At 51.2% G+C, this 283,119-nt stretch overlaps 6 protein-coding genes and 1 non-coding gene across 12 annotated transcripts; 4 read left to right on the top strand and 3 right to left on the bottom strand.

Moving 5' to 3' along the window:
• Positions 1-47,698: 47,698 nt before the first annotated feature.
• On the top strand, positions 47,699-97,818 carry Slc9a8 (solute carrier family 9 member A8). Of its 2 annotated transcripts, none has more exons than XM_052724867.1 (16): positions 47,699-47,832; positions 50,274-50,452; positions 60,745-60,825; positions 65,391-65,449; positions 67,527-67,610; positions 69,717-69,818; positions 71,352-71,386; positions 76,499-76,642; positions 80,654-80,792; positions 82,264-82,369; positions 84,344-84,460; positions 86,626-86,708; positions 88,262-88,373; positions 90,583-90,803; positions 92,887-93,033; positions 93,607-97,818. In XM_052724867.1, exons 1-16 carry the CDS (start codon positions 47,819-47,821, stop codon positions 93,712-93,714), a joined length of 1,731 nt encoding a protein of 576 aa, XP_052580827.1. In that variant the 5' UTR covers positions 47,699-47,818; the 3' UTR covers positions 93,715-97,818. The 2 variants fall into 2 exon arrangements, with proteins under 2 accessions (XP_052580827.1, XP_052580828.1); XM_052724868.1 differs by lacking the exon at positions 47,699-47,832 and adding an exon at positions 47,865-48,236.
• A 3,532-nt stretch (positions 97,819-101,350) lies between these two features.
• On the bottom strand, positions 101,351-113,693 carry Spata2 (spermatogenesis associated 2). 4 transcript variants are annotated; one of them, XM_052724871.1, is made up of 4 exons: positions 112,869-113,685; positions 106,474-106,641; positions 105,381-105,816; positions 101,351-104,775 (listed from the first exon to the last, which is right to left on the bottom strand). In XM_052724871.1, the coding sequence occupies exons 3-4, from the start codon at positions 105,696-105,698 to the stop codon at positions 103,549-103,551; spliced, it is 1,545 nt and encodes a 514-aa protein (XP_052580831.1). In that variant the 5' UTR covers positions 105,699-105,816; positions 106,474-106,641; positions 112,869-113,685; the 3' UTR covers positions 101,351-103,548. The 4 variants fall into 4 exon arrangements, with proteins under 4 accessions (XP_052580831.1, XP_052580833.1, XP_052580830.1 ...); XM_052724873.1 differs by lacking the exon at positions 106,474-106,641 and having other exon boundaries at positions 101,351-104,742; positions 112,869-113,693; XM_052724870.1 differs by lacking the exon at positions 106,474-106,641.
• An 8,810-nt stretch (positions 113,694-122,503) lies between these two features.
• Rnf114 (ring finger protein 114) lies at positions 122,504-134,676 on the top strand. The gene is made up of 6 exons (XM_052724876.1): positions 122,504-122,698; positions 126,717-126,867; positions 130,206-130,312; positions 130,755-130,869; positions 132,404-132,511; positions 133,132-134,676. The coding sequence occupies exons 1-6, from the start codon at positions 122,556-122,558 to the stop codon at positions 133,195-133,197; spliced, it is 690 nt and encodes a 229-aa protein (XP_052580836.1). The 5' UTR covers positions 122,504-122,555; the 3' UTR covers positions 133,198-134,676.
• Positions 134,677-137,447: 2,771 nt separating this feature from the next.
• Snai1 (snail family transcriptional repressor 1) lies at positions 137,448-154,270 on the top strand. Of its 2 annotated transcripts, XM_052724875.1 has the most exons (5): positions 137,448-137,876; positions 143,469-143,563; positions 148,625-149,945; positions 150,266-150,793; positions 153,399-154,270. In XM_052724875.1, the coding sequence occupies exons 3-5, from the start codon at positions 149,864-149,866 to the stop codon at positions 153,581-153,583; spliced, it is 795 nt and encodes a 264-aa protein (XP_052580835.1). In that variant the 5' UTR covers positions 137,448-137,876; positions 143,469-143,563; positions 148,625-149,863; the 3' UTR covers positions 153,584-154,270. The 2 variants fall into 2 exon arrangements, with proteins under 2 accessions (XP_052580835.1, XP_052580834.1); XM_052724874.1 differs by lacking the exon at positions 137,448-137,876 and having other exon boundaries at positions 143,197-143,563.
• A 63,215-nt stretch (positions 154,271-217,485) lies between these two features.
• Positions 217,486-245,930, bottom strand: Ube2v1 (ubiquitin conjugating enzyme E2 V1). The gene is made up of 4 exons (XM_052722761.1): positions 245,505-245,930; positions 227,981-228,129; positions 220,264-220,389; positions 217,486-218,882 (listed from the first exon to the last, which is right to left on the bottom strand). The coding sequence occupies exons 1-4, from the start codon at positions 245,524-245,526 to the stop codon at positions 218,736-218,738; spliced, it is 444 nt and encodes a 147-aa protein (XP_052578721.1). The 5' UTR covers positions 245,527-245,930; the 3' UTR covers positions 217,486-218,735.
• A 13,525-nt stretch (positions 245,931-259,455) lies between these two features.
• Peds1 (plasmanylethanolamine desaturase 1) lies at positions 259,456-281,977 on the bottom strand. The gene is made up of 6 exons (XM_052722760.1): positions 281,809-281,977; positions 274,145-274,264; positions 263,604-263,695; positions 262,877-263,021; positions 261,585-261,797; positions 259,456-261,039 (listed from the first exon to the last, which is right to left on the bottom strand). Exons 1-6 carry the CDS (start codon positions 281,930-281,932, stop codon positions 260,918-260,920), a joined length of 816 nt encoding a protein of 271 aa, XP_052578720.1. The 5' UTR covers positions 281,933-281,977; the 3' UTR covers positions 259,456-260,917.
• Positions 275,982-276,116, top strand: LOC128102780 (small nucleolar RNA U109). Its single transcript, XR_008215538.1, has one exon. It is a non-coding gene; the product is annotated as a small nucleolar RNA U109 (small nucleolar RNA).
• Positions 281,978-283,119: the final 1,142 nt, after the last annotated feature.

Here is a 283,119-nt window from a genome sequence, read left to right on the forward strand (position 1 = left end):
ATCATCACCACCACCATCATCACCACCAGCACTACATCATCACTGCCATCACCACCATCATCACCATCATCACCATCAGTACTACATCATCACCACCACCATCACTACATCATCACCATCATCACCATCACCACCATCATCACCATCATCACCACCATCACTACATCATCACTGCCATTATCACCATCATCACCATCAGCACTACATCATCACTGCCATCATCACTGCCATTATCACCATCATCACTATCATCACCATCACCACCACCATCACCACCATCATCACCACCAGCAGCACCACTAGTACCACCATCCCTATCATTATCATCACCACCACTTATTTTTGTTTTTTATTTTATTTTGCTTTTTTTGTGGTAGGAGTTGAACCCAGGGTCTTGGGCATACGAAGTATATGTTTTACCACTGAGCCACACCCCCGTCTTTGATTATTATTAGAGAAGTGTAAATAACTGTATGTGAAGTAACTCCCACCAGGATGCCTGAGCAACTCTGCTCAGGGTTTTCTTGTGTCTCCAGCTGGGCTTGTAGCAAAGTCACAGAACCGATTTGTTTGCAGAAATACTATCACAAATTAATTTACGATATTTCAGGAGGAGAACATAAGTGAACTGAGCCAAGTAGAGATGGGAGATTGAACAATTAATACAGCAGAACTGGTCACTGAGACTGGACCAGGCAGAGGTGACGGGCCGTTATAGGGCTGAGTGCATGGGTAGCACAACATTTGAGTGCTTGCCCACATCCCCAAGACATCATAATGGAAATGAAATGGAAAGTGAGGGCCCTGGGAAGAAAGAGGAAGGAAGCTTAGCCCGACTCCAGGAGCACGGGTGGGATGGGGTTAGAGGTGCGATGGAGTTCAGGTGGTAGTAGACTACCAACTAACCAGATAAATAAAAAAGAAGATGAAGTACTTTTTATAGGGTAGATCATGGAGTAAGTCTGTTCGGCACACCTGGATGCAGGAACTCGGCATCGGAATATCCGTCTGCTGAGCTAGCTCGGCAGGTTCTTGCAGCACCAACTGGGCTGCCTAAGTCTGATCCCTGGAACCCACAGTAGAAGGGGAGGAGGGACTCCTGTAACACAAATTCCTAAATGGTCTTACAATAAAAGCCCAGGGCCAGATACTGGGGTAAATGTTGAAAGATCAGAGAGACAAAGGAGCAAGCCACAGCTCACCTCTCCAACTCCACAAATCCTCTGACTGAATGTCTCTGAGTCCCCACCCAAAAGGCTCCAGCCAAAAAAGCCTGTAGCTGAAAGGAACACTTCTGCCTAAAAGCCTTTAGTTCCTGTCTCCTCACAGATCTCTGCTTCCTGAGTGCTAGGATTAAAGGTGTGTGCCTTCACTGCCTGGCTTTAATCTAACGGCTTGTACTATTCTCTGATCTTCAGGCAGATTTTATTAGGGTACACAATATATCTACCATAGACTCCCACAAGTTGTCCAATGACCTCTATACATGCATCAAGGCACAAGTACATACACACACACACACACACACACACACACACACACACACACTAAACAAACAAACAATCTTAAATACATCTCTCCATCTCCTCCATCACTCTTTAGCTCTGCTCTACTCTGCTTGGATTCGTTTTCACTCAAGCTTTCTGTGCACAGTGACACCAGGCCCATGGTGACACCAGGGCCATGGTGACACCAGGCCCATGGTGACACTAGACCCATGGTGACACCAGGGCCATGGTGACACCAGGCCCATGGTGACACTAGGGCCATGGTGACACCAGGGCCATGGTGACACTAGGGCCATGGCTCCACTTTCACCTCTGGAGTGGTGGTGAGTGTCTCTGCAAGCTCTCCTGTGGCCCCTTTCAAATGGAGCTCCTATTTCTCAGCAGTTCCAGCAAAAATCCCCAGAATGAGTCTAGTTGGTCCAGCTGGAGCCAGAAGCTTGCCCAAGAACCAATTTCAACATCCAGGGAACTTCCCAAAACCTTGGCTAAGCCTTGGGGAACAGCTGGAGCTGAAGTTCGGTGGAGAGAATACTTGCCCTAGGTTTGACTCCCAGGACTGCATATTACTGGGCCTGATTCAGAACACCCATAACCTAGCACCCAGGAGGTAGAGGCACCAAAGTCAGAAGCTTTAGGTCATTCTCTCTACACAGAGTTCGAGGCTAGCCTGGACAACAGAACCAGTAGCACAGGGGATGTCTGTCTTCTGATGAGAGGATGTAATCTGTCCCACACATAAGGCAGAGACAGTTTCCTGGAGAAGATGGCCTTCAAATTGAAAACTCAAGTGTAGTTGGAGTTATCTCCAGCCCCGCCCACGCCCTAGCCTCTCAGACCCAAATAAACACACACAGGCTAATATTATTTAAAACTGCTCAGCCATTAGCTCAGGCCTACCACTGACTAGCTCTTACACTTAAACTCAACCCATTTCTGGTAATCTATATGTTGCCATGTATTCCGTGACTTTACCTGTTGCCTGTTACCTGCTGCTCCCTGGACGGCAGGGTGTCATCTCCTGATTCTCTGCCTTCCTCTTCCCAGAATTCTCTTCTCTGCTTGTCCCACCTATACTTCCTGCCTAGCTACCGGCCCATCAGCATTTTATTTAAACGGAGTGATATCCACAGCACTCAAGGGTCAGCTGAACTTTATCAGGTGATGGGGGAAAGAACCTGAAAGGGCACAGAGGGAGGACAGTCTCGTTCTAGGAAATGCAAGTGCTTGGGGGGCAGTGGAGAGGAAGGGGGTGCCGCAGTGGACTTGGGGGGCAGTGGAGGAGGAAGGGGGTGCCGCAGTGGACTTGGGGGGCAGTGGAGGAGGAAGGGGGTGCCGCAGTGGACTTGGGGGGCAGTGGAGAGGAAGGGGGTGCCGCAGTGGACTTGGGGGGCAGTGGAGGAGGAAGGGGGTGTCGCAGTGGACTTGGGGGACAGTGGAGAGGAAGGGGGTGCTGCAGTAGACTTGGGGGACAGTGGAGAGGAAGGGGGCTGTGCAGTGGAGCAGGCAGCTTTGGCTGAGGCTTCTCTCCCCTGCCCAGAGCGCTGACTCAGTCAGGGGGTTCAACTTTCCTGGCCCACGCATGGCTCCTGTCCCAGACCACAGCTCTGGAATGTCAGCTGATGCCACATACTGAGCCACAGATCTTCTGGAATTGCTCAGGGGGAAGGTCTCCCAGTTTGAAATGGAGCAGGTATTGCTGTGGAATACTTCTTTACACTGTGTGAAGATATGTCACTCTGACTGGTTTAATAAAGAGATGATCAGCCAATAGCTAGACAGAATTTCTGGGCACAGAGGATGCTGGGAAAAAGAAGAGCAGAGTTGCGAGGAGATGCAGAGGAAGCATGACATGTAAGAGATGAGGTAACAAGTCATGAGCCACATGGCAGCATGTAAATTAATAAAAATTGATTGATTTAAGTTATAAGAGCTAGTCAGAAACAAATCTAAGCTATTGTCAGAACTTTCATAATTAATAATAAGTCTCTGTGTGGTTATTTGGGGTTGGCAGGCAAGACAGAAAAATCCACCTACAAGGTATTGCTGTGCTATGGTTGTTTGACCCACAGGCACCCAGGTGGCTTTTGTTTATCTGGGAGAAAGGCACCCAGGAGGTCTGTAGCCACTGTGTCCTAGGTATGTCCTCCCTGAGCTGACTCATCTTCTCCCCACAAATGTTGTGAGGAACCTCCTCCTTTAAAAAAGCAAGAAGGAAGGAAGGAGGGAGGGAGTGAATGGAGGGAGGGAGAGAAGGGAGGGAGGGAGGGAGGGAGAGAGGGAGAGAAAAAGGGGGGGGCTGGAGAGATGACTCAGAGATTAAGAGCACTGGCTGTTCTTCCAGAGGTCCTGAGTTCAATTCCCAGCAACCACATGGTGGCTCACAACCATCTGTAATGAGATCTGGTGCCCTCTTCTGGCTTGCAGGCGGACATGCAGACAGAACACTGCACACATAGCAAATAAATAAATATTAAAAAAAAAAAAGAAGAAAGGAGGGAAGAAAGGAAGGGAGGGAGGGAGGGAGGGAGGAAGGAAGGAAGGAAGGAAGGAAGGAAGGAAGGAAGGAAGGAAGAAAGAAAGAAAGAAAGAAAGAAAGAAAGAAAGAAGAAAGAAAGAAGTCTGTGGCTCAGGCTGACTTGAAACTTAGTATGTAGCCCAGGGTGGGCTCAATCCTCAGCCTCTTTCTCAAGCATGGACCTGGGTCTTGTGCAGGCTAAGCACATGTTTTCCACTGAGCCTCACTCCCAGCCTTGACCAACAGTCGATCCTCATGGAAGATACAAGAAAATGAAGACCCAGAGTGTCTAGGCAACTCACCAGAGACATCAAAACTGTGGTGTTCAGGTGCTGGAAAGTGGTTCAGTCCTTCTGGAGAACTGTGTAAGTCCCAGAGGTTAGATCTACTCACTGGGTGACTCACAAAACCACCCAAATGGCCCATGACTAATAATGGATAAGAAAGTGAGATCTGGGCAAGGCAGTGGTGGCACACACCTTTAATCCCAGAACTTGGGAGGCAAAGGTAGGCAAATCTCTGTGAGTTCGAGGCCAGCCTGGTCTACAGAGTGAATACGAGGTCAGCCAGGGCTACTCAGAGAAACCCTGTCTTGAAAAGAAGGAAGGAAGGGAGGGAGGAAGAAAGGAAGAGAAAGTGAGATCTGTCCACACAAGAGAAATCTAAGTAAGAGAGTCAGGGAGGATTGAGAGCAACACAGACAGACAGACAGACAGACAGACACACACACACACACACACACACACACACACACACACACACACACACACACAACTATAAACATGAAAAAGCTACAGATACTGACAAAGAAAAGTGAAGAAAGGGCACTCAAAGAGTCAGAAATTTGTCTTTGGAGATCAATTACGATGGATTCTTATATTTAGATGTGTGTGTGTGTGTGTGTGTGTGTGTGTGTGTGTGTGTGTGTGTGTGTGTGTGTGTGTGTGTTGCTCACAGAGGCATTGGATCCTTTGGAGCTGGAGTCACAGATGTCAGCCATCTGATGTGGATGCTGGGAAACGAACTGGGAAATGAACTCTTCTGAGTCATCAAGGCAGTCCCCCAGAAAGCTGGTGAGGCAATCTTCCCAAGTGTCAGCACAGAGGCTCTGCCTTTAACGCCTCAGAACACCCTAGGACTCTCACTTCCATCTGCAATAGGGGCCATGCCAAAGCTGCCTCTGGGCTCAATAGTGTTTCAGCACCAATTCATTGTCTCTGGCATGACTGGTTGCCAGCTGCACCTCAGTTCATTCTCCACAGAGATAGTCTGCACCCACACTGTGAGTGCCAGGAACCTGGGTTTGGGTTTTTCTTGAAATGATGAAGCATACTTTCCAAAACCTCCTCTCTTTAAAGACCAAGATCCCACCCAAATGAGTGCCGGGGCTCCTGATGCTGGAGGGACTTGGGTTTATACCCAGGCATGGGTTCTGCAAACCATCTCCTTTCTGAGTGTCTCAGTTTCCCCCTACATGCATGAACTCTGTGAGTTCAAGGCCAGATTGTTCAACATCCAGGAGTCCAGGCCAGCCAGGACCATAGGGAGAGACACTGTCTTGTGTGTGTGTGTGTGTGTGTGTGTGTGTGTGTGTGTGTGTGTGTGTGTGTGTGTGTGTATGGCTGAGAAGTGGCTCAGAAGTTAAGAGCACTGGCTTTTCTTCCAGAGGACTAGGCTTCAGTTCCCAGCACCCACATGGTGGCTCACAATCATTTATAGTTTCAGTTCTGGCGATATGGCGCCCTCTTCTGGCCTCTGCAGACACTAGGCATGCACCTGGTGCACAGACATGCATTCAGGCAAACATCCATATACATAAAAATCCTTTTAAACGTTTAAATTTCAAATAAATCAATACATAAAATAAGGTGGAGAGTGGTAGAGAAAGGCAAGCAATGTGACTTCTGGCTTTCACCCAAGCGTGTGTGAGTGTGCATCCATACACATATAAATGTATATACATCACACAACCACAAATTTTTTTAAGGATTATGTCACCCACTAACTGGCTCAGCACAGTGCCTAGAATTTTTGTCTACTCAGTGACCATTTCTTCCCCATTTCCACTTGTTTATTTAATTGAGGCATACTTTCAAAAAGTAGAAAATGGTGAAAAATAAGAGTTCCTTTCCCCCAGTTCCTGGAACCACCTGCTTCCCCTCCTGACACAACCATGAGAGAGGGTTTCAAAACCACAGTTACAGAAATGCTGCAAGAATCACGTGGAGAATTCCAGGGCACTGACTGTCATCCCGTCCTTTTAGAGGAGGAGGCAGGATAAATAGAAGTTCAAGACCAGCCTGGACTACATGAAGCCCCATCTCAATAAAAGGGAATAACTGAGAATGCCGGTAGATGCCTGAGCTGCCAGCACTGGGGGACAGGGGGGGACGATGACAAAAACCCTGAAGCTAAACTGGCGGGTGGTGGTGGCCCACGCCTTTGATCCTAGCACCTGGGAGGCAGAGGCAGGCACCTGGTCTACAGAGAGAGTTCCAGGACAGCCAGGCTTACACACAGAGAAACCTGCCTTGAAAAAAACAAAACAAAAAAACCCCCAAATCCGAAGATAGCCTAGTCCATATATAGTTCCAGGCTAGCCAGAACCACCCATTTATTTGTTAATTTATTTTGCTTCTCCCCGCTTCCCTGGTTTTTCGAGACAGGGTTTCTCTGTGTAGCCCTGGCTGTCCTGGAACTTGCTCTATAGACCAGGCTGGACTGGAACTCACAAAGATCTGCCTACCTCTGCCTCCTGAGCGCTGGGATTATAGGTGTGCACCACCACCCCTGGCTTGCTGTTTATTTTGTTTTTACCAGTACCAGAGATTGAACAGAGGTCTTTATGGATGCCAGGCAAGCACTCTACCAGTGAGCCACAGCCCAAGTCCTTGTTTCTTTTTTCTTGAGGTAGAGTCTCTTGTAGCCCAGGCTGGCCCCAAACTCACTAGGTAGCCAAGGAAGACCTTGGATTCCTGATCCTCCATCCCGCAATATTGCGACAGCAGGCCGGAACACTATGCTCAGCTCAACCACCTATTTTTGGTTGGCCGATTAATAACCAATAATGCTAATTTTTCAGACCCATTTGAGATCTGAGCCCCACATCACACGGCAGTTCCCCCTCAACATTTCAACACGTCCCCCAGAATCAGGAAGACTGTTCACAACCACAGGACTTTTAGCAAATTTGGATAAGTTACTTCATTACCAGGTCTTTCCTAACGGTAGGTGTGCTCTGAGAAATGTGTCCTTAGGCAATTTGTACTTGTGCCAGCAGCACGGAAGGCATTGCTTCTCACTGAACAGACTGTGCTTTAGTCTACTGCCTACATTCCTAGTCCGATGAGGGCTCTGCTTGTGTTTCCCCTTTTTTGAGATGGACTCTCAATATGTAGCCCTGGCTAGCCTCAAACTTGTAGCCCGAGCTGGCCTCAAACGTACTGCAGAGTTTCTACTCATGCCTGCTATTGGCTGGGGTTGCGAGATTACACCACACACTTGACTATTCTGTGCGCATCCTGGTATGTAAGTGAGTGTCCTTGGAGGCCAGAGAATAACCTCTGGTGTCATCTCCAGGTGTCATTCGTCTCCTTTTATCTTTTGTGTGTTGTTTGGTTTTATGTTGTCTTTTTCCAAAACAGGGTTTCTCTATATAACAACCCTGGCTGTCCTGGAACTCACAGAGATCCACCTGCCTCTACTTCCTGAGTGCTGAATTTAAAGCCATGCTCTACCATGTCTGGTTACTTTTACTTTTTTTTTCTTTTCTTTTTTTTTTTTTTTGATACAAGGTTTCACTGTGTAGCTCTGGTTGGCCTGGAACTTTCTTTGTAGACTACACTGGCCTCAAACCCACAGAGATTTGCCTGCCTCTGCTGCTGGGATTAAAGGTGTATGTTGGGGGCTGGAGAGATGGTTCAATGGTTAAGAGCACTGGCTGCTCTTCCAGAGGACCTGAGTTCAATTCCCAATAACCACATGGTGGCTCACAACCATCTATCATGAGATCTGATACATGCAGATAAAGCACTCACATACATAAAATAAATAATAAATAAATGTTTTTTTAAAAATGTTGTATGCCACCAGGCCTTTTTTTTTTTCTTTCTTTTTTTTTTGAGACAGGGTCTCTCATTGGCCTGGAACTCCTTGATTAGGCTAAGCTGGCTGGACAGTGAACTCCCAGGATCCACCTGTCTCTAACTCCCCAGTTCTGGGATTACAGGTGCACACTCATGCATGTCTCTTGTGACATTGGTGTTTTTGCAAAACACAAGCTTGTTACTTCACAGACTGTTTGAGTTAAGATTTCTATTGCTGTGATGAAACACCATGACCAAAGCACCTTGGGGAGGAAAGGGTTTATCTGGCTTCCACTTCCATATCCTTGCTTGTCATCAAAAGAAGCCAGGACAGGAACTCAAGCAGGACAGGAACCTGGAGGCAGGAGCTGATGCAGAGGCCATGGAGGGGTGCTGCTTACTGGCTTGCTCCTCATGGCTTGCTCAGCCTGCTTTCTTATAGAACCCAGGACCACCAGCCCAGGGATGGCACCACTCACATTGGGTGGGCTGTCTCACATCAATCACTAATTAAGAAAATGCCCGCTGGGCGGTGGTGGCGCATGCCTTTAATCCCAGCACTGGGGAGGCAGAGGCAGGTGGATCTCTGTGAGTTCGAGGCCAGCCTGGTCTACAGAGTGAGATCCAGGAAAGGTGCAAAGCTACACAGAGAAACCCTGTGTTGAAAAACCAAAAAATTAAATTAAATTAAAAAAATGCCCTACAGGCTCGCCTAAAGCCCGATCTTATGGGGAGGCATTTTGTTAATTGAGGTTCCCTCCTCTCAGACAGCTCTATCTCATGTCAAGTCGACATAAAACTGGCCAGCACACAGACTCGGCCTCCTTTGGATTAGTGCAACAGTAACAGAAGACCCTCATCCCTGCACGACCTGAGTTCAGAGAAGGCCTGCTGCGGGAGACAGGTGCTCTAAGACTCCTGGCCTGGGTAGGAGCACTCAGGTTTGGCGGAATCATCTCGAGGCTCCTTCATTCCTTGGGCTGGCGGCAGATACCAGCTGCTTACAAGGGCCAAGCCAGGTGCCATCTTTGTTCAAGAGCAGCTGCCATGTCCTTGAGGGTGGGTCAAGTTATTTTAAGGATAGCTCCTTCTTCGTCTTCACTCATGTGCTAGAATAGCTCCTCCCTCATCTTCAGCTCTTGAGTTTCCTGTTACCTTCACAGGGAGATCACACCCTAGCATTATTAAAGATGGGGTGTGAAGCCCGGTGTGGTGCATGCCTTTAACCCTAGCATTCGGAAGGCAGAGGCAGATGGATCCCTGAGTTCAAAGCCAGCTTGTGCAGGTCTCCATAGCAAAGTTCAGGCCAGCTAGAGCAACAGAGAGTCCCTGTGTCTGCATGTTCTGCTGTATAAGTAACACGTGCTAACCGATTGCGCCACTGGGGCTCCGAGACCCTGTTTCAAAGAAACAAAACTGCGACCAGGGGCTGGGGAGGGGCAGCCAGCAAGCACCGGCCTTGCAGTCACAAGGACCCTAGTTTCACCGACATGGTGGCACTCCCTTGTAAGCCTAGCACTGGGGAGATGGAAATAGCAGATCCAGGGAGCTCGCTAGCCAGCCTGTGAGCTCCTGATTAGTGAAACACCTTGTCTCAAAAATTAAAAGAAAAAAAATTAAAGGAAAATGATGCCCGAGGAATGACATCTGAGATCCTCTGGCCTCTAATACATGCACACTGGCACACACACACTTTTGGTCTAGATGAGATGGCTGCTCATACCTATAATCCCAGTACTCTGGAAGCTGAGTTGAGGCAGGGGGATCAGCACAGTTCAAGGTCAGTGTAAACTATAGAGTGAGACTCTGTCTAGAAAGAAAGAGAGAGAGAGAGAGAGAGAGAGAGAGAGAGAGAGAGAGAGAGAGAGAGAGAAACAAAGAAAAGGGAAATTGGGTTGGAGAGAGATCTCACCAGCTAAGAGGGCTTTCTGTCTTCTAGACGACCCAAGTTCAATTCCCAGCACCCACACGGCAGCTCACAGCCACCTGTAACTCCAGTTCCAGGGGTTCAAATGCCCCTTTCTGATTTCCTATAGTGCACAGACACACCCACAGCAAAAATACCCATACACATGACACAATGACTTTTTTCTTTTTGATTTTCAAGACAGGGTTTCTTTGTGTAGCTCTGACTATCTGGAACTTGATCTGTAGACCAGGCTGGCCTTGATCTCACAGAGATCCGCCTGCCTCTGCCTCCTGAGTGCTGGGATTAAAAGCGTGCCATCACAGCCCCGATTGATTTCTTTTCTTTCTTTCTTTTTTTTCTTTTTTTTTTTTTTTTTTTTTTTTTCGTTTTTTCGAGACAGGGTTTCTCTGTGTAGCTTTGCGCCTTTCCTGGGACTTGCTTGGTAGCCCAGGCTGGCCTCGAACTCACAGAGATCCACCTGGCTCTGTTCTTTTTTTTTTAATTGGAAGCTAAAAGTCACTCTGTGTCCTTCCCTGGCTCTGTTTGTTTTTCCTGGTGACACTCCAACCATCTAACCCAGCTTCTTATTACTGTTGTCCACCAGAAGGAAGCCAACGCCAGGTCAGCACACAGATGTATCCGGCACCTGGCACTGTGCACGACAGGTGCTCAATAAATACTCCCAACGCTAAGCATGGCAGTGAATGCCCACAGCCCTAACACTTGGGTTGTGGAGGCAAAAGATCAGAAATTCAGTGTCATACTTGGCTAAAAAGTGAGGTTGAGGCTAGCCTGGGCTACATGAGACCCTATCTCCAAAAAGAAAAAAACAGTAAAATAAAACAAAATGAACACTCATAAGGTTGGGGCTGTGTATTACTAGTAGAACATTTGTGTGATAGATGGGAGGCTCTAAATTTGATCCTCAGCATGATAGATAGATAGATAGATAGATAGATAGATAGATAGATAACAAATATTTATTGGAAGATGAAACACTGGGTGAGAGCACCATGTATGTCATGGATTGGAGTCTTCCCTACAGCTCTGTCAGTGCCCCAAAAGTCTGCTGAAAGAATGCATGCATGCATGAGTGGATGAGCTACCCAGCTCCACCTGGAAGTTCGGTCAGAGGCTCACCGGAGGTTGATGTTCAGGGCTGCTTACCAGCTGTCTCTGCCCCCAACAAGTCTTTCACACAGCCCCAGTGTTGAAGACTTGAGAGTCAGGTGGGCTGGCATCAGACTGGTCCTGGATGTGGTCATCAGTCCATTAGAGGGGAAGTGGGGATGCTGTGGCCAAAGGCAAGGGAAGCTGATGTCTGTGCTGTTGGGAAGGATGTTCCCATTTTGGCCCTCAGCCCCAGCCATAACCAGCTTCCAAAAGACCATAGGTACATGGTAAGGGAGGCTTTTTAATTGAAGCCTAAGATGCATTCAGGAAGCACTGGCTCTTCAGTGTCCAGGTTCATCAGAAAAGGTATACACATGGCTACTGCTGTGCCACCCTGGTCATGCCTGATCTGGCCAGATAAGTGCACACATGGTGTCAGCCATGCCATCCTGAACTAGCCCATCATGTCAGAAGAGTTCATACATAAGTGACTGTTTAGTGGACTTTCACAATGACAACACCCAGGTCGCCTGGAAGAGGAAATTGCCCATGTCCTGTGCTTACTCCTGGTCTTTCTTTTCTCAGGAAGACCCTGATTTCAACACCAGTGATTCTTTGGGCATTCTTGAGCACCACACAGAGCCAATTCTGTTGGGTACAACCCCTCTACTGAGAACTTCCCATATCTATAGCAACAGCCTTTTGCGCTGGTCTCCTCCTTCATGAGGTCAAAAAGGGAAAGGAAATCCATCTAATAATAACTCACTTTGCATGCATGGTTTCAGAGCATCAGCCATTGCTTCAAGTATCCACGCCCCCGCCCCAAACACCTTCTGGCTTCAAAAGACAGACAGAGCCGGGCGGTGGTGGCGCACGCCTTTAATCCCAGCACTCGGGAGGCAGAGCCAGGCGGATCTCTGTGAGTTCGAGGCCAGCCTGGTCTCCAAAGCGAGTTCCAGGAAAGGCGCAAAGCTACACAGAGAAACCCTGTCTTGAAAAACCAAAAAAAAAAAAAAAAAAAAAAAAGACAGACAGACAGAGAGAGGTTAAAAAGTACTCCCAGGGCTGGGAACATAGCTCAGTGGGAAGAGTGCCTGCCTAGCATGCTCAAAACCCTGGGTTCAATCCATGGGACCCCTTAAAACCTGTCATGATGTCACACACCTATAATCTTAGCACTTGGGAGGTGGAGGCAAGAGGATCAGTTATTATTCAGTACATTGTGAGTTTGAGGCCAGCCAGGGAATTGAGGAGGAGGAGGGAGAGGAGAAGGAGGAGAAGGAGGAGGAGGAGGAGGAGGAGGAGGAGGAGGAAGAGGAGGAGGAAGAGGAGGAGGAATAATTTCCCCAGGCACTGGAAAGTCTGATTTGAACCCAGGTCTCATTTGTTGTAGAATATTATTTTAAGATGTATTACATTTGTTTGTGCTGTGGAACATTTGTTTAATGATGCAAAGATGTGCTGCATTCCTTTATGTTGCATTTGTTTAACTCTGTGAAGCTGTGTTACTGTGCCTGTCTAAAACACCTGATGGTCTAATAAAGAACTGAATGTCCAATAGCAAGAGAGGAAAAAGGATGAACAGGGCTGGCAGGCAGAGAGAGTAAATAGAAGGAGAAATCTGAGAGGAAAAGAAAGAGAAAAAGGAGGAGAGGATGCTAGGGGCCAGCCACAGAGTAAGAGTGAAAGTAAGATATACAGAAGTAAGAAAAGGAAAAAGCCCAGAGGCAAAAATAGATGGGATAATTTAAGTTAAGAAAAGCTGGCTAGAAACAAACTAAGGCCAGTAATTTAAAAGTAATAATAAGATTCCATGTGTGATTTATTTGGGAGCTGGGTGGCAGGCCCCCCAAAAGAACCAAAAGAGTAAAGAGCAAAAAACAACCAACAACATTTTGGCAACAATGTGAGGCTCAAATATCCCTAAGACCTGAGAAAGCTGGAAAAACAAAAACAAAAACAAAAAAACAAAAACGGCTCCTTTAAGAAATCCTGCTGTGCCAGGCGGTGGTGGCACAAGCCTTTAATCCTACAGAACCAGGCAGATCTCTGTGAGTTCGAGGCCAGCCTGGTCTACAGAGCAAGATCCAGGACAGACACCAAAACTACACAGAGAAACCCTGTCTTGAAAAACAAACAACCAAAAAAAAAAAAAGAAAGAAAAGAAAAAAGAAAAAGAAAGAAAGAAATCTTGCTGTACAAAGGAGCACTTAAACAGCATTTTTCACACTAAATAGAAACAAAAACCTAAGTAAAAAAGCCTGCCACAGTGCAGGGCACTGGCTTTCCATAGCTGGGGGGTTGAATGTGGTTCTAGGTCAAACACACCTCCAACCAGGCTGCAAGCTTTAGGCTTGCCTCTCATGTATCTAGAAATAGGCAAAGCCAGCCAAGAGTGGCACAGAGAATCCAGGTGTAGCTTAGCAGTCAAAATTTGCTCAAAGAAGTTAGTCAAAAAAGACTAGAGATGTGGCCGGTGGTGGTGGTGGTGGTGGTGGTGGTGGTGGTGGTGGTGGTGGTGGCGGCGGCGGCGGCGGCGGCGGCGGCCAGGCAGATCTCTGTGAGTTCAAGGCCAGCATGGTCTACAGAGTGAGTTCCAGGAAAGGTGCAAAGCTACACAGAGAAACCCTGTCTGGGGTGGGGGGGGACTACAGATGTGCAGTAAAAGAGGTCAAAGTGGAAAAAAACCTCTAAACAGGTTCCAGTGTGTTTTACAATGTGCGTAGGCTTAAGAAAGAAAAAGGGTATGGACAGTCATAGAAAGAAAGAAATAGTTTAAAAATAATTAAGTCTTTAAAGAATAAAATAAAAAAAAAGAATAAGCTACATAGTGATGGGAATATACAGGGAGTCTGGATCCTGTATGTTATTGTGCTGATTTTGAATTTGATTGTTGGTAAGCAAACATCTGCTAAGAGGCATGGGATTGACAGGACTGTTGAAATAAACCAATTTAAATATTTTAAGAATGCCTTAACTTTAAAATGGAAGTTAAAAAAATGCATTTGTCAAATAGAAGTTAAAAATGCTTTGGAGAAGAGGTTTTGCTTTTGTTTCCACAGGAGACAAGAGGCTGTGGATTTGTTCCAGGTTAATATGGTTCAGGTTTGATCTAGAAAGGCCTCCTGAATCTTGACAGGTGATATCTGTCAACAAGGGTTATTGGTTTTCCTAGGACTTGGCCATTATCTCAAATTTTCTCAGGAACCCTAGAGATACTTGGTCCACAGACAGCAGGAAACAGTATGGAGAAAACAATGTCCACATTCCCAAGAGTTGGGGGTGTGTAGATGATCTTTGGTTATTTGGTGGGTTATGGATGTTTGTTATCATTTAGAGGAATACAGTACATTGATACAAATTTGAAGTTAATTTTGTTTCTACTCTTGTTTGGGGTATTGTGCTTATGCAGCTCGTTTAAAAAAGGCAATGCAGCCAGGCGGTGGTGGCGCACGCCTTTAATCCCAGCACTCGGGAGGCAGAGCCAGGTGGATCTCTGTGAGTTCGAGGCCAGCCTGGGCTACCAAGCGAGTCCCAGGAAAGGCGCAAAGCTACACAGAGAAACCCTGTCTCGAAAAACGGAAAAAAAAAAAAAAAAGGCAATGCATAATTAAGAAATTAGGTTGGTAGTTAATGTATAATAATCAAACTTGTAGTCACATTAGGTATGCTTTCAAGGTTAAATAGATATATTTAGATAGATAAATGGTTTTCAAACACTTCAAAGAGCTATAAAATATGGCATTTTAAATGTTTTATTAACCTAAGGTTTTTCATGACATGAGACGCCTCTGTTCCTGGAAGCACCCATTTACTTCAGAAATCATGGGCATTAAAGAAACTCCTTATGGAGTTTGCTTTCATTGTGGCACGATTAGCCACTGAGCAAAGAAACTGGTCTTGCCTTTGACTGCTGACAATGTGCTGTACAGACTGGACATGCAGAACACACAGGAAAAAGACAGTTGAACTTTGCCAAAACAAGACAGGGCAGTCTTTCAAAATTCCTGCTTCAGAAAAGAAACTGCCAGATATTCTGCAGGACATGGAGGAAAGTGACTGATGGACAGTGACTGCGGGACAGTCCTTCAAACTCCCTTCTTCACTGAAAAGTCTGCCTGATACTCTAGGCCTGTAGGCTGAAGATGGATGCCCCAGTGCTGCAGAGAAACTTTAGGTGACTGTCCAGGCAGTCAGAGGTCTGTCATTTCTAGAATCTTGGAAGTTGCTTGCAATGCAACTGTTTACTTAGGTAATATTGTATTCTTCTGGATCTTTGATGGAGTTGAAGACTAGATAGTTACAGTTTCAGTTTTCCTTAGTTATGATAGACAGTAAATTAGGTATAAAACTTTGGAGTCACTAAGATGGGATGGATAGTAGAGTATTTTCTCTGAATTTGCTGAATACAAAAGGACTGAATATTGTAAATGTAATTCTTACTTGATAACTGTTTTTGTTGTGTATAGTTTTACTATGTTAAAGTTAAGACCTTTTTATTTAGACAAAAAGGGGGAAATGTTGTAGAGTATTATTTTAAGATATGTTACATTTGCTTATGCTGTGGAACATTAATGATGAAAAGATGTGTTGCGTTCTTTTATGTTGCATTTGTTTAACTCTGTGAAGCTGTGTTACTTTACCTGTCTAAAACACCCGATGGTCTAATAAAGAACTGAATGGCCAATAGCAAGGCAGGAGAAAGGATAGGCGGGGCTGGCAGGCAGAGAATAAATAAAGGAGAAATCTGGGAGGAAAGGGAGCAAGAGAACAAGAAGAGGTGGATGCTAGGGGCCAGCCACACAGCCACCCAGTCACACGGCCACCCAGCCACCCAGCCACCCGGCCACACGGCGAGCCACGGAGTAAGAGTGAAAGTGAGATATACAGAAGTAAGAAAAGGAAAAAGCCCAGAGGTAAAAGTTAAGAGGTTAAAGTTAAGAAAAGCTGGCAAGAAACAAGTCAACCTAAAGGCCAAGAATAAGCCTCCATGTATGATTTATTTGGGAGCTGGGTGATGGGCCCCCCAAGAGAAAAGAGGGCCCCCCAAAGAGCCAAAAGAGAACAAAGAGTAAAATTAAAGTTTAAAAAAACCCACTTGAGTCGGGGGGCGGTGGTGGCGCGTGCTTTTAATCCCAGCACTCGGGAGGCAGAGCCAGGCGGATCTCTGTGAGTTCGAGGCCAGCCTGGGCTACCAAGTGAGTTCCAGGAAAGGCGCAAAGCTACACAGAGAAACCCTGTCTCAAAAAACCAAAAAAAAAGCCGGGCGGTGGTGGCGCACACCTTTAATCCCAGCACTCGGGAGGCAGAGGCAGGCGGATCTCTGTGAGTTCGAGGCCAGCCTGGTCTACAGCGCAAGATCCAGGAAAGGCGCAAAGCTACACAGAGAAACCCTGTCTCGAAGAACCAAAAAAAACCAAAAAACAAAAACCAAAAAAAAAAAAAAAACAAAAAAACCCACTTGTTCTTGCCCACTGTACACTCTTTATTAATAACTTGATCATTATTAAGCACTTTCTTGGTAGACACTACTCACAACTTATTCTCTCTCTCCCTCTCTCTCTCTCTCCTTCTCCCTCTCCCTCTCCCTCTCTCTTTCATACCCAGACCTGTATGAGTAACTTGCCATTATCCCTACCTATTTGGCAAATGATGAAATTGTAATTCAGAGAGGTTAAGTAACGTACCCAAGGCCACACAGCCTACTAAGGCATAAAACACTGCTGTATTGACTTCCAGCTGCAGGACAAGCATGTACTAGCACTCCAAGTGTGTGTATCTCTTGTATGTATCTACTGAGTTTTAAAAAGGATAATGGTGATTGTCACATTTACCTTTTGTTCAGTTTCTTTGGATCAGATTCAATTCTTTGGAGAAAGATTCAAAATGATCCTTGAACATACAGTCCTGACTGCTCTGATAGTCAGCTTGGCACACATGATCTGGCAGCTTACCCCTGCTTCCTCACAGCTGGATGTAGCCATGCCCCTCAGCTATGGCCAAGGGGAAGCCCTCCTGGAGTGAATCTTTCAGCCCACTTCTAGCTGCTGCCCTTCAGTGTTCCTCTTCCTGCGGTTGGGTTGGCAGCTATGGTGCCAGGGAGCTACGTGGGGCTCCCTGGAGGAGGATGGGTCTCTCAGGATGCTGGAGTGGCAGGTTCCCCGACCCTGTGAAGTCCCACAGCAATGCCAGATACATGGTGCTGGGGAGCCTTCTCCAGGACAAAAGAAAACACAAAAGGAAGAAAAAAAGGGAGGTCCAATGTGGAGGTGCAGGACGTCGAGGCAGGAGGACTGGAAGTTCAAGGTCATCCTAAACTATACAGAGAGTTTGAGGCTGGCCTGGGACACTTGAGCACCAGCTCAAAAACCAACAAGACAGGGCTGGAGCCATGGCTTAACAGTTAAGAGCACTGGCTGCTCTTCCAGAGGACCCAGGTTCAATTCCCAGCACCCACACGGCAGCTCACACCTGTCTATAACTCTAGTTCCAGGGAATCTGACACCCTCACAGAGACATATATGCAGGCAAAACCCCAATGCCCACGAAATAACAACAATATATAAAACTAACAAAACGTGGTTGTTTGGGTGCGTTGGTTTCACTGTAACATACAGTGCCCTGCTGTGTGGCTTGGGTCAAGTCCCTTGTAGGCTTGACCCCTGGTCTGCACTGTCAAGAGTTGATCGACCTTTAAAACATGGGACCTATGGGAAGTTTAGGTTGCCGGGGGGCATGTCCTGGAAAGGGAGGGCGGGACCACCACAGGTCCTCCCCTCCACAGGTCCTCCCCTCCACAGGTTCAATTTCTGTTTTGTTTCCTGGTTTCACAAGGAGGCACTTTGCATTCCATGTGATCCACACCATCTGGCACCCCCATCAAGACACAGAGCTCCAAAAGTGTAAACCCATGTAACTGTCTTCTCTCTATAAATTCACACCATCGTGTATTTGGTACAGTGGCAGAAAGCTGTCCAAAGTCCACAGAGAAACCTTGTCTGGAAAAAAAAATTATTTTTATGTGTCTGTCTGTGTATATGACTGTGCTCAAGGAGGTCAGAAGAGGTCATTGGGCCCCCTGAGACTGGAGTTACAGATGGCTATGAGCCACTGTGTGAGTGCTGGGAATTGAACCCAGATCCTCTACAGGAGTTACAATTGTTCTTAACCACTGAACCAGCCCTCATGACCTTAACACATATATAGTTTTACATTTATCTATTGAGTGTAGGCACGCTGTGGTGGAAATGAACTCAGGTTGTTAGGCCTGTAAGACATACACTCTATCCACTGAACCATCTCACCCTCCTCCATGTTTTTTTCAAGACAAATTCTTACCTAAGTTGCCCATAGTAGTCTTGAACTCACTTTGGGGCCCAGGAAGACCTTGAATTCACAGTGGTCCTCCTGTCTTAGCCTCCTCTGCTGGCCAGTTTTACATCAACTTAACACAAGCTAGAGTTATCTGAAAGGCGGGACTCTCAATTGAGAAAATGCTGCCATAAGATCCAGCTGTAGGGCATTTTCTTAATTAGTGACTGATGTGGGAGGGTCCGGCCCTTTTTGGGTGATGCACCCCCAAACAGGTAGCCCTGGGTTCTATAAGAAAGCAGGCTGAGCAAGCCATGGGGAACAAGCCAGTAAGAAACACCCTCCATGGCCTCTGCATCAGCTCCTGTCTCCAGGTTCCTGCCCTGCTTGAGTTCCTGTCCTGACTTCCTTCAGTAATGGACTATGATGTGGAAGTGTAAGTCAAATAAACCTTTTCCTCCCCAAGCTGTTTGGGTCATGGTGATTCATCACAGCAATAGTCCCCCTGACCAAGACAACTGAGTGCTGGAATTGCAATGAGCACAAAGAGTTCCTAGCATTGGTTTTTATGGGTCAGCATCAGCTCCCACCCCCTCGCCACACCACCTGCCACCCGGGAGGTTCTTTTGCACCCCATGCCCATGTGAGGCCTGTGGAGTATGCTTGAGCCGTGGCGGAGGAAGGCTGAATGCAACAAGCTGATCAATCAGCAAGTCTCATAGCTCCGCCCACAGAATGGATCTAGGCATGGTCCTGTATCCCCAGAGGCCCATGAGTCAGCCTTTGGAATTTGGGAGGCAGGGGAACAGTTTGTTTTTTCTGGAAACAGGACTCACTACATAGTCCAGGCTGGCCTTGAACTTCTGATCCAGCTTTCCAGGTGCTGGGATGATGTGTGTGCCAACACACCTGCTTCAGTCCTTGGGATTTTGCTAGAATTATAGGGTAGGCATTGGTTTCTTTCTTTTTCCTTTTTTGTTTTTGGAGACAGGGTTTCACTGTGTAGCCCTGGCTGTCCTGGAACTCACTCTGTAGACCAGACTGGCCTTGAACTCACAGAGATCCGCCTGCCTCTGCCTCTGCATGCTGGGACTAAAAGCGTGCGCCACCACCATGTGGTGATTACTTTTAAATTTTTTTAATTACACTTAGTTTACTTATTTTGTGTGTGGCATGGGAGGGGCACACATGCGCCATGGCGCTTCCGTGACCGTCAAAGGACAACTTGCTGGAGCCAGTTCTCACCTCCCACTTGGTGGGTCCCAGGGACCAAACTCAGGTTGTCAGACTGGTGTCGACCACCTCTACTCACTGAGCCATCTCTCCAGCTCAGGAAGGCTTTCTCTCTGCTGAGACGAACCGGTGAGGCTTAAAGCTCAAAGGTGGCCAGGGCCGGGTCTCCAGTCACGGAACGCTGAGTCCTGAGAACACGAGGGAGAGTCCAGCTGCACCTGAAGCTAAATCATGCCATCTCCACGTGCCACCGTCGTTCCTTCTTCAGCTGAAGATGCTGTAGCAGGTGATGTTGGTTCTCCGCGCCCGCCCACCACTGTTGTGTAATATTTTGATTCCACTCTGATTCTCCTGAGACTGCCAATAAAGTTTACTTTGAATCAGAGGGCAGAGCTAGCTACTAGCTGACCAAAATCAGCCATAGAGGTTGTGAAGGACCCAGGACATATAGAGAGACACAGGAAGTAGTAGGGAGGGGCTTAAAGAGATGCTTGGCCCTTTTGGATCGAGGAAGGAGAGAGACAAGAGGTCACTGGTCACTTTTCTGATCAATCTGACTCCCGAGTTTTATTGATAAAGAATCAGATAAATGCTTCACACCATCCTCATGCATGGTGGCCCAGGGGGGTCCCATCACCTGTGATCTTGGCTCAAGGGTTTTCTCCCCAACAGGTGTTGAGAACACATCAGTGAAAGTGTTGGGGGGCACTCCCCTGGGAGCAACACTTAAGCCATGACTGACAGGAGCTGGTGGCTGTCTTGTCCTCAAGTGGACAGTTCTGAGGGGTGTCCTACCCCATGTCCCAGAGTCCCCAGGGTGCTGTGTGGTGGTATTTTACTTGTACTGAAATGTGATTTTAATTGTATGTTAATAAATAAAGTTTTCTGGGGGTCAGAGCTATTAGAGTCATAGCAAGTGCGTGGCGGCGGTGGCGCACGCCTTTAAGGACCTGGAGGGCGGTACATTCAGGCAGTGACGAGGCAGTCACATGTTTGGGTTTACAACCAATGAGAAGGCAGAACAGGAAGACTTTAAAGACAGACACACAGGAAGTAGGTCCTTTTCGGAGAGCTCTCTTGGCTGGAGAGGATCCCTGAATCAGGAAGGGTAAGGCTCTTAGCTCTGACCTCTTGGTTTTCTTCTCTGAATTGGCTCTGTGTTTCTTATTTTATAAGATCGTTGGTTACATCTACAGTGCTGAGCCCAGGAGCCCAGACTGGCAACCTGCTAAGTGGCTGCCCATGCCAGCTCTCTCCCTCCCGTCTCCTCCCTGTCCTTGGTCTCCAGCTGAGTTTCTGGGGACTGGCTCTCTCACAACCAAACCGTTTGCACCCAAACCCAGTCTCAGACCCATTTCCCTAGTGTGGTTTCTGGCCTGCACAGCTGAGCTGCTCTAACTGACACCCAATGTAAGCATTTCTTTTGAATATATTTGCCTCCTGGGGCTAGTGAAATGACTCAGTAAGACCCTGTGCTGCTCTTGCAGAAAACCCAAATTCAGTTCCCAGCACCCACACCACATCCTGGTCACTCACGACCCCCTGCAACTCCAGCTCCAGGGGGGTCTGACACCTCTGGCCCCCTCCAGTACTTCCACTCACATATGAATACTCACGTATGGACATACACAAAATTAAAAATCAAATAATAACCAGGCATGGTGGCATACACCTTTAGTCCTAGCACTGGGGAGGCAGAGGTGAGTGGATTTCTGTGAGTTCAAGGCCAGCCTGGTTTTACATCTCAAGTCCAGAACAGTCAGGACAACATAGGCCCTGTCTCAAAATAATAATAATAGTAATAATAATAATAATGATAATAATAATAATATTAATAACAATAGTAGTAATAATATAACAATAGTAAATCATCTTTAGAAGTATTACCTCGCCAGACGGTGGTGGCGCACGCCTTTAATCCCAGCACTTGGGAGGCAGAGCCAGGCGGATCTCTGTGAGTTCGAGGCCAGCCTGGGCTACCAAGTGAGTTCCAGGAAAGGCACAAAGCTGCACAGAGAAACCCTGTCTCGAAAAACCAAAAAAAAAAAAAAAAGAAAAAAGAAATTACCTCATAGCTGTATTTTCCCAGCCCTGCTTTACACCTGAAGCAGAGCGTGTGCTTTATTATATAAGGTAACTTATGTATGGTGTGTGAAGGGGAAAGGCCAGGCAACAAGGACAACCCCCTGCTGCTGTTCCTGGGCAGGATCCAGATGCCCTACCACCCTCCCACTCCTACCTCCTCCCAGTCCATTCATCACCAAGCTTGGACAGCTCCCTTAGTCCTTCCTCCATCCTTTCATCTGCAAGGCCTCCAGGTGATAAGAATGCTCCACATCCTCTTCCTGTCCCTGACCTTTGAAAGAATCCCATCCACTAGGGACCTGTGACGAAGACTTTGGCGTTCTTTCTTAGAACAGAGATGGTGGGAATAGAGGAGTTCCCAAAACGTACCATTCATTCATTCATCCATCATTCACTCACTCACTCATTCAACAAATACTGAATGAGCACTTGGGCAGGGGTTCTATCCTGCTGACAACAGAGTGAACTAGAGGACTAAGGAAGTAGCTCAGTTGGTTGAGCACTTGCCTAGCAACCATGAAACCCTGGATTCGATTCTCAGCACCACATAAACTAAGCATGGTGGCATAGGCCTGTGATCCTAGCACTGAGGAGGTGGAGTTAGGAGAATCAAGTTCAAGGTCATCCTCAGCTAGTAGGGGGTTTGAGGCCAACTTGGGCTGCATGATACTGCCTTAAAAACAGAAGAATCAGCTAGAGCCAGCTGAGCAGAAGCAAATCCTTTAAAAGCAGTAGAGGGGCTGGAAAGTGCCTCAGAGGTTAAGGCCACTGGTTGCTCTTGCAGAGGAAGGTTTGATTCCAGCACTCACATGGTGGCTCACACTGTAACCTCAGTCCCAGGGGATCCAATGCCCTCTTCTGGCCTTTGCAGGCACCAGGCATATAAGTGGTGCATAAACATGCATGCAGGCAAACACATCATACACATAAAATACAGTAAAATCTAAATTAAAAGCACAGGAGCTATACACACCTGTAATCCCAGCATTCTGGAGGCAGAGACAAGGTGGGTGTAGCAAGTTTGAGTACAGCCTGGGCTACATAGTGAAACCTGTCTCCAAACAAAACAAAACAAGCACACATTGCTGGGTACCTAGATGTTAAAGGCACATCAGAGCCAGGAGCTGTTCTGCCTGGAACCCAAAAGACATTTTAAACATCTTTTTTTTGTTGTTTTGATTTGGTCTTTGTTTGTTTTGTTCTGTTTTTTTGAGACAGGGTCTTACTACGTAACCCTGGCTGTCCTGGAACTTGCTCTATAGACCAGGCTGGCCTTGAACTCACAGAGATCCTCCTGCCTCTGCCTCCTGAGTACTGGGATTTAAAGGCATGTTACACCACTGCCTGGCTCAAAAAACCTGTAACTCCAGCTCTATGTGATCCAATGTCTCTGGCCTCTGAGGGCACCTGTACTCATGCATGTACACACGGGCACCCAGGCACACATTCACACAGAGTACAGGGAGCCAGGACTTAGTCATTGTAAATACATTTATAGTGTTGTGTGGGAGAGTCCCAGAAAGTGTCTGGGGGACCGAGACCCCACCATGTACATTCATTCAGGCCTTAGCCTGGTTCATTGCTAATTTAACAGGAAACAGCTGTATATTAAAGAAAAACTCACTGTACTGAAATCCTTGCTCCTCAGATCATAAGGCCTATTAGCTGCACTCTGGAGTTCCCACAATTTTATCTTTCTTTCTAACCTGCTTCATGGATATTTTATTTACTTTTGAAATGTGGTATTTGGCTGTAGCCCTGGCCATCCTGGAACTCACTATGTCAACCAGGCTGACCTCAAACTCACAGAGACCTGCCTCCCTCTTCTTTCAGAGTGCTTGGATTAAAGGTGTGCTCCACCATACCTGGCTTTTTTTTAAAGTGTGTGTGTGTGTGTGTGTTGTGCTGGGGACTGAACCCTAGGCTTCACGTATTTGAGGCAAGCCCTTCTACTACTGACCTATGACGTATGACCTAGGTCCTTTTCTTAATTTGTTTTTAAATGGGATCTCTCTGTAGCTCTGGATGGCCTCAAGCTCACTGGGTAGCCCAGGGTGGTCTCACAGAGATCCACCTACCTCTGTCTTTCAAATGCCGGGGATTATAGGCTGCCAGCTAAAAAGTTTTTTAAAGAATTACTGTTTTCTTGTACATTTTTCCTTGTATCAGTATGTCACCTCTGTGAGGACATAGTTCTTGGTTTTGGCTTTTTATGATGATCATCACTAGGTCCACAGGTCCTTGAGCAGCCTAGCTAAGTATTCAATATACACATTTATTGAATGAATGCTGTTCTGTGCTCAGCAGGCTTATCTGAGCTAACCAGTGCCATGGCAGACTCTTTCGGGGATAATGTGTGTGACTCTGCCTCAGTTTTTTAGATAGATGTGCAAAGTCTACAGATGGAACAGAACACCCACTGAAGCAATCAGGAAAGTGGCCCTATACGGCAGAAGGCCTGGCTCTGGTGGCACACCCTGTAATCGTTATTCTTGGGAAGTGGAGAATAGAGGGTCAGGAGTTCAAGATCATCCTCGGCTACATACGAGTCCCTGTCTCGAAACAAAACAAAAACCCCACCAAACCAAACTGAAACTATGTTAAACAAAGCAGGGGTTGAGTGAGTCAGGACCCTTTCCCCCTCCACTCCCAAATACCAATACAGGACAGAACCGAGGAGGGGACCCAGGGGACCCACCCAGTCTTTAACAGGTTCCTTGTGTTTCAGAGAGCAAGCACTTGAGCAAACAAGGGTGACTTCATGTCCAGGCAAGAACTACCAAGACAACACAGTCCCCAAACACAAGGACAAAAGCATGCAGGCCACTCACTATTGCCACAATGCTACAGGGAGGCGGGGTTAGCTCAGTTTCTCACGCCCAAGAACAATCATGCTTATGAAGTCAGGACTTTCCTGAGCAAGCTATCTCCCTAGCCCCTACGTCCACAGCCACTGCTCGGACCCCACTTCTACAGTCCTTGGTCGTTGAGGACTGTGCCTTCTATGCTCAGAACACCAAAGACAGAAAGAGACATGACTGTCTGAGCTGTCCTCTGGAAGAGCCAACCTGCTTGCCCTCTCAAATGTCTGTTGGGATTCAGTTCTTGTGGCTGAGATCCCTGTTTTCTTATTTGGGGACATGAGGCAATTCTCTCCGTAGTCGGAAATGAAAAGGCGCTGAACTAGGGAGCCTGGAAAATGGTATCTGAAGCTGTGACCTTCATCTGGATGGGGCAGGGCAGACACTAAAGTGCTGTGGATGAGCGTTCCCGGAAACAATGTTCACCTTGCACTAACCCTTCCCAAAAGCTAGTCAACTGATTAGGAGTTCAGGGGTCGATTAAAGGTTAGAATGTTGCAAATCCAGAGTCAAAACCATCTTTAGCCACCCTTAGCCCTCTTAAAAAACCATATGTTGCCTTGGTCCGTGGGTGAACTAACATCTGTGCGGGCCATTGGGTAAATCTCTAAAATGTACAAACATCCTGTGCACACCAACCAAAAGTCAGAGTGTCACTAGGTAGCATCTGAGGCCTGTAGCTCAGATTTACCCATTAGGCTGTAACCTGTCTACCTAACGCTGCCACCAATGTAGTTCAAAACTGTCTGGATTTATGACTTTCTTTGTCCTGTTAGTGCATAACAACTTCCTAAGTCTGCTCCCATGCTGCCACTGGAATGTGAGGTGATGTGAATGTGTGTTCCCAGGCCACAGTCCCCCGCGTTTGGCTCTGGAATACATTCTGAACACCTCTGAGGACAGAGCTGTTTGCATGGACCAGCTTTTTGTCCAGGAAGAAGAAAGAAGGGAGAGGGGTCTACGACTCACAGGGTAAGGAAGGGAGGACAGTGCCAGTGAGAAGTGTCAACACGTGGTCTGGCCTTCCTGTGACTAGGCAGGCATGGCAGACTGGTGCCTTTTTAGTTTGGAAAAGAGGATGGGCAGTTGGTGAGTGTGCCTGACATGGGCCAGGGTTTTGCTGACCTCCTCTGTCTGTTCCTGTCTATCCCCAGCATTGCTACACAGCAGTCTGAGGACCCTTTTAAATAAATTAGATAATTGACTTTATTTTAGTCCAGATCAGATGCAGCCCAGGCTAGCTTCAACTATCTGTGCACCTGAGGATAGCCTTGAGCTCCTGATCCTACAGCCTCCACTCTCCAAGTGTGGGACATCCCCACTCCTGGCTCCTTTCTCCCTTTTAAAATTAAAACATTTTTTTTTCACAGTTCAAACCATGTGTTATTTGCATTAAAATCAGTAAAATAGAAATAAGCAAAAGGAAGAGAAATGGAGGGAAACCTCACTGGTCCCTTTAGAGCAATGGTTCTCAACCTGTGGGTCACAATCATTTTGGGGTCACATATTAGATATTTATATTATAATTCATAAAAGTAGCAAAATTACTTTTATGAAGGAGTAATGAAATAATTTTATAGTTGAGGGGTCACCACAATGTGAGGAACTGTAGTAAAGGGTCACAGCATTAGGAAGGTTGAGAACCACTGGAACACAGGACCCAAAGGGTTAAAAGGTGGCATTGACTGAGACCTTGAGGAGAGGAGAGCACCCTGTGACTGCACTGAGGATGTGGACTCTGGCAAGGACACAGGGTGTGCAAAGGGCCTGGGGCAGATGGACCCTCGGTTCACACAGAGCAACAAGGAGGCCAGAGAAAGGTTGGTGGTGACTGTGACCACCGGGGAAGGGGGGTGCTGAAGCCAGGGCCAGGTGGAGACTGAAAGTGGGGGTGCAGACGAGTCCTGGATGAATCTGAAGGGTCTAGAGTGCAAGCCATCAGATGTAGGGCAAGTAAGAACTGGGGGCCATTAACCTCAAGGGAGACAGTTAGGAGCTGCCTCAAGGCCACTGTAGTGGAGGGAAGGACTGGGGTCTGGGTGGAGGAGAGCAGCAGGAGCTCACCTGTTTGGATGAAGATAAAAACTACAGCTCCTCCTCAGCCCAGCACCATCCTGTGTCACCATGCCACTCCATGGCACGCGGTGTCTGCCCCTGAAGCAAGCACCACAGCAAGCCCCTTCTGCAGGGCCTGGGGACAGTCCCTGGGGCCACGCAGCAGCAGGGGACATTGAGAAGGCGCAGGGGCCTTGGACTGGCCCGGCAGAGCCCCCAGCGCGGGGGTCCCAGGTTTCAAAGTTCCTGTTTCCCAGGTAGCGGCACAGATGGGTCCTGGGGCCACTGGGAAAGGGCCAGCGGCAACGCAGAAGCCCCGGGCAGAGACACACACACACACACACACACCCTGGAATGGTGACATAGCAAAGCTACAATTTGAACCTGGGTCTTTGAGACGGAGCCTGGGCCACTAAGCTGTGCTGGGGTACCCAAGACTATTCCTGAGGTGCAGGGCCTGAGGTGGAGTTCTGGGCTTCAGGGTTGGTCAGATTCTTGGTCCAACCCCAGAGGGGCACCCCACAAGCCCAGCTCCAGCCCCAGCCAGGTCTGTGCCTGGTCCCTGTGCATCAGGACACTTGCTCAGGAAGGGAAATGGACTGAGCTGGGGGCCAAGGTGCCCAGGGGAGTCAGAACCTGACCCCCCACTGTCTCCCAGCCCCCCTCTTCTGGAGGAACTGGATACCCTAGTCCCAGCCTCCAGCAGATCAGTCACCACTAACCCCCTCCCTCTTGAAATGAATACACTGTGCTTCCCCACCCCATCCCTGGCTAGCGGGACCCACTGGGATGCAGATTGCGGTGTGACATCAGAAAGGAGACCAGGACAAGAAGGGGAGCATGCACCTGAGGGAAGAGTGTTCTGTGTGATTGGAACAGCCAGTGCAAAGGCCCTGGGGCAGCATGAACTTGAACTGTTTCAAAGACAAAACCTGTATGTCCTGGAGATGGGTGAGGAGGAAGTGTGGAAAGGTGGAGATGGAGCTGGGGGGCAGGGCTTGGGGGCCTTGGGGACTGATAGGGGCTCCCAGTTTTGAAGGAGGCTGGAGGGGGGAGGTGCAGAGAGGGCAGCAAGGGCCAAGGAAGGCCCTCTGAGAGCCATGGTTCTCAACCTGTGGGTCATGACCGCTTTGGGGGTCAAACAAGCCTTTCACTGGCGTCTCCTAAGACCATTGCAAAACACAGATATTTGCATTCTGATTCATAACAGTAGCAAAATGATGATTGAGAAGTAGCAACGAAATAATTTTATGGTTGGGGGTCCAGCACAGCATGAGGAACTGTATTAAAGGGTTCTCAGCGTTAGGAAGGTTGAGAACCATTGGTCAGGCTGCTGACAAGGGTGGGGGGGGGCTCCTGGAGCTCAGCAGGAGGCCAGGTTAGCAGTCCAGCCTGAAACCTAAGACCCCCCACCCTAGCCATGAAAGCCCCGCTGGGAAAATTATTAAGGATGTTAGGAAACCATGAGGAATGCAAGCCTCCAGGCCCAGATGGACAGCGCCCGAAGACCGAGGACTCAGGTGGCCAGCGCCAGACCACTGCCCTGCCCTCACATGGAATCTCTCAGCCCATTGACCAGGGTAAATGGCGTTCCCAGCCTGGAGTGGCTGGGGGGACCTTCCCGTGCCCCAGCCCAGTCCACTCTCTTTACAGAGTGGCTACCTTGTGTGTGTTACCAGCACCTCCCCAGGGCTGCAGGGACCACAGAGCCGCTGCCCCCCAACACACACACACATACACACACACACACACACACACACACATACACACACACACACACATACATACACACATTGCACAAGAGGAGGCTGACTTGTCCCATAGCACAGACACATCAAGCCAGGGGAGGGGAGGACTGTGCCTGTGAGAGCAGCAGAGTGTGGGCAGACAGCGTGCAGGACTGGCTCGGGGGAAGCATGCATCCCTTCATTCCTGTGTGTTAACAGGGCAGCAGGGCCTGTGTTGGGAGGAGGGTGTGCAGCCTAGAGAAAACAACCGGACCCCCCACCTGTGCCACAGGTGCATTCCAGAGGAGGGAGATGGAGGAGAAACTGGATAGACAAGAGGATAATTTCTAGAAAGTTCTAGGTAGGAGGCAAGAGGGGTTGGCCAGGGAGGGCCTCTGTGAACTGTGACCTGGAACAGAGAAGTTTGTGGATCGAGCTGGGGGACCAGCGTGTGCAAAGGTCCAGGGGCAGCATAGTTGCAGGGATGAGGCTAGTGCGGTCATGAGCGAGGAAAGGATGATTATACCAGAGGGCCTGGGGCAGAGCTGGGGTACAGAGCCTTGCAGCCTCTGAAGTCTTTCTGCTGAGGGAGTTGGAGCCCTGGAGGGTTCTGTGGAAACTCTCTGTCGCAGAAGAACAAGAGCAGAGGCAGGAGGACCTGCCGCAGGCAGCAGTGTTGGGCCAGCCTGGGCTGAGAGACCCGGGCACTTGGATGAGCCCAGTGATGGGGGCTGTGGGGAGAAGAACAGAAACCCGCGTGTGAGGCCCGGGGGGCAGCAATGCTGGCTCTGCAGAGGGAGCCCTGGCTGTGGGAGACGTGGAGAACTCTCGCTGGGCACAAGGCCTCCATGGGGAAAGGGAGTCACCCGGTCCCCACTGCCCTGCCACAAGCACAAGTCACTAAAGATCCCCCCGGGACAGGTGGCCTGGCTGCTGTGACCAGTGGGACAAGATGTATCTACGAAGTGAGTCACACACTCTGTCCCCCAGATGCCAGCTCATCCCCGAAGCCGACCAGCACCTGTCCTCTGTCCAGGGTCCCCAGGTCCCAGGGTCAGGAGGGGATGAACACAGTCCTGTGTCTTCAAGCTGGTTTCTCTTGACCTCCGCCATGCTGTCTCCTGTCCTGCTACCTGTCCCTGGCCCTGTCTACTTCTCACTCCCAGAAGCCTTCACTTCCTCACCCCTCATAGGCCAGCACCTTCCATGTCCCTCCCTCTCTGGTCACCTGCTGGCTACCAAGGTCACAAGCAAGGTCAGTGGCCACACAGTCTGACATGGATGCTCTGAAGCCTCCACTCTGGCTCCAATCTGCTCATCAGCTGACCCCGATTGCTGGCTGATAACAATGTCAGCAGGAAGGTGGGGACACCCAGAAGGGTTGAACAGACCCCCTGTGGCAGCCTGGCTCTGTCCCCAGGCATCTCTGGGAACAGGTTTCAGATGAGGAAGTAGGGTCATTGCCCAGTACCCCACCTTTGTCAGGAGGGGCCCCTCACTTGCAGCCTAAGCCCTCAGGCAGAAGTGTTTGGGACAGTGTCAAACACTGCCCGTTGGCACCCCGCCATCCCTGGCTCCTTGGCTTCCAGAGTGGCCTCTGTCTCCCTTCTCCTCACTGCTCTGGCACTGCTTTGGACCTTCTGACCCAGAAACACAAACTCCAGCTGGAAACGGAGCAGATGGGGAAACTGAGGCCTGAAGAGGACACTGTATGCCCCATGATGGCACCAGAAAGCACTGTGTCTTCCCCCTGACATTCCTGATGTCTAGGACAGTGTTTACCCAGGAGTACAGTAGCCTTCAGGGGGTACAGCACAGCCATGATTGGTCCACCCTTGAGCAGATTGCTCCACCCCTTGGGCCTCAGTTTCCTCATCTGAGAAAGGGGTCGTGTTGAATGATGCTTTACAAGGCATTTGCAGAGATGAGACACTAGGGTTTGTGGTGAGGTTTGGCCTGGAACGCAGGAGCCTTTCACTCACAGCCATCGATAAGGCTGCTGGTGGTTAAGGCTCCGTTATGGCTGCCTAGCCTTAGACTTCATTTGGGACAGACTGTGGCAGGAAAGACCCCAGCCTCTTGCTCAAGGTTGCCTAAGCCTCAGGGTGATAGAGGAGTAAAAGGGGTGTGTGGAGGGGTGTCGGGGACAAGGCCAGGCCTGTGAGATAACTGCAGACATTGAGTGTACCCATCCCCTGGGGCCACTGCCTGCTCCACAAAGGGGGTGCCACATCTTGCACAACACAGGAAGTGGGGCCTGGACCCCATGTCCACCCGGCTACAGACAGGACAGTCAAGGGAGGCCCCCGCCAGGCTTCCTGTGTGCTGAGCACATTGGGCAGAAAGCAGAAGTGGGTCGTGAGGTCACAGGGCAATCCCGGCAGCACCTTCCCCTCCCCGGCCAACTGTTCCGCCTGCCTGTCCTGACTCAGGGGTCCTGGGTTCAAATACCAGCTCTGCCACTTACCAGCAGCATGATTCTGAATCCCACAGCTCACACACACACACACACACACACACACACACACACACACACACACACCATGGTCAGTTGCTGTGAGAAGCTATAGGCTGCCCCAAGCTTCCCATCTCCACTGGACATTTCAAAGCACCAGATAACTGTTACCTGCTGTGCTTGAAGATGTTAAGGTCCCTGGGGGGGGGGGGGGGGTTAGACTGGGGCCCTGCTGGATGAGGAGACATGAAAAGGAGACCATTGACATCCCATCCTTGTTCCCAGGCTCACATCAGACATTACTAATCAATGAGGATTCACTTTCCCAGGAGTCCCTCTGCAGCTCAGCAAGGTTTAATGCCACACTCCAGCTGCCACCACCAGGGACAGCATAATGTCTGTAAAACAGTGCATCTGCTCGCTTGGGGATGACAAAGCGGATGGAGCGGGAGACTGGCCCTCGGGAGACTGGTACTAGCAGGCTGGCTGGGGTCCTTCCTGGCATCACATCTACCTGTGACCAGGATACTCAGGGCCACTTCCTCGGGGCAGAAGTGGCCCAGTGGCAGGTAGGGGTACGAGCCACAGAGGGCTTGGGGCGGGGGAAACAGCAGCTGCTTCAGGGACAGGGTCCAGGGCTGACCCTAGATTGGCCGCAGGCTCCTTGGCAGTGCCATGGATAGTGCGCTGACCCACAGCCTGCGGCCAGCGGTGTGAAAGGAAAGCAGAGAGGAAGACAAAGCGTGGCCCCCTCGCCAGCCCTGGCCACGTGCCCTGCGTGGCTGGCTGTCTCCAGAGTCCAAGACACCGTCATCAGCCGCCTGGACATCTGTGTTCATCTCCAGTCTGTCTCCTTGCTTTCCCTTGTCCCCACATACTGCCAGGAGGACATGGATACAAACCCCCGTAACTGCCTCCTCCGACACTCCCCAAGTCTCCCAAGGGTCCCTTACATGTCCACCAGCTCTCTGCACTGTACCCTTGCTGGTCCCTCTACCATCGCCCGCCCCATGACCCTCCAGAAGTCACTGTGGGATGGACTCATGTCTGAGGTGATCATGGCGTGTTGTGGGCCCAGCACAGACAGCAGAGCATGGTGTTCAGGTGGTTTATGGAACGACAGTACTTAGAAACTGTGACTCGGTGTTCCTTATGAATAAATGAGGCTTATAGCACATTTTCTACCAATAGCTGGTCATTTCATCATTACCTTGTGCTAGAGGGTCTGATAGATATGGGATCTGATATGTGTTATACACAAGGAATGATTTCTATTTCTGATTATTTGTTGTAATTGAATAAATCATAAAGCTAATTCTGAATCATCTGAAATAAGTTCAGTGATTTCAATATGTAAAATAACTCTTTCTGTGTACTATACTGAGTGTCAGTAACAATATAGTTACTTAATATAAAGAGTTTCTGGAAAATCTAGCAATACCATAAGAATAGCATATAATTCTGATCTCTGAACTGAACCATCAGGGCTTTGAGCCACTTTAGTTAAATTTCCTAATTTACAACCTGCTTTTCCTGATTTATTTTTATCAGTATTGAATGCCAGTGTTCCAGAAACTGGTGTTTCTCATACAATGTGGGGAGGATCCAATTAGTTTTTTATAAAAACTGAAGTCTCTTGCTTTTGTGATATTTGTTGCTAATCTCTCCCAAGAAATTACTGTAAGCTCTGTTTCAACCTTCATTTTCTGTCCACAATGAGACAATTTTAGCATTAGTAAAAGATACCATAATTTCTGTTGAGTCTATTCTTGTTTTAATTTTCCTTTCATAATCAATTTAGAAACATTTTCTGCATAAGTTTTTAATATACTACTCTGTTTATCCATTCTTAGTTATTATCTTGTCTCTATATAAGAATTCCAGTGGGAAATTCATAGAAGGTAGTGTGACTAGGATACAATCAAGCTCTGGATCCAAGAAATCCACATGTGCATCCTGTAATTTCTTTTCTATCCGAGCCAATTCTCTCTCAGCCTCAGCTGATCATTTTCTTAGACTAACCTTATCACTGTGTAATGTTTAAAATAAATTATTTAGGTCTTGAGTAGTTAATCCGATTGTGGGTCATAGCCAGTTAATATCTCCCAGCAACTTTTGAAAATCATTAAGAGTTCATAATTGATCTGTCTGATGTATATTTTATGTAAACCTATCTTATATCCTAGGTAATTAACAGAATCTCCTCTTTGTATTTTTTCAGGAGCAATTTGCAATCCCCAACAAGGCAAAATTCTCTTTACTTCATTAAACAGTTTTCTAAGGTATCTGAATCTGAATCAGTTAGTAAGATATCATCCATATAATGGCAAATTACAGACTGAGGAAACTGCTTACGAATTATTTCTAGCGGCTGTTATACAAAAGCCATTAGACATATAGTGACACAAGGTGGGGCTGTTTAACATTGCTTGTGGGAGAACTTTCCAATGGTACCTTTTAACTGGCTTGGGATTATTAAAAGTAGGCACTATGAAGAAAAGTTTTTATGTATCCTGTTCTTGTCAAGGTATAGTAAAAAAGCAGTCTTTTAAATCAATCACTAGAATAGACCATCGTTTAGGTAATAAAGAAAGCAGGGGAATTCCAGGCTGTAAAGACCCCATTGGCTAGATCACTATTGGACAGTCTTAAATGGAGGAGTGAGGATTAAGAGATAATAGATATGAAAAATAGAGACACATATATAAAGAAAAAGGCAGAGACACAGAATAGCATCGAGAGGGCTCTGGGTCAATACCACAGTCGCCCCAAGTTTATTATGCACAGCTTTTTTATGCACCAGCAAGGGGAAAGGCAAAAGACCTCCACCTCTCAAGGTCAAGGTAAAAAGTATGAACAAGTGAAAACACCCCCTTAGTACTCAAGGCATCTTGTAACCATGTCTTTGGCCAAAACATCTTGTTATGCTTCCTTGCCAGGCAAAACAAGCTTGGACTCTCTGATCTTGAATCAAGATAGAATAAAGCCTCACTATGGAGTCTCTGTGGGCCCCCGCAACCTTATTAATAGCTCTTTTGGTTTTGTTTTTTTTTTCGTTTTTTTTTTTTTTCGAGACAGAGTTTCTCTGTGTAGCTTTGCGCCTCTCCTGGAACTCACTTGGTAGCCCAGGCTGGCCTCGAACTCACAGAGATCCGCCTGGCTCTGCCTCCCGAGTGCTGGGATTAAAGGCATGCGCCACCACCGCCCGGCCATTTATTGATAGCTCTTAAATCGGTTATCATTCTCTATCTTCCAGATTTCTTTTTAATGACCAATACAGGAGAATTCCAAAGACTGGTTGATTCTTCGATATGTTGAGCATTTAAATTAGAACAGCATTCTTCCAGCTTTTCTAATGCCTGTAATATTTCTGATGTCAAAGGCCATTGTTTCACCCACACAGTTTTGTCAGTTAACCATTTTAAAGGTAGGGTACCTTTGAAAGAGGCTGTTTATGTACAACCTAAATGGTCAGTGCCTGTTCTTGATAATACCTTTTAATATTTCTGTCAGAAGCATTCCTTATTTTATAGTTTGTTTCTAAGATTGGGGGAATGTTAATTTGTGTTTTCTATTGCTGCACAAATCACATTCCCATAAATTCATTGCTATGTTAGCCACATATGGTTTTAATTTTCCTATCTGTCCTCTGGCCCTACACACTTGACTCACCTTTTACTTTGTCTGAGGTAATATTCTAATTCCTAGAAGCTGAACATTTATCTCCTGAAAAGGCCAATCTTGATGCCAAGATTTTGGTGAAATTATTCTTACATCCATGTTTGTGTCTAGTAGACCTTCAATTTCAATGCCATTTATTCGTATTTTTAGCATTGGTCTTTGATCATCTATAGCAATTTGTCAAAATACTTGTTTTATGGTCTCTCCTAAAATTTTTGTTTTATCTACTGAAGCTGTTCTGTCATCCAGAGCAGTATGATTTTTTGTTGTTGTTTATTTGTTTGGTTTTGGTTTTTTTCAAGACAGGGTTTCTCTGTGTAGCTTTGGAGCTGGTCCTGGAACTCGCTCTGTAGAGGAGGCTGGCCTTGAACTCACAGAGATCCACCTGACTCTTCCTCCCAAGTGCTGGGATTAAAGGTGTATGTCACCATTGCCGGCAAGCAGTATGATTTTTAACAACATGTATTAAGTCTTTTAATTGCTCTGTGAAAGAGTTTCTCTACTGCTGACAGGGAATGATTGAACCAGATTTGATACTGAGGCCTCTAAGAGGCCCCCTAGGGCATTTCCCATTGGCAAAGGGTTACTTTGCCTGTCCCTTGTTGATCTGCATTCATTAATCTAATACTAGCCTTTGCCACACCTTCTGCATACTCCTGAAGACTGGGGTCTTCTGTTTGGATTATCTCTAGATAATCATTGTTTATAGGAATGCCTTGCCTATAATCCCATTTCAAATGACCTTGCTTACCACAATTAAAACATCTGACATTTTGATTTTTCTTACAGTTTTTAGAAATCACTTCTCCTATCCAAGTATCCTCATAAGCATGAGCTCCAATATCAGCTGTATTTCTAACCCATTCATTTATTGGTGCTGATCTTGCCTTTAAAGGCCTAATTACCCTTTTGCATTCTGAATTAGCATTTTCAAAGATTCAATTAATATTTGTTTGACTTCTGGATCTGATATCATTCTATTCACAGATGAAGTCAATCTTTGTAAAAAAAAAAATCAGTGAAGGCTTCTTTTGGGCCTTGTATAATTTTTGTAAATGACTCTGTCCTCTTTCCTGATTCTTTAACCCTGTTCCAAGCATTCAAAGCTGCTATACGACATAGTGCCAAGGTGTGATCATCAAATCCAAACTGTCTTTGCAAATCAGCATACTGGCCTTCACTGAGAAGCTGGTCTTGGGAAATTTTCATACCTCTTGCCCTACTTTGTTGTTCTAGGACCCTACCTTCCTCTCTTCACCATCTTCTCCATTGTAACTGAGGACCAGCTTCCAATATTGATGTTGCTAAATCTCTCCAGACTTGTGAAATAATTCTGTTCTGAGTTGCCCATGAATTTAACAACTGCTTCATATACAGTAAATGCATACCATATGAAATGACCATTTCCTTAAATCTCCTCAAGTCTAACATTTCTATAGGATTCCATCTAACATCTACATAACCTTGGGGGTGTCTATCATCTGCTGTTCATACTTGTATGGTAACTGGAAAAACTAAGATTTTTTTTTAATAACCCCAGGCCACCTCTCTTCAGTTTCATCATGCAGTGGTGTGGTAGGTTCTGGTCTAAATTCCTCTGTCTGCATCTGAATATTTTTCCTATGTTCATTAGTAGGTCTTTCTAAGGCTTGTATCTTATCAACAGTAAGTCTTTCTAAGGCTCACATCTTATCAATTTTTCATATTTAACACAGTTATCAAACCACTTTTTTAAGGATAAGATATGAGTTACCTAACTGATAATAATTGTAATTAACATATCAATCCCAGCTAGTTGTCTATCCCTTCATTTATTTTTTCCATTTTCAAGCCATCCATTGTGGCACTCTACAGATTCTTAACTCGCTACAGTGTAATATTTCCATTTCTAAATATGGGAAGATTTTTTTCTGGAATTCCCAAATGTCTTAGCAAATCCACTGACTTTTCAGTTTGTCTACAGCAGTGGTGGCTGTAATGGCTGCAACAGGTGACATGGGGGGGACAGTAGGATGCCCAGGTAGTCAGACTGGCATGGTGGGTGATGGGGGCATAGGCAGCAGGGGCGTGGAGGATGTGAGGGTGTGGCGGGCTGCCTGAATGACAGAGCCAGCAGAGTGTCTCGTGTGTGGAGGATGAGTGGTAGCAGAAGCCAGAGTGGGCATCGTAGCGTGAATGGGTAACTTACAGTGAATATGTGTGCAGTGTCGGCTTGGGGAGCTGATGCAGGGGGAACGCGGCTGGAGAAGAGTTTGGGAGGGGTGGTAACCCAAGGAGTGGCTGCAGGGGCAGGGAGAAGTGGTGGCTTCAGAAGCCTCGTGATCTGGAGTCATGCATTGGAAACCAGATATTGTATTTATCTAAGCTGTTCTACTACCAATAAAGACTCCGGTGTCAGATATTGGGGTGAAAACCTGATAGATCAGAGAAGCAGTGGAAGAGCAACCAGCTGACCACGCTTCCCAGATCATACTCCCTCCTGTGTGTCTTCTCTGTCCATATTCCTGACTTTTCCATGGCTAATTCCAGTCAACTAGTTGCTGGTTCCTCCCCTGATTCAAGGTCAACTTTATTAACACATTCAGGTTGTCACAGTGTGATCAAATATCCCACAACACATGCTGCCCCTGGGGGCAAAGTGCTGCTTTCATAAATCAGGATCAAACTCTAAACCTATCATTGTGTCTTGCATTGCATCTCTCTCTCTCTCTCTCTCTCTCTCTCTCTCTCTCTCTCTCTCTCTCTCTCTCTCTCTCTCTCTCTCTCTCTCTCTGTCTCTCTCTCTCTCTTTGAGACAAGATTTCTCTGTGTAACAGTCCTGGCTGTCCTGGAACTTGATTTGTAGACCAGGTTGGCCTCAAACTCACAGAGATCCACCTGGCTCTGCCTCCGGAGTGCTGGGATTAAAGGCATGCGCCACCACCATCCAACTGGTGTTTTGCATTTCTCATTCAAGAATATCCATGCAGAGAGGGTGCATATCTGTGTTCATGGCAGCCACAGCAGCCCGAGAAAAGAACCATGGTGTTCACCAGAGTGAAAACAGAAGCAAGATGTGGTTTACCTGTAAGACGGAACATTACTCGGTTAGGAAAAAGACAGCTACCGGCTGCAGTGCGGAGAGCCACAAGAACTCTGCATACTGAAGGGCACAAAAGTTCGCATATTGTGTGGCAACAACGTGAGCAATATGTCCTATGGAAACCCCACAGAGGCCGACTGGCTCTTCAGGGGCTGGGGCAGGAGCTCAGGGTGGGGGAGGGAGGACAGGAAATGTTTGTAACTGGAGAGCTGGGCAAGCACAGCTTGTGACTCAGTGGTTACCTGAGATGGTTACTTGTGTGTTACTTAAGGGTTCCCAGCTAATGTCCATGTAACTTAGGCTGACTTTGAACTTGCAACATAGCAGAGCATGGCCTTCATCCCTCCATCCTTCAGGCTCCACCTTGCACATGCTAAGAGTGCAGGCTTCTCCTGCCAGGTCTGGCTTAAAACAGCTACTTTTGTGATAAATGGCTTTTCTCTCATTTGAAAACAAATTTCTACTCTTTGAAAACCAAAAATGGGGGCAGAAAAAGCAAAATACCAGATGCATTGCGAGTTTCTTTCTTTTGAATTAAACACAAAGTACAAAGAGAAGGCAGCTTACAGACAAAGACTTTAAACCAAGCATACAAGAATGGTTGCCTGGGGTAACCAGCAATGCCTCTTCTTTTGTTGTTGTTGTTGTTTGAGACAGGGTTTCTCTGTGTATAGCCCTGGCTGTCCTGGAACTGTTGTACCCATTTCTCGAGGCCACCAAGGAGCTGGTTTCCGATGAAAGCACATGAGGGTCCTTTTATTGTCAGGTTCGAACCTGGGCCACCGCACAGCAGATGGAGGGAAATGCGGCAGTGGCGGGCCCAGGGGTAGAGAGTTTTTATAGGGCCAAACCGCAAGCCAGGAATTACATGCTTTGGCAACTTGGGAATGGGTAGAAGGGATATGGGGCAAGGTGATTTTTTTAAATATTGGTTTAGACTTTGGGGGTGAAACCACATTTGAAACCATTGGGTTAGACTTTTTGGCGGGGAACCACAACTTGCTGAGTGGATTATTTGAGCTGCTCAACAGGATTATCTAGATATCTTCAAGGGCCATAAACCACAGACAGAATGTCTACAGGAGCGTACTGCCCTGTATCTGTTCTAGTTGTCACGGCACCAGAGGCAACCAAACGTGTTCATGATTGCCCCGGAGGCCTGGCTGGTAGACTGCAGACTGTGTGCAGCACTCAGTGCGGTCTGTGTCTTGGCCAAGCCCGGAAACGCTCCCATCAGGCCCCAAACAGGGTTTGCAGCCAGCTAGGGAGACTTCTGGAGGGCCCCTGATGAGGTCCCCATCAACTTCTCTGAGCCTCGCTACTCCTTTGAAATAATAAGCTTATTTGGAATAGAAATCGCAAAAGGCCTCAAAGCTGTTACACTGTTGAGAGACAAGATCCGAAGTGGAAAGCTGTGGAAGGTTCCAGAGAGCTGTGTGTTGGGCTTAAGCGCCTGCTCCCTGGGGATGCAGGGCCAGCACATGTAGGCGTTGTCACCGTCCATGGGCTCTCCATGGAGAGGAAGGAATGGCTCTCGGTGGTGGGAGCCTGAGAGGAGAGAGTTAGAGCAGAGGAGACAGAGGCACGGGCATGAGAAAGGGGAAATGGAGAGAAAAGAGAGTGAAAGACAAAACCCAAAACACCGAGAAGACAAGAATGAGCTGGAGCATGACCACAGAGACAAAAAGAGACACAGAATCCCCATGTGGGGAGGTGTCACCACATCAGCCTGTCTCCAATGCTCCTGCTGGCACCCTGAGCTCCCTACAGAGGTCCCAGGCTCTCCTTGCCAAGCACACATTGAGCACCTACTACATGCTGCATACCAATGTTTTTCCATGCAGGGGACCATGCTCCAGAGGCAGGCAGAGCTTTGGAGGGCAGGGAACTACACAGTGAAACCCTGTCTCAAAAAAAAAAAAAAAAAAAAAAAAAAAAAAAGAAAGAAAGAAAATAAAGAAATAACAGCTCTCACTTCAAAAAAGGAAAAGAGATATACCTTTCTTTTTCTTCTTTCTTTATTCCTTTTTTGTTTGTTTGTTTGTTTGTTTGCTTTTTGTTTTTTGTTTTTTTTGAGACAGGGTTTCTCTGTGTAAAAGTCCAGGTTGTCCTGGAACTCGCTTTGTAGACTAGACCGGCCTTGAACTCAGAGATCCACCTGCCTCTGCTTCCCAAGTGTGGGGATTAAAGGTGTGCACCACCACAGCTCAGCTAAGAAATTTTTCGAATACAGTTGTGGGAGCATCAAGTAGTCTAGTGGTTCTCAACCTTCCTAACACTTCGACCCTTTAATATGGTTACTCATGTTGTGGTGATTCCCCCCTCCATCATAAAATCATTTCGTTGCTACTTCATAACTGTGATTTTGCTCTGTTGTGAATCATAATGTAATTATCTGATATGCAGGATATCTGATATGAGACCCCTATGAAAGGGTTCTTCAACCCACAAGTTAGAACTGTTGAAGTAGACAGCTGTAGCCAAGCAGACATACCCTTATTACAGGCCTCGGATGCCATATGATGACATTCTTAGCTTTGGGGTGGGTGGAAGCCAGGATTCTGATAATACAGCCCAAGAACTTTCACGTGACAGTCAGAAGGATGGTAGGTCTCACACAGACATGGACAATGAGTGGCTATTAAAGAGACTAACCATATTCTGAGATAATTTGGTTCAGGATTTGCAACAACCTAACCTCCCGAAGTCAAGGAGGTTTTGTTAGTTAACTGTCTTATGTAGAACATCCCATGTAAATGCATTTTCTCTCCTGAAGCTTCACTTTACAGGGATGTAACTCAGCAGGTGGACACTTACTGGGTGTGCAGGAAGCCCTGAGTTCCACCCCCAGACTGCACAGAATGGCCATCATGGAACACGCCCATAATCCCAGCAGGATCAGGGGTTCAAGGTCACCCTCAGCTACAAAGCTCAAAGTCATTCTTGGCTACATAGTGATTGTCATAGGACACCCTTTTTAAAGGGTTGGGGGACTGGAAGATGGCTCAGTGGTTAAGAGTAGTGGATGCTCTTGCAGTGGACCCAGGTTCAATTCCCATGACCTCCGTGGGCACCAGGTAATCAGGCAAAGCATTCATGTACACAAAACAAATAAAAATCTGAAATTCAAACGTTTCTTTATAAAAAATTATTTATTCACATGTGCGTATGTGCACGTGTGTATTTGTGTGTGTGTGTGTGTGTGTGTGTGTGTGTGTAACTACAGATAATATGTAGATGGTCATATGTCAAGGTCAGAGGACAACTTGAGAGAGTACGTTCTTACTTTCTTTTTTTTTTTTTTTTTTTTTTTTTGGTTTTTCGAGACAGGGTTTCTCTGTGTAGCTTTGCGCCTTTTCCTGGAACTCACTTGGTAGCCCAGGCTGGCCTCGAACTCACAGAGATCCGCCTGGCTCTGCCTCCCGAGTGCTGGGATTAATGGCGTGCGCCACCACCGCCTGGCTCGTTCTTACTTTCTACCATGTGAGTCTCTGAGATAGAACTCAGGTCTTCAGGCTTGGTGACAAGCACTTTGACTTATTGAATCATCTAACCAGCCCAACCTACTGGCAATGCATATATATTTGATAACATGTAGGCCCGGTAGGCTTGGAATTTGCTACGTAGTCCAGGCTGGCCTGGAACTCACAAAGATCTGCCTGCCTCTACTCTCTAAGAGTGAAATGTGTGTGCCACCATATCTTGTGCTGGATTTTCTTTTTTCCCTTGCTACCAGGGGATTGAGCCTAAGACCCCATGAGTGCTGGGCAAGAGTTCTACCACAGAGCTATATCCTCCAGCTCAAGCCTTCCAGTACTTAAAGGTTTTATCAGAAGCCATCTGATCCGTTGGGTGTTTGCATATTGTGACGCTAAGGCTATGTCCCACGAGGCGCCAGGCTCCAAATCCCACAGTCCTTCCTGTCAGCTCTTTAGAGACGAGCCTCAGCCTGACCGGTCAGGGAGGGCTCCCACAAGGGGTGACATTTCAACTGAGCCAACAAAAAGCTTGATAACGGGAAGGGAACAGAAAAGGCCCGGCAGAGAACACAGGCCAGCCCGGGCTTCCCTGTAACTAGACGGCTGCCTTCTAGGGAGGGCTCTCGGAGCAGCTGCAGCCCAGGGCTCTGGTGGTGCTGTGGCAGCCTCTGAGGCTGGGAAACAGTACCTGGCACCAAGACTGGCTGTGCTGTTAACAGTTACCTCTCTGGCACGGCACTCGCCGAAGTTCAATGACTCTATTTGCCTTCCTGGGGCAATAACCCAGGAATAGGTGAGAAGAGCCTGGGACTGACACAGAGGCCAGAGGGCAGATGCAGAGCAGTCCCAGGAATGGCTGAGGTTGGCGCCAGGCCCAGCAGAGGCATGGCTGGGAGGCCCACGGTCTTCACAAAAAGCCAGCTCAGCCTTGATTGTAGGCTCTGCAGCAGGACAGTGGGTGGGTAGAGGGGGCAGCCCTCGGGGAATTCCAGCTAGGTCTCTGAGACTAGAAAAGGAGTGACAGCCTCATGCCCACAGTTAACAAGTGTGACCAGCCAGACACCCAGTCTCCACCCTTCACAGCCCAGTCTACATGCCACTAGCACAGTGCCAAAGGATGGAAGGAAGCTCAGCCGCAATTTAGAGGCAGACAAACTAAGACAGCCTTGAGCCGTAAAATTTTGTCAGAACTAGACTGCACCGGAATCCCAGCCACAACATCAGCCTGCTGTGTGATAGCAGGTTTGGCGTCTTTGTGTCTTTTGGCTAGATTAGTATCTGCTGGGGTAACTCAAAAGGAATTAAGGAAACAATAGAGAACACCACACCTACAGGAAGGCCTAGGTGGCAAGCTGGCAGGTCTTAACCACTGGTATCAGTGTGTTTTTGACCACAGTCCTAAGAGGCCTTAATGGGCAGAGGGCTGTTTCAGCCACTAGGCCCAACCCTGACTTCAGTCTGCACTAGGAGGCCACTCATTCCTGCCACCTCCACCATATCACGGATGTTATCAGCTCTGTGTGGGTCACTGGTTCAGGGCTTCCATCCTAGGTCTCCCGCCCAATCTGCTCTCCCTAAGCAGCCAAGGTTGACATTTCTCTTCTCTTTCAAAGGAAACCCTCCATGACTTCCTCCCACCCCCAAGACTAAGTCTCTCTACACAGCCCTGGCTGTCTCGGAACTCACTAGGTAGACCAGGCTGGCCTCTGGCTCACTAACATCAGGGGAAGACTTTTGATCTTCTGACCCTTCGGCCTCATTCTCCCCAGAACTAGGGCTTGAGCCTAGAGCTTCACACACTTAGGCAAGCATTCTATCAACTGAACTATATGCTCAGTCCCAAGTGTCAAAAGAACAAACCAAAAAAACCACAACTATTTACTCGGTGGGAAGTGTCCGGCACACACTGCACGTGCACAGAAGTTAAAGAGCAGAGCCTTTTCTCCTTCCACCGTGTGGGTCCCAGGGGTGAAACTCAGGTCCTCAGGCCCGGTAGCGGGTATGTTTAACCTATAACCCACTGAGTCATCGCGCCAGCCTAGCCCCAGGATTTTTGACTCAGACACAGAATTTCAAGATGAGTATGATGAGGGTTTTTATTTTTTTATTTTTATTTTATTTTTTTTTTACATTTCTGTGTGTGTACTTTCCCATGAGCGCAGGTCAGAGGATAACTTTCAGGAGTCAGCTCTCTTCTGAAAGGCTTGGCATCAGACATTTTTACCTGCCGAGCCATTTAACTGGTCCCTTAGAGATTTTCTTAAATACATACACACACACACCACGAGATTTAAGAAAGACATTCAGGAACCAGCAATGCTGGCACATACTTGGGAGGCAGAGGCAAGCGGGTCTCTGAGTTTTGAGGCCAGCCTGGTCTACAGAGCAAGTTCCAGGACAACCAGGGCTACATAGAGAAACCCTGTTTTGAAAAACCAAAACCAACCAAACAAACAAACAAAAGAAAGAAAGGTGCTGTGGAATATTCCTTTACACCATGTGAATATATGTCTCTGTGACTGGTTTAATAAAGAAGCTGGGCCGGGCGGTGGTGGCGCACGCCTTTAATCCCAGCACTTGGGAGGCAGAGCCAGGCGGATCTCTGTGAGTTCGAGGCCAGCCTGGGCTACCAAGTGAGTCCCAGGAAAGGCGCAAAGCTGCACAGAGAAACCCTGTCTCGAAAAACCAAAAAAAAAAAAAAAAAAAAAAAAAGAAAAAAAATAAAGAAGCTGACTGGCCAATAGCTAGATGGGGAGAGATTGGGCAGGAAAGCCAGACTAGGAGAATGCTGGGAGGAAGAAGGGCTGAGTCTGACATCACAAACAGACTCAGAGAAAAGCAAGATGGGCATGCCATGCTGAGAAAAGGTACCAAGCCACATGACAAAGCATAGATAAGAAACATAGGCTGGGTGTGGTGGTGCATGGCCAGGCATGGTGGAGCACACTGTTAATCCCAGCACTCAGGAGGCAGAGGCAGGCAGATCTCTGTGAGTTCAAGGCCAGCCTGGTCTACAGAGTGAGTTCTGGGATAGGCTCCAAAGCTACACAGAGAAACCTTGTCTTGAAAAACCAATAAATATATATATATATATATATATATATTATATATATATATAATATATAAATGTAAGAGTTAGCTAATAACAAGCCTGAGCTATTGGCTGAGCATTTATAATTAATATTTGTGGGATGACTCATCCCTAGCAGGCTTGAGGCCCAGCCAAGTAAAAAAGATACTTTCTGAAAGCCAACCTGAATCTGCCTAAGGGCTTTAGCAACAGCAGCTGAAACATGATCTGGAGATGACCTGGACCAATGAGAGACAGCCATGTCATACCAGCAGATGCATATTCATCAGACCTCCCCCCAAGGAGGGGTGGAGGGTATATAAAGCTTTCCTCTTGCTGAATAAACTGAGCTTGTTTTGAAATTCTCCAGGAGTCTGTGTCATTGACTCTGTGCCTACTTGGCCCCCCTCCCACAAAGGGAACAACAGCAAGAACACTGCTACAAATATTGAGTCTCTGTATCAATTATTTGGGAACTGGCAGATAGGAAAGAAAAGTCTGCCGACAGAAAGGTACCTAGGAAAGGGTAAGGCCCACCTCAAAGTGTGGGTATGGGCTTCTCCGAGAGCTGGCTTTGGTGGCATCTGAAGGCACTCACAAGGTGGCTAAGGAACTTCTTGGGTGGAGGACATCATAGGGTGGTTGGTTCCTGATGTGTCAAGGACAGGATTGTAGCCAATTAGGTAAAACCCTCCTTGCCAAGGACTGCATGGGAAATTCAGGTGTTTTCACTATAATTTTGGGAGAGTTCCAGAAAACATGTGAGCAAGGAGTGAGGTCATACTTACAGTAATCTATGCTCAGGCCTTAAAAATGCTTTACTGCTGTGGGCTGCAGAGATGGCCCATGGTTTTAGCTTATAGCTAAAACTTATTACATAAGCCAACCCTGAAGACTTGAGTTCAGTACCTAGAATCCACATAAAGGTGGGAGAGAGAACTGACTCCACAAAGGTGTCCTCTGCCCACCACATGCAGACTCCAGTATATTTTATTTATTTATATTTTATATTCATGGGGTTTTACCTGCATGTATGTCTGTGTGAGGGTGTCAGATCCCCTGGAACTGGAGCTACAGACAGGTGTAAGCTGCCATGCAGGTGCTGGGAATTGAACCTGGGTCCTCTGGAACAGGAGCCAATGCTCTCAACCATTGAGCCATTTCTCCAGCCTCTATTATTTTTAAATTTTTCTATTTATGTGTATTTGTTTTGCCTGCATGTATATCTGTGCACTGTGTACATGCAGGGCCTGCAGAGGCCAGAAAGCAGTGCTAAGTCCCCCAGAACTGGAATTACAGTTCATTCTGAGCCACTAAGTGGTGCTGGGATTGGAACCCAGGTCCTCTGGAAGAGCAGCCAGTGATCTTATCTACTGTGCAGTCACTAGAGCTCCTTATTACTATAATCACTTTGTTTGTTTTTCAGGACAAGGTTTCTCTGTGTAACAGTCCTGGATGTCCTGGAACTCTCTATAGACTAGGCTGGCCTCGGACTCTGAGATCTGCCTGCCTCTGCCTCCTAAGTGCTGGGATTAATGGTGTGTGCCACTGCCCAGTTCATTTACTGCCTTTTGAAATTCCTTGTAAAAATTACATGTACTTAGTATGTGTATCTTAGTTAGGGTTTCTATTGCTGGGACAAAACACTATGACCAAAGCTACTTACGGAGGGAAGGATTAATTTGGCTTATACTTTCACATCATTGTTCATCATCTAAGGAAGTCAGGGCAGGAACCTGGAGGCAGGAGCTGGTGCAGAGGCCATGGAGAGCTGCTTACTGTCTTGTTCAGTCTTCTTTCTTACAGAACCCAGGACCACCGGCACAAGGATGGATGGCACCACCCACCATGGGCTGGGCCCTCCCACATCAAATACTGATTTAAAACATGCTCTACAGCTGGATCTTATGGAGGTATTTTCTCAATTGCGGTTCCCTCCTTTCAAATGACTCTAGCTTATCTGAAGTAAGTTGACCTAAGACTAGCCAGCACAGTGTGTGTGTGCATGTGCCGTATCACACGTGTGGAAGTCAGAGGACAGTTTGCAGGAGTCAGCTCTCTCCTTCCACCATGTGTGTCGCAGGAACTAAGCTAAGGTCATTAGGCTAGTGGCAAGCGCTGTTACCCAGTCATCTCCGCAGTCCTATTTTTAACATCCACACTTGAAAATGTCTTCATGTGGGAGGCCTTCTTGGCAAACATTGTGTTAGAATTCTTATTCTCAGCTGGTGGGTGGCTTCAATTAGACTCTGCATAGCCTTCCCGGGTCCATTTCATTTTATCTTGTTCATTTGTATGGCCTCAACCTCAGAAGGTTCACCTAAGCATACAGTAGGTCTCTATTCCTGACCTGGGCATGTTAGCTCAGCAGAAGATCACCTACCTACCTTGTGTGTTGCCCTAGGCTCCATCTCTGCTCCACAAGAGAGTAAATAGATGGATGCCTGAGTGGGAGGGGGCTCTCACACTCAAATCTCAACTACTCAGAGGCTGAGGAAGAAGGATCATTTTGGGGGGAGGCGGACAGAGCAATCATTTATTAGGAGTTATTAAACTTTATTAAGGGGGAAAGAACTACCCAGGGTTGGAAAGGCTCTGGAGAACGAATACCCAGGTGGTCTCTTAAACACCTCAGCAGTTCCAGGCCAGCTTAGGCAGTAGAGTAAGACGGTCTCAAAAAAAATAAAGTTTCCCTGTGTTTAAAGCCCAGTGGGTAAAGTGCTTGCTATGAAAGCATGAAGACCCGAGTTCGTATCCTCACCCCCCACATAAAAGCCAAGCCTGGCTGCTGGCATCTGTAACCCTAAGGCTAGGGAGGCCAAGAATGGAGGATCCTCTAAGTTGCTGACCAGCCATTATGTCAGATCCCCAGCTTCAGGTTCAGTGGAGACTGTTTCATAAATTAAGGTGGAGTGTACGCAAGGAAGACATCTGACCTCGGGCCTCCTAGTGAACCCACACACACAGGTTAAAAAGAATTTGTTGGGGTGGTGAGATAGCTCAATGAGTAAAGGTGCTTGCTGCCAAGCCTTACTACCAGAGTTCAAAACCAAAGTCCCACATGGAAGGCGAGAATCAAACCCTCAAGCTGTCCTGCATCTCCCCATCTACACAGAAACCACACAAACCAATGAACCAACGCTGAATGCCCAACCCTACATCCCCAGCACTCACTTTTATACTAGGGACGGCACAGTCCAGTGTTTCAAAGGCCCTCTGCTTACTCCTCCCACAACTGGGGAAACTGAGGCTGACTCGGGACGCGCCCCTTGGCACGGCCTGCCCGGATGCCCAGAGAGCCCATCCCCCTCTATTCTTAGCCCTGTAAATTCCACGCGGGGTGGACAGCTTGCTCGCAGCTGAGTCATCGGGATCTCAGAAGAGTTTCCCCCACGTCCTCCCCGCCCGGCAACAGGAAAGAGTCGGACTGCCCAGGGGCCAGAGCGTCACACGGCTCGAGTCGAACTGGTACACAGAAAATCCCCGAAGTCGTCCCACTCTTGGGCTACCAAGACAACGGGGCAGAGAGTCGCCCGGGGCGGCCAAGCCCCGCCTCCGCCCGCAGCGGAAGCCGGAAGCCGCCGCAGGTCCCGCTAGCCCCGCGGCGCCCAACTCGGTAGTCTCGGAGGCTCGCAGGATTGGGGAGAAGATGGCGGAGGAGGAGTGAGTTCGCCGCTCCGGGTGGCGGAGGCGGCAGGGCCGGGCCGGCGGGCGACAACGGGCCTCGGGCGCCCGGGTGGAGCGGCTCTGGCCCAGCCGGCCGGGGTCGGCACGGGGGCGGGATGAGGACTCGGGCCCTGCGGCCTCGCCTAGGTCACACTTCGGCCTCCGCGCGCAGGCCCGTAGCGTAGCCGGGCGGAAGCGCGAACATCGTTCCCTCTCCCAGTTTCCGGTTATCTGAGGTGTCCCAGGCGCTCCTCCTCCTCCAGGAAGTCCTCCCATTGCCACCGCCCTCTTTAACCATCCGCAATCTTCAGTGTTCATGTCTGTCCCCAGAAGGTTTCATTCATTCATTAACTGCTGGTTGTCCGCTCCACTTGGCCGTGGGCGCCAGGAACTGCCCGCAGGTAGCGGCCATTCTGCTATAGTGGGGGACTGTGTAGGCAGGGTGTTTTCCGACCCTGCCAAATGCTTGGAAGGAAATTGAACAGTGTGAGTGAGGGAAGAGGCGTCGGCCCTGGAAGAAAAATGTTCTGTGACCCAAAACTTGAATCCACAGGAGAGATAGGGAGGGTGACAGGTTCAAAAGGCCTGAGCCAAGAAAGAGCTGTAGCTCAGTGAGTCCCCAGTTCGGTCCTTAGCCCTGCCAGGAAAGAAAAGGGAGAGGGTGATGGGTGATGCAGCGCAGCTGGTTGACAGTGTAGAGAGCAGCTCACAGAATGAGGCGAGCTCTAGCTCTCTGGGCATGTGCCGCCGCTAGGCCATCCTCATACGGGGCAGGACACCATTGCTGTGGCACGTTACAAGTTCTGTCTTTGGAATGGGCTCCTGAAAACGAACAAGGAACCCTTCAATGACACTGAACTTGTACTGGGAGCATTTCATTTCAAGTATCTTTTGGCCAGTCAGGTACCAAGTCATTAACACCTTGTGTGTCTGTGCTGTCACAGACACTAAAATAGGCCTCGGCAGTTCGAGGCTAAAGAGGTAATGGGGAGTCAGATGGTTTGAAGTGTGTGTTTGAACACATAGTGTGTTTTAACTATACAGTCTGGAGATGCCGCTGTGTTTCTAGGTCCTGGAGTGGAGCAGTGCTCAGTGGATGCCACCTGTGACAGTCACAACTATGTCACTGCGGCATTAATTCACAAACCTAACAATGAGAGCAAGGACCAAAGCCTAGGGTAGCGTGGGGTGTACGAGAGCAGGCAGTCTGAGCCTTTTGAAATTCAAGAAGGGTTTGGCAGGGCAGGTTAGGGCACTCTGAGCACAGCAACTGGGCAAACTCAAGTGACTTTTTCAGTTTATGGAAGTAGTCCTGGAAGGGATGGGATCTAAGTGGTAGAGCCTTGCCTGCCACAAACAAGGTCCTGGGTTCAATCCCTAGTAACACACACAGTGCATACAAAATCCAAGGAGAATGTAAACTAGGAAAATAAAAGGCACCAAATAAGTAGTATAGAAGCTGGGGTGTGGGTGACCCCAGTCCCACCCGGGGTATTTGTTTTGTTTTTTCCTTTTTGAGACCATTTCATGTATCCCACAGGACTGGCCTTGAACTCACTGTGTATTGCTATGTGTGCCAGGGGATCTTTGCCTTGAACTCCTCATTTTCCTGCCTCTGTCTCCCAAGTGCAGGGATTATAGGCATGGGTTACCATACCCTGCTAGCCTCACTAAGTTCAAAGGACAGACAGCATTTCCTCTTTTTGTTGTTTTTGGTGGGGAGAAAGGGGCCTACTGAGGATTGACCTGTAGAATCTGGTGTGTGCTGGGCAAGCATTCTACTGCTGAGACAGGGTTTCACTATGCAGCAAACTTGTGGTCCTCCTCTGTTGGTATTACAGGCATGTGCCACTGTGCCCAGTTCCTCTTTTACTTATTTTGAGACAGGGTCTCAACAAGTTAATTAGGCTGGCATTGAACTCACTAGCCCCTGCAGGCTTCTAACTTGTGGTCCTCCTGCCTAATCAACTGTTTGATAGCCTTAGGCTCAGCATTTTTGTTTTGTTACACAGCGTTTCATGTGGCCCAAGCTGGTCTTTTAGCTGAAGGTGTCCTCAAACTCTTGATCCTTCTCTTCCTCCTGAGTGCTGGGATTATAGGCCTGTGCCACACACACCTGGTTTATGTACTGCTGGGGATCCAACCCAGGGCCTTGTTGCAGACATTACCAGCCGAGTTACATACATCCCGGGCCCTAGACCCAGCCTTTTGCATTTCATTCCGCACAGACCTGACCCCCTTCTTCCTGACCTCTGGTTGGCCAAGGTCAAAGATGCTAGAGGTCACTGGCACTGGGTACTGTGTAGGCAGGACTTCCCTCTTCAAGGCCTGCCTGCTGTTTGTGCCCTCAGGGCTTCGCTAGGTTCTCATTCAGTCAATGCTGTGTTTGTCCCTTTACCCTCTTCTTTATCCGACTGCCACTTGTATGTTTCCAATAGGTTCGCCAACACAACCCATGAGAGCGTCAACTTCACCCTTCACACTACCCTGGGTGCCACCACGAAGCTGGTGCTCCCGACACCTGCCAAGCCCATCCTTCCAGTGCAGACAGGGGAGCAGGCCCAGCAGGAGGAGCAGTCTAGTGGCATGACCATTTTCTTCAGCCTTCTCGTCCTAGGTGAGTAAGCCTGGGGTGGCTGTTACCTGTTAGCTCTTTGCTTCCTGAAATCAGAGGCCTAGCAGTTCTGAAAAGCCTTTAGTGCAGTGTTTTGGCCTTTGAAAGAAAAAGCTCTTCCCTCCTCCTCTCTCTTCCTCTCCTTCTTCCTCCCTCTTCCTCTCTCCTCCTCTGTTCTCCTCTCCCCTCTTTATGCTTCCCCCTCACCTTACTAAAGAAAAAGAAAGAAAGAAAAAAGCTTTTTTTTTAGACGAGGTCTCGATGTACAGCCCTGGCTGTCCTAAAACTCTGTCTCTGTAGACCAGGTGGGCCTCAAACTCATGAGATCCACCTGCCTCTGCCTCCTGTGTGCTAAGATTAAAGGCGAGCGCCACCCTGCCTGGCCAAGAAAGAACTTTTGATGTTGTTGGTGTTTTTTGTTCTTTTTACTCTTTGTTCTTTTGGGGGCCCGCCACCCAGCTCCCAAATAAATCACACACAGAGGTTTATTCTTAATTATAAATGTTCGGGCTTGACTTGTTTCTTGCCAGCTTTTTTTTTTTTTTTTTTTTTTTTTTTTTTTTTTTTTTTTTTAAAATTTATTTATTTAGTATACAGTGTTCTGTCTGCATGTATGCCTGCAGGCCAGAAGAGGGCACCAGATCTCATTACAGATGGTTGTGAGCCATCATGTGGTTGCTGGGAATTGAACTCAGGACCTCTGGAAGTGCAGTCGGTGCTCTTAACCTCTGAGCCATCTCTCCAGCCCCAGCTTTTTTTTTTTTAACCTGAATTAACCCATCTACCTTTTGCCTCTGAGCTTTTTCCTTTTCTTCTGTATATGTTACTTTCACTCTTACTCTATGGCTGGCTGGGTGGCTGGCCCCTGATGTCTTCTCTCCTTGTTCTCTTTTTTTCTCTTCTCTCTCCTACCAGATTTCTCCTTTTATTCATTCTCTCTGTCTGCCAGCCCTGCCTATCCTTTCTCCTGCCTTGTTATTGGCTGTTCAACTCTTTATTAGACCATCAGGTGTTTTAGACAGGCAAAGAATCACAGTTTCACAGAGTTAAACAAATGCAATATAAAGGAATGCAACACATCTTTGCATCATTAAACAAATGTTCCACAGCATAAACAGATGTAACATTTTGATCTGGACAGGTGTGGTGGCTTGCACTTGTAATCCAATTGCTGGGATGGCAGAGACAGGAAGATCCCTTGGGAGTCATTGGCTAGCCAATCTACTTTAATCAGTGAGCTCCAGGCCAATTGGAGACCCTGTTTCAAAGAAGGTGGGACGCATTTCTGATGGTAACATCCAGGATGTCTTCAAGCATCCATAAGCACCTGCCTATCCACTCAATTTTTAATAACCAATCTGAAGCCATATAAATACTTTAGATAGTAGTTCTTAGCCTGTGGGCCGACCCTTTCACAGGGGTCACCTGAGACCATCAGAAAACACAGATATTTACATTATGATTCAGAATAGTAGCAAAATTACAGTTACGAAGTAGCAATGAAAATAATTTTATAGTTGGGGGTCAGCACAACATGAGGAATTGTATTAAAAGGGTCCCGGCATTAGGAAGGTTGAGGACCACTGCTCTAGATTATCGAAGGAAGAAGCAGCTTAGGGAGTGTGATCCAAGTCTGTGCTTTGCCGGACAGTAAAGCTGCACATTTACTACTCTGCCTTTCTTGTTTTTTTTTTCTTCCATGTTTTTTGGAGACAGGGTCTTAGGATGCTCAGTCTGGCCTTGAACTTATTATGTGGCAGTCAACCTTACTATCCAGGACTGTGGGGGTCCAGCCCCTTGATAGTCCCATCCCAGGGTCTGGGAAGAATCTACAACCAGCTGATAATTTAATCTTTGATGAAAAGAAATGAATCTACATACATGAAACTCCTTAGTCCATTTACTTTATTATTCTGAGTCAGTTCTCTCTCTACACAGCTTCTATTCTGCTCTCATGCCTAGCTCCTTTCTTGCCTGACTTCTCTCTACATTTATCTGCTGTCCCCTCTGAGTTCTAACTTAATTCTCTCATCTCAGTTCTGCCCCATCTAGGTTCTCATCCATCTAGTTCCTTCCCATCTTAGCTCCTCTCCCATCTCCTTCTTCCTCATCTTGTTCTTCCTCATCTGGCTCTTCCTCATCTTCCATCTCATTCCTCTAGTACTCTCTTCTAGCCCTTCAGTCTAGTTCTTCCCCATCTCAGTTCATTCCTCTCCAGTTCTTACCCGTCTAGTTCTTCCGTTCTCTTTTTTCCTCTCTCTCTCCTCCTCTCAGTCTCCTGATTCTCTCAGTTCTCCCCAAGTCTCTCAGGAATCCAGTTGTAAACTCAAGCAATAGCAACCCTCTGGCAGAGCAAGGTCACCAGGCTTGAACTCTTACAAGGTTATGAAGTCAGGTAAGAATTTTCCTCAGACAGTGACCACCAGGCTTTCTTTTACAACCCAAAAGGGGAGTGGTAAAGGAGGAGGTCAGTAGAGAGCTAATGATCAGTTAATATATCAAGAAGGATATTTGTGTGCTCAGTCTACATTCCTAGAGGTGGTTAGGTAAGAAATTAGGAGTCTGTTAGTAAGGCTGTAAGGAAGGAGGGTCTCACCCTAAATTGCACAAGAAATAAAGCTATCCTCCTGACTTAGGAGACAGGTGTTGTTTCTTTTGGCCTTGGATGCTTGATAGGTATTTTAGATAAATACACTGTTAGGAGGTCTTGGAAGCACACATAGCACTACAAGAAAATCACTGTAGGAACCAGCTAATATGTATACAAAAGCTAAAGCATCACCAAGACTTCTTAAGCCATGGCTTGACCTTTGGAGAAGTCCTTGACTTTTCCAAGTAGTAGCTTTTGTGATAGCAGCTGAATTCCATGACGTTTTCCTGCAGCTTGCAGCAGTTTACTTCCCAAGTACTGGGGTTATGAGCATGTACCACCACCCGAGGCCTTATTACCATCCGTTCTTCTTTGGTAATACCAGAGTAGTCTTTTGGATTAGACATTTCCAGGAGAGCAGAAGGCAGAACTGGGTTTTGAATATTTCTTTTCTTGAGATAGGGTCCAATGTAGTTCAGGCAGGCCTTAAATTTTGTAGCTGAGAGGAATTGACCTTGAACTTCTGACTCTCCTGCTTCTTCCTTCCTGTTGCTGGGATTGCAGGTATACCACCATGCACTGTTTGAGTAGTTTTCTGAAGTCTATTAGGACTAGGTTTTGAAGACAAATATAATTTTTTTCACATTTATATTCAGACTGTAGTAAATAGTCAAAGAATTGAATTGAACAATATAGTAATGACTGATTCATCAACTGGCTTATCTTTTGTTTTTTCAAGGCCCAGGCTGGCCTCAAATTCTGGACAGTCTACCTGCCTCTCCCTTCCCAGTGTTAGATCACAGGTGGGTGGCGCCACCATACCCCCTCTTTTGTAACAGCCCTGGAATAGCAAATCTTTTATCAGAGGAAGAAATGTTTAGTGTCTGAAGTTTTCTCTGAGCGTGTTGACCAGTGGTTGCAGTTAGAGGCTATGAGAGAGACCCCTGGAAAGGACTTTTTTAGCCCTTTGTTTTGGAAGGTCAGGCACAGAGGCATTGAAGGTCACTTTGAGGGTGTAGAGCACTTAAGCTTAGCTTGACTAGAGACCACAGAACTGGCCTGCAGAATGTGCTTTCTACTCTGACTTGCAGCTGCTAACCCCCCTTGGGGCAGAAAGGGCTGCACCGTGCTCAGAGTCTCCCTGTTCTCTTGGCTCATTGGCTCCCTGTTTGTTTGTTTGTTTGTTGTTTGTTTGTTTGTTTGTGACTGGGTCAAACTGTGTAGCTTTGGCCTGGAACTGAGATAGCAGCCTTTGCCTTCCCAAGTGCTAAGATTCATAGTGTCTGCCACTATGCTGGGCTCCTGGGGTGATTTTGAACTCCTAATCCTCCTTGCCTCCACTTCTCTGGATCACTGGCATTTGGCACTACACCTGACTCAAAGGCATGGTTTTTCCTGTGTCTCTGTGTTATCACCAGCCATTCCTGATTAGGTATCCAGACAAACAAAGTTAGCCTGATAAAGGGAAACTACTACTAAGTGACTGAAGAACTCTGACTTCCTGTAACCCGCTGGTGCCTAGTGTCCTAGTGTTTTCTAGACCTTGGGAACCACTTTGCAGCCACACAGCCCCCACTTTTGTTTCTGTTTGAGTGAAGTCATTGGGATTGTAATCTAGTTCTCTAAGCTTGTCACAACAGTCCAGCATGGCCCCTTGGCTGAGAATGAAGGCTTTACCTTGCATTTAACCCTCCATGAGCTTTGACTCCACAGGAAACAGTGAATCAGTTAACATTTAACCCTGTCTGGCATAAACATTCTCGTTAGTGAGTCCTCACCAAGTGAGGGCAGGAAGGTGGAGAATCTGGTTAGCTCTAAATAGATGTGGCTGAACACGAAATCCCACCAATCCCTGAGCTTGCCCCAAGATCAGACCACAAAATGCATACCTGAATAGACCATTATAACTTCAGGAATTTTAAAAACCTTGATCAAATATATGTTGTTAAATCCTGTTATCCATAAACCTTGTTCTTGATTTTATCCCCATCTGTTATTTTTCACTGTCATGGCAAAAATCATCATATAAAAATCTATCCTAATTCAAAATATTTTGAAGGCCTCCTGTTGCTTGTTAATGTAGGGAACATTAAACAAACCATCCTGGAGATCTGGTGTTGCCTCCTTAGTCTACAGAAGGAGATGCAGTGATAACCAGAGGGCTCAGTGGGACTAGTTGCCTTATTGGCGCTGCTTTAGTTGGTTTATACCTTAACCAAGATGGTGATAAAGTCACATGGTATGCCCTCTCTTTAGCCTTAGTGATGACAGCTGCTGCCCACAAGGTTGCTTCCATCCTGATGAGGCCATCAGTCAAGATGGCAGCAGGCCAAGGTGCTGCTATTTACTCCATGGTGAGCCCATCAGGGACCCAGCCTCTTTTTTTTTTCTTTTTCTTTTTAAAAGCATCTATTTTCCTAAACAAGAGTTGAATCCAAGTTTCATACAAGCATGCTGTAGCAAATTAAGATTACCTATGTATGTATATATGTATGTATGTATATGCATATACATACATATATATATTTAACAGCCGTTCATGTTAAAAAGTTTGAAGCTAACTTTGTTGCAGATTTTACAGATCTTTTAAACCATACTGAGTGAATTACAAATCCTGGGATACAGGAGTTTATACTTTAGCAAAAGTTTTTAGCGATATTGGGAGTGTATTCAGAGAGTTAAACAACATACTTTGTCGTTTGTAGAGCTAGTAAACAAAACTGAGGAAAAGTCTGTGAGACAAGCTGCAGCAGTCCCTACTGGGATAGTCTACTTCTTAGCTGTTCTAAGCACATCGTGTGTTTCCTGCATTGTTCTGTTTTGCTCTCCTCCTCCCTGTCACAGAGTCAGGTGGCCAGACTGACTCAGACTTTGGAGGAAACAGGCATGCTTGGGTCTGGAAAGGGAGGGCCACATGAGCTCCAGAGTCAGCCTTTTTAATAAAGTAGAACAGCATGTGGCAGTTTTTAATATTATCCACATCCAAAGACATTTGAATCCCTATAAATTGAATTTAATGATCAGGTAGAGACTAGGTCGGAGAGCAGAGAAGGCTCAGAGATAAGGTATTTGGAGATCATTTGCTTGTGTGTGGCAGAAGTTGTGAAAATCTGGAAATTGAGTGTGCCGTTTTTATCCATTGCAGTAAGACAGCAAGGCTCTAATAGAATCTGAGTCCACGGAGGGAAAGAGAATAGAGGAGACAAGTGAGGAGTTGGGGGTCTGATTCTGAATGGGACAGGAGCAAGCTGAGAGAAGAGAAGACATCCTTCAGAAGCAGTGAGGAGGAGGTGGGATAGGCTTAGGGGAAGGGTCACAAATAGGAACTCTGCCAGACTGGGGATTCCAATATTGTAGAGCGCCAGGAGGGCGTCGAGAAGCTGCCTGATACCTGCACAACTTCCTGGAGGAAGGCTTCAGGAGCCAAGAGACAGAGGCAGCAGGCTCCAGCAAGCCGATGAGAAAGCCGAGACAGAGCAGGCAGCTCCTAGTGTGAGGCGAGGAGAGACAGATGGTTAGCCGTGGTGTAATCTAAAGGTCTCTGGGTCAGTCCTGGGTTTCAGCCTCAAATACAACTGATGGTGCAGAGAAACTGCTAAACTAGACTGCTCCATGGGTAGGAAGGTTTATTGGGGATCGAATTGCTAAGCCATTGGGTAGAGGGGCAGAGAGAAGAGCAGATTGTGGGAAAGCAAGTAGTTACATGTCAGCAGGTGGAGATCTGAGCTAATACAGGGTATTGGGATTGACTGGGACTAGGTGCCCTTGCTAGAGACCGTTGACCTTTGAGGGAAGGTTAAGGGAGGTTCTTAGAGGACTAAGGGTGGTCCCTAACAGCTGGGAACCCAGTTTAGGGTGATCAGCCTTTCTGGTAAACAGAAACCTGCCCAAAGGCTTGTTTACTGGATAACAATCCTTCTGTTTACCCAGCCAAAGTCCTTGTATAAACTGACATGACCACTCCTTGGTATGGTTAAGAACGGGAGTTTTATTGTACATAAGAGGGAACAGCCAGAGGCTTCTGGAAGAATCCAGAGCAGAGGGAAAGAGAAGTATGAACATGGCTAGAGCTGTCTGTGAGAGAGCGTAGCAGGGAGTAGGGAATAGAGAAAACACAGTGAGAGGAACGAACGGGCAGAGCAGAAAGAGCATAGTGAGAACAGCGGGGTTACAGAGAATGAGTAGCTGAGGGGAGGGAGGGAAGCCTGTGAGCTGGAGAGAGTTTGGGGTATGAGGAGGTGAGAAGGGTTGGGGTGCTAGCATGGTCTTTGAAATGTGTGGCAGGTACAGTTCCAGAGGTTCAGTCCATTGTCATCATGGCAGGACATGGGAGCATGTAGGCAGACATGGTGCTGGAGAAGGAGCTGAGAGTTCTACATCTTGACCCCCAGGCAGCAGGAAGCGAACTATGATACTAGGTACAGCTTGAGCATGGGAGACCCCAAAGCCTACTCCCACAGTGACACACCTCCACCAGCAAGGCCACACTTCCTAATAGTGTCACTCCCTTTGGGGGCCATCTTCCTTCAAACCACCACATTTTTTCTGGCCTCCATGTGCATCCCCATGCGTGTTTGCATACAGACAGACATACACATAAATTAAAACAAACCTAGCTTGTTACAAGCAACAGAGACCTCCCTTCTCTCATCTCATAGGCTCATGTCTCCTGTGCTTACTTAGCTCTGGCTCAGCAAGAGGGTGTTGGTCACATCTGCTCGGTGTTGAATGTAAGATGTTCTAATTGTTAAGTGTCAAAGTACAAACAGGACAAAAGGCAGAGGAGCCTAATTAACATATCAGCAGACCTGGCCTCCGGGTTCTCCCAGCATCCCTCAGTCCCTACCTGTTACAGAGTATGGCTGGCATACCCCACCCTCTACCCTGAACTCTGCAGCCCAGGAGCTGGGCTGCCCTTCCTCCAGAGGCTCTTCCCTATATAATTCAAACATCTTGGTTCCGCCTCTTTTAGTACCTTTCACCTCCTGGCTGCTGTACTTGTATCTTCTCTTCCTCCTCTCCCTCCCCCATTTCCCCCCCTTTCCTCTCCTGGCCCAGCTCAGTCTGGTCATGATCACTCTGGACTCTCGCAGATGTGTGTCTGACTGACTGTGGCTATGCTCTTCCTTTTATCTATAATAAACTTAATCCTCCACCATACCTAGAAGCAGTCCTGTCCTTTCCTTTCCTCTTTATTTCTTTTTTTCATTCACTGACTAGGTTACATATTTACATTGAAACGACATCACAGATTGATAGTGTACAGTACAGATGGAAAAGAGGGCGGGACTTGTGAATTGACAGCTGCTTCCTCTGGCCATCTGGTCTTTTTGATGGAATTGAAGAAATCACAGTTGTCAGTGTAAACTCTGAGGGCGGTCTGTTAGTGCTCCGCAGATTCAGGGCCTCTCTCTTTCTGTCTCTCTGTCTCTGTCTCTCTGTCTCTGTCTGTCTGTCTGTGTTCTATGTGTGCTTGTGGTATGAGTGTAGTATATGCATATCTGTACCTACATGCCTGTGGAAGGTGGGGTCCATTCAGGTGTCTTCCTCAACTGCTGTCCTCACATTTCAGATGAGTCTCTCGGGGAAACTGGAACACACTGACACAGCCAGGCTGGTGGAGCCCCAGGGACTCTTCTGTTTTCACTTCCGCAGTGCTGGGATTGCAGAGATGAGCCCAGCTCAGCTTTTTACACTAGTGCTGGTGCCGTGAACTCAACTCATGCATTTCACCCACTGAGCCAACGTTTGAACATTTTCTTTTAAGAATTATTTCTAGAGCTGGGCATGGTGACGACTTCCTGTAATCCTAATACTTGAGAATCTGCAACAGAAGAATTGTTATGAGTTCAGGACCACTGAGGGCTACCAAGTAAGAACCAGACTAGCCTTAGTCACATATCACAACACCCTGTTGGTGCTCTTCTGTGGTTAGTAAACTGGGGTGTGGCCTCAGGACTGGAGAGCCAAGCACACTAGCATCTGGACCACAAGGTAACATTTAGAATGATGCAAATACATAAGAGTAGAGTTTGGGGGCCAGAATTTTTATTATTTTTATTAGTGTATTTGTGCCCACACACATGTGGAAGTTAGAAAACAACTTTCAGGAGCTGGTTTCTCACCCAGATTGTTGAGCAAGTATTCCCCATTTCTTCCAGCCATCTTACTGGCTTTTCTCTTGCCCCCTAAGATGAGATGTTCCACTGTGTAGCCCTGGCTGTCCTAGAAGTCACTGTGTAGAACAGGCTGGCCTTGAACTCAGAGAACACCCAATCTGTGTGTATTTATGTATGTATTTACTTATTTATTTTAAGGTTGGATCTCACTATATAACCTGTTGTATTTTTTGGGCAGGGAATGTAGGTTAGTTGATAAGAGCTTGCCGAACACACAAGACCCTAGGTTCAGTCCTAGCATAAACTGGGCACCTATAATCCCAACACTAGGAAGGTAGAGGCGAAAATATCAGAAATTCAAGGCCATTCTTCCGTACTCCCATACATAGCAAGTGTAGCAACATAGGCTACCTGAGACCAAGGCTTCAAAAACCACAAAGCCGGGCGGTGGTGGCGGACACCTTTAATTCCAGCACTCAAGAGGCAGAGGCAGGCGGATCTTTGTGAGTTCGAGGCCAGCCTGGTCTACAGAGTGAGTTCCAGGACAGCCAGGGCTACACAGAGAAACCCTGTCTTAGAACGAACAAACAAACAAACCAGAAACAAAACCAAAAACCTAACAGTAAAAAGAAAGAAGAAAGCAGGACAGTCATCATAATCAGGAAACTGAATCATTTTAAGTGGCTGTCAAAGCTTCATAGCTCTAAAAATCTGCTGTTAGAGGGCTGGCAAGGCAGCTCAGTAGGTGGAAGCACTTGCCGAGCTAGCCTAGTGACCCGAGTTCCACCTCCAGGACCCATGTAAGGAGCAAAGGAGAGGACTGTAGCCAGAGTTGTACCTGCTGTGGCATGCCCCATAATAATTTTAGAAATAGGTGCTGCCCTCCATTAGTCCCAGCACTCAGGAGACAGAGGCAGGCAGAGCTCTTTTAGTTTGAGGCCAGCCTGGTTACTAACTGACTTCAGACAAATGAAGGCTACATAGTGAGACCCTGTATCAAAAAACAAGGAAAAAAAACCCACAAACCATTTGTGGAGCTGGAGCTGGCCCAGTGATAAAGAGCATTTCCTGCTCTTGCAAAGGACCCAAGTTCAGACTCCTAGCACACACACAATAGCTCACAGTAGCCTATAACTTCAGTTCTAGGGGATCCAGTGCCCTCTCCTGCCTCCATCGGGCACTGCATTCACATGGTGCACATACATGCAGACACTCACTCATATATACAAAAAATAAAGATCCTTTTTCTTTGCGTGTGTGTGTGTGTCAAAAGCACACCTAGATATCTGAGAAGGTGAGACACCTCAGAAGTAGAGTCTCACCTTCTACATGTTGGTCGTGGGAATCCAACTCCGGTTGTCAGGTTTATCAGAAAGTGCCTTTGTCTGCTGAGCCATCTCATAGGCTGTACAGATAGTCTGTTGTTGGTGTTGTGGGGAGGAAAAAAAAAAAAAGGAAGAAGACACTAAAAATAGAACCAGTGTTCACTGTTTGCTGGCCAAATGTCTGTTAGCTGACAGCCACTGCCCTGAGCATGCTGTCTCTTGCCTGGTGGGGCTTTTAAACAGCGTTTGTGCTTCTCACAGCCATCTGCATCATCCTGGTGCACCTGCTGATCCGGTACCGACTGCACTTCCTGCCTGAGAGTGTGGCTGTCGTCTCTCTAGGTAAGTGACACTGGCAGTCCATTCCAGAACACCACACCATACACAACAGCGCCGTTTCTCCTGGGGCCACCTTGGTGCCAGGTCTGTAAGGATGTGTGACTCTCCCAATTCCTGCCATCCTTTTCACAGCTCGTCACAGGGCCTTAGAGTCCATTTTACGCTGTGTGTGTGTGTGTGTGTGTGTGTGTGTGTGTGTGTGTGTGTGTGTGTGTGTGTGTGTGTGTGGTGGGGCTCTAACAAGGGTGCTGACCCAGAGGCTCTCTCTGTAGCCCACTGCTTCTCACCATGGCAGTGTCCAGCTCCACTTAAGTTGGTGGCTAGCATCTAGCTTACAAAGTCACTGTCGCAGTTAGAAGGGCCCTGGCTTTACAGCTGGCAAATGGCTCCTGTAGCACCAGAGCCTGCCTCTCTCCCTCCCTCCCTCCCTCCCTCCCTCCCTCCCTCCCTTTTTGGGGCATTTCAGTAAAGGGTTAAAAAGCTACCTCAGGGAATTGACAGTTTCCTGGATAGTTTTTACCATTTATTAAGAGTAAACATTGGGGAGCTGGAGAGATGGCTCTGCAGTTAAGAGCACAGGCTTCTCTTCCAAAGCGTCCAGGTTCAATTTCCAGTACCCACTGGGCAGCTCACAGCTGTCTGTTGTTCCAATTCTAGGAGACCTGATGCCCTCTTCTGGCCGCTTTGGGCACTACACACAGGTGGTGCACAGACATACATGAGGACAAACCACCCATTCTCATAATTAAAAAAAAAAGAGTAAATATTGGGCCCGGTGCACACCTTTAATCCTAGCACTCAGGAGGCAGAGGCAGGCAGGTCTATGTGAGTTTGAGGACAACCTGGTCTATGTATCAAGTTCCAGGACAGTCAGGGCTAAATAGGGCTACCCTGTCTGGTGGGGGGAAAAAGAAGAAAAATTGGCTGCTTTTACAGAGGGCCTGGATTCAGTTCCCAGCACCCACAGGGTAGTTCACAACCATCTGTAACTCTAGTTCTAGAAAATCTGATATCCTTAGGCAACAGACATGCTTGTAGTGCACAGATACACATGAGGTAAAACAGCCACACATCAAACATTTTTTTAAATGAATCTTTTTTTAAAAAAAAAATTAAGGGTTAGGGATTTAGCTCAGTGGTAGAGTGCTTTCCTAGCAAGCACAAGACCCTGGGGTCAGTCCTCAGCTCCGGAAAGAAAAAATAATAATAAAAATAAAAATAAAATAATAATTAAAAATTAGGGGCAGGAGAGGTTGCTCAGTGGTTAAGAGCACTTGCTGCTTTTCCAGAGGACACAGTTGAATTTAGAACCAGCTGTGGCTTCAGAGGGTCCAATACCTACTTGTGAGCATGTGCACATGCACATATATAGACAGACTGTTAAATGTGGGTGACTGTGGCTCCCTAACACATGACTGCCTGGCAAGAGCCCTTTGCCACTTGTTTCTTGGAAATAGAACCTTATCTTATACTTGGATTTTGTTGCCGGGGACCAAACTCAGGGCCCTACAGGTGCTAGGCAGGTAGTTGTTCTCCCACTGAGTTATATTCTCACCACCTTGGTTTTTCGAGACAGTTTCTCTGGGTAGCCCTGCCTGTCCTGGAACTCCCTCTGTAGAACAGGCTGGCCTCGAACTGAGAGGTCCACCTGCCTAAGCCTCCCAAGTGCTGAGATTAAAGGTGTGCACCATCACCCAGCAGAATTCTCATTCTGATCAGACATCTTTCTGTGGGGTCCAAGAAGGAAGGGGTGCTCGGATAGTTTTGGTCTTGGCTATCATGATATTACATGTTTCTTTGATGTGACTGGTTGAGAGGGGTAAGACAATTGGGCCAAATGGAAGTATGCCAGGGTGGTGGGGTTTGGAAAACTTTTTCCTTCCTGGTAGAATCTAGAGAAGTTAGCCTCCCCTTCCTTTGCTGCTGCAGTTGAATATACGATGCCTGGAGCACTGTAGTCATCTTGCAAGTACATGGCTGAAAGACAAAGGTAGATACTGAGTATGGCCAAGGGGACCGACAGGAAGGCGGGAGTCTTGGTTTATTGTTGTTTTCTTGAACTGACGGCCCACAGTAACCTGGGGCTGGCAAGGTGGTTGGGGGGGGGGGTGGTAAAAGGGTTTGCTGCCAAGCCTTCAGCCTGAGTTTGATCCCCAGCTTCCACATGGGGTGGAAGGTAAAAACTGACTTCTTCAAGTTGTCCTCTAAGCTCTACATACTATGGCATGGATGACACCCCCCACCATAAAATGAGTTAATTTTTTTTCTTTTTTTTAATGTAAACAGCCCCTTTATTTTTTAATTAATTTATTTTTTAAATTACATTCATGATATTCATTAATTATACTCATGATATTAATTACATTTGTGGTATTCATTGATTACATTTGCAGTATTTGTTCAATAATTATATTTATGATATTCATTATTACATTAATTGTATTGATTTATTACATTCATGATATTATGTCCTGATACTACTGTCCATTTGTGGGTTTTTTCCAGCACAACAAAACAGAGATTCTGTACTTAGTGAATCATTGCTCTATCTTCCTTTCATGAATTAATTTTTAAATGACTTGAAATGGAAAGAACACCTTTCTCCAGCTGGAGTGTGGTGTCACAGTGCTGAGATGGCCACTTGAAGAATGTCCGACCCTTGTGCCAAGAACAGCTCCACACGAGGCTGAAAGGAAGCGAGCCTGTCCCTTAGGTACATGTGGCCTGCAGCGGCTTAGCGCCTGCGTATTGGCCTTCTTTCTGTGTTGAGGTTAAGAGGAGCTCCGCCCACTTAAAACACTTCCCTTCCACTTGACTGTGAAGGAGAGCCTCGCTGTCTTTTCACTTTCTAGAAACAATTCCAGTTGTACGTTCCTTGTTCACAGCTTCCTGGATAGCTCTGTGTTTGGGGACATTACTCACAGGAGCAGAAATGACTCAAAGACAGCCTAATCACCAAAGCCCACCCCAGCATAGGTGACAGCTCACGGAAGGGAGACCTGGGGTTGGCCTTCCGGCAGCTCAGCAAATAGAGCTGGCATTTCCAGGCCACTCACTCAGCTGATCTCTGCTCCTTCCAGACAGCTCACAGCTGGGAGAGGGAAGAGGGTATGGCCCCTGGAGAAGGCCACATATCCAAGAGTATATGTGGGCAGCATATATGGACTTGATGGTTTGGTTCTGTCTGGTTTTTTTTCCTTGTTTGTTTGTTTTTTTAATCAATTTTCTTTCTATTTATTTATTTATTTGTTTATTTATTTTTGGTTTTTCGAGACAGGGTTTCTCTGTGTAGCTTTGCGCCTTTCCTGGATCTCACTCTGTAGACCAGGCTGGCCTCGAACTCACAGAGATCCGCCTGGCTCTGCCTCCCGAGTGCTGGGATTAAGGGCGTGCGCCACCACCGCCCGGCAAAGAGATTTTTTTTTTTTGGTTTTTCGAGACAGGGTTTCTCTGTGTAGCTTTGCGCCTCTCCTGGAACTCACTTGGTAGCCCAGGCTGGCCTCGAACTCACAGAGATCTGCCTGGCTCTGCCTCTTATTTTATTTTATATACGTTGATGTTTTGCCTGCATGTAATGTCTGTGTGAGGGTGTCAGATCTTGGAGTTACAGACAGTTATGAGCTGTCATGTGGGTGCTGGGATTTGAACCTGAGTCCTCTGGAAGAGCAGCTAGTGTTCTTAACCACTGAGCCATCTCTCCAGTCCCGTCTGTTTGTTTTTCATGACAGGATCTCACTATGTAGCCCTGGCTGTCCTGGAACTCACTATGTAGACCAGGCTGGCCTCAGACTCATAGAGATCCATCTGCCTCTGCCTCCTGAGTGCTAGGATAAAAGGTGTGTGTCACTATGGCCAGTGTGTTTTTTAAAAATAAAAGGACACAAAATTGAATAACACTGCAGAAAATAAAGGAAAAAAAATCAGAGGTAGAAGGATCAGGAGTTCAAGTCTCTCCTTAGCTACACAGTTTGAGGTCAGTCTCTGAACTGGCCTCTGTTCACCTCGGGCTGCCCTCCATTATAAGTCCCACACAACAGTTGTGCGTGTGCCCTTGCCGTTGTGCTTATGTGGAGGTCAGAGGACAACTTTTGGGAGTCAGTTCTCTTTGTGGCATGTGGGTCCTGGGTTAGAACTCACATCATCAGGTTTAGTGGTCAATGCCTTCACCAACTGAGCCACCCCACCCCCAGCCCCCATTTTTAATGGTAAGAATAAGTAGTCCTGGGCACGCCTGGCCTCTAATCCTCTGCTGTCTTTCATTGACGCTGGGTGGTACAGGAAGGGTGGCCAGCCGTGTGCCCTCCACACCAGGCAGAGCAGCGACAAGTAGGTTTTTCTTCTCTCCACGCATCTTAGATTTAGCCATGGTGTGTTCATTTGAGATATAAGTGGGAAATTCACAGTGATTTACACCACTTCATGGTAATTCCTCCTTTTATTCTCAGACACAGACCTGCTGAACTCTAGGGCAGCCTGCCCCAGTGGGTACCACCCAGTCTAGAGTACTGCCCAGTCCAGCCAAGTATCCTTGTGTTGTGTTTCTATTGAGCTTTGCTTTTTCCTTCCAGGTATTCTCATGGGAGCAGTTATAAAAATTATTGAGTTTAAAAAGCTGGCAAATTGGAAGGTAGGTTTACATAATCATAGCTTTTGCTTGTCTTTGTGTGTGTGTGTATGCATGAGCACATGTATGGAGACCAGAGTCAACAGTCTTAGGTGTCACATGTTCCTGGTGCTGTCCGCCTTGTTTTTTGAGAAAGGTCTCTCACTGGCCTAGAACTCATTATGTAGGTCAGACTGGTAAGCCATGGAACCCAGGAACCATCATGTCTCTGCCTCCCTGGTGCTGGGATTCCGAGTATGCATATATCTTCTTGTTTTATTGCCAGGGATAGATCTCTTCTCTGTCTCCTGAGTGCTGAGATTAAAGGAGTTGCCACCACACTTGGCTTGGTTTGTTTTTTTGAAACAGAGTCTCTCTGTACCCAGGCTTGCTTGGAATTGTCAATCCTCCTGCCTCAGTCTCCCAAGTAACTGGGACTACATGTGAATGCCATGGACCCTGCTGGGTGGTCATTCATTTAATTTGGTGCTGAGGATGGAACTCAGGGCCTTGAGCATGCTAAGCTGGGCTTTATCACTGAGCTGCACCCCTACAGCCTACATAGATTGGATGCAAATGAAGTCAGGGGCTGCTCAAGGGGCCGAGCCCAGGGCTGTAGCCTGGGCTGCAGACTAAGGTGCTTGTGAATACTTAGGATTTGAAAAGATCTAAGTGGGGGTATAGGTGGAGAGATGACTGTGGTTAATAGTACTTGCTCTATTGTGAGGACTGGATCCCAGTGTCCGTGCTGGGCAAGCGGTTCACAAACATCCATTTACTCTCCAGAGACCTAACCCCTTCTTCCGGTCTACACACACACACACACACACACACACACACACACACACACACACACACACTAGACCACACACACACACACACACACACACACACACACACACACACATTACACCACACACACACACACACACATTAGACCACACACACATACACACACACACACATTAGACCACACACACATACACACACACACATTAGAACACACACACACACACACACACACACTTACTTTTTTGAAATTTATGTTTTGTTTGCATGTATATCTGCATTACATGTGTGCCTGGTACCCACAGAAGGCAGAAGAGAGCATCAGATCCTCTGGAACTGGAGTAACAGATAGATGGTTGTTAACCTCGGTGTGGGTGCTGAAACTCAAGCCTGGCTCCTCAAGAGCAATCAGTGCTCTTAACCACTGATATATCTCTCTAGCCCCAGGAAAAATCTTTAAAAAAAAAAAAAAAAGAAAGAAAATTAAGAAAACAAAATTTAATTTTCTTGTGTTTTTGTTGTTGTTGTTTATTTGTTTGTTTTTGTGACAGAGTCCTGGCTGTCTTGAATCTAGCTATTTACCAGGCTGACCTTGAATTCACAGGAAATCCTCCTGCCTCTGCCTCCCAAGTGCTGAGATCAAAGGAGTGTGTCACCATGCCTGACAAGAAAGCAAAATTTTGAAGGGGAAAAAAAACAACCCAGGTTTCCTGGTCTGTGGGTGGTGGTGCTGGACCCAACCATAATCACCTCAGACCAGTCTTGGGACACGGCCAAAAGGTTCATGGGGCCTTCCCGTGGGGTCCTCCCGTTTGTCCTTTTCTGACTTGCAGGAGGCTCCCTTAGCTCAGTGACTCTAAGGCCTAGATTTGAACCGCAGCACCGAGAAATGACGAAGCAAAGCAAACACACTGTCTGTGGCCTGGGCCCTTGTCATCGGCTTCCGATCTCTCCTCACTTCCGTTCTTAGCCTGACCTCCAAAGACCCTGTTTCCAAGTTAGGTCACAGTCTGAACTTCCTGGTGGACTGCATTGGGGGAGGGGCACTGTAACCCCACTGCAAATGCTCACCTCCAAAGCATCCTTGACTTGGAGCAGTCAGCCGCCCTTCCCTGTGACAGGGTTCTGGAAGTCAGACTGGCCCTGTGCTGTCTGTCAGATGCAGTCGGGATGTATCGTTTCTGCCTGGTGTGTCACCAGACACTGCTTCAGCGTCGTAGGTTTCTGCCAGGCTGGGCCCTGAGCACAGGATTGCTCAGCTCTCCACTGACGGATATCGAGGTCTCACGGATGTGCGTGTTCCCTTTCACAGGAGGAAGAAATGTTTCGCCCCAACATGTTTTTCCTTCTCCTGCTGCCACCTATCATCTTTGAGTCCGGTTATTCACTGCACAAGGTAAGGTTCGCCTGGGGCAGTGCTTAGGTGGGGGTGGCTACTCCTGTTCGGTAGGGCGGGCTCCACGGAGTTTGGGACCTTCAACAGCAGTGGCCCCTCCTTCCTGATCCTGTACAGGTGTCCCGAACTTCTGGGCGGGCTTTTTTTTTTTTTTTTTCTGAGATAAGATCTCATTGTGTGGCCCTGGTTAGCCTGGACCTCACTGTGTCTCTGCTTCCTGGGTGCTAGGATTAAAAGTGTGTACCACCACACGTAGCCACAGAAATGCCTTAACCGTTAAGCCATTTCTCCCCCAACCCTACCCCAGAGGACACTCTTTTTTTTTTTTTTTTAAAGATTTATTTATTACATATACAGTGTTCTGCCTGCATGTATGCCTGCAGGCCAGAAGAGGGCACCAGATGTCATTACAGATGGTTGTGAGCCACCATGTGGTTGCTGGGAATTGAACTCGGGACCCCTGGAAGAGCAGTCAGTGCTCTTAACCCCTGAGCCATCTCTCCAGCCCCAGAGGACACTCTTGAAGTAAACCTTGACCCTAGAAACAAGGAACAGAATCCTTGGTCATTGAAACCCTTGGTGGCGCCCCTGAGGGGAGTGTGAGGTTCTAGTAGCTTCATTTCCTTCACCGTGTGGAAATGTGGAAACTTTCCATGCTGCTGGAACCCAAGTATTTTCTCTCTTTCATGGTTTGGGTTCTTTTGAGATAGGGTTTCACATAGCCCAGGCTGGCCTGGAACTTTCTATGTGCCTGAGAATGACCTTGAACTTCTGACCCTCCTGCTCACACCTCCCAGGTGCTAGGGTTACAGCAGGTGTCCCAGCACCTGTTGTATTCGGTGCTGGAGTTAAACCCAAGGTTTCATGCATGGCAGGCAAGCACTCTACCAATTTAGCCCCGCTGCAGTGAGATCTCTGCCTGTCTATTTGATGATGCTAATACCACATAAAGGACTTCCTAACTGACTGAAACTAAGAATGGTAAATCCTAGGTATGGCTAAGGTTTTTAGTGTAAATATGAGGGAGAGAACAGCTAGAGGCATCTAGAAAGGTCCAGACTGAACATGGCTAGCAGAATAGACAGGGTCATGAGAGGAGAGAAAGGCGGGGGAGGGCGCAAGCGGACCAAGAGAGATCCAAGAGCAGAGCCAAGGGAACCTGTGGCCTATAGTTCTATAGGAAAGATGCTCAGGGGCTGGAGAGGTTTAGTGTAGGGGACTGGGTGAGAAGTTCTGAGAGGAGCCTGGACTCTGTAACAGGTATTTGGGATGCTGAAGAGCCTGGCATCCAGCTTCTGCTTTGATGTGGTAATAGGTACTCAGCCATTTGTCCCGTTTCTTTGGGACCTAACTGACCATTGTTCTGATCTCTGAGCTTAGGTGCCTTTTCAAATGCACCTTTTAATTGAGTAGAAAACTGTGATAGTGTGGATTTTAGATTGAGACCAAACGTGGACCAGGGTTGATTCTTTCCACACCTGTGTATTGAACATCGTCCATATGACCAATGCCATTGCTCCTACTGAGCCTTCAGCCTTGTGAGAAAGGCAGGTGTCAGTCAGCTGTTAGATAAGTGAGTGCTAGAACGCAGCTGCCATTGAAAGAGCTCGCTGGGGGACAGGACCAATGACGACAACTCCGAAGGAGGCTTAGCAGAGGGCACACCAAGCAGGGTCAGGGCACACCCCTGTGACTAGGGCCCAGGCAACAAGGCAGCAGGCTGACATACGAAGACACAGGCCTTCCCAGGGTCAGCTAGGGTTGGGGCTCACCTGCATCTCAAGTGCAAGTGGGAATCAAGGCAGAGGCAGCACCATCAGGCTGAGCCTTGGCAGAGGTCACTCTGGAAGCAGTAGACCGTAGAGGTAAAGGGACTGGGGACAGGTGAGACTGGTTAGCTCTTGCCTTGGGTCAGGGTGAGGGACCTGTGAGACAGGAAAGCAGGGAGATGGTGGCAGGGATTCCAGCTAGCAGTGCAGGGCAGAGAAGGATGCCCTGGCCTTTGTGTGAGGGCCCAGCCTTGGGGAAGGTACAGTTGGGGGAAGGCTATTTGGGGCTTCCCTGGCTCACCAGTTGGCCTCTTGTCCCTCTGCTCCCCCCTCCCAGGGGAACTTCTTTCAGAACATCGGCTCCATCACCCTCTTTGCTGTCTTTGGAACGGCGATCTCTGCTTTTGTAGTAGGTGGAGGGATTTACTTTCTGGGTCAGGTAAGAAAAGCACCCCTGATGACCTTGAAGATCTTCTATTGGAGGGTAGTACAGGGTGGGGCAGGAACTGCCTGGTAGTGTGTGCCCTCCTAGGAGGATGTCCCCGCTCATGCATGTGACTAGGGTATCTAGAATTGAGGGGACTGCAATCACCCCTGATGCTTGATTTTACTTGCAAACTGGTCTCTTCAGTTGGAATGCCTTGAAGCAGAGTGGTGTGGTGTGCAGTACTGCAGCTTGGAGCAGTGCTAGCTGTGTTCTCAGGGCAGCTGCCATCCGGGGAAGCTTGTTCCTGGATGGAGATTTACGTTTTAACCGGAGCTGCCTATGACTCTCTTCTCTCAGTTCCCATGATGCTCCCTGCCATCGTCAGCCCTTTGATGAGGCCCATGCTCTGGGCTCTGGGTTTCACATCAGTTTACTTCAACTAGAATGAAAGCCTCAGAAGATAGCGCTTAGACCTCCCTGGTGCATGCTGTGCACCTCCGTCCTTGTGTCATTTGCAGAGAGAGAGTTCAGCAGCCCAGTGCTGGGAACCCACCAGGCTGAGCCCAGTGCTGGGAACCCACCAGGCTGAGCCCAGTGCTGGGAACCCACCAGGCTGAGCCCAGTGCTGGGAACCCACCAGGCTGAGCCCAGTGCTGGGAACCCACCAGGCTGAGCCCAGTGCTGGGAACCCACCAGGCTGAGCCCAGTGCTGAGAACCCACCAGGCTGAGCCCAGTGCTGGGAACCCACCAGGCTGAGCCCAGTGCTGGGAACCCACCAGGCTGAGCCCAGTGCTGGGAACCCACCAGGCTGAGCCCAGTGCTGAGAACCCACCAGGCTGAGCCCAGTGCTGGGAACCCACCAGGCTGAGCCCAGTGCTGGGAACCCACCAGGCTGAGCCCAGTGCTGGGAACCCACCGGGCTGAGGCTGTGCTGGGAACCCACCAGGCTGAGGCTGTGCTGGGAACCCACCAGGCTGAGGCTGTGCTGGGAACCCACCAGGCTGAGGCTGTGCTGGGAACCCACCAGGCTGAGGCTGTGCTGGGAACCCACCAGGCTGAGGCTGTGCTGGGAACCCACCAGGCTGAGGCTGTGCTGGGAACCCACCAGGCTGAGGCTGTGCTGGGAACCCACCGGGCTGAGGCTGTACATTTCTGTTCATGTGGCTGCTGTTTCTCTTGGTAGCCACAGCCATTCCTGCTGATGTCGTTACCTTCATGGCTGTCTCACAGCCAAGATCAAGTCTGCCCTGTAGCTTTCCTAGATGCTCGCCTTCACTGTGTTCCCTCGGGGTGAAGGGGAGCCACCTTTAGAGCAGAGGACCACAGCTGCCAGGCTGGAAGAAAGAATTGTGCCCTCGCTCGGGTCTAAATGCCCATGCATGCTCACAGCAGCCCTTGGGGATTTTCCTTATTTCCATGGGGACTGAAGATGATGTCCTTATTAGCTGATAAGAAAGCACTGATGGACATTTTAATCTTCTTGGCTGTTCTCCAGGGAATTTTTTTTTGTGTTTGTCTGTGTGTTTGTATGTTTTATTTTACAGGCTGATGTAATCTCTAAACTCAACATGACAGACAGGTAAATCTTTCACACTGTAATTTTCTCATTGACTGCTGTCCAGGCCTGGGACATTCTCTGCATGTGGCTTTCTGGGTGTGGTCCTTTCCTCTCCCTCTGCCTGGCTTGCTGGTATTTCCAGTATAGAATCTATTCTGAATTAATTGTCTCTGAAATGAATCAGAATTATATTGAAACTTTTGAAGACCCCTGGTCACAACATTGCTGATTGAAATGATTGATCTCGTTTAAGCTTTGGAGGGAATGACTGGCCAGTTAACTACCCTCCCGTATCCTAGTCACAAAGTATACTCTCTGTCCTTTCATTAGGAGTTATCTTTGGAGCTGGGGATGCATGTATGACATGGTGGCGGAGCCCTCGCCTGTCATTTACGAGGCCCTGGGTTCAATCATCAACACTGTAAAAGCAAACAAACGAAAACCTCAGTTTTCTTTATAGCCATTGTGGAAGGAGGTTGCCTTCTCATAAGTGTGGAATGGGAGAGAATGAGGTGAGAACTCTGACCCTAGAATTCCCACCAAGACCAGGGGAAGCAGGCAGGACCCGGCCCTGGGATGGACATCTTCTCAATGCGAAGTCATTCCAGTAGACACTGCCGTGACCTTCTGCTCTGGAAGCTCTTAGAATCTTATTAATCCACTCAGGGAGCAGGACCTAGGGCAGCTATTTCAGAAGGCACCAGGTCTAGAGTCCCAAAAGGAACCTAGCCTAGTGCAGCCAAGAAGTCTGTATTGTGGGTTGCTCTGTGTCCCTGTGCCCACTCTCAATACCTGTCTTGTGGCCAGGTGGAAGCTGAGGAAGAGGGCCAAGTCCTCAGTTCTAGATCATCCCTGTGAACTGACAATGTCGGACCAGAGCCTCAGAACCTGTTCATGGAAATGGGCCACTGATAATAGGCTTGATTCACAGTGCCCATCCTTCACCCTCCCCAGGCAGGAATATTAGAGCTTTTGTTGTTAAAAAAAAAAAAAAAACAACAACAAAAAAAAAAACGTATTCCTTATTTGTGACAAGGTCTTATTCTGTAGCCCAGGTTGCTCTGGAACTCAATATATAACCCAGGCTGGCCCCCAAACTTGAGGCAATCCTCATGCCTCAGCCTTCCAAGTGTTGGGATTACAGATGTGTGAGCAGCCCAGAAAGTCTGATATATAGACAAGCAGCCCGAGTCACCTTCCTTCCTACAGGAGCCTGAAGTACCAGAGAACCAGGACCTGGTGTTTTCTAGGTGTGCTCCAAGGGAAAGGCAATGCTCGGAGCACTCCTGACATGGAGGAAGGGGCGGGGTTCTGCCTGCTTTGGGGAATATTTGTGAAGAAGCACGGTGTTGATCATTGTCTGGAATGGAGTTCAAGCCAGGGGTTGGACATTTGGGTGCAGAGACAAAAGCAATATCCATGGCTGAGTGGGTAGAACTCCAGCCAGCCTCACCTGTGCAGATGCACCCTTCTGTTGGAGGCTCTGTCCATTGGATGGGGACTGTTGTTACAGACAGCAGAGCCTTAGCAGAGGGAAGCTACCAGGGTAATGGTGGCCACAGGCGAGCATTGCTATCTGCAAGGGACAGCATTGCTCAGCTCCTCCTAATTGCCATGTGGACCCATGGGCTGCAGTTACTAGATGTTTAAAAAGGTTTTCTTATGCTGGAGGTGGAGCCCAGGACCTCATGTGCTTGGCAGATGCTACACGTATGTGCTGCTGCTATGCTTTAAAAAAACCTCTGGCTGGACATGGTGGCACACACCTTTAATCCCAGCATTCCAGAGGCAGAGGCAGGTGGATCTCTCTGAGTTTGAGGACAGCCTGGTCAGAGAGAGTTCCAGGACAGCCAGAGCTACACAGAGAAATGCTGTCTTGTGGGAGGAGAGAGGGATAACTAGACCAATAAATGATAGATAGATAGATAGATAGATAGATAGATAGATAGATAGATAGATAGATAGATAGATCTTCTTAGCCAAAAGGCTGAGAAGTCAGTCTCTCTCTCTTCCTTCCTCTCCCCCTTCCCACCCTACCCCACATCACACATACACACAGAGTATGGATTTTTTTTAAAGATTGATTGATTGATATATTGATTGATTGATTATGTATACAGCATATATGACTGTAGGCCAGAAGAGGGCACCAGATCTCATTACAGATGGTTGTGAGCCACCATGTCGTTGCTGGGAATTGAACTCAGGACCTTTGGAAGAGCAGGCAGTGCTCTTAACCTCTGAGCCATCTCTCCAGCCCCCAGAGTATGGATTTTAAAAGGCCAAGTTATAGATGTTTACTGAGAGTTTTTTAGTTTTTATTTCGGGTGTTTTTTTTTTTTTTTTTTTAATGTGGTTTTGGTTGTTGTTGGTACAGTATGTCATGCAGCCCAGGCTGGCCTTGAACCTGATGTGTAGCTAAGGATGACCTTGAATTTCTGATCCTCCTGCTTTTCCACCTTTCAAGTGCTGGGGTTATAAATGTGTACCACCATACCTTTCTTCAATTTTGTTGTTTGCTCTTTGAGATAGGGTCTCTCTCTGTAGCCCTGGCTGACCTGGAAATCACTTTATACTGCAGGCTGGCCTTGAACTGGAACTTATGGAAGAGGGCCACCTGCCTCTGTCTCTGCTTCTGTCTAGCATTAACGGTGTGCCACGCCCAGCCCATTGCTCCAGTTTTTGAGTGTTACAACATCATTTCCTCACAGCCCCACAGGCTGCCTGTCTCTCTTCTGCTCTTCGGAGAACACAGCCGTGACTGGTACCCTGGGCCTGGCCTCGGCTAGTTCTGCTGTGAGGGTTTGCCTGAGTAGGCTGTAGTGTCTCACCGCTTGTCCCTGCTCCTCCCGGAGCCCCACCCTGTCTGTCTTTTCACGTTTCGTTGGCATCATTAACTTTGAGGGAAAGAATAAAGAAACATGGTTTTAGCTTGAGCCAGTTGCTTGAAGTCCTTCAAGGACTGGGTCCTGGCAGTGGATGTGGAACCAGGCCCAGGCCTCTTGAGGCCTCAGGGGGCTCGTGGCCAGAAGGACCCCTGTCAGCTGGTTTCTCGGCAGGCACCAGTGTGATGTGCTGGCTTTTCTCCACAAGGCATGTCCTCAGTTTTGTCTTCTGAAGAGTATGACTAAACATCCAGACCCTGTGTAGTGAGCGCCTGCAGCTCCTCTCCACCTGCATCTCCAGCATCTGTGCTGGCTTTCCCTCTGTCCATCCCTCTCCAGGCATGCCTGTGGCCCCTGATCCCAGACTTCTACTTAAGAGGCTGCAGTGGCTGTAACAAGTGCCTTGGCCAGGTTTCTCCCTGTGCACCTGCAACTCACTCTGAACAGAGTTCACAACCAAGAACCTTGTTGGCTCACAGGACTAAAGTGTCTCAAGCATGATGGCCTAGCTCAGCACCCTCCGGGACACTCTCCCCTCAGAGGTCTCAAACCAGTGCTCCCCTCGCTGGTGTCCACTTCACTTGTTTATCTCCCATGGAGCATAGAACATTCCAGGCACTCCTCACTAAGGGTCAGTCTGATCCCAGGAACCTGGTAAAGCTGGTCCAACCTTGTACACTGTGCCCACTCCTGGAGCCCCTTGGCACATAAGGATAGAAAGTCAGGGGACAGCTCCCAGAGGCTGTGGGTGCTGGGCAGTGAGACCAGAGACTGTGTCTAATGCCCTCCATGCAGAGCACAGCCCACTGTGGCCTCCTGTGACACAGTTGAGCTGTTCATCTTCCTTGATGTTACTGTGGGTGATGAGGGTGAAGAGGAGGTGGAGAGTCTGAGTCTGGTTCTGGTGGCAGTGCAGGGCCTCAAGGCCGTGGCCCCCTGGCTGGTGGGTGGGGCTGCCTTCCCTCATTCCTCTTCCCTACCTTCTGTCTGTGGCTCTGGCTTGTGCTCAGCTCAGACCCTGAGAACACGGTCAAGTGAAAACTGCATCCACTCTGGGACCTTAGAAAGAGGTAACAGACAGCTTGCATGCATGTGCTCACTTTGAGGAAGGCAGAGTCTGGAAACAGCTCTGGTAGGTGGATATCCTGTGGGGTCTGGTTCTCTCCTGGACGCCTCAGACTCTTGCATCTATCACTCCGGGAACTGCCACCTTATAGACTGATAACTGGGGGAGTGACTGGCCTGCTTCATAGGCTTCCTCCCACCAGTAGTACTTCTGAAGGGCTACTCGGTGTCACCAGTCAGATGACTCCAATTACGCCGCCTCCTGTGGTCTCAGCTCTACGCACTGGGTTCCCTTCCTACTGCACCTGACATTTTCTTATGTCTTTGGTCTCCTGAGACAGTCTCAGAGCTCAGACTGGCCTAGAACTTGATGTGTAGCTGAAAGTGACCTTGAACTCCTCATCCCTTCACCTACACCTCCCAAGTGCTGGGGTTACAGGTGTGTACCCCTACACCTGGTTTGTGATGCTTGGGATCAAACTGAGGGCTTCCAGCATGTGTAGCAGGCACTCCAGCCCATCTACCATTGCGCCTCCTAAGTTGACCTGGGCCCTGCTTACTGCTATACCTGCCCTCCAGGCCAGGGGCACTAGCTCTGAGCTAGACAGTCAGTGGTGAAGGGCTTGGGGCCTGAGCCCATGTACTAGGGAGATGCTCGCTGGTGAGCCGCAGGGCCTGAAAACCTGATAGGCAGGTGACCGGTATTGGTGGCAGTAGATCTTATGATCAAGTGCTGCTTGTGAGACCTGAGGGCCCAGCTTCCAGTCAGCAGCCCAGGCTTGGATATTCTGGTGGCTGCTGGCTTTTGGCACCTTCTTGGATGCTGCAAATCTGAGTGGAGGCTGGTGTTGGTCACAGTGAACACAATTGACCTGCTGGCAGAGCAGAGGTCAAAGACAACAGTTTATAGGATTTTCTGGCTGAGAAAGCTGGGCAGTGTGTGCCAAGGTAAGCAGTCTTCTGAACAGCGTTGGCCAGAACAGAGTGCAGCACTGCTCCCAGGATGCAGGCGCTCTGAGCACTGCATCTAGGCCTCTGCACTCCTGTGCTAGGCAGGGGTCAGTGGGAAAGCATGCCCTCTCTCTTGGCCCTTCAGCTGCCATCTCGGCCTCACAGCCAAAGTGCATCTGTGTGGACCCAGCACCATGCGTTACAGAATCTGCCCTTGCTTCTCTCCTTGCAGTTTTGCATTTGGCTCCCTGATATCTGCGGTTGACCCAGTAGCCACTATCGCCATTTTCAATGCACTGCACGTGGACCCTGTGCTCAACATGCTGGTGTTTGGAGAAAGCATTCTCAACGATGCAGTCTCCATTGTCCTAACCAAGTAAGTAGGAGAGAGTGGAAGGTCCCGACACCACACTGATGCCAGTACAGAGGTTGGTCCCGTATAATCAGCTCTCTACAGCCTCTGCATCTTGCCACTCTGACAAGGGTCTGTGCCACAGGACTATGTCACAGCCATGCTGTTGCAGGGAGTTGTGTCTGTGTTTCTCAGCATCCTTGAAGGGCTTCTCAGAGATGACATTCCCAGGTCCCACCTAATAGCCTCTTTTGCAGTGGGTCTGGCGTATGCTCCATTGATGACCATTGGCAGCCAAGTGAGGGGTTAGCGTTTGGGCAGCATTGCTGGAGTAGTGAATGCAGTGTGGACCAGTGTTGAAGGCTTGCTCACCCTGTTAGAGGCCACGGTGCCATGTCCAGCTCCATAGAGACGGACACCCAACGGAGAGCAGAAGAACTAGAGTTACAGATGATTGTGAGCTGCAGTGCGGATGGATGCTGAGAATCAACCAGCGTCCTCTAAAAGAGCAGTGAGGACTTTTAACTGCTGAGCCATCTGTCCAGCTCCCCCTTGCTGTGAGACAAAGTCTCGTGTAGCCCAGGCAGGCCTCAGATTCACTTTGTAACCAAGGATGACTGTGAACTCCTGATCCTCCTGCCTCCACCTCCTAAGGACTGGGGTAAGAGTCCTGCTCCATCACATGAGGCTTAAAACTGTACTACGTCTTTTTATGTTCACTGGGGTTTCTGCCTTTGATGGGATCCGAGGTACTGCAGATGGATAATAAAACTCATGCTGCAGTGCAGAGCACAGGTTTTCCTATTGACCCCACCCAGCTGTGTGACTCTGGACCAGCTTCTCCCTCTCTCTGAGCTTCCTGACAGATTATGTCCCTCAGTTATAAAGTGAAGGTAATACAGCTTTGGCCTCAGGTTAAACTGAAGGACTGACTAGGTGGGCAAATGCAACATTATTCGAGAGGCAGCCTTCCACCTCTAGCCCTGTACTGTTCGTACGAGGTCACCTCTTCACCGACTGCTGCAGGCAGATCTTGCCAAGCAATGCTCAAGTGCAAGAAGTCCTCCTTCAACCTTAAAATGGAGCCAAATTTCAGAATCTTTCTGTTATTCTATATAAAAGGTAGAAAATGTTGGCATACACTTACAATCCTTAAAGTGGAAGCAAGAGGGTTAAGAGTTCAAGGTTAGGCCGGGCGGTGGTGGCGCATGCCTTTAATCCCAGCACTCGGGAGGCAGAGCCAGGCGGATCTCTGTGAGTTCGAGGCCAGCCTGGTCTCCAAAGCGAGTTCCAGGAAAGGCGCAAAGCTACACAGAGAAACCCTGTCTCGAAAAAACCAAAAAAAAAAAAAAAAAAAAAAGAGTTCAAGGTTGCTGGGCTTAGTGGCTCACACCTCTAATCCCAGCACTCGGGAGGCAGAGACAAGGGGATCTCGGAGTTTCAGGCCAGCCTGGTCTACCAAGTGAGTTCTAGGACAGCCAGGGCTACACAGAGAAATCCTGTCTAAAAACAAAACAAAACAAAAATTTGTCTAAGGTAATATCATTTACTGGGTATCCCTTTACTGCCATGTTCACCCACTGCCCTCTCACTGGCTTTCTCACACCCCTCTTGATAGAGATGCCTATAGTTTTAGTTGGGAAATTGTTGAGCATCATTGCATAAGGCCTTTAGAGCATAGACGGAAGCTGGTTTTCGATGTAAGATATTTCCTGAAAGTTTAACTTAGTTGGTACAGTGCTTGCCCAACATGTACAAAGTCCTGGGTTCAATCCAGAGCACCACATACAACTGTGCCTGGCAGCACATACCTATAACCCCAACATTTGGGAACTAGATACAGAAGGATCAAAAGTTAAAGGTCATCCTCCACTACATAAGGAATTTGAGGCCAGCCTGGACTACATGGGACCTTGTGTCCAAAATCCATTCTTTTCTGAAAGCTTCTTAGTTCTGGATTTTGCCTGCATCTCATCTCCTGGTGCACACACTAAGCGTTGTGATAAGGAATTGCCTTCTTGGAGGTGATGACATAGCTATTTTTATGTTTAGGATCAGAACTCAATTGCTTTGCCTCTGATTTCCTTGAAGAAAAAAAAATCTGTCAGTAGGAAAATGTCAGTTTTCTCAGGCCTCTGCCACACAACTGCCAAGTTGAAGAGATATTTTTGAAACAAATGGGCAAAGATGTCATCATTACACATCTTACTGGAAGAGTGCCTTCAGAGGCCGCCCACATCAGTTCCTGCGGTGGCTCTGGATTAAGTGTGTCTAGAATGGGTCGCCTCCATACAGTCAGATTCTCTGGACTAGAAATGCTCTAAGGGTTGTCCACCTCCTGCCTTTGCGTTTAGATTCCACTCGGATTTGACTTACTTGGTCCATGGTGGGCCCAAGAGAAGAGACATGAAAGAGTGGGACAGGAATGCCATGGAGGATTCCAGAAAGGCTGTCTTATGCTCCAGGCCTTGCAGGCCAGTGAGCATTTTGAGATAGAAGCAGGAAGAATGGGGATAGAAGGCCTGTCCCCTTTTCATTGTCCTTTGAACTACCAAAACCCAGCTGCTGTCTGTCCTTGGTTCTGAGAGGATGCTTGTCAACAGTTCCTTCCAAAGTTGTCAGACATCTCGCCTATGCCGAGTATGTATGCAAATGAAGTATGCAAGTGAATGGCCTCCTTTCCCTTCCTTTCCCAGAAGGGTCCTTCTGGTTCTTTAACTCCTGGGTTATTTTTAGCTTTATTTATTTAATTAGTGGTTTGGCGGCTTTGTTGGTTTTTGTTTTTGAGAGAGAGTCTCCTGTAACCCAGGCTGGCCTTGAACTCCTGATCTTTCTACCTCAGTCTCGCAGTTGCTCGTTACTGGCTTTAATTTGCTGCTATCAGTTCTTTTGTCAGTAGCTGGGGAGGAAATCCTGTCTTATGCCCTGAGGGTGTAAGTCTGCTTTAATTTCTTCTTGGGTCCCAAGCCCCCTGCTGGTCCTCGGCTATGACAACCAGTTATTCTGTGGAACTCCACTCCCTGCTCTAGTAAGCAGGCAACATGTGTCTAGCCAGAAGTAAAGAGTGCTGAGCTGCTGTGAGATGGGAAATGGGGCGTGCCCATGAGGGACACTGAGATGATCACTAGGGGGAGATGATCACTAGTTTATTGGGAAAGCTGTTAACACCACGGACAGAGAGGCAAGCCCGTGGTAGGGGCTCCAAGGACCTTTCAGATTCTAGCAACAGAGATGCCATGGACAGAAGTGGGAGTTTAGTTTATACTGTTGTGAGGATGGGAAGGTTTCACAGCCTAAGCCAGCGTAGAGGCTCTCTGATTCCAGGGAGGAGGCAGGGGAGGAAGTGGGAGCAGCGTGCGTGGCCACCAGTAACCCTTGGAAGTCTGTCAACTTACTTCCCAGGGAAAGGGCCCTGGCTCCTCAGGGAAGTCCGTTAGCTAGGGACTCCCAGTCTCTCTGCAGGGTGTCTGTAGGTGACTGAGGGGAGAAGCCACTGCAGGTATGTCCTGAGCAGCAGCTGGACTCTGCCCTTGCATTCTGACACACAGTGTGTGGCTGTAGTCCACTGGGGAGTTGGTATCCTCCGTATACTTGAATGTTCTCACTCAAGCTCCCTAATCCTGGGCACTGTTTCCTCAGCCTGAGAACCCTTTCTCCTAAATGGAGACCCAGCCTGTGTTGCCTGGGGGAACCTTCCTCAGTCACCCTCTACCCCAGTCACCCTCTACCCCAGTCACCCTCTACCCCAGTCACCCTCTACCCCAGTCTGAGTTAGATGCCCCCACCCTGTTTTCACAGCCCTGGCCCTTCCCCTTCATTACCCAGGGCAGCTCCTGAGGATATCACCTTTGCCCTCACCTCTGAGCCCCAGAAACAACCTCAGTGCCTGGACAAGCAGGTGACCATAGAAGCCTCCAGTGGTGAATGGAATGGCGGGAAGGAAGGGGGAGTTCTGGAAGGAACAGTAAGTTATGTCAGAGCTGATTCTAAGGACTCTGTCTATAGCACTTAACTTTCTGTTTTCTTCTTTCCTAGCACGGCTGAAGGTCTAACAAGAAAACATATGTCAGATGTCAGTGGGTGGCAGACGTTCTCACAGGCCCTCGGGTACTTCCTCAAAATGTTCTTTGGCTCTGCGGCACTTGGCACGCTGACTGGCTTGATTTCTGCATTGATATCCTTTTAGCATGAGAGCACAAAGCACGAGGATCACGTGGATGGTGTCCAGGCTCACTGTTTTCTCCTCTTCCTCAAGAGCCCAACTTTAAAGTTTATTTAAAGGAAGGTTTTGCAGCAAGGCGGTGGTGGTGCATGCCTTTAATCCCAGCGCTCAGAAGGCAGAGGCAGATGGATCTCAGTGAGTTCAAGGCCAGCCTGGTCTACAGAGCAAGTCCCAGGACAGCCAGAGCTGTGTAGAGAGACTCTGTCTCAAAAAAAAGAAAGGGAGAAAGAAAGAAAGCAGCTGTCAGCTGCTTGATGTGGGTGCTAGGAACCAGACTCTGTGGGGCAGCTCTTAACCACAAAGCTCGCCCTAGCCCAACAGTGTGGACCCCTGACAGCCCCTCCCTGGGGGAGAGTTTACCTGGAAGGATGGCAAGGACCGTCCTGGTTTGCACGGTGAACTGCTTTCCAGCTGAGGGCTGTCGGGCAGAGAACGAGGCTCCACAGCAGTGAGACCCTACTGCTGGCAACAGTTGTCATGCAGAATTAGGACAGGCTCCAGAGTAGGCCACATGTCCCTCCTGGGGCAGTTCCTCTGTCAGCTAGCTGGTTCTGAGTATGTTTCCCACCATCCTGGCTTTGTTCTGGTCTGTCCTCTGTCCGAGGCTGCCTGAGTTGGCTGGCAGCTGTCATTAAGCAGAGTGAGGATGACACTGTCAGTGCAGCGTTTCCTGCAGACGGACAGCTCAGCAGGAAGAGCACTGCTGCTCCTACAGAGGACCCACACTTAGTCCCCAGCACCCCAGCACAGCTCACAGCCACCTGAAACTCCAGTTCCCGGGGATCAGACGCCCTCTTCTGGCCTCTGTGGGCATTGTCCATATGTGGCACACAGACATATAGGCAAAGCACTCAGACATCCAATGTAAAAATTTAAAGAAAAACACGCCAGAGACAGCAGTGCATGCCTGTAATCCCAGCATTCGGGAAACCGAGACAAAAGGGCTCCCACAAGTTTGAGGCCAGCAGGGCTACATAGTAAGATCCTTTCTGAAAGAGAGGCAGGAGGAGGAGGAGGAAGGGGCAGAGAAGAAAAGAAGGAAAGAAGCAGTGAGTATGGCCGCATATTGTAGTGAGGCAAGTACATGGAAACTCAGCTTCAGTCGGGGCCTGGGAACACAGGCCCTCTGTTCCCAGGGCATGAGTGTGGTATTCTGCAGGGACAGGAAAGACAGGCCTTTCAGCAGGGCCATGAGTCCCTGGAGAACAGGCAGTAGAGTGACCTGTGTCTGCAGCCCTAGCTGAGTCAGTGTTTCTGAGTGGCTTGTCAGATTCTCATTTCTACAAAGAAAAAGTGAGGTAATGAGAAATTCCCCATGTAACTGTGCCAGGATCAGCGTCTCCTGTGCTGCCGTCTGCTTTATGTATCCGCCTTGCCGCGCATCCATCCAGTGCCTTTTCCTTTTTCCTTGACACTGTGCCACGTGCTGAAGCACATTGACCTGAGGAGAACGCCTTCCCTGGAGTTTGGCATGATGATCATTTTTGCTTACCTGCCGTACGGGCTGGCAGAGGGGATCTCACTCTCGGGTAATGACAGTCACCAGCACGCTCTGACCCTGACTAGAGACAGTAACCAGCATGCTGTGACCCTGACTAGAGACAGTCACCAGCACGCTCTGACCCTGACTAGAGACAGTCACCAGCACACTGTGACCCTGGCTAGAGACAGTCACCAGCACGCTGTGACCCTGGCTTGGTGGTTTGCCTGGTGATAGAGGTTTTGTCCGTTGAGGTGCTTTTTCTTGGCAGAGACAAAGGTGCTGTGATGGCCCCTGTTTTACCACAAGAAAATCTGAGGTTGAAGAATAGTACATTGTTGGTTGAGGGTTGGGGGTGCAGGCAGAAGGATCAGGAGTTCAAAGTCATCTTCCACCACATAGCATGTTCAAGGTTAGTCTGGGCTTCATGAGATTCTACCTGAGAAACAATCAAGCTCATGAGATGGTTCAGCAAGGGAAGGCAATTGCCTCATAATTGCTACCAAAACTGATGACCTTAATTTGATCCCCAGAATTTCCATAGTGGAAGGTTGAGAACTAACTCCAAAATTTGTCCTCTGCCCTCCACGTGTGCATACATTCACACACACACATAGACAAAGAACAGACAGACAAAGTCCTAGATCAACGTCATTGTTTTAAAAGTTAGGGGCTGGAGATCTGGCTCAGTTGGTAAAATGTCCCTGTGAAAGCATGAGGATATGAGTTTGGACCCACGCTGCTGAGCAAAAGCTAGATGTAGCAGCATGCGTGTGTCTGTGACCAGCAGCGGGGCGCTGAGATACGAGGATTCTTAGAGCTTGCTGGCCAGCGGGTCTAGTGGAATTGATGAGCTCCAGGTTCAGTGAGAAGTCCTCCTTCACAATGAGATCCAAGCCGGGCGGTGGTGGCACACGCCCTTAATCCCAGCACTCTGGGAGGCAGAGGCAGGTGCGTCTCTGTGAGTTTGAGCGAGTTCCAGGACAGGCTCCAAAACTACACAGAAAAACCCTGTCTTGAAAAACCAAAAAAAAAAAAAAAAAAAAAAAATGAAATCAGTAGAGGAAGACACCTGAGGTCAAACTCCACCTCCATATGCACACAGACGCCCATATTGAGCATGTATATACAGTGTATGCAGCACAAAAGCAAAACAAAACATTTGCTGCTATCACAGCTGGAATTAGAGCAGGGATGTCTTGACCCTGAACTGGCTCAGAACCTGCTTAACCAACTCCCTCCAGCAAGCTTCTCATGAAACCACACACGGAAACAAAAATGTGCTGCTCCATAATATAGCGGGGCTTCTTAGACACAGTCAAATGTATTGATTTTTGATTTTTGAAGTGGGAATTTAGTCCAGACTATCTTTGAACTCAAAATCTTCCTACTTCAGCCTCCTTAGTAGCTAAGGCGACAGATATGTTCTCCCTCACTGGCTGACACTCAGATTTTAACCTTGCCACCCCCTGGAGTGAGCACCTAGTTGACTCCTTACTCAAGGCTCTGAGGTTGTGAGATTCAAACACTGGCCCCCTGATTTGTGAGATTCAAAGACTGGCCCCCTGAACCCCGGGAGAAGGTACGTACTTCCAAGGTGTAGGAGGAGGGGCTGTCCACTGAGCACGGGTTCCTACAGCCTTCCATGCTGTGGGATCAGTCAGCAGCCCCTGTCTGTCAGCTTTCTGCCCTAAGTGGTGTGGACCCTGTGCCCACTATTTGTCCAATTGTAAGAGCACCAGCCTTGCAGGAAAGAACAAGCTGCATGCCTTGTTCCCAGGTGCAGGTATTGCTGAATGAGGAGGGCTCTCCCTGATGCCAGGACTCCACCCTTACGTAAGGGCTGTAGAGAGACCTGTTGAGGAAAAGGAGCCATTGCTCTTTACCTCTGGGTCATCTTTCCAGCCCCTCCCATTTTCTTACACCCCTGATGTTAGGGTTCTGGGATTATAGGAAGAGTGTGGTCTGACTTGCACACCTGTCCCTGTGTTCTGTGTCATGTCTGCCCTCTGCCTCTCTCCAGGCATCATGGCTATCCTGTTTTCTGGCATCGTGATGTCACACTACACACATCATAACCTCTCCCCAGTCACCCAGATCCTCATGCAGCAGACCCTCCGGACTGTGGCCTTCCTGTGTGGTGAGTCCCACCTCTTGAGTGCCCACACAACTGGGATTCCTGCACTGATGGGGTGTAAGCGAGGATTTTTCCTTGGCATCAGGGCCCAGAATTCTTGCAAGCCCAGCAAGTATCATGCTCCTACCTCCTGGGCTGGCTCCTGTGGCTTGTGATTCCATAAAAGATGTACAGTACTTAAGACGTTTGGTGCCTGCAGTTTATGGCCAAAGATAGAACTGCTGCTGAATGTTCCAGATGTTAATGTGGAGATCTCCACAGTTGTTCTTTGGAAATTTTTTTTTTCTTTTGGTTTTTCGAGACAGGGTTTCTCTGTGTAGCTTTGCGCCTTTCCTGGAACTCACTCTGTAGCCCAGGCTGGCCTTGAACTCACAGAGATCCGCCTGCCTCTGCCTCCCAAGTGCTGGGATTAAAGGCATGTGCCACCACTGGCTCTTTGGAAATGTTTTAACAGCTTTCCACCTAGGGGCACTGTGCGTTTCTAAGCAAGGGCATCCTAGCACTGGGGGAAACTCCAGAGCCGCATTCCCTGGGACAAATGTGAGGTCTTTTTTTTTTAAGCAGTGACAATTGGCACTTCCTCCCCCTCCATTTACCATGTACCCATTCCTGTTCATACCTGGAGTAAAGGTGCTACCTTCAGGCATCCTTCTAAACTGCGCACACACACACACACACACACACACACACACACACACACACACACACACACACACATCCTGGGGCTAGGCCTCAGCTGCAATCTTAGCATCCCCTGGTGTCGAGGGGCCATTTCACTTTAGAACCTGGATGGCAGGGCTATCTGTGCAAGGTAGGGAGGCTAGGTGAGGAGAGGCCAGATAGCCCATTGCCAAGGAACAAGCTAGAAGACAGGCCTCTAGTGCCCCAGTGGCTGTTTGATCCACAGCTCTTAGCAGAAAGCCTTGGTCAAAGGCTCTGACCTGGCCCTCACAAGGAGGAGCAGAGAACGGTGCACCTCTCGGCTTCTGTTCTGTGCCCCAGACCAGCTCTGGTTAACGCTCAGCTCTGGGGCTGCACCTGCATGCCATCTCCTCCCGAAGCTCCGTCATAGCATCTGTGGGAATTCACCAGGCATGTGCTCTCTCCTGACCTGCTCCTCCATGAGAAGTTTAGCCAGTGCGCCAGGCTGTCTTCATGTAGCTTGCATTGCCGGAAGCAGCTTACATGGCCACCACCCTGAAAGGATGGGTTAAGTCAACCACACTTCCCTGCTGCCAGGGAAAAGTGGAGCAGGCCTGAATGCACTTTCTTGAAGGATCGCCCAGCATTAGCTAAGGCATCTCGGGGAGAGGAGGGAGGACAAGCACCCTGCTAGCTGTGGCTGCTGCGTTGAAGAGTACATCAGCCACTACAAATGCCACTGAAGTGAGTTTACAGCCTCGCTGGCTTATGATCACATTTAAAATGCAGCCTGTCTCCTTAGGTGTTGGGCTCTGTTGGGTTCTTCTTTTGAGCCCCATAATTTAATCAGGAGCCTGGAATTTATGAGGTGCTCTTTTTAGCACACGCAAGTGACCGTTGTACACTGAGTGCAACCACGCCTGCAGATGGGTCCTTCCCACAATCCCTGTGGGTTAGCTGCCTCTTGAACCTCCAGCCAATATCAGTACATTCTGTCCACCAGTGGGTGCTGCTAGCACAGTGCACTGGGAGGGAGTTAACTCAAGTCCCCCTTCTCACTTGTCATGTGGCACCTACAGTCAAGTGCTTGGAATTTTTGCCACTTTGCTGCCATGATGGGCCCTGACTGATCAGTGTTCAGCAGATGCACAGGTGGAAGCTTGTTTATTTGCATACAGTATCTGACAATTGACTCATTATGTTGGGGAATTCTCCAGGGGCATACTGCCTATGTGATAGTAACAGAAAGCTGGCCTTAGTGGTTCACGCCTGCAGTCCCAGCCCTCAGATTCATTCTAGGCCAGCCTGGGCCAAGCAGCAAGACCTTCTCTCAACCCATCTGCTCCCTCTACCCACCCACCCACACACATGAAGATGAAGTACAAAGTCTGACCACAGTATCTGTTGCAACATTTTTCCAGAAAATAAGATGGCTGTTGGTGTGGCTTTGGGGATGCTTGCGTAAGTTACTACTGAATTGTAAGGAAGGAACTGGGGTGAATAATCCACTCTTTGGTTTCTTTCAGAAACGTGTGTGTTTGCATTTCTTGGCCTGTCCATTTTTAGTTTCCCTCACAAGTTTGAAATTTCCTTTGTCATCTGGTGCATAGTAAGTATTTTTCTTGTTTTTATTGAATGCTTATTTTTAGAACAGCAACTACATGGTCTGGAACCATTTTTGTAACTATTACCAGTTCAGAGTCAACAGCTACAGAGACATGCTTCTGTTGAAAATCTCTTTTGTTTAAACGATCCCAGACATTAAGGTCTGGACATTTTACATTTTCAGTGTTTTGAATGGTGTGTTGCCTTTACACATACAGTTTCAGCCAGAACTCAGCAATGGGTGCCTAGAACCCCAGCGCTTGGGAGATGGAGGCAGGAGGATAAAAAGTTTAAGGCCAGCTGGGTGTGGTACCGCCTTTAGTCCCTGTGAGTTCAAGGCCACCCTGGTCTATGTAGCAAGTTCCAGACCAACCAGGGCTACACAGTGAGACTCTGTCTCAAAAAAAGACAATACAAAGAGGTTTTTTGTTTTTATTTTATTTTTATTTTTCCAGAGCTGAGGACCGAACCCAGGGCCTTGCACTTGCTAAGCCAGCGCTCTACCACTGAGCTAAATCCCCAACCCCTTGTTTTTGTTTTTTTTAATGATTTATTTATTTTTATTTTATGTGCCTTGGTGTTCTGCCTGCATGTATGTCTGTTTGAGGGTGTCAGATCCCTGGAATTGGGGTTATAGACAGTTGTGAACTGCGGTGTAGGTGCTGGGAATTGAACCCAGGTCATTTGGAAGAGCAGCCACTGCTCTTAACCACTGAGCCATCTTTCCAGGCCCCCAATAAAATGTTTTAAGGGCAGTTTTAACTACATGGTGAGTTCAAGAACAGCCTGGGCTTGCACAGCAGAATCCTGCCTCAAAAAAGACAAGGAGAAGTGCGATCAACTGCAGGAGATCCCGCTTTTCTTGGGTCCTATTGAGTCCTTTCCCCATCCCCATGTGACCTCCATCTAGAGTGGCTGCCTGCCTGTGTCACAGTTCTGTCCTGTGAGCACAGATCTCAGGGGGAGAGCCCTGTACAGCTGCAGATGCCCTGTCCCCAGCCCCTCCCCCAGCCCCTCTTGGCTGTTGTGGGTTACAGGAGGAAGGAAGCCTTTTCGGGGGCTTTACCCCACAGCAGGCCCAGGACTTGAGCCACCTTTGTGCCCCCAGGTAGGCCTCACTCAGCCCACCCTCCTTGCTCTGAGGAGCCAGACCCCAGAGCAGAGACTGGAGTACCTGTCTGTTGTCCCTCTCCCCACAGTGCCCCAGTGGGGGAGATTAGCATAAACCCACCGATTATGGAGTCCTGGTTGTCCTCAGCTGGTTGTTTCTAGGCCAGACTGGGAGCCTGGTGGTGGCTGCCTTTGTTCTGAGGCTGTGTGACTAAAGCCCAGAATGATGCTTGCTATCTCCTCTTCTAGCATCTGAGACAAAAGGTCAGACCAAAAAGCTTCACCCAGGCAGAGCCAGGGCAGCAGCCCACGTGTGAGTCTCCACCTCTGCTGTGCCGTTGGGTGTGTCTATGGCTGAGGGCGAGACTGCCTTAGACAGGTGTGTTACACTGATGTTAGCCTGAAGACGCAGTGGATTCCACCACACTGACATATTGATATTGACAGGTGCTGGTACTGTTCGGCAGAGCCGTCAACATCTTCCCTCTGTCCTACCTGCTGAACTTCTTCCGAGATCACAAAATCACCCCCAAGATGATGTTCATCATGTGGTTCAGTGGTGAGTGGCAGCCGGGGTGGGTGAGCCTAAGCCTGGGCTGTGTACATGGGTCCCTGGGAAGCCAGGCTCTAACAGGTGCTACCAAATGGCACCCTCATCACAGCACCATGAAGTGGTTGGCCCTTTTCTGTCCTTGGGATAAGGACTCCCAGGTTCCAGGAGGGCAAAGGTCATGCCCAGCATCGGGGACCCTTGGAGGCAAAGCAAGGACCTGTCCAGCTCCATGCACACCCTTGGCAGGCCTGTGTAGCATGGTGTGGAGTGTGGAGTGTTGCTGAGAATAGGGATTTGACCCAGGGCTTCCTCATGCTATGCAAGTTCTTTCTCCTCTGCTGCAGAGTCCTCAGAGCTGAATCTGAGCATTGCAGCTGCCTGTCAATCACACCTCTCTACCTTCTCAAGGCTGGGATGATTTTGTCAACCTTCAGCTCTAAAGAATCAGTCCCTTAGAACCTTTAACTCTCTGTGCTCTTCCTATTTCAGTGTCGGTAGTCAAGTGTGGTGAAACATGCCTTGATCCCAGCAGAGGCAGGCAGATCTCTGAGAGTTCCAGGCCAGCCAGGGCTAGAGTGAGACCATCTCAAAAAATAAAATAAGAAATGAATATAATTGAGTATCTCCATGTGGGCTGCAGTGCTCTGTAGTGTCCACTACAGTTTGCCTCAACCCTTTTTCTTCAGAAAGGCCTTATTGTAAAACTGTGAGCCAGGGTCACTGGCGCTGAACTGTAATGCCAGCTACTTAGAAGAACAGGGCAGGAGGATTTCCAGCTTGAGTCCAACCTGGACCCTGCCTCACATAGACATGGAGAGGTCTGGCTGATCTGACACTTGCAATGCAGTCTAGGTTTGAACTTGCAGCCATCCTCCTTGCCTCTGCCTCCCAAGGGCTGGAATTACTTCAGCAGTCGGTGTCTCCTCCCAGCCTTCAGCCTGTCCTCATTTTCCCCACTCTGCTCCCTTCTGTTCTGCTGGCCTTGGCCCTGATCAACTCACCAGTGGCTTCTGCAGCATCAGCCCTCAACCTAGTGTATCTTCCGGGCCACTACCATTGCCAGTATATCAAAGACACCTCCCCTGGGGCTCCCCAGCCTCCCACCCAGCACTTCCCACACTGACCCCAGACAGTGGCACCTAGGGCTGGGCCCCACCTCTTTCTAAACCTGTCCTCTGACAGTACTGGACTTCCTAATCTGGCCTTTCCATCTATGCAGCTCTCCAAACCAGCCCTTCCTCTAGAACCCTGTTTCTTCTTCTCTCTGTTTCTGGGTGTCATGGGCCATAGCAAGTTCCTTGAGCCAGAGCCCACTGCCTGCCTGCTGCTTGTCTTGCCCTCCCTTCATGGGAAGCAGCAAGGTGGGTTGGTATACATGGGTGCCTTCCTGGTACTTCTAGGCATATGTGCACACTGAGCCTGTCACACGTGTCAGGTCCCCTCATCCTGTGACCCTTGTGGGTTTGAAGAAGAGTCGCTCCCCCTGCTCATGTCTCTGAGTCCACCCACTCTGGCCTCCTGGCCATCTCAGGTCTGGACTGCTACAGCAGCCAGGCCCTCTCCAAGTTCCCCCTTCCATGTCTGAGTCACTGTAGTCTGTTCCCAGTGACTCTTGTGACTTTAGTGTTGTGTTTACTGTCCCAGCTGCTCTGGGACTTGTGAAAGCAGGGCTTGGGATCCCCTGCTCCGTGTGTATGGTGCAGAGCAACTGTCTCCAGCTCTGTCCACACCCTTAGTCCTGTCATCATTGCCAGCAAGCTCCACAGAGAGTCCTTAGACAGATCATACCCTCACTGTTGCCTGTGCCTGCTGCACGTCCACTCTAGGCTGCTCCCCGGCCTGTGTACTGTGGAGAGTGGCAGCACCTGCTGGGCAGGTGCTGTGGCAGGCTGCCCTGCCTGTGCACAGAGCACCCAGTTGAGGGCCTGGGGCACCCAGGGAGGACTCAGCTACCATAGCTGTCATATGACAGAGCTGATGGACCCCCAAATATACCTGCTACACAGCAGCATGGCTGTAGTCACCTTGCCTGGAACCAGCCCATGCAGAACATGCAAGGGACTTCAACCTGTCCACCCTGATGCCTCTTCTCACACCCTAGGCCACTCCCGTGAGGTGTAGGTCCTGCCGTTAGTGGTGCTGAGCGGGATGGAGGCACTTTTCCCTCCTCTCCTGCCCTCTTGGCCTGGCCTGAGTCCCTCCATTCCCACCCCAGGCCTTCGAGGGGCCATCCCCTACGCACTGAGCCTGCATCTGGGCCTGGAGCCCATGGAGAAGCGGCAGCTCATCGGCACCACCACCATTGTTATCGTGCTCTTCACCATCTTGCTGCTGGGCGGCAGCACCATGCCCCTCATCCGCCTTGTGGACATTGAGGACGCCCGGGCACGCCGCAGGAGCAAGAAGGATGTCAACCTCAGCAAGACTGAGAAGATGGTTAGTATGCCTATGGGCCCTGTGGCCTGTCTGCCAGGGGGAGCAGGTCAGGCTTCTGGGGGCAGGTGCATTTGCTTACCTCGGTCCGCGGTGCAGGCCTGAGGACAGGTGCACGAACTTGGCTTCTGAAGCATGGCTCTCTGAGGTAGGATGTGTGCCAGCCTTGTGACCTGCTGAAGTCATAGAAGCTGAGAACCGATGCCATCTGTAGCTCAGGACATTTGAAGTAGAGCCTGGTCCTATCCTAGAGTCCTGGGAGAGTGCCTCTGCTGCCAGGAGCTGAGCGAGAAGCCCAGGTCAGGGACCAAGAGGTTTCCAAATGAGGTTTTCTTCAGTGTGCATTCACATCTCTTGATAGGGGCCGAGAGGATGGTGGCTTGTGGTAGCTATGAGGGCTGTAAGCAAGGTGGCATCCTCAAGGACAGAGGGATCATGGTTTAGGGATAGAGGTTTTCAGGACCCAGACATATTGGAAACTGAGGTTTTTGTGCCCCCTTTCCCCCTCTACTTCCTGTGAGCCACCACCTGCTGCCAGGCCACTCTCAGGCTGGGGCTGCCTTACACTGGCTCCCTGCCTTCCTCCCCCACGCAGCAGCCCTGACTCCTGACCCATCTTCCTACCCCACCCACCCCTCCTGCATCCTGAGATGCTTTGCCTTCTAGTCTCCCTCTTTGAGATGTCAGTAACTTGGGTCAGTCATCAAAGTGCCGTCTGAGAGTGGGAGAGTCAGAGCCATTGGTCCAGAGCCTTTCCTCCAGCCTCAGGCTCTGCAGGTCCTTCCCATTCTCAGAGCCCTCTCTTCCCAGCTTCTAGCTAACTAGTTGGCTTGGTGTTGTGTTGGGATCTCTAAAGTATATGTGTGTATGTGTATGCCTTGCCATGCTTGCTGTTGGGGAGGGGGGCGGGGTGCACGTGCTCACCCCCATGAATGTAAGAAGAGAGCATTAAGAGCATTAGATCCTCCAGAACTAGAGCTTCCCGCAGCTATGAGCCTAACGTGGCTGCTGGGAACTGAACTAGAGTCCTCTGGACAAGCAGCAGGCATTCAGAACCACTGAGCTGTCTTTACAGCCCAGTTTTGCCTTTTTTTTTTTTTTTTTTTTTTTTTTTTTTTTGGTTTTTTTGAGACAGGGTTTCTCTGTGTAGTTTTGCGCCTTTCCTGGAACTCACTTTGTAGACCAGGCTGGCCTCGAACTCACAGAGATCCGCCTGGCTCTGCCTCCCGAGTGCTGGGATTAAAGGCGTGCGCCACCACCGCCCGGCCCAGCCCAGTTTTGCCTTTTGATACAGGGCTCACTCTGTAGACAAAGCTGGACTTGACGGTGTTGTAGCTACAACTGTCTTGCAGTCTTGTTGCCTCAACCTCCCAAGTGCTGGGAGTTACAGATGTGAGCCCTGTGTAGATTGACATTTCTGCCAAGGCTACAGCCGCTCTTGGACAATAGTTTTGTTTTGTTTCTTTTGGTTTTTCGAGACAGGGTTTCTCTGTGTAGCTTTGTGCCTTTCCTAGATCTCGCTCTGTAGACCAGGCTGGCCTCGAACTCACAAAGAATCCGCCTGCCTCTGCCTCCTGAGTGCTGGGATTAAAGGCGTGCGCCACCACTGCCCGGCTCTCTCGGACAATCGTAACACACTGTTGTGGCCAAGGCACTTGGACTCTGCAGGTAGCCGGGACTTTCATAGTCCCCATCCTACAGGGGAGAAGAACACTGAGGCACAAAACCAACAGCAGTATAGGAACTTGTTGAGTGTCAGATGTGTAGCCCCGCAGAAAGTACAGCTGGGGCTGGCTGAAATCTGTGGCATCTTCAGGGTTCTCAACCCCCAGGACTGACTGTGCACCTCCTCCATTTCCCTCGGCACTGCAGGCCCAGGCCGGCAGGGCTTTGCAGCTTTGAAGACTCCTGTGCTCCAGACTTGTCAGTGGGCCTCCCTGTAGAGGGGAGGCTTTGGGGGCCCAAAAAGGTCTGTGTCTGTGATTACCTGTCTGGGGTAGAGTGTGTTACTGGTATGTTCTGGCAAGAAGGCAGAGTGGGGGTTCCCAGGGAAGTGCCTGCTGACACTACCAGCTCTCTCACCCAGGGCAATGCCATCGAGTCAGAACACCTGTCAGAGCTCACTGAGGAGGAGTACGAAGCCCACTACATCAGGAAGCAGGACCTGAAAGGCTTCATGTGGCTGGACGCCAAGTACCTGAACCCCTTCTTCACACGGCGGCTGACACAGGAGGTAGGCATGTCGCAGATACCTTGCCTCCCGAGCTCAGGTCTGCAGTGGCCAGGGCTCTACCCCTGCTGCTTTCCTTCCCTACACACCTTGGAAGATGGCTAACAACAGTTTGGGTTTCCCTACTGCCCTCAGGGATGTGGGTCAGCCTCTGATGCTGAGCCAAGAAGTCTCAGATCGGCCTGTGGCCCTGGCCCTCCTGGCTCTGCAGCTGTCTCCTCCAGGGTGGGGCTCTCCTGGCTGTTCTCCCTCTCCCCACATCACCACCCCACCCCACCCCACCCCACCCCACCCCCAAGACCATGTCCTCCAACAGCTAAGCAGCAAAACATGCTACCTCACTTGACAGCAGAGGAGACCAAGGCCCAGGGAAAGGAGCTCATATCCATGGGGCAGCACACTCCAAAGCTGCCAGAGACCAGGCTTATCTAATTTCTAAGGCTGAGTTCCTAACATGCCATTTTTCTCCCCGTCCCCCTCAGTCCTCAGCAGGCCCTCCTGTTATCTCCAACACATAGGTTCACAGCAGCCTCTGTCCCCCGACCCCGTCACTGACTTTTTTGTGTCTCGCTCCAGGACCTCCACCATGGGCGCATCCAGATGAAAAGCCTCACCAACAAGTGGTATGAAGAGGTCCGCCAGGGCCCGTCAGGCTCTGAGGACGATGAGCAGGAGCTGTTCTGAGCCCACAATGTCTTGGGCCTGGAAGAAGATGCCTCATGCAGCCTCCTCAGAACACAAGATGGTAGGTCAAGGGCTAGTCCTAGCTAGGAAGCTTCAGGCCTTTGGAGAGTACTGGCTTCAGAAATATGATCGGCCTCCACGACTCACGGGACCAGACCTGCCTGCCCCAGTGTTGTTTCTGGGCCTACAGAGGAGGGCAGCAGCCAGCCCCCTTTCTGCTTCTGTGCCAGGCCACAGAGAACACTTGGCAGGCTGGCTTGCTCAGCTCACTCTGTGCGTGGGCCACACCTCCCTCACATCTCTGGAGCAGCTGCTGGCAGGCACATCTGCTCTTTGTCTCCGCGTTGTCAAGGAGCCTTGGTGGCGGTGGCGGCGGCGGCGGCGGCAGCAGCAGCAGCAGCAGCCTCAACCTGGTGCCAAGGCCAAGAGATTCTGAAAGCCTCACACTCCCTGTCCTGTGTCCTGTGTTCCCAAAGAGAAAGGCTAAAGGACCTTTTTTTTTGACATGAAACTGGCACCTCTCAGCCTGCCTTTGGGCAGGCAGCTGCAGCCCTCCTGTGGGCATATTGCAAATGTTTACACTGGTACCTGGCAAGGGTCAGCCTGCTGCAGGCTTCTAGGAAAGGTGTTGGCCTATCCCCTGGTTTTGGAATACCCTCTGAAGAGACAAAGGGGGTCTTTAGACCCTGTAAGCACAGGGTCCTTGGGGGTACCTTTCCTAAGTGTGGGAGCCACCTCCACATCCTCTCCCCTCCACCAGTCTCCTCCTTCATTCTTGGCCTCTGCCCAGAGGCCTCTTACTAGACCCTATAGTGTGAAGCTCCTCCCACCCAGCTGCTGTTGAGAGCCCAGCCTTTTACCAGTTCCCGGAGCTTGGGTCCTCTGCCCTCCATGCCTGGCCTCGGATCTCCAAGACACTGGGACAGTGGCCATAGCACAGCGCCTGAGACCAGGGTTCCCCACTCCAATCAATTGCCACTTGGGATGCCGGTGACTTTGGGTCACACAGACACACTCCCGTGCATGTCTCAGGCTAAGGCACACCACAGGCAATGGTCACTGCCTGATGTCCTTACCTGCCCTTTTATAGCTGCTGCAGTCTGCCCATCTGTGGCCCTTCAGCAACTACCCATGTGGCCCTAGGCCGTCCTTGCGCCCCTGGTGGCATGGTTGTTGTGTATGGCCTTGGCTCACAATGGGGGCACAGTGGGTCTGAGTGGGTTTTTTGCAGGTATTTTGCACCTCAGGGGCTGTGGTTCTGATGTTGGCAGAGGGCCAGGCCTCTGAGGCCTCCACCTCACTCTGCTGCAGAAGGTGGCCAAGCTGGAGGAGGCATGTAGACTGCTTCTGTACATAAGGTCACTTGTCTTTGGTGCAGCCAAGCTGGGTCCTCTTCCACCCATGGCCTTGTGGGATTGGGAGTGGGGCTGGGCTCGGGCTCATCTCTGAGATGGAAGCTGCTTCCCAGCTCAGTACTTGCCAAGATTTCTTTTTAACCCTTAAATTCGTAGAGGAAGCAGTGAAGCTTCGGGTGTCATTCACTGGCCCCTTGTCACCAGGCCTCTCGGACATACCATTCTTGGCCTCCTGCTTTTACCTGAGACCTGAAGTGAGCTTCCGGGAGCTTGGTGGGAGGGCTGCTGCACCAGCCCTGCATGTCAGTAGGCACCTCTGCCCCTTCCCGGGGACTGTGGGCTTAGCACCTGGGAGTGTCCAGCCTTCCAGGGCCCACAGCCAGGGAGCAAAGCTCTAGAGGGGATTTCTCAGATGAGAGACCAGGTGCTGCTGTCACCTCCTCAGACCTGCTAGTCCTGTCGTGTGCAGCGGAGAATGTGTGCGTGGTAGATGACCCAGTTGTGCGGGCGGCAGAGTTCAGTCTAGGCCAAGGGACAGGCCAGCAGGGCACATGGAAGGTAATGCTTCAGAGTGAGGGACATGGGGGCCCTTGGAGAGCTGGCGCTCAGTGTAGTGGTGGCCCATCCCTACAGAATATATGAGCCAGTTCTTGGAATCAGCGACCTGCTTTCTGCAGTGCTATGGTCACAGGGCTCCCCGAGACAGCCACATGCAGCATCTTGGGGTAAAACCTGACAGCCTGAGGGCTTGGTGTGCAGAGTCCTTTCTGTGCAATAGAATGCCAAGGGACTGAGCAGAGCCTTCTTAAAACCCACGCTGAGAACTACTAGGTCCACGTGCCCATGGTAGGTTCTGGGCTGGGTGGCTGCTGCCCAGCCCCCTCCCCACTTAGCTATGGAGGTACATATGGTAGAGGTCAGCTGTTCCTGGCTCCCGTGTGAGGAGGAATTCAGTAGCTGTCTACCACCCATGAGGCTTCTAAGATGCCACATGGAGACAGGAGCCCTCCCCATTCTCAGAAATAGCAGCTTGATTTCTCTGCTGGCTGGTGCCTAGGAAACCAGGTCCAAGTCCCTGGCTTCTCTCAGGGCCCCAGAGCCAGGCTGTGTTAACTGAAACCGAATGGTGGGAGGGAAGGCCTTCTGGTGGCCCTGCTGCTCCATGCTGCCTTCCCACCTGTCCACCCAGTTCCAGACAGGCAGGTGCCATGGCCCCTCACCCAGGCACAATCATGTGCAGTGGTGCTGGGACAGGCCACCCTTGGTGGCTGTGGCCCTGCGCTAGAACCATGGTAGCAGATGCTGGGGACTGGTGGAGTCCCCCTGCTTCCACCAGGAGGAGGCTGAAGGCTCTCTTCATAAGCCTGGGCTCCACTCTTCTCTGACAGTGGAAGGTTTGGGGAGTGCTAGTTTTCTGTTGTGATTTAGGGAGGCTTCCTGGGGCCTAAGGGAACCTTTGCTGCTTTCTGGGCGGGGCCTGGGCCTGAGCTGGAGCGAACTGTGTCACTCTGCAGGAGCTCACCTTCGCCTGCCACTGAGTGGGAGGTCACGTCACTGGACAGTTAGAAATAAAACGCTGTGGAGTCAGAGCTGGTCTCTGCTGTGTCAAGTGACTTTGCAAAGCTCCTGGGTGCGGCGGCTCTGGGTCCCCACAGCTCTCCAGGACAGCAGTAGGCATGTTTCAAGCAGTGTAATGGTTAGGAGGACAGCCTCTGCCCCTCTGTGAGCCACACACGTGAGGCAGAATGCTCATGTCAACCATGACTTCCTCCCAGGTGCCAGGAATCCAGTGCTCCAGGCCTCTCAGGGCCTGCTGCTGGCTGAGTGCACATTGGTTTTGACAACTGTCTACCTGCAGAAAAACGGAAAGCTTCTCCATTAAATCCACACAGCTGAGGAGCCAGAGCCTATCTAGTCCTCGGCTCACAAAGGGAGGCCTTATTATGTAAGGTCCTGCACATACATGCACACACGGGGCAAAAGCCCTGAGACTCCCTCACCCCCACCAGCACCCAAGAGAGTGAAGTGGCAGCCGTATCTACCTGGCTGCCAGCCACAGGCTGGAGATGCACCAAGGGTGCAAGGACATGAGGAAAAGCTGCCTGAGTGTGACATCTCGCTGTAATTTAACTAGCTGAAGTCAGGGGACACTGGTGAACTACAGACTGAATTCTCAGGATGCCCTGACCTTGAAGATGGCTGGGAGTTTTTCTGAGTAGTGCCAGCCTGGAGGAAAGGGCTCAGTCCCACTGGAAGACAGGACCTGGCAACTCCAGAAAAAGCCCTCAAGGTAGAGGGGAGAAACAGGAAGAAATAACTTCCTCAGAGGCCAGAAGCTGTGGAGAAAAGGGTCCCAGAGCCCCTACCTATCCCAGAGACATTTTAGTGCACACTAAAAACATGCTGTATTGGGTGTGGTGGTGCATACCTTTAATCCCAGCACTGGTATGGTGATATATTGTATACCCTAATAAACTTCCCTGAGGATCAGAGGACAGAGCCGGCCACTAGATTAGACACAGAGGTCAGGCAGTGGTGGCACACACCTTTAATCCCAGCACTTGAGATCACATGCCTTTTCTTGGGAAGCACACACACCTTTAATCCCAGGAAGTAATATGGCAGGGCAGAGAAAGATACATAAGGCGTGAGGAAACAGGAACTCAGTCTCTTTAGACTGAGGATTTCGTAGAGGTCAGAACTAGTGGCTGGCTGTTCTGCTTCTCTGATCTTTCAGCTTTCACCCTGATATCTGGCTCTGGGTTTTCTTATTAAAAGACCATCTAAGATTCAAACAACTCAGGAAGCAGAGACAGGGGACTCTATCTGAGTTGGAAGCCAGCTTGGCCTACATAGCAAGTTCCAAAGCAACCAAGGCAACACAGTGAGACGCTCTCTGAAAAATAAAAACACATGCTGCCAGGCATAGGGGTGTATAGTCATAATCCCAACACTAAAAAGGCTGAGACAGGAAGATGGCCTCAATTTTGAGCCAGCCTTGACTACAGACTAAGATTGTCTTTTAAAAAAAAAAAAAGCCAGGTGGTGATGACGCATACCTTTAATCCCAGCACTCGGGAGGCAGAGGCAGAGGCAGGCAGATCTCTATGATTTCGGGCCACCCTGGTTTACAGAGCGAGATCTAGGACAGGCACCAAAACTACACAGAGAAACCCGGTCTCGAAAAAAGACAAAAAGATACCCATACTGCAAACCCACTTGAGTTCTCTATGGTTTCCACCTTTGCTTCCTTGGGCCTTCAGCTTTGAGCTGCTTTGAAGAGAGCTGGCTCATTCCCTGGTCAGCACTCCTGTCAGCCCCTTTACTTGTTGAGGAAGGCCTCTGACCCAGCATGGCAAGAGAGAGCAGTACCTTGAGCTGTTCATGGTTCCTCCCCATTACATGCAGGTGTAAAACCCGGACCTGCGGGTTGGGGATTTAGCTCAGTGGTAGAGCGCTTGCCGAGCAAGCACAAGGCCCTGGGTTTGGTCCTCATCTCAGATAGATAGATAGATAGATAGATAGATAGATAGATAGATAGATAGATAGATAGATAGATAGATAGATAGATAGATGGATAGATAAAATCTGGACCTGCTGCAGCCGTTCCTCTGAGGGCCCTGGGTTTGGTCCTCATCTCAGATAGATAGATAGATAGATAGATAGATAGATAGATAGATAGATAGATAGATAGATAGATAGATAAAATCTGGACCTGCTGCAGCCGTTCCTCTGAGGCCCAGAGGGAAGATGGGGCTTCATGAGATGGCAGAGCAGAAAGCATTGTTTTGGTTTGTTTTAGACAGGGTTTCACTGTAGTCCTGGCTGTCCTCAAACTCAAGATCCACCTGCCTCTGCTTCTGAGTGCTAGGATTAAAGGCGTGCGCCACCATGAACTGGAATTACAGGTAGGTGTGAGCCACCTAAAGTGGATACTAGGAAAAAAACTCCTGTCCTCTGAAAGAGCAGCAAGCCCTTCACCACGAAGACATCGCTCTAGTCCCACATCTGGCATTTTAATGTGGGTTCTGAGGAACAAATCGGGTTCTCATACTTGGGAGGCAAACATTTAACCAAATGAGCCATCTCCCCAGAACAATTTTAGTTTCACATGAAGCTAAGGTATGGTGGTATGTACTTAAAATCCAAGCATTTGGGAGGCTGAGGTAGGAGGATTGCTTCAAGTTTGAGACCAGCCGGGGCTCTATGGTAAACAGCAGCTACCAATGACTAGAGTGAAATCCTTATAAAACCAGAAAAAAGTTTATGTGGGGTGTGTGTGTTCCTTCAGTTCTGTGTGAATTTTCCCGTCTAGAGTCACACCACCACCATAGAGAGGTCCTTTTATAGATGTGGTAGCAATGATCCAGTTGCTAAACAGAACAGAACTGTAGTGCCCGCGTGTTGGTATGAGTGAAGTGACAGCTAGGTAGGAAACAGAGGCCTAATAGCCTTGACTCTCCCAGAGGGCAGAACCGCAACCACACAATGCCTCCTCCTGAAACAGGAGTCTCTCTCTGTCTGTCTCTTGTTCTGAGAAATGCCAAAGAGCCAGAATGTATGCATAACACTCCATATTAGCAGAAGGGAAGATAAAACCATGGCCATTTCAACTGATAAAGAATATCTGACCACCAGATGTTTCCCTAAGAAAAGCACTCAACAGAGTAAGTTTCCAGGACAGCCAGGGCTACAGAGAGAAACCCTGTCTCAAAAAACCAAAACCAACCAAACAACCCTACCAAATGGGGCTAGAGATGGGTCAGTGGTTAAGAACACTGGCTACTCTCATAGAGAACTGGGTTCCATTCCCAGCACATCTGGTTCTCAACCATCTATCTGGACTCCACACCCTCTTCTGGCCTCAATGGGCACTGCATGCACATAATACACAGACATACACACAGGCAAAATACCCATACACATTAAAAAATAAAAATTTTAAGCCAGGCTGTGGTGGCGCACGCCTTTAATCCCAGTACCTGGGAGGCAGAGGTAGGTGGATCTCAGTGAGTTCGGAGCCAGCCTGGTCTACAGAGCAGGTTCCAGGACAGCCAGGGCTACACAGAGGAAACCCTGTCTCAAAAAAAAAAAAAAAAAAAAAAAGCCTTACACACATAAACTTACACTCGTTAGAACTGGACCACCGCATGACCCAGCAATCCCACATCACCCTCTTTCACCTGCCCACACAGGCCCTGATGTGGCCAGTGGAGACTCTGGAGTGTCAGAACTAGACCAGGCCTCACTCACGTGCTAAGCTGGCCCACTGTAAGGGACTGTCCTCAGCCCACAGTGGCATCCTGGAGCAACGCCTGCCAATAGGAAGGAATCAGGAAAAGGCAACAAGGTTTTAGGAAATGAAGAGACTAGAACATGTGACAGCAGGACTAGACTAAGCAAAGGTCAGACCCTGGCAAGCCTGTCAAACTAGCTTATGTGACAGTCACCGTATCCATGAGTTCTGGGCTTAACTGATACCCTACCTCATTGAAGGGGAAGAGCAATCAAGCTAGGGCTTTCTTTTTCTTTCCTTTTTTTTTTTTTTTTTTTTTGGTTTTCCGAGACAGGGTTTCTCTGTGTAGCTTTGGAGCTTGTCCTGGAACTCACTCTGTAGCCCAGGCTGGCCTAAAACTCACAGCGATCCAACTGCCTCTGCCTCCCGAGTGCTGGGATTAAACGGGTGCGCCACCACCGCCAAGGGCTTTCATATATGCATCACACATGCAAACATGCATACACATCCCTCTCGCACACACACAAATGGAAAAACAAAAAAAGTGGGGCTCCTATGCTCTGCAGGGCAGCCTCGGTAGCAAAGGTGATGGCAATTTAAAGATACATCATTCTGGGCTGGGACACACTGGTTCAGTGGCACAGCACTTGTCTAGCATACCCTTGGCCCTGACTTCAACACCCCACACACCCCCAAAATGTGAGGGACTTGAGCTTTATGGAAACAAAAGTAAATATACATGAAATAATTTCTAAGATTTTGTGTATGGTTGTCTTGCCTGTATGTATGTGTGGACACTGCATACCTGGTGCCTGCACCAGAGGCCAGGAAAGGGCGCTGGGTCCCCTGGTGCTGGAGTTAGAAATGGCTGGAGCCACAATGTGGGTGCTGGGAATAGCACCGGGATCCTGGAAGAGCAGCCAGTGTTCTTAACCATTGTGACATCTCACCACCTGTAAAGTTTGTTTGGTTTTTGTTTGTTTGTTTGTTTTTAAGTTAAAAAAAAAAAAAGAAAAAGAAAAAGAAAAAGGAATCATTGGCCGGGTATGGTAAAACATGCCTTTAATTAGAGAAATCTGGAGGCAGGAATAAAAGGGGAAGGATTCTTAATGTCTGCAGCCACCAACAATTATTTCTCCCAGAGGACACAGCCCATTCTGGGGAAATGGGCAGCTTGGCCCCTGGGCCTGGTTCCCATCTTCCCCAGATGCCCAGACAGTATCTGGATCCTGTCACTTGTGCTAACAATGGCTTATAGGCCAGAGTGTGCTGCAAATGGGAAGCCGCAGGAGGGGCTGCAACACCATAAACACTTCTTTTAACAATGGAAGACACTTTATTTAGTTAGTTTTTTAAAATCTTCTCTGATCATTTCAACTCTGTAGAAATCGAATGCAAAATATGTGCATTTTTAAATTAGCATATACTCAACTATCCGGATCACAGCAATCTCCTACAGTGAGACACACCTAGGAGGGTGAGGCCGTGCCAACCTGCACACACAGCATTTCCTCGGGTGACCCGGCCTCCATCTTAAGAGTCCCTGCAATCCCGGAGCAAACTGGAATAGAAAACTAGAGCTCCCAGGAGTGGGCCAGGCAGTGCCAATGGAGAAGGAACATCAAGGACCGCGGCCCAGGGAGGCTAGTCTCAGTAACAGGATTGCTCAAATTTAGCTGTATGTGCACTTATCTACATGTGATCTATAGCTAGAGATAAAAAGAGCCGTATAAGATTGGAAAACCTTAAAATCACTCCAGTAAGTCGGAAGAACACCAGCACATTCACAGTGGCTCAGGGTGTGGCCAGTCAGCCTGCTCCAGAGCTGAATGCCTTTGGGAAAACCCCACTAGCACGTAGATCCCAAACAGCAGACATCACAACTGCCTATGGCTAAAGTGTGTTACCAGTTCACAAAGAAGTGAGTTTCAAATTCCTGCCCTTCTCCTGGCTCTGCTTCCCAAAAAGGAAAATCCAGAGGTGGATTATTTATACAACGAATCGTGGACACTCAGCTGAGTACTGGAGAAGCATCTGTCCAATGGGCACACAACTACCTCTACTCACCCTAGTGCAAGAAGACAGAGCGCTGGGAACCAGTGAGGAAGGCTTAGATGGGCGTGGAGGGAACCCCACCTGAATTTCCTTCTGAAATGAACTCAAGGTCTGGGGTACAAGATTCATGCTCAGCAGGCACCAAGACCAGAGCTGTAGATGTGAGGGCTGAGGTCTCCACCTTGTCACTGGGGTCAATGCAGACCTCGGCACCATGCTAACCCCGCGTGCACACTGGAGGTAGGTGTCGAATATTTACTGTAGGGAAGTGCAGCAGCTCTCTACTCACATGAGGAGGAACATGGGCTTTGTCAGTCCCCTACCCCGAGGCTCTCAGCTCCACCCTAGCAAGTGGAGACCACCCCGGGAAAGGGCATGAGCAACCCCCTTGGAAGACTAAAGGACTCAGGGCACCTTTATAATTACCATATCATTAATTTCTTTCACCATGTTGAAACACACAGCAAGTTGAATACTCACTTCAAAATAAACCTCAAACTCTGTATATACAGTACAGTAGGGTGCAGACAGGAAGGGACATCAGTCCTGTTGGGGAGTCCACTTTCCAACTGCTGAGCAGAGCTCGCCAACACTGTGGGCTGATTGAGTGGAGCTGGCAAGATGGCATTCAGCTAATACTGGACTTGGCTCCCCTTTGATACCAGTTGGGGGAGGGAGGGGGCGGGGACATCTGCCTAGGGATCCTTGTATCAGGAGCAGGAAAAGAGGCGAGCCATCAGAGAGGCCCGATATGGCAGGAGGGCTCATTTCACAAGCCAGCAGGCCTCTAGCTCGCCCGCCACTCCTGGTGGGCATTTGAAGGTGACCCGAAGGATCATTCCCAGTCCAAGCTGGCTTTGCAGAAGGAGGGGTAGGTGTGGCAAGAGTCCCAGAGACAGAGACCTTATTTCAAAGGAACCAGAACCAAAACCCAAACCCAAACCAGCTGAGCAGGGAGTGGAGAGGTCAGTGAAATGCCTGGATGGACGTGCCACCCTGTCCCTCAGAGCACACAGCCGCTACTGGTGGGGGTGAAGTGCTCAGTGAACTCCAGTGTGAAGGAGCAGTGGCCCTGGCTGCTGCCACGGTCAAGCTCAGGTCTCCACTTCTGATGCTGCTCTGCTACCTCTGGATGGGACCAAGCCAGGTCAGTGGTGTAGCCCTTATAGCGGAAGATGGGGGTGGGGCCTATCTGTACACGAGATGGGAGAACTGAGTGGATTTGTAGTTCAGCTGGTTGTTGGGCATGAACTTGTGTAGCTCGCTCTTTCTGCAGCAGGGGTCGTAGTGGTAAGCGCCAAGGCAGGCGTCGCAGGAGACTTTTGAACACTGGGTGCAGGTGTTGGTGGCACCCACACGGTTACAAAAGCCACAGCGGGAGGTGCCTGTGGCAGACGGCTTGGGCTTTGAGTGGACAGGTGGCAGCCGGTCAAGGCCCTGAGTCTGGCCCATATACTTCTCCCGCATAGGTGTCCCATGGACCAGGCTGTCATGAGCAGAGGCCTTGCTAAGAAAGGCGCTGGGCTTGGAGCCCGAAGGACAGCCAAGTAGACTGTCACAGCGCTGGCAGAGGGAAGAGCTGCAGGACAGGCCGCAGTTTTGGCACTTGGAGAGGGCAGACTCTTTGGTGGGGGCTGAACGCTTGTGGTAGATGGAGTGGGCATCGTTTTTGACCAGCCATACATCCGGCCGCAGAGCATCCTGCCTCCGGTAGGAGGCCCTGGGTTCCGAGTCTGTATACAAGTCCACGTCATCCTGAGTGGAAAAGTACGTACTGCGCAGAAGGCCAAGGCCGTTGATGGGGGAGATGGATGGAAGGTCATCAGGGCTACCATGGGGGGAGCTGGACATGGTCAGCAAGGAGGGGGATGGGCGGATGATCTCGTCCTTCAGGTCATCCCCTACATCCATGGCCAAGGGCTCCTTTCGCAGACTCAGGGAGGCCTTTGAGGGGACCTTCCTGCTCTCCCAGTAGCTGTCGTAGGCATCCACCGACCTGGAGGGTTTGGTCACTCGGGGCTTGTAGTAGTCCTTGGCTGCCCGCTCACTGGCTGACTTCTGGAGTGCCACACGAGCTGTGGAAGTGGTCAGGTGCTCCCTACTCTCAGCCCGTCGCCGCAGAGCGTCTGAGCACCCATGCGCGTCCTCTGTGCTGCTCTTCCGCTCAGTCACCACATCCAGCTCCGAGTAGCCCTTGTCCTTCACCTGCGAGTGGATCCCCAGCATCTGCTCACACTCGACCTTTGCTAGGAAGAGCTCAAAGGAGACCATCTTCACCTGGAGGGACTCCACCAGTTCCTTGAGTTTGTACGCAGTTCCCAACTCAGGCTCGTAGCCCATGAACCTCAGAATGGCTCGGATGTCCTTCTCCAGCAATGTGGACTTGACATAGTAAACAAAAGGGCCTGTGTAGGTCTAGGGAGAAAGTGGGCAAACAAAACAAAAAAACAAAAAAAAGAAGCATGCTACAGAGAAGCCTGTTCAAACCAAGTGCAGAGCAGGACCAGCAGGGAGAGGGATGGGGAGTTTCTGCCTTAGACCAGAAGCAAGAGCATGCTAAATGCCCACCAAGCAAGGGACACATGTGGCCCCTATGAAGCCAACAAGGCCATCAGCTTTCTGTGTAGGCATGAAGGCTCTGTTCCATGAGGGAGCACAGGGGATAGCATTATAGGGGTGTGACACTAAACCCGGAGAACGCCCCTTTCAGGCCTTTGCCAAAGTTTTAAGAACACACTAGGACTGGGGATATAGCTTGGGATACAGCATGCACCATAGGTTTAATTCCCACTACAATAGACAGACAAATACACGCAACATGCCACAGTTCCAGCCTGGCCTGGGCAGTCTCTACTCGCCCCCTGTTCCCCTGCTATGGAAAGTGCAGGATCTTCTTTCAGCCCCCCCCCCCCCCCACCTGGGGCTTTGGTCCACACCAGCTCCCAGATGCTTGGAGCCCATGGGATGAGAACGGGCCGGACACTCGGGAGGGAGCAGCAGGCAGAGTGGCCCCACCTCACCTTGATGCTGCGGAACTCCTTCTTCCAGGGGAACAGGAAGAGGTTGACGGCCATCGTCTCCAGCATGCTGAAGGCGCAGTGCAGAGCGCTCAGGCTGGAGCTGCTCAGTGAGCGGAGGGAGCTCTCCACCACGTCATAAAACTGGATCAGCCGAAATCGATGCAAGGGGTCCACTTTGTGCAGGCTGAGCAGGGTGGCAGCTGCCACCCGCAGGTACTCATCGCTGCCAGGCTGCTGCTTGCCGGGGGTGGTGTCCACTTTGCCCTCATGGAACTGCACGTACTTCCGAAATAAATCATCCTTGTACTTCGTATCCATTGAACTGGGCTTCCCCAATCAAACCCAAAGGGCTACCTCATCTCCCCCATGGCTCTGGGACCGGAGACTGGCACATCACATGAAGAACTGGCATGGTGCCCAGGAACCAGCACATGCTCTGAGAAGGGAGGAACAAGAAACCATCACCCATCTGACTAGTCCCTACCCCAGGTCTGGAATGCTGAGGACAGCAAAGCCCAGAGCTGGCCCGGGCTATGCTGGCCCTTTAGTCCAGATGGTCCCCATATGCTCTTCCACCTGACACAGATATGGAACACATAGTGGTACAAGGTGGTAAAAACCTACCAGGCCCTGCAGCTCAGCAGCTCACAGGAGTGACTAATGCCCTGGAGGCAGGGTCAGGGAGCTGGTACGCACTTGGCCTTGGTGTCACAAAGGAGGAGTTTGGGAAAGCCCCGGGGCAGAGTTAAAGTGAAGCACTGCCAGGCCAGGGTGTGACTCGGAGGTAGCAGGAGGGAGGTGCTGAGCTGGCTCTGCAGAGCATGTCCTAGGCACTTAACTCCCTTACTCCTGAGCAGGTGGGGTCAGGAGCTACTGTGGCCCCTGAAGACAGGCAGCTATTGAGAAAATTACCCAGGGTCACAGAACTAACTCCCAAGGCGAAGCTAAGGTCAGAGCCCAGGCAGGCTCCATAGTCCAGGCCCAGCCCACCACACCCTGCTTTCCTGGAGCAGGAAGGAGCTTGGCACCAACAGAGAGGAGGCTGCTAAAGGCCAGGCAGCAAAGAGGGATGGGGGCGGGGGGGACTACTCACAGGACACACCAACGACTGTCCTGATGGTGGGGGCTGGGACTGCAGTGTGAGAGACGCTGGGTCCCACTCCCAGCAGCACACACAGGGTTTCTGTGAATGGCCACATGAAGCCACTGAAGAGTAGACCAGGCAGTCTACTGTCCCCTTCACCTTAGAGTGCACCACAGCCTTTTGGGAGAAGAAAAAGTGCTGAGCTGGGGCCTGTATGCACCCCAGCCCAGCAGCTCACAGGCAACCTCAGGTAAATATAGCAGCACTCACAGGGCTGCACACTGCAGGCAAACATGGCTCAGAAGGGTACACCGGTACCAGTGAGGCCGCAGCGTGCCGGGGCTCCAAAGCCTGAGTTCAGAGCCCTGGTCCAAGGCACCTGAGACAATCCCTCAACCCTTTGGCTCCTTCTTCTCATGGACCCTGATCAGCACACACAGCTCCACACGTGGCCAAGTAAGGACTTGTGTGAGATGGTGACAGGACCTTCTGTGCCCAGGCAAGGTGCCCACTCTCAAGACACCGGGCTCTCAAGAAGGCTCCAGTAGAGGGGTGTAAACCACGCCTGACACTTTCCTGGCCAGAACCCCAGAGTGTGGGTGGTGACCACCAGTCTCTGCAGCTGCCCAGGTGCGGTAAGAGTTCATCCGCATCACTGAGCCTGTGGGAGGAAAAGGGGGGGTGGGGCTGGCCTTTGGGGTCCTCTAGCAGAGCTGTGCTCTGGCAACAATCACAAGGTCCATAGAACCACCCAGGGCTCAGTAAGCCACAGCTCAGGATCTCTGGTTTGGGAGGATGCCTGGTAGCATTAACAGTGGAGTAAGAGGTGGCACACACAGCAAAACTGGGGGTCCACACTGGATGTAGGGGCACATTCTGGAGGTAAGACATGACAGTCTTGTACAGTGTGAGGTTGGAACAAACAACAAATACTTGAGGACCTGGAAAGACCCCCTTTTTCCGCCCCCTGCCCTTGAGGGCACCCAGCACTTTAGAAACAAAGGGACTGAGAGCGCAAAAGGCCAACACAGGCCCCAAAGGTAAGTGCTAACTCCAGACCAAGGCCAGAGGCCCTCGGTGGTCACACCCATCCACACAGCAGTCCAACCTCCCTCTGAGCAACAGCCAACCAGCCCCTGCTTCACGCCTGTGTCAGGCTGACTGTGCATCAGGGCTTGGCACATGCATTGGGCGTTGTTGCTCTTTCTCTGACTCTTTGGTGACTGGCTCACCACAGCGTGCAGGCCTCAGCTCCAACACAGAGCTGTCACCGTCATGTCACACTGAGAAAATCCCACCTTCCCAGTCCCTCACTGCCATGTTACCCTGGGACAGCCACATTGTGAAATTACTGGCTTTTTTCTTTTTCTAGCTTCCTCTCAGTTTCTCCGCCATAACCTGTAATTCCCATGAAGTCAGAGGTCACCACAGTACTTAGCACTGATGCAGTGTGAAGTAGGCAACTAAGACATGGAGCAATGTATGATGTAAGGAATCCATGCACACACACAGTGACCCTTCAGGTTCTCAGCAGGTCACAAAAGCAGCTGGAGGATGAGCTGCAAATATCATGTTATGCAACCTGAAGCTCAGGCTGAGCCTGTGCCCCAGACAACCCTGAAGTCCATGTCCCACAAGTGTATTACAAAGGGCCTACATTCTGCCTGGCCTGGTCATGGGGGGGGGGGGGGTAGGAATTGTAGAGGCCATCAGTGAAGAAGATAGTGTAAGACCAGTTCTACCTAGAACAGCTCAGCAGCCACCCAAGCACGCACATCCTCTCAATACAAACTCATTGCCAGCCAAAGAGGATATCTGCAGCTGTTCCTGATAATAAGCATGGGGTTTACCTAGGAGAAGCTCCCTCCTGCTACTGAAGCAGGAACTGGTTTTTGTTAAGTTTGAAAACCAACATGAATATCACGTGGATGGGGGGACTCCGTGGTGGAGCACCTGCCTAGCATGCCTGAGACCCTGGATCCCATCGGAAGCACTAGCCATGGTCTCATGTAGCTCAAGCTGACCGCAAATTTGCTATACAGCCGAGGAAGATCTTGAACTTACGATCCTTCTGCCTCTGCTTTCCAGATGCTGACGTAAAATAAGGAGTGGGGGCTGGAGACATGGTTAGGTGCTCCAGCAACTCTTGCAGAGGACCCAGGTTTGATTCCCAGCACCCACATGGCAACACACAGAACTGCCTGTCACTCCAGTCCCAGGGGATATGATGCCCTCTTCTGGGCTCTCTGCAGGAACTGCATGCACATGGTGCACATACCTACATAGAGGCAAACACCAATACACATTAAATAAGATAGGCACGGCCACACACACTTTTAATCCCAGCACTCAGGAAGCAGAGGCCAGTGGGTCTCTGTGAGTTCAAGGCCAGCCTGACAGTGAGTTCCAGAACAGCCAGGGCTACATAGAAACAGTCTTTTTGAGGACTTTTTGAGGGCAGCAGTGGGGTGGCTACCATGCATCTTCCTATACACTGCTATTTTTTTCTCTCCATGGAAGTCAGCTTTGAGCTCCAAGCAGGTGATATTTTCTTTTTCTTTCTTTCTTTCTTTTTTTTTTTTTTTTTTTTTTGGTTTTTCAAGACAGGGTTTCTCTGTGTAGCTTTGCACCTTTCCTGGAACTCACTTAGTAGTCCAGGCTGGCCTCAAACTCACAGAGATCCACCTGGCTCTGCCTCCGAGTGCTGGGATTAAAGGCGTGTACCGCCGCCACCGCCACCGCCAGATGATATTTTCAAAGTGAGCTATCCTCCTGCCTCACTTAGCTCAGAGGTGTTGTTTGGCAGTGGCTCCTCACTCCACAACAAACAATGAAAGGAGACCCACAGCTTCACTGGGTGCTCATAGTCCTAAAATAAGGGTGAGAAACACATATAGGAAGAATCCTGAAGCTGAGAGTAGTAGCAGCATATACCTAGAAATCCATCCCTAAAGAGGCTGAGGCAGGAGGATTGCCATGCACTTAAGCCCAGTCTGGACTATTCTCAAGAAAATGTCAAACAGGCTTAGTAGGGAGAGGAAAGGCAAAAGAAAATGAACGCCTGCAATCCCAGCACTCAGGTTAGACCAGGAAGAGCTCTAAGAGTTCAAAGCCAGCCTGGGCTACAGAGTAAGATCCTGTTTCAAAAAAAGGAAAGAGGGGCCAGACGGTGGTGGCGCACGCCTTTAATCCCAGCACTCAGGAGGCAGAGCCAGGTGGATCTCTGTGAGTTCGAGGCCAGCCTGGGCTACAGAGTGAGTTCCAGAAAAGGCACAAAGCTACACAGAGAAACCCTGTCTCGAAAAAACAAACAAAAAGAAAAAAAGAGAGAAAGAAAGGGGATAGGGAGACGGTTCAGCAGTGCTTCCCACGCAAGCATGAAGAACTGAGTTTCAGCACTCAGCAGGGCACTGTGCACACTGTGGCGCCAGCACTGGGGAGCAAAGACAGGAGGATCCTGAGAGCCTGATGAAGAGCCAGCCTAGCAAGAAAGGGGAGCTCCAGACTCGGTGAGAAACCCTGACTCAAAAAGTGAAAGAAAAAGCTGGACATGTTGGCACACTCCTTTAATCCCAGCACCAGCAAAAAAAAAAAAAAAAAAAAGGTGGTGGTGGCTGGAGTGATGGCTCAGTGGTTAAACACACCTGCTCTTGCAGGGACCTGTGTTTGATTCCCAGCACCCACATGGTGGCTCACAACTGTCCATAACTCCAGTTCCAGGGGATCTGACGCCCTCTTCTGACCTCTGTGGGCACCTGGAATGCCCAGAATGTGCACTGACATACATTCAAGCAAAATGCTCACACACATTAAAAAAAAAAAATTATTTTTTTCAGTGGGGGAGGGAGGCTGGAGAGATGGCTCGGTGGTTAAGAGCCCTGGCTGCTTTTACAGAGGAACTGGATTTAATTCCCAGAACCCATATGGTGGCTTAGTACAGTCTGTCACTCCTATCCCAGGAGGTCTGACACCCTCTTCGGGCCTCCAAGGCACACACATGCTCCATAGACATGCATGAAGAAAAAAGAAAAAAAAAGAAACCAACCACATAAATAAAAATAAAGAATGAAAAAAAAGTCTTAAAGTGCAGAGATAAGAGAACGTCATGCAACCTCTGTCTTCCTCTAAAGATACACACACAATTGTGAAGACCCAAATACACCACGCACAGCAGAGTAAGAGGATGAGACAAACAATGAACAGGGACCTACTATGTTCCAAGTGATAAGACAGGCTCCCCATTTCCATCACATCTCCCATTTCATCCTGACAGCAATTGAGGAAGTCAAGATGCACTCAACATCTCCAGCAGAGCCAAAAGGGCCAACAGGTCCTGAGGACTGGCTCTCGTCCATTTCTGGCTATAATCGGTATCAATCACAAAGGGGTCAGGATATGCAGGTCCCTGTGTCAGCTGTTCAAAAATCAGTAAGATGAGCTGGGTGGTGGTGGCACATGCCTTTAATCCCAGCACTCGGGAGGCAGAGGCAGGTGGATCATTGTGAATTCGAGGCCAGCCTGGGCTACAGAGTGAGTTCCAGAAAAAAGCGCAAAGCTACACAGAGAAACCCTGTCTCGAAAAACCAAAAAAAAAAAAAAAAAAAAAAAAAAAAAAAAAAAAAAATCAGTAAGATGCACAGGACAACCCCAATACTAAAGAGGAAACTGAGCACAGAGAGCCAACTCACTTGTCCTAAGTCACTGAGCCAAGAAGTGGATCTGAAATCTTACAAATCTTCTGGGGTGGGCTCCTTGAAAGGTTCAATCAGTCAAATGCCCTGCGGCCAGGAATCCCAGTCTGATAGTAGCAAAACTGCCATCTTCCCACACCAAATGGGCTGGGAGAGCCACCAGCCTCTTTATGATGTAAGCTTAAGGGCCCAGGAGAGAGGCTGGCCAGAGACCAGCCAGCAGTGAGGCAGTTACATCATCCCTGCTGAATACATTTCCTAAGAATACAGGCTGCCTTGTGGCTAGCCCTAACTGGTGTCTTTTCTGAGCACAGAGCCAGCAATTTATTCCCAACACTCTGGAAAACACAACAACAACAACAACAAAAAACACGTTCTCTGCAAATCCAGCCTGGTTACAGGAGAGAGCAAGCCAGCCCAGCGACAGAAGCTGTTAATTTCTCCAGGCAACCCAAAGACTGGAATGCCAAGCCATACCAGGCTGGCAGGGGGAAAATACAGCTCTGTGAATCTCCGGAACACAGAAGCAGAAGGATGGATGCCTAGTGCCATCGGCTCTGGGTGGCATCTCCTGCACCCACAATCTAGACCCCTTTGTAAAGCAAGTCAGAGAAGGGGAAGCTAGTGCACAGGCAGGGGGCTTTACCAACAATTATTCTTTAAACACCCAACGGGGAAAACCCAACGCGTTTAAAGTTCAGCTGAATGGAACCCAAATAACCTGGGAAGTGGAACATCGGTTCCAACGCTTTACCTCTGCTGGCCCATTCAAGCAGAATGTGCCCCGTGGCAGCACTGAAAGGCACTCTCTCCCTATACTGGCAGACGCTATTTGGGTCCCAGTTCTCCAATCTACATGTTTACACACCCCTGGTTCAGCTTCAGCCTCCAAATAGGATCAGAGATGCGACTACATCTCTCTCCTCTTTACCCAACCTCTATGTACCTCACTGCAAGCAAGAGGTTCCCAGACCCATCGGCGGCATCTCCTGCTGACCGTAGAACACTACAGGAACTCCGCACCTCTACTAGCCTCCAGAAACATTGTCACCGGGGCCTTCCAGAGCTCTGAAAACAACTTGGGCTATTCTGGAACACGGTTGCCCTCCCCACAGCGGCTTCTCTTGGGAGTTCTGAAGGGAGCTATGTCCCTTCTCTGCAGGGGACGTAAACCTGCGGCGGCTACTCCCTGCTGGGTGAGCCGCCAGCCTCTGATCGCCACAGGTGGGGAAAACGCCCCAGTCTCAAAGGCAGGCGCGAAGGGTCGGGGGTGCTGGGAACTGAGGGCAGAACCCAGGGCATCGCACACGCTGGGCAAGCTCTCGCTAACGCCCCTCCGTCTACCAGTGAAGTGCTAGGACCTGTCAATGGACACCTGCTGTATCCCGGCACCGTGCAACGCCTGCGTCCTCTCATTCCACGCCCACCGCAGCCCCGGAAGGCCGCCGTGTTCCTCCTCACAGACCCGGAGACCGAGGCTCCCGAGGCGGAGCGACTCAGGCAAGGTCACTCGGTGAGTCCAAAGCCAGGTCCGCCTCCCCTCCCGACTGCGGGCCACGGCGCGGTGCCTGCCCCCGCGGGGGGGCGCGTGTGCAGTCTCACCCGGGAGCAGTGCTGCGGCCGGCCGCAGATAGCGGCTGCGGGGACGGAGCCGAGGGCCTGGCCAGCGACTGCGCCCGCAGGGACCTGCCCTCCCGCCTGCCCCGCACTCACCCGCCGCTGCCCGCGAGGGAAGCGAGCGCCGCCGGAGCACGGCCCCGCACGGCCCCGCCGCTCCCGCCGGCTCCGGGGACCGAGACTAGGACCGGAGCTAGCGGCGGCCCGGAAGCACTCGGCCCGGAAATGACGTCAACGGAGGCGGGCCCTGCGAGAAACTGGATCGCGGCTGCGCGCTGAGTCTGCGAGGGAGCGGCGGAAGCCGGTGGCCAGCAGGTGAACACGAAGAACGGAGAGCAAAGAGGAGGAGGCGGGAGACGAAAGGAGGGGGAGATGGGGGGGTTAGCGCTTCTCCGCGGAACCCGACCTCACCCCTTAGGGACAGTGGAGGAGGCACAAGCGGAACCCGGAAGCAAATGGACTGGAAGTGACGTGCAGCGCCCCGCCCGCAGACGCTGGTTAGCCGCGTTGTCATGGAAACGGGTTCCAGAGCTGGGGAGATTGGTTTTTCCACCTGACCGGCTTTCCCCTGGTCAGGACAGTGCTTGAGAGCCCCGGCTGACGTCGAACCCCGCGATCCTGTTTCACAGACGAAACCGCGGAGGGTAGAGAGCCAAAGCATAGGCGGAGGTCAGGCGAGACTGGAGAGAGGGCCATGGGTGGTACTACTGGCGACCGAGGTTGGGGATGCGGATCCGGAGATGGGGGAGTGGGGGACTCAGGAGAAGGCTCAGCGTTTAGAAGCACTTATTGCTTTCAGGGACCCGGGTTTGATCCCCAGAACCCACATGGAGGCTCACAACCATCCATAACACCAGTTCCAGGGGATCTGATGCCCTCTTTGACCTCCACGGGTACCAGTCATGCACGTGGTGCACATACATAGATGCAGGCAACACATACGTAAATTAAAAATAAATCACTATATAGCGAAACTCTGTCTCAAGTGGTAATAACAATAATGGGAATCCATTATTCCCATTAACCCATAGACTGGACCTAACGGCGCGGTTCTGTAATCCCAACTATTCCAAAGGCTGAGTCAGGAGGACTGTGAGTTTAAGGCTAACATGAATAACTTAGAGAGCTCATGCCAAAAAAAGAAAATAATAAAAGGCTGGGGCTGTAGTTCAGTCCTAGAACCCTTGCCTACCTGTGTGTACTCCCCAGGTTCAGTTCCCAACAATGGAAAAGGAGAGTGAGGAGTCTCCCAGTGTTGACTTAACTGATTACTAGCAGTGTGACCTTGAACAAGCTCTTAACCTCTCTGAGCCTCATCATAATACCTTTTAAAAGCTTAAAAGCAATAATAACAATAATAGCAATAGCAGACTGCCTAGTGAGATGTAGTCAGAATGAACTGCATAGAAATTGCTCAGAACATATCGAGCACAGACTAAGGACCTAAAGGAGTTGTTTGAGACAGGTAGCCCAGGCTAGTCTGAGCTCATTATGTATTCTGGCCTGGACCACACTTGTAGCCCAGGCTACTCTCAAACTTGTGGAGCTCAGCCTGCCTCGGTCTCCTGAGTGAAGCTGGCTTCTTCCCTCAGTTATGTAACCATGGAAACCATGGGGGGCAAGAGCAATCCTCCTATGTCCTTCAGGACCTGCACAGTCTACATTGACTTGTGTCCTGACAGCTTGCCACTTGACTTCTCACAGGTCTCTCTAAACTCCTATTTGCCACGGTGACTGGGAGCTCCCTGAGACATGAACTTCAGGGGGCTGTGCTGGAGAGATGGCTCAACCTTTAAGGGATGTCTGCTCAAGGACCTGGGTTCAGTTCCCAAGAACCACTTGTCAGTCTCAGGGAATTAGACGCCCTCTTCTGGCCTCCGAGAGGGCACTGCATACATGTGGTGCACAGTTATACGTTCAGGCAAAAAAAAAAAATGATTATACACACGAAATAATTTTTTTTTATTTTATTTTTTTTTTTTTTGGTTTTTCGGGACAGGGTTTCTCTGTGTAGCTTTGCGCCTTTCCTGGGACTCACTTGGTAGCCCAGGCTGGCCTCGAACTCACAGAGATCCGCCTGGCTCTGCCTCCCGAGTGCTGGGATTAAAGGCGTGCGCCACCACCGCCCGGCGAAATAATTTTTTTTAACTTGAAAGAGAGATGGACTTTGGTTTGCTGCAGAAACCTTAGAGTTTGCCAAGTACCAGATCCATGCCTTATATAAGGCATGGATCATCATTTTCAATTGGCTGCAATTTTTGTTTTTTTGAGGCAGTCTCAATGTGTAGCCTGACTGTCCTGGAACTCAGTATGAAGCCCAGGCTGGCCTTGAACTCACAGAGATCCACCTGCCTCTGCCTCCTGAGTGCTGGGATCAAAGGCGTGCACCACTATACCCTGCCTTTTCACCCCTCTGGCTCTCCACACCCTGCTGCCTGGTTGTGCACGTCCTTCCCAGCACCTCTTACTTTCCCTGTGTTGCTTGCTAGTGTCCAGCCCCAACTCAGTCTTGCTTTCTTTCTGGAATCTTCTGATTTCTCCAGCTAAAAGATCCAGAGCCTTCTCTTCTGACTCCTCACAACACTCTTTTGTAATTATCTCAGTGCTCAGCACTGCAGGCCACATACGTGTTCAGTCTGATGTTTGCACCAGGACCCACATTCCTTTCCATCTGTAGTCCCCAGGAGTTCTGTGCATGTCTGATCAGGAGCCATCCAACTGGTGTCCTTTGATTGTAGGAGTCACTCTTAGAACCAGGGTGACACCAGCAAAATAAAGCCAGTAGGGTTTGCCCGAAAGCTTGATCTAATTCCACAATAAGTTCAGGTTAAGATAGTGTGCTGCTTTTCCCGATGATCCAAGTTCGATTTGTAGCTCCCACATCAGGCTCTTCACAATCTTCTCCAACTCCAAGGGATCCAACACTTGGTTCTGGCTTTGCCTCTGAGGGCACCTGCACTCACAAGGCAGACACATACACATGATTAAAAAATCAAAATAAACGTTTCCAAACCAGGTGTGGTGGTGCATACCTGTAATCTCAGAACTCAGGAAGTTGAGACAGGAGAATCAGGAGTTCAAGGCCGTCCTTCCTAATAGTGAGTTGAGGCCAACCTGAGCTACATGAGACCTTGGCTTAATTCCCCAAACAAGGAAAGAAAATAAAAGCCCTCTCAGCAAGTGTGACAAGCTTGCATTTTCACATGAGGCTTCAAGAAAGTCCCTTCCACCTCTGTGGTTCTGTGACAGCCAAGAGGGAAGCCCGGGTGATGGAAACATGTGACATTTCCTGTCAGAAAAGACCCAAGGTCTCAAGACAGGCACATCTCTCATCCTTTACACAAATGAAGACTTGTGGCTTCTGTGCTTGGTATCCAGACTTCATTACATAATGATTAGCAGGTTACATAATGATCACGTGACAACCATCAGGCACCCTCACTTTTTAGGAGTCAACACTCTACCTACCTCTTTCTATTTTTTATGATTTTTTTTTTCTGTAAATCACAAGAGTAGCAGGATTCCAACAATACAGAAGCACACAGAACAAAAACCAAAAGAGGAGCTACCCTGTGACCCAGCAGTGGGCTTTCTTGGCCTCTAGGAGAGGAACATGAGTGCAGGAAGCTGTGTGGTTACAGTGGCAGACAAAGGGGAAATTCTAAACAGCAGCAGGTGAGTGGAGTATCTGCCTAACCAACCTGTACCTGCAGAGAATGATGGAACCCTACATGATGCCTCAAAACATACCTCAAAAAGTGTGCAAGGAAACACACACTGTGTGACACAAACAAAACAAGCACCAGCCAGATCACAGATTTACACAGTTTAGGTTTGTGTAAATATCCACAGCCAACCAGAGACAGGAATATAGACCAGATGCCTGTTTTCCCCCAGTCATTCCAGTCTCAGCACTGAGGCCGAGGCAGGAGAATGCCTGTGAGTTCAATACCAACTTGAGACCTAAGCAGTGAAAAGTGGTCTGGTTGAGGGGCAGAGGAGGCACTCAACAGTTAAGAACCCTTGCTGTCTTTCCAGAGAACCAAGGCTCAGTTCTCAGCACCCGCATCACAAAGCCCACAGTCACCTGTAACTTCAGCTCCAGGGGATCTGACGCCAGTTGCACATAAGAAATAAGTCTAGGCAGCATGTGGTGGCGCACGCCTTTAATCCCAGCACTTGGGAGGCAGAGGCAGAGGCAGGCAGATCTCTGTGAGTTCGAGGCCAGCCTGGTCTACAGAGTGAGTTCCAGGACAACCAGGGCTACACAGAGAAACCCTGTCTCAAAAAACAACAATTTGTTTTAAATGATTTTATGTGCATGAGTATTTTGCCTGCATGTTTATCTGTGCACCACGTGCATGCCTGGTGCCCATGGAGGCCAGAGAGGTCAAGGCGTTCAGATCCTCTAGAACTAGAGATACAGACATTGTGAACCTCCACGTGAGTGCTGGGAAGCAAACCTGAGTCCTTTGGAATAGTAACTAGCATGGTTTGGGTTGTGAAGTGCTTGCCTCACAGCAAGAGGCCTCAGATTCAACCTCCAGTACTCAAGTAGTAAATTCCATAGTTTGGGGTGGGTTTTGAGCTTATGTACAGGTCTGGCCTTCCTCTCAGCTGGAGGAAGAAAGCAGTCAGGCAAGAAAGAACCAGGAGACGAAAACTCAGCTGAGGGCAAGCATGTGAGCACACACTCAGCCAGACATAGCAGGAATGGCATCTTCTAAAGAGCTAGCTCACAGTGTCTGATGAGCACAGGAGAGCCTGGAGCCTCTCTGCCTCAGGCTCCACAACTGTCAGCTTCCACATGCTAACAGCACCCACTGGATGCAGGATGCAGCTGACACAAGGCAGTCCACACAAGCACTTGACTCCATGCTCAGCAGCAGCTGTCATTATTGGGGCTTGGTTGGTAACAGCCCTTGCTCACCTGAAACCTGCTATGTAGCCTAGGCTGGTCTAGAACTCTGTCTCCACTTCCTAGGTGGGAGAATTACAGGTGTGTGCAACCACCTTCCAGCTTAACGATTGATTTTGGTTTGTTTTTATATTTAGTTATTGTGTTTGTGGGTGGGGGGGTGTCGCATACCACAGCACGTGTGTATGGAGGAGGTCAGAGGACAACATCATGGAGTCAGTTCTCACTTGCCACCATGGCCCTGGGGTCCAACTGAGGTCATCAAGCACCTAACCCACCTTGCCAACCCTCCATCTGTTTCTATTCCCATCCCTGCAGAGGAACTGAGAGCCACCCCACTGCTGACTGCTGCTCACATCCTTCTTTTTCCTTCAGAGCTTTACACTGTCACCAAGGCTGAGGACGCACTATGTATCAGCATGCCGTCCCTGACCACAAGGCAGTTCTGCTGCCTCTGCCCGCTTCCATTATAGGTGTGGGTCCTGAAATCTGACTGTTCTTTTGATTGAATGAAATATCCCTGACACATCTTTCAAGGACCTTCCCTCTGGGTGATAAGCCCTTTATAAAGATTTGGGGTTTTTTATTTAATTTTTTTTATTTTAATTAAATTTATTCGTTTTGTTTTCTGCGTGTTTTTCCTGCATGTATGTGTGTGCACCATGTGCATGCTTGGTGCCCCTGGAAGTCAGAAGAGAGCATTGGATCCCTTGGAATTTTGGAGTTATAAACAGTTTTAAGCCAACATGTGGGTGCTGGAAATTGAACCTGGACCCTTTGCAAGACTAATAAGTTCTCTTCTGAGTCATCTCTCTAGCCCCTAAATTGTTTTATAGATTTATTTATTTTAGTTTTATATGTAGAGGTGTTTTGCCTGCATGTGTTGTGTGTGCCACATTTGTGCCTGGTGCCCACAGAGGACAGAAGAGGGGTCAGGTCAGGTTCCTTGGGGCTGGAGTTACAGTTGGTTGTGTGCTGCCTGATGTGGGTGCTGGGAACCCAACTCAGGTCCTCTGGAAGAGCAGCCAATGCTGAGCTCCCTGCCCAGATTGTCGAGTCTTTTTCTAACTGCACGTCTGTAGGCTGTCTCGTAATTGTGAGTATGTGCTTCATGTCAGACCACGTGTGGAATCACCTCTCCAAACCTAGGATTCCTAACCTGTATCCATAGTCCCTTCCTCAAGGTTAACTTGCTGGTTTGATTTGTCTTCATTTTTGGAGACAGGATGTCATGTATCCCAGGCTGGCCTAGAGCTTGCTATGCAGACAGGGATGACCTTGAACTCCTGACTCTCCTGCTTTCTCTCCCAACAACTGGAATTAGAGGAGTGCCCACCTTGCCTGGTTTATGCCATGCTGGGCCATGTATTCGGGCAAGTACTTCACCAAGTGAGCCACTTTCCCGGCCCTCACGAGGTTATCTTGGTCGGTGGGTGCGATGCCAGGAGGAAAGGCCTTCCCCTGAGCCTGCCAGGGAATGAGTCTGCGGCAGGTGTGTCAGCCTGTGAGGCTTACTGTCCTCCTCCAACCTGGATTGCTGGAGGCCGAGGAGGCCATCTCAGCCTGCACTGAGCACTCATTGACTTGGCGGAGGCTCTTGCCCAAAGCAGGCACATGTGTTCTCTGGCTCCTTCACAACACTTGCTTCCCCTTTTCTCGCTAAATATAAACCTCACTGCCAGTGCTTCAAAGCCCTCATGCCACCCACAAGTCCAAAGGTAACTGGCTAAGAGCTATCATTACTGGGGACCCACCCTTCCAAAGCCACCTCCGAGGAGATTATAGCTCACAGGGCTGGGTCTTGAGCTCAGCTGGGTGCTGTTTAATTGCTCTGAAAACAGTCCCTGGAGGTCACAGCTTCTGCTTTGTACTGTACAGCCCTTAAAGCACCAGGCTTCAAAGAGCTGTTTGCAGAATGCAAGCACCTTTGCCCTTTGAAGCATACAAAGAAAAGCCACACTCAATGTCCTTGTTACATATCAGTATCGTCCCTTGGCAGAAAGAAAGGGGAAGTAGGGGGCTGGAGAGATGATTCAGCAGTCAGGAGCATTTGTTGCTGAGGACCAGAGTTCAGATCCCTGCACCCACATGGGGTGCCTCAAAACGGACAGTAACTCCAGCTCCAGATGATACAACATCCTCTTTGGGTCTATGGAGGCAACTGCACACACAGGTGCATAAATACACATATATGAATAAAAAATAAATCTTTTTTTTTGTTGTTTTGGTTTTTCGAGACAGAGTTTCTCTGTGTAGTTTTGGTGCCTGTCCTGAATCTTGCTCTGTAGACCAGGCTGGCCTCAAACTCACAGAGATCAACCTGGCTCTGCCTCCCGAGTGCTGGGATTAAAGGCATGCACCACTGCCGCCCAGCAAAAAATAAATCTTTAAAAAGAAAGAAAAAAAGGGTGGGGGGAAGGAAATCAGGTGGGCACAAAACAAGTACAGTAGGCTCTGGGGCCCAAAGGCCTGAATTCAGGTCTCTCCACTCAGCCACTTTTCAACTGTGTGATTTTGGACAAGCTATGTAGCCACTCTGGGCCTCCATTTCCCTGTCCATAAAGTGGGATTAACTGTATCCCCAAGAATGCCTCCAAGACCAGAGATCTAGCATGTGATGTCAAGTAGAGAGTAAGCATCCTTCAGGAGCCAGGTACCTTTTTTTCCAAAGCTGGGACTCAAACGCAGAGCTTCATGCATGCTGAACTACAGCCTCACACTGAAGTGCTGGGACTCAAACGCAGAGCTTCATGCATGCTGAACTACAGCCTCACACTGAAGTGCTGGGACTCAAACCCAGAGCTTCATGCATGCTGAACTACAGCCTCACACTGAAGTGCTGGGACTCAAACGCAGAGCTTCATGCATGCTGAACTACAGCCTCACACTGAAGTGCTGGGACTCAAACGCAGAGCTTCATGCATGCTGAACTACAGCCTCACACTGAAGTGCTGGGACTCAAACGCAGAGCTTCATGCATGCTGAACTACAGCCTCACACTGAAGTGCTGGGACTCAAACGCAGAGCTTCATGCATGCTGAACTACAGCCTCACACTGAAGTGCTGGGACTCAAACGCAGAGCTTCATGCATGCTGAACTACAGCCTCACACTGAAGTACGACTTTCCAGAAGCACCTTTTTTGTTTGCTGATTTGGTTTTTGAGATGGGTATCTCTGAGCAATCCAGGCTGCCTACATCCTAAAGCTCCTCCTGCCTCAGCCTCCCAGAGAATTCTGAGATTGACAGGTGAGTACCATCATATCCTAGGCTGGCTGAAAACAAAGTCCAGGATGACCTTGAACTTCTGGTCCTCCTGCCTCCACCTCTCAAGTGCTGGGGATCCTGGGTGTGCACTGCCACACCTGGCACACACAGTGCTGGGGATTCTGAGTGTGCACTGTCACACCTGGTGTACACAGTGCTGGGGATTCTGGGTGTGCACTGCCACACCTGGTGTACACAGTGCTGGGGATTCTGGGTGTGCACTGTCACACCTGGCACACAGTGCTGGGGATTCTGGGTGTGCACTGCCACACCTGGCACACACAGTGCTGGGGATTCTGAGTGTGCACTGTCACACCTGGCACACAGTGCTGGGGATTCTGGGTGTGCACTGCCACACCTGGTGTACACAGTGCTGGGGATTCTGGGTGTGCACTGTCACACCTGGCACACACAGTGCTGGGATTCTGAGTGTGCACTGCCACACCTGGTGTACACAGTGCTGGGATTCTGAGTGTGCACTGTCACACCTGGTGTACACAGTGCTGGGATTCTGAGTATGCACTGTCACACCTGGTGTACACAGTGCTGGGGATCCTGGGTGTGCACTGTCACACCTGGCACACACAGTGCTGGGATTCTGAGTGTGCACTGCCACACCTGGTGTACACAGTGCTGGGGATTCTGGGTGTGCACTGTCACACCTGGCACACACAGTGCTGGGGATTCTGAGTGTGCACTGCCGCACCTGGTGTACACAGTGCTGGGGATCCTGGGTATGCACTACCACACCTGGTGTACACAGTGCTGGGGATTCTGGGTGTGCACTGTCACACCTGGCACACACAGTGCTGGGATTCTGGGTGTGCACTGTCACACCTGGCACACACAGTGGTGGGATTCTGAGTGTGCACTGTCACACCTGGCCCTAGACAGTTCTTTCTGGGTAGTCAACCCTTGTTGACACTGGAAATCGGTCATTGCCAGCACCCAACACCTGCCAGAGCCCTTGGCACCAGAAACCCTGGCTGGTCCTTCACAGTCCGGTCTTCCTGCTGTACCTCCTTGCAGTCCAAGCCTCTGACTATTTTATTTTATTTTCCAGGATGTACAAGCCATAGAGGAAGGGCACTATCCTTAGAGAACTAGAAAGATTTAAGGGCAGTGGTGTCCACCTATAGGCCAGGTGAGTAAGTGAGATACACATGTACCCCCTTAGAGGAAATCCCACCACCTTGTTTTCAGTCAGGAAAAAAAAATCTTGAGAAATCTGGTAAAATCATCTAGCTACGTCTGGTGGTGCAGTCTGTAACTCCAACACCTTGGTAGGCAGAGGCAGGAGGTTGGAAAGTTCAAAGCTCGCCTGGGCAAGTTGGTGAGTTGGCTAAGGTCAACTTTAATAACAAGACACACTCATGGTGTAGTTCCTGTGGGCACGGAGTGGCCGGGTCACCTCCTGGTGAGAGCCTACCCTCTCCAGGCCGCCACCAACATGCCTCGGTGGGCGGTGGCTTTCAAGGGCCTGTGGTCGTAGGCTCCGCCCATCTCCCCGCCCCCGCCCCTCGCGCGTGCGCAAACGCCGGCGGTCCCGCCCCCCTCAGCGGCTCTTTCTCTCGCCGCGCGGCGCTCCTCCGCGGCAAGATGGCGGCGGCGCAGCAGGAAGCTCGCGATGCGGCCGCGCAGGTGACGAGGCCCGCGTCAGACACCGACCCCCTCGGCCGCTTCACGTGTCCCGTGTGCCTGGAAGTGTTCGAGAAGCCGGTGCAGGTGCCCTGCGGACACGTGTAAGTGGCGGGCGCCTGACGGACGGGAGGGGGCGCGGAGCGCGGGCGGCCGGGGCGGCTGACGCGGGAGCACGGCGGCCGGTCGGTCCCCGGGAGCCCGGGCGTCGCGGCCCAGCCGCCGCGGGCCGTGCGGCCGAGGTGTGCGCGTGACCGCCAGGCGGGCGGGCGGGTGTCCGGGCGGCAGGCCTTGACAGCGGGCGGGCGGGCGGCGGGCTAGCTCGGGACAAAAGGGAAGTGCCGGGAGGCTCGGCCTTCACCGCGGACCGGGCCGGGGCGCTCACCGAGGCGCGCTCCGTTCGGGCTTTCGTTACTTCCGTGGCCCGACGCCCCATGTCACTGTCCAGGCTGTCTCAGCCGGCTCAAGGGTTGAGCGAGGGCGGCCCTGGGCTCCCCTGGGTGCTGTGACCGGCCGCACGGCGGACATCCAGACACCCCTAAGCCGAAGAGCCGGGGGCACGACCACCTGCTGGGTTTTCTCCGGCTCCGCTCAGATTGTTACCTGGCCTCGGTGACCCCGCCACGCCAGCACCCTTTGGGACCCCCAGGCACTCCCACCGCCGTCCTGTGCCGGCCGGCCTTTCTCCAGGTGACTGAACTCGAAAGGCTCCCTTGCGGCAGCCTCCTCACCTGCCAGACTGTCCCCAGCTGTGTCGCCAGGCCCGGTTTAATCCAGAAACGCTGCCTGCGCAGGGCAGGACAGGGCCTTCCCAGCAGCAGAAGCTGCTTGCTGTTGCTTCCAGGGACGCTGAGATCCTTCCAGCTCTAGTTTAGGTTATGGGTGACCTGGACCCATCACCTCGCCACCGCTATTCGGGCTTCACATCCTGCCTTAGATGGTGTGTCTGTCTGTGTCTGTCTGTCTCCCTCCCCCTCCCCGCTCCTGTAGTGGCTTTCCTTTTTTCCTTACACAGCAGCATGCAGGGACCACAAGAACAGAGTGTCATGTCCTTTTGCTCCTTAATGTAAACCAATGCTCAGCACTGTAGGCATCCCTAGACCCCTCGCAGTCAACTGGAGTGTCTGCATGCCCTCTGTGTGCTGGCTTTGGGGTAGAGTGAGAAGATGATTTGGCCCTCGGGTTTACAGCCCAGGAAGTTGATAGTAAGTGGCCACTGCCTTGGCTCAGAAGGTGAAGGCACTTGTGACCAAACCTGATGACAATTCACTCCTGGGGAGCCACATGGCAGAAGAATTGACTCCCGAAAGCTGTCCTCGGCGGCATACACATTTTCAAGCACACACGCAAAACATTTTTTAAAACAAGTACTAATGAATGATCAAGCTATGGTGTAGGTCACTATGCAGTAGGAGAGCATTACAAGAGTGCTGTGGGAGTGTTAACTGCGAACAAACTTGAGCAGATTGAAAAACAACCAAAGTTGAGGCTTCCTTGACCTTTTCCTAGGTCAGAGGTCAAAGAGCAGCACTGGCGTAGCAAATATTACCAGCCCAGTACTCAGCAGTTTGATGCAGACTGAAGTCAGACACACCTTGGTGAGGGCAGCTGAAGTCTCTTAGCCTTCTCTGAGTGCTTTCTGCTCTACCTAGTTAATTTTTAAATGTTTGCCTTTGGAGCTGAAGAGTCCCACAGCTGTGGTTGGGACATTTGATTTTTATGAAACTCAGGTCAAACCCTGAGTGGCTACACCCTCTCTGGTCTGCTGGAGTGCAGATAGCTAGATGCTGAAGAGGCAGGAAGGCTGAACTAGAAACATCCCCATTACTAGGAAATAGAAACTGAAAACTCAAGGCACAGGCAGCTTAGAAGCTGCTTCCTTGTCAGGGCATAACTCGGGCATATCGAGGCTGATGAGCATCTGATAGGCCAGAAAATAAATTGCTTTTTTCTGCATGCTGGGTCGATTCCCTCTGTTGTCTTGAGGTACTCTTGGGATGGGATTTTGGAAAGGCCCTGCCTTGCCATTTCTCTATGTGATCTGCCACATCACTGTCCCAAAAGCCTTCTTGTCTGCACTTGACACATTCCTTGTGTTTGGTGTTATCTCTGAGGCACTCTCTTCGTCCAGGTCTTTGTGGCCTCTGGTTCAGTGTCACCTCCTCAGAGGTGCTTCCTTTGCTCACCCTGCCCAGGTCTCTGTGGTGTTATCCTTATTCTCCATCACTGTGTGAAGTTACTATGTTTTCTTCAATTTAAAAATAAAGCATCGTGGTCCACACCGTTAATCCCAGCTTCAGGAGGCAGAGACAGGTGGATTTTGAGTTTGAGGCCAGCCTAGTCTACAAAGTGAGTTCCAGGACAGCCAGGTTACACAGAGAAATTCTGTCTCAAAACAAAAACAAAAATAAATATATATATATATATATATATATATATATATATATATATAAATACACACACACACACACGTGTAGATATCATCATAAGGACAAAGAGACTTGTGTGTCCACTCTGCCCTCAGGTAAATGACTGTCAGGACTCCCAGCCTGTACTAGAATTTTGCCTAACAAGTGATAGATTTCTTAAAGTAAGAAATGGGTCAACTCTGCTTTAAATACATACCCTGGGCTCTTCCATCAGATTTTGCTAATGTAAAATCTGTAAAAATCTGTCAGAGTGGGTGAGTAGTGTGATCCCTGTGCCTTCGTAGCCATTCTTCCATGTGCTTCTCCTCAGGATCACCACCTGCTCTTCATCTTTATCTTCCAATTGAGTGAGCCAGCAGGTGCTGCCTCTGCCTCTGGATCACAGTGTGTGTGCATCTGTGGCCTCCAGAGCATCCGCAGTGCTTGCCATGAGTCACTGTTAGGTTTGCACTGTCCCCCTCCTCCTCCTCCTCCTCATTAAAAACCGCTGTTGCTGGGCAGTGGTGCACGCCTTTAATCCCAGCACTCAGGAGGCAGAGCCAGGCGGATCTCTGTGAGTTCCATGCCAGCCTGGTCTACAGATCAAGATCCAGGACAGGCTCCAAAGCTACACAGAGAAACTCTGTCTCGGAAAACAAACAAACAAACAAAAAACCACAACTGTGCTGTTGTCTGCAGTGCACCAGAATCCATTTCCTGAAACTCAGATTTGATGATAGTGTCTTACTTTAAACCTTTGGCCTGCTTTTGAGAAAAAACTTTTGCCTTCAAAGTGCTGGGATTGAAGGTGTGTGCTTATCACCTCCTGTCAAGAAACACTTTTTAGAATTTGATTTCTCTGAGTACATAGAGAATTTTAGCGCACCTCCCCTACCTCCCCCCGTCTTGTCTCTTCACTGTTTAATTTGCAATGTTCCCTTGACACTTTTGAATTTGGGGTTGGTATTTATTTGCTTTGTTTTTTTGAGACGGTCCTCTATGTAGCTCTGGCTGTCCTGGAACTTGTTGTGTAAACCAGGCTGGCCTCGAACTCAAAAAGAGCCTCCTGCCTCTGCCTCCCAAGTGTTGAGACTGGCAAAAAAATTTTTTTCTTTTTCTTTTTTCCCCCATCATGCATAGACTGAAAAAATTAACTTGAGGTCATAGAGTATTCTTCCCCTTGTCTGTCAGTTGCGGTCTTTTAAGGCTGATCCAGAGGCTGCCTCTGAGGTCTGCTGAGTCCCGTTCTTGGGTTATACCAGCTCCACTGGGTTTGTATGTGCCCATGCTTTGCTTTCACCTCTGAGAGTAGCAGTTCCACTTACTGTTTCACACGTGCTAGACACCGGAGTTATGTGTTTGCTATACATAGGTCATTCTCCAGCAGTCCTCCAGGTGGGTATAACATCTTCACACACAAGAAAATGGGGTCAGGAGACCCCACCAAGATCCCTAATGACAGGAACTAAGCTTTGAAGGCTCAAGCATAATGCCTTTCTCCACCTAGTGTAGTGTGTGTGCGCGTGTGTTCTCCACAGTGTCCCCAACCCCAGCTACAGTTGTTTTCTGCCCTGAAAGGGCTTAGCATTGTTTTTGAGTAAGAGTAGGAAATAGGCTGTTCAAATCCATTATTCATTGGTGTCTTTTAAAGAGTTGATCCACTTTTGTTGTCTTGTCTCTTTGCATGACAGGTTCTCTGTATGTCTTGTTCTAGCTTTTGCTCTGCATGCCTGCAGGAATGTCTGAAGCCGAAGAAACCTGTCTGTGGGGTGTGTCGCAGCGCTCTGGCACCTGGCGTCCGAGCTGTGGAGCTCGAGCGACAGATCGAGAGCACAGAGACTTCTTGCCATGGCTGCCGTAAGAATGTATGTGGACATAACGTGGAGAGTCCTTGTCTTTCGGTGATGAGATGGTAAAACTGCAAGTGTCTGAAGTTAGAGCCTGAGTAGTGACTAACAGCACAAGTGCATGCCTGCTGTTTGTGGTGGTGGCTGTGCTGCTGGGTTGTTTTTTTTTCCACGACTTTGCTGGTTTTTTGGTTTTGTTTTGTTTTCATGAGTTGGTTTAGTGACTTATACATTTTACCTTTGAAATCCATAGGAATAAGCCACACCTCCGTAAAAGACCCATCTTGAGCTGGGGAATGGTGCCCACCTCTAAGCACTTGGGGACAAAGGTAGCAAGGCAAGGAGTCCCCAACAGCCTGGGTTACTAAGACCTACTGTAGAAAGTGTTAACTCTCGTGTGCTTTCTGTTTTCATTAGAATATTAAGGGTATTTCATTATTTAAAAAAAAAAAATACACACACACACACAAAAAAAGTTAGTGGCTCAAAACATCTGGGGTGACGGGCGGTGGTGGTGGCGGCGCACGCCTTTGGCGGATCTCTGTGAGTTCGAGGCCAGCCTGGTCTACAGATCGAGATCCAGGACAGGCACCAAAACTACACAGAGAAACACTGTCTCAAAAAAAGACTCCTGAGTCGGGTGAGATGGAGAGACACTAGCAATGTCTACCTACCAGTGGGATGTGGCCGTGCTGTGCAGTTATACAGGGCTGCATCACTGTGTAACTGCTGCTGAAGCACAGATAGCTAGTACTTTATTGGTTCTTAAATCATTATAATTTTTTATTCTCAACAGTAAAAATAATAAATAAAACACCACTGTTTGTTCCTCCACAGACCCTCTTGAAAGGTGGGTCTGTTTGCTGTGTGGTATTGCACACTGGTGATCCTGGCACTCAGGTCGGAGTATAGCTTTACATTTAAAAAGGTGCTCAGCACTTTGTACCTTTCTTTAGGCGAACATCAGTGTAAATGTGTACAAACACACAGTGAGGTACACCCTGCTGCTTCTTACAGTCTTTCATCTTTTTATATTTGAAATTTTTGTTTTACAAAGTTACTAGATAACTTTGTATGTCATCTTGTTGTTCGTAGTTTTCTGTTTTTGTTGTTTTTAGACAAGGTCCACCATGTAACCCCAGCTAGCTCAGAACTTGCTATGTAGGTAGATCAGGCAGAACTTGAACTCAAGAGTTTCACCTGCCTCTGCCTCTCAAGTGCTGCAAAATTAAAATTAATAGGCATGAGTCACCACAACCAGCTGAGTCTCATTGTCTCTTTTGTTTACTTGGACAGTCTCAATGCTATCCCTGGTTGGCTTGTTTGGTTTATTGGGGGTTTTGTTTTGGTGGTTTTTTGTTTTGTTTTGTTTGTTTTGGAGACAAGATTACTCTGTGTAGTCCTGATTGTCCTGGAACTCTATATGTAGATGAGGCTAGCCTGGGACTCATAGAGAGCCTTTGCCTCCTGAGCACTGGGATTAAATGTTTACACCACCACGATCAGATTATTTGCTTGTTTTTTTAAAAAAAACAAAGACTCATGTAGCCAAGGCTGGCCTTAAACTGGTCTTCTGCCTCCACCTCTGAAGTGCTGAGATTACCAATGTGAGTGATCATTCCTAGCAAGTATCTTCCCCTCCTTTTTTTTTTTTTTTTTTTAAGATTTATTTACCTTTTTTTTTTTTTTGCTTTTTCAAGACAGAGTTTCTCTGTGTAACTTTGGAGCCTGTTCTGGAACTCGCTCTGTAGCCCAGGCTGGCTTCGAACTCACAGAGATTGGCCTGCCTCTGTCTCCCAGGATTAAAGGCATGCGCCACCACCGCCCGGCCAAGATTTATTTACTTTTATGTGTATGTATACATATATGTCTGCAAATCCCCTGAAACTGGAGCCACAGACAGTTGTGAACTGCCAAGTGGGTGCTGGGAATTGAACCTGGGTCCTCTGGAAGAGCTGTCAGTGCCCCTTAACCACTGAGCCATCTCTCCAGCTGGTCTCAGACTCAGCATGTCTGGGAATAACCTTGAATTCTGAACATTGAGCATCATAGTGTAGGTGGCCATAGAATGGGTATATCTTTTCCCTCCATCTTTTCAGAGGGGTTTAGTTTTGGGAGCACAGTGAGACTTTTCCAGTCTATACAGGCCTGTTCCCACATTTATTTTCAGGTGCCTCAGTGGACAGCTGAGTCCAAGTGCTCTGAGCTGGCTCTAGCTCCTAGGTTGGCAGCTGAGTCAGTGTGCTCTGGCTGGTGCCTGCAGCTCTGGGATTGGAACCTTGTCTCTTCGTAGTTTCTTCATTTTGAATCTCAACACGCTAGCCTCAATCTTTGTCTTTTTTCATGCACACTATTCTCCCCGTGTGCTTTAATTTTCTCCATTTGCAAGGTTAGTAAAGTGGTGTGTTATTGTACCAGTGTACCAGCACTGGGAAGGTGGAGGCAGGAGGATCGAAAGTTCAAGGCCTGCCTGGGCTATGTGGACCCTGTCATAAAACAAAATAAAAATTGATGGTTTTAATGGTAGATGTGCCCATCAAATATCTATCTCCTCCTTTCTTCATTCTGTATAATTCTTTAAGAGATCTCAAACAAGTGTGTTAGTGTGTGTCTTTATTCTCTCCTGGGGAGACTAAGACAAGAGGATTTCTTCAGGCCAACTTGGGTAATAAATATAAGACCCTGTTGCAAAACAACAAAAATACAGCTGGAGGCAGACCAAAATACTATTCAGTCTCTGTGTGGGTTAAGCTAGTCTTTCTGCCTTACCCTCCCAGGATCCTTGAGATCACTGATGTGTGCCACCACATGCCTGGGTAAAAGACAAATTCAGATGTGAGTGTACGGCCAGTGAGGTGACTTTGTAGGTAATAGTGCTTGCTGCCTAATCATGACACCTGAGACCTGAGTTCAGAGAGATGCAATCTCTCTAATTCCACAGGAGAATGAGCAGAAGCTTGAGGGACACCCAGCCTGGCTTAAATAGTAGTGAAAGTCCTTGTCTCAGTCAGGGTAGAAAAGTGGGGACCAGCACCTTGTGTGGCCTCCACACAGATCACGCACACATGCACAAAATAAATAGTAAGAGTGTGGACTACTTTTTAAAACATCCCTGGATTTGGAAAATGTCGGTAAGCAGAGAGCAGATGGCGAGAGTGATCTCACAGTGGAAGCAGATGTAGGGAAGTGAAACAGTCGTCCTGGCGTCGTGAAAAACTGCAGCAGCCTGGTTTCTGCCCACTGCAGTCAGGAGTTCTGTGATTGTTAACCCAGTGTGTGGTCTAGTTCTGCCCCTGGTTTGGGATCACCTCTTAATAGCTCCTCACTAACTCTTGGTCCCACTCTTTCTATTCAAGTACGTCCTGTCTAAGATCAGAGCTCACGTGGCTTCATGTTCCAAATACCAGAATTACATCATGGAAGGTGTGAAGGCCACCACCAAGGATGCATCCCTTCAGCCAAGGTAATGACCTCTCCCCAGAAAGATGTGACTGCTTGTGTTGTTGGAGGTTTTAGGTGTGTGGATTTGGGAAATTGGAGAGATGTGATCACTGATGCTGGCTGAGGTTGAGAGCTTCTGGGGTGGAGGATGTCCTCATGTGTTCCTGTGTTAGCTGTGCTATGATGATATCAAACACTCAATTCTAGCCGGGCAGCAGTGGTGGCGGACGCCTTTAATCCCAGCACTCAGGAGGCAGAGCCAGGTGGATCTCTGTGAGTTCAAGGCCAGCCTGGTCTACAGAGCGAGATCCAGGACAGGCACCAAAACTACACAGAGAAACCCTGTCTTGGGGAAAAAAAAACCCTCAATTCTAACGCATGATGGTTTGGGTTCTTTGGAACGTGCAGTGGTTGAGATGGTGTGGAATGCTTCTCAGGGTGCTCTTCTGTATCTCACCTCCCAGAAATGTCCCAAACCGGTACACCTTTCCTTGTCCTTACTGTCCTGAGAAGAACTTTGATCAGGAAGGACTTGTGGAGCACTGCAAATTATCACACAGCACGGATACCAAGTCTGTGGTAAGAATTATCTTTTCTTTGACTAAGTAAAAAGTCAGACATACAGAAAATTATCAGACAATACATTGAAGTCTTACCCTTCACCTCACAGCATTTTGCCAAAATTTGCTTACCTGTGTTGTATATATGTATGGTTTTGATGAGCCATTTAGGAAGAAGTTAAAGATACTATGACCTTTTCCCCTCTTAAGTTCTTCAGCATATATCTTAACATTTTATTAAAAATCACTTAAACAACAACAAAGAGTCTCACATAGGTTATGTTGGCCTCAAACTCATCAGGTAGCCAGGGCTAATTTTGAATTTCTGATCCAGGATTGCAGGCCTGAGCCACCATGCTCAGCTCTGGATATTTTGTTATTTCCTTATTGTGCTGGTGGTTAAACCCTGGGCCTGACCTATTATAGGCAAGTGCTCTTTTTTTTTTTTTTTTTTTTTTTTTGGTTTTTCGAGACAGGGTTTCTCTGTGTAGCTTTGCGCCTTTCCTGGAACTCGCTTTGGAGACCAGGCTGGCCTTGAACTCACAGAGATCCGCCTGGCTCTGCCTCCCAAGTGCTGGGATGCAAGTGCTCTTTATTAAGCCTTGTCACCAGCTCAGAAGCTGTCAAGGTAAGTGTGGTGCTGTCAGAACTGGTAGAGATGATCTAAGCCCCCAGCCCTTTTCAAGCTTGGGTGCTCTTTCTTGTTCATGGGCAGTCAGAAGGAAGTGACAGCAGGTGCCGCCTCCTTCTCTAGCTAGACCATCCAAACACCTACCAGGGGTCTGCAGTCAGCTCAGGGAGAGGTCAGCTCCAGCTGAGGGGCGTCTTCCAGGTTCCAAAGTAAAAGGTGACCTCTGAAAGGCCTGGAAGTAGGGTGGCCACAGCCTAGTTAAGGCAGGGCTGTGTGAACTTGGAGAGCTGAAATGGAGTTGGTGGCTTGGATTCAAGGAGGCAAACTTGAGCTTTTTGAGTTTAAGGAAGCCGAGTTTGCCTCCTGGACTAAGGAGAAAATGTGGGATGGTCTGCAGGTGAGGAAGGCTGCTGCCTGCCGAGTTCAGTGAACAGAGCAGGGAATCAAGGGGAGGGTCAGGAGCTGCGCTACATGCAGTGTCTCGGTGCTGCTTCACTCTCATCTGAGCCAGGGCAGCATGCTCTGCCGTTGCCCCCAATCACTCCCTGATCCTCCTTCCTCTGCCTCCTCGGTGCTGAGACTACAGCATGTAAGTGCTCTGTGCCTGCTGAGATTTTTGCGTGCACAGGCCTTATCCCTGTCATTTGGGCCTTTACTTTGTTATCATTGGTGTAAAGCTGAATTTCACTTTGTTGGGAATCGGTCATCCATCATTTTACAAGCCTGTCGCCATTCCCACATGTCATTTGAATTGATAGACAATGTTTTCTGGGTTGCTTCATGTTTATGGGGCAGAGTGACCAGGCCTTGTACCTGGGCTTGTCAGTAAAGCTGTCCTAGCAGAAAAGGGGCTGAGCAGAGGTCACAGAGGGCTAGGTTTAGCTCAGGCATCAGGTCACAGCACCTGGCTTCCTCCTGACAGGTTTGTCCCATATGTGCCTCGATGCCCTGGGGAGACCCCAGCTACCGCAGCGCCAACTTCATGGAGCATATCCAGCGCCGCCACCGCTTTTCCTATGACACTTTTGTGGTGAGTATGTACCCGTCCCAGGGGACAGCACTGCTGCCCAATTTTCTGGAGGGGGTGCAGCTGGCACTATTTGGGGTTGAAGAGCTTTCAGTCCCAGAGAGAAGCTGCACAATGTCTCTTCATGGGTGGGTGGGTGGGTACCAGAGTGGGGCTTAAGATACCCTGGTAGAACTTGGGTTCTTGTACTTGACACAACAGTTTATCAGCTGAGTCATCTCTGCAGCCCCAGGAATTTTTTATTTTTTAGATTTTATTTTATGAATGTTTGCATGAATATATGTTTGTACACCACATGTGTGCAGAGCTGCAGAGGCCAGATGTCCGGTTCTCTGGGACTTGAGTTAACGTTGGTTGTGATCCACCATGGGTGATGGGTCCTCTGGAAAAGCAGTCTGTGCTCTTAACTACTGAGCCGTCTCTCCAGCTCCAAGCTGTTAATTTTTATTTAATGATGAGACAGCAGAGACACTGAGAGATGAAGTAATTTTCCCAGTTCCACAGCATCTAAACAGTGGCCTGGGGTCCTTAGCAGCAATCTCCAGACCCTCTTGCTAGACTCCTGCTGAAGGTGGCTCTTCTGGGTGTGAACAGTTACTTAGGCTGCTGTCTTCTGCCGTCAGGATTATGAAGTGGATGAAGATGACATGATGAACCAGGTGCTGCAGCGCTCCATCATTGACCAGTGAGCAGGGGCCTCGCTGTCCACCTCATTCTGGAGCTTCCATTACCATTAGGTGTGAGCCCTTGACTCCTGCACCGCACATGTAATGCAGATCTGGAAATGAGCCATGGCACCAGACAGGGTCACTTCTCCCAGGGTGACAGGACCCTAAGCAGAGCCCTGTTTCCTTTGGGCTTTTGCTAACGTCGTCTTCCCCGCTGGTAACCTTGTTTGTCCGTGGTCTGCTGTCACCACACCTCAGCTACTGCCTCCTTTAAGAAGAGTCCAGCTTCTGTTCCCACATGTTCTTGTTTCACAGTCATCCTGCTGTCCAGTGTTTGTCTCTTAGGTCCTCCCAGCCAGCCAGGCCCTTCCCTGGGCCATGAATAGCACAATAAAACTGGGACTCCTTTCCTTGGCCCTGAGGTCCTTTGGCTCTGCTGTGTACCAGACCAGGACTGCACTCTTCTTTTCCTCCTAGGTGACCTTGGGGTTTCATAGACTGATGCTGGAGATTTTGGTTACTGCTGTTTCCCTACACCTCCTACACATCCATAGAACTGACGGCTTCTGTCTTAAATGCCTGACAGTGCCTTTTTAGAATAAGGTGTCACCATAGAGATGTAGTGCAAGTGTTGGGTAGCAAAGCTGGGCTGCATTCATCTGTAAGTGGAGAGGTGTGGCTTTTGGTTCTCTTTCACACTGATGAGTGTTCCCAGATGGCTGGGTCATGTCCCCTCTGCTGGGTATCTGCTGATATTCTTGCTCTGAAGAAAGAGTCCTGTGTGATGGAAGGAGGGAGGGAGGGCACTGACTGCTGTATGTGCTGCTTGGTGACTTGATGAAGCTGAGCATTGCTGTCATACGGGCCTCCTGGCTTAAGTATGTGTTTTAAAACCCTGCCTCTCAGTGCAAAGGCTGAGGCAAAGCCAGGGTCATACTCACTTGTCTCTTCAAAGCCCCTGTTGGGAAGTTAAGAAAGTTAGGCCCCCTGCCGAAGTTGAGAAAGGCGGTCTGCTGGAGACTCTCTTGAGCAGCAGCTCTAAAAGCTCGAAGTCCAGCACATTTTTTATAGTTCAGTGGACACCAGCAGGACAGATGTAGGGCTTGGGGGTCTGTTGTCTTTCCTGTCGTGTGGCTCTGGTCCAGCTGAGACTGCATGCAGTAGTGTGCTTTTGATGCCATACATCACTGTGGCCTCTGCCTGCCAGGGAAAAGCTAATTCAGATCCTCCTAACCAGCAGAGTCGGGTAGGATCACTTTCCCAGTGTTACTGTTTAGGAGGGCCCAGATAATTACCACTTCACTATACCCTCTGGAAAGGTTTGCTCAGGAGACACCTGGAGGGAAGTCTGACACGGGCATAGCTGTGTGACAGTGCAGCAGGAGCCTCTTGTCCTGCCTCACGTTCACTATTTCTAATACAGTTACTTTCCAGAAAGCGTAGTTATGTTCTGGCTTTTAAAAGGTGAAATATAAATAAATTTCATAATTTATCCAACCATCAAGCTGCAACGTGTTTTCATTAAATAGCTTTTTCTGAAGTCTGGGCCTGGCAGCCTCCAGAAGGTTGTTACTTCAAGGGAGCATTCTTGTCTGTCCCCGAGTCCGCCTGGCTTCTAGTCAGTTCTGAGGCTTTGGCAGCTGGGCCTGTCTTCTCTGAAAAGTAGCAGAAATTTCCCTCCTCTCCTTTCTGAGTGGGAATTCACAGTAGCAGGCCAGGTTCTAGACCCACTGCTGCAGTGACTTAGGTGTGACATTTAAGGGGTTCCAAGGGCTCAGACTTAGGTCCTTGGGGGTATGTGTGTGTACACACGCCATGCCAGTTGCTGACCCCTGATGAAATGGGGTCATGGTATGTAATGAGCCATCTAAAGGTGTGTGCATAACGGTGCGCTAGGTGCTACTTGGGATCCTCTGTGGGACTGGCCTCCTGGGCTTTGTTCCCATTTTGGTCCTATAGGGACTTGAATATGGTCCAGAGGTCTCAATACATCCTGTCTCTACCCTGCCTTTCCTACTTTGAGAAGAAACACCTAGCCCAGGTGACTGAGATGGCTCATTGTAGCATCTCCAAGGGCCACATTGCATTCCAGTTGAGCTTTGGACTCCAGTCAGTTTTCATTTGTGTCTATTTGTTTCCTTGAGGTCTGTTAACACTGGGAGTAAAATCCCTTGTAATACTAGATCAGGTCCAAAAGGCGTGTGGATTTCTGAGTTTGAGGCTAGCCTGGGTTACATAGTAAGACTCTCAAAGTGGGGGAAAATTTTTTTGAACTGAGTGAGTCCCGGACTCAGCTGAGTTCAGAGGCCTATGATGACAAAATGTTATTTACCCATGAAGCACTGTGCCAAGGTTGGGGTGGGGGGTTGGTCAGTGGAGGAGAGTGAGCATGGGTAGGACGTAGGTTGGAGGGTCCGTGGCTGAGACCAGGCATTGAGGGTTCTGACGACATGGTCCAGCTTAGAGGCAAGGGAGGCTCCTCGGACACATGGAGCAGACCAAGAGGCAACCACTGAAGTAGTCACAAGTGTGTGGTTGCACCCGAAGTAGTCTCATCCAGGCGGGTGTGGAAGGTGCAGTGTGAAGGCAAGAGCTGGGGAGTGACCCCATGGTTGCCCCTGAACTGAAGGCCAGGTAAGCAGAGGTGTGGGAGTTGAGCTCCAGGGTGATTTGGGAGCAATCAGTTATGTTTATTACTGCTGCTCTGGGATTTGTTCAGTGTGTTGAGACAGACTCTTGCCCTGAAATCTAGGCTAGCCTCTCAGCAGTCCACATACCTCAGCTCCTCAGTGCTGGAATTAGAAGCTGAACGTCACAGTATCCAGAAGAGGCAAGACCTGGAGTTTAGAGCCTTGTGCAGTTAACAAAGGGCCAGCCTGACTCTGGTGTGCCTCTAGTCACTCGACTCCCTGCCTGAGTGCTACACATCCCAGCCCAACTAGCCAGCCTCAAGCTAAAGACACCTCCCACTGCATCACAGCCCTGGTCTTGCGTCCTGCTATTTAGTTGCCCAGGAATTAACCTGAACATCAACTTGAACCCTTGTACCTCAGGTCCCCATTATTCCCAGATCAAACTTTAGCTCCTGGGCAAAACATCTTCTCTCATGCAGCTGTCTCCAGCATCTTTAAGATGGCCCCAATCTCTAGCCAGGAAGTGTTGGCACAGGCCTTTAATCCCAGCACTCAGGAGGCAGAGGCAGACGGATCTCTGTGAGTTCGAGGCCAGCCTGGTCTACAGAGTGAGTTCTAAGACAGCCAGGGCTACACAGACAAACTCTGTCTCAAAAAACAAAACAAATCCTAGAGTTGAATGTGGGGACTTTCCCTCTGGTTACTTCTCTGTGGCAACTGTTCAGTACTGGGGAGAGCCAGGTACAGCCTGCAGAAAAGCCTAAAGGGGTGGTGGTGTCCCAGGCCTCTTGGGCACTGAAGCCGGGTGTGGTCCCTGGCACCTCTTGCCTAACTTCACTAACGCGGCGTTCCCATTACACAGCCAGGAGCACAGGGGCAGGGCGTGAAGGACTTGGGAAGCAAGAGGAGGTGGCGCTCTCCGGAGGCCTCCCTTCCCAGCCTCCACCTCCACCAGCTGTGTGACCCTCCTTGTTCTTCCATTACCATCTGACAGGAGACTCCTGAAGTGACTTCCAGATGTGTGAGAATCTCTTGGGGTGATCCACACAAAGAATTAGGAAACTAAGCAGAACATGGCACACCCTGGGACCTCTGCACTCAAGGGAAGGCCGGAAGATTAGAGGCCAAGGATGTCTGCAGCTAAATAGCAGGTTACAGGCCAGTCTGGGCTACATGAGACCTTTGTCTTGTGTGTCTACACACACACACCCCAAATAGTATTATTTTTTCCTTTTTTTTTTTTTTTTTTTTTTTTTTTTTTGAGGCAAAGTCTCTTATGGCTGTCCTGAAACTCACTATGTTGACTAGGAAGGCTTTGAACTAGGATCCACCTTGCCTCTGCCTCTAGAGTGCTGGGATTAAAGGTGTGTGCCTCCACGCCCAGCTAGGAAGATCCTTTCAGTAGAATAATGTTATTTTTTTAGACAAGATCTTGTATATCCTGAGCTGATCTAACTCTTTTTTTTTTAAAGATTTATTTATGCCGGGCGGTGGTGGCTCATGCCTTTAATCCCAGCACTTGGGAGGCAGAGACAGGCGGATCTCTGTGAGTTCGAGGCCAGCCTGGACTGCCAAGTGAGTTCCAGGAAAGGCGCAAAGCTACACAGAGAAACCCTGTCTCCAAAAACCAAAAAAAAAAAAAGATTTATTTATTACGTATACAGCATGTGTCCCTGCAGGCCAGAAGAGGGCACCAGATCTCATTACAGATGGTTGTGAGCCACCATGTGGTTGCTGGGAATTGAACTCGGGACCTCTGGAAGAACAGTAAGTGCTCTTAACCTCTGAGCCATCTCTCCAGCCCCCTAACTCTCTTAAGTAGCTGAGAAGGATCTTGAGCTTGTGATTCCCATGCCTTAACCCTGAGTAACGACGTTATAGGTGTGCGCCAGCTTGACCTGCATGTGTCATGCTGGGCCTCAAACCTGGGCTTCAGTTATGCTAAGCAAGCCCTCTACCAACTGAGCTATACCCCCAGCCTTTGTTCGTTCTGTCTTGTCACAGGTGTTCAGAATTCCATATATCCCAGGATCCTCCGGTTTCTGTCTTCAGCTGCTGGGATCACAGGTGTGTCACTACACCCAGCTCTGAAGCTTCACCTTTAAGGGCTGCATGGCACTTCAGGGTACAGGAGGAAGTTGTTTGGTTTTGGTTTTTTTTTTTTTTTTTGGTTTTTCGAGACAGGGTTTCTCTGTGTAGCTTTGCGCCTTTCCTGGATCTCACTCTGTAGACCAGGCTGGCCTCGAACTCACAGAGATCCGCCTGGCTCTGCCTCCCAAGTGCTGGGATTAAAGGCCTGCGCCACCACCGCCCGGCTGGTTTTGGTTTTTGGAGACAAGGTTTCTCTGTGTGTAAGTGGCCCTGGCTGCCCTGGAACTTACTCTGTTTACCAGACTGACCTTGAACTCTGCCTGCCTCTGGGATTAAAGGTGTGCACCATCACCGCCTGGCAAGTATACTTTTTTTCAGTGAGCTTTCCAGTTGACACTGCTGTAGTGGGCACTGAGGGGAACAAGTCCACAACACCGTGTGTTTGCCTGTGTGGCCAGCTCTTCTGTCTGCAGAACTGCTGGATCAACAGGAGAGAGGCTGAGACGAAAGGCTGAGACGAGAGCCTGGGATAGTGGTTCTCAACCTTCCTAACGCTGCAACCTTTAATACAGTCCCTCATGTTGTGCTGACCCTCCCCCCACCATAAGATTATTTTCAGGGGCCTGGAGAGATGGCTCAGAGGTTAAGAGCACTGACTATTCTTCCAGAGGTCCCAAGTTCAACTCCCAGCAACCACATAGTGGCTCACAACCATCTGTAATGAGATCTGGTGCCCTCTTCTGGCCTGCAGGCATACAGAAACACTGTATACATAATAAATAATAAAACTTTTTTTTTTTTTTTTGTCGGAGCTGAGGACCGAACCCAGGGCCTTGCACTTGCTAGGCAAGTGCTCTACCACTGAGCTAAATCCCCAACCTCAATAAAATGTAATTTTGCTACTGTTATGAGTCAGAATGTATATAGTTTTGAAGATAAAGGTTTGTCAGTGAGGTTGTGACCCACATGTTGAGAACCACTAGCCTAGAAGGGCAGTGAGAGGGAGACTGCGCACCAGAAAGACCGGGATGGAGAGAGAAGAGCACGAGATGGAAAGAGGAGAGGTACGAGGATCTCTTCTGGAGACTCCAGGTGAGGGGTCCCCAAGCCTGGCCACAGGAATCCCAGCAGAAAGTGACTCAGAGACTTAGGAACACATCCTACACAAACGTAGATGGGGCCAGACTCTCTCCAAGACAGGGTTTCTCTGTGTAGCTTTGCACCTTTCCTGGAACTCACTCTGTAGCCCAGGCTGGCCTTGAACTCACAGAGATCCGCCTGCCTCTGCCTCCCAAGTGCTGGGATTAAAGGCGTGCGCCACCACCACCCGGCTGGAGACCAGACTCTTAGGAGCAAAGAATTTCGTGAGTGCCTCTTCCTGGAGAGCAAGGTGGGGCTCAGCCATGGCTGCTGATAGGCCCGAGTGTCATAGTGTGTGTGCATGTATGTGCTTATGTGTGAGCTTGTGTGTGTGTGTGTGTGTGTGTGTGTGTGTGTGTGTGTGTGTGTGTATGTATGTGTATGTGGGGGGCATGTGTGTGGTGATAAAGTATGAGTGAAGATGCTCATGGCTCATGTGGATGCCACAGGACAACTTGACAAATTCCGGGTTCCAGGAATTAAATCAGGTAATCAGGCTTGTGCGGATTAATGCTTTTACTGGATGACCATCTTGCTGTTCCAGAACTATTTCTTTTTCTTCTGTTCATCTGATTGCTTCGAGGGTCTCATGTACCCCAGGCTGGCCCTGATCTTCCTGCCTCTACCTTCCCAAGTTCTGGGGCCACAAGTGTGTGCCACTTGTAAACATGATTCTCATCTCTCTCTCTCTCTCTCTCTCTCTCTCTCTCTCTCTCTCTCTCTCATTCTCTCTCTCTCTCTCTCTCTCTCTCTCTCTCTCTCTCTCTCTCACACACACACACACACACACACACACACACACACACACACACACCCAAGATCTTAACTCTGTAGCCTAGCCTAGAACTCACTTTGTAGCCCAGGCTGGACACCTGCCTCCACCTTGAAAGAGTTGTGTTTGTAGGTGTAAGCCACAGCACCCTATTAGAACCAGTTTCTAAATAGGTCCCAAGATTTAACAAAATTGTGGGAGGTCCCAGTTAAATCTGATTTTCAGCTAAGTCTTCTCTGCAGTCTTATGCTAAGAACTTGTTATCTATATAAAATTCGAATTCAACCTGTGCATCTGTGTTGTATCTGGCCAATTTATCTCTAAGATAGGGAGTGGAAGGATGAAGTTAGCTCAGGGTTCCTCTTGGTGAGGGCTGTTCCACCCCCAGCCACACAGCCCTTACATTCATTTTAAGACCAGGTCTCAGGAACTGGTTCCGTCCTCCAAACTGCATAAACTGGGTGTGGGAGCACACACACTGTGATCCCAGCACTCCGCAGGGGAGGCTGGGTCAGAAGTCAAGGTCAGCCTCAGCTGAGGAGCCCAGTCTCAGAACTCAGGGCTCCTGGGCCTGCTGCCCTCAGCCTCATAGCCTTAACCTCCAGAACATTCTCTTTTCCTGGCCCAGGGCTTTCTCATCACAGGACTTGCCTTAGCCGCAGGCTTTTCTAAAGGATACCCATGCCTTAGCTAAGCTTGCCTGATTTATCACAGTACCCCATCCCCTCAGCCAGGTCTGTGGCTCGGAGGTGACATTGGCATCTCTGAACTGCTTGCTCACTGGGGAGATCTGTGGGTCCAGCAAAGGCCGGTGAGCAGGGACAGGACAAGGGTCCACTCTAGGGACAAAGTTTGGTGGCAGGAGCAGGGTTTGGACTGAGTCCAAAAGGAAGAGCTAACTACGACCTTGGAAAATCATTGGCTTCCCATGAGAGTCGCCAGAGGAAGGAGATGAGAGATAATGCGGGATCAAAGTGCATTTTTATATATTATACAGGTTATATGTGCATTTCATAGAGAGATAGATAAAATTTCATAATTGTGAAATGATACATTTTTATATATTATACAGGTTATATGTGCATTTCATAGAGAGAGATAGATAAAATTTCATAATTGTGAAATGACACACTTATATATTATACAGATTATATGGACATTTCATAGAGAGAGAGAGATAAAATTTCATAATTGTGAAATGATACATTTTTATATATTATACAGATTATATGTACATTTCATATATATAGAGATAGATAAAATTTCATAATTGTGAAATGATACACTTTTATATATTATACAGATTATATGTGCATTTCATAGAGAGAGATAAAATTTCATAATTGTGAAATGATACATTTTTTTCAAAAGAATGCTGCCCAGTGGTAGTGGCGCACACAGTGCTTTAATGCCAGCACTGGGGAGGCAGAGGCAGGCAGATCTCTGAGTTCGAGGCCAGCCTGGTCTACAGAGAGTGAGTTCCAGGACAGCCAGGACTGCTTCACAGAGAAACCCTGTCTCAGAAAAAAAGAAAGGAAGGAAGAAAGGAAGGAAGGAAGAAAGCCAGCCACTGGCTATTATTTTCCCCATCTCCTTTCCTCCCTCCATCCCTCCCTCCCTTTTAGAGTTTTTCTTTGAGGAAGGGTTTTGCTATGTAGCCCAGGCTAGCCTTGAACTTTGGCAGTCCTGTCTCAGCCTCCTGTGTGCTGGGATTGCACCACGTTCAGCTTCATTTTTAAATTATGTATGTGTGTATGTGTGTGTGTGACATGTGCACATGAGTGCAGGTGCCCACAGAGCCCAGACCAGACTCCCTGGAGCTGGAGTTACAGATGGTTATGATGCCAGACATGGGTGCTGGGAACACAACTCTGTTCATCTCTCCACCACTCCCCCCACTCCTGCTTTCAGACAGGTGGGATCTGGCTATATTGCCCAGGCTGGTCCCAACCTCCTAGGCCCAAATACATTTCATACTTTTCCCCCATCATTACCTTATGGGGGAGGTAGATTTCTGAAGACTGATCTCAGGACTTTGTGCAAGGAATACTTAAACCCTTGCTTCCCCAGCATCCTGCATTCCTTCTTTCTCTTTCTCTCTCTCTCTCTCTCTCTCTCTCTCTCTCTCTCTCTCTCTCTCTCTCTCTCTTTCTTTCTCTCTCTCTGGTTTTTCAAGACAGGGTTTGTCTGTGTAGTTTTGGTGCCTGTCCTGGATCTTGCTCTGTAGACCAGGCTGGGCTCGAACTCACAGAGTGCTGGGATTAAAGGAGTGCGCCACCACCGCCCAGCTTGGATTCCTTCTCTTGCCCTCTGTGCTTCAGAGATGTTTGGAGATTTAGAGGTAGGAAAGCTGAGCACCTGTGTAGGGAGAAAGACAATCCCAGGAGATTTCCCTCTGCCACCAGGAGAGGTTCTATAGGCCAGGCTGCAGCCAGAGGGCCCATGTGAGCATCTGGGAGACCTTGTGAGATAGGATGCCTGAGCAGGTGCAAGGAGAAACCTGAATTCAATCTCTGCAGCACCCTAAAAGACACACAAAATAAAAAGTTTGTGCCAGGAAGTGGTGGCACACACCTTTAATCCCAGCACTCGGGAGGCAGAGTCAGGCAGATCTCCAAGTTGAGTCCAGCCTGGTCTACAGAGCAAGTTACAGGACAGCCAGGGCTACACAGAGAAACCCTGTCTTGAAAAAGAGAGAGAAAGTTTGAGCCGGGTGGTGGTGGCGTATGCCTTTAATCCCAGCATTCAGGAGGCAGAGGCAGGTGGATCTTGGTGAGTTCGAGGCCAGCCTGGTCTACAGTACGAGATCCAGGAAAGGCGCAAAGCTACACAGAAGCACCCAAACCAGGTGACTGAGGCTGTAGCTGGGAGGCAGACATCCTGCCCAGCATGGAGAAGACTCCAGGTTCAACCTGGAGTACCACAAAAATAAATAATACAACTTAAGAACAGAAAGGCGTGTAAAATGTAATGTAGCAAAGGTCTTCCCTTCCAACCTGCTTTCCCTCCCTGGAAACGTCCTCACCAGAGTCCAGTCTCTGCTGGAAAGCCTTTAGGTCCCTAACAGCCTTACAATTTCTCCTTCCATTTGCAAAGGAGCCCATTGTTCAGCTATCACCTATGCTGATGAGTCGACCTCCATTCAGTCTGGGACTTCTTCCTGCCCAGCTATAGGGCCTAAGGGTACATGGTGCTCACTGGTCTTCTTGTGGGCCAGTTTGGAATGCTTTAGGGACCCAGCTGGGAATGCACCTCCTCCACAGAGCCTGGTCCTAGCAGATGCTCCCACTGTCAGAAATGAGAAGGCTGGTCTGAGTCCCCTGACCCAAAAGCCAGCCTCCAAAACAGTTTTTTTTTTTTTTTTTTTTTTTTTTTTTTTTTTTTTTTTGGTTTTTCGAGACAGGGTTTCTCTGTGTAGCTTTGCGCCTTTCCTGGAACTCACTTGGTAGTCCAGGCTGGCCTCGAACTCACAGAGATCCGCCTGGCTCTGCCTCCCGAGTGCTGGGATTAAAGGCGTGCGCCACCACCGCCCGGCGCGCCTCCAAAACAGTTTTATCTATGACCAGCGACTCACTGGTTTGCTTCTCTCTTTGTCCCCACTGTCCTTCCAGTCAAAGTCAGCTCTGACCCCATCTGTTCCTTCATCTAATCAACAGGCCAGTGAAAACCAGTCAGCAACACTCTGGGAAACGAGAAGTTCCTGGTCAGGCCTGGTGGTAGGACAAGACCCCAAGGATTCCCGAAGGCTGAGGTAGGTCAATGGTCAAGGTCAGCCTGAGCAAACCTAGTGATGAGAACTCTCCCAGGGCCCCTGGGAGACAGACAGGTGGGTGGAGGTGCTCGCTGCCCGAGCCACAGGAAATATGGAAGGACAGGTGGCATGTGGGACATTCACACTGTCACTCACACATGCATAAAGAAAAAGGGTTGGGGATATAAGTCAGAGGTGACTGGCTTTAATCCCCAGTTCTTCTGGGAAAATAAAATTTAAAAAATGAAGAGGCAGGCTGAACTCTCTTGAGTTCTAAGCCAGCCTGATCTACATACCAAGTTCCAGGCCAGTCAGGGCTAAATAGTAAGACCCTGTCTATAAAAAAGAAGAAAAAGAAGTCATCAACTTGCTGACTGAAAGAACTTGAAAAGTAGTTTAGAACACAAAGAAACAGAAACAGCTCTGGGCATGGGAGGGCTTCTCCCTATCACTCATCGTCATGGGGTGGCATGGGCAGGTGAGAAATGCCCCCCTCCCACCCATCAACGCTTGAGGCAGGTGGGAGAGCTGGCCCTGCCCTTCACCTGGGCACCACAATAGAGCCAATCCTGTTGGCAGAGCTGTGGGAGAGCCAGCACCAATACTGTGAGCATAGAAGAGCTGTCCCCATTACTCACCTGTCATATGGCGGCATGGGACAGAAATGCCCCCCCACACCATCAATGCCTGAGGCAGGTTAAAGAGCTGGCCCTGAGGTCATAAGAGTGGGAGAGCAGGCCCAGCCCCTCACCTGCTGCAGCACTAAGCCACACCTGGGCCACACAGTGGAGCTGGCCCTGGAGGTGTAGGTGTGGGAGATCCAACCCTGAGGACATGAAAGCAGGAGAACGGGCCCCGCCCCTTGCTCATCTCTGCAAGGGGTGAACTAGCCTGGGCAGTGCAGGAGAACTCACCCTAGTGGTGAAGACAGGGGAGAGCTGGCAGGATGACCAACCCTGCAACTACCCAGACCCAGAACCAGGGTTAGGGGCTGGCCCACCCCAACATCCACCTCCTCTGTGATCTGCTGGAGCAACTGAAGGGACCAGTCCTGCAGGCCCAAAGCTGCAGGATCTCTACACAGGGCAACAGCAGGATCTCCAAGAGGAGTTCCAGTGAGGGCCCAGCATCGACAGTGTAACAGAAACCGGAGGCCTCCAACTAGACGAATGACTCTTTGCAATAAACACGTGCAAGTAAAGATATATGGATAGAAGGGTTTTCTGTGTGACTCACTGTGTCACACTACAGCTTCCATGATGAGATTTTTTTTCTGTTTTCTCTTAAATTTTATGGGGGGGGGGCATCTACAAGGGCAGAGGGCAGATACACAGGGATGGAAAATGAATGGGAACGAGATGCATGATGGGAAGGACACAAAGAATCAAAACAAAACAAAAAATGGCTCTGGATGTAAATGCCCAGGTTGAATCAGACAAACCCCAAAAGAAGCAAAAACTGGCTGTACAGAGTGGGCCAAGTTTAGCCTGTGTGGGCCAAGTTTTGCAAAGGAATCCTCCACTCCCTACTGAAGGGAGTTCAGTTTAACCCTTCTGGAGGACATTTAGCCATCAAGTTTCTGTGGAGCATGTGGCTCTGTCTGCAGTACAACACTGGCTGGGTGGGCAGAGGCACTCTTGAAACTGCTCCATCATTTGTAGCAGAAAAAAAAGTGGCATTCCATGATGGTGCACACCTTTAATCCCAGCACTCGGGAGGCAGAGGCAGGTGGATCTCAGTGAATTTGAGGCCAGCCTGGTCTACAAAGTGAGTTCTAGGACAGCCAGGACTACACAGAGAAACTCTTGTCTCAGGATTAAAAAAAAAAAAAAAAGTCATCTGAATTCCCACCCGAGTCCCCTTGTTAAACTGTGTAATCTCAGCAAAACCCACAGAATAAAAAGTTTGGCGTTGGCCAGGCGGTAGTGGCACTTGGGAGGCAGAGGCAGGTGGATCTCTGTGAGTTCGAGGCCAGTCTGGTCTACAAACCGAGTTCCAGGACAGCCAGGGCTACACAGAGAAACCCTGTCTCGAAAACCCAAAAAATAAATAAATAAAAATTTTAAAAAGTTAGGAGTGGGGCCTCATGGTTCTGGCTCTATGTAATCCCAGATTCTTGGGAGGCAGAGGCAGGAGGATCACAGGTTCAAGCCCAGATCTTGTTTCAAAGTAAAAATGTGAGGTGGCTCAGAAGGAAAAAAGCATCGAGCAAACCTGGAAACCTGAGTTAAACTCTCAGAACCCACGTAAAAGGGGAAACAGGAAGTGACTCTAAAGGTGTCCTCTGACCGCCACGTGCACGCAGAGGCGTGCATGCAGAGGCGCGCGCGCACGCACACACACACACACACACACACACACACACACACACACACACACACACACACACATGAACGCACGACTACTTAGCAGAAGCTTAAAGGTGGCTGGAAGGATAGTTCAGTGATGTGGTCATTCTTCAGAGAGCTTAAGTTTAATCCTCAGCATAAAAGCAAACAGTGAGCAAAAAAAACGAGCCCACTGTGATGGCAGGCACATACTTCAATCCCAGCACACAAGAGGGTCAGGTGGTGGGAGCCAGCCTAGGCTACACAGTAAGTTCAAGGCCGGCCTGGCCTATGTTAGCGCCTCTTTCAAAACGACAAAAATGGAGCATTTTTATAGCGGGGCACTGTCTAGCATCGAGGTGGCCATCTGTGGTGACAGAAGGGGGCTGAGTTAATATAAACACCTGTGTGTGTGTAACCATCCCCTTGTCTATTACAAAGGTCACCTCTAGAGGTCTAGAGCGGGGGGGGGGGAGGCTTTGGTTGGTTGTAAATCACGGGTTTAGTGGAGGAACACCTGAAAAAAATGCAACATATATTCAAATTTATCCTCCTCTCCCGCCTTCCCTAGTTACATTAAGTGGTCCCAGGTTGCTCTCCTAGGAAGGGGAGACGCAGGGAGGCACTTTGGCCAGCAGAGGGCGCAGCAAGACTGCGCCCCAGGCAAGGGGCGGAGCCGGCGGGGGAGCCTTGGGGGAGCTTGTAGGAGAATCAAGAGTCTCTTGCAATCCCTGTACCCAGGAGGCTGACGCAGGAGGACAGCCAGCATTAGACTAGCCTGCTTGTGAGACCTTGTCTTAAAAACAAACGAAGTTGCCGGGCGGTGGTGGCGCACGCCTTTAATCCCAGCACTCAGGAGGCAGAGCCAGGCGGATCTTTGTGAGTTCGAGGCCAGTCTGGTCTACAGAGCGAGATCCAGGACAGGCACCAAAACTACACAGACAAACCCTGTCTCAAAAAAACTAAAAAACCAGCCTGGTCTACACAGACAGGAGTTCCATGACAATCAAGGCTATACAAAGAAACCCTATCTCGAAAAAAACAAAAATAAATAGGGAAGGAAAAAAAAGGCTGAAGCGATGGCTCAGCAGCTAAGAGCACTGGCTCTTTCTTACAAAGGACCTGGGTTTGGTTCCCAGTACCCACACAGTGGCTCACAACCACCTGTCACTCAAATGCCAGGGGAATCTGGCCTCTGAGGGCATCTGCACATGTGGTATTTATTCATACAGGCACATACACATAAATAAAAAATAAAAATATAGCCAGGTAGTGGTGACACACACCTTTAATCCCAGCACTGGGGAGGCAGAGGCAGGTGGATCTCTGAGTCTGAGGCCAGCCTGGTCTACAGAGTGAGTTACAGGGCAGCCAGGACTACATAGTGATAACTATTTCTCAAAAAAAAAAAGGACAACAACAATAAACAAATTTTAAAAAAAGATTCTGCAGCGGACATTTTCCTAACTTTCACTGTGTGAGTGGGTGTGTCCCTGAATTCTACACCACTCAGCTTGCCTACTTTTGACCATCTGTAAATCCCGCTCACTAACTGCACACCTGTGTCTGGCTTTTGCTCATCACTCGGCTTGAGAATCATTCTGTTGTTGCATGGACCTGTTCATACTTTAACCTTCCTTCCGTCCTTCCTTTTCCTGACAGGCTGTCACTATTCAGCCAGAGTTAGCCTTAAACCCCTGAGCTTCCTGCCTCTGCCTCCCACAAGTACAGATGTGTCCCCAGTCTGGATGTCGTTAGTTCATGCTGCTGTCAGGTCAGCTGGTGTTATTAATCCTGCCTCAGTTGATCGACGGTGGTGGCGCACGCCTTTAATCCCAGCACTGGGGAGGCAGAGGCAGGTGGATCTCTGAGTGTGAGGCCAGCCTGGGCTACAGAGCGAGGTCCGCAACAGCCAAGGTTACAAAGAGAAACCCTGTCTCGAGAAACCAGAGAGAGAGAGAGAGAGAGAGAGAGAGAGAGAGAGAGAGAGAGAGAGAGACAGACAGACAGACAGACACAGACAGAGACACAGACAGAGACAGAGAGAGAGACAGAGAGCGAGAGAGCAGGTGTCAGGTTGTCCTTTCGTCTTGTTTGGTGGGTTTGAGACTGGCCATGTATTCTTAGCTTTGGTAATTCTTTAGAGGCATCCAGCAGTTCTGTCATCTTAAAAGCGGATGCCAAAACCCCGCCCTAGACGATTAAATCAGGATGTGTCTGCAGGTGAAGGCGGGCAGGGCTTAGGTGTTTTCAGACACTCTTGAGGAAAAGGGTGGCAGTCGGCCTAGGAAGAAGGCTTCCTGGGAGTGGGGGGGGGGGGGTCACCTGTCACCTGTTGGGCTGAGTCACACCTTTTCTAAGTGGCATGCCAGCATCCATCAACACTTGACCAGGTTTTACTTGGCAGGTGTGAGGGTGTGAACTGGCCTTCCCTTCGGGCTTCAGGCTTCGTTGTTTTTTCTCTTTTCCCACCTTACTAAGGAGGCTGGGGGCGGGGGCGGGGGTGGGGGGGGTGGGGGGAACAAAGGATCAAAGGAGGCCTAGCCAGGTGTAGATCGGGAAGAGAACAGGACCGGAGGGCTGAGGGCAGGCGGCAAGGTCCTGTGGTGGGAAAGCCTTGGCCATTGTGCATAGGGAGGGGGAAAGGTCAAGATCCGGTCAGCTGAGCGGTCAGTTCAGACAAGCAAGGAAGGGTTCGGGGTGAGGGGCTCAGTCTTCTCCCTCTGGACTCAAGGGGAGCTGCGTGGATGAACCACATGAACCCGGAGGGCAAAGTGTCCGGCATGATCGCTCCTGCTGTCTGTTCGTTCGCCCTCTCACCAGCGCTAGGAGAACGGATGCAGTCACTGTTGTTGCCTCCAGTGTCTGGAGACGCCCCAGAGGTTTCCCCAGCCCCTCCACTTTACAGGTGTGTGACACCTCATACTGTGGGGTGTGGGCTTGATTTCCGGGGCCACCCTGGTGCTGGGCTGGACCCTTCCTTCCTGTGATCCTTCCAACACGATTCTCGGGAAGCCGGGAGCCTCAGCTCTGGGCTTGGCTACGTCTGCCTGCCTCGCACCTGCCCTCAGCGGTGTTTCACAATGCAACTCCAAATAGGTCCCTCCTCAGCTGCAAGTCCTTCGGTGGCTCCCCGGTGCCCTAAAGGCAAAGTCCAAACTCCTCCGAGGACCCGAGGCCAGCAAATCCGACCCCTCGGGGCCTGCCCACACCACCCCCACGCCTGGGAGCCGCTCTCAAAAGCTGGGCAGGCAGCAGTTACTCTTACCTCGGGCCTTTCCCCTCTGTGTTTTTTCACTTCCCCTGGGAAGTCAGAGACCCGCCCCCCCCCTTCAGGTGACCGTCCATGGACAGTCACAGCTGTCTCTCCCCGCCTCTCTCCGCATCAAAGCACACCTCCCTTTGCATTAGAATCGCCTGTTCACCCCGTCTGTCTCCCCCACGGACGGGAAGCCATCCTTCTTCGGTAAGGGCTCGGAGTGTTTCGTTCGGGGTTGTACAGATGCAGCTCCAGAACTCAGCCTGGTTCAGCGTGGGCGCTCCCGAAGCACGTGCGAAAGGGAGCGGATCCACGCATTTTCGGGGCGCAAAGGTCAGCCGCCCCGGGGGTCGGGGCGCCGCTCTCGGCGGAGGCCAGGCGCGGCCACCAGGGGGCGCCCGAGGCGCTCGGACGCCGCGCGGTCCGGCCCGGGAGGAGCCCAAGCCGAACCTCAGCGCCACGCGGCGCGGGCCCCTCCAGCCCCGGCGCACCTGCTCCTGTCGCGGTCTCGGGCCGCGCCGCCGCCCGCCATTGGCGCAGCCTTGACAAAGGGGCGTGGCCGGGGCCGCGGCCCCGCCCCCGGCCCGCCTACTTAAAAGAGTTTGCCGCACCGAGGGGGGAGCGCAGTGCCGCGGCCGGGCCTCGCGAGCGGACTTGCCTCTCGACCTTGCGTGACCCGGTGACCCCCCGGCTACCTAGGTCGCCCCGGCCACCATGCCGCGCTCCTTCCTGGTCAGGAAGCCGTCCGACCCCCGCCGGAAGCCCAACTATAGCGAGTTGCAGGACGCGTGTGTGGGTGCGTGGCGGGGTGCGGGACGCGGGCGCCTCGGGGGGCTCCCGAGGGCGCGCAGGGGGCGAGCCGGGCTCTGCGGGCGCGACAGGTGGACCGGGAGCTCCGGATCTTGGCAGTTGGGGTCCACCGAGGGCGGGGTCTGCGACCCAGGGCGGGGAGGCTCCGAAAACTGTAGACCCGAGGGAAGACAGTCCTGCGGAGTCCGGAGTCCGGGTGGGGGAGGGGCGGGCGGGCGGGCGGGCGGGGAGCCTCCGGGAGCCCCTCCACCTGGCGCCCCGAGAACCGGCCCCGTTGACCCTCTGCTCTCTCTTCTCTGCCCGCAGAGTTCACCTTCCAGCAACCCTACGACCAGGCTCACCTGCTGGCCGCCATCCCTCCGCCCGAGGTCCTTAACCCCGCCGCCTCGCTGCCCACCCTCATCTGGGACTCGCTCCTGGTGCCCCAAGTGCAGCCGGTTGCTTGGGCCACCCTCCCGCCGCGGGAGAGCCCCAGGGCGGCCGAGCTGACCTCGCTGTCCGATGAAGACAGCGGCAAAAGCTCGCAGCCGCCCAGCCCGCCCTCGCCGGCGCCGTCGTCCTTCTCCTCCACTTCGGCCTCATCCCTGGAGGCCGAGGCCTTCATCGCCTTCTCTGGCTTGGGTCAGCTGCCCAAGCAGCTAGCCAGGCTCTCGGTGGCCAAGGACCCCCAGTCCCGGAAGGCCTTCAATTGCAAGTACTGCAGCAAGGAGTACCTCAGCCTGGGCGCCCTCAAGATGCACATCCGAAGCCACACGCTGCCGTGCGTCTGCGCGACCTGCGGAAAGGCCTTCTCCAGGCCCTGGCTGCTGCAGGGCCACGTCCGCACCCACACTGGTGAGTGTTCCCACAGCTGCCTCTCATCTCCCTGCCGCCCTGGGTGCTTGGCCTCTGACTGGTGGACTCACACTTGCTTCTGGTGCAGCCAGGCAGATGGCAAAGTAAGACGCTGGTTCTCCTGCATCCTGCTCCTTGCTGTTAGGGCGGGGAGTAAGGGGGTGCCCTCCGGCTCCCCACTCTCAACCCAGACAGACAGACTAGTGTTAGATTTCTCCACTTGGTCTTGAAGGCTGAGACCATCCTCGGTCTCCCCATGTCTGAAATGCCCAAGAACAAACACTTGGTGGGATTTTTGTGTAGGGTGAAGTACTGGGTGCAGGTGCCACGCTGAACTCAAGTGACTTTGCTAGTCTTTGAGCCTCAGAACGTGTGGAAAGCTTCTAGACGTGAGGGAACGGCATTAGCCTGTCCGTGATAGTGGGGATTCCCGTGTAGGGGTAAGTCTTTGGAAAGAGTGTTGGAGATGAAGTTTCACTGGCCACAGCTATCAAGCTTTGGGGTGTGAGCTGGCTCGTTGGAGCTGTGCATTTCCTGTTGTGGCCAGCATTGGAATAGCAAAGCTGAGAGGTGGGGTGCCATTTGCAGGTCTCACTGAGGTCCTCACTGCATGAATGAGGCTACCCATTTCTCCTCCTCCAGGCACCCACTGCCTCAGATTTAACTGTAAAGTCCCAACAGCCTGGCCTTTATCCTGCACCGTGGCTAAGCCAAGGGACTGTGCTTTGGGGAGAGCTGAAGCCCTCAGGGGTCCTAGGGACTTTGTTTTGATGTGAAGGCATGGCTCAGACAAAACCCTTGTTGAAATGTACCACCCTGTCCCTGGGAGTCCCATTGTGTGTCTTAATGGTGGCCCAGGGGGTGGGGGCCTGCAGGGTTAGAGCAGGTGCATGGGGCAGTGGTGCCCAGCACCTGTTCTGGCCGCAGCTGCCGGCTCACTGCATGGCGGGCCCCTCTAATCCAGGGGGTATCGCATGTACAGTGCCCCCCTCAGTGGCCTTTGTCCCAGCCGGCCTGGTGCCGATTTCACACTTGCCAGGAACACCATAAAGGCGTCTGGGGGTCGGAGATCTGTGAGGAGTGGGGGATCTACACTCCTGCACATTTCCTCAGGACCCCCCCCCCCAAACTCCATCTCATTCTGTGTTGTCTGTTCCCCCTTTGTTAAGATTTACCCCAGCTCACCCGTTCCCTGCTAAACTGACAGGTTAGTCCTTGGGGAGGGGTCACCGCCCCTAACTTGTAGGAACCTCCAGATCTCTGCATCGGCAGCACTGAGTTACCAAGGAGTAAGTGGAGGGGGGTCCTTGCTGGGAGCCTCACACTGGGCTTCCTTCCCCAGTAGCCACAGGCTTCTGTGGGTATGTGCCCCCGGCTCAGTGAATACCTGCTGAGTGGGTGGATCCCACAGGAACCCTGCTGAGATTTCCCCCATCCAGAAGCCCAGCACACCAAGGAGGAGGAGGCATTCATCAGCCCTCCCTCGAATTCCAGCACTAGATTTAACCAAAGGGCACCGCCTGTGGGCTAGCAGGCCTGGAGGGAAGGCTGCCTTGCTTTGTTTGAAGAGGCCGGTCCACATGATAGCATCGTGCTTGGCACATAGTAGGAGTGCCACAGGTACTTGGGTTCTGTTGTTGGTATTTGTGTTGCCCAGCTAGTCTGGGTTCAAACCAGAGACCCTCTTCTTTCTGTCTCCATTGCTGAGATCATAAGTGTGGACCGCCATGTGCAGGTCCTTTCTTATTTAAAGTTTTTTAAAAGCACATTTGTTAATTCTACAAGCTTTTGGGGGGTTGGTTTTTCTTTTTCTTTTTTTTCCTTCGAGACAGGGTTTCTCTGTGTAGTTTTTGTGCCTGTCCTGGAGCTCACTCTGTAGACCAGGCTGACCTCGAACTTACAGAGATCCACCTGCCTCTGTGAGGGCTGGGATTAAAGGCGTGCGCCACAACCATCCAGCTATCTACAAGCATCTATTAAACACTGTACTCTTAGCCTAAACTACAGCCTTGGCTGGTGCGGTGGGATGTCAGCCCCTGGGCTGGGCCTTAAAGTAGGCTGAGGAGAGGTTCCCCATTGGTCCTATGGGGAAACAGCCAAGATTTGGGATTGCAAAGCTCTGGGCTGCTGGCAGGACGCAGAGGAGAGGCCTCCCTGGCTCTGGGTGGGGGTGGGGAGGCCTCTCCAGGCTGCCTCCTCAAGCTTTGTCCTAGACAAAGTAAATCAAGGATTGACTTCAAGGCTGATAATAGGAACACCAACCACAGCTCCCCCTGCCTACGGCAGTGGCTAAAACCGAGGGCTGTGGAGGCCTGGTGGGTGACTGGAGCCTGCTGCTTAACTTCTGTGCCTCGGTTTCTCTGTGTCTGAAGGGTAGGACTGCAGAAGGATCACATAGTGAGAAGTGGTCAGTGCCTGGCAGCATGTGTCTGAGTTTACCCTACCCTGGGAGGGAGTGTGGAGACAACAGAAGGCTGGTGGTCAGGGCTGCCTACAGGAAGCCCATGACCCTCACCCAGCGCAGGCCTGGCTGTACTTGGCCTTCCGTGGTGCATCCAGGCTGCTCTGTCCGGGCCTTCTCCTCACCCATCGCATCTCTCCCCAGGTGAGAAGCCCTTCTCCTGCTCCCATTGCAACCGTGCCTTCGCTGACCGCTCCAACCTGCGTGCCCACCTTCAGACCCACTCAGACGTGAAGAAGTACCAGTGTCAGGCGTGCGCCCGCACTTTCTCCCGAATGTCCTTACTTCACAAACACCAAGAGTCTGGCTGCTCCGGAGGCCCACGCTGACCCCCTTCTCTCTCCATCCTTTCTGACATCTCCCTGGTTCCCTGGAGCCGGCCCTCACTGCCAAGCCTCCCTCCTGGACGTCATCCGTCCAGCCTTCATCCCGGGACCTGTGGAGGCCATGTCTGGCCCTGGTTTCTGCTTGGCTTTCTTGGCCTTTTCTCCAGATGACAGATGGAAGGCAGAGCGCCGTGGTTCCCTCCCAGAGCCACCCCTCAGTATTCATGAGGTATAGCCTCTGGACACAGCTGCTTCGAGCCATAGGACTAAAGCCAACCCACTGGCTGGGAAGCTTGAACCCCACTCAGGGGACCCCTACTTCCCTACCTCCCCCAAGGACCCTTCAGGCCAACTTGCTGAGGTACAGCAGACTATGCAATAGTCTCCCCCTCCCCCAGCTACATCCATGCCCCAGCAGGGTGGTTGCTGGACACATGTCCAGGTGCCCCACCTCCATTTGTCCTGGTGACACCTGTTTCACAGCAGTTTAACGAAGAAGGGACCATGAGTAATGGCCGTCACTTGTTAGGGGCCAAGTGGGGGGCTTCAGCCTGGCCAATGTGTCTCCCAGAACTATTTTGGGGCCCAACAGGTGGTCCTGGGAGGAAGATGTTTACATTTTAAAGGTATTTATATTGTAAGCAGCATTTTGTATAGTTAATATGTACAGTTTATTGATATTCAATAAAGTGGTTAATTTATATACTAAAAACTGGTGGTGAAGGGGACACATTAAAGGGACTTAGGGAGAGAGAGGCAGGGGTCTTAAGTCCTGTGCTTTGGAGTTCCAACTGGAGTGCTTGGCCTGGGTGTCTGTCCAATCCGGGTACTGTACAAGCTTCCCCACACTCTTGAGGTTCTCTAGCATAGGAAGCTGCTTCTCGGCCTTATCTACAGCCTGGCCCTGTGCTGGGGCTCCACTAGAGCAGGTCGTTGGGGCGGGACTAGCTGCCCCTCCCAGCTGAAGGAGGATGCCTTTCCTGTTCCCAAGGGCCTCCCTGTCAGGCAGGCCCACACCTCTGTCTGGCTGCTGGGTACCAAATGGCCTTTGATGCAAGGAAATGGGCTGGCTGGAGCCAGGAGGGTGAGAAGCCAGGCCAAAGGGTAGGGGTCACTCAGCTTCCTGCTCAGAGGACCAGAGCTGGGGCAATTCACCTCAGGCTAGTTGGTGCTGGTGACCTCAACTCTGAGGGCCTCCTGGGGCCGAGAAAAAATGAGTGTCCCTTTCTGAGCACAAAGGGGGCCGAAGGTGCCAGTTTCCTGTGGGGAGCGGGGAGCAGGCAGCAGGCGTCGGCCTGTGGAGAGTCAGCACAGCCCAGCTCCAGCCTGGCTGGGGGTGGGGAGCTTCCAGCTCCAAAGGAGAGATGAGTCTTCTAAACAGGAAATGGTGACCCGCAGGCGGGAGCAGCCTAATGACTTACAGCTTTCCTCCCAAAAGGAAAAAAAAAAAAAGGTTCTCTAACAATTGCCAAATTGTGGCAGGCCTCCCTGAAGGGAGGCTGGTGAGGTGGGTGCTGGGGGCTGGGCACCAGCTGGCTCAAGGCCTCCTGTGTCCCCAGTAGGTTTCTCCACAGTAGGTTGATCAGAAAGTGACTTCACCGGGGCCTTCAGGGATGGGATGGGCCTCTAGGACCAGACTCAGCGCTGAGGGCCTGGCCCCAGGTCCTGCGCCTTGGTCAGCCTGGCTCAGAGCGTGCTGGGAGTCAGGTAGGCCTGGCTCCTGGCCCTGACTCTCACCTCTCGCTGCCAGAAGCAAGCCAGATTCCCTCTGCTCTCAGCCCCAGTTTCTGGCTCTAGAAATCGGAGGCAACAGTGCCTGTCTCAGGAGAGACTGTTAACGAGACATTCCTTCACTCATTCAGTGGGTCCTGTGGGCCGGGGTGTGCCTGGCCCTGGGAACAGTCGCTGCACTCAGGAACTTCTGTTCTAGTGGGGGAGACAAAACAAACAAGCGATTAAACACCCTGCTTTCCTGCAGTGGTGCCAGGGTGGAATGAGGCTGGAGAGCCGGAGAGCAGCAGGCGGGGTTCCCACCAAGGCATCCGAAGCCCTCAGGAGGGTTGACATTCCACAGAGAGGGAGGAGGAAGATGGGAAGGTGGAGGAAGAGTGATGGAGTCCTGCGAGGTGGGGAGGGGAGCACGGTGGGGGGGGGGGAGAGAAGGAGGCTGCAGGGCTGGAAGGAGCTGTCCCTGAGCAAGAACTTGTGGCTGGTGGCCCTAGGAAGCCAGGGGAAGGGGAAGCAAGGGCCTCTGAGGAACCTGGGCCCAGAAAGCAGCGTCGGGCTTTGAGACGGCAGCTGGGAACCAGGTTCCGAGGCTGCATGGGAGAGCAGAGATTAGAGTTTGGGAGGCAAGAGGAGCCAGGAGAAGGGACAAAGGTGGAGGTGAGGATAGCAGGTGACACATGGCCTGGACCGGGGCTATGATAGCCTTGGGGATTTGGACTGGCTTGGTGCCCACCCAGCCTGGGGCCTTGTTCGCTTACTCAGGGCTGGTCATGGACCCTAGTGTGTGGGAGAGAGGTCAGAGCTGACCCCGAAGGAGTTCCAGCGGCCTGGAGCTGAGTGGACAGACGGCCCTCTGGAGGAAGAACAGGGGTGGGGACAGCAGAGGATTATTCACAGAAATGTGCAGTTTTTGACAATGTGAAGAGAAAAGGGTGTCCCTAAGAGGGTGCAGGCCATGAAACTGGCCAAGGAGAGGTGAGAAGTTTTGGGTTTTTTTCTTTTCTTTTTTTTTTTTTAATTTTTTTGTTTGTTTGCTTGTTCTTTGTTTTTTGTTTTATTTTTGAGACAGGGTCTATGTAGCTCCAGATAGCCCTGGAACAGACTATGTAGACCAGGCTGGCCTCAAACTCAAAGATCCCTCTGCCTCCACCTCCTGAGTGCTGGGATTAAAGGTGTATGCCATCACACCCAGCATTTATTTTATTTTACTGATTTGTTTACTTAAAAAAGTTTTTTGAAGCTGGGCAGTGGTGGTGCACGCCTTTTTAATCCCAGCACTGGGGAGGCAGAGGCAGGTGGATCTCTGTGAGTTTGAGGCCAGCCTGGTCTACAGAGTGAGTTCCAGGAAAGGCGCAAAGCTTCACAGAGAAACCCTGTCTCGAAAAACCAAAAAAAAAAAAAAAGAAAAAGAAGCATTCTACTAATGGTGTATTCTCAGCCCCGCCCCCTTGTTTGAAGAGACGATATCACTATGTAGGTTAGCCTCAAACTTGTAGCAGGCCTCTTCTGCCTTTGCCTTTTGAATGAAGGGATTATAAGCACTGTGGTTTTCTGTGGTGCTGGCATTTAAGGCCCTCACATACGCTGGGCATGTGCTCCACCACAGTCCCAGCCCATAATGTTGCTTTTTTTTTTTTCAAGACAGGGTTTCTCTGTATAGTTTTGGTGCCTGTCCTGGATCGCACTCACACTCTGTAGCCCAGGCTGGACTCAAACTCACAGAGATCCACCTGCTTCTGCCTCCTGAGTGATGGGATTAAAGGTGTACGCCACCACCGTCCTGCACCATTTTTTTTTTAAGTACCAGGCCACCTAGGCCCAAAGGCTCATACCAGCACTGAAGGTTTAGGCAAGAAGTTTAAGGTTAAGGCCACAAGTTCAAGATCTGCCTGAGCTACATAGTAAGACTTGTCTCAAAAAGAAAAACAAAACAAAAACCCAAGTGTGGTGGCCCATACCTTTAATCCCAGGTCTTGGGGGACAGAGGCAGGCGGATCTCTGTGAGTTCAAGACAAGCCTGATGTACAAAGCAAGTTTGTGCTGGCTAGTTTCATGTCAACTTGACAAAAGCTAGAGTCATTTGGGAAGAGGGAACCTCAATTGAGAAAATGGCCCATAACATGTGCCTGTGGTCAAGCGGTGCTGGGCATTTTCTTGTTTGATGATTGATGTGGGAGGGTCCAGTGCTGCCCCTGGGCTGGTGGTCCTGGGTGGGAGACAAAAGCAGGTTGAGCCAGACAGCGGTGGCGCACACCTTTAATCCCAGCACTGGGGAGGCAGAGCCAGGCGGATCTCTGTGAGTTCGAGGCCAGCCTGGGCTACAGAGCAAGATCCAGGAAAGGCGCAAAGCTACACAGAGAGACCCTGTCTCGGAAAAAAAACAAAAGACAGAAAAAAGAAAAGAAAAAAGAAAGCTAGTTGAGCAAGTCATGAGGAGCAAGCCGGGAAGCAGCACCCCTGCCCCAGCTCCTGCCCTGCCTTCCCTCAGTGACGGAGTGTGACCTGAGTGCTGCCATAAGCCAGAATCAACCCTTTCCTCCCCAAGTTGCTTTTGGTTATGGTGTTTAGATAGAAACTAAACTAAGACAAAATTCCAGACCAGCCAGGGCTGCAAAGTAGCCTGTCTCAAAGAGATAAAGCCAGAAGCAGGAGTTCTGTGGCCTGTCCTTCTGAGTGGTCTTGGCATTTCCTCACAGCTGGGGCTGGGCTGGGCCCTCCCAGCAGGACACAGAGGCAGATGTTTCAGACTCAGTTTGCGGTGCTGTAAGTGCTATAATGCCATGGTCTCATCCCTGGTGTCCCTTGGCCACCTGGTCAAGGAGCTGCTGCCACGTGTCCATGCAGAGTTGTATCCACTCGGCCTGCATCTTTGCATCTTGGAAGGACTCGGGAGACTTTGGAGACACCCTGCTTCTGCTCAGCCTGCGTCACCAGTCCCAGCTTGCACTGGGGCTCTGTGCTGACCCATCAGCAGCTGCTGTGGTAGGGCTGAGATGTGCCTCAGTCGGGATGGTGCTGGAGTAGCAGGAATAAGGCTCTGGGCTTGGTCCCAGCACTTCAGACACTGGTGGTTCCTGCAGGTGATCCCAGCACTCTTAGGAGAAGGAAGGAAGCTCAGAAGTTCAAGGTCATTTGTGGCAACTGACTTGGAAGCCAACCTGGGCTTTTGTCTCCAAAACAAAACAAAACAAAGAACCCACTTGCTACAGTGGTCCCAAAATGGAGCCCTTCCAACACAGCCGTCCTACTGCTCTGGTCAGCTGGCTTCCTGCCCAAGAACAAGCTTCTCTCTGGGCTGAAGCGCAAGAGCCAGGCCTGGGGAGATGCTGGCCAGGGCGGCAGGATCAGGCTGGGCCATTAGTTCTTCCCTTGGGATTTTCTTTAAAATCATTCCAGGAAATAAACTGGCTGTAAAGCCACCCCCGGGTGAGTGTCCCAGCAGGCAGGTCTGGAGCCAAGGCCACCTCTGGGCACATCTGGGCCCTATTAGTGGCCTGGCAGCTGCTCAGAGGTGTCCCCTAACTGAGATGTGTGGATCCCGGCAGGCAGGGGTCTAGGGCGACCTCTCTTCTCTGGCTTCCCAATGGTCAATTCCACAAATGTGGTAAGAATTTATGTCCTCAATAAAAACCAAAAAACTCAGTGCTGGAGGGATGGCTCAGCAGTTAAGAGCACTGGCTGCTCTTGCAGAGGACCTGAGTTCAATTCCCAGCACCTTCAAGGCTGCTCACAACTATGTGTAACTATAGTTCCAGGGGATTCAATGCTCTTTCCTGAATTCTGTAGGCACTAAACATGTACATGGTATGCGCCTGCAAAAGTATTCATACCCATAAAATAGAGAGAGAGTGAGAGCGAGAGCGAGAGCGAGAGCGAGAGCGAGAGCGAGAGAGAGAGAGAGAGAGAGAGGAGACGTGAGGCTCTCTACTGATCTACTGATCCAAGATACTACAGCCTTCCTGGTGCCTTCCTGTCCACAGTTCACATATCATGAAGAATTTTATTTATATTCTCTCAACTTTTTATGTTTATTTGTTTGTTTTTGTTTTTCGAGACAGGGTTTCTCTGTGTAGCCCTGGCTGTCCTGGAGCTCATTCTGTAGACCAGGATGGCCTCAAACTCAGAGATCCACCTGCTTCTGCCCGAGTGCTAGGATTAAAGGTGTGTGCCGCCGCCGCCGCCGCCGCCGCCGCCGCCGCCGCTGCCACCGCCGCCTTGGGGTAGTATACACCTTTAATCCTGATATGTGGCATAGGCAGGTGGACCTCTCTGACTGTGAGGGCAGTCTGGAATACGTAGCAAGTTCTTTGCCAACCAGGCTACACAGTGAGACCTTGTCTTAAAAATAAATAAATACATCGATAGAGAGCTGGAGAGATGACTCAGCGGTTAAGAGCATTGGCTGCTCTTCCATAGGACCTGGGTTCAATTCCCAGCACCCATATGGTAGCTCACAACTATCTGTAACTCCAGTTCCAGGGTATCTGACACCTTCATACAGACATACATGCAGGCAAAACACCAATGCAAATAAAATGAAAATAAGTAAAATTTTAAAAAATAAACAAATAAATAACATACATGCAGGCAAAACACCAAAGCACAAAAAATAAAAATAAATAAAATTAATAAAACAGGTAGATAAATAATATACAAGCAGGCAAAACATCAATGCATAAAATAAAAACAAATAACATTTAAAATAAATAAATAAATAAAAGAAACAGGCTGGGGGCATGGCTCACTAATAGAACACTTGCCTACCCTCTACAAGGCCTTGGGTGTTGTCCCCAGTATGGCAAAAGCAAATTAAAAACCAGTCTCTTTTTCTTGTCCCATCGGGGCCTGCAAAGCCCCATCACCGCTCCCCTCCCTGACCCCCTACTCCCTGATCCCCTTGAGCTATCCCAGGTGGGCTGATACTGGTATTCTCTCCAGCAGGGACACTGCCCAAGGGACCACAGGGTCACCTCCCACCACCCTCTCCTCTTTGTACCACAGTCTCCTGCCTTCATTTGCTTCTTAGCCCTTTCCATTAGCATCTGACAAAACACAGGTCTCCTTCTTCACAGGTCCCCTGTTGACCCTCTCCCTGCCCGAGCATCAGCTCTGTGCATGGGGAGCTCCGGTCTGCTCTGTTCACTGTCTTGCCTGTTGGTCTGCCAGCTCTCCTGTCAAACACTGAGATTAATGCAGCCGCTTTTATCACAGAGAGGGTGAGCTTTTATCACAGAGAGGGTGAGTGACACACCCAGAGCCGCACAGCAATGCAACAGCAGCACTGGGATTTGAACCCTGGTTCTTGTATTACTGTTGCGGTTTGCTTCTTTTTACTTCTGAGAGTCTTAATTAAAGACACATTCAACCTGCATGTTTTACACACTTGAACTAGTCTCCTGGGACCCCTGCTACAGGCCCAGCCTTCTGCAGTAGGGAGCCAGAGTCATAGGTGGCTATAGGTGGGTGAGAACATCACAAACTTGTGGGCTGAGGAGATCCTGTGGCCTCTGTACATCACCAAGACATGTGGGTGACAACTCCATCTGCAGCTTGGTCTCCTGATATGTCCTCATGCCTCTCTGAACATGCATGTTGTATGACCCACAGGTGTTCCACAGTTTCTCTGAAAATACTGTGACCTGGGCAGCTTGAAGCAGTAGAATTTTGTCATTGACCAGGAGCCCAAAGGAAGGGTGTCCTCAGGGTGCAGCCTCCAAGGCCCTTGTGAGAAGCCTGCCTGGAATCTCCATTCCTGGGCACATCTCTTCCTTTTGGGTCCTGTCAAACTCAGGTCTGTCCTAGCACAAGCTCTGCAAAGAGTCTGTCGCAAATAAAATTGTATTCCTGAGTCCTGTCCTTAGTGTTTAAACTCGTCTTTATGTGCTTTATGTCGTGGCTACAGAGAATACTGGGATGGGAACCTAGGGCCTTGTATGCTGGGTAAGTGCTCTACCACTGAACTATCCCCAGCTCCACCCAACACTCAATGTAGCTCTGTGTGTGTGTGTGTGTGTGTGTGTGTGTGTGTGTGTGTGTGTGTGTGTGTCTAGGGGAATTGTCTTGATTGTTAATTGTAGGAAGTTCCAGCCCACTGTGGGCGTCACCATTCCCTGGGCAGGTAGTCCTTGGCTATTGGGTGTCACCATTCCATGGGCTGTGTAAGAAAGCTAGCTGATCATGAGCATGTGACAGCCCCAGCAAGCATTGTTCCTCCATGGTTTCTGCTTCAAGTTCCTGCCTTGACTTCCTTCAGTGATGGACTGTGATCTGAAAGCTGAAATAACCCTTTCTCCCCTTTGGGTCAGAGTGTTGTATCACAGCAACAGAAATTAGAACAGAGGCTCTTTTTGTAGCTCTGGCCGGCCTGGAACTCACTAAGTAGACCAGGCTGGCCTCAACCTTAGAAGCAGCCCCCTGGCTCTGCCTCCCAAGTGCTGGGATCACAGGCATGCGCCACCCAGCTTCTCAGAATATCTTTCTGTCTTGCTTTAAAATGCTTAAAATTTTTATTTGTATTTTTGTAGAAGGGGACACAGGTGCCACAGCACCCAAGTGGAGGTCAGAGGTCACAGAACAACTTCACAGAGTCAGCTGTCTTCCACTTTTACAAGGGTCAAGTTATCAGGCTCTGTGGCAAGTACTTTTATCTGCTGAGCAATCTTGCCGCCACTCCCCAGGCCCTGCCCTTTTTTTTTTTTTTTTAAGTTTTTTGGCTTTGTTTTTGTTTTTTTGAAGCAAGGTCTCCCCAGTTGGCCTTGAACTAAGATCTTCCTGCTTCAGCCTCCTGAGTGCTGGGGCTATGGCCTGCACCGCTGCATCTGTCTTAAAATATGCAACCAGGGGTCTGGAGAGATGGCTCAGAGGTTAAGAGCACCTTCTTCCAGAGGTCCTGAGTTCAATTCCCAGCACCCACATGATGGCTCACAACCATCTGTAACGAGATCTGGCGCCCTCTTCTGTGTACATAATAAATAAACAAATAAATCCTTAAAAAAAATATGCAACCAGCTGCCAAGAGTTGGACAGGTCTTTTCAGAGTATCCATGACCTTTTGTAAAAAAAAAAAAAAAAAAATTAAGATTGATTTTATGTGTATAGGTATTTGGCCTACATATATGTCCATGCACCATGTACGTGTTCAGTGCCCTCAGAGGTCAGAAGAGGGCATCGGATGCCCTGGAACTGGAGTTAGAGGTGGCTGTGAGCTGTCATGGGGGTGCTGGGAACTAAACCCAGGTCCTCTGAAAAAGCAACAAGTATTCTTAAACACTGAGCCATCTTTCCAGGCCCACCCACCACCAATTTATTTATTTATTTTTTTAATTGAGACAGGGCTTCTCTGTGTAGCCCTGACTGTCCTGGAACTCACTCTGTAGACCAGGCTGACTTTGAACTCAGAGATTCACCCGCCTCTGCTTCCTGGCACTGCTTGGCTACCACCATGCAATTTTTATTATTCACCCACCAAACTCTGTGGGAATTCAGGAAGCCAGCCTGAAGAAGACATGCTGGGGAGAAGACAGAGCAGGTCAGTTCTGTTGTGTGACTCCTGGGAGAGAGAAACCTTGAGCAAAACTCCACTGGCCCTGGCCTCGGGGGTCACAGGGCAAGCCGGCACCGGAGCATGGATGAGCAAGGCTCCCTGGGACTAGAATGAGGGCCTTGCAGGTGAAACCTCAGCCTTGTCCTAGGGGGACAAGGTGTGGGGACAAGCCTGGCAGCCAGGCCAGCGCTTCAGGAGGAGGCCACAGCCTACATCCAGGCACCAGAGGTTTAGACCCAGGGATGAAGGGGGGAAGAGTGAGGCCTGGTCTACATTTGAGCCAGGCAGGGAAGCAAACACCCACTAAGCCAGGTGTGGCGGCCCACTCCTGCAATCTCAGCATTTGGGAGGCTGAGGCAGGAGAATCTAGTTCAAGACCAGCCTGTGCCACAGAGTGAGTTTGAGGCTCATCTGGGTTACAGGGGACCCTTGTCTTTAAAACAAAACAGGAAAAATAAACTCCATAAGGCGATAACACTGACAACAAGTAGTATTTCTTTTTTTTTTAATTTATTTTTATTTTATGAGCATTGGTGTTTTTGCCTGTGTGTATGTCTGTGTGAAGGTGTCAGAAGCCCTGGAACTGGAGTTACAGACAGGTGTGAGCTGCCATGTGGGTGCTGGGAATTGAACCCGGGTCCTCTGGAAGAACAGTCAGTGCTCTTAACTGCTGAGCCATCTCTCCAGCCCCAAGCAGTATTGTGAATAATCACCTGTTTTCAACAGATTGCCAGTGGCCCTCAGCAAAGGGCATGATGCCAAACTGGCTGGATTCACCCCTCAGCATCATGGCTGATCTGCTGTGTGAGCTACAGCAGGTGGCATGACCTCTCTGAGTGTCTGCCTCCTCCTCCCCACGGTGGCCCTAGTGAATCGCAGGTGTGGGCCTGCACAGAGGCCTCCATAGACAGGGATGCTACCATGCCCGTTTTGTGGGCCTGGGAAGAGGTTCTGACAGTGCTGGAGCCTTCTCACTGCCATCCTCAGGGCAACCTGTGTCTGGCAGGTTCTTTTGCACAGGCCTGACCCAGCCTGCTCCCTCCCCAGCCTCCCCAGTGCCTGTACCAAAAGAAAAGCATCAACGTGGACAAAAAAGACGGTAGCAAGGAGAAATGAAACCCATGTTACCCAGGGGACTGCTCGGGAGGGGATCCCCCAAGGAAACCCACCGTTACCCCAGGAAATAGCCCAGGCTGGGCAGGGGGCTTTCCTGAGGTTCTCAACCCTGCCTTGAAGGTTTCAGTCCCCCCAGCGATCCCGTGGTGACCCTGCCCTCAGAGGCCTTCCTCTGCAAGTCAGTAAGATGAGCCCCAGCTGTGACCGGTGTCAAGATGAAAGGTCCCTCAACCCCCTGCGTCCTGCAGCTTCAGAAGAACTGAGCCCAGGAGTGCTGGCAGCAGCCTGAGTGCTCAGCAGGAGAGGACTAGGTGGCCTCATGTGTCTTCAAGCCCCTCGGAACTGTTACAGATGGGGCAAACTCAAAGATAAATTGTGCATGAGAGCCTGATGGATGGCCCTGTGGGGGAGGGTGCTTGTCTCTAAGCCTGATTACCTGAGGTCCATCCCTGGGATGTGATGATGATGATAATAATAATAACAACAACAACAGCAACAACAATAATACATTGTACATAACAGAGACAAGAAAGCTGTGACACTCAACACACACACACACACACACACACACACACACACACACCCCACAGCGGTTCAGTGACTAAGGGACACATCTTCAGTGCCCAGTGAACAGATCCTGGAAGGAAGAAAAGGAAAGAAAGAAAAGAACAGGGGAGGAGAGGGAAGGTGTGTGACTGTTGCCATGGTAACTCTGAAACCAGGTGGAGGTGAGAGAGGGAGGTGGTCCATGCGGTGTGCTTCTGTTTGATTTGGGTGATGCATGTCTGTCTGCATGTGTGTATACGAGTGTACAGGCGCGCATGCATGTGGAGACCAGAGATATCTCCTCAGCTGTGCTCCACCTGAGCTTCTGAGACAGGGTCTCTCTCTGGCCCTGGAGCTCCCTGATTCAGCTGGACTGGTTGGCTAGTGAGCCCCAGGGGTCCTCCCGTCTCTGCCTCCCCAGCGCTGGGGTCACAGGTGTGCCGCCACACCTGGCTTTTTTATGTGAGTGGGTTTTGGGGGTGAAACTTGGGTTATCATACGTTGGAGGCAATCTCCTTACTGGCTGAGCCCTCTCAGCCCTGTTTGAGTTTGGAGATGAGGTCACTTGGGCTGTTGGTCCTCAGTCTCTGGGTCTCTGTGGGTCTGAGACCAGAATGCGGGCGCGCAGGCACGCGCACACACACACACACACACACACACACACACACACACACACACACACACAGAGAGCAGGGCAGCCCTGGCTGGTGACTCAGTCTCCAGCCCCTTTGAGAAGTCAGTGACTGAGGTCAGGAGGGACAAAGGACTTGTCCAAGGACTCAGCTGTCAAGGAAGTGGCGACATGCTGGAGTTTTTAATGGCTTTCTAGGGCACAACGCAGCAGGCTCCCCCGTGTTCCTCGGGTTGTGACACCAACCTCACTCTCTACCCTAGAACATTCCATCACCAGTAAACAAAATCCCAGGCCCAGGAGCAGTCCCTCCCCCTCTCCTGCCCACCCCCACTGCCCCCCTCCTCTCCTGCCCCCGCCTCTGGCAAGCTGCATCTGCTTTATGTCTGTGGCTTTGCCTGTTCAGGACATTTCTTATACATGGAGTCATAAAGTGGGTCACACACATCGCATGTCTGCTCTGGGTCTGGCTTTTCTCACTACCCATGTTTTCAAGGTCCAGCCAGGTGGCTTTGTGGGTGAGGCTTTTGTTTGTTTGTTTTTGTTTTTTAAGGCTGAATAATATTCCCTCTCATGGATACATGTTATCCACCCATCAGGGGAGTGCGGTTGTTTTCTCCTCTGCTCTTGGGAAAGCCCTGCTGGGAACATTCCTGCACCTGTTTGTGTGGACAGCAAGCAGCCCAGGGGACTTGAACTGCCCCTTCTTGGAAGCATCCTCAGTCTTTGTTGACTTATTACTTTTATTTATTATTTGTGGTACTAAGGGTTGAATGCAGGGTCCGCAGGAGTGCTAGGCAAGTGTTGTGCTATTGAGCGACATTCCAGCCTGCCCTTTATACTTCTTTTCTTTTTGGTTTTTCAAGACAGGGTTTCTCTGTGTAGCCTTGGCTGTCCTGGAATTCACTCTATAGACCAGGCTGGCCTCAAACTCAGAGATCCACCTGCCTCTGCCTCCAAGTGCTGGAACTAAAGTTATGTACCACTACGCCCCGCCTTTTTCCAGTTTTTACTTTTAAACTAATTTTTTTGTTTGTTTGTTTAACAGGAGAGATCTCAAGTAGCTCAGGTTAGTCTCAGACTGCTGTGTAGCTGACCATGGCCTTGAACTCCTGATCCCTCTGCCTACACCTCTCAAACTGGGCATTATTATAGGTGCCAGTGACCATACCCCATACTAGCAAGTTTCTTGTTACATTTTATTTGGTTTTTGTTGGTAGTGTTTTTCTGAAGCTGAGGACTGAACCCAGGGCCTTTCCCTTATTAGACAAATGCTCCACCACTGAGCTAAATCTCCAACCCCCATTTTCTTTTAACTTGTGTGTGTGTGTGTGTGTGTGTGTGTGTGTGCGTGTGTACGTGCGTGCTCATATGCGGAGGTCAGAGGACAGCTTGTGGGACTTGATATCTCCTCCCACTATGTGGGTCCTGGAGATCTAACTCAGGTGGTCAGCTGGGCAGCAGCCACCACCCTATACTGAGCTATCCCTGCAGCCCCTTTTTAGTTTTGAAATGGAGTGGCAATAATATGCCCAGGTTGAGCCAGGCCGTGGTGGCACATGCCTTTAATCCCAGCGCTTGGGAGGCAGAGGCAGGCAGATCTCTGTGAGTTGGAGGCCAGCCTGGTCTACAGAGTGAGTTCCAAGACAGGCAGATCTGCCTGCCTCTGCCTCTTGAGTTCTAGAATTAAAGGCACGCACCACCATGTCCTGGCTTATTTTTATGATTTGAGACAGATCTCATCATGTAACTCTGCCTAGCCTGGAATTTGTGATCCTCCTGCCTCAGCCCGAGTGTGTGCAGCACCACACCTGCCTAGTTTTCATTTTATGATTTGTTTATTGTTTGCAGTGTTGAGGATGGAACCCGGGGCTCCTGCAGGAGAAGCAAGCTCTCTGCTTCTGAGTTCTACCCGTAGTCTATTTGATCTATTAGGGAAGGTGAGTGTGTGTGTGTGTGTGTGTGTGTGTGTGTGTGTGTGTGTGTGAAGCCATTCCCTCAAGATGTCCTGTGTAGTGTGTGATCTGGTGAGCTGCTCTTCCTCTTGGAGAAATAAAGCTGCATGTGTGTGACCATCAGTGTCCAGGCAGGATCTGATCTGGGCTCTCCCACGGGCCTGGAGGTGTCTGTGGGGACTCAGTGCCTGGGAAGATGGAAGAGAGCCAGTACCGCGGTCCCCTCTGGGTCTCTGCTCAGAACTGGGCACTGGTTGGGGGGAGGTGTGTGTGTGTGTGTGTGTGTAAAGAGCCAGATGTGAGCCACCTGGACTCCCAGCTGGGCTGACACAAATGATGTCACTCAGCATCGTGCCACAAGCCAGCCTGCTGGCTCTGGAACCTAAGAATGGTGGTTGTCATGACATCATGGGAAGACTGGCAGCACCCAAGCACCCTGGGAACACACGAAAAACATCAGGCACAGGAGAGGGGCCTGAAGGGAGACTTCCCGCAGACCTTCAGCAGGGACCACAGAGCCCAACTGGTTCAAAGGTGGAGGGGGCTGGGGGGTGGTCAAAAACAGCAGGAGGGTGCTGGGGGTGTGGCCCAGTCAGCAGGGCACTGGCTTAGCATGCCTAAAGCCCTGGCTCCCATCCCCAGCACCTCATAAAGCAGGCATGGCGGTGGTGCCTGGAATCCCAGCATTACAAGGCAGAGGCAGAAGATCAGGAGTGTACAGCTATCCTTTCCCACAGAAAGTTCAAGGCCAGTGTGGGCTACGGGAGATCCTGTCTCAAATATAAAATAAAATGAGGCTGGCCAGATGGCTCAGAAGATAAAGGCATCTGCCACCAAGACTTTAGACCTGAGTTTTATTTCAGTGACCCACGGTGGAAGGAGAGAACACAGAACACCCTCCTGCAAGTTGCCTTTGACTCCACAACACTTATACCCACATCGTATGCATAAAAAAGTTTGAAATGAAACTAACTAAATAAATAAAAATAGCCAGGAGATGGTGGCACATACCTTTAATCCCAGCACTCATGAGGCAGAGGCAGGCAGATCTCTGTGAGTTCGAGGCTAGTCTGGTCTACAGAGGGAGATCCAGGACAGCCAGGCCTACACAGAGAAACCCTGTCTCTAAATAAATAAATAAATAAATAAAGCCAGGTGTGGTAGCACACACCTTTATTCCCAGCACTCCAGAGGCAGAGGCAGGTGGATCTCTGTGAGCTGTTAGAGGCTGGCCTGGTCTGTGTAGAGTTCCAGCCAGCCATAATGAGACTGCCTCAAAAAAAAAAAAAAAAAAAAAAAAAGAAAGAAAATAAAAAAGAAATGTCAGCCAGTCAGTGTGAATGGAGAGATGGGCATGGCTGGCTGGACCTTCAGGCCCAGAAGGGTCATGGCCAAGGCCTAGCACTGGGATTTTATTCGAAGCCACAGGAAGCCACCAGGGGATTTTACTTGGAGGGTGACACAGTCCCTTAGGCTTCAAGCCACAGAAAGGAAGTGGACGGTGACGGAGGCCAGTCAGCTGGAGAGGAATGGACCTCAGGTGTCTCTGTGGCTGGGCAGGGCCGTGGTAGGGTGGCTCTGAGGTGTTTGGACTGATGGTGTAGAACTAGCCCCCTCCCCAGGTGAGAAGAAACACAACCACATTTCTTTTTCTTTATCTTTTTCTTAGATTTCAACTGTTTAGGATTAAGTTTTTTGTTTGTTTGTTTGTTTTGTTTTTTGGTTTTTCGAGACAGGGTTTCTCTGTGTAGTTTTGTGCCTTTCCTGGAACTCAGTTCTGTAGCCCAGGCTGGCCTTGAATTCACAAAGATCCTCCTGGCTCTGCCTCCCGAGTGCTGGGATTAAAGGCGTGTGCCACCCCCGCCCGGCTTTAGGATTAAGTTTTTATTTTTGTGTATGCTTGAGTGCAGGCACTCACGTGTAGCTCTCGTGTGCAGAGATCCAAGGAAAACCTGAAGGAGGAGTCAGTTCTCTCCTACTGTGGGATCCAGGAACCAAACTCAGGTCTTCAGGTTACCCCATTGAGTCACCCCCCCCCCTTTTGTTTTTTTCTACACAGGGTTTCTCTGTGTAGTCCTGGCTGTCCTGGAACTCACTCACAGAGATCCACCTGCCTCTGCTGGACTTTTGTTTTGTTTTGAGACCAGCACCTGACAGTGATGGCCCAGGGGCCAAGTAGGCTTTGAGTTCTTTTTGTTGTTAAGAGTATACCTAAGCTGGGCCAAGGTGCCGCACGCCTTTAATCCCAGCACTCGGGAGGCAGAGCCAGGCGGATCCCTGTGAGTTCGAGGCCAGCCTGGTCTACAGAGGTCCAGGACAAGCACCAAAACTACACAGAGAAACCCTGTCTTGAAAAACCTAAATAAATAAATTCCTGATCCTTCTGTCTCTGTGTCCCAAGTGCTGGGATTACAGGTATGTCCCACTGTGCCCAGCCAAGTGTTTTTTTTTTATAGCTCTAGGTATCATATATACATAAATATATATAGTTTGTTTGTTTTTACCAGACAGGGTTCCTCTGTGTAGCCCTGGCTGTCCTGGAACTCTGTAGCCCAGGCTGGCCTCGAACTCAGAGAGATCCACCTGACTCTGCCTCCCGAGTGCTGGGCTGTAGTCGTGCACCTAAAGTTGTACACTACCACACCTAGCTCCAATTTTTAATTAATTAATTTTGGGTTTTCCCAAGACAGGGTTTCTCTGTGTAGTCCTGGCTGTTCTGGAACTTGCTCTGCAGACCAGGCTGGCCTTGAACTCAGAGAGCCGCCTGCCTCTGCCTCATAAGTGCGGAGATTAAAGGCATTCGTCACTGCGCCTGGCCAATTTTTATTTACTGATTTATTGTTTGTTTTGTTTTTCCGAGACAAAGTTTCTCTGTGTAGTCCTGGCTGTCCTGGAACTTGATCTGGCGACCAGGCTGCCCTCGAACTTACAGAGATTCACCTGCCTCTGCCTCCTGATTGCTGGGATTAAAGACATGTGCCACCACTACCAGGCTTTTAATAATTATTTTTTTCATTTTATTTTATTTGTCTGAGTGTCCCTCCTGAATGGATATCCGTGCACCATGTGTGTCCGCAGAGTCCCCGGGACTAAGAGTTACAGCACAAGGGTTCCGGGAACCAAACCAGGCCCTCTGGAAGAGCAGTCAGTGCTCCTAACCACTGAGCCACCTTTCCAGCCCCTATCTCATGATCTTAACTTGCATTTCCTAACGCCTGATAACTGTTCAACATCTTTCTATGACTTATTTACAATACAATCCACCTATCTTAATTACTGATGACAGATAATATTCAAATATTATGCTCATTTTAATGGACTTTATTGAATTTTGAGAGTTTTGTTTTGAGAAAGGATCTCAGATAGCCTGGACTACATAGCAACACCCTTTCCTATGCCTGGGGATGACTCAGTCATAGAGTGGTGGCCTAGTATTCGTGGAGACCCAGTTTCCAGCCCCAGCACTATATAAACTCCATTTGGTGGCAGATGCCAACAATCCTACCACTTTTTTTTTTTTTTTTGGTTTTTTCGAGACAGGGTTTCTCTGTGTAGCTTTGCGCCTTTCCTGGAACTCACTTGGTAGTCCAGGCTGGCCTCGAACTCACAGAGATCCGCCTGGCTCTGCCTCCTGAGTGCTGGGATTAAAGGCGTGCGCCACCACCGCCCGGCTCCTACCACTTTTGAGGTGGAGGCAGGAGGATCAGATATTCAAGGTCATCCTTGGCTGCACAGTGAGTTGGATGTCATCTTGGGGTACATGAGACACTGGCTAAGAAAAAGGGGGGAGGTAGCCGGGCGGTGGTGGCGCACACCTTTAATCCCAGCACTTGGGAGGCAAGCCGGGTCTACAGAGCGAGATCCAGGAAAGGCGCAAAGCTACACAGAGAAACCCTGTCTTGAAAAACCAAAAAAAAAAAAAAAGAAAGAAAGAAAAGAAAAAGGGGGAGGGAGAGATGGAGGGAGGTAGAAATCGGAATCGGAATGATAGTTCAAGCCACAGCGGAGTTCCCTGCCTGGTGAGGACCTTGACTGGGCCTCTTCCCTTCTCTGGGCAGCTGGACTGATGGATGCTTGGACTAGCCCGTGTTGAAGCACTTAGAAGGTACCTGTGGTGAATGACGGAGTGTGTTTCTGCAGCAGGCCCTTTGCTCAGGCTGTTGTCATTTCCCCGAACACCCTTCCTTTGGATGCCCTCTGGTTCCAGCCTCCCCACAGCTGTCCCCTGACCATTCTGGAACTCTTGAATGTCCCCTGGCCCTCCGGTCCCTCCAGCACCTCATACCCCACCTCCGCCCACAGCACTGACTGCCATCTGGCACTTTACTTAGGTGTTGATTTGCCAGTGTCTGGCTCTCCCACGGACCGTGTCGCCACCACAGGAGGCTGGGTGGTTTGTGTTCTGCTCCTGAGATAGTCCAGTCTCTGATGGTACCTGACAGGGTAGCACGGAGAAGCTGAAATGAAGTCAAACCGAATTGCCCCATTCCCTGCTGGGTGACCCTGGACCACTGCTTTTTTTTTTTTTTTTTTTTTTTTTTTTACATTTATTGATGTATTTGTCGTGTATAGGTGCATGTGTGTGCATGTGTGAGTCAGGACACCAGTGTGGAGGCCAGGGGTCAGTTTTCAGGAGTCAGTTTTTCCCTTTCAGCATGTGGGTCCCAGGTCATCAGGTTTGGAGGCAGGACCCTTACCCACTGAGCCGTCTCAATGTCTCCCTCTGTTTCTGTCTGTCTGTCCCTCTCTCCTTCCCTCCCCACCTCTTTCCTTCCTTTTCTTTTTGTCTGTCGGGAGACAAAGTCTCCTGTAGCTCAGGCTGGTCTCCAAACTTGCAATGTGTCCAAGGCAGGCCCGGTCCCCGCGACCGTCCGGTCTCCACAACCCTAATGCTGGTTTCACGGGCGATGGCCACCACTCACTCCTTCCTTACCCTGGGGCCACCTCTTTCCACCCCAGCTTGTCGGGGCCAGCGGTGTGTGTGGGGGGGGGCAGCGGAGGGGAGGGCGGGCAGCGGTGGGGTCCCAGAGCGCGGCCCCTTCCAGCCCCGGCCGCCCGCGGCGCAGCGAGACGAATGCAGCACACGGCCGCCTTTATGGGCCGCAGACAGCGCGCCGCCAGCCTAACCCTGCGTGGAAAATTCGCAGGCGGGAGGCGCGGGGGCGTCGCCGGCAGGTGGAGGCGGGAGAGCCGAGGGCTGCTGTCGGCAGGGTGGCCGGCCCAGCCGCGGCGGGCTCTCCGAGTGGCACAGCCGCGCATCCACGTTTCTTTCTTTCTTTTCTGGTTTTTGGAGACGGCCCAGGCCGGCCTCTAACTGGCTGTGTTGAGGAGGATGACGCTGAATTCCCGATCCTCCTGCCTCCACCTCCCAGACGCTCACTCCCACAGCTAGATTTCAGGGTGGCACCCGCAGCCGTGGGACGCTGAGCCACACTTGAAATCAGGGTGGCGCGTGGAGGTGGCCACCGCCTGCCCAGGAATTGGTAGGACTGAGGTCTGGATGGAGCTGAGTACCATGATACCCAAGGGCTCCAGCTATGCTTAGAGAAGGGAGGAAGGGCCCACCAGCTCTGGACGCTGGGGCCCCTTGGCCCGGGGGGGGGGGGGGTGCACAGAAGAATCTCCTCATCTCTTGGCTCTGCTGGAATGGAATGCCTGAGGCAGCGTTTCGTATAAATCAAAGACACTTGCTCAGTTCATGACGCTGGTGGCCTCCACATGAGGTCCTCGTGCTGGGTCACCTCTGTGGGAGAACGAAGAGGAGAAGCCCCACCGTGCCGACAGTGACATGAGGAACCACCTTTAGACCATAGCTCCTAGATACGGAGACACCTGCCCAAGCTGGCACATGGGCCTGCCTGTACTACTAACAGCGTGGGTGGGAGGAATGGGAGGATGGAGGAGGAAGGGACCGCAGGTGAGCCCAGGATGGAGCTGGGGGGGGGGGCATGACAGCAAGACACCCCCCCCCCCAAAGCTCCGTGTCAGAATGAGGCTGGAAGAAGCTAGAAAGTAAGGTAGGACCTGTGGTGCTTGCCTGCGATCCCAGTGCTCAGGAAGTTGAAGCAGGATTTCCGTAAGACGCCAGTCTGAACCACACAGTGACTTCTGAGCTAGCCTGGGCTTCAGTGTCCAACAAATAAAATAAAATTTAAAAAAAATCGCAACAAGGTGGAAAGCAGTGGTAAAGTCAGTCCTGAGTGGGTCAGTCTTTGTGCGGGGAACCAGGTCCTCACCCCTGCAGGCTCCGCACGCAGCCCATCACTCACTTCCCTCAGCCCTTTCCTTCATAGTCTTGAGGGTCTTCTCAAATTACTCGTTTTGGTTTTTTTCCCCACGGTTCTAGCCTTTTCTCTTCATCACTGGTCTTTATTGCACTACACACTTCAAATTGTTTGTTTGTTTTGTTTTTCGAGACAGGGTTTCTCTGTGTAGCCCTGGCTGTCCTGGAACTCACTCTGTAGCCCAGGCTGGCCTCTAGCTCACAGAGATCCACCTGCCTCTGCCTCCCGAGTGCTGGGATCAAAGGTGTGTGTCACCACCGCCAGCCCAGCTGCAAGTGCCCTTTCTGGCTGACCCATCTTGTCTGCCCCGTTTTTAGTATTTATTTATTTGATAGTTTAATTTTTTTATTTTAATTTCTCATTATGTATATTTACGTGTTGATATGTGCATGCGTGTGCAGGTGCACTGAATCTCCCTGAAGTTGGAGTTACAAGTTGTTGTGAGCTACCTGATGTGGATGCTGGAATTGAACTCATGTCCTATGGAGAGTGACAGGCACTCTTAACCACTGAGCAATCTCTCTAGCTGTCTTTGCTTAACTCTGTGTGTGTGTGTGTAACTGTCATGTAAGAGGACAACATTAGGCTTTGGTCCTGTGTTCTCCCTTGTCTGACAGTGTATCCTCCTCATTCATGGCCTTTGGACGCCATTAGCTTCTGGAGAATCTTCTCTCTTCCTACCTGCAGTAGAGGTAGTATGGGATTATAGATATGAGCACCTAGCTTTATGTGGGTTCTGGGATTCGAACTCAAGTCCTTTGACTTGCACAGCCAGCCATTTCTCCCGTAAGCTATTTCCCCAGCCCCATTTTATTTATTTTTATTGTATGTGCATGGTGTTGGGGGAAGGTCCAGTGTGGAAGTCAGAAGACAATTAGTGGCACTTTTACGTTCGTATGGATAACAGGGACTGGACTCAGGTCATCAGGCTTATCAGCAAGCATTGTAGGGGTTCTCAACCTTCCTAGGCTGTGACCCTTTAATACAGTTCCTCATGTTGTGCTGACCCCAACCATAAAATTATTTTGTTGTTACTTCTTAATTGTAATTTTGCTACTGTTCTGAACTGTAATGTAAATATCTGATATGCGGGATATCTGATATGTAAACACCCCCCACCCCACCCCGCAAAGGGGTTTCAACCCACAGGTTGAGAAACACTGTTTAAACTGTCTTGACACCCTAGTGTTTTGGTGACAGAGTCTCATGTAGCCCAGGCTGGTCTTGAAACACTGATCCTTCTGCCTCCACCTTCCAAATGCTGGTGGATTATAGGTGTGTGCCACCATACAGGCTCTTCATTTGTTTTGAGACGTGGTATGCAGCTTAGGCTGGCCTTGAACTTACTGGATAATCCAGACTGGCCTCCAGCTATCCTAATTCTGTCTCCCAGTGGCTGGGGCTACAGCATGTGCCCCTCACCTGGTCATATTATATACATATTATACACTAGCTGCTGCTGCTTCTTCTTTTTTTTTTTTGGTTTTTCGAGACAGGGTTTCTCTGTGTAGCTTTGCGCCTTTCCTGGATCTCGCTCTGTAGACCAGGCTGGCCTCGAACTCACAGAGATCCGCCTACCTCTGCCTCCCGAGTGCTGGGATTAAAGACGTGCGCCACCACCGCCCGGCCTATACACTAGCTTCTTGCCTGTCTCATCCACCTGCCTGGGGGCCAAGAAAGTGGGACTCTGTGCTTAGGCACAGCCTCTGCACCACTCTGGCACACAGTAGGTGCACATAAATGGAAAAACAAATTGGTGAGTGCACAAAGCCAGGGGTGGAGGCCACAGCTGTCTCTTTTCTTTCTGGCGACTTGGTTTCTGGTTAGCAAGGGACAGGTTTCCTGAGCTACAGACAGGCAGAGAGCCAGGTAAAAAGGAGGGACAGGCATGGAGGGCTGGGCTCTGCCAGCAAGGGAAGGCTAGTTTTCAGCTGCAGGTCCAGCAGCACCCTGGCAGGGTGGGAGCCAGAGCCCGAGATGCCAGTGAGAATTCTCACACGTTGTAAAGGAGGCTCCAGCTCCATTTTGGCTGGGCAGCTGGCTGGACTATGTCTGGGCTAGCCCAGAGATTCTCAACTCCTAGACTGGATGAGTGTGTGGCAGGGCCACCTGACCCCGGAATTCTCTTCCAGGGGACAGGGCACTGAGCTGAGATCTGGGCCTACGTCTGCTCCTCTGTTCATTGAGACACCACACACTGTCCCTTGAGCCTCAGCCCCACGGTGACTTGAACCTGGGAGAAGGACACTCTTGAGACATGCCGACAAGCAGAAGTGGGGTCTGGAGTGACCAGTCAGAGTCTGCCTCCTGTGAAGCTTGTCTCCATGTCTGCTAAGAGGGGAAGAAATGCAGAGCTGGGCTGTACCTTCCATCTGGAATCCCAGCACTAGGGCAGCTGAGGCAGGAGGATTGTGGTGAGGTTAAAGTCAACCTGGTCTACACAGTCAGTTCCAGGCCAGCCTGGGTTACTGTTTAAGACTCTGTCTTAAAGAGGGAGAGGAAAAAAAAAAAAAAAAAAAAAGGCTTGAAACTAGAGTCATGTCTTGTGTGTGTGTGTGTGTGTGTGTGTGTGTGTGTGTGTGTGTGTTGGGGGGGTTAGTGGGGATCTCCTGAGGGTGGTTAGAAAGTGCCTGGTGCAGACACCACTAGGCCTGAGTTCGAGCCTGGCTCTGCACACACTCCCTGGGGGCACCGCGGCAGCCTTGGGTCTCTCCTGAAGGCAGAGAAGCCCCAGAGCCCTGGGAAGGACTGAGGAGGCCTGAGGGGATGTGACATGTGTCAGGCAGATGTGGGGCTCTGGGCTCCCATAGCTGCACAGGTTTGGGGTGTAGGAGATACAGAAGTGGAGACCGTGGAGTAGAGGGGGCCTCACAGGCTCAGGAGCTGGTGGCTTCTTTAAGTTGGGCCTATGTACAGTCACTATTTTGGAGTTGAATTGGCTTGCCTAAGTGTGTGTATGTTGATGTAGAAATATGTGTGGCAGCTGTGAGTGAGGAGCACATTTGTGTGTCAGTGGGTATGGGTATGCCAGTGGACACATCTGCATGTACAGAGATGTATTCTGGGAGTGAACTCCTGTGAGTGTGTGTGTGTGTGTGTGTGTGTGTGTGTGTGTGTGTGTGTGTGAGTTGCTGTAGCTGTGGCTGGCGTTTGTGTCTTAGCTAGGGGGTCTCAGGTTGGAGACAGCCTCTGGTATTGAGTGGTGTAAGTGTGAGACTATGAGGGTACTTCAGGGCACATGAGGATAGATTGACGTATTCACATACAGCAAGGTAGGGGATGTCCAGTGTGTGTCTGCGTGTGTGTGTGTGTGGCCCTGTCACCGCCAGCTCCAAACCCCGGCCACATAAACTTCACACCCCTGCAGGCGGGCTGCGGCAGCCCCTTGGCGGGTGCTGGGCAATGGAAAGCAGATGGGCCAGGATGCAGGCCATATGGGGCTGGGGGCGGGGGTACATTCCTCCCTCCCAGCACCAGGAAACCCCCTGCCTGGGGCCCCCCATCGGGGTGGGACCTGAAGCTGACACTATAACAAATGTCCTGTAGCCAGTGTGGAGCCAAAGGGAGGCAGCCTCAGCCTCACAGGGGACTCGTGTGTGTGTGTGTGTGTGTGTGTGTGTGTGTGTGTGTGTGTGTGTGTGTATGTGTGTGTGTGTGTGTGTGCTGGGGCACGGGGGTGGGGTGGAGTGGGGCTGTTCAGGCTGGGTGAGATGACATTGTCCTGAGAAGCTGCAACGGACCGCAGGGATGTGTACCACACACACTCACTCTGCGCCTCTGTTTCCCCCCCAGTGCCCTAACGGGGTGGGCTATTTAGAATTGAATATTGGAGACTTTGGCCCACACTGGGGCAGATGTCACCAGCCACAAGGTCAGTGGTAATAAAGGCAGTTGACCTTGGTTGTCTGTAGGCCCTGAGCCATGGACCAAGGCTCTGACTCCAGGGCTGCGGTGTGGCTCAATGATGGAGCTCTGTTCCAGCATGAGTGACCTAGGGTTCTATCCACTGTGCTTTGCCACCAACCTGTTGGCAGTAAGGGCAACAACTCCAGGCCGGGGTCGGGAAATCTATTATGCCACCTCCTTCTGTGCCTCAGTTTCCCCTCTGAAGAGTAGGCTGATGATCCTGGCACCTTCCTGTCTCTGGGTGGTGGTAACGTTAGCATTTAGATGTATCTCATTCACATTAGGTGGAAGCTTCTGGAAGCCGAGGAAGGAGCTCTGGAACCAGCTTTGCAGTGACTGGGGAGGACTGTCCCACCAGAATGGTGTTATCACAGCAGGTGAGGTCAGCACAGCTGGGCCGCTGACGTGGCCTGAGGTCCTCAAGGTTGTTGGAGGTAGTCTGGTCTGGGGTCTGAGTCCCCCTGACTCTTTCCTTGGCCCCACTGGTGAGGGCAGGCAGCTCCAGAGCCAGACTCTCTCCCTGCTGCGGGACTCTGCACAGGTACCTAAGGGGGTCTCTGCCCGCCCTCAGGAGTATTAGGGGACAGAGTCAGTGGTGAGGAACTGGGCTACTTTTAAACATTCAAACAAATTTCCCCAATCCATCTCTGTCATCTTTTCATCTATGGAGGCTGAGATCAGAAGGGCCCAGGGTGCAGGGCCAGTGTGCAAGGCCCAGGGTGCAGGGCCAGGGTGCAGGGTCAGGGTTCAGGGCCCAGTGTGCAGGGCCCAGTGTGCAGGGCCCAGGGAGCAGGGCCCAGGGTGCAGGGCCAGTGTGCAGGGCCCAGGGTGCAGGGCCAGTGTGTAGGGCCCAGGGTGCAGGGCTCAGGGAGCAGGGCCAGGGTGCAGGGCCCAGGGTGCAGGGCCCAGGATGCAGGGCCAGTGTGTAGGGCCCAGGGAGCAGGGGCAGTGCACAGGGAGCAGGGTGCATGGGCCAGGGTGGTTCTGGTGGTCTTGGACTGGTCAGCCACCTCTTCTGAGTCTGACATTTTGGGAGGAACCCTGTTAGGTGACTTAAACATTGAGTAAAGTGTCCGGAGCTCGCTAGCTGCTCAATAAACACCAAACTGCCTTCACTCTAGTCTTTCCCCTTGTGAATCCCCTTCGTGGGTATCTGATATTGATTTCTACCACGCCCATCCCCCATTTCTCCTTTTTCTGGGTCACAGTCCAAAGGTTTTGGGTGGGGGTAGCTCCAGCCTTAGGGATGGGCAGGACTGACCAATCAGAACGACATCCTCTCAGCCAATAACAGCCAAGTCTGGGATTTTTAGCGGGCCCTATGGGGGCTACTTATTTTATTTATTTATTTTTACTGGGGTTACTAACCCCGTGAGGGTGGAAGCCTGGATGTGGGGTTCACCTTGCCTGATGTGGGGTTCTCCTTTCTTGGGTGTGGGATTCACACTGCCTGGGAGAGAGGGAGGCGAGGAGCCTGGCATGGCGGCGGTGGAGTCCTGGCGGTGAGCAGAGAACGCCTCCATGCCGCCATGCCCCTGCCGTAACCTATCCCTGTTGAGTGAGGGGCGCAGAGGCAGGCGGCGGGCGGCCGAGGGGCTCACACCCAGGCTGACTGGCGCCAGCCGCAGCCCTCTTCAGCTCCAGGCGCTGCAGAGCGGGGTGTAAATCCCTGCTGGCCGCGGCCTCCGCCCCCAGCCTCGCTGCACTGGAGCTCAGCTATTTCGGAGTTTCCCAGGGGACAACGTTTCCTGCCTCTGGCGGAAAAATCTGCAGAAAATGAGAGCCCTGTGGTCTGGCTCCAGCGCAGCGCCGAGCCTGGGACAGAGGAGAATTCTTTTCTTAGTCCTCACGCTTCTCGCTCTCTGCCGTCTCTTTTCTTTCTCTCTCTTTTATTTTGTATTTTTATATTTTGTTTTTTGAAACAGGATTTCACTCTGTGGCTTGAGAAGGCCTTGAACTCATGGTGATCCTCCTGCTTCAGGCTCCGCAGTGCTGGGATTGAGTATGAGCCACCACGTTCGGCTGCCTTTTCTTTCTTTTTCCTGCCTTTTCCTGCGTTCTGGGTACTGAACCTAGGTCCTCATGCATGCTAGGCAAGTGACCTACCACTGAGCTACATCCCCAGCCCCTTTCACTCTTTATTGTGAGGCAGGATCTTACTAAATTGCTCAGGCTGGCCTTGAATTTGAGAGTCGGTCTCAGGCTCTAGAGTAGCCAAGATCGCTGGCCTGCAGCACCAGACCCCAGTCTTCTGTCTGTCCTTCCTTCTTTCTTTCTACCCCACCCCCACCCCCAACTCCCTCACCCCCATTCCTACAGGTCTTACCCAGCTTCCCTCAGCCCCAGGGTCCTTCTGCTGGCTTCTGCCTTGGACAGCCTGCTTACCACCCCCATTCCAGGCCCACGTGGCTTGTGCTAACCCCTCCACGTGGTGAGCAGGCATATGTGTGGCCTAATAGGACACCCATGAGGACCTCTGCTCACTTTGGTGTGTTGGTGCATTGGCTCGGACCCATGGAGGAAGATGCTGGGATACTTACTAGTGGCCCTTGGACCCTTCCCAAAGACAACAAGGGTGTTTTATTTTATTCTATTATTTTATTTTGGGACAGTCTAGATACACAGCTAGGCCTGACCTGGAACTCATTATGTAGACCAAACAGGCCTTGAACTCAAGGCAGTCTTTCCTCAGCCTTCTCAGTGCTTGGCATGCACCACCATACCCAGTTAACGCTCAGAGTCTTGAAGGACCTCATGGCCTCAGGCCCAGTCCTCCTGTGACTCCCTTTTGGCACCATAGACAGGACATCCACACAGAACGGAAGCCTGCTTGTGTCATGGGCCCAGAGGCTGGAGGGTCAAGTGGTTTTATTTTGTTTTTGAGACATAGTTTCTCTATATAGCTCTGGTTATCCTAGAACTCACTGTGTAGACCAGGCTAGCTTCAGTGTTACAGAGAATCACCTGTCTCTACCTCCCAAGTTCTGGGATTGAGGTTCAAGGCTTGAGGACCGTATTCAAGGCAAAGCCCATATCTCGCTGGCAGGGTTGCTGCAGAGACCCAAGCTGGAGCCAGACATCACATGGTCCCTCAAGAGACAATTCTAAGACAGGTCCAGCCTAAAGTACTGTCCCGGTTGTATTTGAGAAGAAGGAATCTCACCTGGTAAAATACTTCCACCAGATGGGCCTGTGGAGCATTTTCTCAATTAGTAATTGATGTGGGAGGACCCAGCCCACTGTGGGTGATGCACTCCTGGCCAGGTGGTCCTGGGTTCTGTAAGAAAGCAGGCTGAGCAAGCCAGTGAGCAGCACCCCTCCGTGACCTCTGCTACAGCTCCTGCCTCCAGTCCTGCCCTGACTTCCCTCAGTGACGGAATGTGACTGTAAGCTGGAATCAACCCTGTCCTCCTCATGTTGCTTTTGGTTGTGGTCTTTAGCACAGCAATAGAAATCTAACTAAGATAGTTAACGTAAACCCTTCCGTCCACCAAGTGGGTGGCTGAGGAAGCTGTGCCGAGTCCAGACTCCACTTACCTCTTGCTTGCCTAGTTTTGTGCCAGGGTCTCACCATGCAGCCCAGGGGCCTCTAACCAGCTCCTCCTCTCCCTTACTCTGGAGTGCTGGGATTATAGGCCTGAGCCACTACACCTGTCTCAAAACATCTGTTCAAACTTCCACCTAGGGACTAGAGAGATGGCTCAGCAGTTAAGAGCACTTACTGCTCTTCAGAGGACCTGGGTTTGGTTCCCAGCACCCACATGGTGGGTCACAACCACCTGTTACTCCATTTCCAGGGGGATCTGATGCCCTCTTCTGGTCTCAGTGGGCACTACACAACACGGTACACATTCTCATGCAGACTCACACATACGTATATTTTTAAAAAAAAATTTTTTGGGGGAGAGGTTTTTTTTTATTTTTATTTTTATTTATTTATTTATTTTTTTTGGTTTTTCGAGACAGGGTTTCTCTGTGTAGCTTTGCGCCTTTCCTGGAACTCTCTTTGGAGACCAGACTGGCCTCGAACTCACAGAGATCCGCCTGGCTCTGCCTCCCGAGTGCTGGGATTAAAGGCGTGCGCCACCACCGCCCGGCTGGGGGAGAGGTTTTAAGACAGAGTCTCACTATGTAGCTTCTGGTTGTCCTGCAACTGACTATGTAGACCAGGCTAGCCTTTGACTCACAGAGATCTGCCTGCTTCTGCCTCCTGAGTGCTGGGATTAAAGGTGTGTATCACTATGCCCAGCTAAAAATCTTAAAAAATAGAAACACAGTTTATTAGTGTGTGTGTGTGTGTGTGTGTGTGTGTGTGTGTGTGCGTGTGCACGTGTGCGTGTGCATGCGCATACCATAGCACATGTGTAGAGGTCAGAGGACAACTGTGTGGAGTCAGTTCTGTCCTTCCACCTTTACATGGGTTCCAGGGATCAAGCTCCGGTCATCAGGCTTGCGCAGCAAGCGACTTTACTCACTGTGCCCTTTCGCTGGCCCCTGTGGCGGGTTTTATAAGGGTTTGTTGAATGAATGAGTGAATGATGAGAGCTTACCTTTGAAAGGAGCCTCAGTGCAGCTCCGTCCTCCTGGGTGCCTGTTGTGTTACACACACACACACACACACACACACACACACACACACACAGAGTCCTGGCATCTCACTCTGTGCTCTCCCCCTGGATTGTCACAGACTCTATATGAATGAGATGACAGCTGAGAACCCCAGTCCCAGCATGTCTGCCGATGGCCCATGTGCGCAGAGGGCTAGTCTTCTCTTCCTCTGGTCCCCTGTGTGATCTGTCTCTCACAGGCCACAGAGGATCCAGCACACAGTCAGGGTAGCGGAGACAGGATGGGTAGACACACGAGCCTGTGTCCTGGATCGCTTTAAACATTCATTGTCTAACCCTCTCCTGACAACCAGTACCAGGGACAGGAGCCAGGAGCCTTGCCTAGCAGACCCTCCATGAATGTTTGTTGAATGACTGAATGAAATACAGCACTGGCTGCGTTTCACACACTCAGTCAGCCCAGTGTTTTTGGCGTAAGTCCCACCCGCCACCCGCTGTCTGCCAGCTCAGCCTCTGGATTTCCACATCTGCTGCCGCTGCCAGGAGTGACAGGCCCTGGGGGAGGTAGTTCCCGTCTTCAGAGCCAGGGACAGGCGGAGGCTGCCAGGACACGAACTTCCTTCACAGAGCAGAGCCAGGCTGAGTTATTCCCCCGGCCTGGCCAGAAACGTCAGTCAAATTCTTGGGCCCCTGGGCAAGGGCCACATCCAGGAGTGGCTTCATCTGCTCAAATGCCTCTTCAACTGCCTGCCTCAGTTTCTCCATTGGAAGCTGTTCTGAGTTTGAAAGGAGTCTTGTGTAGGAATCTGGGTTGGTTTCGTCAGTGCATGGAGGAGAGGAGCTGCCTGGAAGCATGGGCAGGCTCGGCCCCAGCTGGAGACAGCCTGCAGGCCTTGGCTGAGTCATTTCCCGCAGGCCTCCTCGTCCCCCTAGAGGCTGTCAGAAGGCCAAGGTGGAATGTGCTGGGAAGCAGGGATTGGGAGCCAGAGGAGAGGCAATGTTGGCCTGGGCTGGTCACCCTGCCCGCTGCCCTAATCTGCTTTCTCCTTCCCTCACACACTCACTCGTTTAGTGGACACAGTGTTCCGTTGGTTGCTTTGTTTTGTTTTGTTGTAGCCCAGGCTGGCTTCAAACCCAAAGTGATCCTCCTGCCTCAGTCTCCCGAGTCCTGGGTTCACAGGTGTTCCCTACCTTGCATGCCTATGTCACACATACTCCTGGTGTCAATGTATCCAGGAGGAACCTGTGATGGCCATGTAAGGCAAGAGTGATCCGGAGGGCTCGGCAGCTCAGCGACCCCTCAGGCATGTGTCCTCGGGGCCTCGGGTAAATGGCCTTTGCCCCTCTACTCACTTCCTGCATAGGTTTCAGAAGCTCAGTTGTTTGGATTGCTGCCTGGCACTGTACCATCCAGTCCCTGCATTTACCTGTTGGTGAAAGTCCCCACGGGTCAGCTGAGCTGAGACCTGCCCAACCAGGACGTGGCTGGAGAGCTGAGTGGGTGAACCTCACAGGGAGGAAGTCACAGGTGCGCAGGGGACCTTGAGGCTTCACTGGTCTACCTGCTCAGGGCCTATTATCGTTAACAAGGGCATCTGGGTGGTACCTGGAATGAGAGGGAGCCCCAGGCTCACCCCTTTTCTGCATGTCCTCTAGGAGGCCTTAGCCCTCTCTGGGCCTGAGGCCCCTCCTCTCTACAAAGAATCAGTCTTCATCTATTCATGTATACATTTATTAATTTGTGTTTGACATCCACAGATGTAGCCGGGCAGTGGCGCATGCCTTTGATCCTAGTACTTGGGAGAGCAGAGGCAGGTGGATCTCTGTGAGGTCAAGGCCAGCCTGGTCTACAGAGCGAGTTCCAGGACAGACTCCAAAGCTACACAGAGAAACCCTGTCTCAAAAAACAAAACAAGAACAAAAAAGACATCCACAGATGTTTCTTGAGCACCTATTGTGTGCAGCGAGGGGTCTTGGCAGTGGTAAGTAGGCAGTCTAGCAGCCTGCTCTCGGGGAACTGATGGTCTCATGGGGCAGGGGGGCAGAAAATGGACACAGATCAAAGAGAATTTGGGGTGGAAAAGTACTAAGATGGCAGTGGGGGGCTACTAGCAGGGAACACAAAGGTCCCTCGGGACAGGGAGGCCGGGAGGAATTGTTTGAATAGAGATACCAAGAGTGAGAAGGAACCAGTCCAGAGGACACATGCCCAGGACAGGAGCAGCAAGTGCAAAGGTCCTGAGGCAGAGCCAGCCGAGTGTTCTAGGTGTGGTCCCGGCTGGGGAACGGGACAAATGGTGGAGAGAGGTGGGAAGACATCGTGGACCTCACAGGGCTGTACAAGTCCCAGTTAGAGCCACCAGGGTCGTCTTGAGCTTCGTCACCTTCTATAGCGCGTTCCCTGGTGGCCTGGCCTCAGCCAGCTCATGCTTTCTCTCCTGACACTCACAGCCACATGTCATCAGGACCTCTGTTCACTGGAAGTGGTGATGATGGGAATCTTTTTCCCTAAATGACCAGGAGCCATTAACTCCCCTGTGGTACCAGATCCGCAGCTGCTGAGCCAGCACAGTGCCACTGAGGGTGACCGGAAAGAGTTTCGAGTCCAAATGTGCTCACGTGCTAACCTTGAAGCCGGGTGCTGATCCCGACACAGCACCATGCGGCCATCGCTTCTCTCCAGTTCCAGAACATTCCCATCACCCCAAAAGAGAGCCCTCACCCAAGATACTCTGCCAGCTCCCTGTTCCCCATTGCTGTGGGGTTGCCTCCCCAGTTGTGGTAATGGGGAGGCCTCTGTGGCTGGCAGCTTGTCCACGGTCAGCCATGCAGTGAGTTTGTGGTGATCTTCTTGCCTCAACCTACCAAGTGCCTTTTGCTCATCTGTTTTTAATTGATGAAGAATGTGCCATCTTACCAATAAACTGTATTTTGTCTACCCGCTGGTCAGTCAGTGGTATTTGAGTTGTATCCATGGTTTGACCATTGAGAATGGAGACTGGCACCATTAGGAACATTGTGGGCAAGTCTGTCTGTCTTTCTGTTTTGGAGACAGGGTATCCTCAAACTCTTGATTCTTCTGCATCCTGAGTGCTGGGATCCCAGGCATTCGTCACCACTCCCAGCTACATCAGGGGTTGGTTGACCATCCCCTTCCAGAACTCATCCGGGTCCGTGTCTAGCAGCAGTATCCTGTCAGTCTGCGTTGAACTCGGGAACTGCCAACTAACCTGTTAAAAGCAGCCATGGCATGCCGGGCTGTGGTGGCACACCCCTTTAATCCCAGCACTCAGGAGGCAGAGGCTGGTGGACTGTGAGTTCAAGGTCAGCCTGGGCTACAGAGTGAGTTCCAGGACAGCCAGGGCTACACAGAGAAACCCTGTCTCGAAAACAAACAAATCAACAACAAAAAAACCCCAAACAAACAAGGAACAACAAAGCAGCTGTGGTGTTGGGATTCTTGGGACTGGATAGTAAAGAGAGTCTGCGTTGACCCATTCATCAGAGGAGGAAACTGAGGCCTCAGAGGTGGAACTTGCCTGTTATACTGGTAATGTGAGAGCCTCAGGGCTGCTAGATTCCAAACTAACTAGAAGACAGAAAAGGGGTAGAGAGAGGATGGGGGAGAGGGAGAGAGAGAGAGAAGGAGAGGGAGAGGGAGAGAGGAAGGGAGAGGGAGAAGGAGAGGGAGAGGAAGGGGGAAAGTGTGAGGGAGAAGAAAGTTTGTCTTCAAGCCAGGTTCTGCTTCCCCAGGTGCCACCTGCAGAGGAAGCTGGGGTCAGAGGTCAGAGTGTCACAGGCCTTCACCTGGATGCCAGCCTCATCTGTCCCTTCTTGGCTGAGTGACATGGGGAAAGCTGGTCCACCTCTCTGGCCCTCTTTCCACATCAAACAGTGGGGCCATGTGTTTAACATTTTATTTTTGAGACAGGGTCTCATGTCGCCCAGTCCAGCCTTGAACTTCTGATCCTCCTGAGTGCTGGGACTATAGGGGTGTGCCGGGGTACCCAGCTTAGCAGACTCCTGTGATACAGGAGGAAGGGTGCTCTTAACCCTGTGCTCTTAGTTAGGGTGGAGCTGGGAACAAAAGGACTCTGGGGGCCCCTGGAGTCTCCTCTGCGGAGGAGTCTTAGGGGGGCACAGGCCATGGGCAGGGAGGAATGGGCTGCCCAGTGGGAGGAAGTGACGCCCACTTTGGAAATTCCACACCTTAGCTGCAGCAGAAGGTTCCAAATCTGAAGGAGGTGACGGTTTTCTCAAACTGCCTGGACTCCAGGTCGTCGAAAGCCAAGATGGCTATAAGGTCCCCAGAACCACCATGCACTCAGCCAGAAACACTAACTGTGGCCATATCACACGTGGACTCCCACGATGGAACTGAACCTGCATCTTAATTGTGGCAGGGACAGTGTGACCTGCCATGTGCCACAGGCGAGGCCGCAGTGTGGGTACCGGGTGGAGTCTACAAACCTCGTGCATGGCTGAGTCCCGGAACATCTGGGGCTCAGGGAGAACCACGGGGATGTTTGGTGTTTGTTTGTTTGTTTGTTTGTTTGTTTTGTTTTGCTTTGTTTTGTTTTTTTCGAGACAGGGGTTCTCTGTGTAGTTCTGGTGCCTGTCCTGGATCTTGCTCTATAGACCAGGCTGGCCTCAAACTCACAGAGATCCGCCTGCCTCTGCCTCCCGAGTGCTGGGATTAAAGGCGTGCGCCACCACCGCCCGGCGACAGGAATGTTTTTGAGCAAAGCAACCTGGGAAGGGTGCCCGGAGAGGTAGAGACTTTTGCTGAGGTGTGCACAGCTAAGAAGCAGCTGAGTGTGGCTTAGAACAGAAGCCACATGGTGTTGTTATTGTTGTTGTTGTTATTGCTAGTATATCTGTCTGTGTTGGAGGTGGGAAGACAGCCTTCAGGAGTCGGTTCTCTCCTGCTGCTGTGTGTTTCATATCAAAGTCAGGCTTACATGGCAAGAGCCTTACCTGCCGAGCCATCTCTGCAGCCCACACCACCGGGGATCTTGCTGATTATTGAACAGGGAGAAGTAGGTAGCCCCCAGGAAGTTCCTTTGTCCTTGACCTCCTGTGAGTGCCTGGGAACTCAGGGCTCTGGGTGGAAGGGACTCCAACCTGGGGTCCCTTTTGCCTAGGGTTACCCAAGGAGGCAAGATGCCTGATTTTCCCTGTGAAGCTCAGCTCAGAAACAGCCTGTCCCCAGGTCACCAGTTCTGCTATGTGACAAGCATACCTGCACCTGAAGCCTCTGTCTCCAGCCCTGGAAGATGAGGCCAGCCTGGCACATCCTTGGTTAAGGATGGTGGATAGGCGGGGCCGTGGCTCAGTCTGTGAAACATCTGCCGTGGGAAGGGAGAGCCCCGGCCACGTTGAGTGGACGCTGGGCTGGAGGCCACACATCAGGCCAAGGCTGGCACCAGCCCAGCCGCCAGGACATGGCTGCAGAACCTGAGTCCAGACTCCTGAGTCACTGTTTCCAGTTGTTGCCAAACCAGGCGGGAAATTGGGGAGCCAGGGTGGAGACAGGGAGGGGAGGCTGTGGAGAGCTGAGACCTCTGTCTTAGCCTTTGTTGGATAGAACTATAGAAAACCACCCAGAGGTACCTGAGTGGGGTGCTGGCACTCCCAGGTCACAGGCAGCCCCCTCAATCCTTCCCAGCGCCTCCCTCTCGGCCAGCCACACACACAATCTGCTTCATAGTTTTCTGTTTCCGGAGTCTATTGATCAGCTCCACCCCAGACCCTTTGTACTGTGGTGTCTTCTTTTACCATTCCAAAGGGCTGGATTATTGTTATCTCTAAGAATCGTCCTCATCACCTGTCCTTTAAAGTGTGACCTTTCTATTCCCATCCCATCTCCTCCAGCTTGCCTTTTCTCTCATTCTTTTGCCTGGATGGTATTGAGAACCTACAGTGGTCAGACCCTGCCCTGGACACCCAGGATGGAAGTGAACGGAGTGTACTGCTCACCTGCTTCCTCAGAGCTGCCAGTTTAGGACAGGCTGCACCGTGACAGGGCCGTCAGGGAAGAAGAAGGCAGTAGGATTGGCCAGTGCAAAGGCCCTGGGGCAGGATTATGGCAGCCATAATATGGAGGCAGCTGAGGCCAGTGTGGCTGGAGCTGGGAGGGGAAGGTAACAGGCCTCAAGGTCAGCCATTGAGCAGGCAGACGGAGCAGGATAGGATTGAATCTTGAGCTGACAGATGGAAGACTTTGGAGGGTCCCGGAGAGAGGGGCCTCAGAGGGATTGAGACATGATTAGATTTCCTGTAGAGTTGGCGGAGGATGCCCCTGTGTCCTTGAAAGGCTGGGGTGAAAGGGGAGCTGTAGGAGCCACAGTGCTCCAGCCCTGCAGACATGGGAGGTTCCCACTTTGTCCAGCCCCTAAGGGTGGTCAGGACCCAAGTCCGGGCTCTATCTCACAGGGACACACACAGACATACACACACACAGATACAGACACGTAGACACATACACGGAGACACAGACACAGACACACACACACACACACACACATACATGCAGACACACACACACACACACATGCAGACACACACACAGATGCACACAGACACACACACACAGACACACACACACAGACTTATACACACACACACACAGACACATACATGCAGACACACACACAGATGCACATAGACACACACACACACACACACACACACTCACACACACACACACACACACACACACATACAGTTTGTCTCCTGTGATGGACATCCCCCCATGATAGGCTTGTGGGAAGAGGGATTCCCACAGAGCTCAGCCAGTGACTCACCAAGACTTACCCTCATCTGGGACACTCACTGCCTGTCCATGTCCAGATCGGAAACGGCCACCTCTGACCTGCTAGGGGACAGGAGCTGGGCAGAAAGGGCAAAGAGCCCTAGGTTCAGGCCAGACAGCCTTCAGGGACAGGCACATGGAAGACTCCCAGGTTCGCTCTCTGCCCTGTGATGCCCTCATGGGCTGAGGCAGCACTGGGAAGGTCCCAGCTACTCTGTGGGAGCCTACTACTGTGCCCTGCCCTTCCCTTTTCCTTCCACTGTGGGCTCTGGTCTGTTCTAGCACCTTCCATTCCTTTCTATTCTGTTGTCTATTTAGTTGACAAATATTTGTTGTGCATCTATTATGTTCCAGAGAATAGGATTTTATTTATTTGTTTGTTTATAAGGTAGGAACTCACTATGCAGCCCTGGCTAGCCTGGAATTCATAGAAATCTACCTGCCTCTGCCTCCAAAGTGCTGGGACTAAAGGCGTGCACCACCACACCTGACCCTAGTGAGTAGATTATTGATTGTTTATCCTTTTGTTTTGTTTTTTTAGATAAAGTGTCTCTCTGTAGTCTAGATGGTCTCAAACTCTTTTTGTTTTTTGTTTTGTTTTAACAGGGTCTTTCCATGTAGCCTTGCTGTCCTGGAACTTGATACCGTAACCCAGGATAGTCCAAACTCAAACGGGTCACCTGCCTTTGCCTCCCAAGTGCTGGGACTAAAGGTGTGCGTCACCACACCCAGCTGCAGGTGACGTTCTTGACACTGGACTACAGCTTTAGAGGGACAGAGACCCTGTCCCCGGGAGCTGGTGGGGAGCCAAACAGAGTGTTCCCATCCTCAGAAGGGGTGAAATCCAGAGGAGGGGCAGATGCTTCCCATCGTGACTGTAGAGGACTCAGGATAGCTTCAAGACGGCCATTGCGAAGAATCCTGAAGGGAGGGGGGAGGCCGCAGACACCTGAGGGACAGGAAAAGCTTCCAGCCAAAGAGAGTAGCAAGTGCAAAGGCCCTGAGGCTGGAATGTGCTCGGTGTGTTCAGGGAGCATCTGCAAGGCTGCAGTCTGGAGCAGACAAACAAGGGGCTGGTGGAGATACACTGTCTGCACATTTCCCACTCTTGAAAGGTTTTCAAGGATCGTGTTGGCCTTTTCAGTCAGCTCTGGCAGCCAGCTCACCACTGAGGATGCGTGGGCAGGTTGAGGCCAGAGCTGGCCCTGGACACCCGGTTGGTCTGGCTTCCGGCTTCCTTCCTGACCTAGTCAGCTGTCCAGGACTGACGCTGCCGTTCAGTTCTTCCGTCTTCCGCGCGCGGCTCGTCCATTCTTCCCCAACTTCTCCTCAGCTGCGAAGTGAGGATGGCTGCAGGGAGGGCTAGGGATGTGACTCGGTCGGTGGAGCCTAGTGTGCACAAAGCCCTGGGGTCCCCAGGACTAAACAAGCATCTGGGTGTGCTGGTGGCACACACCTAATAAGCCAGGTCCTGGGGAGCTAGAAGCAAGGGATCAGAAGTTCAAGGTCACCTGGACTATAGACCCTATCACAGGAAAAAAAATATAGTTGGTGATGCACTTCTGTAATCCATGAGGTTGGGAGGCTGAGGCAGGAGGATTATAGTGAGTTCCAGGTTACCCCTGTCTTTTATTTTATTTTATTTTATTTTTGGTTTTTCGAGACAGGGTTTCTCTGTGTAGCTTTGCGCCTTTCCTGGAACTCGCTTTGGAGACCAGGCTGGCCTCGAACTCACAGAGATCCGCCTGGCTCTGCCTCCCGAGTGCTGGGATTAAAGGCGTGCGCCACCACCGCCCGGCTTATTTTTTTACTTAATTTTTTTTTATTTTTTTTATTTTTCAAGACAGGATTTCTCAGTATGACAGCTCCTGGAACTTGATTTGTAGACCAGGCTGGCCTCAAACTCAGAGAAATCCTCCTGCCTCTGCCTCCTGAGTTCTGGGATCAAAGTTGTGAGCCACCGTGCCAAGCTTCAACCCTGTCTTTTTTTTTTTTTTAATTTTCCGGAGCTGAGAACCAAACCCAGGGTCTTGTGCTTGCTAGGCGCGCTCTACCACTGAGCTAAATCCCCAACCCTCAACCCTGTCTTAAAAGAGCAAAAACAGTTGTTATAGGGCTAGAGAGATTGCTCAGTGGTTAAGAGCGCTCTCTGATATTCTATAGGACCCAGGTTCAATTCCCAGCATCCGCATGGCAGTTCACAACTGTCTGAAACTACAGTTCCAGAGGAACTGATGCCTTCACATAGACATGAATGTACACAAAATACCAATGCACATAAAACAAAATTAAATAAAATCTTTAAAACAACAACAATAGTTGTTACAGAGCTGTCAGTGAATCCTGCCTCCCCTGACCCCTGCGCACTCCTCCCCCATCCCTCCCCCACCCCCACCCCCGTGTGGGTTCACGTGGCCCCTGAAGCCAAGAAGCCTGAGTTCCAGTTGGTCCTGCTGGCCTGGTTGGTGGTCCTGTCTCTGACACCTGTGTGAGGAATGCAGGTGTGACACATGCACCTGGTTCATGTCACACAGGGACATTTGGCATCAGCTCTGACTTTGTTTCTACTTCTGAGAATCCAGGACCCTGGAAGGGAAGAGCCTGGCCCAGGACCATCGGCCAGGAAGTGGCTAACCCCAAACTGGAGTCTCCCGAAGTCCTCTGTCCTCACACCTGTGTGCAAAGCGTGCGAGCTGGATTAGGCACAGAGTGAGCACCCCCAGGCAGGTCTGGCTGGAGGAGGCCTTTGGAAGCTCAGCAGAGCCCTGCAGGTCCCAGGGACTCCCTCCTTACCAAGCTAGGCTCAGCTCCTCAGGATGCTTCCTCCTGTGAGGCCCACACCTGCTGTCCCTTCCCCTGCATTCAGCAGGATCAGGTAGGTACACCAGGGCCTGCAGGTGCTCCAGAGAAGGAAGGGTGGGGCAACAGGGAGGTGGCTATTGCCATGGAAACCAGACAGTCTGGGTATGGCTGGAAAGCTTGTGGGATAGGACATTTAGTTCAAGCCCCGTTGAGATCAAAGGGGTCCATTCCCCACCCCTGTCCCTCAGGGGCTCTGGCTTGGTCTGAGGACTCCAGGGTGTGGTCCCTGCCTGTGGACTGAGGCCAGAGTCGTGGGCTCGCTGGGTGCCTTAGACAAGTCCCCAGTGCCCTCTGAGTCCAGTGTTCTCCAGGCCAGGTCTGGGGACTTAGACATGGAGAGCTGGGATTGGCCACGGGAGAGCCAGGCAGGACAGCGGGGCCAACGGTCTGGGAAAGTCAGCTCTGTAGCCAGGACCTTAATGAATAACACACTGTCCTGGGCAAGCCTCTTCCGGCTCCACTGGCGTCCGCTCCAGGCACCGTTGTAGCAGGTGTCGATGTCCTCCTGAAAGTCCCAGAGTGTGGCCGGGAGGCGGGGTTCCAGAAGAAGCTGGCTTGGCCTTAGAGGACAGTGATGATGTCCCCCTGGTCACTTCTGTATGCCCAGTTCCCAAGGCACACCCAGATCTACTGTAGAGACTCCATAAAAAATTTGTAAAATAGGGCTGCAGAGGTGGCTCAGAGGTTAAGAGCACTGGCTGCTCTTCCAGATGGACCAAGATTCAAGTCCCAGCACCCACATGGCAGCTCCCAACTGTCTGTAATTCCAGTTCCAGGGGATCTGACACCCTCACACAGACATACATGCAGGCAAAACCCCAAAAGCACATTAAATAAATAAACATTTCTTAAAAAATTGTAAAATAGCCAGGCATAGTGAGGCACACCTTTAATCCAGTACTTGGAGACAGAGGCAGGAGGATTTCTCTTAGTTCAAAGTCAGCCTGATCTACATAGCCAGCTCCAGCTTCAGCATAGTCAGGGCTACATAGAGAGACTCTGTCTCCAAAAACCAAATAAATAAATGAATACAACAGATTGTAAAGTAAGCCAGGTGTGATGATGGTTCAAATGTGTGACTCCTGGACTCAGGAAGCTGGGGCAGGAGGATAGCTTTGAGTTCTAGGTCAGCCTAGACTGCCGAGTAAGACCCTTTGTCATTTCAGAAAACAATAGTTGCAAAATAAAAGAGCATTGGGTGCCAGACCCCGGGCTCTCCCCATGAGGGAAAGTCATCTTAGGTGTGGAGAAACATCACACAGAGAGGTTGAGGAATTCGCCCAAGGCCACACAGCTAGCAAGTGGCAACCAGGACTTGAACACAAGCTAGTTTGCCAAACTCTGCCCTTTAGTTTGCGTGTGTGGTGTGCATGTGTACAGAGGCCAGAGGTCGGCATAGTCTCTTCCCCCTTCACCTCCACTTATGTACTGAGGCAGATCTCTCTGGCTGAACTCGAGTTCGCTTATTCAGCCAGTCACAACCCCCTCACCCCCCACACCCCTGCACCCCCACACCTCTGCACCCCTGCACCCCCCACCCCCCGCACCCCCACACCCCCACAGCCCTGCACCCCCACACCCCCGCAACCCCCACATCCCCGCACCCCCACACCCCCGCACCCCCTGCACCCCCGCACCCCCACACCCCTGCACCCCCGCACCCCCACATCCCCCACACCCCCACACCCCTACACTCCCACACCCCCTCACCCCCCACACCTTCTCACCCCCCACACCCCCTCACTCAACACACCCCCTCACCCCATACACCCCCTCACCCCACACACCCCCACACCCCCACACCCTCTTACCCCACACACCCCCTCACCCCACACCCCCCTCACCCCCGCACCCCCCAGACCCCCACACCCTCACACCCCCACACCCCCACATCCCGCACCCCCGCAACCCCACACCCCACACACCCCCCTCACCCCACACCCCCTCACCTCACACACCCCGCACCCCTGCAACCCCACACCCCCACACCCCCACACCCTCCACACCCCCTTACCCCACACCCCCACACCCCTGCACCCCCGCACCCCCATACCCCCACACCCCACACCCCCGCACCCCCGCACCCCACACCCCTGCACCCCTGCACCCCTCACACCCCCTCACCCCACATCCTCAAACCCCCGCACCCCCCTCACCCCACACCCCCACACCCCCACCTTGCCTGCTGTAGAACCCCTGTCTCAGGCAGCCCCGTGAGCACCGGCGTTACAGGCTGGGCCATCTCACCTCCTTATGCAGGTGCTGGGGATCTGAATCTGGTCCTTACGCTCGCCATGCAGAACCATTGAGCCATCTCCCTAGCCCTTGCTTAATTAATTAGTTTGTTTGTTTGTTTTTGTATTTTCCAGACAGGGTTTCTCTGTGCAGCCCTGGCTATCCTGGAACTTCCTCTGTAGCCCAGGCTAGACTTGAACTCAGAGATCTGCCTGCCTCTGCCTCTCAAGTGTCCAGCCCTTTGTTTATTTTATTAATTTATTTTTGTGGAGCTGGGCATCGAGCCCAGAGCCTAAGAACTCTACCACTGAGCTATGCCCCCGACCCTATTTTTATTTTTTTTATTTTGAGACAGGGTCCCACAAAGTTACCCAGGAAGGCCTTGAACTCGTGACTTTCCTGCCTCAGCCTGTGCCACCAGGAATAGCAGCTGTTTTCCATGGGCTGGGGAGCCCACACTTGCTGAGTGCTAGCTGTCCTCAGAGATGGGAAGCCTAGGGGTTACCATCATGTAGACAGAGGCTCACCGTCATTCCAGAAGAGGCTCCTCAGCCTCCCTTCCCCCTCTCCTGCACACTCATCCCTCTCAATTTGGATCTTACTCCTCAGAGTAGCCTGGACCACAGCCTACCCTCCCTTTTCACATCTGAGCTGACATCACTGTGAGTGTGCTAGCAGATTCTCAGTCCCCAGAGGGAACATCGGGTCAGGGTTAGTCAGCTGTGTCCCCAGACCTTACACCAGGCTCCCCAAGTCCCTGTCTATTGAATGGATTTGGACATGGCTAAGTGCCGGTATACAGTAGGCTTCAGCAGAACCACCAATGTGACATCAACTCCCTACAGGGAGACAAATTGGAGGAACTGAAAAGACGTGCGATTTTGGATTCGGATTCTGCGTGCTGTGTGAACTTGGGCAGGTGTCCTGTCCTCTGTTTCAGGACTTCAGCCACAGATAGAACTGGAGATCATCGGGTTGCTGGCACGCAGAGAGGCAGCCTGTCCTGGCACCCCCACGGTCCCCCAGAAGTGAAGGGTCACAGCTGGCTGGGTGATGGTGGAGTCTTCAGGGAGCAGGCTGGCCAGCGCCCACCTGCTGTCTCCTTCCCAAGTCACCACCGCACCTGCCCCAGGTCACAGAGCACTGCAGGAGGATGAGGGGTGAGTGTCTGTGAGAATAGATTGCCATTGTGCCCTGTAGGTGCGGAGGACTTGGGGGGAAGACCTTGGGAGGGGACCACAGGGCCTGCATGGCTGGGAGGAGGGGAGATGGGGCAGATGCAGGGCAGGTGCAGGGCAGGTGTCCACAAGCATCCCCCAGCATTGCCCCTAGGGAAGTGCCCTCAGATTCGCGCCCCGGAACCAGCCCAGCTGGTCAGACACCTGCAGCGGTAGCTTCTTGTCCAGAGCCAACACAGGTGTGAGCTGGGGGTGGGGCTGGAGGTGGGGAGTGGGGCTGGGTGCAGGGCCTAGGGAAGAGGCCATGGGGTCTGGGGCCCTGGACAATCAGTCGCCTCCCTACCCTGTTCCCTCGTCCTTAAAGGCGCTGCAGGCTCTTGTGGGCAGCTCGAGTCCACATCCTGGTGGCTTTTCCAGGCACATGCATGGATGCGAGTTCCCTATGACGGGGCTTTAGGCTTCCTACAGGTCTGTCCCCAAGGAAGGCTTGATCCCTCTCCCCATCTCTCTCTCTGGAGGGGGAATGAAACAGGGTCTCCTGTAACCCAGGCTGGCCTCGAACTCATGGTGTAGTTGAGAACACCTTGATCTTCTGGCCCTCCTGCCACAGCCTCCTGAGTGTTGTGATCACACCCAGCCTAAGATTTTATCTTCACTCCAGAGGCATCTGTTGAGTACCTACTGTGCGTCAGCTACAAGCTGGGCCAGTACTGGGCGATGAGTGCGGTCTCTGCACTGAGTTGGAAGGCAGACGTCCACAGGAAGAAAAAAAAACAAACCAAAACATTCAAGAGCCTTCCAGCCTGGGAACAAAGATGGAGAGTGAAATTGATTGTAGTCACATGGGCAGGGGAGGGCTACTCCATTCAGGGAGGAGAATGGAGCACCCTGAACAGAGACATGGGGAGCACCAGGGGTGGGCAAGGGTCAGGGCCATCCAGGGCGATAAGGGCAAAGACAGAGGTGGGCATGAGCTCTCAGCTCCAGGACCCCATTCCACCCCACCCCCACATCTGTCTGAGGGGCTGCTCTGTTCCCAGGAGCCAAGGCCAAGGGCCAGGCCAGAGGAAATGGGGCTGAGGCCCGGCCGCAGCAGCAGACTCTCCGGGGACAGCTAATATCTCCGAGTGTCACTGACGGGACACAGCCCTGGGTGGCAGGGTGGGGGCCGAGCACTCCATAAACAGCCAAGGCTCATAAAGCTGATCAAAGCAGCAGGCCAGTCCCGGCCCAGGCTACTTCCTGCAGGGGCCCAGAGCCCCCGGCTTGTGGGGGATGTAACGGGGACCCAGGAAAGCCTTTCTCAGCCAGGGGACTCCCTACATTTAAGGGCAGGTCCCTGAGCCTGTGAGGCCTCCGTTTCTTGGCTTGTCTTACAAGGCTGGCTCCCTGCAGCCCCTGAACAGCCTGTTTCTGGAACAGAGGTGGTGAGGGGGTCTTCAAACACAGTCCTGTTACCTTGTGACCTCAGACAGCGACACCCCTCCCCCACACCCCTGTCCTCGGCTGGAAGATGAGGGTGGTCATAGTCTCTCTTCAGCAGCCTCAGACTGTAGACTTTTCTCACTATGATTTACAGTTACAGTTCGTTGTTGGTTGGTTGATAACAGTGCTGGCTAGGCCCTGGCAGAGGCCTTGTTCCCCCAGTGAGGCTTAGGGGTGTGATGTCCACAGCAGGCAGGGACAGAAGTGACAGTCCCTCCTCTCATGCCCCTCAGAGCAGGGCCTAGAGGTGGGAGCTCCCCAGGCTTGGTTCCGGTGCATCTGTGCCTCAGCCTGGGGACTCCAGGAATGCCGAAGGTGTCACCGGAACTTGGAGCCCCTCTCCTCTACTGTTTGGCAGGATGCAGGCAGCTGAGGGCTACCGGGGGAGGCTGAAGCAGCTGGATAGAAAGTTCCAGACCGCCGGGCGGTGGTGGCGCACGCCTGTAATCCCAGCACTTGAGAGGCAGAGGCAGGAGGATCTCTGAGTTTGAGGCCAGCCTGGTCTACAGAGCTAGTGCAGGACAGGCTCCAAAGCTACAGAGAAACCCTGTCTCAGAAAAAAAAAAAAAAAGAAAGAAAGAAAGTTCCAGACCATCCTGGGTAGTTTTTTTTGAAGTCCTACTTCAAAGTCAGGCATGGTAGCACCTGCCTATATTCCCAGTACTCTGGAGGCAGAGGCAGGAGGATCACCAAAGGTTTGAGTCCAGCATGGACTACACAGTGAGTACCAGGTCAGTCAGGGCTGAGTAGTAAGACCTTGTCTCAAAAAAAATGAAGGAGGCCAGGCGGTGGTGGCGCACACTTTTAATCCCAGCACTCGGGAGGCAGAGCCAGGCAGGTCTCTGTGAGTTCGAGGCCAGCCTGGTCTACAGAGCGAGTTCCAGGCTGGGCTACATAGATTCTGTCTCAGACAACTACCAGCTGGGATAGTAGCTCTCACCTCCTCCTGGCCCTACCTCCGTGCCCTCCAATCCCCCCCGCCCACCAGGTGGAGAAGCTGAGTCAGACCACATCTCTCCTCTGCTCAGAGCCCCCTGTGGCTCCTACCCCATCCATAAAGCCAGAATTCCCAAAGCCCTATGCCCAGGGCAACCAACAAGCCCTCAGCTGTCCCCAGTTCCTGATACATGGGTCTGTAGGGGGGGACCTGGAGCCCAGGGCCGCGGGTGCCACCAGTGCCCTGCAGGGGTGAGCAGAGCATGGTGGGAAGAAAATCCCTGGATCTCAGCAGCAGGGACCCTGAGTCAGGGCAATGGCTGATCCACACTGAGCACCTGCTGTGTGCCGGGTTCTGCTCTATGGTGAGAAAAGGAGACGTCTGAGTGTCATGGACAGACTCCGCCTTGTGGGGCTTTGACAGGGGCCAGTTGTGGGAGGAGCCCAAGTCCCCGGAACTAGACAGCAGATCTCCTGTGACAGCAGCTATGGCCCTGGCTGGCTGTGGCTCTGTTCTCTGGGTATGAGCTTGATATTGTATTTCCCTCAGCAAGGTTCAGCCACAACCCATTGCACAATTCCTCTGTCAGTGTGCCTAGTGTCTTGGGACAGGCCCCTGGAACCTCTAAGGGATTTCCCTGATTAAGGAGAGGAGACCTTTTGCTTGAGTCAGGGTCTTATGCTGCCCACGTTGACCTCAAATTCATCATGTGTGGGAGGTAAACTTTCCATCCTCCCACCTCTACGGTCTTGGACCCAGACCACCCCAGGTCTGCCATGTCTCCTCTGCCCCTGAAATGCCAGTGACTCCCAGCAACAAATCAGTCACAGGTTGACCTCCTCAGTAATGAGGGGAAACTGAGGCACGGAAGGAGCAGAGTAGCCCAGGAGAGAATTGGAAACCATTTGCAGAGGCCCTATAATGTGTGTGTGTGTGTGTGTGTGTGTGTGTGTGTGTGTGTGTGTGTGTGTGCGGGAGGAGTTGGGGGGCAAAGCTAAGCTGAAACCCAGAGCCCCTTACATGCTAGGCAAGCATTCTAGCCCTCAACTGTCCCCAGTGGCCACTTTTCAGAGCTGAGCCTTCCCCTCCCCTATGTGTTCACTAAGGTCACAAGTGACTCAGTGGATGAGGCATGAAAAAGAAAGCTGGGCTTCAGAGGGCCACAGCCACTGCCCAGGTCACACAGGCCAAAGGTAGCAGAGCTTGTTTGCCAGAGCTGTGACTAGCAATGGGGGGAGACAGGCCCAGAGCAGGGTAGGCCGTGCCCGAGGCCTGGCAGCCCTCCTGGGCCCAGGCTCTAGACAAGCTGGGCCGGAGCTGGAGTCCTGCCTCACATCACAGCCCTCTTCCAGAGTCTTCCCACGGCCCTGGTGGGGGTGGGACCACCTGGCATTTCCTGTTTGCTTGGGCAGGGTCCAGGCAAAGCCTGAGGGGAGACACAGGGATTTCCACGGTCCTGTCACTCAGGAACTAAGCCCGCATCGAGGAGGCAGGGACTGGGTCCCCCATCCTGGGCCTGACTCACTGACCCCCAGTTCGACTGGGTGTCCTTGGTCCCACCACTACCCAGGCTCCTTGTCTCAGATTTCCCCATTCTGGGAATTCACCACCCAGCAATCCAGTGCGCTGACCTCAAGCCCCTGGAGGCCCCAAGGCCACAAATACCCTCCTCTCCAATGCCTTCTCATTGGAAGGATGAATCGAGGAATTGTCCACACAGTGTTTGGGGAGCCGTCACCCAAACAGAGGGTCCTGATTCTGTGTGCTGTTTCCCAGACAGGAAACTCGGGGATGGGGAGGAGTTCTGCATAAGGACATATAGCTGATTGAGGCATGTCCCTCTCCAACCCCTAAGAGGCCGTGATGGTATCCAATACAAGAACTCCAACCCCCTTGCCCTGCCATTGGCTGGCTGTGTGGCCCCAGGCTGCTTACTCTATGTCTCTGAGCCTCAGTTTTCACTTCTGTAAAATGGGAGGAAAACTAGCCTAACAACATGACTTAAAGAACTGGTAGGGTAGTGACTGAGCCTGGGCCAGTGACTCACACTGTCTTCTTCCCAGAGTGGGGCTTAGTCTGTGCCCTGGGTGGCCCAAGCAGCTGGAGGAAGCCCCCGATCTCCAGCCCACCCCAGCTGGCTTTGCTGGAGAGCCAGCACATGGACAGGGTGCCTGTCCTGTTTATGCTCCAGGGTGGCCTGGCTGACAGACCTTCCCGCCCTCCCCCACCAGGCAGTTACTCAATCTCGGTGGCCGCTCCCAGCTCTTGCCTCCAGACTCCGTCACCTTCCACATCAGCACCTGCGCGGCTCTCTCCCTGGTCTCCCAATGTTCTGTCCTCACTGGATCTTATTTTTATCTACTCTTATTAGAGTCTAAAACAGCATTTCTAACAGATTGAGCACTCTATAAATATTTGCCCAACAACTGAGGATATTTTTTACTGTGTTTGCTCATGCAGAGCAGAGGTCAAAAGTAGAACCTCGTGCAAGTGTCCCACAGTGAGCTATACGCCTAGCCTTGCAGATCAGGCTGGTCTTGAACTCACAGAGATCCACTGCCTCCGCTTCGTAAGTGCTGGGATTAAAGGACTGGCCACCACACCTGGCCCCTTCCTTCCTTTTTTTTTTTTTTTTTTTTTTTGGTTTTTCCAGACAGGGTTTCTCTGTGTAGCTTTGCGCCTTTCCTGGGACTCACTTGGTAGCCCAGGCTGGCCTCGAACTCACAGAGATCCGCCTGGCTCTGCCTCCCGAGTGCTGGGATTAAAGGCGTGCGCCACCACCGCCCGGCCCCTTCCTTCCTTTTTGAGACAGGGTCTTGCTGAGTTAATCTGTTTACATTTATCCTTAGTCATGTGTCATTTCAGTTACATGTCATTTCTGCTGAATGAATGAATGAATGAATGAACGAACTCTGGGCTGCTGGGTCGGTGGAGACTGGGGCTTTCCCCAGCTGTGTTGGGCTATCCAGGTATAAAAACATGAAACTGAGGTATGAGTGTTGACTCACACCTTGGCACGCCAGCACTCTGGAGGCTGAATCAGGGTGAACGCTGTGAGTTCAAGGCCAGCTTGGGCTGCACTGTTAGACCCTGTCTCAAAAACAACAACTAAAATCCACATGGTAACCCAGGTGTGGTGGTGCACGCCTGGGATCCCAGCAGTCAGGAAGTGGAGGCAGGAGGATCAGAATTCAAAGTCATACCTGGCAACATAGTGGCTTTTAAGCCAGCGTGGGCTCCACGGGACCCTGTCTCAAGAGAAAAGAAAAGAAACCATGGAACTAGCCCCTCCTGGCCCCTCACTCCTGAGACTGCTTATTTCACAGCCCTTGAGTCGGATAAGGCCCTGTTGACCACATCCGCCAGCGAGTGTGTGTGTATGTGAGTGTGTATGTGCACACGAGCATGTGTGTGTGTGTGCATGCATGTGGATGTGTGGATGTGTGGGTGTGTGCGTGTTCCTCATCCTGCCTGCACAGCCAGCAGCTTCAGGTGGAGAGCCTGGATCTGGACTCCGATGGCTCTTCCGGCTTCCCCGTGACCTGACCATGGCCTTGGCTTTCCTCTCATCCTCCACTTACTTCCTCACTTGCAGAGTTTGGGTCCCAGTGGCCGCTTCCTACCTTGCCTGCTGAGAGAACCAGGCCAGGCAGCTGGGGTCAAGGGGCTTGGCCCAGTGTCCAGTTCAGTGTGAGTGCCCAGCAAGGGCCAGAGCCCGCCTCGCTGGGGCTTCTGTGGTCTCAGTTTCCTCCTTTTGTGCAGGAGACTGAGCGGCATTTCCTCTTGAGAGAGCACGGTCTACTCCACCCATACCATCCCTTTCACCTCAGTCTAAATGGGGCTTCAGAGGGGCTGGCCACCGTCAGGAGACAGGGACATCAGCTCGCTCTCTCTCTCTCTCTCTCTCTCTCTCTCTCTCTCTCTCTCTCTCTCTCTCCACATATGGGGAAACTGAGGCTCCTTGGAAAGTGGCGAGCCACAGGGACACCTTCCCCACGCACCTGCCACGCAGTCAGGCTGAGGCAGCTGGGGCCAGGACTGCTAGGGGAAAGGTGCCTGGCCCTGGGGGATCCCAGCAGCTTGCAGAGATGCTTCCTGATGCCTGCCTCAAAGGAAAGGCCCTTGCTCCCTCCCCACGGAGGAGAAACCCAAGGCCAGGGGGCGTTCCCACTGGCCACCAGCTCCCAGAGGTGGCCACTGTCTTCCGGCCTCTGCCCCAGCTTTACCCTGCTGGGAAAGTTCTTCCCCCAGTGGCTTGCAGATCTGCCCCGTCCCAGTTCGGCACACACACGTCACTTCCTCAGGGACCTTCCTGACCAGGCACTTGCTCAGAGCCTTGAGGGTTTCCGCTTTCATAAGGAATGTCCTGCTCCAACTGAAGGTCCCTGTCCCTTAGCCTCAGAGCTGTGCCTGAGCTGGTGCTCACCTGCCCTGTGCGGGTGACCCACCCCCTCACTGCACCAGCCACAGCAGTCCCTTGCTGCCTCAACACGCTCTGCTCAGAGCACAGGAATGTTTCGTACACTGTCACACCCCTGGGGCTAAGATTGGTGCCCAGCATACAGAAGGTGCTTAACACCTATTTGGGGGGTATGGAGTAAGGGGGTAAATTACTACATCCCTTTGTTCAGTTTTTCTTTCCTATTTATTTATGTAAAGAGGATCTCAGGTAGCCCAGGCTGGCCTTGAACTTCTGATCCTCCTTGCTGGGATTACAGGTGTACTCAACCACACCCAGCTACTGTTGAGCTTTTCTTTTCCTTATTTGGTACTAACTGCCAGCTGTGCTGGGTGTGGTGACTCATGCCTATAATCCCAGCACTGGAGAGGCTGAGGCAGAAGAATTGCCAGGATTTGAGGCCAACCTAGGCTACATAGTAAAGCCAGCTTGAGTAACACTCCGTCCCCCCAAAAAAGACCAGATGCCATCTGGTTCCGGAGAGAATGGTAAAGAGTGGCAGGCAGGATCCGACTGCCTGCAAGGCCTTGACTTTCTGGTTCTTGCTAGCAATTCACTGTCAGAGAAGGCACATAAGGCAGAGCCTCAGAAGTAGGGGGAGGCGAGGGGGGTGGTGGTGTCCAGTTCTTGCTAGTCTGTCAGAAGGGGGTCACTGGCAGCGGCTGGGCCTGCCCAGCCACCCCACCCCCAGCTGTCATAACTGTGGGCAGCTGGAGTTGCCAAACACCGCCACAGCTGCGTCACCAAGGGCCAGGAGGACCCACGGCTGAGGAGGACTAGACAGGGTCCACACCCAGGCTGGCTTCAGCCTCAGAATTAACCGAAGGCTTGCCCCATGGCCACTGTTAGTCATTTTGTGGTGGGGCTCCGTGGTCACTTGCTGTGATGGGCTCTTTTGACTTGCAACGAAGTTCAGGAATGGAGTCTGAGCTCCCACACCCCCACTTCCCAGAGGACAGAAGCTCCAGCCTGCCAAGGCCGTGGGAACCCTGAGCTTTCTCTTGCCTCTGTGGTCCCGCCTTTCCTCCCTCCACAACCTGTCTGTATGTCTTTCTGGGTCTCTACCATTCCCAGTCCCAGCTTTCCCATCTGTAAGATGGGATGATAATTGTCCTTACTTTGGAGGAGTGAGCTGAGAATTCAATGAGCTGTTAGTGAGCTGGGGACACACTGTCACCTGTTGGCTACCGTCAGGGACACCCACAGCCCAGGGACACCCACAACCGCAGACAAAGATTACAAGTTTGCCTTTTCTCTCACTCACCTTTCCCTTTCTTCTTTCTTTCTTTTTTTACTTTTCTTTGTTGTTTTGCTTTGCTTTGTTTTGTTGGTTTGTTTTCTTATTTTTTTGAGATAAGGTTTCTGTGTGGCCCTGGCTGTCCTGGAACTCGCTCTGTAGACCAGGCTGACCTCGAACTCAGAGACCTGCCTGCCTCCGCCTCCTAAGTGCTGGGATTAAAGGAGTGCGCCACTAAGCCCAGCCCTGTGTTTACTTTTTAATTTTACCACAGGGTTTTATTAAGTCACCTAGGCTGTCCTTGCGTCCACTCCGTAGTCCAGGCAGGCCTTGTTGCAATCCTCCTGTCTTGGCTTTTTGAGTGGACGGTGTGACAGACTGCATCATCAGGTGCTGTTAGGGCACACGCCAGGCTCTAGGCCTTTGGACACATGAACAAGGGACGGGGAAGAGTCCTTGTAAAGCATTGCCAGGGATGCACTGTAGTCATGGTTACCTGTGTCCTCCGAGGGGTGGGGCAAGGGAGGGAGGGCTGGCCAGAGGAGGAGGAATTGGGCTTGAGCTGAGGCTCAGGTGGGAGATGATTCCACTTTTTCTATTTTAGCTTTATTTTAATGTGTGTGTGTGTGTGTGTGTGTGTGTGTGTGTTGTGTGTACTCATGGAGACCAGAAGGGGGCGTCAGATTTCCTGGAGCAGGAGTTACAGGTGGCTCTGAGCCACCAGCATGTATGCTGGGAATTGAACTTGGGTCCTTTGCAAGAGCAGCCAGTGCTCTTAAGGAGCTGAGCCAGCTCTGCAGCCCCTCCCCCCTCCTCTGCTGTCTCCTCTCTGGCTGGAGTGGGAGCCTGGGATGGGGGATGGCCGTACAAGGAAGGGAAGCTGGGGGAGTCGTGAAGTAGAGAGCCTCAGTGCAGAGGGAGGGAGCTACATGGCTACATGCCCTGAGGTCCCTGGAAGCAAGCCTAGGACATGGGATTGAGGGCAGGGGTCCAGGTCAGCATCAGCAACACCTCCCCATGGAGGACATTGGGCGGATGGCCCTCAGCCCAGGAAATGGTCACCATGGCGACAAACAGCCCCTTCTGGGAATGGAAACCCCCCCACACCCCCACCCCTGCCACAGATGTCGTCTGGCCAGCCCACGATGGAGACAAGCCAGCTGTGTGCACCACTGGAGGCCTGTCCAGATACCAGATCTCTCCAGGACTCTCTGCAGCCCAGGGAGAGGCAACATGTTTGGAACTCAGTCCCGGGAACTGGCAGTCAGAGCCTGTATCTCAGCTCTGCCTGTCACCTTGTGTGACACCAGGCAGGTACCTTGCCTGTGCACTTGTTTCCTCTAATGGGGACAGTGACGATGTGGACGCCTCCCAGCGGGGTCTCCCACCCGTCGGATCAATGCATTGGAAACATTCAAACATGTGGGGTGCACAGCAAGACACCCTTCTTCCCTCCACGCTGCAGCCTCTGGCTTCACTCTCATGAGCTGCAGGGGCAGAAGGACAGGTTCATCCTGAGGCCAAGGCAGGGCCAGGACAGAGGGAGGGCTGTCACTGTGTGAAAAGAGAGAGAGAAGTCAGGGGTGGCGACACAGGCCTAGAATCCCAGAATTGGGGAGAAGAGGCAGCAAGACAGTTCCAGGCTAGCCTCTGCTCCTCGGTGAACTGAGGAAGTCGAGAGCTTGCCCAGCACGAGCAGGTAGGTCCCTGGGATCCGTTCCCAGCACTGAAAGAAAAGAAAGATGCTGGAGATGTAACACAGTTGGTAGAGTGCTCACCAAGCGCGCGCCGAGCCCTGGGTTCTACCCCACACAGCAGAAACCTGCCTTGGTGACTCAAGCTTGTGATCCCAGCATTCAGGAGGTGGAGGCAGGAGGGTCAGAAGTTCAAAGTCATCCCCAGCTACATAAAGGGTTTGAGGCCAGCCTGGGATACATGACACCCTACCTTGACCTCCCCTCCCTCCCAGAAACAAGGAAGGAAGGTTTGCTGGTTTCCATGGGTGGGTATTCCCACCACAGCAAGAGACCCCAGACCTTGGTGACAGTGGCTTTCTCTGTCTGCCTCTGGGCTTTGCTGATGGAGTCAGTATTCCTTTCTGTCTACTTTTATATTCTGAAAAGGCATTCTTCTCTGGGGAAAGCCCCAGATTCTGGCCCACAGCTCCACCCAGACCCCTGGCCTGCATGTGGCCTAGCTCCTGCCACTGTGGATCATGGGATTCTGAGCTGCTGGCATGGAGGAGCAGGAGCTGGGGGGGAGAGCTGATTTCTCAGAGACCCCCAGCACAGCCTGGGATCCACGGGTGCAGGGGTGGGCGGTGGATCCCACCACTGATGAGAACTCCTAATACCCCTTGGCCCAGCTGCTAATCGCTTCCAGATTGGCCGGGTCAGGGCCAGGGCCGCAGCCGCCCGGCTCCATAAACAGCCCGGCATTCCAGATGGCGGCTGGCTCCAGCCTGGCGAGCAGGTTCATGGGACCAAGGGGGCCAGCAGGTGGAGGACCCTCCCCACCAGCCGGCTTCAGTAACCCTACTTCCACATACCTCAGCCAGTCAGGGACCCTGACCAGAAAGGCACCTTGGAGGACGAAGCTGTTGCTCAGAGGAGGGAAACAGGCCAGAAGAGGCAGGGACAGGGACAGAGAGGCAAGGAGGAGGACCTGGCACACACTAGACTTGTGTATTAACAAGAACAGGAGGGAATATGCCCGTGGCCCAGATGCCCAGGCCGGCTCACCCTTCCCAGTGAACGAAGCAGCTTCCCCCTCTGGGCCTCAATTTCCTCTTAGGTCAGCTGGGAAGGCTGAAGCTCTACAAAGTGTTCAAGCTAAGCTAGGTACACAGCTGTCAATCATGCCCGCTCCTCCTCCAACCTGAAAGCCCCAGGCCCCCTCTTCCAGGAAGCACCCTGACTGCTCCCACACCTCTAGCCCTTTGTGACCGCCACATCCCACCAGCGCCCACTCCCTAGGGCTCTGTGAAGAGGCACAGGAGGTGTGGAGGCGGCAGAATGTGCTGACAGTGTGCTGCTGGAGCCAGGAGACCCAGTTTCCTCTTGGAGCAGATGGTGAGGTCCCAGGCCTGCTGTCCCCACGGCTGGAACTGTGGAGTAATCCACCAGGGGAAGGGACGGAGAAGCTTGCAGGTTTCCCAACTGGGCCGGAGCAGTCTAGTCCTGGGGTAGCCAGCTGCCAGACATGGTGAGGGGCTGCTCCCCCGAGATATGACACAGCTCCAAGGCCTGTGCCCAGCCAGTATCCACCACCTCACCCTAGTGTCTGGCACAGAGTGGCCTGGGAGAGCCCGATGGGACTAGCCACCTGGGGAGCCCGGGCTTCAGCCGGCTTCTTCCCATCACTTCACTCATGGTAACTTCTCAACACCATAGGACCCTCCGAGTGGAGGACAGCTGTGTGCCCAGCCTGAGCTCAGAGAGGCGAAGTGACTTTCCGAAGGGCGCGCAGCTGGAGCCGGGATCTCAACCTTGGCTTCCGTAGGAATTCATGGATCACCTTCACCCACACGTCCCCATGGGGGGTGGGGTGGGGGGGGTTGGGGGGGGATCTGAACCACAGTCAGGGCCTGGCAAGTAGAAGATGCTTCCCTGAGCCACCCCCTCCGCCTCAACCTGCGCCTGCTTGGATTCGGATTTCAGCCAGCCTTGGGGTGAGAGGCCTGTTCTGCCCTGTGCCCGGGAGGAATGTTCGCGGTGGCATGGGCTCGGGTCCGAGAAGAAAGGCAGCCTTGTGGGCGAAAGGTGAGCCGCTGGGTGGGCGCGGGCGTGTTTACCCAGGGCCGGGCGTGTGGCTCGGGATGGCGCCGCTGTCGGCCGCCGGCTGCCTGGGCCTCTGCTGGCCTCCAGATGTGCGCTGGCTCCAGCCGGCCGGGCCCCCACCCCACGCACAGAGGGGCTTTATCAAAAGCGGCTGCGAGGAGGCCCGGGAGGCCGCCTGGCTCCAGCCTGCTGGCTCTGCGCCCCACCCGGCTGCTGCAGCCAGGGCCCAAGTCAGCAGCTCCCCTCCGCAGCACCGCACCGCGCTCCCACTTGCCTGGTGGGGGACAGAAGATGGGGCTGTGGGGTGGGCGGAGACCGCTGGGCGTCCGGCTTCCGGGCCAGGAGGTCCCCTCCACTCTCTGGTTGGATGGGGCTGGCGAGGGTGCTGCTACACTTTTCTGTTTCTTGGTAATACTAAAACTTATAGCCAAAAAGTAAATAAAGAGACCAGGACTTCTGCCTCCTGCGGCCTCAGCCTTGCGGCCATGAGCCACTTTGTACAGCTAGTCCGAGCACACCGCACACCTCTTTCCTAGTCAGTTTTTTTTTTTTTTTAAATGGTATAAAATACAAACTGTTCAAGACCGGGAGTGTGGCAGGGCGGCAAGCTTGCCCTGCGGACTGGAGAAGGGCTGGGCGGCACGTGCGCATCCCCTGCTCCCAAGTCTACCCATCCATGGCTCTAAAGCTAAGTTATTTTCACGGCTGTGTAGTATTCCACAGTATGGATTTCCTTGTTTCCTAGGCCTGCGGTGATGGGTGTTTAGGTCGCTCCTGTAGTGCGCACTGTAGACTGCGCACAGTGGGTCACTGTGTCTGTGTTCCAGGGCTGGGGAAGTATTTTCTGGGCTTTGGTGGGAGAGTCTTCACAGTGTGGCAGTCTTGCCTCCTCAGAGAGCAGCGGCACACTTGCCCTTGCTAAAGCCTGGGACCTCTGTGACTGGAGGCTGCAGTGCCTGATGGAACCTGGGAGCGGGAGGGAGATAGATGCCCCTGCTAAAAGCCCCACCACAGAACCTTTCTTGCTTTCTCTGGTTTATTTGAGACAGGGTCTCACCGTGTAGCTTTGGCTAGCCTGAAACTCACCATGTAGACCAAGCTGGTCTCAACTCAAAGAAACCCTCCTGCTTCTGCCTCCCAGAGTACTTCAATTAACAGCATGAGCTACCACATCCAGTCATTAAAAACTTTAAAAAATGATTTGTTTTCTCTGTGTACTCTGGAACTCACTCTGTAGACCAGGCTGGCCTGAAACTCAGAAATCTGCCTACCTCTGCCTCCCAAGTGCTGAGATTAAAGGTGTGCACCACCACCACCCGCTAATTTATTTATTTATTTTTTAATCACTGGCATGGCTGTCTGTGCATGTGAGCACAGCTGCCCACAGAGGCAGGAAGAGATGTCAGATCCACTGGAGCTATAGGCAGTTATGAGCTGCCTGACGTGGGATCTGGGAGCTGAACTTGGGTCCCTTGGAAGAGCAGCAAGTGCTCGTAACCACTTGAGCAAGCTCTCCAGCCCGGAAACCATTTTGTTGTTGTTGTTAGCAAATAAACAACTATTTCCAAATGGGGCTGGGGGTTGTGGTTTAAAAACCTGTGCGTAACTTGTACAGGACTCTGTATTCCATCCCCAGCACTCAAGCCCAAATCCCAAGTCTTTGAAAATGTACCATCCCTGTGGACACTGGGAGAAAATGGGAGAGCCTGGGAAGCTGAGAGAACACAGGAAAGAGGGGACATGGGCCCCAAGCCATCCCAAGGTCAGCTCTTGCCTGGTGGCCTGGCTAGGCCAGCCATGTCTCCTGTGGGGTCTCAGAGGCTGTAATTAAAGCCGCATTCAGTTCTGTAATTGTTGGTTCCGCCCCTGCCGGCCCCTTCCCAGAACTGGATCTCCAAGGCGGACCCCAGCTAGCCTGCCCAGTTACCATTCCATCCCCAGAGAACACAGTAGGTGCTTGTAGCTGATTGAGTTGTGTTCCCTTCCGACTCGCGTGCACCTGGAACCCCAGGAGGGACTGTATTTGGGACTTAGTTCATAGACTCTCATAGATCCATTAACTAAGGGTCTCAAGACACGGTTAGGTAATGGCAGACGACACTACCCAGAAAGGGAGAACACAGGGACAGAGAAAGAGAACTGGCCTTGAGATGGGGCAGCAGGAGGCTGGTGTGATGCTGCTGGAAGCCAAGGAGAGCCAGGTGCCACTGGGGCATCGGTTCTCAACCTCTGGCTTCTCAGGGACACCGCTCAGTAGCAAAACTACAGTTATGAAGTAGCAACGAAAATAATTTTATGGTTGGGGGGGTCACCACAACATGAGGAACTGTATGAAAGGGTCGCAACATCAGGAAGGTCGAGACCCACTGGACCAGGAGATGGAGAGAGCTGTAGGGGGGCAGCACCCTGTGCCCCAGCTGGGCTTCGGATTTCGGCCCTAGAACCACGAGAAGCAATGTTTCTCTCTGGCTCTGTGGGTCTCTATGTTTCTTTATTTAGATAAGGTCAGGTGTAGCCCAGGCTAGCCTCAGACCCCCTATGCAGCCAAGGATGGCCCTGAACTTCTGATCTTCCTGTCTCCACCTGCGGAGTGCTGGGATTACAGGCGTGTGCTTCAGGAAACATTTCTTTAGATTTAAGCTGTAGGTCCTGGGAGCTCTTTGTGGCTGGCCTAGTCAGTGTTGTGTGTGTGGGGGTGTCTCCATGAGGGAGTGGGCAGAGGGGGAAACCAAGAGCTTCTGCAGGAAGAACGGGGCAGGCAAGGCTGAGACCCTCACCCGGGCCGGCAGCTGGGACAGAGCTGCCGCTCCACGTGATGACCTAGGGGAGCTGGATGGGGTCCAGCTGGTGAAACACTGCGTGTTACTGTTAGGGCCTGCCTGACACAGACGCCACCCCTCAACCTCAGAAGTGAAGCCGGCGCCCACTAAAAAGTTCAGGATCCTTCTCTCCTGATGCCTCCAGAGAAGCTGCAGCCAGCACTTGGTCCCTTCAGGCACAGCCCAGAGTCAGGCAGGTGGAGGGAAGTCCCCCACCTGTCTGCCCTTAGTCCTTCTTGCTGTGGTTCTGGAAGTCAACAGGAGGCAGTTCAAGAAAGGGCCCAAAGCCTGGCTCTGTCCTGACTATTCCCTACTGAGCCTCAGTTTCCCCACCTGCAATTGAGGGAAAGGTCACCTGACTTTGCCAAAACTGTTGTGGAGAGTGGAGGCTAACAGGGGTTGGTGGAGTACTGGGCGGTGAGTAGGTGGTCACTTAGGACATGAGCCCAGGGGCGGTGCTTCCTGAACACAGACCCCCCTAAAGCAGGGTGTGGACTTGTCCAGGTCGATCTGCTTTCTGCCCCGAGGCCTGTCCCGAGGCCTGTCCTGAGGCCTCACAGGGCTACAAGCGCAGGCGCCCTCGGAGGGGCAGTCGGGTTTCCTGCTGTGGAAAGGCCTGGAATCAAGGCTGGCTCAGGCCAGGAGGGTTTTGAAGTGATTGGGGTGGGGAAGGGGGTGTGGAATTCTGGGGAACCTGCTGGCAGCAGATGGGTGGAGCTGAAAGGGCCAGCTGACAGAAACAGAGTTCTGTCAGAATTTGGAGACAAGATTTCCAAGTTTTAGACAGGTGGCACAGATGGGCCCTCATGGTCACAGAGGCAGAGAGGGCGCTGTTTGGAGTGCAGACACTCAGGCCTGCCCTGGCCCCCGCTCTGCTTCTGGACTCGTGTACACTGGACAGGCCGCTTGATCTCGGCGCATCAGCTTCCTCATCCACCAATGGAGGGGAGGACACCCCTTCCCTGGGGCTTGTGAGGAAGGTGGTGAATGACAGCTTGAGAGGCTGGTGTGGTGTGCCCTGCCGGGTTCTCCTTCACTAACTCGGTGGAGCCCATCTTACTAATCTCCCTCCTCTGAGACGCGCCCGCCCACCCCTGGCTGTAGTCACGGGAGCCAGTGCTGGGAGACTGAAGGACACCTGCCTGGGGCACACAGCAGGTGGAAGGCAGGGCTGAGATTCGAACCCTGTTCGTGTATGTAGGTTGCAGTCCATCCTGCCGGGACGCCACAGCGGGAGCCTGAAGCGGAAACCACCTGGCCTGGGCCGCTTACTCAACTCCCACCCCACTTTTTGTAGAAATGTTTTTTATCATACTTATTCATTGTATGTGTGTGCATGTGTACATGAGGACATGCATGGATGGGAGGCAGGGGGCAACTTGTGGGACTTGATTCTCTCCTCCCATCATCTGGTACCCAGAGAACAAACTCAGGTCTTTAACTGGCAGTCAGGGCCCTTACCAGCTGTGAGTCATCTCTCTGGCCCTCAATTGCGGGTTTTTGTTTTTGTTTGTTTGTTTTTCCGAGACAGGGTTTCTTTGTGTAGCTTTGGTGCCTGTCCTGGATCTTGCTCTGTAGACCAGGCTGGCCTCGAACTCAGAGATCCGCTTGGCTCTGTCTCCCGAGTGATGGGATTAAAGGCGTGTGCCAGTGCCGCCAGACTTAGTTTTTTTTTTTTTAATTTTTTAATTTTAATTTTTTTTTTGTTGTTGTTGTTTTGGTTTCTCTGTGTATCCTTGGCTGTCCTGGAACTCTCTATGCAGACCAGGCTGGCCTCAAACTCAGAGCTCGTGAGTGCTGGGGTTAAAGGTGTGAGTCACTACGCTCTTACTTGTTTGTTGTTTGTTTTAGAGACAAACTTTCTCTGTGTAGCCCTGGCCATCCTAGAACTCACCCTGTAGACCAGGCTGGACTCAAATATACAGAGAGATCTGCCTGCCTCTGCCTTCCATATGCTGAGATTAGAGGCATGGGCCACCATTCCCAGTCACTACATTAATTTTATGTATTTACTTTTTTTTTTTTTTTTTGAGACATGGTCTCCATATGTAGTACTGGGTGTCCTAGAACTGCTCTGTAGACCAGGCTGGGCTCAAACGCACAGAAAGTTACCTGCCTCTGCTTCCAGAGTGATGAAATCAAAGTTGTGTGCCACCATGCCTGGCTTCAGCAACCTTTCTTACACAGCCCAGACCTGCCTGCCTAGGGGTGGCACCGCCCACAGTGGGCTGGGGCCTCCTCCATCAATTAACAATCAAGAAAATGCCTCACACCTGTGGCCACAGGCCAACGCGATCTGGGCATTTCTTCAGTTGAGGTTCCCTCTTCCTGGGTGCTGCTGGGTTTGTGACAGCTGAGGCGGACTGTGACAGACAGACGCTGTCCTGCCTGCTCACGCACGCCCTTTGACCTTCAGGTTATGTGTAGAGCTCGGCGGAAGAGAACCTTGCTCACTAGCTGTGCTGGTTTAGACCATGCTGGGACCAGCTCCTGTGTGTGTGTGTGTGGCGGGGGCACTACCTGGGCACCTGGGGCTCACAGCACCCTTGGCTCCTGCCCACTGAGCCTCACGGGTCTGACAGCTGGCTGGCCCTGGAGAGGCCACTCTGGTGTGACAGGGCTCACAGCCCCTTAAGGACCCCCTTCTTGCAGCAGGAAGTCCCTGGCTGCTGGGGAGACAGGCGTGAGACCTGTGGAACACAGGTGACTTATTATGAGAAGTGAGTGTCACACCTCGGGCTATGTACCAGGTGTCTCCCTCCAGTACTCATCTGATGACCTCTGACCCCAGCGCCTGTAGAAAGCCCTCATTTCTGGGTCAGGGGGTGTCAAGTAGGAAGGGAAGGTGGCAGGAAAGAAGGCCGATCTCCTGTAAGAAGGCTGGTCTCCTGTAACACCTGTAACAGCCACAGGACATGGTTCTTTTTTTTTTCTTTTTTCTTTTTTTTTTTTTTCGAGACAGGGTTTCTCTGTGTAGCTTTGTACCTTTCCTGGATCTCACCCTGTAGACCAGGCTGACCTCGAACTCACAGAGATCCACCTGCCTCTGCTTCCCGAGTGCTGGGATTAAAGGCGTGCACCACCAGCGCCCCGCTAGGACTTGGTTCTTAGAGAGACCCTTGTGGTGTGTGGGATTCTGGAGGCCCTGTCACACTCAGGCCACTGTCACTTAGAGGACACTGAGGTAGTTGTGGGTCTGGGACTCGAACCCGGGCAGGTTGCCCCAAAGCCTATGCTCAGCCATGTCACAGGGCATGCTGCTCCAGGGTCCTCTGGAGGACAGGGCACATCAGCCAGGGAGAGATCTAATCCCAGCTCTTAGGCTCACATGCTATGTCTTTGAGCAAATGGCGCCCCTCTCTGGGTGTCTGAGTCCCTGCTCACCCACAGGGGCAAGCACCTCGCTAAGAGTTCGCTGAACTCCAGGAAGGGGCAGACTTCAAGTAGTGATGGGGTGGGATTCAGAGGTCGCAGTCCCAGCCCTCCATCTTTGGAGCCCTGGCTAACCTGTTGAACTGAGTCCCCAGGGGCCTCTGCTCTACCAGGCTGTAGGGGCAACCTGGGTAAAATATCTGGGACACCAGCATAGACTTCAGCCTTGCTGCAGGGAGGGACGTGGTCACTTCCTTGTCCCCTGCCTCCTTCTTCCTGGCTCCCTCCCAGCTAAGCTGGCTTCCCAGGTACAACCAAGCCCAGCCTGCTCCGGCCTCAGGGAAACCTTCTTCTGCAGGTGCTGGCAGACTCCCTTGTTCTTCTTAGGACTTTGTTCAGATACCACCTTCTCTGGCTTTCTCCAGCTCCAGTGACACCTCAGCCCCGTCTCTGTCACTCATGCCCCTTCCCTGCCTTATGTCCCTAGATCTGTCACTATCATCTTCCTGTCCCTGCAGTGCTGACATCCCAGGTCACCGGTGCCGGCACCTGCTGGTCAGCTCTACCTTTGGATAGGCAGTGTGGCCGGAAGGGTAGTCTCCCGGCCCGAATTATCAGGGAGACAAAAAATAATTACGTTCCCATGAAGCTGTGGTCTAAGCAAGTGCCAGAGCCGCAGGGTGCAGTGGGGAGCTGGTGAGGAAGAAGATGACCCTGCCCGAGGGGCACCGAGTCAAGTCACAGGGTCAGGAATGCTGGGAGTTCACTGGGCCAGAGGCGAGATTTCCCAAACTGTGAGTGGATGGGTGTGGCCGCCCCAGCTCCTGCTGTAGGGATGGGCAGCATCCTGGCAGTGTCCACTGCGTCAATGGTGCTGCGGGGGTCCCCAGCTCGTCACATCCTCATTTATCTGTTCCTCGGGTGCCGGCTCAGTGCTGCGCACCGGGAACGTTAGTGGGACCTGCATTCTTCAGCTCAGGCCTGCGTTCTCAGCCTCTTCCTCCTGCCCTGTGCTGTCCTCCGGCCTCGGTTCCCACGGGACACTTGCTAGAAACCTGTGAAGCCACACTGTGTGCACCTGTTTCCTCGCCCCTGTTCCAGCTCACAGCTCTGGCTCACCGCACAGGCCTTGACAGATAGTAAGCACACACAAAATGCTTGCTGGGTGAGTGTGGAGGGAAGGAAGGTTCCCGGGGGCAGTTCAGGGCTGGGGCTTTACCGGATGTGGAAGGGACTGTCAGGGCTGGTCGCCTGGGGAAGGGCCGATGGGAGATGGAAAAGCGGGGAGGAGTTTCTTCCCAAACACAGGCCTCAGGGGAGGGCGAGGCAGCTCGGGAGTGGGAAAGGTGGTGATGGAGGCCAAAATAAACACTTCCAGCCCACAGAAGCAAGACACCTCACCTCACCTGCTGCCTGGCTTCTCTCCAGGAGGGGAAAGGCTGGCCTATGGGACCTGTGTTTCAGACACCCTTCTCTGGGGCATGTCTGGCCCTCTAGGCTTTGAGGTTGACTGCTGTCAGTGGCCATTAGAGGACCCTCACCCCTGCCTCCACCCTCACTGGAATGTCAGGGTCCTGGGAGCAGCAGAGGTACGAGGGCATCGCCTTTTTCTGCAGGACACCTGTGAGCCACTGGGTCCTCCCCAGCCCAGTGGCCACATCTGTCCCCACCTGTCCGTTTTCGTTTTAGTACTCATAGTACAGCTGGCTGGGAACGGATGCGGGCAAGGCGGCAGTCTGCAGCGCAAGTCCACCCTCTGCTGGCCACAGTGGGTACAAAGGCCTGAGCTGAACCTGGAGGTCAGAACTGAGTGTGGACTTGGGCCAGGAAGGAGGGCTGACGTTTGCAGCGAAGTGTGACACCAGCTGTGTGAGCCCTCTCTACCTAAAATCTGTCTAAGCATTAGAATGCTTGTGATATGTATGTGGGGAGGCACAGAGGGGTTAGCGAACCTGCCCGGAGTCACATAGCAGAGCCTATCCTTGAGGTCTGCAAGAGCTGTTGAGGTCCCTCCCCCACCCACTCACTCACATTCACTAGTATTTATGGAGTTCCTAGGGAATGCCAGACGGTGAGAGTGAGCTCAGTGAACACCAACACAATAGGCCCTGCCCTGCTGCTCACAGATGACGCTCAGTGGGTCGGGAGGGGCAAACAATAGGAGTAAATATGTCCCTATCGGGTGTGATAGAGCCTGAATGTGTCCCAGTTTCAGTCACACGCCCAACCTGACACATCTTCAGAACCTAGTGTCCTTGGTGCCCAGAAAGGGTAACCCTGGGGCCCCCAAGATAAAGCTAGCCCCCAGTGGGGATGGTCTAGCTCCATCTGCCCAGGATCTGCTGGGGACACTCAAAAAGCCTGGGCTACGAAACCTTATCTCACAATCATGAGTGTAATTGGGAGTCCATATGAAGATGTTAATATGTGTGAAAGTGTCATAATGAAACCCAGTATTGTTTATATAATTTAAAAATGACACCAGAGTCTCCCATGTCTTTCTATTGGCATGTCTGGTTTCTCACAATGACTGGTGTCTCGCAGCAGTGTTGATGGACACGTTGATGATGCTTTTGGTCAGCTTCTGGAGACCGTGGGGCGATTTCCTGCCCAGCCTGTGAACACCGGTGTTAACACCCAGGCTCCTGGGGACATAGCACGTTCCTCAAAGAGCTCCTAAGACCACGGGTCTCAAGAAGCCAAAGGATACACATTAAGCATCACAGGAGGCCCTGGGGTTGGTAGGTGCCCCATGCAGAGGCTGCAGGCATGGCCGCTGTCACACATAGGTTAACTGACTGTGGCTGCTGGGAGACTTCACATAAAATTTTGCTTCTACACAAAGTTGTGGTGTTCACTGAGCCCACGTCCCAAACCTGAAGACCTTCACACATGTTCCTCTCAATGACGGCTACCAGCAGCAGCCACAAGGCTGGCTCCAGCTTGAGGATCTGCCTCCCGAGTCTTGCAACTGGTGGGCATCAAGGGACCCATGTGGACTCCTGGTGGTGTCACTTCTCAAGAGACCGTGATGCTTCTGAGAGCTCTGCTTAGTGGAGGGGACCCCAGGACTGAGCCCCAAGTCCCTTACCTGGCAGTGATGAGGAAGCAAAACAGATTCAAGCCAGAGGGAACTTGTCAGCATCCTCTGGCTCCTTGGGGACCCCCGAGGGCAAGGGCAAGAGGCCATACTACAAAGGGACCTGTTGGCAGGCACCAAGTGCAGAGAGGTTAAGGTGGTCATCCACCTGGGTTCTGGCAGAGCCTTCTGGAGGGCCGCCTGTTGGGGCTAGCCCAGCCTTTCCCCTGAACTGGCCAACAGCCAGAAGGGCATTTCTGCTCCTGCTGTACAGGCCTGTCTTTGAACTTGCAGCAGGTCTACGGGAGCTCAACTCCTGGGACAAGGCAGCTAATATGTCCCTACTCCTCGCATGGTGACAGCTGTGGATAAGCTGCCAATTTTCAGATCAGGATTGTTTGCAACCTCACAGCTATGACAACACAGCAGTATTTTTACTTTTGGCATGAATGTCCAGCCAGCACAGGCTCTCCCCAATGAACAAGGAGCTAGAGGATTCCAAAGCTACTTAAGCCCACTGAGAGGCACGTTGGGTTCACCAATGGATAAATAGCTGGGGCCTTGAACTCCTGATCCTCCTGCCTCCATCCCTAAAGACGAGGATCACAGGTGTGCACAACCATGCCCAGCTATTTTTTTTCTCAGGGTCTTTATAGGTCGAAGTCCTGACCTTGCTGCCTCCACCTCCCAAATAAAAACCTTTAAAAACTGATTTTTTTGGCTGGTAGTGGAGTACACACCTTTAATCCTAGCACTTGAGAGGCAGAGACAGGCAGATCTCTGAGAGTTTGAGGCTAGGCTGATCTACAAAGCAAGTTCCAGGACAGCCAGGGCTACATAATAGAGACGGTGTCTTAAAACAAAAACCCCACATCTTTTGAGACAGGACAAACAGGCTACTGCTTGCTTCTGACCACTCTCTCGAATGAAGGGCAAACCTCACCCACAGATGCCCCCGATGGGTATCAGCAAGCTAACACCACACTTCACAGTGATGGAGAGCCTGGACTTAGCTGTAACACCCCGAGTGTTCTCGCAGGAGGGTCAAGCCCGCTTCAGGCATCATGCAGTTCCCAGAACATCTAAAAGCATTTGACCCTCTTGCTGAATAAGCCTGGCGGAAAAAGGGCACAGCCTGCTCTGTATCAATGCACACTTGTTTATTACAGTAAAATCAGGCAATGACTGACAACACGCTGCTTATGGAACACTGTTAAACTTGACTTACAGGATGCCTCGCCCGGACAGCTACAGTTTGCCCCAGAAAGAACAATGGCCACACCAGCCACTTTTCAGATCTGATAGTTGCCGCTTCAACAGGTGAATTCACATATGTTTACCCCCCCCCCCCAAAAAAAACCCAAACCCAAAATAACCCTTGCAACACAACGAATTGCCTTTATTTCGGTATGCATCCACATTTCAACATTTAGTGGTCCTGAACAGAGTGGGGAACATGGCGACGAGCCAGGAGGCCAGGCCCACCGATCTAAAACCTCGTGACACAGAGCTCCTTCAGGTCCTGGCGAGGGTCTGAGGAGCAGCAACACTGAAACCTGAGTCCGCAGGGTGAGGGGCTCTGTTCAGCTGTCAGGCTCCACATAGACCTGATGGTGGCCAGGGAGCCCCGTCCAAACCTCTTCAGTGTGTAAAAGCAAAGCGATCATGAGAAAAGGAACCGACTCAGAACCCTGTGCACTCGGACTCTCCACATGGCCTTTCTCTAGGCGGCACCACCAAGGCCCCTGAGCGCTGGCAGGTTTGTGGCCCCGTGACTGCTCTGTTCACCTCGAGACCTGAGCTCAAAGTGCATCGGCTGATGGTGGCAGCAGGGCTGAGGACCCGGCACCCCCTTCCCAGGCTGGTAGCAAGTGAACGTGTGGTCCAGAGCTAAGTGAGGAGGCCAGGCTCTTCCCACCTCATCTGATGGCTTCTGGCCACAGCAAGTGTTGGGTGGTGACAGGCAACAAGGGAGTTGAGGAGGAGGGGAGAGCAGCACCCCTTGATAAAGGTGGGGAGACGGGAAGCCCTGAATCCTCACCCACGGCCAATTTCTGAGGGAGGGGAGGGTTACAATCTAAGCTTTGGCCAAGGGTGGGAGTGGAGGAGTGGGGGGACGATGGCTTGGATGGGGCATCACTTAAGACTTAAGAAAGCAGGGGTGCGGCCAAAGCACCCCCAAGCCCAGCAGTAGTCCCACAGCTGCTACCTGAAGCCTTCTTCCCATCTAGTCTAAGGGCCACCACACAGCTGTGGCAGGAGGGCGGGGTGGGCAGAGGCAGACCCAGGCCATGTGTCAGCAGCAGGTGATTGTGTGACGTGTCTGTTCACAGTTGCGTTAGCTGTGCCCACCGCTCCCAAAGGAAACCGATTTCAACACACCTTCTTGCTCCCAGAAGTTCAACTAGGCAGCCAGCGGTTACACTCAGCAGAGGATGTTACACAGCACAGCCTATGTATTTCAAATGGACAAGAAATTAGTATCAGAGCAGTGTTCCAGGATGGCGTCTCAGTGGAGCTCTCTCTCCAGTCCTTTGAGGTCTACAAGATGAATCTAGAAAATTCACTACTGTGGGAAATGAAGACTTAGGTTGGACTGGGGGGGAGGCCGGGGCTCGGTGACTAGTTGCTGTAACACTGTCCCTCTGGCGGCTGTGGCAGCTTCATGTTCTCTTTTGACATCATCAAACGTCGTAGCTCCTGGAGGATGACTCTGATGCTGTGGGAATTCTGCCACTTGGCCAGCACTGCCGTGGCCCGCGGATCCACCTGCAAAGAAGCAAACACCAGATCACCCGACTCCGTGCAAAGCCTCCCCAAGGTGGCTATGCTGAGCCCACACGGCTGCATCAACACAGAGGCCGTGCCAAGCTGCCCTCCCTGCCCTGCAGCCAGTCTGCCTCCTTTTCTGGGTCCCACCCAGCATGGAAGAACCAAAGAGCTTGTGGCACATGGGGAGATTTAACCTGGCCACACTCGGGCCACCCTGACGGACCAGCACCTGGGCACCCACGCCCTGTCCTTTCTCCACTACACACCAGGGTGGGGCTGATAGAGGTGGGAGTGGCACCCAGGTCTCTCGGGTCACCAAGGGGTGGGTGGCTCTAATGCAGTAACACACTTTTGACAGGTCATTTCTAGTTCTCTGGCCCATCTTCTGAAGACTTCAAGGACAGAGGCTGCGCACGGTGCCCCCAAGCCTCGGACAAGCAACATACTGACTCAGCATTTACGGCTGGAGCGTGGCTCCGTGGCACATCTCCCTAGCCTGTGGAAGGAAGGCCCCGCCCGGGCTTTCGTCTGCAATAGTGCTGCAGCACCGCCTTCTCAGGACAAGGCCTGGAGTCCCACCAAGGAAGAGGAAACGGTAATGCAGGAGGAACAGCCCCTGCCACAGTGCTTGGGACCACCAGTGAGCCGAGCAGCTGAACCTCTCTGGCATGGTGAGCTCCACTCTGAAGGGCCTCAGTGTCCTGGGCATCAGTCTGAGACCTGGGAACGCTCTGGTTAGAAATTCTGTTGTCAAAATGCACTTACAAAGTCAGGTTCTGCCAGGCGGTGGCGGCGCACGCCTTTAATCCCAGCACTCGGGAGGCAGAGCCAGGTGGATCTCTGTGAGTTCGAGGCCAGCCTGGGCTATAGAACAGGATCCTCTCAAAAAAATAAGGAAATGGGCTAGAGAGATGGCTCAGTGGTTAACAGCGCTGGCTGCTCTTCCAGAAGACCCGAGTCCAATTCCCCTACACCCACATGGCAGCTCATAGCTGTCTGTACCCTCAGTTTCAGCGGACCCAACACCCTCACAAGGACATACATGCAGGCAAAACACCAACGCTCATAAAATAAATAAGCAAGCAGCAAATATTAAACTATCACACAGCAGTGGTCAGGGTCCATGTAAAGATGTGGGAAAGGTCATGCCTCTGCCTCAGTTTCTGCATTTCCATCTCATGGTGTCACGAGCACTGAGCACTCTTATCTCAGTGACAGTCTAGGGCTCTGGGAGTGAGCTCAGAGGACTGACAAGACACAATGGAGGCAGCCCTGCCCTGCGTGGCAGACACACTGTGATAGCCTGCAGAGGATAAGGCAGCAGAGCACGGGCCCCGCCCCCGAATTCAGCAGGGCAGCCGGGGCAGGACGGACTTACCACTCCGTTTGAACTGCTCACGCCGCTCATGTTGACTTTTGTTACAAATCTTACTGATGGGGGTGCTTCTGGGTATTTAGGCCCACATTCTATTTTAAGGCTGTATATTCGGTTTTCATAAATTGTCTGGAAAAAAGGGTACAGAGATGTCAGTTACAAAGAGCTAGAAGTACAACTTGAGACACTGTTGCCTTCGGACTACAGCGTGATGGTGTGCCTGTGTGGACAGGGGGAGAGCACAAGGCCCTGCACTGGCCTCCGAGAAGTGAGCAAAGGACAGAACAAAGGACAGCTCGCGCTGCTCGGGTGTAAGCGTCACCAAGGCCAACCCTCTGTCTCTTTTGTAGTCATGGTAACCCGAGAAGCGACCAGCATCGAGTGAAGGCAGCCATACAGCTGACACAAGCCCACCAGTGACAACATCAACCTGAAATGCCAACGTGGCTGGGTGTGGTGGTGCACACCTGGAGTCCCGAGAGTTCAAGGTTCTGTGTAACTACACGGTGATTTTGAGGCCAATCTGGACTATGTGTGTCCCTATCTCAAATAAACAAAAATGCCAACTGTAGGGTGGAGGGCTGTGGGCAGAGGGGCTGGTCATGCCAGCCTGTCAAGGCGGAAGGAGGGGAAAGAGTACACCGGTGTCTGCTGGTCTCTACTCACCTAGTTAAAAAGCCAGGCACGCCTTCATGAGAACACAGGCCAGGCCAACTCCACACCAGCACCACTGCCTGTAATGTTCAGCAGTAAAGCGTGGCTGGGGCCAGGCCCCATCCTGCACGGACATTCACTCCGACTGGAACCACCACACAGCTCTAAGACCTGGCTCAAACAGCATGCAGCCCTACTCTGTGACCGTCAAAGATCACCGCCACGACCTCTCCCACGGGAGCTGTGCCCTGGACCAGGGCCCCCCTTCTTTCCCCAGCCCTTCTCAGGCAGCAGTGCCCCATCCTGGAGTCTTGCATGCACAACAGTTGTTCCTGGCAAACAGTGGCATCTACTGGTCTCCGGGTCTTTTTAAAACCACTGGACACATGTTTAAGAAGCCAGGTTCTTCAGGTCACTACTCATCATGCACCTATGCAAACCATTCTCCTGATAAGCTGACTAAGCCAGTATTCAAACGTGGTCTTCCCACCTTTCCCCTCCCTCCCTCCCTCCCTCCCTCCCTCCCTCCCTCCCTCCCTCCCTCGGGAGCACTGCCATTCATCACCTATCCAGCATGGTCAACCAAAACCTAGCTGCAGGGTCTGGGTGGAGGAGTGCCCTCAGAGCTCACGGTTCACATTGCTGAGGTCCCCAAGCCTGCAGGGTTAGCCCCCCTCAGCTCTCAGCACAGGCTCCATCAAGACCCATAACCCCCAGGGGCATCCAGGAGAAGCCAAGACAAGACCGCCAAAGTACAAAGTTCCAGCCAGGTAAGAGCTACAGAGTGAGGCCCTGCCTCAAAAACACACAAACAGAAAAAGACCCACAGTAAATGAAGGGGGAGGGGAACCTCAGAGCAGGCCACAGCAGAAGACTGCAGCTCAGTTCCAGCCCCCACATGGCCGTTCGGTGGACACCAGACATCTAGAGTCCATAAACAGACATGCAGGCCAAGCACCTACACACATAAAAGGCTGGCCCTCTCCAAAAGCCAGCAGCTGGTATGTGGCTTGCTTACTTGTACAGGGTGTTGGGTTCCATCCCCACCACAGCAGAAAACCCCAAACCAACACAACTGTGTGCTTCATTAACGCGGCAATGGGGTTTCCTCTGCAGAGATACCTACATCTGTGCAACGGGGATTCTTAACACGGCACCTAGGAAGGTGTGGTGGTACCTGCTTGTGACTCTACCATTTGGAAGGCAGGAACAGCAGGCACGATGAAGACCAGCCTGGGCTACATAGTGAGACAGCCCCAAAAGAAAACCAAAAAGGGTTTTAGAGGGTTGGATACAGTGGCTTATACCAGTCACCCCACACTTGGGAGGTTGAGGCAGGGTCTGTCTCACTGTAGCCAGGCTGGCCTCGAACTTGACTCTTCTGCACCAACACCGAGTGCTGGATTGCACAGTGTGTTCCTTTTACTATGTGGCATAAAATGATTTTATATACAGCTTTTGAGCAATATGTTGGGGGAAAAAAAAACCAGAGGAGGAAAAAACAACCTACCAAATCCACAGTGAATTCTTAGCAGAACTTCAGGTCACACATCGTACACCTTTACATTTACAAAGTTGGACTCCTGCTTTTAACCTCAGCACTCAGGAGGCAGAGGCAGGGGGATTGTTGTGAACTACAGTGAAACCATGCCTTAAAAAAATACAAATAAAAAAACCCCAAAAACTAGCAAAAATAAATGGGCAATCTGGGCTGGGTGGTCCAGGCCTGTGACTGAGGTACTGTCTCAAAATCAAGTAAGAGGCTGGGCTGTAGCTCAGCTAAACAGCACCTCCCTGGCATGCAGGGGGCCCTAACATCAGTCAGTCCCCAGTACTAAAATAAATAAGCAAAGAGCTGAGTCCCTCACGGGTTCTATTAAGATACTCTGCCAAGGGCCAGTGAGCTGATCCAGCAGGTAAAGACACCTGACATCTGACCCCAATCCCTGGGACCCAGAGTAGGAAGACGCTTCAGAGGGGCCTCTGACCTCCACATGCACACTGTAATGCACGCATGCAGGTGTGTACACATATATAGGTAAACAAACTTCATTATGTGTATACATAAATTTGTGCACATGCGTGCAGTGTTCAGAGACCAGAGAGGCCTGAGGTGAAACTGCAGGAGCCTGAAGCAGCATGGAAGCCAGGATGGAGTGCTGGTCCTCCATAGCAGCAAGCACTCTAGCTGCTGAGACCTTCTCTCCAGCCCCATGAATAACTAAATGTAAAAAAAAAAAAAAGGTTGATTGTAAACACTTTGGATCTCAGCACTCAGAAGGCAGAGGCAGGCACATCTCTGTCAGTCTGAGCTGACACAGTAAGTTCCAGGCTAGCAGTGACTGAGATCTGAGATCCTATCTTAGGTTTTTTGAGATAGTTTCCCTGTGTAGCTCTGGCTGTCCTAGAACTTGTACTATAGACCAGGCTGGCCTCGAACTCACAGATCCACCTGCCTCTGCCTCCTGAGTGCTGGGATTAAAGGTGTGGGCCACCAGCACCCAGCTGAGACCCTATCTTAAAAAAAAAAAAAAAAAAAAAAAGCAATTATGTCAGAGCAAGGTGTGATGGTACATACCCATAACGCCAACACTGAGGAGGAGCTCTAGACCAGCCTATATATAAGACCCCAACTCAAAAACACCAAGTTGGTTCGTAGTTCCAGAGCACATTCCTTATGAGCATAGAGCAGATCAGTCACACCAGGAACCTAGAAACAGTTGCTTTTATGGCTTTGTTTTTAACATCAGAAAACCAAGTTAATCAGAACCACAGGGATGCCAGGTGTGGTGGCTTATGACCATGCCCCCTCAGCTTCTGGGAGGTTGAGGCAGAAGGACTGCTCTAAATTCCAGGTCAGTTGGGCTGCAGAGACTCTAAGTGTCTCCTAAAGCAAAACAATGAAGGAGAACAGGGTGGAGAGATGGCTCAGTGGTTACAACCACTGGCTGCTCTTCCAGAGGTCCGAAGTTCAATTCCCAGCAACCACAGGGCAGCTCACAACCATCTATCATGGGATCTGATGCCCTCTTCTGGCATGCAGGCATACATGAAGGCAGAGCACCCACACATTAAAATAAATACATAAAGCTTAAAAAAATAAATAAATAAAAAGGAGAACAGGCTGGGTAGTAGTAGCACACACCTTTTAGTCCCAGCACCGGGAGGAGCAGGCAGGCGGATCCTTGAGATCAAGGCCAGCCAAGGCTGTTAAACAGAGAAACCCTGTCCCCAAAGCAAAACAAAAACAAAAAAAGCAATACATCCCAGCCAGGCAGTGATGGTGTGCATGCCTGGTGTACTTCTGGCACTTGGAAGGCAGACGCAGTCAGATCTCTGAGTTTGAGGCTAGCCTGGTCTACAGAGTGAGTTCCAGGACAATCAGGGCTACACAGAGAAACCCTGTCTCGAATAAAACATAAAAAACCAAAACTAAAACCCAAACCACAGGAGACAAGGAAGGAGAGTCAGTAACAGCGGGACAGGCTGGACAGCAGCCGCCTCCTCTGGCAATGCCAGTTCTAGGCACCCCCCCCCCCCCCCCCCCCCCCCGAAGTGCAAACAGTGCTCCACACACACTTCCACCACTGCCGTCAGTGCCCGCCCCAACGCTACGACCACGGGTGGGTAAAGCACACAGGCACACCCAGGATGGCGCTCCCCGCAGGTGCCACCCTATCATGAGTTCCTACACGGTCTTTAATAAACACAAGCCACTGCCACGTCTTACCTCTAGGACTCCTCAGCCTAAAAAAGCTTCAGTTCCTGTCTCCTCACACCTTATATATCTTTCTCCGCCTAGGTGGGATTAATGGCGTGTGTGCTTCCCAAGTCCTGGGATTAAAGGTGTGTGCCACCACTGCCTGGCTCTGTTTCTCTCCTAGACTGAGTCAATCTCACATAGTCCAGGGTAGCCTTGAACTCATAGAGATCCAAATTGGATCTCCGCCTCTCGAGTGCTAGGATTAAAGGTGTGCACCACCACTGCCTGGCCTCTATGTTTACTCTAGTGGCTTGTCCTGTTCTCTGATCTTCAGGCAAAATTTATAGGGTACACAATATATCACCACATGCTATAGGGCTTTGCCAGAAACAGATGCCTTGGAATCAGCAGCGTCACATGCCTGCAGCTCGGAGTGGGAGGGGAAGAAGTCACCGCTAACAGTCCTTTTTTTATGGTTGAGGGGAAGGTTTTTATTGTAGAGGGATCAGGAGTGTGCAGAGGAGGGAGAGAAAGTGTACACTCAACACGGCCTGTAGAGTGCGCTGGGCAGTGAGAAGGGAGAGAGACCAGGAGAGCGAGAGAGGAAGAGAAGAGACGACCAAGAGAGGGGGGCAAGAGAGAGGGGGCCGAGAACACACAGCTAAAATGGCAGGGTTACATAGGAATGAGGAGCTGGGGGAAGGGAAGCCTATGAGCTGGAGCAGTTCCCAACAGTTCTTTAGAATGATGAAAATGATACCATGTGAAGCCACAGATTCTGGGGTGGCCCTGTTAACTGGATGCCATTCATTCATTCATTTATTCACTCACTTACTCACTCACTCGTGTGTGTGTGTGTGTGTGTGTGTGTGTGTGTGTGTGTGTGTTGGACATCACCACAGACTGGGGCCCCAGACCATAGGAAGAGGATGCTTGCTGAGCACCAGCTAGCCACGCTCTCTTCCTGACCGTGGATGCAGTGTGACCAGCAGGCTCCTTTTGCCAGGTATTGCATCAGAGCGCTGAGAAAAGTCCAATGATAAAAACTTGCAATTACACACGTCACGAGCACACTCTAAAACAAGCACGGGGACATCCACGTACTCTCAGTATACCAGAAGCAGAGCAATAGACTCTTGAGTCTGAGGCCAGCCTGTACTACATTATCAAACTGTATCTTAAAACCAAGGATAGGGGGCCAGAGAGATGGCTTAGCTGTTAAGAGCCCACACTGTTCTTGTAGAGGACCCACTTGGTTCCCAGCACCCCGACTGGCAGATCACGGCCTCCTGTAAGTTCAGCTCCAGGGGAATCCAATACCTCTTGCTTCCTTAGACATCTGCAGATACATGCACATACCTACACCAAACACGCATAATTAAAATAAGAAAGCCCAATAGATACAGCCCAGTGGTAGAGACCTGCCTGCCTTGTGCAAAGCTCTAGGTCCCAGCATTTGGGAGACTGGGGCAGGTAAATGCCAAGTTTCAGGCCAGCCTCGTCTGCAAAGCAAGATCCTGCTCTATTTTTGAAATGGGGTCTGGATATGTAGCCCAGGCTAGCCTACAACTAATAGTGATCCTCCTGCCTCAACCTTCCAAGAGTTGAGATTATAGGTCTGAGCCACCACCCGGCTCAAGACCTTGTCTTAATCAAAAGATGTGCAGGCATGTCTGGGGTGTGGCTCAGCGGCATGCCGCATGGTTTGCCAAGCAAGACTCTGTGAGGTCCTAAGGTAGCTTTGTAATACCGGCTGCATTGCAAGTGCACACATTAGCTTGTGCAAAGTCCCCAGTGCTTTAGCAGCTCTTTCAGCTCTCTACCCCTTCAGGAAAGGGTAAACTCAAGTTCAGGACAATCCAAGCAGGCTTTGTTTGTTAGAGACAGGGTCTTGGTATGTAGCCCAAACTGCCCCAAGCTTGCAGCTTTGACGCCTCACCTTTAGTTCCCAGGTGTGTGCTGGACACCACACCCAGCCTGCATTTAGGCAGAACAGAGTACTGTCAGGATCATTTACAGGTTGTTTGAGATTTGTCTGTGCAGCAGCGGCTCAGAGCTGCACATGCTCTGCTCTCAGGCTGCTGAGCCTGGGAAGCAGGAAAGTGGTTCACAGCCCCGCAGCTGCCTGACCCCGAGCCACGTGCGGGCACTCTGGGGAGAAGGACTCTCTAGAGGCTGGATCCTCTTAGCAAAGAAGGATCTGCAGGGCCATCTAGCTGTGCATCCCCAATACTCCAGAGTCAGGAAGCTGCTTCTCAGGGAGAAGGGAAAGGGCACAACCAGACCGCACACACTAACTAACTCTCTGTACCGGCCAGCATCAGAACTGCGAAAATGACTCAGGAAGACACAGTAAAGCCCACGGCTGGTCGTTCCTCAGGAGCGTCAACAACCCTCGAAGATGAACTTCAAGTATCCGAAAGCTCCTGAGCCTGAGGCAGGTGTCAGTTCCCAGTGCCCACAGCTGGAGTCCTCCTATCTCCAAAGTGCACAGGCACTGCCTTGCTCAAGCTGAAAAGGAAGGAAGCTGTCACCCTTAGGCACAAACACACTAGACAGGTCTAGCCACATTCAGGCCACACCTCCCAGGGCTCATCTGCAGGAGTGTCCCATTCTAGGTCCTTTCCTTCTCCCAATTCTCTCCTGCATCAAGTAGGAAACATCTACCACCCCAGTGCTGACCAATGAAAACTCAGCTTCTCAAGTGGGCAGGGAGGAGCAAAGGCCTGACAGACAGACCCAGGCTGGAAGGTGCCAGCTCTGTGACTGGGCAGGTGACCTCACTCCTGGATCAGCTTCCCCACCTGTGACCTGGAACGCGGTCACGTAGGAGGACCTGACAACACCCTGTGTGCACTAAATACACTTCTGGAGGGCTAACCATGTACCCTCAAACACAACTGGCCAGGACCTCGCAAACCAGAACTCTCACTGGCCCTGGTTTTTTAAAATACCTTTGAACCCAGCAGAGCTGACAGGCAAAAACAGGCCCTGTGCTCAGTGACGAGCAGTACACAAAGGCACAGCACAGCTGGGCAGTGGTGGCTGCTGCCTTAGGAGTGTTGCTGGCAGTCCAGGTGCTCAGAGCTTGTTCTAAATGTCAGCTTGAAGCTCAGCAAGCTCCAGGCCAGTGTCTACACTGTCATGGAAATTCACACTACTGACTATACAGGATTCATTTACCCAAGATGGTGAGACATCACCAGAGGGGCTCAGATGTATAAACTGAAACTGGCCAGAGAAAGAACAGCCACATTTCAGAAAACACCGTTGGTGAGTGTTTGCCAACAAGGCTACCACTGATTTACAAGGAGCACAGTGAACTTAAGACAAGGACAGTTACAGCCATAGCGTGGTGCTTACTCTTGGAGGCCCAATTATCATCCCTGTCCATCTTGTAAGTGTCATGTCTTCGTCGTCCTCTAGACCCCAGCTAACTGTGCCGTCGCCTACTCCTTTCTGGCCTTCTTCCAGCTCTTCCAACAGTCGGAAATTTCGAGGGACTTTTACTCCTAAAACAAATGGAAAGAAATTCAAGATGCTAGCAAGTCCAGGGGGAGTTGTAAGCCTAGAGCAGGCTGCTCAGTGTCGCTGTCTGAACACAAGGGCAGCATGCATGAGGTGTCCACAGCGGCCTCACCTGCAGCACACACTGAGCTCTGGGGAGCCGGCGCTCAGCCACCCCAGCCCTGCCATACACCCCACCCCAACTCCCGGTCTGGATGCTGCTTCCTTCGGCTGTGAGAGCTGGCCAAAAGGAATGCCAAATGCAAACTGCAGCCTGAGACACAGCACTTCCTTTCACCGGGTCCTGGTATGGCACATTTTGGAGATGCTCCTGGCTGGGATGACTGGTAGCCTTAGAGGAAAAAGCATTGTATCCCATGAAATGCTGTCCCTACACATGGCTGTCAGCAGAGGTGCCAAGGGCAGGCTCCTCTCAAGGCTTTTCCATTCCAGAAGTCATGGCTCCTCTCCTCATTTGTGGAAAATGCTACGAGAGGCAGCTGGTTCTGACTCACATGCCAAGTTTAACTAAGTACCTACGCTGGGCCTGAGGTTTGAACCACCTCAGGTCAAGCAAGGTGTCTTGCACAGAGCTCAGGCTTGGGGGTACAAATGTCAGCAGTGGCAGCTGACAGCTTACTCCTAGACTCCCCTGCAACCTTCCCTGACGGAAAAAAAAACCTCAGGACCTACACAAGCCACAGGCTCTCTTTGAACACAGAGCCTCACTTGCCAGACTCCAGGACTCACTCTGTAGCACAGTGAGGACAGGATCCCAGGAGACCGGAAGAGCTCCTGGGATGTGTGGGCTTCCTGATGTGTAGGGCACAGGCCAGCACTGGCTCACCTGCCCCATCATGGCAGCCATGCCATGGGCGCTGGGAGACAGATAGGCAGGGAGCAGTGTCTGTGTCCCTGGAGCCCACCACCCTAGGGAGGTGTGGAACAGATATAATGAGGGAACTGTATACAGATAGGGGGTGACGGGTCTCAGCTGAAGGGTGGCTGAAGGGACAGCATGCCCAAAGTCCCCAGGTCTGACATTTCTTAGGGTCAAGGAGCAGAGGAAACAGGGAAGCCAGGGCAGCAGGAAAGGGTTCTGAGAGTGCAGCCCCTAGGGAACACGAAGGCCACTGGAGCTCTCAAGAGTGACCGGAGCCGGGCGGTGGTGGCGCACGCCTTTAATCCCAGCACTCGGGAGGCAGAGCCAGGCGGATCTCTGTGAGTTCGAGGCCAGCCTGGGCTACCAAGTGAGTCCCAGGAAAGGTGCAAAGCTGCACAGAGAAACCCTGTCTCGAAAAACCAAAAAAAAAAAAAAAAAAAAAAAAAAAGAGTGACCGGAGTCCTTCTCCCAACGCAGACAGACCCCAAGTGCTATGAGGGGAAGCTGAAAAGGACCAGTGGCCATGTGGCGAGGAGCAAAGGTCCCAGCGGACAGGATTTTTGTCAAGTGGCCTGTGGTGTGGAAGAAAGAGAGGTGAACTCTAGCACCCAGAGGTGTGGTGTGAGCATCTGGGGCAGCCTTGCTCATGGGGCAGGGATGGAGTACTTTATCCTCCAGGGCCACAATTACTAGGAGTGACTTATTGGGCTAGGAAGCAGTACAGGGCCTAGCAGCTGAAAGGCCCTGGGTTCCATTCTCACTACCACCACCAAAAAGAGTGACTTCTTTACTGCTGGGGCGCAGCGCCCGTGCCTAGCAGGCACTTGCCTGCTTCTATTTCCAGCACACAGAATTTATTTAGGAAAAATAACATTATCCTAACTCCCATTTACAGTAACAGTAACAGTCAAGTTCCTTTTTAAAAAATTGTGTTTGAGCTGGGCGGTGGTGGCGCACACTTTTAATCCCAGCACTCTATGGGAGGCAGAGCCAGGCGGATCTTTGTGAGTTCGAGGCCAGCCTGGGCTACCAAGTGAGTTCCAGGAAAAGGCGCAAAGCTACACAGAGAAGCCCTGTCTCGAAAAACCAAACAAAACAAAAAAAAAATTGTGTTTGAAGCTGGGAATGGTGGCACACACCTTTAATTCCAGCACTCAAGAGGCAGAGGCAGGTGTCCTCTGGGTTTGAGGTCAACCTGGTCTACAGAGTGAGTTCCAGGACAGCCAGGGCTACACAGAGAAACCCTGTCTAAAAGAATAATCGTGCACGTGTGTATGTACATGCATGTACCTCAGGAGCTGCCCACCTTGGTTTTTTTTAGGCAGGATCTCTCAGTGACCTGATGCTCACTAATAGACTACAATGGCTAGCCAGCGAACCCCAGGGATCCTGTCTCTACCTCCAAACACTGAGATCACAGACCATGCCTGCCTGTCTGTCTTTCTACTTGAGTGTTTAAGCTCAAAACCGGGTCCTCAGTCTTACAAGGCAGTATCACCTGACCCACCCCCAGGGACAAGTGTGCAACAAAAGAGCCATTTGACTGAAAACACTAAATAATAGCACATGTGGTCTTGGGGGGGGGGGTGCAGCAAAAGTCTAAAAGCAGACTTGACTCACTGGCTTGGGAAATGCCAGCATTTGTCCCACTCGGGAGAGCCAGCTGCACTGTCTGGCTGGTGATGTCCTACAGCAAACACAAAAGCTAAAAGATTTAGACGTTAGAGGCAAAACGAAAACAACACAATTATTTTGCTTAGAGTTAAATAAAAAGGAGGGGGAGGATTGGGAGATAGCTCATTGGCAAGAGCACTTGTTCTGCAAGCATGAAGACTGAGTTCAAATCCCCAACACCCACGTAGAAATCAGGGCATGGGTGAACATGCCTATGTGCCTATGACCCCACCACTGGGGTGGAGTCAGGAGAGCTGCTGATTGCAAGACTGTGTCTCACAACAGTTAAGCAGACACTAACTAGTCCCTGCTCTGGCTCCTGTACCGTGTGCACGGGTGTGCATGCCTGCATACTCATGTGCTTGCACCCCTCCAGAGTTAAATCTAACTACTACTTGTGGTGGCATTTTACTTGTACTGAAATGTGATTTTAATTGTATGTTAATAAATAAAGGTGCCTGGGGGTCAGAGCTATTAGAGCCATAGCAAGTGCGTGGCGGCGGTGGCACACGCCTTTAAGGACCTGGAGGGCGGTACATTCAGGCAGTGACGAGGCAGTCACATGTTTGGGTTTACAACCAATGAGAAGGCAGAACAGCTAGACTATATAAAGACATATACACAGGAAGTAGGCCCCTTTCGGAGAGCTCTCTTGACTGAAGAGGATCGCTGAAGCAGGAAGGGTGAGGCTCTTAGCTCTGACCTCTTGGCTTTCTTCTCTGAATCGGCTCTGTGTTTCTTATTTGATAAGACGGTTGGTTACATCTACAACTACTATTATTAGAGAAAGGGTCTTCATATGTAGCCTAGGCTGGCCTCAAACTCACAGAGATCCCAAGTGCTAGGATTAAAGGCATGTACCACCACATTTGGCTACTCTGAATTTCTTTATTAGATTCATGTACATGTAGGTCAGAGGGCAGCCTGCACGAGCTGGTTCTCAGGGGTCAAACCCAGTCTGTCAGTAGGTGCCTTTAAGTGCCGAGCTGTCTTCATAGCCCTTAATCTCTTTTTAAAAAAATCACATACAGGGGCTGGAGAGAGATGGCTCAGCGGGTAAGAGCACTGGCTGTTCTTCCAGAGGTCTTGAGTTCAATTCCCAGCAACCACATGGTGGCTCACAACCATCTGTAATGAGATCTGGCGCCCTCTTCTGGCCTGCAGACATATGTGCAGGCAGAACACTGCATACATAGTAAGTAAATAAATTAAAAAAAAAAAATCACACATATAGCTGAGTAGTGGTGGTGCACGCCTTTAATCCCAGCACTTGGGAGGCAGAAGCAGACGGATCTCTGAGTTCAAGGCCAGCCTGGTCCACAGATTGAGCTCCAGGGCAGCCAGGGCTCCACAGAGAAACCCTGTCTCGGGGAAAAAAAAAAAAGAACAACACACATATAAGTGTGTCTGTACTTGTGAGTGTGGTGCCCACAGAGGCCAGAAGAGAGATCCCCTGGAGGTGGAGTTAGAGGCGGTTGTGAGCCTCTAAATCCAGCACTGGACCAAACTCATGTCTTCTGCAAGAGCGGTATATATTCTTAACCACGGAGCCTCCTCCCAGGCCCAGACCTAAATTTACATGTTTAATAATGATACAAACTTGGCTGTGAAGCAAATGACTGCACATCACTCCGGGTTGTCACCGAAGTCGACAACAGCAGGGACGAATGACCAAAGATCTCCAGTCACACTGCTAGACAGCCACTCCCCCCCCCCCCCAATCTCCAAGGGGCTTCAGTACCTGCCCAGTGGGCACGAGGCCCTGGGTTTCAACCCTATCACAGCAAAGGTAAGAGAGTCACAGGCTGACTCCTGCTCCTCCCGAACTCAGAAGGAGGCAGCTTGGGACTCTAAACCAACCTACAGACTCCCTAAGACGTCATTAGGATACAGAAAGATCCCAGAGACACACCAGCAGGAATCAACTTACAAGCAGAAGGGAAGTGTCTCTTCACCTTCTCTGGGAACTCAGTTCTAAGACACTTGAGCGCAGTAATCTGCTCTTTTCTTCTGTCAGGCGGGGGACCAGCGAGCTGGCTCAGCATGTAAAGGTGTTTGCCACCAAGCCTGACTATCTGAGCCTATCCCTGGAAGGCATGTGGTAGGAGGAGGGAAATGACTCCCACAAGGCGTCCTCTGACCTCCATAGCCATGCCCACAAACATATACCACAAGTACACCACCAGCCCTTGGTGTCCCTCTCTGCCTCACCTCATACCATTGAGTCCGAAGTATCCAAGCAAGTCTTTTTCTTTTGAGACAGTCTCCTATAACCCAGGCTGATCTCAAACTCAACACATAGCCAAGGACGACTTTAAATTTCTGATCCTCCAGCCTCAGCCACTAGAGTAACCGGATGACAGGCCTACACTACACCACTATTCCTGGCCAGCATGTTACTTTCCAATTTGTCCCCCCACCTTTTTTTTTTTGGTGACAGGGTTGCTCTGTGTAGCCCTGACCATCCTAGAACTCACTATGTAGACCAGGCTGGCATTGAACTCACAAAGATCTGCCTGCCTCTGCTGGGATTAACAACGTGTGCCATCATGCCCAGTTACAACACATTTATTTTCTAAACTTTTTTTTTTGGGGGGGGGAGGGTTTCGAGCAGGGTTTCTCTGTGTAGTTTTGGTGCCTGTCCTGGATCTCACTCTGTAGACCAGGCTGGCGTGGAACTCACAGAGATCTGCCTGGCTTTCCTCCAGAGTGCTGGGATTAAAGGCGTGTGCCACCACCGCCCAGCTAAACAAGTTTTAATTCACAATAAAATCTTGACTAAAAGAAAAGTTTTGGGGGAATAGTAACAGCTGGCTAAAATCAGGCGTTAGGGCCACGGGACAGCTCATTTTGTCTCTCTAAAGTTGCACTGAACTCCTGCACTCACCATGTGCACTCAATCGGTACCAAACTCACCCACTTGTGGGCTGCAGTGGAAAGCGGTCTAGGCTCTTCACCTTCATGCAGCCAAGTGAAGTGGCTGATGCCTGCCATCCCTGAGTACTCTGGAGGCTGGTATAAAAGGACCAGAAGTCTAAAGATATCCTCAGCTATACTGGGAGCTGAAGGCCACCCTAGACTACTCAAGACCCTGTCTCAAACAACAGAATCCCTTTACATAAACAACATGTTGGGTGTGGTGGCACACACCTTTAGTCACAGCACTCGGAGGCAGAGGCAGGTGGTTCTCTGTGAGTTTAAGGCCAGCCAGGTCTATATAGCAAGTTTCAGTCAGCCAGGGCTACACAGCAAGACTTGGTCTCAAAAACCATCAACACAATGGTACTCACCCTCACTCAGTGTGGCAACCCTGTGTCTGCACCATGCCAGACAACACGGGCAGCAGGGAGGACCATGGAGTGTCAGTACAGAGAGAACACCCACATTCAAATGTAGCCAACAGGAAGAAACAGTGAGAAAGAGGATCTACTGCTGAGCAGCCTTCCTAATCACTGATGCTGACAGGCTTTCAAGTGACAGCCTTCGGCATGGAAGCCCCAATGACTGGGCCACCTCTTAAGGGTAACATGTGGGGAGCTGCACGTGGCTCTGAGGAGAAGCACAGGAAAGGTAAACCAAGTCTCTGGACAGTGTCAAGATGAGCCAGCAGGCATGGCCCAGCTTCGGACTGCTTCTGCCATGGCTCAGGATGGGTGTCTGCCAGGAGAAGAGGAAGTGACAGACACCTGCCACCAACTCCCCGCAGGCCTGGCAGGTGGTAAGGAGGAATGCTAGACTGAGCCAGTGGGTACTGTGCACCACAGTGGGGGGGGGGGGGGGGGAGGCACGTGGGCAAGCGTTTATGCGTGATGTCACTCCTAGGTTACCAAAGGGGCAACACTTCCACCTCTCTTCTTGGACTTGACAAGCTTCAGATACACACCAGATGAAAACCAAAGCTGGTATGGCAACACAGGCCTGCAACCCATGCGCTCAAGAGGCTGAGGCTGAAGGCTTGGAAAGTTCAAGGGCTGGCTGGGCAACTTAACTTAGTGAACCCCCCTCAAAATATTTCAAAAGTAGAAAGTGGACTGAGGACATAGTTCAGTGAACAGTGTCCCACAGCCTGTGTGAAACCCTGGGTTTCGCTCTCAGTACCAGAAAGGAGAAGACAGGCTTGGTGGCACTTGCCTGGGCTACAAAGGGACACCCCCCCCCCCAAACAGGACTCAAAAGTAAAAGACAAGTGTGCAGAGCATATGACGGCTGTATGTGCCAGGTAAGCACTTCACTAATGTGTTCCACTGCAGCTACCAGGCACCCCAGAGGCAGAACCAGGGACTGAGAGCGCATGGACTGCTCTTTAAAAGGGCAGATCAGAGTGCCACCCATGCTCCACCAATGAGAATCAAGAGACCTGAGGCATCCTCTTTCTGCAGATTAGATGCAGGAGCTGAGATCAGTCAAGAGTGTGTGAGTGTGCATGTGTGTGCAGTCTGTTTACAATAGTCCTGCTGTAAGCTGAGCACTTTCCCTCGGCCCAGTACAGCAGGGGTCACAATACTCTGACCTCTACAGAAGGAGTGAGCCCAGAAAGTTCTGTGGGGATGATGCCTGGCACATGGCCACCTTGCTGTGTGTGGTACCCCCTCCCTCAGTACAATGTATGTCTTCCAAATACCAAAGCAAAACAAGCCCCTCCTGACCCATACCCTCCCCACAGCTCAGCAGTCACAACCCTAAAAGGCCATCCAAGCAGGAGTCTCATCTGTGGCTCTATTTGAACCTGCCACCTGGTCATTCACATAAGGACATGTTGCACCAGGACATGAGTCCTTGGCCAGATATTATGGTCAGTTCCATGCCCCTGCCTCAAGATGCTGGCTTTCTCCTTCAGCTCCTGCCTCTAAGCTCAATCTGGCTCCTGGATCCATTCCCTAAGCTCCTGATAGGACCTACTGCTCAAGTGCTTCTCCATGAGCCACAGGCCCCAATAAACTGACCTTCAACTTGCAAGCCAACAGGCCTCAACCACCTAGAACACCTCCAAGAGAACCCGCTGCACTCCTCCCCAAACTCCATCATCTGGCTCCTTCCATCTCAGTCCGGTCTCCTTGCCGTGCGTATCACCTCACTGGTGACTGCCGGGGACCCTGTCTGTTCTCCATGGACGATCCTTTAAAGGTGAACCGAACACCATCATTTCCTCCCATTACAACTGGGATTTGCCCCACTGTGCCTCCCCGCTGCCACTACAGCAGCGGCTTTTCAGGCTTCCAGGGGAGGTTTGTCTTGCTCCAGCCTTTGTGCTCGCTATGGTCTCTCCCAGGGCACGGAGGGCTGGCTAGTTACTAGTCCTGTCCTTGCCAACATGCACTCCCTCCCTTGCCTCTTGCTCAGCAAATGCAAACTGACTGGACACTTTCCACACATCTGTCTCACGCCATCTGAGCACACCTCCATGAACGTTCACAGTCTTCTCCAGCAGGCACTTGATTTGTGCTGACACGCCCTCAGCCCTACAAAACTCTAACAGATTTCTGAAAATGCATCCAGGAAACAGTCCAGAACCCTTAAAAGGGAGTCTAATTATTATTTTGGGGGGTGAGGACAGGGTAGCCCAGGCTGGCCTTGAGCCACCTGCCTCCACCCCCAAGTCCTAGCATTACAGGTGTGCCTACCATGCTTGGCTTGAGAATCTTAACAAAAGGCTATGTATGGATTTTAAATTAAGCAAACAAAACAAGCGTAAGAGCTATCAATCTTCCCACTGAAGAGGCCAGCAGCCATGCACCTTGACCTCCTGCCAGCCCTGCCCCCACACAGTACTTTCTCTTTCTGTTTGCTGCTTTGTCCTTTTCTATCTCACTCCATCTCTGCACCTTTCAGACAGAGCTGTGACTCATTCAACCCGCCCCTCCCCCAACTGGCCTGCTGTCTGGCACATGATGGTGCTCAATAAATGCCTCCTGGATGAATAGCAGAATCATCTGCTCATACTGGGAACTCCAAGTTGACCGAGACCAGAACACTGGGTAATGACATACAACTGAAGCAGCTGAGTGTCTTAATTTTATTGTGTGTGTGGCGGTCAGAGGACAACTTGTGGACACAATTTCCTCCCTTTTACGTGGGTTTCAAACTCATGTCTCCAGGTTTAGCCAGCAAATGCCTTTATCCACAGAGCCATCTTGCTGGCCCAATCTCAGTTTTGTCTTTCAATTACATTTTACTTATTTTGTGTGCACCATGATGCACCTGAGGGGTCAGAGGACAACCTTCAAGAGTTCTTTTTCTTCCACCATGCAGATCTTCAGGGTTAAATTCCAGTCACCAGACTCTGGCGGGAACCTTTATCCACGAGTCATCTCAGAGTTTTTATGTAAAGTTTGGTAGCTTTTAAAATTACTTCATTTTACATGCATATGTTATGTTTGGGTGTGCTGGTACCACAGCTGGCCCGTGGAGCTCAGAGGGTAGCACCCAGGAATCAGTTCTCTCTACCATGTGGTCCTGGGATTGACCATCCTCTGCAATCCTTTCCCAGCCCCCAGCCTAGCTTGTAGCTCTGGTTGGCTTGAAACTTACTATGTACACCAGGCTGGCTTTGAACTCAGGGTTTACCTGCTCCTGCTTCCCTAGTGCTGGAATTAAAAGCATATGCCACCACACCTGGCCCAGCTTTTAAAAATTTGTATTTTTTTTTTTTTGGTTTTTCGAGACAGGGTTTCTCTGTGTAGCTTTGCGCCTTTCCTGGATCTCGCTCTGTAGACCAGGCTGGCCTCGAACTCACAGAGATCCGCCTGCCTCTGCCTCCCGAGTGCTGGGATTAAAGGCGTGCGCCACCACCGCCCGGCTGTATTTGTTTTTTTGAGACAGGGTCTCTCTTATAGCCCTGGCTGTCCTGAACTTGCTATGTAGAGCAGGCTGGCTTCCAACTCAGATCCACCTGCCTGTGCCTCAGCAGCGCTGGAATTAAAGGTGTGCAACACCACAGACGGTTCCAACAGCCTTCCTCTGTTCAAAAAAAAAAAAAAAAAATCTAGGAATCCGAGGGAAACTTTTTTGGGGTGGTGGTGGTGGTGGTTGTTGAGGATTGAACCCAGGGTTTGGCACATGCCAGTCAGTGACTCTACTACTGAGCTATATTATCTCCAAATCTCATTTCACCCCCCCGCCCAGGGTTTCTCTGTGTAGCTTTGTGCCTTTCCTGGAACTCACTTGGTAGCCCAGGCTGGCCTCGAACTCACAGAGATCAGCCTGGCTCTGCCTCCCGAGTGCTGGGATTAAAGGCGTGCGCCACGACCGCCCGGCCTCATTTCACTTCTTTTGAGGCAGTATCTCACTAAAGTGTGCAAGCTGGCCTTGAACTGCCTCTATAACTGAAGCGACCCTTCAACTTCTGATCTTCCTGCCTTTGCCTCTCCAGTAGTTGGGTTGGTTTACTGGTCTGTGCCACTAGGCCTTGCTTATTCTTTTTTATATACTAAGGTGAACTGATTCCTCATCAAACTTCACAAGAGAAAAGGCTCTTTTCTGTGCTGGGCTTGAGCCCAGAGCCTCTCCAAGCACTGCACCCAGAGGATAATGCCCAACCCCTAGAGAGGGCTCCTCAGAGGAAAACTCATGAACATGTGTTACTGGTGTCCCAAGCCTTTAGAAACAGCACAGGAAGCTAATACAACTAGTGTTGTTCTGTCTACAAAGCACTGAAATCCATGTGGCCTAAGGGCACCTCAGTCCCAGAACCTCAGGGCATGAATTCAAACACAGAATGAGTTCAAAATCAGAAGTGTAGTTATGGCAAAAAGTGAAATCTAGGACTGGCAAACTGGCTCAGTGGGTCAACGCCCTTACTGCCAAGTCTGCCTCCCTGAGTTCTAGCCCTGGACCCCACAGAGCAGAAGAGTCAACCTATGCAAATTCTGACCTTCACCCCTGTGATGTGGCACATGTAACCACACAAAGTAAATGAATGTAGTAAAAAATAAAAACAAACAACAACTGAAATCCAGGTGCCAGCAATATGGCTCAGAGGGTGAATGCATTGTCACCAAGCCTGACCCCGAGTTCAGTCCCGGAAACTGACATGGTCGAAGAGAACCAACTACCACTAAGTTGTCCTCTGACCTCCAAAAGTATGCCACAACACATGCCACCCTCCGAAGAAGAGGAGGAGGAGGAGGAGGAAGACGACGACAACCAGAAAGATAGACAGACAGACGGACCGACCGACCTGCAGGTTGAAAAAGCATGAATGTTTGATAGTTTTACATGATGTCCTAGGGAAACACTGAACACAGTAATTCCAAAAATAGAAACATTAAATCTTGGGAAAAGGATTCTGGGGTGTGCGTATACTACCTGCAATCCCAGCCCTCAGGAAGCTGAAGCAAGGAGACTGGGAGGCTGCGAGCCGCCAGGGATACACAGCACAACCCCGTCTCTAAAGCAGACAGAATATTCAAAGGCTATGAGTTCAGAGTCCGGCACCATCCAAAGCCAGGTGTAGCAGCGTGTGCCTGTAATCCTAACACTTGGGGGTAGTGGCAGAGGCCCAGGAGTTTGTGGTCATCCTCTCCTTTACAAGTCAAGTTAGAGGTCAGTCTAAGATCATGAAACACAGCCTCAAAAACAAACTCACAAAAAACCCAGGTGAGTCAGGCAGATCGCTAGGAGTTTGAGGCCAGCCTGGTCTACACAGTGAGTTCAGGCCAGCCAAGGCAACACAGACGTGGTGGCACAAGTATTTGACCTCAGCACTTGAGAGGTGGAGGCAGTGATCTCTGAGTTTGAGGTCACCTAGAACTGCATAGTGAAACTGTCTAAAAAATAAAATCACTTTTTGGGAGCCTCATTCAGTGGCTCACATATGTAACTGCAGCACTAAAGAGGCTGAGGCAGGAGGATTGCCACAAGTTCCAGGCCAGCCTGAACTAAAGAGTAAGATTTTGCCGGGTGGTGGCGGTGGTGCAAGCCTTTAATCCTAGCACTCAGGAGGCAGAGGCAGGTGGATCTCTGTGAGTTCGAGGCCAGCCTGGTCTACAGAGTGAAGTCCACACAGAGAAACCGTCTCGAAGAAACACACACACACACACACACACACACACACACACACACACACACACGTGTAAGATTTTGCCTCAAAACTAATAAATAAATAAATAAAACTACAATACAAACACCTTTGGAGAACTGGGGACCACAAAGCTATGGTATGGTTCGGGCAGCCTGTGTGTCCTGCCCAGCAGAGAGGGACCCAGGCCGCAGGGTTTTTATTTTTGTTTTTAATTTAATTTAATTTTTTTGCTCTTCGAGACAAGGTTTCTCTGTGTAACAGCTCTGGATGTCCTGGAACTCACTTTGTAAACCAGGCTGGCTTTGAACTCAGAGCTCCAACCGTCTATGCCTCCCAAGTGCTGGGATTAAAGGTGTGAGCCATTACCACTCAGCTCAGGCCCTAGATCATGATGGTGGACTTCTGGGTCCTGAGAGACCAGCTGCTGGCTGGTTGAGGTGCCTGTTCAGGGAAGACAACAGCTTGTTAGGGCCAGCGTGTTGCTCTAGCCTCAGGAAGTGACAAAGCCTGGAAGGTGCCCTGGAAAGCTGTATCACTGAAACCGGACAGTGGGCAAATGACTTTTGTTCTGATAAACAGTCAGCCTGAAAGCTGGCCTGGGATGCCCTCCGGGAACTTCAGGATGAGAGCCTCTATGGGGTGGCCCAGCAATATGACAGGCCTGTAGACTGTTCTAGGCAGAGGTAAGAGGCTCTAGTGGAAGACTCCATGGCAGCCTGATGTTATTTTTTTAAAGATTTATTTACTTTGTTTTGCCTGCATGTATGTAAATGCACCACGTGTGTGCCTGGTGGCCTGAAGGCGTGGGATCTCCTGGAACTGGAGTCACGGGTGGTTGTGGGTGCCTGGAGCCCATCCTGGGTCCTCTGCAAGAGCAGCCAGTGCTCTTAACCCCTGAGCCAGCTCTTCAGCTACCATAATCTATCAATCTTTACAGCTTAGTGTGACAGGACAGAAGACTGCTGGTGGCTTAGTGACCAAGCCAAAGATCAGATTTTCTCTGATAGGGTAGAGGCCAAGAACGAGACAGAAATCCAGTTCAGGAAGGAGCCACTGAATTCCGTCCCTTCCTTCAGGGATAGCCCCGCTCCTCTGCATCACCCTGTCAGACACAGTTTCCCCTGCAAGCATCTGGTCAGAGAACTTATTACGACAGCCCACAGTATTTACCGAATAGCTGCTGTGTCACCCAGGCCTTGGTCTCCTCACCATCCCAGAAGGCATCTGCCTCAACAGGTTCATGAAGTGAAGAGACGTGCTCAAGCCAGTACCTGGCACCCAGTGAGCCCTCTAAGTGCAAGGTCAAGTCTTAGAGCCAGGCCTGCAGTGCACACCTGTAATACCAGGCCCAGGAAGGACCGACTGAGTCTGAGAGCAGTCTAAGCTACAAAGTGAGATCCTGCCTCAAAACCACCAAACAAAACAACAAAAAGACCCCAAGGGGCTGGAGAGATGGCTCAGAGGTTAAGAGCACTGGCTGCTCTTCCAGAGGTCCTGAGTTCAATTCCCAGCAACCACATGGTGGCTCACAACCCTGTAATGAGATCTGGTGCCCTCTTTTGGCCTGCAGTCATACATGCTGTATACATAATAAATAAATAAATCTTCAAAACAAAACAAACAAACAAACAAAACCCCCAAGCCCCCAGAAATCAAGCAGCCTGAAGGCTTGCACACAGATGAGGACAAGGACCTACTTACTCGATGTGTGACACACAGGTGTCCCCAGCTCAGCAGATGTGGATCACTCAGGGTAAGGTGCACAGAACAACTTCCTTAAAGGCAGACCTCATGGTGGTGCTCACCTTTAGTCCCACCACTGGGGAGGCAGAGGCAGGTGATCTCTGATTTGAGGGAGTTCCAGGATAGCTAGGGCTACATAATGAGAACCCTTCTGGGGAGGGGGGAATCACCTCACCTAACACGCCGCCGCTCTGGGCATTGCTGTGGCCTTTCTCGATTAAGCTGAGACTTGTATTTATTCCACTGTCATGACCTTCTGTAGAGTGTCAACTCGGGACAGAGAACAAGAGAGGGAAGGAGAAAGTGGAGGTAGAGGAAGGCTGATGGGGTTTGTCGTCCTTTTGATGTTAGGGACCAAACCGAAGGCTGTGCTAGGAAAGTATGCTACATGAGCTGAACTCTCAGCCCCTTAAGTTAGTGTGAAGGGGCAAAAGCTCCATGAAAACTCACTTGGCAATTCTCTTCTAAAGATCTGTTTTTTTCTGTTTATATGTATGTGTCTGTGTATGACACATGTGTGCAAGTGCTCATGGGCCAAAAGAGAGGTACCAGAGCCTGAGGCTAGAGTCAGAGGCAGTTGTGAGCAACCGGACGGGGGTGCTGAGAACAGGGCTCTGGACCTCTGGAGGAATAGCAAGTACTCTGAACCACTCTGCCAGCCCTCGTGTGGCAATTCTTGATACAGTGGTAGCTGGCAGCACATACCTGTGATCCCAACACTTGGGAGATGGAGGCAGAAGGATCGGGGTGTGTCAAAGTCATCCTCAACTCCACAATGGGTTGAGAACCAACCTGGGTTACATGAGAGCCTGTCTTAAAATGACAACACAAAATAACACAAAAAAGCAAAGAAACCCCACTTGGACTGGCTCACCAAGCAGGCCCCACTGTGGGGCAGGCCCATCAGGAAGCGGCTATCCTGAGGGCAGGCCATGGGGAGAAAAGGTACTTGGCTGTAAGGGATGGCTCACAGTGAGACCCATAGGAACTGGGGCTTCTCTCCCACCTCCAGCTGTCTGGGGACACCCTTGAATGGAAGGAAAGACTACAATCTCTACCGCCCAGATGGTGACATTTCTAGAAGCTGGATGTGTGCATGAGGCCACGCCCCTGCACGCATATTTACAGTGGCATCCTGCCAGGGCTTGTCACTCTGGCACTTGGTATCTGGTTAACTGGCAGGGCAGGACAGGGTAGCACAGCATGTGGGCTGCTGGATGAGAGGAAGAACCTGGCAGCCAAGGGCCACTGTGTGATATCCTGCAGTCCTGGAAACACAGGAGGGAAGGTGCCTGCCCCTGCAGACATCTTGAGTGGTTATAGTGTGAGCATCTCCACTCCTGAGACTTGTGCCAAGATCACAGCAGCAAACCATGTGGGAAGGTGCCAGCACAGTGCCCACAAACCTGAGCTCAATTCAACCCCTACAGGAACTCCAGGCTACACAGTGGTTCCCTGGCAACCAGGGCACGGATTAATGAAAAGGCTCAGTCTAAAGGTGGACTCAGGCCTGAACACACCTGAGGGGTGTAGGAGGAACAGAGTCTAAGTTTAACCAATTAAGGTCCCATTTCCACTCTTCACACTCCACAGGCTCTTGATGCCTTCCAAGGCGCAAGTGAGATCTCTTGAAGGCATTCATTCTTCAGCAAACACTGAATCATGCTTCATACCAGACACCTGTTCATTCATCTCTCTCCATCTCAACAAGGCCTTTACATTTCTTCCCGACACCTAGTTATTGGGGGAAGGGGCACCTAGGGAGGTCAGAGGGCAACTTGTGGAAGCTGGTTCTTTCCTCGAAAAATCTGGTTCCTGGGGATCAGACTCAAGGCCCAAGGCTCAGCAAGGATCCTTGACCTGCTGAACCAGCTCACTGGCCCCACTACAGGGCCACTGCCTTGACAGTTCTTCCCCACCACTAGTCTCAGTTCAAATGTTGCCCCAGAAGCCTGCCCCGACCTTTCCAGACCCCCTCATCACAGCACACAATTTTCTTCCCAGAACTTCCTGCTTTTGGAGTCACTTTATTTATAACCTGTATGGCCTTCTGTCTAGTTTGAATGAAACTCAAGGATAGTGGTGTGTCTATCTTGTTTGCTGTGCACAACAGGACACAACAGGCCCCAGTAGCCATCTGTGGACTAGAGGGAAGCTGGGGGAAGCCTCACGGGACCTCAAAGCCTTCCCTATGATATCTAACAACACTAGATGCTCTTGCTTCTTTCTGTGGTGCCACAGATGGAACCCAGGGCCTCCAACATGCTAGATCACACTCTACCACTGAGCCACACGCCAGCCCCAGCTCTCTTGGATTTCAGTCAACAGCAGCTGCTGCTGTTGGTATCTCCCCTCCCTGTACTTAGGAAGCACTGGCAGGTCTCAGAAGTTAGAAGCAGCTGTCAAACCGGATTGTGAGATGGTCTCAAGTAACGACAAGTTGAGCCAAGTGGCAGTGCCACCCCAATCCTGGCTGCCAGGTACTGCACTCCCAGGCCCGGCAGGGACACTGCTCTGAGAGATGCCCCTGCCCCGCCGCAGTCCAGCCTGACTCAGCCTTGGTCTTCCTGGAGTGCCCATGGCCATGTGTTGGTGAATGACTGACTCAGCAGCGCACAGTCTTCTCCAGGAGATCCCAGGCAGTGTGTGGTGGGTCACTGCAAGCAGAACCCCTCTACTTCGCATCCCTTCACCACCCTCTCCTAACACACACAAGGAGGGCTCCTTGGACTACAAGACCAATCCTGGAAAGATGACCCCCCTACAACCTCCCTCCAACCAACCCAACCCTAACTGTGCTGCTGGTGGAGCCTCACACAGCTCCAAGATGCCAATACCCAGGCTGGTGGCCCATCCTTACCCTTTGCCCACCTCCACTACCAGACTCCTGAAGGTGCAGCTTCTCATCAAAAAGGGGCACCCACTCTCTTCTGAATCATTCACTCGAACAGCCAGACTCTCCTGCCTCCCCAGACCCTGAGGATCCCCTTCATCAATGCCTACCCCACCTCTAGACCGCCAGAGCCCATACTCCAATAATCAAGTGTAAGTTGTCAGTGCTGAGGCAGACCCTTCAGGTTTCCCCTCAGGCCCATCGCAGGTGGTGCCACAGCAGGCTTCTCTTAGCCCACCAGAAACTGGCAGGGCTTCTCCCCTAAAAGCGCCACCGTTTCCCCCTCTTGCTAGTCCTTCTGTGTCATCCAAGAGTTCTCATTTGAGTGTTCCTCTCCCACCCATCCAGATAATGGGGGGGTTTCTGAATTGAACCCATATATTTCCCCCAATTATCCGAAGTGACCGCCTCCAGCAAACAGGCACTTCCTCCATCCGCCCGGTGCAGGAAGAGGAGGTTTTTCTTCTCTAAAAGAAACATCTGCGGGACTGCACCCCATGCCATTTTCCCCACCACAGGAGCCTTCCCACCGGTGACACGACCCTACAGACCCCTCGCAGGGCTCCCGAGGCACCTGCTCGTGCCCACCCCACATGCGCGCCCTCTGAAACCTAGCTGGGCAGACCCTGGTCTCCACAACGCAGGCCTGCTCCCGCTACGGACGCCCTGGCTCAGCCCGTGCAGATGCCCCGATTTCCCCGGGAAGCGACCACCATGAGCTCTCCCTCTCCTAGTCCCGACCCCAAACTGGCGCTGGGCCCTGGGGTGGCCTCGCCTGCGGCCCGCGAGGCTCCGTCTCCTCCCGTGCTCCCTAGGGTTGCGCCCGCGTCCCCCACCAGGCATCCCCGGCTCCCCGTCGCTCGGGCCGGCTCAGTGGGGCCTCACCCGGGCGTTCCCCGGCTCGCTCGGCCCCTCGGCCGGCCTCCCCCACCCCCAACCCCCGGAGGCGCCCGCGGAACCTCCGGCTTGGCCGCACCGCCCACGGCCCCGCTGCCCCCGCCCGGGCTTCCGGCCGCCGCCTGCTCGTCCCGGCCCGGGGCCGCGCCGCCAAAAGCAGCCGCAGGGAGAGCGCGGAGCCCCGTCCCGGCCACCACGGCCTCCGCTAGCCCCAGGCCCAGCCCAGCCAGCCCGCGCCGCATCCGCCAGCACGCCCGGCGCCTCCGCTCACCCGAGCCTGTGGTGGCTGCCATCTTGCGTCGCTGTCGCTCGAAGGCCGGCCCCTTCTTCACCCCCCCCTTTGAGCGTCCCGGGCGCTGGTGCGCAGGCGCAGGCGTAGGCGCAGACGCAGACGGTGCCGCTGACGCCCGCTCGGGGTCGCACGAGCCGGGCGGGAAGGGCTTCGCCCGGGTCTTCCGTGAGCAAGCACGAGGGCGGGGCAACCTGCGAGTCCCGCCCAGCCCGGGCGCGGGGGAGGTGTGCAGGTGCTCGGCGGCAGGGCCCGGGGTGAGCACGCTGAGCTGGAGAGCAAAGCCGGGGGAGGGCTGCGGAGCCCGGCGCCTTTCTTCGGCGGGTTCCCCTCTCGCTCCGTCCTCGCTCCGTCGCGAGCAGGTTATTATTAACGTGAAAATGAAGCCAGGAGATGCCCAATTCAGCTGTTAAGTAGCTGAGTCAGAATTGGAACCCAGGCCAGATGATCTTTGTTATGGGGTACCTGAAGAAAAAAAAAAAAACACCCGAGAGGCCTGGATAGGTCAGACTGTGGCCACTACAATCGTGTTTCCAGCGTCGCTGCTGCCACGGGGTCTGAGGCTTGAAAGGAGAGGGCGCTGCTAGGGAGTTGAACCTTCCTGAGGCATTCCTCATCCCTTTTTTTTTTTTTTTTTTTTTTTTAGGGGTTTTGTTTGTTTGATACAGGCTCTCAGGTAGCGCGGCTGCCTTCGAGCTCACTTTATAGAGGAGGATGACCTTGAATTTCTGATTCTACTGCTTCCACTTCCCCAATGCTTGGGTTGCAGGCCTGCGTTACAGCTGGTTTTAGAAGGGCTGGGGGTGGGACCCTGAACTTTGCTGTGCAAGCTCTACTGAGGGAGCCACATCCCTAGCCGCATCTTTTCACTCTTGCAATTAAGTGTTCATTCATTCAGATACTTATTATGCACCTGTTATGTAGAACTGCTAGGTGCTGGAGATGGTAACATCCCCAAAAGATGCAAGAGTCTGTTCTCCAGGGCTTACATTCTAGTTGGACAAAGAAGTAAACAATCATTTTCCCTATGAAGGGGCAGCAGAGAACAATTAGGAAAGGCCTCCTTTGTCGATCTCATTTCAACACAGACTTGAATATGCAAAGGTCTTAGCGACACGGATCTGCATACACTGTAAACACTGTAAACCCATCCCGAAGCTACCTTTACTGTGAAGTCCTAAGTGAATGTGGAAACCAAGGTTGAGAAAGGTGGAGCAGCCGGCTCCAGGTCGCACTGCTAAGCACCAGCAGAGGGACAAGGAAGCTGGAAACCCTCACCAGAAGGTCCCATTGGTCACCTGTTGGGTGTTTATTAAGCATCCCCACTGCATTCCCCCTTGAGGAAGTATGTGGTCAGCTCAGGATAATCATCCAGTGCAGAAGACAGACCTACGAACACCAGACTAAAAGGAGTCTGTTATAATTTCTCCAGAACACAGAGGGACCAGGTCTCTAGACAAACTGGGAAGGATCACTACACAATGTACAAGGCTCTGCTCCCAGGGTTGGGCCAACGCTTGCTGCTCAGCATGTCTGTGGCATCGTATTACGGAGGAGGCTTTCCCTCTGTCCCAATGCTGTACTTGGTTACTGAGATGTGTCTCCAGGTTTACATCCACTATACCACACCAGCCTCACTCTAGCCTTGACCTTACATATGCTGGACACATGCATCACCTCCCTAGTGTGGCATTGGTTCTTTGCAAGGCTGCTGGAGCTGGGCGGTGGTGGCACATGCCTTTAATCCCAGCACTTGGGAGGCAGAGCCAGGCGGATCTCTGTGAGTTCAAGGTCAGCCTGGTCTACAGAGCAAGATCCAGGACAGGCTCCAAAACTACACAGAGAAACCCTGTCTCGAAAAACCAAAAAAAAAAAAAAAGAAAGAAAAACAAAAACAAACAAACAAAACAACAATGACAAAGAAGGGGCTGCTGACCTCTCACGTGGTCTCCCTCTCTTCAGAGCCTTCTATCCCCCTCCTCTTGTTCCCACCAGAATCTCTGTCACTCCCCAGACTTCTCCAACTAGAGCCCTTTGGCTAAACTTTCAGAATGCCAAGTTTTCCAGCTACATGCCATGCAGTTTGCCTTGGCTTCACATACCACACGACACAAATCGGCCTTTGGAAGCACAGACAGACAGTATTTGCTCTGCACTTTGGGCCACTGAAAAGCAATTTAGCTCTTGAGGCTGACTCACTTCAGAAGTGAGAATCTTTGGGTATGAGTCTGCACTGTTTACCTTTTGGGGTGGCTTCTGCTAAGAGGTTTGTAAAGCTGGACATGGTACACCCCTGTAGTTCCAGCAGTAGGGAGGCTGAGGCAGGAGGATAGAGAGTTAGGGCCAGCTTGGGCTACATAGTTGAAATCCTGTCTCAAACAACAAGGAATACCCCAGAGGTCTGAAACACCTAGTGTCTGCTTCCCCGTTCTGAAAAGGGACGCAGAATCACCCTTCACGCTTTGATGAAACCCCTTGACCATGAGAGGATGAAGGCACACCAGGAAAGCTGGCATTCATTAAGCCATGTACAAATCCCAGGCACTCCTAAGAATAGTCCTATTTTAAAGACGAGGAAAGGGAGGCTGGAGAGATGGCTCAACCGTTACGAGTATTTGCTGCTCTTGCCGAGGACCCGGGTTCCATTCCCAGCACCTACACTGCAGCTCACAACTGTCAAACTCCGAGCCCTTTTCTGACCTCTTAGGCATCAGACATGCATGTGGTGCATATACATGCATGCATACAGGAAATATTCATGAGCAAAAAATTCTTTTAAAATAAGGGTTCAAAAGGAAGTTCCAGGCCAGTCCGCCAGGGCTACAGAAGGATCCTGTCTCAGAAAAGAGGAAAAGAAAGACGAGAAAACGGAGACTCAGAGCCAGTAGGTGAAGTGAAGCCCTTTATCCCCTACGCTCACAAATCCTCTGCCAGCAGACACATCTTGCAAGCAAAAGTGAGCATGCAAATTCCCACGAGAAGAATGACGCAAGAGGAAGAGGTTAAAATTCACGCCCCGGGGCATACTGGTTATTGTAGTTCAGCGATGGCCTGCTGGGAGTTGTAGTACTCAGGGCACACGTTCCCGCGGGAAGACTCCGCCCCTTTCCTGGCGTCACAGCGAGTCCCCAGAGAGGGATTCCTCCTGCCACTCACCCACGCTCAGTGCGTTTGAGCTCAGCTGATGGGCATGAGAGAATCCTGTTTATCGGATTGGTGGGAAGATTAAAGTTGTTAACTACCGAATTTAGACGAGTGCTCGACGCTAAGTGCTCTCCAAGTATTATTTAATCCTCAATGACCCTAGCAAAGAAGCTTCGCAAAGCAGCGCTTAATGTCTACATTTGTCAGATAAGGACACTTGAGGTAGGAGCAGTTAGTTTTTCCTGGGTCACACATCTAGGAGTGGAATCAGGTTTTGTACTTAATTTTAAAAAGTTTAATTTTATTTATGTATATGCATATATGTCTGTGCACCATTTGTGTGCCCAGTGCCTATGAAGGTTAGGAGAGGGTATCAGATTCCCTGGAACTGGAGTTACGGATGTTTGGGAATTGCCACATGGGTCCTGGGAACAGAACCTGGGCCCTCTGGAAGAGCAGCCAATGCTCTTAACCACTGAGCCATCTCTCCAGCCCCTCATGTTTATTAATTTATTGTGTGTGTGTCCATATGTGTGTGCAGGTGTGCAAAAGATCATCCCAACCCTGGAGCTCTCTGCAAGACTTCAGCAAGCCCCACTATCAGTCTCCTCCCCTGAGCAGTTGGGGCGGGATGAGGGGGGTGGGGTGTGAACCTTGTCGGTTTCAGGAAATTCTTGTGAATTGTTGAATGTCAGAACCTTAAAAATTGCATTTAAACCGGGCGGTGGTGGCGCACACCTTTAATCTGAGCACTTGGGAGGCAGAGGCAGGTGGATTTCAGTGAGTTAGAGGCCAGCCTGGTCTACAGAGTGAGATCCAGGACAGCAGCCAGTCAGGTGTGGTTGAGCACACCTTTAATCTCAGTGTGGGGAGGCAAAGGTAGGTGGGTCTCTGTGAGGCCAGCCTCATCTACATAGAGAGTTCCAGGACAGCCAGAGCTACATTAATAGACCTGTCTCAAAAAACAAAAAACAAAAGTTACTTTGAGTTCCCCAACCAAAAGAAAAAAAAAAAAAAAAGATCACTTTTCCAGGTAGTGGTAGTGCACGCCTTTAATCCCAGCACTCAGGAGACAGAGCCAGGTAGATCTCTGTGAGTTCTACAGAGTGAGATCCAGGAGAGCCAGGGCTATGTAGAAAGATCCTGTCTCAAGCAAACAAAGAAAATGTGGAGAGCAATTGTGGAAAAGGCCTGGTACTGACCTCTGGTTTCCACATGCATTCCTATACATGTACATGCACCCACCCCACATACACGTGCACACACACACACACACACACACACACACACACACACACACACACGGAAAAAGTAAAGGCGCTGACGGTGTGGCTGGTTGGTAGACAGCTCTCTCAGCCCTGGGGTCAACTCCAGAACCTCATAAACCAGATGTGGTGGTGCACACCTGTAGTCCCAGCAATGGGGTCGGGTAGGACAAAGTTCAAGGTCAGTTTGGGCTACATAAGGAGTTCAAGACCAGCCGAGAAATATGAAACCCCTGTCTCAACAAAGAAAAGAAAAAGAAAAAAGAGAAAGAAAGCTGGGCAGTGTGGCACATGCCTTTAATCCTAGCACTCAGGAGACAGAGGCAGGTGGATCTCCGAGTTCCAGGCCAGCCAAGGCTACACAGGGAAATCCTGTCTCGAAAAACAAAAAACACAGGCTGGAGAGATGGCTCAGAGGTTAAGAGCACTGGCTGCTCTTCCAGAGGTCCTGAGTTCAATTCCCAGCAACCACATGGTGGCTCACAACCATCTGTAATGAGATCTGGTGCCTTCTTCTGGCATGTAGGTATACATGCGGGCAGAATACAGTATACATAAGTAAATAAATTTTTTTTTTTTTTTTAGGTTTTTCGAGACAGGGTTTCTCTGTGCAGCTTTGGGCCTTTCCTGGATCTCGCTCATCTAGACCAGGCTGGCCTCGAACTCACAGAGATCCGCCTGGCTCTGCCTCCCAAGTGCTGGGATTAAAGGCGTGCGCCACCACCGCCCGGCATAAGTAAATAAATCTTTAAAAAATATTTTAAAAAACCCAAAGAAAGAAAGAACAGAAACCAACCAAACGGGGAGAGACGGCTCAGCTGTTGAGAGCACATATGACAGAGGACCTGGATTCAAGCCCCACTATCCTCACGGCAGTTCACAGTTATCCACAGCTCCAGTTCCAGGGGACCCAAGGCCTTCTTCTGGCTTCCATGGGCACCAGGCACTCACGTGGTACACATATATACATGCAAACAAAAACTCATAAAAAAATGTAAAAAAACAAACAAAGGAAGACCACCAAGATGGTTTAACATGTCCCCTACAATAATACTACTAAATAAAAGGTTGCATTTTGAATGAGAGGCTGGAGAGATGGCTCAGTGGTTAAGAAAGCATCCCACTCTTCCAGAGGACCCAATATTCATTCCCAGCATGCACTCACTAAGTTAGGAGACTCAAGATCCAGGAAATCTGACTTATCTGGTCGTGGGCACCAGCACGCACATGGCAGACAACATTCACACAGACATAAATAAAAAAGAATTTTTTTAATAAAGGAAAAACAGGTTGGGCATATGTCACATGCCTTTAATACTAATGCTTGGGAGGCCAAGACAGGCAGAGCTCTCTGAGTTCAAGCCCAGCCTGGTTTACATAGCAAGCTCCAGGCCAGTCTGGTCTCCATATCTAGCCGGAGACCAGCCAAAGCCACATAGTGAGACCCTGTCTTAAAAAGGGGAAAAATAAATAAATTCTGTTCTACCGAGGTGGGAAAACATGGGAGTCCAGGGGACTCTCTGGACAGGAAAGGCACATGTCACTTAAAATCAACTCAAACAGTGATAACAAAGCTTATGTCGATAGCCACCACCTCATGCCCCAGCTTGTGCACACAAACTCCAGACAGGAAATTGAGCAGGCTATTTACAGAAAGGCCATGGACACTAAGGAGAAGGAACGGGACCCTGCAAGAGGTTTGTGGTTAACAGCGCATGTGACAGCTCCTTAATGGCTTCAGATCCTCCCCAGGGGCTGGCTGAGTGTATCTGGAAGACATTTTAATAAGTGATGTCATTGCTACACAGCCCTGCAGGAGTGGAAGAGGGTGGGTGGGGTGGGTCATGGAACCATCCATCCACATCTCCACTGATGAGCATTTGGGGCTTTTCCTAGTTATTTCCTGGTGCCGGGATTGAGCCCCAGCTCAACAACACTCTGCTGCAGAGCCACACCTCAAGGCCCAGCCTGTGATTCTTGGTGTAAATTGTTCTGTGCAGTGTCTGGATTTTTTTTTTTTTAGTTCTTTTTTTCTTTTATTTATCTATTTAATGTCAAATGCTGTTTATTGAAGGAGGGAAGAGGTCTTAAATACAGGCTTACAGCACAATGGGAGAACCCCGGAGGGCAGAAGTTTGCTACTGATGCTTTACAATCTTGCATCTAAGCTGTTAATACCCATTATGCAGGATACACAGACAAGGAACTTCCCTTAAGCATTTAGGAGGGTGGAACCCTATTGGTGAAATTATTAAGGCCACTCCACATAGTTAAAAGGAAGATTTATTTAGTGGATAACTTACAAATGAAGGAATAGGTAGGTCACGGGGTCTGGGGAAGGTGTATCGCAGTCCAGCGGTGTTCTCTGGAGCTCTGCTCGGTCAACCTCCACCGTCAAGGGTCCAGGAACTGAGAACACTCGCCCATCCAGATCTCGGGTCCCCAGGCGCCTCCCTTGGCCCCGCCTTGTAGGCGTGACAGTTGCCGAAGCCTCAATGGGGGTTGGAACTTCCAGATCAAAGCTGGAATGGCTACCCACTACAGAACCCGGCAGGGAATTAGCATAGGGAGGATATCAAGGTCAAGGTCAGCAAGCAAGGCAACAGTTACCCAAAATGGGGGCCAGGACCCTACAGGTCCCCTTTTTACTAAAAAATGAGCTTCTGACTTAGGTTGCGTGGGATGTCAGCAGGTCACCTTACCTGTCATGGAGACACCTGCCCAGGCCACACAGGTGTTCTGTCTTAGGTTGGTGAGCGCCCCCCAGGAATTACCCGTCTCTGAATACTAATTATCATACAGGCTCAATCATGTGTGAGCTGCAGAGTTAACTGCTGCCAAAGATCTCAAAGTGGCACTGGGCTTGCAATCTGTGTGTTCGACACAGAAAAGACCAACAGAGGTCCTATCTCACCCATAGCCAGTAGGCTAAAGGCAACTGAGCCATTCCCTTCCTTAACGAGCCTTACTGCAAACTGGAGTCCTTGTAAGATGGTATCCCAAAAGCAAATGGAACTTGAGTTTATAAATTTATAATTTTCAAAGCCAATCGAAATATATATAACTATTGAATTAAATTTATTATGCCCAATAGAATGAAAGATTAATTAACTGTGGTAGCTACTTTTTCTGCCAGGTTCTCCACTGTGCTAGCTGTAGTAACCAATTATGAAATGGTGTAAATCGTTCTGTGCAGTGTCTGGATTTTGTGTGTGTTATTTTTGTAGTTGGAGGATAAGCAATGGCAGTCAAGGGGTCTAGAGCTGTGGCTGCAGAGCACTGCAGAGCCTTTGTCTCATACGTGTTAGGTCCAAGGTTCAATTTCCACTATTATAGTGTGTGTGTGTGAAGAGCAAGTGTGTGAGAGAGAGGAAAGAAGGAAGGAAGGGCTGGAGAGGTGGCTTGGCAGTTAAGAGCACTGGCTGCTTTTCCAGGCAACCCTGGTTCACTTCCCAGCACCCAGATGGTGGCTCACAGCTGTCTGTAACTCTGGCTCAAGGAGTTCCAATGCCCTCTTAAGGCCTCTGTGGGCATGGGATATGCACATGGTCGACATATGTCCAGACAGAACACTCATAACATAAAACAAAATTTAAAAAGAAAGGAAAGAGGAAGGAAAGCAGAAAAAGAAAGAAGAAAGTCGGGTGTCTGAGGTACAGGACGGGAGAGCACCCTTGCCGCACTGTGAGAGAGATAAGAGGGAAGAAAGTGGGCTGGGTGGCTGCATTTTCCAGTAGGGTTCACTGAAGAGACAGGGCAAGGGGATCCCGAGTGTAAGGGCAGCCTGGTCCACTCCTGGGCTAGTAAGATGGCTCAGCAGGTAAAAGCCTTTGCCTGACAAATGGGATCTGAATTCTACCCCTGAAGCTGTGGTGGAACAGAGAAGACCAGCTCCCTTAAGCCATCACTCAGTGACTGAGACCCGAGTCACAAGCCTGTAAGCAGCAGAGTCGTGACTTGAACCCCCAACCCCCTCTTCTCTCTTCCCTCCCTCCCAATCCCTATCCCCTCCCCTCCTCTGTCTTTCCCTCCCCCATCTCTCTTTCTCTCTCTCTCTCATCTGCTAAAGAGCCCAAGCTGGTCTCGAACTCATGGCAGAAAGCATGGTTCATGCCCAACAAACCTCAAACTCGGTCGGCATCCTGGTCTCACTGCTGGCCATCTCCCTTCCCTCTTCTGTTCCACTCGGGCTGCAGCCCATGGGATGGCGCTGCTGTACTCAGGGTGGCAGCCCTTAGCTAGCCATCCCTAGAAATGCTCTCTCACACACACAGAGGTTCACTTTACTAATATCCGATGTGCTTCCAGGATATGGTCAAGTTGACAATCAAGGAGGCATATGACAATCATGCTTCCAGGATATGGTCAAGTTGACAATCAAGGAGGCATATGACAATCATGCTTCCAGGATATGGTCAAGTTGACAATCAATTATACAGGGTGTAGTGGCTCACACCCCAACACTCAGGAGGCTGAGGCAGGAGGATCATAATGAATCTGAGGCTAACCTGACCTACACAGTGAGTTCCAGGCCAGCCTGGGCTATGTAGCTACAAAGTAAGACTTTCTCAAGACCTCCCCCACCCCCTCAAAGGATTAAGCACTACCACACTACTGCTGCACTGTCTTCCAGGAAAACAGAAATGGTCACAAGGAATTGGAACACTTCATAAATTCAGAGACCCATGCATCTATTTGTGGGACTCTAAAACGCATATTTTACACGGGAGCATCTGGGAGATCAGGACATCTCTTAGGACCCAGGACATACCAGATTCAGAGAAACACAGAGGGAAAATGCAAATTTGAGCACCTCTCAGATGGGCAGAGAACCGGACAGCTGATAGCACTCTGAGCTGGCAGGGGTGCGGGGAGACGGGCAGCGGAGATGCCGCACAGCCTGGGAGGAGGGCTTTTTGCTGACAGCAACTAAAATGGAGAGCACAGACACCCTTGACCTTTTTTCCTGGGAACTGACCCTGCTTGCCCTTTTCTGGGAACCGATCCTGCATGTCCACGGCACTCAGGAGCAAAGCCAAGGTCCTTTGCTGCACGGGAATATAGTTTGTAGTCCCTGGGCCTGCAAATGATCTCATCCCAAGACTGCTGGGTCTGAAGAATGGGGTGGGATCTGGGGAGATGGCTTGTTCAGAAAGTGCTGGCTGTGCAAACAAGGACCTGAGTGGGGAAGGTCCCCAGCACCCTCCCCCCCCACAAAGCCAGCATGCCTGTAATTCCAGCCCTGGGGGACAGAGAGAGGGGCATCCCTGGGGCTAGCTGGGCAGTCAGTCCGCCATGTTCAGTGAGAGATCCTATCTCAAAAAATAATACAATGTCGGGCAGTAATGGCTCACGTATTTAATCCCAGCACTCGCAGGCAGAAGCAGGTGGATCTCTATGAGTTTGGGGCCAGCCTGGTCTACAGAGTGAGCTCCAGGACAGCCAAGGCTACACAGAGAAACCCTGACTCGAAAAACAAAACAAACAAAAAAATCAGACAGGAAGACACCTGACAATGACCTCTGTACATGCTCGTGCACGCACGTGTACACACACACACACACACACACACACACACACATACACACACACACACACACACACACACACACACACAGAGTACCCTCCTGACATACACATAGAACTAAAAAGATGGCCTGCCTGTGTGGTAACATATCCTGTCATCCCAGCACTTGGGAGGCAGATGAATAAGGATTGCTATGAATTCGAGACCAGCCCAGACTGTCTCAAAAACAAGATCGGTCCATTCTCTAACTGCACCCCCCATACACTTTATTTTTATTCTGTATGCATTGGTGTTCGCCTACATGTATGTTTACGCACCATGTGCATACAGTGCCTGTGGAGGCCAGGAGAGGCACAGGATCACTGCTGAGAGAGGGCAGAGAGGGTGCCAGATTCCCTGGGAGCCATCATGTGATGCTGGGAATCAAAGGCAGGAAGAGCAGCTAGTGCTTTTAACTGCTGAGCCATCCCCCCAGGCCCCAAGATAGGTCCTTTCTAAAACTGGAATATTATACAGCTCTAAATAGAAGAAAGAAACCTTTCTGATCACCAAACATAATATTTTGTAAAACAGGAGAAGGTAGAAATTCACTTTTGTTTTTTGTTTTTGTTTTGTTTTGTTTTTTGTTGTTGTTGTAGACAGGGTTTCTCTGTGTATCCCTGGCTGTCCTGGGAACTATGTAGACCAGGCTAGCCTTGAACTTGGAGATTTGCCTGCTTCTGCCTCCCAAGTGCTGGGATTAAAGGCCACCACTGCCTGCAAGTTGTTCATTTGTAATGTCTTCCTAGAGACGGGGGAAGGTGTGGGGGTAGGCAGACTTCTCTGCTCATACACCAGACTCCAAAGTCTTGTCAAAGTGATTGCCCTTGCATTCAGAGGAACCAGCACCCATAACGGGCACTGTAGTCACCCACTCCACCCCACCCCGCCTGCCCTGCCACACACACACAATGACCAGGTATGGTAGTGCACACCTTTAACCCAGCACTTTGCAAAGTCGGGCAGATTTCTCTAAATTTGAGGCCAGCCAGGGCTGCAGAATGGGACCCTATGTCAAAACAAAACCAAGCTGGGCAGCGGCGGTGGCACACACCTTTAATCTCAACATTCGGGATGCAGAGGTAGGTGGATCTGAGTCTGAGGCTAGTCTGGTCTACAGGGCAAGTTCCAGGCACACACACACACACACACACACACACACACACACACACACACACACCCTGGGCATGTGTGCCTTGGGAGAGAAACTGAGGGCTTGGGAAACTCAAATCTCAGGCTACACGAGGGTTCAGAGTCTTTTCTGAAAAGGGCCATGGAGCAGCATAGGCATCTGGCCTTCTGGTCTCTGCTGCACGCACCCACCTGAAGCTGGGAGGGTGTGGGAATGAACAGCATGGTGGGTGATGGTGGGTGACAGCTGCACTTCACAATGGCTAGTGACATGTGAACACTGTGTTGTGAAATATGCCCCCTCCTCACCCGCTGCCATTTAGAGTGCTCTTGAGCCTTAGAAACCAGGTGGGCTGGATGGGGCCCTCAGCTGAGGTTAGCTGACCCTGCTAGGCTTCTGACCTTCAGCTCATGGTCTTTGCCATCCTAAGGCAGGCCTGGGAAGTCTGGGTTCCACCTAAGGTGGTGCGAGTTACCGGTGGGAAGCAGCACATACCTAGATCTTCCTCAAGAGGTGGGCACAGAAGATGCCTACCCTCCTAAGTCATGCTTGACCTGCACGTCACCAACCCAGCTCTGCCACCAGAGGGCGGCACAAGCCACCTAAACCCAGGCTACCCTCCACCCACCACCTAGGCACGTGCTATTTCATTTCAGCTGAGCGTATTTCCAGCCACTTTTAACTTTTTTTTTTTTTTTTTTTAAAGATTTATTTATTTATTATGTATACAGAAGAGGGCGCCAGATCTCATTACAGATGGTTGTGAGCCACCTTGTGGTTGCTGGGAATTGAACTCAAGACCTCTGGAAGAGCAGTCAGTGCTCTTAACCTCTGAGCCATGTCTCCAGCCCCCACTTTTAACTTTTGAGACATCTGATAAATTACCAGGCTCGCCCTGAACTCCTTCTGTCCAGGACTTAAAACCCTCTGCCTTGGCCTCTAGAATAGCTAGTCAGGTTCGTGCCCCCGTTTACATCGTTCATGCACTGACAAATACTAACACCCCTTCCTGTGGATGTAGTGGCCAGTGGTGGGCAAAGGTTAGGGACAATGGGGAGATGGGTCACATCTGACAAATAAATGCTGGCCCAGCAGTTAAAAATCACTCACTGAGCAGTCACTAGGCAAAATTGACACGTGACACCCACTAACAAACTGGGTGTCCCACGAATGCCTATAACCCCAGGTCCGAGACAGGGAAGACACAAAAGATTGTTGGGGCCTTGGGATACAGCCCAGCCAAGAACATTAGTCTTAGATTCAGGAAATACCCCTGCTTCAAAGGCCTAGGTGGACACCTAGTGCCCTCTTCTGGCCTACAGGTGCACCTTCACACGTGTACAAACACACAGACACATATTTTAAGCGTTTTTCAGAATACTGTCATTTTGTGTCAACAGGCCCCCTTTCTCCTCGTTAATATTGCAGAAATTACCCTGGGGCATTTTTTTAAAGACAGGTTCTTATATAGGCCAGGCTGGCCTCAAACTTGCTATGTAGCCAAAGATGATTTTCCTGCCTTCACCTCCTGAATTCTGGAGTTACAGGCTTGGACCACCATGCCTGGAGTCACACAGCAGCCCGACTACATACACACTGTTGTGGGATAATCTTTTTGTACACTGTGAAGATGTGTCTCTGTCTATGGCGCCTTTTGATTGTTTTACTAAAGAGCAGAATGGCCAATAATTAGGTGTAGAGGATAGGCAGAACTTCCGGGGAGAGAGGACTCTGGGGAGAATCTGAAGCCCGCAGGATTAAGCCAGCGAGAGGAGGTTGGACGTTCAGTATGGAGGAGAGGTAATGAGCCTCGAGGTAGAAAGTAGATTAATATAAATGGGCTAATTTAAATTGTAAGAGCTAGTTGGGAGCAAGCCGAAGCTCAAGTCAAGCATTCATAACGAGAAGTCTCCGTGTTATCTGAGAACTGGCGGTACAAAGACCGACCGACTACGACAGACCATAATATACATTCACTCCTGTATTCCGGAGGCTGGGGAGTGCTTGTTCAAAGGACGAACAGCTGACATGTCCACCGGTGGCATGAGGCTGTATGACAGCCTCAGCATCTCACCTCTCCCTTGTCCAAGGGCCAGCCTCAGCATCTCCTAACCTCAAGCTCGTCCCCGAGGACTTTTCTGTTCAACCCAGGTTGCCTCTGCCCCTCCTCCAGCTCTCAAAACGGCCTCCTTCAGGGGCCTCCTACCCCAGCAGCCTCCACTCTGCTTCTCCAAGGCAGCTTCAGCTGGTTGCTTTTCACAGATGACAGGAAACTTCACTGTGAGCAGGGAATGTTGGCGCACACCTTTGATCCCAGCACTGAGGCACAGACTCAGGCGGATTTCTGAGTGCCAGCCTGAGCTCCACAACAGCCAGGGCCACATAGTGAGATCCTGCCTCTCAAAAAACCAAAAAACCCAAACAAATAAAAATTAAAAATAAAATAAAACAGCCGGGCGGTGGTGGCGCACGCCTTTAATCCCAGCACTCGGGAGGCAGAGGCAGGCGGATCTCTGTGAGTTTGAGGCCAGCCTGGTCTACAGAGCGAGATCCAGGAAAGGTGCAAAGCTACACAGAGAAACCCTGTCTCAAAAAACCAAAAATAAATAAATAAATAAATAAATAAATAATAAAATAAAATATAAAGCTGTGTGGTGGTGGCACACGCCTTTAATCCCAGCACTCGGGAGGCAGAGGCAGGTGGATCTCTGTGAGTTTGAGGCCAGCCTGGTCTACAGAGTGAGTTCCAGGACAGCCAGAGCTGTTACACAGAGAAACTCTGTCTTAAAAAACCAAAATAAATAAATAATAATAAAGAAACTGCACTGTGTTCCTTTGCATTTATTCTCTTTTTCCAGGAGGTCAGCTCCCCCGCAAGGGTCCAGTCCTTGTTGGTCTGGGTCCAGGCCATCGTCAAGACATACATTAGGTTGCAATGACCCCTAACGGAGTTCTGGGATGGGTTAGCCAGCATTGCTCTAGCATGACCTTGGTGAAAGGTCACAGACTTGTGAATGGTGGCACACACCTCCTGTAACCCCAGCACTTGTTGAGGTGAGGGTAGGGGGATCAAGAATTCAAGGCCACCTTGGCTGCATAAGAAGTGTGAGGTCACCTTGAGTATATGACACATTACCTTAAAAAAAAAAAAAAATTCAGGCTGGATCGGTTGCTCCATGGTTGAGAACATTCAGAGGACCTGGTTCAGTTCCCAGCACCCACGGATGCCTCACAACCGTCACTACCCCCAGTTCCAGGAATCCAATGCCCTCTGTGACCTCTGTGGGCACCAGGCACACATGTGGTACACATACATCATGCAGGCAAGACACATAAAATATATAAACCTAAACAAAACGTCACTGTGACAGGGGATAAAGACCCCTCCCTGAGGCCAGAGCTAACCCCCTCTATGCAGCCATTTGGAAATATCACGAGGCAGCCAGGGTTAAGGAGATTCTTCCTTTGTTATAAATATATTATATACATCCAAAACATGACATTAAAATATTACTCCATGTTACAGAAAGGTATTAAGGCTTTCTATTATTTACATCGACAAGCAAGCACCTTTAAAAAAAAAAAACCCAAAATAAAAAAGCCCTAATCTTCCTTCCTCCTCTGACACACTGGCCAGAGGGACAGTGTCCCCTCCCCAAACAACCAAGCCCTTCACAAGAGCTGCGCCCTGTGAAGATGTCTTCGTACTGAAGACCTCGGATGTGGCTGGACATGTGGACAGAAGAACTGGAGTGTGTGGGGGGAGTATCCGTATGTGGGCAGGGGATTCTGGCCTCTCCCTGCCAGCAGCCCTCTGACCAGTGCCCAGCTCTGCCTCCCTTGGATGGCAGCTGGAGTGGTCTGCCCACCTAGGCCCCCGGGGGTCGGTCTGCAGGGCTGAGGGAGGACCATGATGCAGGGACATTTAAATGTCCTGGAGGCTCTCTGGATTACCAGGGACAGACCAAGGGAGTCAGCGACCCCCCATACCAGTGAGGACCATGGCAGGGCGCGGGTGTGCAGGGCAGGTGCGCAGGGCGGGGCTGGCCACCAGGTTGGGGCACCCCTTCTGCAGTCAGGCTTGGCCTTGGAGCAGCTCAATGGCCAGGAAGGCCCAAGGAAAGAAAAGAGGAGGAAATGAAAACTCGGTGTCTCAAGTATTCTGTGGGGTGCCTGGGCCCAGCCCAGGGGACTCTTCTTCACTGGAGGGGCAGCGCAAAGAGGCTGGAATTTGGCAGATGGCTTCAGTTCAGGCTGGGAAAGGCTGGCGACCAGGCAGCTGGACACACTACTTGACTTTCTGGGCCCACTTCATGTCGTCCGCCCGAGGCTTCTCACCCGTCAGGCCCTGGATGAGGTCCTCCAAGCGACGCCAGAAGCCTATCACCTCCAGGGGGTAGTTGAGCCAGCCTGCAGCAGACACAGTCAGGGGGTTAAGTGAGGAGAGAGCCAGCCTGCCTGGGGTGGGGTCCTCGGGAGACAGGTGAAGAAGGTGGGCTACAAGGACCTCCCACAAGAGGGGCTAGGGCACACTCCCTCAACCACTGTCTTTGTTTTGTTTTCTGAGACAGGGTTTCTCAGTGTAGCCCTGGACGTCCTGGAGCTCATTCTGTAGACCAGGATGGCCTCGAACTCACAGATTCACCTGCCTCTGTGCTGGGATTAAAGGTGTGCGCCACTCCCCCGGCAGTCACAAAGGCAGTCTGTTTTGTTCACTGCTGCTAGAGCCTAAGCCTGGGGCAGAAAATAAGGATATTGTCTGCCGGCTGGGTGAGAACCTGCTGTCACAACAGCCTGAAGTAGGGAAGGGGCTTTGGTGTGTTCACGGCCCTATCCTCAGCACCGAGAGCTCCCGGGACACAGCAGGTACTCAATAAATGTGCATTCTCAGAATACTGGTCAGGCCAAGGCCACATGCCCCCTACCCTTCTGACTCTGGGGATGGTACCACGAACCTGTGGTGATACAGAAGTATGTCTCGTGGGGCGCCACATGGTGGATGCGATGGTGTTTCCGTGGCAGAATCACGTGCCAGTCCTGCAGGACGGTGACCCAGTAGGGTAGCCCCAAATATGTGTGTGACCATTTGTGGATCTGGTTGGTGAAGGTGCCAAAGATGATCAGGCAGAAAACGAAGCATTCCCAGGGGTACAGCTGCTCCAGGGTCTCTGCAGGGTGAGGTCACGGGCATGGGCACGGGCACGGGCCCTGTGCAGCTGCCCCACCGGCCAGCCAGCTCCTGTACCAGGTGGCACCCAGCCCCCACCCCCAGACCGCACTGTGAAGTCTTCAGATTTGGAAGCAGCCCAGGGACAGGCTAAGAGTGTGGGCTCTGCAGCCAATTGGGGTTCTGATGCCTGCTGACACTCGTGGGTCGTGTGAGCTTGGGGCAGGGCTCTGGGTCAGGTTCCCTGAATAGGACCTGAGGACACTCATGTATTCAAGGGAGTGTCTCTTGAGGAAAGACTTCTACAGAGCCAGGGACACAGGGCAGAGTCTGGAACAGGGATTTCGTCTCCGTTGGGCCCTGTGGGCTTCTAGGTGTCAACGGCTCCACAAAGTTCACTTTGGAAAGAAGCAAAGTCGAGGACCTTCTGAAGGCCTTCACTGGCTGGCTTCTGGCTCATGGGATGCGGGGAGGCAGGAGGTGGTTCTCTGGAGAAGGGGCTTCTGGGAGACTGTCAGCAGGGGTGTGGCCCAGCAGCACCTCAGCCCTGCCTGTGGGCAGACTCTCCGTTCCTCTCAAAGGGGAGTGTCACCAGCTCTCAGACAGATGTGGCCTTACCTTTCCTGATGCCCAGTGGTGAGCTGGCCAGCTTTGGGATTCCTTCAGAAACGGGCATCAGTTGGCCTCAGCTCCCGGTCCCTACTTTTGTCTTTTTATTTTGGTGCCAGGCTCGAACCCAGGGTCTGGGCATGGCAGGCTAACTCTCAGCTGTTGGCCCCAACCCAGTGCTCACAGTGTACACTTTCCTTTAAACAATACAACAGGAGGAGGGGCGGGCTAGCAGTGACTCACGGGGAGTCTGTCCAATGAGGAGGTGGGAAGGAGGCCCTGGGGGGCCACATTACCAGAGAGTCGCTGAGAAGTTGGAAATGTGGTCTTATGCTAAATACCCAACTTTTACAGGCACCCCACTAATAGAGAATGCTTTCAATGATGCAAGTGACCCACACATCCCCTGGAGGCTCCCAAGAGCCTCTGTCCCTGATGCCTCCTCTAAGAAACCCTGGCTCCAAGTCTCACCTGGGCTCTGGGTTTGGAACTTGTAGGCCATGTTCAGCAGCGGCAGGAGCGTCACTAGGCAGTTGTCACCATTGGTCTCAATGAAGTCATGCCTCGTGATGGCTGTGGGGTCGATGTGGTGCTCCCGGAATGGCCGGATGAAGGCCTGAGGTGGACAGAGGATAGGTGACATCTCCTGTCCGTCAATGGCAGCTGGTGCCCCGAAGACCCCAGACACACTGCTGGGCTGGCTTGTCACTGGCACAGACCCTGACTGGGCTGAGGTCTGGAGGGCTGGAGTGCAAGATGGCTTCCAACACTGGTGGAAACCTTCCCCAATCCTTCTGGGCCTCAGTCTCCCCACCCATACTGTGAGGGCCTTGGAGACAATATACAGCGTGAAGCCAGTGAAGAGGCCTTACATAAACAAAGGGGACCCTGTCTACCTGTTGCTCAAGCCTTTGCTTCTGGAAGCAGCCTTCCATCTCCCAGTTCATGCTGCTAAATGGAGCCTGCTTTGAGTGAGCACAGACAGCCCAATTGACAGCTTAAAATCGGAACACAGGAGACTAGACCAGGTCCCGGCTCGGGGCAGACTCCCTGAGTTCTCTGACCACCCATCTGACATCTGTGCTGCCACCAACCACAGGGACCCTCAGACCAAGAGGGCATGAGGCACTGGGTCAGGCAACCCAGGCTCTGACAGGCAATGGGACTAACTCATGGTCACACAACCTGGCATACGCACCTTCCCCACAATGGGCAGATCCACAGAGCCCCATGTATCGGCACCCCAATGTACCAGGCCGGACAGGAAGTCAGCAACGAGAGCCCCGGCAACTGTGGGCAACAAGAGTGTGAGCCAGCGCAGGGACATGCAGAGACATCCCGGGCCCTCCCATCAGAGGCCATTCCTCCACTCACTCTCTTGCTTACTCATTCATTCATTCATTCATTCATTCCTCCACTCACTCTCTTGCTTACTCATTCATTCATTTATCCATTCCTTCACTCTCTCTCTTGCTTACTCATTCATTCATTTATACGGGAGGGACATGCTGTAGGACATTGCTTTAAGCTGTGTTACTTTTGTTTACGTTGCATTTGGTTAACTCTGTGAAGCTGTGTTACTGTGCCTGTCTAAAACACCTGACTGGTCTAATCATGAACTGAACGGCCAATAGCAAGGCAGGCAGGGAGAAGAAATAGAAGGAGAAATCTGGGAAGGGGGGATTGAAAAGGAGGAGGACTCTAGGGGCCAGTCACCCAGTTATACAGCAAGCCACAGAGTAAGAGTAAGAGTAAGATTACAGAAGAGAACAGGAAAAGCCTGGAGGCGAAAAGATAGATGGGGTAATTTAAGGTCAGGTCCCCCAACCAAAGAGTAAAATACTAACAACAGGGAAGCATCCACACCCCTTCCCAGTGGACAGAGAGGCTCAGCATTAACACTCCTGGCCCTGGTCACACAGAGCAGACTCACCCGCTGAGAGTCTACAGAGAATACACTGGGCATGCGCAGAGCAGATGTATTTCTGTAGGGGAGGTGGGAGGTGGGCCCTTCTCTCCACCCACTGCAGCCCACGCTGCTGTGATGAGCTGCATAAACACCTTCCTGGCCTTGGTGTTAGGAAGGGTACACCAGCTGAGCTGCCTAGAATCCCAGCGCTTGGGAGGCTGAGGCAGGAGGATCCAGAGTTTAAGGCTAGCCTGGGCTACAACAAACAAAAGTAATACCTCACTGGCAAACAAGTATCTGTCCCACCTTCCCCACCTAGCTTTTATCAGTAGTGGACTCCATCCTTTGGGATTTTCCTCTATTTGCTCTCAATCTGCTCAGAACCAGCCTGGGGTATCCGGGTGAGACCAACAACAGTCACCACAGGCCTTAGATCTGGAACGCTCTCCCACCTCCATCACACATGAGCTGTGTGACATCATACATGCTGCTTAACATCTGTGTTCCAGCTTCCTCTTGTAAGGCGGGAGTGGGGAGGGTGATAGAGAATGCAGTGGTGACTGTTGACCGAGCACAGCCACAGCGGGACTGCGGGTCTCAGTGAATCCTTTCCCTCGGTTAGCAGCACTGAGCGCACTTGACAGAGGTGAACCGAACCGCAGGCTGGAGAAGTAATGGGCCCAGGTCAAACACACAGCAAGTGGTACAGCTCTTACCCTGCCTTGAGAGCCAAATCTGGATCCATGTACATATGGGGAAACTGAGGCAGAGTGACCAGCTGCTCCATTGCTCCTCTCTGCCTGGAACATTCTTCTTTTCTAGGACGCAATGTAGCTCTTCTCCTCACTGCTTAGGGTGCCCCCCCCCCGTCCCCTCCCTAAGACCCAAACTAACTGGGACTTCATCTCCTGCCTCCATCCAGCTCTCATCACGCTCCTCCAAGCACACCTGTCCTCTGCCATTTTTTACGGTCAGCTCTGGGCTCGGCACTATGGGTTCTGGTTTAGGGCTGGATCTTGGTTCTGTGACAGCAAAGGGCTCAAGGATGCATGAGGTACAGTGCTTTGGCTGAGGTACACACTGTGATTCACACACAGCCTACTGAGACATTCTTTGAAAACCCACTGTGCACTAAGCTCAAAGGCCAGAGCTGCCCTGACCCACAATGGCATCTGGGAATGCGGATCTGTGCAGGCTTGTGCCCTCTGCCTCAGTTTCTCACTGTGGACTGCTTGCTTGTCTGAGGCACAGTTACAACGGTGTCCTCAGACTCTTTCTTGTTAACAAGGACCAAGGCCTTGGGGTACTGTGCAGACTGAAGGAAAACCCCTGGATACCTCCATGGAGAGTGAGGCCATGACCCAGGGGACAGGAGTAAGGGTGCAGGTCACTGTGGGAATGGAATTCTAATGTCTGAATCTGTTTAAAGGCAGCAGCTAAGGGTAGGTCGGTCTTCAGAAGCTAGAGGTATCTGTCCATCTACCTATCGCTCTATCCACAAATCCACCTACCCATCTACCCACCCATGTATCCATCCACCACCTGCCTAATGTCTATTCACTGTCCATTATCACCCTATTTACCCATCTATTGCCCATCTATCTACTCACCCATCTAAGCACAGGGCAGGCGGGGGGGGGGGGGGGGCAGTGTGCGTGTGCGTGTGTGTGTGTTAGCACAAAGTCACACAGGCATTTGCAAGTTCCTGAGGCAGAGTGTATGGGAGGCCAAGGATGTTCAGAGCAGCTGTGTGGGCTGGCATGGAGAAGCCAGAGGAAAGAAAGGCGCCATTGCCTAGTGCTGGTGGTCTTGCTGCTCAGTGGAGGCATGGTGGCAGGCGGAGGACTTGCTGCTCTCCTGCATACCTGTCGGCCTGGGGCAATACTGAAGCACCTACTGTGTACTATGAACGGTGTCTTCGAGTTCCACATCAGGACCCACAGGAAGAGGGTGCCACAATGGGAGTGGCTTGAACATCGGAGACCTCAAAGCCCACTCCCTAGTGACATACTTCCTCCAACAAAGCCACACCTAATAGTGCTACTTCCTATGGACTTATGGAGGTCATTTTTATTCAAACCACCATATTCTACCCCCTGGCCCCCCATAAGCTTGTAACAATATCATAATGCAAAATGCATTTAGTCCAACTTCAAAAGTCCCCATAGTCTATCTGTCTCAACACTGTTTTAAAGTCAAAAGTTCAAAGTATCTTCTGAGATTCATGCAATCAATCTCTTAACTGTAATCCCCTGTAAAATTAAATAAAAAGGCAGATCACATACTTCCAACATACAATGGCACAGGATATACAGTACCATTCCACAAGAGTGGAAAGGGAGCTTAGTGAGGAAATACTGGACAAAAGCAAGACCAAAAACCAACTGGGCAAACTCCACACTACATCTCCATGTCTGACTTCAAAGTCAGCTCTCCAGCTCCTTTCAGCTCTGCTGACTGCAACGCACTTCTTTCTCGGGCTGTTCCACTCCCTGTCAGCAGCTCTCCTCAGCAGATTCTTCCATCTCTAACATCTTGGGGTCTCCAAGGCAATCCAGGCTTCACCTTAACAGCTTCACACGATGGCCTCTCTAGGCCTCCATTCAGGGACAACCCTGATGTTTGCCTGGCCTCAGCAGCTTTCCTTCATCTCAGAGGAAGATTCCACAACCACTTTACTGTATCCTTGACTCTAAAGCCAGAACCATGTGGCTGAAGCTGCCAAGTTCTGCAGCTTGCTGGGGCTGGAACATGGCCTCCTTGTTCAACTACATGTTCACCAGCTTTCTGTTTTCGATGGTTTCCTTTACTGCCTAAGCTTGGCTGTTCAGGAACTTGCTCTGCAGACCAGACTGGCCTCAAGCTCAGAGATGCACCTGCCTCTGTCACTAGAGTACTGGGATAAAAGATGTGCACTACCACACCCAGCCCTAAGCTTTTCTTTAACGCCTTTTCACAAGTGGAAGCTTAGCTGGGTGGAATCTTGTCCTGGGTCACCACTCCCTTTATTTCATTTAGTAATCTGTTTACCTCCTTGAACACAGGACTTAGCTCCATTCCACTTCCTGGTGCCCCTTTCTCCTTGAACCACACATTTCGTGTTTTTCCTTGCTCAGCTTGATTCTTTTCATTATAAATCTTCATTAGAGTTAACACTAGTAACCACACCACAGAGTCTATACTATTCTGTTTTGAGATTTCCTCTGCCAAGGGAATTAATCCAAAACTCTTCATTTTAGCCTCAGGCAGACTTTTTAGATAATGGCAAAAAGCAGCCACATTCTTCACCAAAATATCACAAGAATGGTCTCTAGGCCACATAAAACCTCTCGAGCCAGGTCCTCACAGTTCAAATCACCCTTAGCACCGCTGTCTTCCAGGCTCCTACTAGTACGGCCCATTAAGCAGTGCTTAAAGCATTCCACTGCTTTCCTAACCCAAAGTCCCAAAGTCCATATTCCTTCAAACAAAAACATGGTCTGGCCTATCACAGCAATGCCTGAGTCCCTGGTACCAACTTCTGTCTTAGTTAAGGTTTTCTATCACTGTGAAGACATCATGACCACGGCAACTCTTATAGAGGGAAACATTTAATTGGGGCTGGCTTACAGTACAGAGGTTTAGTCCATTATCATCATGGCGGGAAGCATGTAGGCAGAGATGGTGCTGGAGAGTTAGCTGAGACGTCTACATCTGGATCCACAGGCAACAGGAAGAGACTGCCATACTGGGTGTGGCTTGAGCAGTTGAGACATCAAAACCGGCCCCTAGTAACAAACCTCCTCCAACAAAGACACACCTACTCCAACAAGGCCATACCTCCTAATAGTGCCACTCCCTATGGACCTACGGAGGGGGCGCGGGGGGGGGGGGGCATTTTTATTCAAACCACCACAAATGGTGTAGACACATTGCCTCTGAGCAAGAGAAGGTTGGCGGGAGTGGGGGTGGGTGTGTTCTACCTCTCACCAGTTTGCTGCGCCTCTTGCCTCCTTTGGGCTCAGCATCCTTACTTGCTTCATGACAGCACCTGTGGCGTCTCTCCAGAGGCCTGTCCCAGTGTCATTAGTCAAAGAAAGATTTAAACACTGTCTTCATGACAAACTGTTATGGAGAACACTGGATGCTTGTGGGTGTAGCATGGTAGGGAGCCAGAGTGCGGGCTTCTTGTTGGGATCAGGGTGTGGATACGACAACTTCTTCCCTCCCCAGTTGTGGCTCACATCTGGTTATAACTGCACCAACCTGCACACGCTGCAGTTCAGGCTTATGTGGCCCAAGGCCTCCTCACATAAGGCTGCACCTCTGACCTTTCAAGGTCACCGCGTGGCCTCTGCTCCATGTGGAGTCTAAGGGGCCAGCAAACTTTCTATACAGAGCTAGACACGAAGGCTGCCAGGTTCTGTGACCACAGTCTCTGCTGCTACGGCTCAACCCTGCCAACATCACAGGGCAGCCACAGGCAATGTGTCAGCACGCGGGGGTGGGAATGGTATTCCCACAATACCTTGTTTGCAAGTGTCTGGGGTTTCCCTTGCTTCAATGGGGTAGCTCATCCGGTGTCATTCATGTGTCATGTGCACTGACCATTTCCCTCTTGCAGCTGAGTACTGCTCTCTCATCGGGTGGAATGCACAGACCCCTCTACTGGACTATTACTGAACTCGAGCTGCATTGCTCATTCATGGAGAAGCCTGTGTGCTCAGATTCCTCCATTCCTTCAGCTGAAGATGGCAGAGACATTGTATTTTTGAGACAGAGACTCATCTAGCCCTGGCTGGCCTTGAATTTCTTCTTTTTTCTTTTAATGATTTATTTACTTTTATGTTTGTTGGTAATGTGCCTATATGTATATCTGTGTGAGGGTATCAAATACTCTGAAGCTGGAGTCATAGACAGTTGTGAGCTGCCACATCAGTGCTGCGAATTGAACCTGGGTCCTCTGGAAGAGCAGACAGTGCTCTTAACCACTGAGTCATCTCTCCAGCCCCTGGCCTTCTGATCCTCCAGTCTCAACCTGTCAAGTACTGGGTGCAACCACACCCAGACAAGCACTGATGCTGGGATTCCTATGTGGCTCTCTACGTACTGAAGCTGGACCTCTGCATGAACACAAAGCGTGCACCTTTGGCTAGTCTAGCGGCCAGCTTGCCCTCGGGATCCCATTTCCACTTTGTAAGGGCTGGAATTACAGGCAGGCTGGTGCTGGGATTTGAACTCTGATCCTCACACTTATACAGCAAGCACTTTATCCACTGAACCACCTATCCAGCCTCCAGACTGACACTTTCTTTTCTTTCTTTTTTTGAGACAGGGTCTCACCACTTAGCTAGCCTGGAGCTTGCTATGCAGACCAGGCTGGCTTCAAACTCAGAGATCCTCCTGCCTCTGCCTTCCAAGTGCTGGGATTAAAGGTGTGACATATCTCAAAAATGATTTCTCCCCGTTTGTCTTTTGTTTTTGTGGTTGACACTTGTGGTTTTAAACCAGAGCACACCAGACTTCCATTCTCACCTCCGTTAATCCCGCGGGCCAAGGCCAGGCTCGTGTGGTTAAGCTCCTTCTCCCTAAATGTCCTCGGCAGTTAATCCTCTGTGACCAGAACACGGTGAAGAGTATTAGAAAGTCAGGACGGGGCGGCCTTCGGGGGCCTCTCTCATGGAACCAGCGCTGTCAAGGGAACGTGCACTGTGCGGCCTCACTCACACTTAAGTTCAGGCTGTGAGACTGCCCAGAAAGTGTTCCCTAGAGCAGGACAAAGTGACCTCACAGTGGCAAGTCACACTGACCTGTTCTGCTGATGCTGAAAGGACCCTCCAGAGCACTGCCACCTCAGAGCCTGTGTCTAGGTCATTCCAACCAGTGGCCCCCAATCAGCCAAGACCGCTGGTGTGGAGCCAGAGGAAGGCCCTTGCCTGTGCAAGGCCCCAAGTTCCACCCCCAGCGTCGCTCAAACGCAAAGCAAGAGGCCAGGTGTGCTGGTGCGCCTCTGGAACCCCAGCATCCAAGAGGCGGAGGCTGGAGGGCCTCGAGTTCCAGTCCAGTCCTGGCTACACAGTGAATTCAGAGCTAGGCAGGGTCACGGCTGAGGAACTATCAGTGGTCCTAAATTAGGGCTGTGACAAGTAACCAGACTGTGGTAGCCTGAGATGGGACCCTAGGACAGGAAAGGGACACTGGCTAAGAAACCAAAGGCATGTGGCCATGGGGAGAGTACCAGCATAGCAGCCCCACTGGGCACTAGCCTGCTTCTTTCCACTATTCCAGTAAATCTAAATTGGCCTAAAAAAAATGACTGCCAGGCTGTAGTTCAGCTGGCAGCGTATTTATGTCACATGCACAAAGCCCTGGATTCCCCTGGGTTGATCCCAATACTGCAGAAGCAGCCACCAAGTAATCCTAGAAGTTAAAGCAGGGAGATCAGGAGTTCAAGGTCATCTCCGACCACACAGAGCAAGACTAGCCTGGGCTACGTGACCCTGTCTCAAAAACAAGGAGAACCATCCACTAAAACAGTGTAATCTCCCTTCACGTCCAGTGATAGGCCCCAATCACCCCTGACCTGCCAGAGGGTGATGGAGGCTGAAGCTGGCAGGGAGGGACTGGGAAGTGGGGAGTCACACGGGACTCCTGTCCCTTGACTAGCAGAAGTTAGCCAAACAGGCACAAGGGTACAGAGCACTGGGCTCCGGCACAAGTGGCAGCTGCCTGTAGTCTGAGTCTTTCGTCCCCGGGAGCCTCGGTCTTACCATCTGTCGGATGGCTGGCATCTGGCACTCAGGGGGACATGCTCTGGACTGATGTCAGGAATAATTGGAGGGAGACTATTCCTTCCCACCACATGAGGAAACAGCTCTCAAGTCCTGGTTCCTGGGAGCTGTTTCTACGGTACCCATTCCAGGCCACCCAGCTGCCCATGAGGCTCCTTTAATGGGGGCAGGGTGGCGAACACAGGCATACAGAAGCCTCTTTGTTCCAGTCTTGGTGATGGCTGGCGGCTGGCTCACCCAGGGAGCGGCTTTGGCCTGGTCACCACCATTCCCTGTAGACACTGGGAAGGGGACAAGGATGGCTTTACCCAGTGACAGTAGCGTGAAGGCTGGGTGGAGGTGAGGCCAACACACTGTGTAGACACAGACCCTGAACGTCTACATCATCTAGGCTCAGTTAAATCCAGAAGGCTTAGGCAGCATGACCTCCTGACCTTAGTACTGATCCGTACCTTCCTCCATCGCCAAGCTGCTCCTTCTAGGACCCACCGCAGCTCCAAGTGTGCTGAACTCTCTCCCAAAGGACAAGCAGCTTGTTCTTCATCCACCACACACTGTCCTTGTCACAGGCACCAGGGGCCTTCAGAGCCAGGTCTCTTCGCTGTACCTTTAGGCTGGTGTACTGCCCACTCTGGTGGCAGCCTTCTCTGGGCCCTGCTGTCCTCAGTTCTCCCCATTCCCGTGCTCTACCCTGTACCTATTTCTGCTCTCCGGCCAAGGCTGCTCTCCTCTGCCAACCGTTCATGTCTTGGGCGGAACCTGGAATTAATCCCTAACCCCACCACCGACCCCACAGCGGCATGACTGTGCATGGAGCTCAACTGCGCAGCTCCTCTGAGCTTAGGAAACCCATCACCATCTGCTCCCTGGCTCCCAGCACCAGAAATCATCTCCCCAGGGGAAATTCACCAGTGACTCCCCACAGATAAACCCACCGTCCAGACCATGGCTCCCAAGGTCCTGTACCACTCGCCCATCCACATCAACGAACTGCCGCCAGGCCGCTCTGACACCAGCCTCAGGGCCCTTGCTCTTGCATCTCCTTCCCCCAGACTGTAGCAACCGCGGCCTTATCTTGATAAGCATTGCATCACACAAGCCCGGCTCCACCAACTGGAACCCTTTCAGCTTGAGTTCTGAGTTCCGGGGCTGCCTGGGGCATTGGGAACCGCTGAAGAGACAGGAAGAAGCTGGCACCGTGCCCTAGGCGGCGGCTACCCAGTGTTAACAGACAAATCAGGACGGCTATTTAAATCGATTGAGGATTGTGCAAACACCGCTATCAGGGGATTACTCGCCCTTATCAGCCCAGAAGCCGGTGCAATGGGAGAGCTGGCCACATCAGCTGTGAAGATGAGGCCGGGCGCTGAGGAACCCAGGTCCCAGGCAGGGAAGGGGGGGGTGGCCTGCCTGACAACACACAGCTGGGCCTACTACAGGGTGTCCACCCACCACTGGCCAGGGTGTGGCTAGAGAGCCTAGGTGAGGGCCAGTGGGCAGAGGCCAATGCTGGAATCTTCTGTTCAGTACTGCTCCCAGGAGTGGAGGCCATGGCTCTGCACAATATTGCTCCCAAGGAAGTGGCCAGCTCAGGGAGTGACCCAGCAGGCGCTTACAGAACATCTACTGTCAGCCTGAGCAGGGGCTGAGGTAGCCTTGGTCAGTGGTTTAGCAGGCAATGCTGCCCCCACACCTCTCCCCAGTCACCAGCCCTCCCAGCACAGTCCCAGGAGGCCACAGTGCCACAGCCTCCATGTTCATGACCAGCCAGGCCAGCCAAGGCTGGAGGAGCCGCCCAACTCTGGGGTAAGGGCTCCTGTGAGGAGGGATTAGGAGACTGATGCAGGTGGGGTCTGGGCCCCTCAGCACAGAGTGGACTAACCTCTCCCCTGTGATAGCTCTGCCCTAGACTGAGAGGTGGCTTGATTAGCGGCCTGTACACTATCTATTGGCTTAGGCAGACAGAACGCTTATAATGAGATTGTGGAAGCAAAACCAGAGGGAGCCCAGGTAGAACCAAGGGTGCCAGGGCCCCTGACCAGTCCCGGAGCTCAGCAAAGGGGGAGAAGACACACCTGAGCCAGAGGGCTGGAAAGGGGGGATACCGAGGCAGCTGGAGCCAGGGATACAGCTGGACATCACAGCCAGGCGTGCTTCTGCAAAAGGACATTCCAGACACTTTGCAGGTCCCTCCTCGGAGCCTCTAGTTTCTCATCAAGAGGACGAGCCTCAGTCCCTGTGCCTGGCCAGAGAAACACCCAGGACTTCCCAGCACAGTGCCCCATTCCATGCTCAATACTTGGAATTCACTCACTGAATTCTGGGCAGCCCTTCTGTGCCTGAGGTTGGGGATACAGCAGTGGATGACACAGAAAAAACAATCTGACTTCTGAACTGAGGGAGATCCAGCAGGGTCAGGGAATCAGTGTGTCTGAGACAGGGTCTCACTACGTAACCCTGGCTGGCCTGGGTTCACAGAGGTCTTCCTCAGCCTCCCAAGCACTGAGATTAAAGGCCTGCACCACCACACTCAATGAGGGCTGCTTTTGAGGGGCCATCACAGAGGGCCTAAGCATGTGGCCTCTAGGTAGATCTTGGGGATCAAATGTGTGGTGTTCCGAGGAGGGCCCCAGGCACACTGAACAGCTTGTACAAGGGCCCTGAGGTAATAGTGGGGGGTGGGGGTGGGGGTGCTAAGAGTGTGTGGCCAGTGTGGCTGAAGAGTGACAAGTAGGGAATGCTGAGGTTGGGGCTGTCAGATGGCCACCATCGTATCAGTACACGGAACAGGGCAGTGGGACCTGGAAAACAGCTGGGAGAAGAGAGTGGGGAGGGGTGGCCGAATTCTAGAAGCATGCTGAGGGCGGAATGCAACAGACAGGAACTGGGGGCGCCGCTGTCATGGTGCTGGGACTGGGTGCTCTAAGATGAGCAGGTGGGACTCTCATAGCTTGTCCTTGACGCAGGACCACCCTGAGCACTCACAGCACACACAGTGCACACACACACACGCTCACGTGCACGAAGGCCAACAAACTCCAGAGGGACCCTGGCACTCACCAACACCGAGGATGACAAGGGGTGTGTGCTCCCAGCGGGCCAGCAGCAGGAGGTGAACCGAGTTGTGGGCGATGAGGCTGAAACACAGGATCACAGAACACCACTCCTGGAGGCGCTTGCCTGTGGGGCGAGAAGGACCGAGTGAGGCACAGGCTGTGGGGATCTTCAGGGGTGTTGGCGTGCACTGTGCCAAGCACTCCCATCCATCCATTTCACCGACAGCACCAGAGGCCCATAAAAAAAGCAAAAGCAGGACACTGGGCACAGGGTGCATGCCCCTGAGTCTGGGCCTGCAAGTGTCAATTCTTGACAGACAGGACCGGGCTTTCTGGGGACTCCTTCAGGAACTTGAATGACCTCCTTACATTTTAACAGAAGTTTCCTGGCACCATGTTTCCATGTTGGTGACTAGGTAGAGGCCATGGCCAGCCTCTGATCCCTCAACCCAGGGACACCCAGAGCCTGCCCAGCCTCCACGAAACAGGACACAGGCCGTTGGCCTGAGGGTCAAAGAAGAATAGGGTGTTGAGTCAGAGAATAGGTATTGGGGACATTAGGCCCCAGAGTTCCAGGGTTGGTACCTGGATGCCTGCAGCCAGGCAGGAGCGTGACCTTCCCCACTCAACAAGGCTGCAGCAGGTGACTGAGAAGGCACCAGACCTGAGGACTTGGGTGTGAGCATTCCTCTTTAAATGCAGTCACAGTTTATAGAAACGCAAGCTTAGACAAGCTTGTCATTCTTGTGGCTTTATTGGAGGTGTTAAAACTCTGGACATCATCAGCGCATCCACGGCCTGGGGATGAGCCAGAATCGGCCCATTCATGGCCCTCTGTTGCCCAGGTACAGAAAGCAACGTGTTGCTGGCTGGATCAATAAAGAAAAGAGGCTGGTGAGATGGCTCGGCGGGAAACGGAGCTTGCCACCAAGTGTGACCGCCTGAGATCAGTCCCTGGGCCCCACACGGCAGGAGGGAACTGACTCCTGAGAATCGTCCTCTGCACTACGACATGGACCACACGCACACACCCAGTAAACAAGAAGGAAATATTCGCAAACGTTTTTAAAAGAGAAGAAAACATGAGGGACAGGAGCGTCGCTCAGGAGCCGAGCACTAGGATGTTTGAGACACTAGGCTTATGTTTGGCATCGTACAAAAACACAGAGAGGGGACAGCGAGATGGTTCAGTAGGTAAAGGCGTTTGCTGCCAAGCCTGATGACCTCAGTTCAGTCCCCGGGACCTACATAATGAAAGGGGAGAACCAACTCCCCCACAAGCTGTCCTCTGACCTTCACAACACGCACCATGGCGCGCGAGCGCACGCACACACACACACACACACAATAAATAAATGTCAGAAAAAATGTAAAGAAAGCCTCTAGATCACCTGAGACTGCCTTTCCATGTATTCCCTTTGATATACCACATTGAGTTACTTTCTTTTGACAACTAATTTTGAATTTTTTTTAATTTTTTTTTTTTATTTTTCGAGACAGGGTTTCTCTGTGTAGTTTTGCGCCTTTCCTGGAACTCACTTGGTAGACCAGGCTGGCCTCGAACTCACAGAGATCCACCTGCCTCTGCCTCCTGAGTGCTGGGATTAAAGGCGTGCGCCACCACCGCCCGGCAAATTTTGAAATTAAAAAAAAAAAAAAAAGAAATAAAAACACCATGTGAGCGGCAAGCCTTATGCCTGTTTCCCTGGCAGCTGGTCCCAGAAGCTGGAGACCCTTATGTTGACAATGTGACTACTGTCGGTGCTTAGCATCAACCGAGCAATTGCCAGGCACCAAGAACCTGCCCAGAAGCAGAGGTGTGGACAAAGAGATGGAGGGTCTTATATGTGGACATGTCTGCCTCTCTTTTCTTTGGGAGTAGGAATGTATCCGTAACATGCTACACTGATTAAGGGGTTATCAGGGCTAGCAACCTTACAGAAGAGGTTGAGTAACAGCATATTTCTCCTACATTTAAAAAAAAAAGACGAGGGTCAGAGAAGTCATGGAGGCAGCCCAAGGCAGAGGGCCAGCCAGAGGGACGCTGTGGTCTCCTCTCATCCACCCACTGCCCTGCTCCAATCGATGCTCCTGTGTTCTGTCTTCCCTTATTCTATACCACACCATCGTCCTGAAGGAGGCTCCTGATGGGGTTAATGAAGGCCCATGCCAGGTCGGCTGCCCCTCCCTGCTCCTGCAGACCAGAGCCTAGACACCTCTACCACGCCTCCTCCTGCTCAGTGATCCTGGCATCCCTCCACCCCCAGGGCTACAGCCCTACCTGAATGTGAACTCAGGTTATGTCAAGTGCCCTCACCAGGGCCCTGCACTCAGTTGGTGTTCAATGAATGCTCATGGAGTGAACAGTCTAACTGCAAACCGTAGACCATGTCTCCAAGTCCTACGCTTAGCACTACATAGGATGCAAAGATTAGGCTCCATCGGTATCCACGCAGCAGCCGGCTGCTCCCAGCTGTCCCCAGAAAAGGCTGACATTGGGGGAAGGGACCTCAAGGGTCACACACCCTTTGCTCATATACAGAAGAGGACACCAAGGCCAAGGAAGGGCAAGGCCCCCAGAGGTCACAGGAGCAGATCTGGGTCCAGGGATTCCAATCCTTCTCAACTGTGCTATCTCTGAGCTCTGCTTAGAGTCATGGCCTGCCTGTCTCTTCCGGTTCCTGCCTATGGGTAGGGCCCAGGACTGAGAAGCAGGAAGCCCAAGGGTGGGGAATGAACACAGGAGGAGACAAAGGACAGGTGACTCTCCTTGCCAACCTGTTTGGTTACCTGTAGGGATTGAGAGACGAAAGATGGGCTGCGTCACAGGCAAGGATTAGACTCAAACAATGCACTAAAACATTAACGAAAATGATGACAATGGCCGGTGTCCACCGATGGGTACCAGGTGTGGCTGCAAACAGGAGCCTCTGGTCAGGTTTGCTCGTATGTTTTAAAAACGTAATCGAGCCGGGCGGTGGAGGCACATGTCTTTAATCCCAGCACTAGGGAGGTAGAGACAGGGGGGATCTCTGTGAGTTCAAGGCCAGCCTGGTCTACAGAGCGAGATCCAGGACAGGCACCAAAACTACATGGAGAAACCTTGTCTCGAAAAACAAAAAAACAAAACAAACAAACAAACAAAAAAAGTGATCTAAACTTAAAACCACATACATCCTAGTTCTTGTCAGCCCTGAGGACACAGGGCTGTCACTCCAGTCATGGGTTCCAGGTCCCCCAGCTGCTTTCAGGGCTGTCTGGCTAGCCTCTGTGGTGATGAGTTTTAGAACCCAAAGTGAGACTCAGCTAAGGAAACTGAGGTACAGAGTTGGATGTGGGTCCTTGCCTGGAAACCATTAGATCTGGCTGGTCCATTTCTCACCTTGTTGGGCAGAATGGCCCTGAAATCTGAGTCTTTCTCTTTAAACTTATCTCACTTTGGAGCTGGGTCCAGCTGCAGACGGACCTCAGTTCTGATCTACAAAAGCATGTACAACATGTTAACATGCTGCCAGCACCTCACACCACCCCTGGGAGAGCCAGGACGGTCTTCCCAGTGCCAGGGAAACCAAATAAGTGTCTAAAGTCATGGCTAGGCCATCAGCCTGGCAGGCACTTAAAACAGTCAACTTTACAAATAGTCAGGCTAGGGATTTGGGGAGGCCTTTACTCAGGAATCAGGGGGTCCTGGGGGTGCTTTACTCAGGACTCAGGTGTCCCAACCACCTGGAGTGGTAGGTGCAGATAATCTAGGCCAAGGTGCAACAGTGACTGCCCACCTGCTGGCCTGGGTGCCCACCTGCTGGCCTGGGTGCCCACCTGCATGAGGTGGGGTTGGAGCCTGGGAGAGGAGGAAGGCCCACCTACTTCACAGGGCAAGCTGAGCACCCCTGCCTCTTCCTGCCCCAAATAACCTACCCTTGTGCTGGCCTCTGGCCATCAGGAGATCCTGTGCACCATAGAGAGCGGACAAGAGGGACAGAGAAGACAGGACCAGACACAGGGACAAACGGGTTGAGGAAGCAGACACCAGGGACATACAAAGATAAGACCCAGAGGGAGGAAGACTGGGGAGAAAGCCAGACCAAGAGAGGACAAAGAGAGCTCAGCCCAGTGCGGTGGGGCCAGGCCTGGCCAGCGACATCGTACAGTGGCCCCATGCCCCAGAGCTATGGCTTAAGGCAGACCCATTTTGGAGTAAAGCCAGGTCCAACCTCAGCCCTACAGGCCAGACTGCTGTCCTGTGGTCCTAAGCACTTCCAGGGCAGAGGGCACTCCCAGCTGCCCCGGCTGGTGGACGGACAGTTGGATCCAGCACCCCTCAGGCTCTGTCATTTTTCCAGTTCGGCACCTGTGAAGCAGCTTACGTGGCAGGTCGCAGCCGGCACCTCTGAGAGTTGCCATCTTGGCCAAGTAGGTGGGAGGGAGGATCCACCAAGCCCACTAGGCTCCTTTCAAACGCCGGCTTTTGGCTCATTGCTGGGAAATCCAAACCCATAGTGGTGCACTGCTCAAGACCTTCAGTGGCTGCAACACCACACAGGTAAGAGCTCAGCCCAATGCCTGAGCCCTCAATAGTGACCTCACTGTGATCACTATTGCCTCACTCCTGACCACCCCCTTCTATCCCACCCACCCTGTCCACACTAGGCCAGGTGTCTGCCACCAACACCACCAATAGGCTCTATTGCTGTCCTGGAACTTCTGGCTCACTTATACAGCCAAGGTGAAAGAAAACCAGCAAACAGGAGACGCACCCACTTCATCTCTGTCCCGGTGACCCCGGTAACCCACACAAGAGCAGGGAGGGTTACCATCCTGTGCTAAGCCTCTCCACAGACATGGACAAGGTGGTCCTGGGGTGTCACGGGTTCCCCGAAAGCCAGCCTTTCTACTGCGGTGACAGCAGCCTAGCCCCAAACAGGACTGGCATTTCAAGACATGAGAGCCTGTGGGGGAAATGCCTGCACAAGTCAGTCTCCAATAAATGCCATCTTTGTTAATTTACCACTGCCAGCTGCCAAAAGACGACAAACCACCTTCGGCCCCAGGAATCTCAATAACTCGGTCCCGGGACCCCGGGGCTTCTTCTTGTGTTCCAGCCCACGGGTTCCTCGTGCTCCTCGGCTATGCGAGGCACACTCCCACCTCAGGGCCTTGCACTTGTTCTCTGGACCTCACACACTCTCAAGACCCCTCCTGCTCTTCCCCCCTTCAGCCGGTCCAATGCTGTCCTTTCAGTGAAGCCTGATGAGGGCGCTCTACACGCCACCCCTCTCCCTAATACTTCCCCTGCCGCTTCTGCTTCACGGCACGTGTGGCCCTATTTCCCTTCTGTGGGGGCTCATCGCCTGTCTCCCCAACCCAAACGACGCTTCAAGTCCTGCCTGCTGCTCTGCCTTCAGGGCTGAGAACAGAGACGGGAATGAATATAATATCAATAGGTGCTCAATATACATCAGGCCTGTTCTCTCTGTTTACAGGTCAGGTCCACAGGGCTCAGTGGACAGAGACAGACAGAGGGAGACCTACTGAAGGTGGAGGGACCAGTCTGACCAGTCCTTCCCTCTCTCCAGGTCAGGGGAGAAGGCCTTGACTGAGGGTTTGGGGCCCCCAGGGGCTGTCTGAAGCCTTGGGCTTCTTCTGTACAGCTATTCTGAGAACAGCAACCAGGGACTGATACAGAATCATGAAGGAGGGGTGAGAGGCGGCCTGCAGGGAAAAGCAAGAGGAAACAACTGGGACCAGGAGAAAGTAGGCTGTGGGGACAGCCCAGCCGGAGGCACTCTGGATCCCTCCTCTCCGTTCTTAGGTCCTAGGCCAGAGGCCTGAGGACCAGCAAGACAAGGCTTGCTCCAAGCTCAGAGAAGGGCAGAGGGCCAGGCGAATCACAGGGACCGCCTATTGTACACAAGGCTTAGTGCCACACAGCGGGTGTCATTACAGTGGGTGATCATTGTGACACTGAAGAAGAGAGACTGCACCTTGCCTGTGGGAGAAGAAAGGAAACCCAGGCTGGGGAGTGAACAGGCTTGACCCAGGCCATGCAGTTAACCACTCTGAATGCCACCAGACTCCCTACGGAGAGCAGGTCCAGAGGCTGGCTGTTTGTGTGGGCCAAGAACCCAGCAGAACAGACCAAGCACCCAAGGCAAGCTGGAAAACCATACAAACAGACTGGAAATCCAAGACTAGGGCAGCCCTGAGGGACCTAGGACCCAGAGAGGAGGAGGCAAATGGCAGGTCACGTGCTACTTATAGTTAAAAAAGCACCAAACTCATGCCAGACAGGGCAGGAAGCCAAGGGAGTAGTGGCCTCAGCCCCACCCCGGCCAGGGCTCTGCCCTGTAGCTGCCCAGCCAAAGGAGGGACGACAAAGCCGACTCATGGAGACACCCCAGCAGAGGTGCCTCAGGCTCTGACTCTGGAGTGCACAGGCATTTCCTCAACCCCTGGGGACACCCAGTTGAGAGTGGAATTCCTGAGGCTCACTGGGAGCTGGAGAACAGGAGGAGCCAGAGTGTGTTAGGTTAAGAGCATGGCTAGGAGCAAAGAAAACCAGAGAGCCTGGCCTTGAGGAAATGGATAGAGCCAGGGCAAGGGGCTCTGGGTTGTGATAAGGGATGGGGAACAAGGGTATCCCACAAAGTCTTAAGTGGCTAGTGTGTGGATGTGAGAGAGGACAGAGCCAGACCGGGACTCAATAGGGTCTGAGTACCTGCCCAGAATCTCCCAGGAAGAGGTGAAGGCTGACGGCCCCATTGGGAGTGGGAAAGGCAGAGTTTACGGCAGCTACTGAAGCAGGGACCATGGTAGGGCTTGGGGGAAGAGCTCCTGGCACACTCTGCAGTTGAGATCCAAACTGGGGGCCTCGCAGCTGAAGGGCTAATAGTCCCAGATTGGGGGTGTGCCAGTGCAACCCAGGGCCCTAGCTAAAATGCACAAGATGCAGAATCACAACGTGTGTTGGGGGCTGGGGGGAGGACCTAGGACATCATGTGAGTTTAGGTCGCTAAGGACAGGGCCTAGTGGTTGAGGAGCTGTCTGAGGCTTGGCTGCCTGAGAACCGGAAGCCTTGGAAAGGGTCCTGGGGACACAAGGAAGGCCACGGTGAGGTTCCTAAGCTGCCAAGGTGCCCTGGGGCTAGGACTCCGGATGTGCAGTTGCAATGAGGCTGTTCCTAAATCTAGGGGTGTCTCTGCAGCCCCAATGCCTCACGGTTCTGGGTAAGAAGGGGTCTGGGTGGGGTCCCTAGACCTGGGGTTGCTCTTTGCAAGTTGGAAGCCCTGGAGTTCCGCTTTGAAGGTGGAAGCTGGGGTTGGGATGGGGGCAGGGTTCGGATGGCGTGGGGTTCGGATCCAAGGGCGTCCAAATGGGCTGGAGTTTGTATCTGGGTGGAATTAGGATCTTGGGGATTCTGGTGGGCTGGGGTTCGGATCCGGGGTAAGGGTTTCGGATGAGTTGGGGTTCAGGTCAGGTTGAGATTCGAATAGGCTGAAGTTCTGATCCACAGGCTCCGGATGGGTTTGGGTTCGAATCCGGGCCATCGAATGGGTTGGAGTTCGGATCCGATGGGTTGGGGTCCGAGCGTTCAGACCGCCTGGGGTTCGGTCAGGGCGGGCCCGGCGCCGAGCACCCATCAGCCCGCAGGCCCGCCGCCCGTCCTACCTGGCGAGTAGAGCGCCGCCAGCTCACGGGCACCGGCGTGCTGTGCGCCCCAGCGCCGGCTCTCCGCCGTCTCGTCCTCATCCAGCTCCGGCTGCCGGCCCGGCGCGTCCTCGGCGCCCGCCATGGCCCGTCGCCCGGCACGCCCGCTGCGCTCTGCCTGCGGCGGCGGCGGCGGCGGCGGCCGCGGAACCGCGGCGAGATCACGCCGCCCAATGACCAGCCGGCGCTGGGCGCGGCGACCGGGGCGGGGCCTCGGCGGGGCCGCGCGTCACAGCCAATCGAGACCTGCGCCCGCGCCGCGCCCGGCCAATCGCAGGCCGCCGAGCCGCAGCCAACCGCGGCGCCGTGGGGCGGGGTCGCAGCTGGACTCAGCTGGGCGCGGAAGGGAGGGTGGGTGTGCGCGTCCCCGCTGCGCCCCCGCGAGCCAGGGCGTACGCGCCCGTGCAATGGTCCACGACTTGGCTTCTGCGCCCCGCGAAGCGCCCACTGAGTTCACGGCGGCCGCGGGACGCGCATTCGCGGGGAAGCTGCTCGCTGCACGCACTAGGTTTCATTTCACTACTCAGGAGGGTCTCGCGTTCGAGGCCAGCCTGGGCTACATTGCAAGACTCAGTCGTAAAACATAACTAGTGATACTGCCTGCTGAGAAGCGGCCCTCCCCCCCGCCCATGACCACTTGCTGGGGTGCCCCCTCCTCCGGTCACTGTGACATCACCCTGACGCTTGTCAGCGCTTGTCATGGGTAACGTCTCCCTACCAGGAAAGGATCTGGAGGGCTCTGCCTGGGCCAACAGCTGGCAGATGTTAGAAGCTAAACAGGTTGAACGAATTTGGGCTCAGCAGACTGTCCTGTCTTTAGCACATCAACATTAAGAGAGCTGTAGGCTTATGTAAAGTCCTTAGAGGAAGATAAACAGCGTTTGCCCCCGGGGCTGCAGGACTGAGGTGCCTGGCAGAGGGGATGAAAGATCTGAAGGATCTTTCCAAAGGCTCCATCTTCGTACTGAGACTTAAGCCTCCCCAGGCTATCTCCCGCCACCTCGTGCTCCTTCCCTGGGTGGTCTCTGTCCCTAGTCAGTTCCCGACTTCCTTCTTGCCTCCTTCATATGCCTCCTCCCTCAAAGGAAGAGACAGGCTGCCGCCCAAGTTGCTGCCGGTTCCCGTGAAGCTGGTGGCCTGACACCTTGTATTAACCGCACAATTAGATTTGGGGTGTCAGGGGTTTTATGCTGACTTGTTTAGGTAGGTGCTGGGTCTCAGACCCTCCCAAACTACATGGTATCCCAGTGCCTATTAGCAAGCAGGCTGACG

This window comes from Peromyscus californicus, unplaced genomic scaffold (assembly GCF_007827085.1).
Source record: "Peromyscus californicus insignis strain IS unplaced genomic scaffold, ASM782708v3 Scaffold_7__1_contigs__length_154581171, whole genome shotgun sequence".
Lineage (NCBI taxonomy): Eukaryota > Metazoa > Chordata > Mammalia > Rodentia > Cricetidae > Peromyscus > Peromyscus californicus.

Bases quoted from the DNA above. Each gene is read 5' to 3' on its own strand.
- Slc9a8 (XM_052724867.1), top strand. The intron at 80,793-82,263 runs ATATCCTTTTAG...ACACTGTGCCAC, and splicing joins CTGGCTTGATTTCTGCATTG to GTGCTGAAGCACATTGACCT. The intron at 93,034-93,606 runs GTAGGCATGTCG...GTCTCGCTCCAG, and splicing joins CACGGCGGCTGACACAGGAG to GACCTCCACCATGGGCGCAT.
- Ube2v1 (XM_052722761.1), bottom strand. From the start codon at position 245,526: ATGGCAGCCACCACAGGCTCGG. The intron at 228,130-245,504 runs GTGAGCGGAGGC...CATTTGTTTTAG, and splicing joins GGCAGCCACCACAGGCTCGG to GAGTAAAAGTCCCTCGAAAT. The intron at 218,883-220,263 runs GTAAGTCCGTCC...GCTTCTTTGCAG, and splicing joins TGAGCAGTTCAAACGGAGTG to GTGGATCCGCGGGCCACGGC.
- Peds1 (XM_052722760.1), bottom strand. From the start codon at position 281,932: ATGGCGGGCGCCGAGGACGCGCCGGGCCGGCAGCCGGAGCTGGATGAG. The intron at 274,265-281,808 runs GTAGGACGGGCG...CTCGCCCCACAG, and splicing joins GGCGGCGCTCTACTCGCCAG to GCAAGCGCCTCCAGGAGTGG. The intron at 261,040-261,584 runs GTTCGTGGTACC...TGTCTGCTGCAG, and splicing joins ATACTTCTGTATCACCACAG to GCTGGCTCAACTACCCCCTG.
- Snai1 (XM_052724875.1), top strand. From the start codon at position 149,864: ATGCCGCGCTCCTTCCTGGTCAGGAAGCCGTCCGACCCCCGCCGGAAG. The intron at 149,946-150,265 runs GTGCGTGGCGGG...CTCTGCCCGCAG, and splicing joins GTTGCAGGACGCGTGTGTGG to AGTTCACCTTCCAGCAACCC. The intron at 150,794-153,398 runs GTGAGTGTTCCC...ATCTCTCCCCAG, and splicing joins CCACGTCCGCACCCACACTG to GTGAGAAGCCCTTCTCCTGC.
- Spata2 (XM_052724870.1), bottom strand. From the start codon at position 105,698: ATGGATACGAAGTACAAGGATGATTTATTTCGGAAGTACGTGCAGTTC. The intron at 104,776-105,380 runs GTGAGGTGGGGC...CTTTCTCCCTAG, and splicing joins AGGAGTTCCGCAGCATCAAG to ACCTACACAGGCCCTTTTGT.
- Rnf114 (XM_052724876.1), top strand. From the start codon at position 122,556: ATGGCGGCGGCGCAGCAGGAAGCTCGCGATGCGGCCGCGCAGGTGACG. The intron at 130,313-130,754 runs GTAATGACCTCT...CTCACCTCCCAG, and splicing joins GATGCATCCCTTCAGCCAAG to AAATGTCCCAAACCGGTACA. The intron at 130,870-132,403 runs GTAAGAATTATC...TCCTCCTGACAG, and splicing joins GCACGGATACCAAGTCTGTG to GTTTGTCCCATATGTGCCTC.